The sequence below is a fragment of the Corvus moneduloides genome, chromosome 2, assembly GCF_009650955.1.
Source record: "Corvus moneduloides isolate bCorMon1 chromosome 2, bCorMon1.pri, whole genome shotgun sequence".
NCBI classification, from domain to species: Eukaryota; Metazoa; Chordata; class Aves; order Passeriformes; family Corvidae; genus Corvus; species Corvus moneduloides.
This window is the reverse complement of record NC_045477.1, coordinates 11,970,040-12,258,397: the sequence shown is the minus strand read 5'-3', so window position 1 is coordinate 12,258,397 and position 288,358 is coordinate 11,970,040. Positions and strand designations below refer to the sequence as shown.

The window sequence follows — 288,358 nt, the reverse complement described above, 5'->3', positions numbered from 1 at the left end:
AGAGATTTGGACCTATGGGTTTTTCTTAGAATATATTATTTTCCCCTTTTCTGTTAGATTCAGCATCCTCAGTGATGGGAAAGAAAGGATACAGGAAGTCACAGAATCATGGAATCAACTAAGTTGGAAAAGACCTTTGAGATCATGAAGTCCAATCTATGACCTAACACCACCTTGTCAACTAAACCATGGCACTGATTGCCACATCCAATCTTCTCTTAAACACCTTCAGGGACAGTGACTCCACCACCTCCCTGGGCAGCCATTCCAATGCCAAATCACCCTTTCTGTGAAGAACTTCTTCCTAATGTCCAACCTGAACCTCCCCTGGCACAGCTTAAGACTGTGTCCTCTTGTTCTGTCAGTGGTTGTCTGGGAGAAGAGACTGACCCCCACCTGGCTACAAACACCTTTCATGTTGTAGAGAGTGATAAGGTCTCCCCTGAGCCTCCCCCTCCCCAGGCTAAACATCCCCAGCTCCCTCAGCTACTTCACATAGGGCTTATGTTCCAGACCTTTCACCATCCTTGGTGCCCTTCTCTGGACAGGCTCCAGCATCTCAACGTCCTTCCTAAACTGAGGGGCCCAGGACTGGACACAGCGCTTGTGGAAATACTCACAGCTTTTTACCGACTAGGCCCGTAGTTCAATGCCTTAGAAAGCCTCGGGCAGCCTAGAGAGGTAGCATGGGCAATCCAGCATTTCAGTAGCTCTAAAAGCAGCAATAGTAGCTGCAAAGCTGATACCACCAGCAGAAGCAAAGAGGGAAAAATACAGTCTTCAGCTTGCCTAATTCCTGCACTTAGACCTCTCAAACAGAGACAGAAGCACACAGATGTTTGCAGAAGGATTGCAAACCAAAGAGGGCGGGCCCCCTCGTGGGCCCTTCTTTTATTCGGAGAAGGGGAAAGGGGCGGACTGGGGGCGGACCCGGGGTGACCGGCCAATCAGACACTGCTAAAGAGTTTGAGTTACATTCGGTTTTGCCCGCGCTTGGAACAAAGGGGTTCAGAACACATGGCAGAGGCAAGGCCTGTCTTGTCTTGGGGAGGGGGAAGGGAAGCTTGGAACAGGCAGCAACAGGCGCTCAAGGTGTGGCCTAACCAGTGCTGCGTGCAGGGGAAGAATTCCCCTGGTCCTGCTGGCCACACTATTCCTGATACAGGCCAGGTGCCTTTGGCCTTCTTGGCCACCAGGGCACACTGCTGGCTCATGGTGGCTGTCAACCAGTTCCCCCAGGTCCCTTTCTGCCTGGACACTGCCAGCCACACTGTCCCCAGCTTGTAGCACTGCAGGGGGTTGTTGTGACCAAAGTGCAGGACCCAGCACTTGGACTTGTTAAACCTTATATTTTTGGACTTCGCCCATGTATCCATATCCCTCTGCAGAGCCTTCCTACCCTCCATCAGATCCACACTGACTCCCAGCTTGGTGTCGTCTGCAAATTTACTGATGGTGGACTCAATCCCCTCACCCAGATCATCAATGAAGATATTAAACAGGACTGACCTGGGGGACACCACTGGTGACTGGCCACCAACTGGATATGGCACCACTCACCACCACTCTCTGGGCCCGGCCATCTAGCCAGTTCTCAACCCAGTGAAGAGTGCACCTGTCCAAGCCATGGGCTGATGGCTTTTCCAGGAGCATGCTGTTGAAGGCTTTGCTGAAGTCCAGGTAGACACATCCACAGCCTTCCCCCCATCCACCAGGTGGGTCACCTGGTCATAAAAGGAGATCAGGTTGATCAGGCAGGACCTGCCCCTCCTAAACCCATACTGGATAGGTCCGATCCCCTGGCCATCCTGTAGCTGCTGTGTGATTGCACTCAAGATGATATCTATTCAATAAGCTTGCCAGGCATCCAGGTCAGGCTGATAGGCCTGGAGTTACACAGATCCTCTTTCTTGTGGATGGACATCACATTGGCCAGCTTCCAGTAATCTGGAGCCTCCCTGGTTCACCAGGAGTGATGATAAATGATGGAGAGCAATTTGGTGAGCTTTGAAAAAAACCCTTGTGGTTTCTGTTTCCAGAACAGCTTTTGTTCCACAAATAAAGTAGACATACAAAGCTCAAACTCTGTAATTTTTGCTACTTACTCATTTGTGCTGAACTATTGGATAAAATTTCTTCATTATTTTCATAACCCATATATGTCTGGGCAGGTGAGGAGCTATCTAAATGTCATTGACTTTAATTTTCAAAAAGAAAACCCCCCTCACACAAACACAACCCTTTCAAGAAAAGGGGAAATGAGTGGTGTATTGCCTTAAGCTGGAGCCATGCTGCAAAACTGCCATGTTCAAGGTAGATGCAAGTTTTGGGATGGAACATAATTCCAGAAAAAATCAGCTGCTTAAATCCAAAAGAAATTTCAATTACACTGATAAAATTCTGCCTTTTAAATGCATCTCACCTTTCTTTTCACTCCAACTTCATGCCCTTCATCTGCTGTAGAAATCACAGTATATACAAGAATGAAGACGCTGGGAAAGATGTGCTCTTTAATACCTAATTGCAACAGATACTTAAAACTGAAGATACATATGTAACTTTTCCCAATGTGTTTATGCTGTATGACTTTGCAATGTATAAAAAAATTGGGGTTCTCTGAGAGCAATACTAAATAAAAGCCTGACTGTTTGCATTTGCTGTTTTGCCACAAGTTAAGTGTCAAATGTATTTTAAGTCATTTGAGTCACTTCACATAGAGTTTCTAAAACCTACAACCATAAAAAGTTATAGCAATTTGATTGGCAGCATGCTTTTGAATGTAATTAATACAATGAAAATAAAACATGAAGAACTGTGACTGATTCTGTGCGTGCATGTCTGCTTGATACAGGAATAGCACTAAACCCCCAAAGTAAAAAAGCTACTATTCACAACATTGGTTATCCAACTTCACCAGAATATAATTGGTCCTCAGGGAGTACAACACAGAGGAATGAGTAAAATACCTAGAAGAAAGGAAAGTGAGAGTAGGAATTTTAAAAATGCAATTATTTTATGGTATCTAAAATAATGATTGTTGAAGACAGCTCTTCTTAATTTGTTTTGATGAAAGTAGAAAATGGTGTTTCAAATCTATTTATTGTAAATGTGGTTATTAGTGGAAAAAACCCACTAATTTAAAAGAGGCTGAAACTTATCTATAGGTACTCCAACTACTTCTGAGAAGACAGTTTTCATCAATTACTTTTTGCAATTGCAAAGAAAACAAAACCATCTGAGCAGTCCAGCTTTTTATACTCAATGTTTCTATGGATGTTTAAGGACTGCATGGACAACAACAGGGAGTAGCTTCATTTTTACATACTTGCAGAACTGTGGGAGTGCTTTAGGATGACTTCCAGCCCTCAGTACTCTTGAAGATATTGAAGGACCAGACTGAAAGATGATTTGGGTGAATACCTTGGGAAAGGCGGGTTTCAGAGATTGATGAGGTGCCATATGACATGTAACAACCTGCTCCAAAGCTCCATTACTGAGTTTCTTATCCCTGGGATTTTAAGATTACATGTTTGTGCTGATGGCATGCATTTTAAAAGACTATCATCATCCCGGTTGTTGCTGTGCTACTTCTGCCAGGCCCTACAAAACAGACTTTTTGTGCCCAAGAGAGTTCATAAATAACTTAGTGACGAGAGACAGTAAGCAGATATGATGAAGAGAAGGAGCAGCAGGGAACACTGACATGTTTCTGCACAGGGGACAAGTGGCACTCACTGCAGGCAGAGCACCTAACTGCTGTCCAGTGTTTCGTGGGCATGTCCAAGCAGACAGGTCTGAATGAGAGGTCTAAGCGAGGATAAAGCACCACCTCTGGTACTTTTTGCAGCTTCTACAAAGATTCCACCTCCCTTAGGCCAGCTTCAGTCTCCCTAGGTATTGAGGACAGCCCTTGGGCACCTGATGGGGAACAAATCCAAACGTGAGAGAAGAGGCAGGACAGGAAGAAGAGCAAAGGTCATTTGCATAAAAAGACAAGGGAAAGAGGGACAGGATAGAAACAAGGGTTGCAACAGAGGGAAAATTTCTGCAAAAGGGAAGATAAAGCAGAGCAGGAAGGATCTGCAGTTCTGGAACTGAATTACTAAGTTGAAAAACACATTCTGTGTAAAATATATTTTGATGGCTCCATAAGTAGTAGCACCATGAACAATGAGTCTAAAAGCCTCTGTCTGGTTGAAGACATGGAGATCACTAAAGTTCAAAAATCAAACATTTTGTTTACTTTTTGTCAGGTCTGAAAAGTACAAGGAATTACATTTAGAAGTACATAGAGAGGTTACTATGCCACAGACTTAAAAGTTAGGAGAAAATAGGAGCCCCAAGGTGATCTGTGCAACATCATTCCAACCCCTGGAAGCAAATGTGATATTTCCTTCTATGTTCCCAGAGAATTTTTGTCTTTTCATGACTTCTACTGAATCCCATGTGTCACCCATCTGTGTGGCCTCACAAGTGCTCAGATTGAGAGAAAAACAAAGATACTTAAGAAATTTTCACTATGAAATGAGTTAAGGGGGCTGCTGTAAAATATTCCTTTAAGGTAAATGTTATCACTTTTAACAACAGTAACAAATTATCTGCAGGTATCTCATGTTCTGCTATTTAAAGTAAGATAAGTACAAACACTCATCCTCATACCTTAATTAAAAAACTCTAAGTGTTATGCTTTTCCTCAAAACGGATGACACTCACTTGATTGCTGTAAGCATAACCACACTCAGCTTTAACCACAACAAATTATCCATCACTCCACATCTTATGCTGTTAATGGCAATGTAAGTACAATCTTCAAAAGCATCCAGTAATGGCAGACTAAAGGCTGTTTCATTGCCTGTCCAAAAATAGCAGAAAACTACCTTTTATATCATTCCAAGGACTCTGCACTTTCTAGAAAATGTATATCTTAGTCTTATCTGCAGCTTGTCAGACAAAAGCTGTATGTCTTAGAAGTTCTAATATGCCCTGTGCTTCAGGCAGGCTTGGTTTTCCAAACATGTAGTGGGAGCTTATTATCTTGAATTAAATTTGTTAGCTCTGCAATGTAAAACTGCCTACAATATACTTCGGTATTACTGTGTTGCATTGACAGAAAATACTAAAACGGGAAATGTAACTGACGGATGCAGTGTGGAGTTGCCACTGGAAGGACTAAGAAGCGAAGGATGTCCTAATGGAGCAAGAACAATGGACATTAAATAAAAAACTGGGATTTTGTCCAAGACAGGACAAAATAGAGACTGTTTCTAGTATTAGCTGTTCAAATATTGTGGCACTAATGGAGCACAGGGACTACCATGCTGAGAAAGACCAAGGAATAGTACCAAAATTTGCTCTTCTACCAATCATATACATGAGATATTTAGGATGAATGATCAAGCCTCAAATGACACACACTCTAATTGTGGATTATACAGGGTCAGAAGGCGAGTTTCTTCTGACCTCGGCTACCCTGCTTGTGCTGTGAAATATGGAGAAATTCCTTAATTTTCATTGATGGCTATAACAGTAGTTTGCACCCTCATTTATATTTACCTTTCCCTATTAGCTGATACGATCTCCTGTTAACAGGATTAAAAGGCTCTGAAATACACAAATAGATCATTAGGGACAAATTACATTTGTAACTAATGCGATTCTTAAGGCTCGGAAGTGATAATCATCAGATGGTGGCAGACAAAGAAACCCCAAGAAAATCCTTTAAAAACCATGGCTGAACTTGCAATTAAGATGAAACTAAATTTATTCCATGTCAGCAGCGTGTTCATTGCCTTGGCTTCCACTGCAAGGGGCATGCCCAGTCCCTCTAGGATCGGAAGGTAATGCTATATTCCCCTTGAAGCCAAAGGGAAATTCCCTCCTGAGAGTCTGTGCCACAGGCCCAGGTGATGAGGCAGCAGCAGCTCCATTCCTCCCCTGTTGATCTGGCCCTAAGGCTCTTTCCTTGGCTTTACTGCTTCAGTCAGCCAGCCCTTTGCAGCTTGGCTCCCGCTCCAAACCCCCAGCTAGAGGTGCTTTCACAAATTCTCCCATAACCTCTCATGTTCAACATGCTACTGCTGTCCCATGGGAGGTTTTTGCTAATATCTTTGTGTTCTGAACCTGTGTTTCCTCTCCCCACACTTCTTTTCCTTTTTCTTTTGGGCTCCCCCTCATGAGGAGCTTTTTCAAAAGCTTTTCCCAAATAATTTTGTTGATAAAGCTGTCCTTCCTAATTCTTCTTCCAGTTGAGAGAATATTCACTGCTTTCTGTGAATTCCATTAGGTACACTCAGGTTGTTCTTTCCATGAACATTTGTCAGCCTTAGATTTCTCTGCAATCTGTTTTTATTGCTACTTTAGATTCCACCTCCTGATTGGATGCTTTGGGCTAGTGGGCATCTTTTTTTCATATTCATTCACCTTTTTTTCAGCTTTCATTCTAAAAATAAACAACTCAGGTATCTGTGGGCTGGGTAATGAAACCACCAAAACAGTCATTTGGGAAAGGAAAACAGAGCAAGGCAATTTTGGAGCAAGACTTACCAAGCACAGTCACACAACACAGATGGAATAATCTGAAAAGTTTAGTGGCCATATTCCCATTTCTAATTGACTATGTTTTTTACAAACTTGCAGCTGTTTTAATATATAAAAATAAATATCATCAGTCGGAAGTTGAACAAGAATCATGAACTTCCCAATCTATTGTATACTAGCCTCTTGAAGAAAATGTACAGAGAAAAACCCCATGCTTATTTAGTAATATTTTACTGGTTACTGGGTATATTTAGATTTTTATATGTTTGTTTTTACTAGATCCAGACACCCAATCATGAAGAAAGGAAACATTCTTTCCTGACAAAGCACTTTAGACAGATTAGGGGTGACAGTTTGTGCAAACTGCAAACTTTATTATACCTTGGGCATTTCACATCAAACTTATGACATATATCATGTATAATAAGTGGGAAAATACACTTATAGATAATAAATTAGAAAAGTAACATAGGTTAATAGAAATCTGCATGCCCCAAAAGACAAAGAAGTGGAACTCACCTGACACGTTGACATTACATGTAAGCCTTAAGTGTATTCATGTCCTCTAGGCATTCCAAAGCCATATCAGCTGTAGATGGAACATACTTGTGCCTCAAATAAACCCCTGAATGTCCAGGAACTCTGCAGTTTTCTGATCTCTAACTTCTTATAAATTAGCCTGTCTGAAAGTGGGATATAGTAATAAAACTGACCAAGAAAACAAATTTCTAAACAACAGAAAAATGAGTGCACGTTGCACAGTGTCAAGGCTTGGCTGATGACATGACACTTCCCAGATGGCCCTCAGCTCACTTGGATTGCTAAATCACTCTAGAGTACCTGGTAAAGGACCAGAGTCTTTAGAGAGTGAAAACTCTTCTGGGCCTGAGCAGGAACCTGCAGGGTCATGTTTTGATAATCCAGAGGAACAAGTTGCTCAGAACTGACTGCTCCTCTATTCTGGACAATGACCAGGTCTGTAGTAGGAAGCCTAGATCACAGTCAAAAGCTCTTCAGCACAGTAAGAGGATGGCTGCACTGAGTTACATTTCAAATATCCCACCATGAGAATTCCACCATATTTTTCCCCAGCAGCCAGAGAAAGCAGGTCAAGGATGTCATTTCGTACACATTCACACACGCACGCACACATTGCTGACTCAGGAGCAGCTTTAACTGAAGTAATAACCGGGGGGAAGTTGCAGTTGCTTTAAACCAGGGGGAAAGGAACTAAACATAAAAAAGTTAGTAGTCCATGCAGCTTCAAGCCATTGTTTCACACACTCACAAAAGGTGGTTAGATGAAGACACAGCAGGTGTAAAAACAAAATCTGCCCCTAATGGCTGTGCTGGAAACCAGCTTTTGTTTGAGGTAGGTTAAGTATAGCTCTTGAGCTGTTTCATGGTGAGGATATTTCCCCCTAAGGTAATGTGTCAGGTATTGATAAGTTTGTTTTAAATTCTATATAATTAAAGCAGTAAATAGAATACTGACATGTCTGTGACCCGAAACACCATTTAACAGATAAGTACGTGTGGGACTGTGTTACAAAAAACATGCAAAGGATAAGCCAGAGGTCAGCCAAGGTCCTCTGCTCTCAGTGACATTACCTATTTACTCTAAATCAAGCATCAGCATTAAAATTGCAGGAAGAAAGCACCCCTCCTCCCGCAGTACTGGGACAGATGGAATAGACCTCCAGCTGGAGCCTTTTCAATGTTTTTCTGGATGGAACTGATATCTCCAGAAATTAAAAGCTGTATCTACTCTTTTTTTTTTTTGCTCTTGTGGTAAGTATGCTAATTGGATAAAACAAGCACAGACAGTTGCAAACCCATTAGTACAAGATATACTGTTTAATATCCACTCTAGCCATGAAAATTATTCTGTTTGTGTTAGAAAAGAGAAGCCAAGGAGAAAGGTCATTACATTGTGTCTGCAGCTTTCGCTCCTAATATGTGATTCTCATTTCTCAGTAAAGGGAAAATCAATACTCCTCTAAGTTGCCTTGGATTCAAAAAATGTAGAGCTTTTACCCACGGTGTGGTAGCAATTTAGAATGATCATGACATATATTATGCAATGCTGGTTCTTACAAAGCTCTGAACTTCATGTTGACATTTTTAATTGTGCCATTGAGTCTTGTCCAAAATTGCAAAATAGAAACACTTTAAGTGCGATGATATTTTAGTAGAAATTTAGCTCTCTCCATTATGAGCTGCCTCTTAACACCAGGCTGTTCTCAGCTTTGATTTAGGTGCGAGGTTTTACTCTCAAAGCTGGAAGATTAAAGGCAGCCATGGCATCCAGGATTTGTGACAATAACAGACGAGGTACTGATCAGATTCATACATTTATTAGGGTTTACAAACCAAGAGGCTATGTCTGTAGCAGAGACACACAGGTAACTTGTTTCCTTTTTTTCTCTTTTGGTTATCATATTCTCAACCATTTAGGCTGGAAAGACTGAGAAAAACAGCAAGGCATTACTGAAAATGATAAGGAAATATAACCATAATTTAGGTTCATTATAGCATATTAAGAAATGCTACATACATTCTAGAAAAACCCAGCAAACTAGTGACACAGCTGGGCACAAAGGAACAATGAGAAGAAACAATGGAGACATGTACTGTGGAGTAGGAGCTCTTACTGCCAGATGTGAAGGAGCAACTATGCTCACTGTAAGGAAAAGCCTGGAGTCAGCACCTGGAGGTACAATCACTCTCTAAATCAGGACATGGCACACTTCAGCAGTAGTCGCCAACAAAGAGGTAACAAAGAGAAGTTAAGGATGTTTCTCATAAGAAGAAACCTCTTGCAAAAAAATTCCTCAGGCTTAAAGAGATCCGTATCATCCCTGACATCACAAACTCAGTGTTCAGCACTAAACCCACAAGCCCCATGTCTTTGGCACACAGTTTCCGTCTAGACAAACACATTTAAACATGTATGCAAACCTCTCTTTGAGCATGTGTTGGAGAGATTTGATGCTGTGCACCCAAGGAGAAGCTAACCCCATTCTGGAGGGCAATTTCTTCCTGCCATTGCTGGGCCAAGCCATGTTAGGGGCTGAACAAGGCCCTGCATGAAAGCTATTATTCACCACTTAGGGGGGAGCTCAGATCTGGATCCAAATCCCGATCCTGACTCATCAGCCCACAGCAATAGGACTTCCTTAATTTCAGCCTCAGATGCCAAGTTATGTATTACCTTTAACCACACTTACTGGTTTGTTTTTTTTTTTTTTTTTTTTTAATATAGAACACAGAATTTTAAGTAGATGTATGTAAAAAAAAAACCAACCCAACAAACCCTCCCAAAAAATTGCCATTGCCACCTGCTCCTTTCCCCTCACCATCACTCACTAAAGACACCATCTGGGAATGACTAGCAACCAGAGCAGGGAGTGAGCAGTCCATATGTTAAAATTTAAAATTTGACAGCCCTATTCTGGCCTTTCCATCACCCACTATTTTTCTGTTTTACAGTTTCGGTACTATAACTAGTCTCTCCAATGTTTGCAAGGACTAAAACATTTTTTTTTCATTGTGGATAGATCTTTATTTTACATTAAATTTTTAATTTAAGTTAAAATTCATCAATTTTTCTCCACTCTCAGACTTCTTCCAAAAATTTAATGTGAAACAGGATGAGATATTTAATTATCAAAACCTGTGGCAATTACTGTACAGCTCATGTATTAAATTATTAGACTAGAGAGATGAGAAAAAAGCACAGTTCTCTCTTCTTTTGCATTAGTTTGTGAGTGTGACAGACCTCTGGGTACTGTTAATAGTTTTTCTCAAATTTTTCTTGCTCAAAGCCAGAAAGAAATCTACATAACTTTTTTTCCTCTTCTCATTTCAATCCCCAAATCCCATCTTGTGGATTTGCCTTATCATTCACATACATCCAAAGTGTGGTGAGACTCTTAAGCAAAAGCAAGGTAAAATTTTTAAAAAAGTAAAATGTATTCATATCGCATAAAAATAAGCAGGAGTAATCCGAAGGAAGAAGCTGAAATGATACTTGTTTCTTACTTACTATCCCTGGTCCAAACTTTTACAGACTAATTCCTCTTATAATAATGAAACTTATAGATTGTACCTCTTTAAAGTTTTTTGTTGTACACTCATGTGGGGGAGATTATAATCTAGGCTCAAGCAGATGGACAAAAAATTACTGGTGAAAAAGGCCAGATACAAACTTTTATATGTACAAAACAAAGCCAGACTGAAGCATTCCACTGAATATCAGCAGATCTAGTACATTTATCTTTTGAACGGGTACATTTGTTTAAAAAGCACCAAAAGATTTTGTAAGACCATTTATGAACATCTGAAAGAAGTTGAGACGTTGCAAGACTTGACTATTACATACTGAATAAAACCAGCACCCAATAAGACTCTTTGAAACTGAAACTATATTAAGCATTTACTTTAAAATAAACCCTGCAACTACACCTGATAAAAGCTTCTGAACGCTTTTGTACTCCACTCATAACCCTTTCAAGGTTATTTGGTGCCAAGCCAAATATTATTAATGCAACTCAGGAAGTGTTCTGACTAGGCAGACAGCACAGTGGGGGATCTCAAAGATTTGCATGAATTCAAGGAAATGTGAGGAGAGAAAGATGAAGCTCATCAGAATACCTGTTGGAGAAACACAATTCACACTCTTTAAGGGTCTTGTGTGCTTCCTGGCCATTGTCATTTTAACATTCAGTTTGTCAGTAAATTTCTAAATTTTAAACTTCCACGCGGACTCAAGAGTTTATTGATAAAGTATTTGGTCATAATATACATTACTGGGAGTAAAAATCTAAGAGGGTAAGGATCAGATTCTGCCATCTGGCTAAAGGTAAAAAGCAGCAACCTCTGCCACAGAGTTTTTACCTTGAGATGTCCCTACTGAAAGGGCAGCATTAGGCAGGAATTAGCACTATACAGAGAGTTATTTCTTTTAGCCACAGACTTCTGAGATTTACAGCTGAAGAACTAGGATGTTGTTTTAGTGAGACCCTATCCTGTAAAAGGCACATATTTTATACCTGTTCTCCCTCCTCCCCTTGTATTTTGGAACCCTACTGGTGTGGCTGCCAGCTGTGACCAGACTGTCAATTATTTGACTCCCTCACTGAATGGTTGGATCACATCCAAGGCTTCTTATTTACAAGGCTAAAACAAAATCCAGGTCCCTTTTGTTTGTATACAGGTGCTCAATTAGGAGAGATCCTATAGGGAAACAATTTTTTATTTGAACCATAAAAGACATTGATTCTCTTTAATCTGAAACGTCAGCAAAAAATGAGGGGCTGCTTCATGTCAGGAGGAAAAGGAGTAGTGGAGTCACGATTTCACCGATTCAGTTCAGTTTCCTCAAAAATTACTTATTAAGCCCAGAAAAACACAAGAGAAGGCAATGTTTAATCTCACTTTCAAGTCTTTTTCAGTCAGAACTGAGTTCCAGAAGCTTTGTTCCTGTTGCAGTTTTGCTTTCTGATAGCTTTGCTTTCTGACACCTCCGAACCCTTGCGAAAGAAACCTCTCCAAGGCCCTTCTGACTCTGCTCCGAGCAGGAACTTGCCCCTGCTTGGGAGTGAGAGCCCAGGACTTACTGTTACGTCCCCCTCAGGTAAAAGAGGGGAGTTGTGCTGCCTCCCCCAGCCATGGGAACCAATGAAACAGTGACTTTGAATCCGTAAGCTCCTCTACGAGGTGTTTTAAGGAGCTTTACTGAGGAAGCAAATGGGCCTAAAGAAGAAATTCAGAGCCCTTCTTTGGGCATGGTCATTACAATCACAAACTACTGGTCCAAGAACTGGTAATGGAAGAGTTTTCCACAGTTTTGTCAAAGCCAAAGCATTCAGTAAAATTTTCCTTTAAGAAATGCTAAAATTTTGTTTAGGATGCAATTTTCATTGAGATGTATTTTTTATCTTTCCTTTTTTATTCTTTTTTTCAGTGTGACATGAGATCAGGGAGAAAAAGCCTAAAATAATGTTATTTTTTGAAATTCTGTTTTTTCTTGTATCATGTCATTGCAATATAACATGTATTTTGACTTTGTGTCATACTTTAATGTACAGTGGGGCAGCAGAAGTTTGAAAGTTGTTCTGTTGTCTCACTGGTGTGCTGTGGTATTAGAACTGTTACTGCTACTAGCAAGAACTAGTTAAGCATTTGATATATGTTTATGTTTGAAGTTCCTCTTGTCACATTAAAACTTTGACAGCCATACTTTGAAATAAGCATTGCCTACCAGAAAAAAAATTCTTAGATATTTCTCTGAATATTTTTTCATAGAAAGATAACTCAAAGTCAACAAGAAGATATCAACAACAGAGGAAAACATAGTTTGCCATAGAATAAAAGCTGAAGAACAACCAGTACAATCGTATGGGTGCTATCATATGTTATCATAGAGGTGTATAGCAATTTAAAAACATAAACAATAAAGAAATTATCATTAGAATTCAGAAATGTAAAAAATGGCAAATGACTGTGAGTATTTTCAGTCTTTACCAGCTTATCCTCGAGCAGCCTGGCATGGTTCTCATGTGATGGGCAACCACCTCACCAATCCCAATTGCTATTTGGGACTACTAAGTGTTAAAGAGACCACCAGCAGCAGCTTTCAGGGCTCTACAGAAGGTACACAAATTTTTAAATCCCTGATTAGGCTGTTGATATCAACAGGAATATTTTCTCGTACATTTTCCTTTCTTGGAGCTGAAGATATGAAAACTCAATGGGTAGGACAGATCCATTGCTGGGAGGTGTGGTGCCCTTCCAGGCTTGATGGACTTTGCCAAAGTCTCCAAGTAAAATAATTTGTCAACCAGTTTCTGAATGTGAGGAGAACTTTCTACTGCCTTCCACTATCTGTGTAGTATTTATCAGTGCTCAACTACATCAGATTCTCAGCTTAAGGGTCTTGGCAACAGGCTCCCACCTCATAAAAATCTCCCCTGAATTCTCACAGATGTTTTAATGGTACTTACACTTTTTCTCCAGAAACACAGCCTCTGAAGCAAAATTTTACAGAAAAGATTTATGATATCTCCAAGACCACAGATAAAGGTGCTAAAGGTGTTACATTGGTACCATAAGGAATGATTAAATCAAAGGAGATACCTCCGGTACAAAAAGGGTTTCTCAGGCATTTGCAATGCAGCTATTTCAAGCAGCTTTGGTCTGAAACTGAGCATAAAAATTAATGGCTCAGCCAAGCATTGTAAATTCAATTGTACAGCAGTGGTACTTAAGCTGGCACAAGTGCTAGTTCTTTGCACATAGATGAATTAGCTTCTCTTTTTCAGTGAAAATCAACACAAATGGGCCTTTGTCTATGGAATAGGTGACCTCTTTGTTGTAGAGCTTGGAAAGTGTTTGCTAAGAATATTGGGAAAAGGGGAAGCAAGTATTGGTGTCTATCTGAGACACCTTGGTATGACCTCAGAAGTGGTGGTCACAGTTTTGGCTTCATCACTAGGGGTATAGTCAATGCAGAGGGATAATGGGAATGACATTGCAACTCCGGTGCCCAGGGGATGATCCTCTTGATGCCACACCTTTGTGCTTCCCTTACAGGCCTGAGGTGAGGGAGTAGTAAGATCAAAGCTTGAGTTTGACCCTTGGATACATATAAATATCCAGACATATGCATCTTCATCCTTCCTAGGGGAACATTCCTGCTGGCTTAGCACAGCAGGGGACAGCAGAGTAAGGTTTAGGATGAGTCCTCCTGATAACCTTGCATACACACATTGATGACCAGTAACAGCCATTGAAGAGACACACTTGGTTTATTTTTACGGATGAATACGTAATTGATATTCCAGTACCTGGTATCTCCCTCCTGGAACATGCAGGGCCAGGTTTGATGCACTCAGCAAAGGCAGAGCACAGCAGATCTGAAACACCTGGGGCAGATAACCAGAACTCCTTGGGGGTGCAGCTCACCACCTCTTACCTTTCCAAGCTCCCTGAAGTTCTTCCAGCACTGTGTTTGTTGGAGGATGGACATGGCATCTATGCGTAGCTGTCACAACTCCTGGAAAGAAGATTTTCTTGCACATGCTCTTTGCAAGGCTACCTCTGATGGCTCTGAAATTTTCAGGAACCTTTCCACTGCCTTCAGAGGCCAGAACTTTGCTCTCTGTAAAGTCACTGCATGAAATTCAGTTAGGTGTAAGGCTCATACAAGATAGAATAAAAAATGCTGCGCAGGGGAGGCTTTTATTCACAGAGTAAGGGCTGGCATCTGCTGAATATAGATTTGGAGTTTTTAATATTCCAGAAAACTTTCCAGCAATTTAACATCCTTGTTGTTCCAAAGCTATGGTTGCAAACCATATAGAAACACATCAATGTTGTTCTTTTTTTTTTTTCCAGATAGTTAAACTCACAAATTTTTCTTGCTTGATGTTAAGAGTTCTTTGGGTTCTTTTGCATGTTCATTAACATATGTCCACAGAATCAGTGTGACTGATTGGTCTAGAATATAACATTAATCCTTTATTGTGATTCAGGAAATAAATGTGATTACAGCCTTTTTTTTTTTTTTGTATTCACCTATTTCCTCATCAACCAAAACCCATTCTGCCAGACAGCTTGTTTATCTCATTACTGAATGAGCTAATGTAAGATATAATTGAAAAGTCATTTTGGTTATATCCTACTAACCAAATCTTAACACAAGGCAATACACTCTACAAACAAAGAGGTTTTTTTTGTTGTTGTTGAATATGATCCTATACTCTACAGATCATAATGTTTCTGAAATTCAATGTAGTTAAGATGATGAAAAAGCTGGAGTTTATGAAACATTAACAATAGTTACTACTTTCTTTCTTTGTAGGTGCAGCAATAAAATTCAGCCAAAATTACTTTTATTTTAGTGTTCCAAGTAATCTATTCAGAAGCAAAGCTCAGTCTGTACCAATGTAAAGTCTCCATTGCTTGTGAGGGTAATTAGATTCATGCATAAGGACTACCCATAGAGGACAGTTCTCCAGATACTCCATGGTAACAAGGAAGTGCACAGGCTGATCCTGCTCATGCTGAAGATTTCAGGAGTCATGCTGCCTCACCAAAGGCAGTGTTGTTTGCATAAGCCAAATTAAACAGAAAGCAATTTACTGCAAAGCATCACTTAAAAAAGGATATGGGCAGGTGATATTTTTTTCTGCTCCATGCTGGGCTTCCACTTGATTCCAAGTGTTGCAAGTCAAATACAATGGCTGTATAGAGGGGATGGAGGCTCCTGCTTGTTTTCTTTCTGTCCAGTATGTGTTATGAATTATCAGAGAACTCCACATGGAAGCTTATTGTTCACTCTAGAAATAGTTGACCTCTCCTCCATAGCCGAGTTTTAGAGATCTTGTAAGGCAGTATGTATGGGTTTTCTTCATTTTCTCACTCCATGTCATCAAAGGGACTAGCAAATGATCCATTTTTCTTTCTTGGCACTGGCAACAAGAAAAAATCTGGCAAATATTGGACATCTGGAAGTGGCAGGTGCTTAAACACAATTGATTTCAACAGTACAATGATAATTTCGAGCAGCTGAAAAGCAAGGAGAAAATAAAAAGTCTGGAGCTATAATGCACTCACACGGGCAAAACTATTCAAATATTTCTGTTGATTCCCTACTGGACTGCCTGACTAAATAAGGATTTATTAGTCACTAAAGCCCTGAAAAAATTATCAGAGAAAAAAACCCTGATACTTTCAGGCAGTTGCCAACAGTAAACACCAGAATAATCCATTCCTAGCTCAATCCCTAAGCCATTTGTTGTACCAGACAGGGATAAAGAAGGACTAAGCAACATGAGGATCTCCAGGCTGAGTCAGGGATTACTGGATGTTGGATGCTGCTGTGGGATTCTCTGCTACCCTTAGAGGGGGTGTCACAGGTGTTACCTTTGTGCAGGTCAAGTCAGCTGTCATGCATAAAATAACCTCTTCCACCCAGCAAACTGCTTCATTTCACAACCTTCTTTCAGACACTGTCTTACATTTTCCCTTCTCTCAATTTCATATCATATGTCTGATGGATTTTTTGTTGTTCCTTCATCAAAAACTTGTGGATAGGTATGGATACAGCTCTATTACTATAGGTACTATTGCTATAGATATTCTCTCCTTTATCTACCATGCTAAACCTGACACATTTCTCCCTGGATTTGATTGCTTTATCCTTTTCCCTCTGATTTGATGCGCGTCTTCAAAGCTTTATACGCCTCTCCAAGTGAGAACTGGAGCTTTATGTTGTTAGATGGTCTATTAACCAGCCTGGTTTGTGACATGAAGAATTTTCATGTGTCTCTTGAGTACCTGAATCAGTATTTCCCCCGCATTTTCACCTTGTAAATGTAGGCCAACCATTTTGGTCCTTGAAAACTTAAATCCTATCCTCAGATCACTTCGCCACTTTACCTGGAAAGATCTTTTCAGGTTTCTCACTTTCACAGCATAATTGTCTCATCCCAATGCCTTACAACTTGTCTAAGAATTTCCAGGCACTTCCCTTAAGTAGTTTTCTATATTTTGCAGTCCTGACTGAGTACAGTCATTGTGTTGACATGGCATTCCAAGCTCCATGCAGGGAGCTGTACCTTGCAGTTGGCGAGTGCTTTTTTTTTGGTTGTGGTGCTTCACGCAGGACAGCAGTTCACATGACAGTACCATGTACAAACCAAACTGGAATTATCCAAATGACATCCCGGCTCCTACACCACAAAACTTCTTTGGAAATTTACCCTTGATCAATAAAATGTTATGGGGCACAGAATCAAACTGCTGCTCTCCCTTCATCTGCTAAATATAGATCAGCATTTAGGACTGTTATTGACATAGGTAATTTCTACCAGGAAGAGACTTTGAGGGTTTCTTTAGCAAGTCAGCCCTCACAAACATAGCAGAATTTGATCCTTTGTAATTGTATTAGCAAAAAGCAATCTGGTTTGTCAGGCAAGATCTGTTCTTTATAAACTCATGTCGTTTATCGCTCTTGGCATTACTGCCCTGGATTCAGTTATTTTTCTCTCAATATTTGTTCCATTATTTTAACGAGCAACACAATTATAGTTCTAGGCTTTGATCCTGAAATGAGCTCTGCAGGAGCTTTACAAGTGTTAAAATTCAGTTAATTTCATGCCCTTTTTCATTTAGGGCCCTGTCCAACTAACACAAAAGTCACTGAATATTTTACTCCTTGACTTAAATTAAGTGTAGGTGAGACATAAAGGAACCTCTTTCATTGATACCTAAGCCAGCTGCACTCTTTCCTTTGACTTTAAAGTGTTTTACCCTGAGACCTCTTAGGGGCTCAGCCTTCATATATTTCCGTCAGTCTTCTTCCCCCTGAACTCTTTCAGCCAGTATTTCCTTTCCTAGTCTCCCTGGTTTTGTCTCTCTGGATCTTCCTGAAAGGCCACCTCTCGTTTCCCCCTTACAATGTAGCTTTTCTTCTGTGTCATCCCTGGCTGTGTGATCCCTCATTTGTAGAGCTGCTTTCTCCATGCACTCCTCTTCCCAGGAGTCCTGAGCAGCAGGAGCAATGGTTTGATGAAGGACCAAAGTTTAGGTGGGTTGCTGTTATTGAGATCTCTTTGCCTTAGGAAATTGGGTTGAAATTCCCTGCCGAACACTTCAAACAGCCTCCCACACACTTTTCTACTCTTTTCAACCCAGCAGAAACCAGCAAGTGAGAGACACGTGAAATGGGGGAAAGAAAACAGGGGGAAAAGTTTTTAGGCATTATAAAGGTCCACATTTGACTTAAGGAAGGAGTAAAGGGTCAGCTTGGTTCTTGTTTTGTCTCATATGATTTATATATCACTGTTGACAACAACAGAGGCCAACTCCACATTATGGATTAGCAGCTTGGCAGTGAAGGACAGAGTCATTTATTTACTTTTCATTACAGAGTTCATGGGGTTTGGACTCTCATATAGGACATGCTGGGAGATTTCTCTGTATTTTCCTAACATTTGCTCCTAAGCAGACCTTGGAAGAGAGGGCAGGCTTTGATTTGTGGACATTTGATATTCCATTGTGTATTAGGTATTGTATTACTTGGAACTTGGACCATCTGACTTAAAGAAGAGAGACAAAATAATAAAAAAAGGTAGAAACTATTTTATGATATGAAAATTGGAATTAAACAATAAAAGCACAGGTTTGTTTGTTTTCTTTTCTGGATGTAAGGACTTTTTGAAAAAAAAACAGCCAGCCCAAACCAACCAGCCCAAACCACTCAACTATAACCTTGCACATCAAGTCTTTAACTCAGGCAATTGCTTATGTCTGAATCACACGAAACTATAAAACAGTTCATAAAGGTGGATCCTCACCAAGAGCTGCTTTAGCTAGGTTCACAAGAAAGTAGAGTTTTAAAAATTGAGACTTGCTTTTTCATGTGATATTTTGACCTTTCAGTTTCTCGGAACTGCTTGATCATAATTTTCCTCTTTTACCCAGCAAATGCCACAGGAATTTAACAGTTTGCTGGCTAATCTGAGAGCAGTTGCATGCTCCATATTCACTTAGACAATGTCAGAGGTGGCAGCAGCATTCCAGACTGATGTCAAGACAACAAATTCATAATCGAAGTGCTCTGTCTTATACATTTACACCAAGAGAAAGAACCTCTCTAGTTTTTACTTTCATATTCCCAAGATTGATTTTATACATTTCCTTCCACTTCAGCAGGGATTTGAGTTTGTGTTTGGGGAAAGCTGGATTTTTTTTTTTTTTTTTTTAATTTTAGAAAATATGTTTGTTTATGAACATTTGAAAATGACATCTTTGGATTTCTAGGAGATATCTTAGCAGGGGAAAGGACTATAAATCTTCACACACACATTTCTACAATCCAAGAGGAAACTGTAAGACCACCAAAGCCTGGCAAAAGAAAGTGAAATAAAAATCACTGTTCTCTTTTCCCTGCAATTTCCATTATTCAGAATATTAAATAAAAAATCTAACAGATGGAAATATTTAGATTGGAGCTCAGAGAGAAGATACAGTATTATCAAAATGGATTCTACTCTACTTTGTAGTCTCCAATGCCTCCATTAAAAAAGCACGAGGCACAGTTATTCTAATGGAAAACATTTTATTTGCATTTATATGGGAGAGTGGAAACCGAAGTTTAAAACCACAAATTACTTTATATGCAACATTCTAGCATTGGGGTTTAAAGTGTTCAGATGTGAAGAAATAGCAGATATTTTGAACTGAACTTATTTTCCAGAGGAAAGGAGAGGCTGAAATACAAACAGATTTGCTCTACTCTCTAAAATACCTCAAAATCAAAAATCAATATCGAGAAGTGTATGGTTGGGTGATCTGGGACAAATAACCAAATAGATAAAAAAAAATAGCAAGTACTTTTTTGCTTAAATTAGAGGTTCCTAGATTTCTCATCCAGACTCACTTCAAAATATAATTTAATTACTGATGATTTATGTGAAGTTAGGAAAAAAAAGGTCATTCATTTTGGAAATTAATCTTATTAAATCTGAATCATAGCCTTACCTTTAGTCAACATCTTAATAGGAGATTAACTGACATAATTAGTACCTACAGTAAGCTGATTTTATTCTAGAGAAGAATCTTGCTTAAAGGTCATGTTTAAGTAAACACAAGAGATGGAGAGGATCTCTCCACACAAGGCGCCACATGGAGAATACAAGGAGCAAAAGGTAAAAGTTATGCTGGAGAGGTTTCATCTTGAAATAGGAAAGAAATTTTTTTACAGTAAGTACCATCACTCAGTGGAACAACCTCCCCAGGGATGTGTCAGAGTCCCTATCCCTGGTGGTGTTCAAGATGTGACTGGACAGGGTGCTAGACATTCTCCTGCAGGCTCCCTTTCCCATGAGAGGTTGTATCAGAGGAACTTTCAAGGTGCCTTCTACCCTGGGCAGCTCTATGATTGTATGGAATCAGAGAAGTTGTGGATGCCCCATCCCTGGAAGTGTTTGAGGGCAGGTTGGGTAGGCCTCTGAGCAACCTGATCTAGTGAAAAGTGTCCTTGCCCATGGCAGGGGGTTGGAACAAGATGATCTTTAATGTCCTTTACAACCCAAACCACTCAATGATTCCATGATATTATGATTCTGTGACTCGATGATCTGTGCTGCTGCAGTGTGGATATTTGAGTGAGGCAAACACTGTTATTTCTTTTCAAGGTGATGAATGAAAAGGTACACAGCATTTTGAAATGAAAAACATTGAGGGGCATTAGAGAGAGGACTGAGTTCTATTTTTTTCAGTTCTTTACCATTTAAAAAACGTACCACTGCTTTTCAAGTAGCCTCATTTGAAAACATTTGAAAGGAGAAATTCTAGTAGGCTATGTTTCCCAAGGTCCTGCCCTCAGTCATGTGTAGCATTAGAAAACATCAGTCATGCTGAAGGCTTCATCTCCCAGAAAAGTACTTCTGGTACTTGCCATTCCTAGGCTGTCACAGACATTTCCTCTCTAGCAGAATTCATCTGCAGCAGGCCCAGTTTCTTAGAGCTTTATTAGTAAAAGATTATACCTCCACTGTATCCTATTTGGTTTCATATAAATAATTTAGGCACAAAGGAGTTCCCTGGTCCTTTTTACAGACTTGAAAAAACTAATACAGTGCAATGCCAAAGAGGATTGTGGCAAATCAATCTGTTCTTACATTCTCTTACTAAAAACACATGAGGAGTTATAGAAAAAGAGTGAAAAACATTGCCAGGACAATCAAATATGAGGTACTAAGAGAAAAGAAACATAGAAGATGACAAAGATACATCAGAGAGTAAGAAAACAAGAGGAAGCAGTTGTATTGATACTAATGCTGGTCTGAAGATTTCTGTGTTTTATGAAACATTTCAAAATATTATCTTTTTCATACTACACTTTGAAATAAAATTAGATCCATTTCATGGAAAGAATGCCCCAAAACACAGAAATAATTCAGCTGCATGGCTGACCAGGCCTCTCACCTGAGGCTGGAAAGCTTCTTCATATGGATAACACAGAGCAGGGCTTTGAGTGGATCTGTGACCTCTTCCAGGGGTGGTTTGATCAGTCAGACTTTCTACTGCAGATGCCACTTCTTGGCTATGAACTTGAAAAGTTTCCTGATGAATGAAACCCATCAAACACTTTTTGAAAAAAGGTCCAGAACCAAATCCCATTGCTGTAATTTTAACAGCTGTAAATGAGCTACTCTGATTTGTACCAGCCAAGGAATAGAGTCAGAGAAGAAACCTCATAGATTACAGGTGACAGCTGGCTATTTCCTCTCTTTGTTTATCTTCTTTCAATCACTTTAGAGATCATCTAAATTAAACCTTCAAGCAAGTCAATTTTCCATTTCTTAACTCCTCTCTCTCATTGCTCCTCAGACTGAAGAAGCATTCTGCAAAACTGCTGGGTTGGTCTACACCCAATGCTTTTAAAACAGGTTTCTGAAGGTCTGTCTCCAACATATTCCATCCCATCCCCATAAACAAATACTACACGTACCACTGGTCTCAGCTCACACTCCTCTAAAGTAAGTGCAATACTCACCCTGGCACAATCACATCTGATGAGGTTACAAATTCAATACACCATGAAGGACATGGCTGACGATTTTAATTAGGTGGGAATTTGCAAAGGCAGGCAGTAGAAGTTAGTATATCCTACAGCAGGAATAAAACTAGAGCTAGTTCCAATCATTCATATGGTGAATCATGCTGTCACACTTGTGATTAACTCCTTTTCACTGCTGAGGATTAAAAACTTAACGGGAACGAAAGTGAGCCTTCGTGTCACTCAAAACAAGTGTTTCACAATCTTTTTTGACTCAAGTAGTTGTAATTTTCATTTATTCTCTGGTTATAATTAGAGAGGAAGAGCAACAAAAAATCCAAATTAAATATAGTTTTTTTAACTTGGTATGCTCTTTAAAATTTTCACATGAACCCTGCTTACTTTGTTATGGGAAATATTGCCTGATTGTGTGAAAAAAGCAAGAAAATATAAGGTCAATCCTCTATTGCTAACACAAGCATTCTAACAAGAAGTCTAGTAATTTGCTGCATTTTGAAAAAATGTGGTTTGAAAAAAAAGAATATACCTGTGTCAGAAAACAACTCCTCTTAATGAACTTTTAATCCTGCCTTTTTGTTGCTGAGCTGTTGCTGAACCTTCACATAAACACTTACCAACCAGTTTCACTGTGTTTCATGTCATACTTTGTGCACCTCACTCTACAAATCAACATTACATTTATATCACTTTTATTTTATGGTGTAACAAAGCATGACTCTACTAATGTGATGGAAATATCTTAAAGAAACGTAGCCTGTCTTCATTAATTTTGTGTAAGACTAATGCTAGAATACTGCTAATCTGTAATTAAAAATATTAAAAACCAGTACACAAATACAAGTCAACTGCTTTTATAAATTCATTAGAAAGTGCCGACCGTCCTACAAAGCAAAACCTTTTGAACACTTACTTTGTTCCAACATCCACAGTTTAAGTGACCTTTTTCCTTTTATAAAAACAAATACAACTTTCAATTTGGCTTTTCAAAAGCATAATTGATTCCTGTCCATAGGTTTCCAGGGCTGTAAGTGCCAAAAGACTTAGTAAAACATATGAATTCATCAAGAGACTAAAAATTCAATATTATTTTTTCATTTTTTAATATAAAATATTGAGTGTATAGAATTATTTTTTAATAAGAACACAAAGGATCAAGATATTGAACATGTGTAAGGCAGCTTAAAAAGAGGGGTTTGCTCACTGATCCACTACAAAGTAGATCAGTCAGCATTTGCCTGCCAAGTAATGCCACTATAATAATGGATTGCTTGAGAAGCTGGTGTACAACATTAATGGCATTTCTGATAGTGTCACTGTTCTGTAGGGTTACAAATGTTCAAAAACACATTTAAAAGTTTCTAAAGGGCAATATTTTTATTCATAGGAAATGTAATGTGCCAAGAGCACCTTGTCTGTCACTTCTTCATCCAGCTGTATGACAACCCCTTTTCTCTCTTCTCCTCTTACCTGTAGATTTTTTCCGCTGTCTCTCCTAGCTGTCTGCCTCTGGGTTCATTTCTCCATTAGGGAATTATAATTCAAATAAAATATATATGAATTCTCTTCTGGAAAAAAAAAAAAATTAGTTATCAAGATCTTTATAAAGCCTCATAAAGCCTCAGGCGCTATAGAAACGCCAGAATGCAAGGCCAGTCAATGCCTCAGGCTTATGGCAAAGGTCAGCGTAATTCATAGTCTGGGGGAGCATATGAAAATATAGATGTGTGTTATTGAAGCTGAAGAGCAGAGGAATTCCTAGGATGCTGAGGACTGCAGTTCCCCCATGCTGAAGGAAGACTTAGAAGTTACTTTTGTGGCCTGAGACCTTGGATGACCCTCTCACAGTGAGACATGCCATTTTTAACAAATACAGCAGGTCAGAGGCTTGTACCAGGATGAGTTTATGGTGCAACAAGAAATTGCAGTGACCTTTGTAGTTGAAGAGCATCTTCATCTTTTTAGGAAAAAGTGGCGACAAAATGTCTGGCCAGCCCATTCTTACAGTTCCCAGGAAAAGAAGTGGCTCAATGATTTAGCTCTGGACATTTAACCCTCTCTTTTACCAGCACATTTGAAATAAGGTTCAAGGCTATACTTCCTTGTGAGCCAGATAAAAAGGCTGCAACATTTTTATTTGTGTTGCTATAGCCCCAGGTAGTGGTTAAATTGAGAACTTAATAATTTTTTCATATAAAAACCATAGCTATAAAAGAAAAATCAGTGGAATCATAGAATTGTTAGGGTTGGCAAAGACCTCTAAGATCACCAAGTCCAACCATCAGCCCACCACCACCACTGTGCTCACCACCAAACCGTGTCCCTCAGTGCCTCATCTACACATCTTTTAAATCCCTCTTGGGATGGTGACTCAACCACTTCCCTGGGCAGCCTGTTCCAGTGCTTGACACATCTTTCTGGGAAGAAATTTTTACTATACAATCTAAACCTCCCTTGCTGCAATTTGATGACTTTTCCTCTTGTCCTGTCACTTGTTACCTGGGAGAAGGGACCAACTCCCACCTGGCTCCACCTTCCTTTCAGGGAATTGTAGAGAGTGAGAAGGTCCCCCATGAGCCTCCCTTTCTCCTGACTGAGCTTCCTCAGCTGCCTCTGCTCCTCCTCATCAGAGCTGTTCTCCAGACCCTTCCCCAATTCCTTTGTCCTTCTCTGGTAAAAAGTCTGGAAAATATCTTCAAATAAAATTTAAAAGAAATATATATTCAAATCCATCCAGATTTTCAACGACACTGGGTACCTGCTACAATTGAGGGAATTTGATTATGATAATAGTCAAAGCACACCTTTTTAGAAACATCGTCCTTTGATAGGCCTGCTCTCAAGAATATTGATCTTTACCTTGCTAATTTAGAGAAAACCTCTCTTTTTAAATTTGGATAATACTCGTCATGATTAAATTGTCTTCAGCTATTTTTTAGGTTCAAACACTAACCTGAAATATAATTTGCAATAATATTTGGTGGAACAGGAAAAAACCCAACCCTTCCTGATGCCAGCAATTATGCTTCAGTTGAGAAATGAAGGAAGAAAAATCCCCCAAGACTAGTTAAATAAAACACTTAACACTGGAAAATTATCTCTTTTTTAACCTGTTTTTCAGACCCTTTGAAGTCCTTGTCTCCATGTATGCCAAAATGGGAATCATAAAGGCTTGGGAGGTGCTAGTGTGCCAAGCTTCCTCCTGTAGTCTCTACAGACACGAGTGTCCTCCAAGGGCTAAGTGAGAATACCAGTTTTAGGATCTCTGCATCATCCCTGGAGGAGACTCTTGGTCACTCCATTGGCAGTAGAGGGTAAGGGAGATGACTGGCCTTTCTAGGCAGAAGCTGGGCTTTGAGAATACCCCTCCTGAGCAACTCCAGCACTTCTCTGTTCCCAGAAGCACTCTCAAGTGTCAAGAAAGTTTGACATTTCTAGAATGAAACAAATTTCAAAAAGAACTTCCATAGGGTTAGGAAATCAAGGTTTCTAAAGGTGCTGTTTTTGTAACTCCTGGGAAACTATAAAACGTATCTTTCTGAAGTACTGAAATCAAAAGTAAGGCCTTTCCTTTCCCTTTCCTTATTAATTTAAAGTATCCCAAATAGTGGGTTCATATGCTAATAGCAGATTATTATGCAAAGGCCAACCCCTAAATTCCTTGTGAGTTTCTTTCCTGTTAACACTTCTTTCAAGTTGCTCTTTCTGGACTTGAAAAGGATGAAAGGGTGCCATAGTTTGAAAGTGGAAATATGAGAGATAGAAAGAGAAAAAAAAGAGGTGGCTGGACAGAAAAAATGAGAAAAAAGGAGAAGAAGAAAGTAGATCTAAATGTAATTCTTTCATTTCTTAGTGTATTTTAGTCTTTTAAATGTCCTAGTCTAAGGGACTCTAATGGAAAGGCATGAATACATCGTGCAAATGAGTATCAATTGAGATGTCTTCCTCAGGCTCTGGAAAGTTGCCACTGCAATTTTCTATTCATCCTAGAACAGTGTCTCTTATAGAAACAAACCAAAGCAATTCTCGAGCTTAACAGAAGGAAACCACATGTAAGTTTAACATATAATTTCATAAAGCAGTGCAAAGCAAAATAGCAGCATAGAAAAGGTTTCTAGAAATGTAAGGAAGCAAAACAAGTCCTAATCTACTGCCATCAGTACACTCTTTGAATGGGAGACGTGTCAAAAAGTCATCATCAGAAGAGGTCTCTGCCCTTAGTACCACAGATGAAATTTGGCATTGATCTGTCAACAGAGAAGGTCTACTTTTGAGGTACTTGTAAAAATGAAAGAGAAATTTTAAGTAACGGTTTTGAAGAGACACCAACTTTTATTTTGGTGTGTCCTTGTTTAGTAGGAAGGAATTTCTCTCTTCAGCAAATTTTCTCCAAGACTCTTACAAAGCCAAAAAAGGATAGATATAATTTGTGAAAATACTGCTTACAACTATGGCCTGTATAGAGGAATGTAAGTATATGCATAAACCTGTAAAGATTCCGTGGGCATATTAAAGCACTATTTACTCTGTGAGTGTTGTCCTGAGCACAAGATAGACTAGTAAAAATCTGTATAAATGTGTCCTTTTCTCTCCAAATATATGTACTGCATATTTCACAGATATTTATAAATTGGGAGAAATACAGTTCTGTGTTTCATGAAGATCAAGTGAATTTCAATACTGTGCATAGGCAGCACAAAATAAGTTTAATATTTATGAAATATGGTTCCAATATATTCTAAAGTAAATGAACATAAATTAACCATATTAAGAATAATTTTTTAAAAGTTACATATTGCTTTCTTTATGTACCATAACACCTTTGGATATTTTCCAAACATTTATCAGAAAAATTGCTTCAACACTCTATAAAAGGCCTCTATACATTTTCATAAGTATTCCCATGCCTTCCAATATTCCTCTCTCAAATAAAGTAGAACATATGCTTATGAAAATATCTTCCACATTTCCTCTTGATGTATCCAATATGCATATCAATATTATTTTTTGCCACACATTACTTTACCATATATCACATTTTCATACATATACTTTAAACACAATCAAAATATTTCAGAACATATTGCTTCTACCATAGGAAACACAGGAAAATCTGCCATCAGTGGTCACCCAAGAGACTGACAGAAAAAATAAATCACTGCTTAACAGAGGTGGTCTTTTACTGCAGTCAAAGCAGCAGCACATTCAATACTTGTGGGAATATACTGGCTTGGTTTCCTTAAGACAAGAAATGGCTTAAACAGGGTGGTCCCATGAATAACTCCCTGTCTCACTTACTTGATGATAAACTCAAATAATAACATAATAAGTCTTACCCATATGAAGCACGAGTCCATGTGAGCTGGACTGATCAAAAAGGTGCATAGACCAAGTCTGAAATGCAGAATGCTTACCCTTCATGAATGTATTTTCACTTTCTCTTTTTTTGAAGTGTCAAACAGAACATAATTTTGAACAAAATTTCAATGGTGGTACAAAAAGGGTTTTTTGTTAACAATTGCTTTATAGTTGCTTTTTTTCAAGATAAAGCAAATCTTATTTAGCTGTCCTATGTTTCCTTATCCAGCTTTTATCAATAACTGATAAGAAAAAAAAGAAGAGTAAGAAAAAACCAACCCTCAAATCTTTTAAATGTCTCAGATTTATTTAACATAACCTTTACTTCTCCACTGTCACCACACTCACATATTCAAGGCCCTGCAACCTTTATATCACTCATTTCTGAATTAAACACATCACCTTTTCTTTTCCCCCTTCTCAGCATTCAGGAAGGAGTCTGCAGTTTCCACTGAAGAAGTCCTGGTAAAGTTGGAAACCAGATAAAAGAGTTAGGAGAACCCAACAGTAGAGGCGCATGGACCCAGGGAGTGAGTGGGGAAGAGACATAGGAGCAAGAACACACACAGCTTTCAGGGAGAAAAAGAAGTATTGGAATATCAAGAAGAAGCTGAAGAGAAAAATGTATTACAATTAAGAGGGTGTAAGGGCTAATGCCAGTCAGAAAGAGTTTCCCTCTAATATCAGTGCTGCCTTCACTCTCCTGGATGTGAGAAGTGGGCTGGCAGAACTGAGGCACGGTCAGACCTTGAGGTGATGCCAAGGCCCAGTGAGACCACCTCGGCAGGCACAGGTGAAAGCAAGGCCTCAGAAATTTCACAGCTAATTGTGAGAGGGCACAGGGGCTTTTCTGGTATTGTTTTGCTTTTCAATTAATAAACCCTGGGGCTTTCAGAATAAAGCTTTGAGCATAATAAAATATTTCCTGCTAAAGCAGGTTGCTTTTAGCAACCACAGATATCCCACACATGCTCTTTTCTGATGCTACCAACTACTTGCGCAAACTGTTTGCCACTGCTGGGCCCAGCAAATTGTCATTAAAAAGCAAAAAAGCCTATGAGCCCATCCACTTGTGACTTGGTTTGCAGTCTGAAGGGTTTGTCTTCTCTAGGTCTCCTCTCAGCTCGTGCATTTCCAGGCTATGAGTGATCAGGAATACCTGCTCATTCCCTCTCCTCCAGATCCTCTTGCACAGGCTTTCGTCTGACCAAGGCTGTCTGCAGTGCTGTCAAACACAGGCAGGCTATTACTATCAAGCCTTTGTTGCTCCTAGACTAAATATTTGCAATTTGCTCAATGTCGTCCTGGTGATGGGGCTTTTTTTTCCTACAGGCACCTGGACCTCAAGGCATTTTATTCCTGTGGACATTCCAAGGAAACAAAAACTTCAGAAAATCCTTTTAAGCATTCCTTCCTACTGCAAGGAATCGCTCTCTGGAAGATTTTCAATGAGTTATTTAAGCATCATCTGCTGCAGTTTCACTGTTTCATGTGAAACAAAGCAGGACAGGTGAGAGGGGGACAGTCTGATTTCCCAGTGCCCTGCTGAGCATGAGCATCGTCCCTGTGGGTCACCTGATGTGGTGGACAGGGAGTTTGTCTGTCCCAAATCCATCTAACACCCATGTTTTTTTCTGGGTCTGCTTGACTGACCATGCAAACAGAGGAACTGCAGAAGCTCCCAGGACAGGAAGGACAAGTGCCACAACTAACTGCTTTCAGCAAGAGCTGCTACCCAGGGCAGTCTAAAATGATCATGAAACACAACAACAACCTGAAATATGTCAAATATGTCTGAAACCACTTTTTTGTTGTTGTTTTTTCAGTAATAGTGAGAACTGTACTAATGTTCAGAAAGATGTTAAATTTCAGCACTGGGTATAGCCAAAGGACTTGGCGAGCTTGGGCAGTTTTACTCGTCTGATGTGAAGATAAGCCCATCTCAAACTTTACCTCACACACACTAGGTCCTCACATACACTTGGTTCCAGAGTTCAGATCTTTGAGGAGCTCATGGGAGCAGAAGTAACATAAAAACATTTGCTTTTCATATGAAAAATTTGACAGGGTGTCAGAAGTAATTTTTCAAGTAAGACATTAATGTGCCTTGGGAAGACTATAGCAGAAATGCAGTAGTTGAAAAGGCTCCCATACCCCCAAAAAACCAAAGATGAAATGCCCCTTGAATTCAGCCTGGCCTGGGCAGAACCAGACAGTGAAGGGAAGTGACTTGGCACCAGCAGGAAACACTACCCAGCCCTCCTTCCCCAGCACCTTCCTCCCTTCCCAGCTTCTCATACTCTAGAAATATATCAGAGGAAAAAAAAAGAGCAACAAAACCCCCTCTTGCAACTATTTCTACTTTGTCTGCTTTAAGATGTATTCAAATGGCTAAAGTAATTTAATAATAACTAGCTTTGTTGTTCCTACAGGCACCTAGCTTTACATGCCAAATGTTATCCTGGAATGAGTATTTATAGCAGAGCTTAAAGTCCCTGAAAATAGAGATTTATATTTATAACGGAAAGGGTGGTGATTTTTTGCTGTAGCTATATTAGCAGACCATTCTATAATAAAAAGGTGTATTTTAACAGGAGCACTTCTAATAACACTCTAAGGTAGTTAGGAAAGAATGAACCTAACAAGGTGAATGTACAATTTGAGAGAAATATTCATGCCAAAAGATCAAACAGTAGATCATAAGAGCAGTCTATTTAGCATACAATTTCTCATAGACCATCTGATTTTAGATTTTCACCAAAGAGAAATACAACACCTTCTTCCATAAATCAGACTTGTTTAAGTCTTCATTAATTTTAATAGCTGATGTTTTGCATAGAGTCATTTTAACTCCAAAGAAGTTTAGGAACAGAATTCAATGGATTAATAAATTCCATCAATGGTAGTGAGTGGACTAAGGGCATAATATTAGTAAGAGGAAGTGCACATGCAAATTCTATAAACTACAGGATCTTTTAATGCATGTCACTCAGAGCACAGTATGAAGATGGCCTTCTAGGAGCTATTAAAAAGAGCACAAATTCTGATTTCACAAAAGAGAGGGAAAATCCCCTCAAAAGATAAAGGTAATCCTAAGAAATCTGGGATTTTTCTACAGATCACACAAGCAAAGCCTGTGTAAAAACCAGGATGTGTTTCCCCCCTCACATGTATCAGCCTAAAGCCAGAAAATGTAGTTCTGTAGAAGGGGTTGCAGCGTTGAAGGTCCCCCTGGACCCAAAATGCAGGTCAGCTTTTCTCCAAAGCAAAATCTGGGGCACCTCTTGCAGCCCTAAAGTTCTCTGCCCAAAGAACTATAAACAATGCCATTATCAGCATCCTCTGCCCTAACCCATTCTCAGACTTCTCTTTTATCTGGTGTCTTCAAAGCTGTCCCAGAAGCTCCTCTCCTAACACAGACAGGAGCGTATTTCTCAGGGTGGGCTGCGGATGCCATGAAATACCTGCAACACACATTTTGACAGCACAAGGAATCCCTCCCTGCAGCCCTCAATGAGGCCACAGCTGATCCAACAGCCTTGTGCAAAGCCTACCTTTGGTGGTACTGCTCCAGGTCTTCCCACAGCATAAATCTGTGGAGCTGTAACTAGGGCGAGACCAAAAGTGTGCTTTCCAAAAGAAAAAAAGTCACTGCAAGTACTCTGGTGAAGTACTCCCTGTAGGGCAATGAACCTGTCAGTCAATAAATATAAAAAAGCCCTAGTTCCACAAGCACTTACATACCTGCTTAAGTTTAAGCCTCTGAGTAGTCCCTCTGCGTGTCAGTGGGCCTTTGCACTTGAAAGCAAGCAAAATCCTTAAGTGTTTATAGGGTCAGGAAATGAAGCACTAAAGTTGCTGCTCTTCTCCCACACCATCTAGAAGAATTAAAAGCAAATCCTCTCAATTTGTAAGATTCATTGTAAAAGAAGGCTACCTTACAGGACTTTTTAAATGCTGTAAGAGAGAAAGAATACGAGAGAAAAGAATGTTTATGATTTTTTCTTCACTCTATTTCAAATTCAGTGTTGCCTTTTGCTTTCTCTTGTTTTTTCTTGCTTGTTCCACTTGTACTCTAGTCCTTGATTTTAACTTACTCATTTTGCTTTGTAATAATATTAAATAGCCTGAAATAGCAGCTGATTATTAGTTACACTGTTCATTTAAAAATAATTTTACATTAAGAGAAAATATGTTGTACCCCTTGGCTGCTTAGGTCTCTGCAAAACTTACCGGAGTTTGTTTCTTTCTTCCCCTGAGGTGATAGTGTTAAAACTGTGTGTCACAACCCAAAGTCAGCTTGTCGTGCTGATGATGTGAGAAGACATCTATATCAGAGATCCTTGAGGGCTGTACTGTGGCCAGGTGTCATGGTTTGAGGTTGAGTTGAAGGGAGTTTAGAAGGTAAAGCAGAAGCCACATGTATAAGCAGAGCAAAACAAGGAAGTAAGTCCCCACTTCCCATGGGCAGGTGTTCAGCCATTTCCAGGAAAGCAGGGCTTCTTAACATATAATTATGACTTGGAAAGACAAATCCCAACATCCAAAAAGATAAATCCCAATCTCCAAACATCCCCCATTCCTTTCTTCCAACTTTTATTGCTGAGCACTACAACAAAGGGGTATGACATATCCCTTTGCCCCGTGTCCCCATCCAGCTCCTTGCACACCCCCAGCCTCCTCAGTGAGAAGCAGAAAAGGCTTTGTCTCTGTCCAAACACTGCTCAGAAACAGCTTGAACATCCCTGTGTTATCAACACTGCTTTCAGCAGAAACACCAAACGTAGCTACTATGAAGAAAATTAACTCTAGGCCAGCCAAAATCAGTACTCCAGTCGAAGTGACTCCAAAACCTGTTAACATAATTGCAAAGACACTACAAATGGGAGAATCCAGTGTGGACATCAAAGACTCATGTAAAAAACCCCAACATGTGTGGACACTAATTGTATGAACAGAGATGTCTCTGTTTTGAATAACATTTTTCACTAGCTAGAAATATATACAAGCTTATTATTAACACAGATATATTTATATTTAGCAGTTGTGGTTCTAGATATACATTAAAAAAAACCCTTTGGACAGCTGCAATCTGTGCAAGAGGACAATTGCAACAGCAGTTTTTCAATAATTCATTAAAGAGAGCTGGAGGGTTAGCTAGTTGTTAAAGATGCTCCCTTTGTGTATAACACACTATGGTAAGGCATGGGCTCTGTCCATCATAAAGAAAATGCTTAAAACAATCATTATGCCTAAGGAGTGAATATTAAATATTGAAATTCTTTCTTTATATCGAATGACAGTTATTTATCTTACTGCAATTGATCTCCATGACGGGATTTATAGTCTGGAGGAATAAACAGTTCCTCAGGACACAAAAATTAGTGAATTTTAATATTTTATTGTATACAATCATCAGTTTGCTAGAGATCTTTCTCATTGCTTAAGCCTTATGCAGGTTGCAACCATATTTTAATTTTTTTTCTCCTACATCAGCAGCTGAAGGAGTATACACTCACTATACAGAAAAGCTTTTCACTGTCCCATTTCCCAATTTAGAAAAATAAGACATAAATTCAATGCTTGATTCTTAGACAGTCTAACTCCCCCAGCCCCTAGTTTTTAAAGTCAGAAAACCAATGAAAGCTCATATCTCACAGCACCTTTTTGGCATGTTCAACCGAATTGAAACACTGTTGATCAGCTCCTGTTATTGGATATTGATTCCCCTGCAAAAGAGACTAATTCCCTACAAAAAGCTGGGTAATTCAATGTGCTCACCTCACACTGCACACGTGTTTCCCATTAAAAACCATCAGGAAGCAAGCACATGTATTTAGGGAACGAGTTCTTTTTCTTTGTGCATGTGTGTTCCATAAAATAAATTTTTTCCGTCCCATGAAATTGAACAACCTTATGTCCACTGCAGACAATGGAAAATAGTCGTCGACTTCAACATGCTTTATATCAGGCCCTCTGTACTTCTAGCTGTTCCAAGCACACATTTCCCAGAGCCTAATGTGGGGTTAGTCACTTGAAATCATTCAGGACTTTTATAACACTTCATTATGGATGATAAAACTTCTTTCACAATAAATTCTTTTAAATACTGCTTTTGTTCAGAGAAACAAGCTCATGATTAATTCACTATGTGCATTTAAGTACTGCACCCTTCTCTAGAGAAGGTTAATGGTGAATTTGCTGCAACTAATACCTTCAATTTAATCACCAAGTAAATTCTATGTAAGACCATTAATGTTTTTTTTTAGCAAAAATACTTGTATGAAACATTATAAAAAAGGTTCAAGAGTGTAAATCCATATAATGCCCTTTAAAGTTACTATTACCACACATTTATGAGAGTATAACAAAAAGGAATTAGATTTCTTAAAACCAGAGGAGAAATGCTGTTACCTCAAGAAAAGCAGTAGAGTTCCCCAAGTTGATCATTCTCTTCTTGCTTGCTTATATGTCTGGATCTACAATAAGCCTTTCTTCAGCCCACTTTTGATGTGTTTCCTTGTAAAATTGTAAGGAAAGTTCACACGCGGGGACAAATCAAGTAACATTTGACCTATACCTTTTTAAGTTAAAGTACTTTAATGCTTTACTACTATCCAGATATCAAGAAGGAAAGTGGCTTTTATCTTATCTCTCATTTTCTGAACATAAAAGTCATCCAAACTTCATTGCTGTTGCTGTTGTTTTTCATACTGATTTCATCAGACTGAAATCCAAGGTTTCTTTCCCTTATCAGTCTCTCGTAATTTTTATTTAAATTTCTCAAACTTTTGGCTTGAGAGATTGAAGATGTTTTTCACCCACATCCCCTAGCTTTGCATCCACATTTTTGCTACTTGTTACCTACCAGCACTGCAGTCATTTAATTATCTGGTTTCAAAACTCTCATGGACTGTCTGTGGCTCGTTCAGATACATACAGATCTCAACGGCAGAAAGGATCACAGTGAACATCCATCACAGTCTAGCACAGTCCATGGGACTGCTCTTCATCAGACTCTGCCTAAATTGAATGGTTATTCTTGAACTAGCCTGGGGCTTTTAGGAAAAGCAAACAAACAGCTATATCAGTTTAAAGGTTACCCACACTAGGGAAGCCAAACCAACATTCATTATACAGTTTCTGGCCTGTGGTTTTTAAAAACATTTTACTTTCAGAATTTTTTTTTCACTTCATCTATCATATTTCAATTCTCCAAAAGCTCATTATAAATAATATTATTAAAACAACTGTAAAGGAGTTTAAAAAGGGACTCCATTTTCTGTTAAACAAGACAGCCTGTCAGAGAAGGAGATAACTACTTAAATGCCACTGATGAAAGATTTCATTTGTGATAAGTACAATTCCCTGTCATACACCTGGGGGAATTCCAAAGTGATTAACTCTTTTTCATGATTGCAAGGCAATGTGCTGCCCCCCCAGGCTATCCCCACTGTTTTCCCATGTGCAGCACATTGACTCAAGTTCCACTCACTTCTGGCACTGAGGCAACAGTCATTATTATTGAGAAAGTATCACTCTTCTGAAAGCAATTCCTTCAGCAATTAGTCCTGTAGAAAGCAGACTTGTGGCCGTGTTTACACAGGGATCAAGACAAGCTGTGGCAGATTTCTAGAGAATGTCCCGATACTCATGTCCCTCCCTCATGTCCCTCACATCGTGTCCTGTCCGGCTGATCCTTGGCTCATGAGAGACCTTCTGATTTCTGGAGAAGGCCTTCTTCTCTCTTGCCAATACTTCCTACAGCATATCCAGAATAAGAAATCTGAAACTTCAGTAGCTTCACATACTATATCAAACTGGAATCCAACTTTTTTATCTATAGATTTTTATAACTTTATTTTGGGCAATTGGCAAGCGTCTATTTTAGTATAGCAAAAAGGGAGGAAATTACATTTTCTTATTTTGTGGGACATTGCAATCCTTTAGTCAAAACAATTCAGACTACCACAGAAACTAGATAACATGAATACATAGGCTCAAAATAAGGGTGAACCAATCACATTTCAAAAAAAAACTATGTAGAATTTACTCAGAGATAATTAAAAGAAAAATGAAAAATCATTTTAGGATTATTAGAATGAGTCACAAGTAAATAAACTGGGATTTTTATTCTTTAATTATTTGGGTAAAGATTTCAAAGAGTTAAGGCTCATTTTCTTCCTGTCAGACTGAAGGCAGGTGAGGTTCAACAGTTATTTTAAGTGGAATGCAGTTTACAAAAGACAAGTGAAAAGCAATGTTCTCCAACATCTGTTCATGCATATGGAATAAAAAGACTTATTCTTTTAAAAATACCAAGGATTCCTTCATCCTTTTCCCACACCTCCATCTCCCCCAGCTCTCAACTTCTGATGTTTTACTCTCTGTTCAGGGAGAGCTGATGGAATCAGAACAATCAATAGCTTTGTTACTCTCTGTGGCTTGTTTAAATCCTTTTCTCAAGCTATAGTAATAGTTTATGATGTGTCTGACATGTCATTAGAACTGTAATGTTTAATCACCAGACACTGCAGAGACACTGAACCTGGAGACAGCCTCTTTGCAACAGAGGAGTGGAGGCTCATCTGTAGATGAATGGGGGTGAGGATGATAAATGGCATAAAATTACTACTGTACTCCGAGTAAAACAAGGCTGAATGCTCCATATCTGGCATGTAGCAAAATTTTTTAAAATGCTGTGCAGCATTTATTTTGCTTGGCTGGGGTGTTCCTACATTATAAGTTCCCTTTATGTATTAACCACTGCCTTCCTGGCAGGGACTTGAACCAGCTGTTAATGGTTTTGTTGCTGGGGAAAAAAATAAATTCATAAAATGGTGTGTCCTTGACATGTCACTGGTATAAATAAATATTTTCAGAGAAGGATGGGAGCCTACATGCTATAATTTTTACTTGACAGATTAGGACAACCGGGTTGAGAGTATCTGACAGCTAGATACAGTCTGATTTATAAGACTGAGTAGGGAAGCATGACAGACATATGTATTTATTAAAGATACACTTACAAAATGTTCCAGTTTAATTTGACAACTCTGCCAGCTAAGGCCTCAGGAAGTGCAAGGATATTACTCTGTATATACCATCATTACACTATGGTTTCAGCAGAAGTTAAAAATCAGAAATAAATTATTTTAGAGTTTTAAATTTATAAATTGTATGTACATCCATTAATAGTTATAAAACAAGTTTATTTTTTAGCAAAATAAATTACAAAAGCTGAATTATTCCACATAGTCAATGTAAAAATAATGAATATGTATAATAAATACATAAATATACAGCACTGAACAGTATTATGATGATAATATTCAAGTATATATCAGGAGCAATACTGTCATGGCAACATCCTAGCATAGAAATACTCTTTTAAAATTTATTTAATTTTACAAATTTAGTTATATAATTTCAAACTGAGGACAGCATGCACAAGATGCTTTTTTACCCCCTAGAAATTTATGAGAAAAATGTACACATTCCTCTAGCACTGAAACAATAGTCTAGTGTGTTTTACTTCCGAAACTCAGCTGTCTCACCACAGTCACAGCAGCTCACCTCATATTTATCTCTCAGTCTAGATTTCAGAGAACCAGACAATCTGTACTTTACATTTGTCTGGCTCCATAAATATTGCTCCTTTTAAAGACAGGTTTTCAGCATTTCTTGTTGATATAACCAATCTTCTAGGGGAGAAATTAAACATAATTAATCAGCCTATCTATTTGGCATTGACCTCTTCTTCCAGCATTTTGGTAACTCCAAATAAGAGAAATCATACGCTTGATATTCCTACCTGCAGTGCTGGAGCTACAAGGAATCCACATGCCTTCCCTTCAGGACAGCAGTATAACCACACTGGCATCAAGGAACCAACTGACAGGCATAGCATTGTAGTTTAGATGAATGTAAAATCAATGCACGTGTAAATCACAGACCTAGAGAGACAAACTTCCTCCTCATTTTAAAGAACAAGGCAGAACTTTATGAGATAGACCTTCATCAAGAAAGATGGTGACCTTCCTGCATTCTTACTAAACTCCCACTAAGCCTTCAGGCCCTTTCTGAAGTATAAAATTTTCTTGGGGGAGTGGAAAGGAGCATCAATAGTCAAGTTTTAATTTTTTAAGTTACAACACTGAAGAAAAGAAGTTATTCCACAAAGTTTTAATGTTCTCCCTCCCTTGTCTTTCACATAGAAATTCAAATTATTAACCAACTCTTTTTAGAACCTGAGCATACTGGTACTTACAGTCAACATATTTCTAGTGAAATCAGTACTGTGGCAAGGCCAGTTTAATCTTCATGCAGATAAGAAGGGTACATACACACAAATAATATTAGATTGTGCCCAGAAATCTTGGTAAACTTAGGTTAGACCAGACATTAGCACCATTGCACAAATCTTATGCTCTCTTTCAAGAAAAAAAAAAGCAATTCAACCATTACTGAGCAAATAATTCAAGGTTAAAAGACAAAGAACTAGCATTTAGAGAAAACGCTTCTAATCAGGATAAGTGCAAAACGTTCACTCCCATATCTAGCATAACACTGCAAAAGAGGCAAGAGGAGAAAGAGGGAAGGGAAGGAGGCAGGCCAGTTGGCAAGACAAAACCCAAATAAATCGCAGAGTCTCACTATTATATGTAGTGAAAGTGTTGGAAAATTCAAAGCAGTTGAATATAAACTAGTCTTAATAACTATTTTAAACACATAAATCTAACTACACTATCTCCCAAGAAAAAATGACAGCCTTGTCCTACTTTTCTGCAATCCAACTTTTTACACCTGCCTAAGTTTTCCACTTAGAGACATGGCTGTAACTCTTACTCTACCCTGGGAAAATCCTTCACACTTTTGCTTCTCATCTTTCTTACTGACAGCCAAGTACTAAGTCTCAGCTTAAACGACTGTTCTGCATCAATAGACCATAAATTAATAACTTTGATAAACAAGGAGAGAAAGCATTGTACAAGAAACTGATATATGAAACAAAGAAAATATGACAAGAAATAAAAGAATGAAAAGACATTTTTTCTAAAATCAATTTCTTTGTTTTCCCCAAATGACAGTAGAAATTTGTGGACTGAAGTTGTTAAAAGTCATCCCTAATAAGTAGGGTCACTCACCTACAGCATGTTCTTGCTGAATTTTAAGTCCTTTAAATAAAATAATAAATCTTTATATGTTGCTATATACCTCAGTTCCAGCGTGTTTATAATGTACCAGGATCACTCAGATGCATGCTAATATGCTAATAAAGATGTTAATGTAGTTAAAGGCACGTATATGTCATGGGTAAAATTTGCCACTCCATTTGTGTAGTGTGAGAGCAAAGAACAAAAAAGCCTCTGTCCAGTTTGCAGCCATATACAACAAAAAAGGTGCAGATTTTCAGGGAAGTGATTACCACTCAAAAGTATTTCAGAAACAGAAAAGAAAATGTTTAATCCACTAAAAAGTCTTCCTAGTCCATGTTTTATTATTGAGAAGCTTATTTGTTCATTGTAAGTAGCAATGATAATTTTAGATGCATTAAGAACTTTTATCTCAGCTGATGACAGTAAAGTCCATAGTTAAAAATTTAAAAGAAAGAAAAAGAATTACAAATCTTAAAAAGAAAATTAAATTAATCGTTAGTCTGGAGTGCTAATCCAGGTCCAGACAGTATTTCAATAGGTTTCCTCAGGTTCAAATCCTCAAAATATTTAATAGGAACTTTTGGGATTTGTTAAAAAGATACAGGATACAACATGTAGTTAAATTTTCTGTTGAGCAACCATCTTCCTAACTGAGATCTCCCACTTTTCTTTTTATTTCTTTTTGTGTGTTTGAACCTCAATAAAATACTGGTTTGTTTTTAGATAGAGGGAGAAAAGTCCCCATGTCTATCCCAGGTAAAAACTGATAGAAGACTCTGACCCCAGATCCAACCCATATATAGCGTTCTTAGACCTCACATTATCTTTTTAAATTTGGATGAAAACCACACAAATTAAGCTTTTAATGGAGATACATTTGCAAACTCAAGTAGAAAGCGGCTTGTGCCATTCTTTAATCACTTCGTAGTCTGTAGGTTATTACTGCTATTGAAACGGATGGCAAGAATACAACACCAAGGCTCTGCACATGATTAACTTTTTATTCTTCCTGTAACTTGCTATAAACCTCAAATGAACTCACAGGTTGGCAAGAGCATGTTAACAGCTAGATGCCAAACTGTAAGAGACATTTTTTCCAAACAGCATCACCTTCTCTGGAAGTGTTTCCCTTTCCCTCTTCTCTGCTTTTTGTTCCTCCATCTCCCAATAGCTATAATAGCTGGTTGGATATTTCATTTCTATTTGGGGCTTAAATCCTTCAAAAAGTCTTGATTCTAGACATAAAACACTCAATGAAGAGATTTTTCCTCCTTTCAGCCCCAGCCTTGCTTTTTTTTTTGCTGAGAAATGCTGCAAAAAAAGACACCAATTATTCCAATTGGCCTGTCAGGAAAGAGCTAGACTGGGCTCACTCATCCATTTTCCATAGATCCTAGAAGAAGAATTGATGTTGCAGAGTAACTACACAGCTTCAACTGTTGCTTTCTGTAGCATATTTAGCAAGTGATGCCAGAGATTCAGTGCCCAAGGAATCATCTTGGTTGGCTGCATGGCCCTGCAGGAACCACTTCAGCTCTCAGGCTCGTGAGTCACATGTGTCAGCCAAAACAGGATTCCTCTTCAGAATTTGTGAACATACTCAATGGAAGGTCCAAAGGTCATTGTTAAAGGCCATATTTTGCAGAAACATCAGAAGACTTAAAACACCTGCAAAGGGTTGGCTTAGTACAGGACTCAGAGATGAAAGCCTAAGAAGATTTTCCACAAAATTTCTTTGAAAAAAAGAACAAGGTTTGGCCAAATCATCTCCTTTTTAACATGTCTTCACTTGTTGAAAATCATAGAATCACAGAATGATTTGGGTTGGAAGGGACTCAAAGATCATCTAGTTCCAAACCCCCAGCTGGGGACAGGGCCATCTTCCACTAGACCAGGTTGCTCACAGCCGCATCCAACCTGGCCTTGAACACTTCCAGGGATGGGGCATCCACAGCTTCTCTGGGAAACCTGTGCTGGGGCCTCCTAATATCTGATCTAAACCTACTCTCTGTCAATGTGAAGCCATTCCCCCTTGTCCTGTCACTTCAGGCCCTTTTAAATTGTCTCTTCCTGTCTTTCTTGTGGGCCCTTTCAGGTACGGGAAGGCTGCAATTAGGTCACCCCAAAGACTTCTCTTTTCCAAGCTGAAGAATCTGAAATCTCTCAGCTGTTCCTCATAGGAGAGCTGCTCCATCCCCCTGATCATCTTAGTGGCCTTGGTCCAACAGGTCCATGTCCTTCCTCTGCTGGGCCCTCCAGGGCTGGATGCAGCAATCTGGTTGGGGGTCCATTCCCCTTAAATCCAGTAGGTGAAAAATGAATGCCCTTGCACATCAGTGATGTGGAATCTCAATAGCATACGGAAGCAGCTAGACATTTCAATTCTACGCTGATAAATTTGTTCCTTTGAAAATGTGGAACATACTTCAAAAATATCAACGTGATGCCTCAGTGAACATCCCTTTATTGAAAACCACAGTAATGACACAACTCTGGTCACAAACAAATGGCCTGACAAAGTCCAGATACAGACAGTCAAGGTCCTCTTCTGCCTTCACATTCACAAGACTGATTATAGTGGAAGTGGCCCCCCTCATGGACCTTAGGGAATAATTGGCCTTTAGTTTACAACACCTTTAGGTCCATGTCGTTCTGATGATGAAAGCTTTCCTCTTTTGCTGCTACCAGCACCATTTTCTATCTATATAGCTCTTGTGAACATCATGGTATTTTGCTCTGAAGGGGGATCACTCTCTCTGCATTATTAGAAATGAGGAGAGCAAAAATAAAAATATTAAATGACAAACTGACATGCTCAAAACTATTGGCAGTTACAAAGAATATTAACTCTCAGACATCCAGTCCACCACACTCTCTCTATTCAATCTATCCCAAGAGTTGCTAGATACCTTGGAGATTGTACACTAACAAAACAAAAAGAAAGAAAAGAAAGAAAAGAAAGCACTGTGAAAGAAATAATAAATTAGACAGTGTTAAAACAAGGATTGAAATGATTGGTTACATGAGAGAAGGGGAGTCTGGGCAGCAACACAAATATGAACAGGTATCAGAAAGTAAGAGAAGAAACACCAACAGATTGCACCATCAAGCAGCAATCAGGAATTAAATTTGTTTTGCAAAACCTAGCACATGTAAATCAAGAGGAGACATGTATCAGAATTTAGGTGAGGTGTGACTGTCAGCTTGAATTTACAGGAACTAAAGATAGAAAAATTATTCACGTTGTGTAATTGTTGTTGCTATACCTTCGTTTGGCATTCTGGAGGAATAATTTGAATGGAAAGGTCTTGCCTTTACAACTCTCTGTTTTCATTTTGCTCGTGGTTTTTTCTCTGGAGTTTTGCATGTGCAAATAGCATAACCAACTACTAAATTTGAGCCACAGCTTCATGTTTTACTTTCCCTGGAGTCCAAAAACCAGGACCGAAATATTTTCTTCTGAGATGCTTTTCCACAACCCTAGGCCAGAAGGCTGGCCAATACTTTTAACACTTCCTAAGACCCCCTGTTGTTTGACCAAAGGGTTTGGAAGGCATTCCTGACAGCTGGGGCTGAGCTTAGCACCCTGCTAAGGCATCTACTGGCATCTCACTTGTGCCATCCCAGCAGTGCCGGGGGCTGTGGCAAACCCTTCACTCTCACAGAGTGGTGGCTGTGCCCTCTCTCTGCTGACCTTCAGGAGCAGCTGCAGGGCACAACCTGCCTTGGACTGAAGTCCTGTTGCTGTGACCAAGGGCAGAGTGGGATGATTTTTCAGCTCCTGTTCAAATCAGGGAGTAGTGCACAAGTTGGGCTCCTTTGCCTGAGCCGAAGAGCTCTGAGAAACAGAAAACAGATGACCGGGTAAAACATTGCATGGCATAATAATAATGTCACTTCCAGGCTTCTAAGGTTATGCAGACTTCAGCCCTACAGAGTGTTTATTATGTAACTGCTCCCCATTAGTTTATGTATATATATACACAAACTGGTAGAGAAAAACATTTACATAGGAATGAATAATTATAGTTACAATGTAATATGTTGTATCTCAAGAAAAATAATATTGGCATTCCTGTTTGAAAGATCACTTCTAAGTTTCAGAATATAAAATAATTACCAATTTCATATATGTGATGTATAAAATAACATTTGTTGGATAAAAGACAGAAACTCTATAGTTACAGTTTAATTCAATTTTATGCTATAAGGAAGGAGTCTGTCTGCAGAGGACACTGTGGAAGGCATAACTTCAAATGGCAGCAAATTGGACACAACATTTAAAAATTTATCCATGATACTTATGAAAATATTACTGTTCATAGAATAAGAGGAGAACAGGCTCAGAAATGTGTAGGAAGTAAGTAGTGATTTAAAAAGCGTGATGAAAAAATCTATATGTATTTCACACTTCTTCCTAACTTTCAGTACTATTCCACATCACAAAAATCTTTTAGGCTGTTTTGAATACCATCTATGTAAAAATTTATCTTCAAATGATGCCTGAATTTTAGACATACATAATGAGGGGAAAAGATTAGGACACAGAAATATTCATCAATATCCTAATTTATTTTGAACTGGTTCTGACACCTGCAATGATGAAAGCAAGCTTATTTCACATTTGCAAACTTGAACCAAATTGTTTGACTTGAGGAATTAGATTACAGTTGCCCTTGATTTATAATTCTGAAAAAAGCCCCATGACAACAAGTTCTCACAGAAGATATAGACTTTGATTTTGAGGAGCTCAGGAAAAAAAAAAGCCAGTTGCACTTGTGCTTCCAGGTGTCAGTGGTAGCTGGATTCTTTCTGTACACTTTCTGTTATTTCGCTGCTATCTGTTAAAAAGTAACACAGGTTTGTCTTTTAGCATGAAAACATTCCAGATGTATCTTTAATGAAGTTAGATGTTAATGAATAAATAAATTAGAAAAAAACATAAATTGAAGAAAAATTAATACCTGCTAAGGCTGGGCTGCTTGGGACTTTCATGGAAGAGTTCTCTAGCTATTAGCTGTTCTATCACAAAATATGATCTTGCTACAACCACAAAATTTAACACATTAATAAAACCAACTGATCAATACAGCAGTACCAGCAGTTGGCCATCCGTAAAGTTCAACACTTAATCATAATTAAGTCAGGAAAAGCTGACAAATACAAGTGTAAGAAATCACACAAAAACAATGCAATAGAAGCAACCAAGCACCCTAAAATCATCAATTTGGTCAATTCTGACACTGCTTTCAGTTACTTCTAAATTAATCTGGAATAAAAATTAATCCCTAATGCATATCTTTTCCAGTTATCAAATTAAGATTTGTGTTAAACCAATAAATGCAGCAGTGTTTTAATTATATTAAACCACATGAAACACCCAGTAAGGGTGTGTGCACAGATAACTACTTGTGTGCTACACATTATATAAATTAATGTAATAAAAATAATGGTGTGTTCTCTTTCCCATGCAATATTGTGCTGCTATCACAGCAACCCCTGTTGGTCGGTAGATGGGTATAAGGAAAACAGAGAATTTACAGCTTTGGATATGATTTCTTTTCCTAGGGCACCAGGTGCTTTAAATGCCACCAGAAGGATGCTCTAGGCAGTGCCATACTGTCCAACATGGCTTGGCATAGATTAGCTCAAAGCTTTTGTGTCTTTGCAGACTTTGATTAAGGGCCAGTGCTAGAACTCCTATGGGCTTTTACTTGATCCAGTGTAGCATAGGGATTTTTTTTCTTTTTTTTTTCTTCTCATTACAACTGCCAAAAATATGCCAGTTAAGATAATTACATGTCAATTTAAATTGGTAATTTAATGGAAAATTTTAAACTAGGATGTAGGGCAGGAGTTTACTTCCAACCCTATCCCACAACACCTTTTGTCTGTTGCAGATGATTTAGGAGGCCAGTTTCTTATTTTTGGCTCTCAGCAAGACCAGAGAGTTTAGAAATCTCCACAGTTTTGCAGGATTGTTTCTTCAATCTATTTTAAGTCTTCAAACCTCACCTCAATTTAGTTTCATCTGTCTACTGTTCACTGTTCCATTGACTACCTGCCTTTATGAGTCACAATACATGCAAAACCCAAATTATTCATCAAGATATTTGCTCCCTTTTGAGAGGAGAAGTAGAAGAACCCAAGATATTCTGCCTGCCATGGCTCTGCTGCTTTCATTATTTGTTTCGGGGTGACACAGAAGCCTGGCAGTCGCAACATACTGTAAGGAGAATCATCTTCCTTTGTTTAGAGCGCAGTGTGTACCGTCATTTACATAATAAAATCCTCACACAAATAACAGATGGTGAAGAGGCACTCATGTTGCCACATGTTGGAAGCATGATATAGTTCCTTGATGAACTCATTTCTTTTACTTTTGCCTACAGATTCCTACCAGCTATTAAACCTTGGGGGTTAGTCATCTGGTCAGGGGTTTAAAGGCAGGCAAAAATCTGTCTGCAGAATTTTCCTGCTTTTAGGAGGAGCAAATGTTATGCCCTGATGGAAATGTGCAATCCATTGAAAATGGTTTGCACTACTATGAAAAGTAAATAATAGTCTCTATTTTCAACACTCATTGGGCTGAAATGCTTCACTATAGAAGACAGAAAATATCATTATTCCAGTGGGTCTGAGCTCTTTTTCTGTCTTTTTGGAATCCTTTTCTCAGCAGAAGCTTGGGACAGAGCAAGCTATGCTAATGCTGCATATTAGTAATACCAGTTCTTGGATGCATTACCATTAATTCTATGTGCAAATTAAGTGCTGGAAAACAAATGTCTGTCACTTGAAATAACAGCCACAGAGGCTGTATATAGTGCACTGAAATAAGATCACACCATATTCCCTAATTAGAGTTAATGGATCTGCTTCTGATCCCATTTGCACCGATTTTACAATCATGTAGTCCATGCTATTGTCTTGAGTGGAGCTGGTCTGTAAAAAGAATCAGTCCCCAGGATGACAGAGGGTATTTAAATGAGCAGTCATTTAGTTGTCTGAATGCTGCTGTTTAGATGCAGTTTTCTACATTGCTTTCAGAGCTGGACTGCTGCAGTTTCACTGCAGGAGTTGGGATGGTGAGACAGGGTGTGGGAGCTCCTGAAGGCACCTGGTGAAGGCCAGATCTATACAGGAAAAGTGGCCCAGGACATGGCATTAGCCATGGGTGGCAGGTACAGTCCCCATTAGGAAACTCACATGCCCTATAGCCCTAAATCAGCAACTCTGAAGCTGCTGTGCAAAGCAGAGGTGACTCATGCAAAACCTTTAGAGTCAAGAAACTGCTGCAGCAACCACCTGCTTTCATCCCACCCTCTCTATTTGTTACCACTGCTCCAAAATGACTAGACTGTGCATTTCTGTCTGTCTCATGTCTGCTGCATTAAAATCTACAGACACAGAAATTCTATATAATAGAGCTGTTGATCAGGTGGTACTTATTTCAGGGAGATACACAACTAAAAAGATCCACTCTCTAAAAAAATCTAAAAAATCCCAGTCCAAAGCAAGCCCAAAAATTTAAGGTTTGCATGAAAGACTACACTATGATGGCTTTGAGCTCTTATTCAGACTGTAAACCTGATGTGAATACTTTTTTAATGTTTGATTAGCTCTGATTATCTTGTTTGGGTATTGTGGGGTTTTTTGGTTGCTGGGATTTGGGGATTTTATTTTGCTTTTGCCACAGGAGCCTGTCCCTAAGGCAAGAATATTTTGAATTGGCAGGTTTTTAGCTAGTGCAGCTTAAAGAGGAGTTGCAGGTCTGATTATCCCTTAGCATGGAGCCTTGCTCTGCAGTCTTTAGAATCCAGGAAGTGTGTAGTTATTTTTCATGCATTAATGCACTAGTATTGACCAGTTAATTTGAAATCACTTTGCATCTCATGTCATGACAAAAAAGCAAATGCAGCACATTTGGAGCCACAGATTTACAAGGTTACATGAAAATATAAGCACAAAAAGGCACATAAAATCCCTTCATATATTTTTGCATCAAGGTCGAACACCAAAGGCTTTCTAGAAATGCTTTACCTGACACTGATGATGTCACCAAGAACTTACTACTCCTTAAGCAGTTTTCATATCTGCAGGTTATATTCACAGAATATTACATTCCACTCAGGTAATCCCACTGAACTGTCTTCAGACAAGAAGACAGTGTCCCTTCTTACCTTTCTCTGACTTCTCTCCTTTACCACTCCCCAGAGCAAACAAAGACAGAAACCTGAGGATTGAGAAGGACTGAAAAATGTCTTCTGGGCAATTAGGGAATTTGAAATAGGATTTTGATTAATTTCCTCAGGAGAATCTACATCTGACTGACAATAAAAATACATTATTTTCATTTCTCCTTGTTCTGTAATTAGAGCTCCATAGATACAGTTATACATCATATATTTCAATTATCACAAATACAGCTCTTAAGCATAATATGCTTGTAATATTACTGATGTTGGTCAAACAAACAATAGTGGGACTAGAGTGTAGATGTAAGACTGTCATACGGATGTGCTTCTCAAGCTATAGCTAACATGCCTGTTATAATTAAACCTCTACCAAATAAAAATATTATGATTGAATAATTGAAGCCAAAACTGACCAACATTCCTGACTGACTAATTTACATTTCTCTAGTTACAGATTATATAAACATCAATAATTTTTTCATAAATAAATGTCAAGAAAATTAATATTATGCACAGAACTTAAAACCAGGGCATTAGAATTACAATCTGAATAGCTGAGAACTGAATTTAAGTGTCTTGCCTTCATATTGACATACAACATTGGCTGTGAAATCAAATGTCTGTGTACTTTCTGTAAATAAGATCTCTCGTGCACTGGAGCTAAGATACACAAAAGAATGATGAGTACAAGCAGAGAACAAGCATATCATGTTATCTTGCTTTGCACTCAGGATTGAAACAGAACTCAGGATTTAAAGAAAATCATTGCAGAAAGAAAGATATTTAAAGCAATGGTAACGAGTCAATTCTAGACAAAAAGGGTCAATTGTTTTGATAAACATTCTTACTCGAAAAGGAACTGGTTCAAACAGTTCAAACAGTTGAAAAATTTACCCCCACTCTCACTTTTATTATCCAGAAGCATTGTTAATGATACCTTTTTTGATAATATTTTGTATTTCCAGTTCTAGACACATAGAAGGAATCAAAATTAAAAAAACAAAACCAACAACAACAAAAACCCTCAACCAAACAAAAGAAAAACAAACAAGAAAGCCATCTTTCTCTTAAAAGAGTATTTGCTTTTATAGAAATTTCCATACTTGCCAGGCCAGTTTACTGTTGGCATTAAAGGCCTCCTCCTCTAGAAGAAGGCACCGTCCTGCATGGCATGACCATGGCTGTATCTGTCATGTCAACTCTGTTGCTGACAAGCCCATAACACTGTATAACATGCTTCTATTTACCCTTTATTTCCATTTTTATTCTCCTTTAGAGCTATTTCTCTTAATGCTTTTCCCCTTTTTTCTTATTTTTTTTCAGCTCCACAAATTTGCTTTTCTACAAAGAGATTAATTTGTTTTGTACTTTTAAAAGATGCCTTAAATTATTATTACCTCCTTTTAAAATTCCTAACTGATGCTGTCTCAGACAAATAAAAGCTTCTCATTTGTCTCAATTTTACCGGTTTTTCTAATGTTTTGAATTCAAATTCAGATTCTTTTTTTTTTGAGGGGTAGATACTCTGTCAAGGACCCCTCAACTTCAGCAGGTCTGTGACATCACAGACAAACCAAACTCCAATATTTTGTTATAATCTATTTCTGCTTTTTCTTAAGTATTTATTGCAAATCCCAACCTCATGGATCTCTCCTTACAAGCAATTATTTCTCCAAAACCTGTTTCTTAATAGCTCTAGTTCTAGGTAAGGATTTTCCTTGTCCAAAAGCCTATTTCCTATGCAATGCAAATAGAATACAACAATTTTACCTGTTTGTAATTTTTTTGAAAACACAGCTGCACCGATGTGTCTACTGGAATTTCCTTCCTTTTGACACTGACACATCTTTTGTAGTTGTACGTAGAGTGAAAAGTCTACACTGGCAGTAAAGCATAAATCCAAGAATTCCATCCTGGTTGCCTTTTTATTTTCCTTTTTATTCTCCTGCTTTTGTCGTCCAGAGAGGTCAGAAATAGCTGCAAACGGTCCTTTGTCATCCTTCCCAAAATTCTTATTCTGGACTAGCTGCAGAAACTCTGTAAGAGCAGGGAGCATTGTCAGTTCAGAAAAAATCATGGCAATTCCCATGTTTATGTATAAAACTCCTTGTAAGCTAATTACAGAACACATGAATGAAAGTGATGTCAGAGTACAATAACCTAATGCTGGTTTTTGGGGCTTTTTTTGGAAGGGGCAGGGTGTCTAATGGTATTTGGAAATATCAAAGGAAAAAAAATCTCATTATTATTTAACCTATCAGCAGTTCCTTTATCTGGTGGAAGTTTCAGCTTGTTGATTTCTACTACTGCTCTTTTTGAAGTAGCTCATAAGCAGCTCTTCAGCTTTTCCCTTCAGTTATTGACAGCTCCAGAGAGACACGGGATGCTAGGGGGGAAGTGCAAGAGCTCTAGAAACCATGAATAGTTCCTTTTTTGGTTTGCTATTATCCATCAGCACTTAATGTCTCAGTAACAGCAATATCCTAACAAAATTAAGTGGTCTTCATGCTAACAGAACAGAGAACCTATCATGGTTCCTAAAGACCACAATAAAATTAGAGGACACACCAACTTTTCTCTTTTTCAGTTTTAAATGTATTTGATAGAGCACCCATTCAACTCAGACCTTCAGAAAACAGGGTCATAACCTCAAGACCATCACATCTACTTCATTGCCTGCTCTTTCTGCTAAATACTTTTTATATCTTTTATTTTTTGTCTCCAAGTGCTAAGCAATTATTTAAATAGCATCATCTCCTCTACCAAATAATTTACAAATCCCTTTTCATTTCACCACAAATTTACTATCTCTAAGTGAAGCTGTAAATCTACACATGCAGTTTTCTGGGTCATACCCTTGACTGTACACAAGATGACAGGGTCCTTGTTTTTCCCTCATCCCCTTGAAGAAGGGATTGGTCGTCTTTCATAAAACAAAAACCCAGCTGAATAACAGGAAATAAGGTATTCACAGACATCTTAAAAACAACAAAAAAACTAATTCCAAGATATGGATTTGCAATTCAGCATGGGATTTCTGCTTAATTTTCATTTACCTGTTATATTGATCTCAAGTCTCTAATGAAGCAGCAGAATTTGGCTATGACCATTTTCCTTCCTATCTCAGTTTACTCCATCCAGCATAATCCCCTGAACGAATAACTTCACTGAACATGGAGGTATTATTCTTCTCATTTTAAATACAGAGAAATACCCACTAATTCCTACCAACATGCTAAAAATTCCAGATGACCAAGTTGTCAGTGAACCAGTACACACAGCTTTCATTACTCATAGCAATACAACCTGATTATTGCCTGCCTCCAATCCTAACAAGCAGTTTCTTTATTTTTTCTTCTGTAGCACGTGTTTTGCAACATTGAATCAGTTAATATGTGAGGATATGTCACCACTGAATATTAGCACATCATTACTGGCAGAAGGTAAATACTTTCCAAGGAATTTTGGAAACATAGGTCTCTGCAGTCACAAGCTGCATAAATTCCCAGCTGCATAACTTCCCTCCTTTGAATCAGAAAGATGTGCTACCCAGTGTGCAAAATATTAAAAGTAGTACTAAAAGAACAGACAAGTAGGATCACAGGCAGAAGATAGTTACAATACATTTGTGACTTATTAAAGTAAAATAATCCAACTTTTGGAGATATATTTATCCAACAATTTCACCCGTGGAGGGGAAAAAACCAACAACTAAAGACTCTTGATTCGAGGTCTGAACCTTTATGTACTCAAAACTTTATATTCTGGTTCAGACATTTCCTTATCCATAGGCACATAAAGTCCCTGCAGAGCTAAGCCTCCATCAACAAGGCTGATGTGTTCAAATTTCCTTGGTAATGTGCACAGAGGTACCTTGCTCCTGATGCTCAGTGCACATACTTCAACAACTTTCACATTTACTCCTAATCTTTTGTGTTCAGCTCTGTCTAAAGCACAGAAATATCTGAAGCAAAAGTAAAAAGGAGTCTCTGCCTGACCACTGCTGAAGGCATTCACCCAGGAGACCAGCATCTAGTCCTGTTTTAGTGAGTGCATGCAAAGGAACAACTTCAAAGTGGGAGATCAAATAGTTACTGCTGGCAGACACCATCACCCTCTCACAGGGGATAAAAATGGATCCAGGAAAGAATGGGCTTAAATCTGGATCCTTCCTTCTCTACCTGTTGGGTAGGCTATAAGTTGAATCCAAACTATGAGTCAGGAGTAGACTTCTTGTATCTTCTCTCCACAGACAACTACAAAAGCCTGGCTGAAGTAGAGAACTGAAGACAATGGTTGCTGAATCCATGCATCTCACAGGAAACCTTAACACTTAGCAGACTCCTGGCATTGTCACTCCAGATCTAAACTGTTGACTAGAGAAGCTTTATGGCTCTATTCCTCTGTGATTTTTGGCAAGCTGTCTAGAAATTTTATTGTACAGCAGAGGATTAAACCTTGACATGCAACATTCTGGCCTTGCCAGTTAACTATGTCTGTCTGAATATTAAACAGTTACATGCTACTGAAATGCAGCTTGCTCCTACCCCCTGTTCAAAAGCAAACACCAACTTAGCATGGTGAAAATAAGGCTGGTGTCTAAGCTTGGCTTATAGTGCACATGCAGGTCTATGACAGTACTAAATCAGAGCAAACCTGTTTCAAATGTATTTGCTTCAGTAGTAGTAACTCCAGCACATCCTGATCATGAACATACTTGGGCTGATCGAGGTACTGGGATGCTCACAGTGCAGGTTCCCTGGACTGCAGGTCATTCTGCAGCAATTTGTCCACATGGAGAGCCCATATTTCCAGCTAAAAAATATCTCCCCCTTGTTCTTTGAAAGAAACTAAATACATAAGCATTACTAAAACATACAAAAGTTTAAATTAGATGTTTGTACACTCTTTATTTGGGTGCCTGCTTTTCGGATATTTACACTAACACATCACGTGACCTGTATAAATAATCTTAAATTTGATGAGGATGATTCATCCTTTACCCTTGTCCTATGCCCCTAGTCCCGACTGAAGAGTCAAAAGACTCAAGAGTTTGCATGAGTGGTTTAAAAAGGAGGAATACAAGGGCTGATGTGGACTTATTTTATCTGAGTTTCTGTAGGGGTTTGGCCCCTTGGGCAGATTGGAATCACCCTGAGGGATGTAGCACATTCCAATGCAGTAACACCATCTCCATGTGTCCATCCACCTCCTCACCATCCTCTGAGACTATGGGCTGGGACAGGGACACACACTCGTTAGCCATTCTAGTTCTTTGCTTGCCATGATCCCCTTCCACCAGCTGAATTCCCAGGTTTAAACATCCTACATGCACACACTGGGCTAATCTTGCTGCCACTATGAAAAAATAACTGAAACAGGTATTGGACTCTTTGTAAATACCTAGGAAATATTAAACTGATAATACCAGCTGAGTACAACTATAACCCTAATAATTTTGCACATGATGGCAGAAAGAAAAACACTTCTGCATTCTCTCTCCAGGAGCTCTAATCTTCAAGAAAAGGCAGATAAGTAAATGCACTTACAAAAACTTGACAGAGCTTTGCCCCGATATGCTGTGGAGAGATATGACCTATCAGATGAGGCACCAGTCTGGGCATAGGGGACTTTGGTTCAATTTCCAGCGGTGTTAGGGCTCTCATACACATCTTATGTAGATTGTGCCTGTGTGTTGGTTTTCTCCACCTTGAAATGGATTTTATTTTTTCGTGGTTTTATCCTTTAAAGCACTGAATTCTACAAACACGAGAAGAAGGTATTACTGTTTCACAACTTTATCTTTACTATCTGAAAATGTATCCTTCCATGCCAGTGGCACTGCTCTTTTGTTGTTTATCATGTACTTTTCCATCATCCAGCAACAGATGTACTTTCTGGATAGTCTTCAAGATTGTTTTACAGAGCACTTGAGAGTATTTTGTTTTAATTTTATTTCTTTTGTTGCTTATTTTCTTTAAACACTGTAACCTTAGGGATTTGGCTAAGCTACAGCTATTAAAAAATTATACAGCAATATGTAGTTTCTGTTTTCCATTTCAGCTAACTTTTGCAAACATAAATCTCAAAGGATTGAATATACCTTCTCCACTTTTCTGATTCTCTCCCCATGAATGCTTCTTTCTGTCTGGGCAACGTCTCTTCCCTTTGTAGAATGATTATTAAAGCCAAATGTTTCTTGAAATATGGAATATATTTGCCTTTCTCCTAGACTGAGAACATAGCGATTTCCTTACTTTCCTGTTTGTCCAAATTCTGTCATCATGTTTACATAAACAAGTCAGGTAGTCTTTCTTGAGACCAAGGAGACAATGACAGGAAGAAAGCAGACCAGAATGAAGTTGCAGAAAATGGGACCTTTTGAAAAAAAACCCAGTGAATTTCTCTAGTCTCCATTCCAAAGAGGCCCAAACTACTGAAATAAACTTCATATATCAAAAGCATGGCTAATCCAGATCATGACCTTGTTTTCATTCCTACCCTCTGTCTTTTACTGTTCTTAAAGCCATGGCATTTCAAAAGTTACGTATTTTTACATCTTAAATTTGATCCAGAACGTAGAAGGCTCTGGAAGGTTTGAAGCCAATCACAACTTGCAAAGGAAAATAAGCCTGTGATCAGCTGTAGCAAAAAGAAACAGAAGAATTGCAAGATTGATTTAAAATAGTGCCATAAACCTTCAAAACTGTGCTGGAGTTGCAACTACACAGCTCCCATTCCATTTTATAGAGGCTGTGTGTTTGTGTTGCATATGTTGCTCTGAAGAAACTCAGTCTGCATGCCTAATCATAACTTCAGATTTATTGCTCCATTTAACCTCACTCTGGCCACTAACTGATTCCCCAATTCTACAAATCCAGAGCAGCTTCAAATACCAATCTTTACAAAGAAATAAAATCCTGTTTCAGAAACAATACCATTCTTTTCCTTGAGTATTAAGCATAGACACAGAAAGAGAGTGAAAATCTGATGTACTTGACATGTTTGGTTTACAAACAGTTTTTGTTCAGTTGAGAACAGGATAAGAGTCAGCCTAGGAATATTTGGTAAGCTCAAGAAGCAACACTGGCAAGGCAAAAAAAGAAATCTAACCTGTTCCTAGTCATCACAATTAGTTTTGACCCACAGACTCAACCTAAAAAAATCTTTGAGAAGCTCTAAACATATAATTGTTTACAATTCTCCCTTCATTAAACTGGCATTTTACTGAATGTGTATCCATTAAGAAAGAAAATTACATCCCCAAAACCCCAAATTTTACACATACACATGGAGGCCAATTGCTTCCCTCTCTGAACCTTAGTTCTGGCACTGAACTAACAATTATTCCAACTAAATTGCTTTTTGAAGGGTAAATTTCAGATACTCTCTCCTTTTCTTTCATTATTTTGCCTGAGGGTTTACATGGCCACAAAAACTAACTAAAATAAAAATAAGTCAAGCTTTCCAGGAGGACCAAACCAGGTTTTTTTCCTCTCTGCAGTCTTAGCAACTGATCAACTGAACTTCTGTGGGTGTTTTACAAATCAACAAGTGGTTTCTCCCAGCCCTGCACAAACAAGATTCCCATGACCAATCACCATGTGATCATCACTTTGCAGGACAGTTAAAAACTACCCACAACCCCCAATACAAATAGCAAGACACCACCTAACAAAAAATCACCTTGTTAGACTTTGGCTGAATGTTGCTTATGGAGGTGAGGATAAAAATAGGTGGCACAACATGTTATGAGACAATTCTGCACAAAGCCCCAATTCACACAGACAGGTTTGTATTTTCAAAGGCTTCAGCCATTATTTATTAGCATGTATACCTTGTACAATTATAAGTGGAAGCTTTATCAATGACCAGAATGCTATTTAACGCCTAGAATGCTGGCAGTTTCTAAACATGCTGTTCAAAAAATTCAATGCATCTATGGGAGATCTTTCAGGAAATTAATTTCCAGGATTTGTGGGCTGGTATAAGCCCTACTTATTATCTTCAAAAAGGACATAACTAGGAGAGACCTTAAAAAAGTCACAAAAGTTGTTAGCTGTTATGATTAAAGTACCTAGTTCCTTAAATAATTGGTAACTGGTACTACCAGTTATGCAGGAGAGAGGATTTTCACTGGAATTTCAAAGATACAAATAGATTTTACCAGCATATTCCAGATTAAAATCCCCACAGAATGTAATAGGATAGAGTTCACATGCATGTTTATTTTCTGATGGATTGAATTAATGACTAGCATGTACAAAGGGCTCTTGAAATCTTCACATAACGTGCAAGCTCGCATTACTATGAAAGCAGAGAACGTGGATTCTCCCATTCCAGCATTTTAAGGGAGTTCATGGGATCCCACCACGGGGTCTAGCTGTCAGAAGCAAAGAGGAAACAGCAGCCTGTGAAAAGGCAGTGAAACAGTAGTAAAATACTAGGACTGGGTGAGTGAAGTGGTGGAGGAAAACTGTACATTACGAGAATGATTTCGCATCTTGAAATAAAAGTCTCTCAGAAAATACAGACTCCACATTAATTCCTTCCACTTAATTTTCACAGGTCTGTGTCACCTCATTTTCTCTATGTAAGAATTTAGGATTCTGTAAATTTATAGCAAAAGTTATATTAACTGATGTTTTTAGGCATTCACTGCACCACTTCAATTCTGTGTAATATAAGCCTGTCTATGTGTATTTAAAGGGAGTAGTATCAGAAATAAACATGGCATCAAACATTATTTCAAACATACACATAAAAACTATTTTTTCTTCCCATTCACCTTCGTTTTCCTTGCCAGCCATCTTCTTTAGTCTGCCTCCCCTTTTCACAAGTCTATCCATTTCACTTCCCTAGTTTTGTCAGCCTTTCCTCTTCCCTCCCTCTCTCATGTCTTTTATATTCGCTCTTACTCTCCTGTTTGGCCTTTCAAATTTGGTTTTGGCTAAAGTGTTCTTAACACTATTTGAGTAAATACCAGCTGAATGGATACCATAGGCACTAATCACTTCCATTGTGCTGCAGTAAACAATACTTTGCAGTTGCTGCTGCTTAGAACAATGTATTGTGCTCAGATTATACTCACTTCATATATATATTGTTTCAGTTAGTAGAAAGTAATTTCATATTGATTGCAGAAGCTTCAAAGGAATGTTTGAGAAGAGAAGATATAAACCCAATCTAACAGGGTGAAAAATAAAAAAGAAAGAAAGGGTTTATCCTCATAAGAGTACACACTGCATGTATACATGAAGTAGAAGATTATAATTTTAAGACATAAAAAGAGTGGGGAAAAGAATTTTTATTCCACATATGGTAGAGGCTAAATGTCCTAATGAATTCAGCTCCCGCTTCATCAATTAAATTAAAGAACAGTCCTAGTATATTCTGATACAAGCCAACTTTTCCTCAAAGCCTCTCTTCTCTTGGTCTTCCCCTTCCTCCTTGAACGGCCTCTGGATCCCAGAACAAGTAGAAGGAGGAGGAGAAAGCAAAGGAGAGGGACAAGCATGAAAGTGTCACTGTTGGTTTATCCAGAGGTTCACAGAAGTAGCTTTTTCTGAGCACAGATAAAGTTAGGATAATTAAGACCTAAAATTATGAAAGCAATATTTAAAATACTTTAAAGAAATATCCTGTCACATGTGTGTTTGAGAGAACGGGGAAGAAAGCACTTTAGCTCCAATTAATCTGTTATCAGTTATGGGAATATTAAGTCTATGAATGCTGAATGCATTCAGGGATAACTTCTCCACTGAAAACAAGCCTTATTGGGGGAAAAAAAACCCCAGATATGCATGTCTCTGCTAATATACATATGGAAGACAGTTGGTGAATAAAAAGAGGTGAGAACAAAAGTGAAGAGATACAAAGGAATTTAATTTAAGTAATTGATTTGTAAACATAGGGTATGTTTATCATTCCTGACTTTCTTTGTACTGTACAACAACAGCAGGATGAGCTCTTCTTGATGATGGCGACAATGTCAATTTGCTGTTAGCCCAGGTCCTTCACTATCAAAGTATTTTATCTGTATATTTTCTTTTTCCATCATTGCAGGGGTTGCTGCAAGGAATGTTATTTTTATGTTAATGTTCTTACCCATTCCTTCTCCATCAAAATTCCTTTCCTTTAAGCTACACTTAGGAGAATTTGGCAGATTTTCCTCTCCATATAGATAGGGAAAAGGCCCCTTTCCCTCTTAAACTATACTTAGGAATTGTTAGTCACGGAGGAGGAAGTGCAGAATGATGAAAAAGGATAATAATTATGATGATAAAGATAGAGTCTTTGCTCATTTAAAGCTAATCCAAAAAGCATAAACCATAAGCAGATTCAAACCTGCATTGAAAACAATTGTTACTTTGCCCATCTGCTTGTGTCTTCCAAACACATGCTTATTCAAGTCATGAAGACTTCAACAAAATAGCTTTATTTACTTCACTTCATCCAGTGTGGTCTTTCCCACACCCATGGAGTATTTCCTGATAGTTTCATTTGGAGGAACATCCCATAAAAGCCAGCTTGACATGTTGTCTCTTGGTGGTGATGCAAACCCGAATGCTGTTGCTCTTTGGAATGCATGCTTTAATATTAATATTAATCTTATTATCACCATCTATGATTTATTCTTGGCAGAACCAGATGGCCTCCCTGCCCACTCCAGGGTAAACAGCCAAAATTTCTGTCTGATTTAATACTGAAGTAAGGCTAGTTCCAGAGAAACTGATGATTCCTCTCTTATCATTTGAAAGAGAGCTGGGGCAGGGGGAAGACAATACACCATTTTTCTTCAACTTTTCCTCTTTCAAGTTTACATCACCCTTGTACATTCAAAAGAGCAGAACAGCCAGTGACCCCCTTGTGAACTGACTCTGAAATTGTTTCACAAAGATGCCTGCAAGAGGTGCTCAAACACCAGCTCCTCACTTTCCCCTCATGGTTTGCATTTTGCTCAACTTCATCAGTGAGGGGTAAGACACCTAAGGCTGCTTCTGATGCAACATCTCCCAAAATGTAAAGTGTCTCATTTAAGAAAGTACAAACTACAATGGGTTTAAGTACATAATCTAACTTATGTTAACTTCATTTGAACTGGGAAAACACCTGTATTCATTCTCTCTATATGCACATTTTTTTTTTTCCCTCAAAACACACTAGATGGCACGGAGCTGTTTATGAGAGATTTGTGGCTGCGGAGAGAAATATTTTTGTTCAAACCACATGAAAGTTGTAAGATCATAGTGATTGGCAGCCTAAAAATAAATGAATTTGTAGTGTTGAATCAGGGTCTAGTAAAATATTATCTCCTGGGTGACCTGTTTGTTTCTCCCAGTAGAAAATTACTACAAAAAGCAGCACTGATCACAATATTTGCAGTAGAGATCAGAAGGAGAAGAATGGCCTTGAAAATTAAATTATTTTCACATTCCTACAGTCTGTGTAGTCACCTGTATAAAGGCAGAAACAAAGAACACATTTGTAGGAGCACCAAAATATAAGTCTGTATTTACTTGTTTTACATGGAAAAATAATATTATCACATCTCTGTAATTAAACCCTTTATTAAAAATAGTCTAGTTCTGCAGGCATGAGGTAACACTTTAGAAAGAGGTTCATAAAGCCCTGTGGCAAGACCTGGGTTCAGCAGACTGAAGCAGAACATTCCTGTTCTCTGAGAGCAGGAATGGTCGGGGCATGGTAACAGAGGTGAGTGAAGACTGTGCAAAGACTCACACCAAACCAGTGTGTGCCACTTCATGTCTGTCCTGAGAGTGTAATTCCATAGGAACCTGCTCAGCTCATCTGGTGCCTTTCACAAGCATCACAAAAAACTGCCAATTTTGCTTCTTGTAAATCACTTTTTTTTTCACTGTTTTCCAAAAATAAAAAGACTGCTGGTGATTGTGTCCTCTCTGTCAATTACACAGCTGAAATTCTAACTATTTTAGATGATTCAATGCTACTTCAAGTTAAATCTCACAGGTCTTTGAACAACAGAGTTAAATTTTTCCAGGCACAACAGCAAGCCCTTCGCTTTGTAACCCTTGGAGTCCCATTTCCCTATTTTGTAGTTGTACTACAAGGCCAGCACATAATTGTCCCCAAAACTATATGCACACATACTTTTCATCACTTCCAAATGGTTCACTCCTACCTGAAAATGGGAATTCTTTTTATATTGGCCCCAAAAAGACAACCTTCTTGCAATGAAAAAGTCTATTCTTCCCATGTATTGCCATTCCTTGGGATTATCCAGTTCATGCAGTATGAAATTTCTTCCAGTATGAAATCTTTGCTCTCCTGTATACCGTCAACACCACTTAACATCATGAACAGTTGTCACTAGCATGCTCCCTATGTGAAAAATATTAATGAAATGGTGAGTAAGAAAAACCTCAGGAGTGATCCTAAGGGAACTTCATTGGTAAACTTCTTCAGATCTAAGACCAAAACTTTTGACAATTTGTTATTGATCTCAAATTTCTGCTTATTATCTCCATCTTCTTAAACAAAGCTAATTTTCTGCATAGTACCATTTCAAATTCCTTACAAAAGTCCCCACAGACTAAAATCTAACATTTTCCTTGCCTATGAAATCAGTTACTTAAAGTCCTAATTTAATGAAAATATCAGGTTATCTGATGTGATCATACTTTAATAAACACATGCAGTGCTACATTCCCCTTTTTTTTATTTGCTATCGTATTTCAGTTACTGTTTCAGGAAATAATCATATTGAGGGAAATTACTGAGGCAGATTAAGAATTTGATGGTGAAGTTGAACAAAGTAACTTCAAAACTTTTGGCTTCCCATCCTAAACTAGGGACAATGTATGAGAAGAGTTTTCTGAAGAGGAATGGTAGAAACGCCACACCTATAAAAGCTAGGTCACGGCAAGTCTGTTGTTGGTTCTTCTACATATTGCATATTTTTCTAGCCCCAGTATTATTGCTCGGTAGCACAGTCAAATTACAAATGCAGTAGTGACACTTAGGAAAAGAGAAATACATTTTTAAAATACTAAACTTTCAGCCTTAAAATTAGTGTTGTTATTATTGATATTGTCACCTGGGAAGCACTTCTGCAAAGTATCTTAATGACTAAACAGTACTCCATAGCCACTGCTTATGTGTGAGGAAAGGTAACATGTGGCAAAGGAGTAAAGAAGGAGGAAAGCAAGAAAACAGCACACTGGGCATGGTATGGAAGAGCAAGATATGACAATAAGGTGCTTGCTTGTTCTGGGAACAAGGAGAAGCAAGACTTACAGCAGAGTAAAGGGGAAAAGAAGGAAAGCAAAATTTTTTAGTGGCAAAATTCCTCCTGCACTAAAGGAGTTGTATGGTCAGTTTGGGAGCTGTAGCAGCAGCCCGGCTTTCCCCCCGCTTAGAGAGCTACATTCCAGCAATGGGGCTGTTCTGTGCCCACTTGTGCGTGCTGAGAGCAAGTGCCTAAAGGGGGATGAAATAACTGCATCAAAAGTTTTTCAGGTAAGACGCTTCTGAAGCACCCAAAAGTTTGCCTGTTTTCACTTAAGATCATTAACTTCTAGCACCCATGAACTATAAAAGCAAACTTCCAGACAATTCCCATTACTGAGGCAAAGTGGAAAGAAAAGTCCATCATGTATTACAAGAAAACAATTACTGTTGCTACTTTTCTTCATTATTAAAGGACAGCAAACGTAACTCTAGCTAAAACTTCAAAGAAAACAAATCTCAGAGAGAATTCTGCCGAAACACTGCTCAATATCATATTAGGAAATGCTTGCAGATCTTCAAAAGTGTAATTAAAGACATGGCTTTTAAACAATTAAGGTCATTTATGAACTTAGACAGTGGCAAATCTTTATATTTTGCTAGAGAGAGGTCTTCAGGAGCAAACTTCAAATTCATTTGAACCAGACTCTACATGTCAATTTTTACTTTCTATTTCTATTGATAAAAGTGTAATATTGAGATCAAGGCTAAGGTTTTAAAAATATTATAATCCTACCAAATAACATTGTCATACTTCTCAGAATTTATTAAAAGATGTTTGAGAAGAGATGATAGCAACAAAGTTGGGCTTATGCAGTAGGAAAAGAAATGCAAATTTTAGGTGTTTTTTAGACCTTAATCAGAAGGAAGAAAAAAATAGCAAAATATATCCAGAATATTCTTTTAAAATATATATTTCTAATGGTAATGGTTTCTAGGATTCCTGCAATTTGGCTATACCCACGAGATGATTTAAGTTAAAATGTAGTTATTTTTCTTTTTATCCACTAAGAAATTCCATTAACCTTGAGCTTGCAATGTCAAAACAATGATGGTGAAATCTGCAGTTTGCACTTCCAAAAACAGTTAGTAAAAATATGGCTGAAAGCAATCTGCAGAAAGCATAGGGGGAGCTAATGGAAAATAATATGACAGATCAACACAAGGACTTTAGAAAGAGACCACTTGTCTGCCAACATCATTGTCACAGTTACCTCTTTCTCAAATAAATTCTAAAAAATAAAAAGTAAGAAGTGCTAAACTTCAGTCAGAAGGATTCCATACTTTAAAATTAGGCCATAAATATGATTTAATATAGGATCACCTTACCTTTTTAATACAAATGTTTTAAGCCTTATGTTCCACATGAATTATACATCTGCAGTTCATATCATTTATAAATGATGTGGCCTTTAAGGAATCTGACAATGGACTGATCTAAGATCAAGGGAAATTCTCCAGAATGCTGTTAGGAATAAACATCAATCTGACAGTATAATTTTTTAGGCATTTTGAAGTGAAGTATCAATTTTATCAGATAATTACCTGCTGGAGGTCAGTGTATGTCAGTTCCCAATCATTTTCTATTAGAGATATAATGCAGAGAAGGTATATATGTACTGGAACAGATTTTCCCTGCATATTTATAACTAGGTAGTCCTTCAGGCTTCAGGAAAATAACACACGTAAAACAAAGATGTTTAATCTGCTCTCCTGAGCCAGACAAGATCCATAGCATGCACAAAAGCTGAGGTCTCCTGTTATGGTACTGTCCTAGCAGGGATAGATTATTGAAAAGAGATTAATTTATTCATGGACAAAATTCAATGACATTCAATTCTTCAGAAAGAAACATCGTATTTTTCAGCACAAATATATAAAAAGCTAAATACACCAGTAATCACAGAAAAACATCGGTAAAGCTTGTTTGAACTAGCTTTAACTATGATTTTAATTTTTCTAGGGTACTACTTCTTTCCTTTAAATGAATTTTAGTCCAGATCTTTATGTCATTCCTTATTTTAGAATCAAATTTGATCTGTTTCACTATAAAGACCTGGAGCTGCAGTCTCACCATAATTCATGAATGTAAACAAAAGCTGGAAATTGTAAAGTGGAATATTATGTCTTGCAATTATTTCAGAGGGAAGTCTCTGTGGTGTTGTATTTCCCACTGATTCACTTATTAAATGCCTTTCACATTGTTCCCCCCCCACTTTCCCCTGCCCCTAGTCCTGGCCACTCCCTCAGGCTCTCCCTATTGGTTCCTGTACCCCAACTCTGCCCATGGACTGCCCCTGAGCCCCTGAGAAAACCCCCCTGTGCTGGGATCACGAGGTCTCTCTGCCTCTGGGAACCGCCTGAACAACATGATGTAACATTGAAGGTCCTCGGAAGCCCTCATGGAGAGACCCTTCTCGCCTCCTTTGCTATCACTGTGCTGCTGAGCTGACAGCTGGCCGGAGCAAGAGTGCGGAGCCATCCAAAAAGGACTACGGGAGGGCAGAAATGACTGCTCTGCCCTAAGCAACCCCGCTGAGCTCTCTGGGAAAGCTGCAGCTTGCTAAACCAAACCTAGCACTGCAACAGGTCTCCAGGAACAAATTTCTAATTTATTTGAACCAGACTCCATATGTCAGTTTTTACTTTCTATTCCTAAATTATCATAACAATACTAAAATCCTCACAATTACTGAAAATTAGTGTGACCTGCAAGGGTATGAAAATTCAGACTTTCCAGGATCTGGCAATGAAGTCCTGGGATATGGTCTATTAACCTCTTTCCAAGACCGCCTGACGCTGAGTGTTATTGGCTCTACAACTAACAGAAAGTACTAGGCAAAATTTTAAATACAGGTTTTTAAATCTGCAAACTTGCAAAGCAGAACAGAAGGATGGATTCTGCACCTGTTGCAATCCTGTGAGTGACCATGGGGCTTTGGACATTCCCACTGCTCTTGGAGGGTGCATCCCTTCTGTTTGGCTTGGAAGCCTTTGTGGAATCTCTGGTCCTTTTAGACTCTAAGAACTGACGGAGTGTGAGAGCACAGCTATAACTGAGGTAATAAATGCACTCACTCTCTCATCATACTGCTCTACAAGAGCAAGGATCTAGGGGATTCAGTTGGGAACCTGGCAAGCTCCAGGAAGGTCTTCCACCTGTGAATGTGCCCAAATGGAAATACCGACCAACTGCAGACCCACAGGGCTCATTATAAGATAAAAAGCTACTAATTAGCTTGCAGAACAAAAACCCCATTGGTTTAGAGGCTTCTCTCTATGTGATTCTTAGGGGATTTATGTTTTTCTGAGAAAGAAATGTTCTCACTGCGTAACTTCCGTATTTAACATTGCAAGGGAAGTATAGAGAAAAGGGAAAACACTGTCTTTAAAAAAAAGCAGGACATCAAACCTCATGTAAAATTTTACTTGTTGGGCTCTTTTTTTGTCTTTTATATTTGACTCGTTGCCTAAAATTGTCAAATAGTGGCATTACAGTCTGCCATTTCAAACTGCAATACTGATTGTGTTTCATAGATGAAGACAAAGGCTTCCCTGCCCTACATGCCAGCCAGGCTGCCACTGCCTCCCTCCACACCAGGGAAGTAAATGTACATCTAAGACAGGCTTTTGGGGCTTTGCACAACACCACTGGGAGAGATTCTGTAGCCCTAGGTGCAGACAACAGCAGATTAGGTCCTTTCTGGCTATGACATGTTTTAATTTCAGTATGGCCCATTATGAAAGTCATTTTAGACCCACAGAAAGCAGGTGTAATGCGCATGACACGGCCCTTCCACTGCAGACTGGTTTCACCATACCACAACGGTGGCAGAGCTGCCAATGCATGGAGAATCCTGCTTTAGCCTTCCCCAAACCCTTAATCCTCAAAGACAGGAGAGACTACAGCAGAAAAAAGCAAATTGCTTTGCCTCAAAACCACAGTATCCAGAGAGATAGCCCAGCACATAACAAACTATATTTTATCCTTCTGGCTGTTTTTTTTCCTGCAGGGTGCTCGCTATTCATCCCAGAGAGCTTAAAATGCACTGGGAGCACATTAATGAATAAGGCCTTGTGGTGCAGTTATAGATGAGGTATTGCCCCCATTTCACAGCTGGAAAAATAAGTGCACGAAGAGAGCAAATGACTTTCCCAGTTGCAGAGCATGCACATTTGTGGCAGAGCTGGGAGGGACTATCCCGCTGCTTGAACCACTGTCCTACGCCCTATCCCTCCCCAGGACTCATTCTGTTCTCATGAATGGTAAAAACCAGACAGAAGTTCCTGAGAACAGACATGTCTAAAAAAAGTCTTTGGCACTGATTAAAAATGGCCTTGAAGCTTTAAAAAGACAGTCTATGGCTCTGGAGCTGTGTAATGGGTTTTTAAGCTCCATTTTTAGTTTCTGTGGTTATGCAGCAAGATTTTAAGTAGTCGACCATCCCAGTGCATCTGGCTGTTCCTGCCAGCGATGATAGCAGTGGCCTCTGTTTATACATGCTGTGCTCATCAACAGAGCTCTGCAGCTGACATGCAGCAAACTCGGGGCTTGTTCCACTTGGGCTTTGAGCTACAGCATTTGAAGATGAGCAGTTCCTTTCAAGATATTTGCAAACCTTGTCAGAGTCTGATTGCAGCATGACACTGACACTAGGCTGATTATCTCTTGTCTGAGAAAGCACCGTTTCCATGAATACACTGGCTTTTCTTCTGCTATCTACTGAGCTAGATATCAGCACGTAGTACTGTGGCAGCAGAACTACAGCAAAGCCCTGCAACACTGCTGAAACAGAAAAGGATCCATTTTTTCTGTAAATGCTAAAAATTTGCCAACAAGATTCCTAGGACAGTGTTGCTGTCTATCTCAGATTAAAAAAACAAACAAACAAACAAAAAACCCCAGGCTGGCTGTATCAACTTCAACTCTGACTTATTCGGTATATTTGAGTAGGTAAAGAAAATCTATTTCACCGAAATAGTATATTCATTACACATTAGTGTTGCAGGTAGAAAGGAAATAAAGAAGGAGAATAATATCTTTGAAAATGACACAACAATATTTTTCTTCATTATTTCTTTTTTTCTTTCTTCACTTTTCATTGTTTCAGCCTCCAACACCAGCCTTTTTTACACAACATAAAAATATAAAATAAAACAATCCCGGTCTTTGAGTCTGGAATGACTGGATTAGGATACAGAGGTAACCTCTGTGAGGCGGCACATACATGCCATCTGTACAGAGAGTCACAGCACGCCCAGAGCAAATGCCCAGTTCCACTACATCGTTCAGCTACTCCTTGGGAACACTGAGCAGCCCAAGTGCATCTGAATGGAAACCAGGAAGGTTCAATCTCTGCTCCCCTCCCCAAGATCTTATAGGTTACAGTTTACAATTGCTGGTCTCCGGAGGAAAACAAAGTCACTATAAATGATCAGAAAAAATAAGACAAATGTGTGTTCTATACATAGCCACAGTCCCTACTTAAATTTGTGTTCTCTGCACATGCCTTAAATCCACGTTGGATTGCCCTGATTCAGATTCCTCAAGCAAAGGCAAGAGACTGGAAGGGACCTGGACTTCCTCAATATCTGATCACATTTTGGCAGTGGTGTGGATTTTCTGCCAAGCACAGTGGAAAGGTTAAATGGTAAATGAGCCAAAGTCCTACAGGCATCTGACAAGAGCCTCTGGAAGAGAACTGCTTTCCTGCACCCAAGCAGCTGAGCTAACAGAGACAGCATTTATTTTCACCAGAGCATGTTGCCACAACCCTCTGTTTATTTTAGCATTGTCAAATTTTCCAGTAAATCCTTTGGGAATATATTCTGCATGTAACTTTCATTAACTGTAGGGAAAGTATGAATTGGGACAGGGGAAAAAAAATTCTTACGGAAAAAAATTGGGATCTTCCTGCATAATTACAGGAATTTATCCATGTTTTTAGTCCTAAAAACTGAAAAGTAATTCAGAAATAAAACAAATAGCCAACAGAATGAGTAGAAACTATATAAGCTGGTGATGAATTTCTCAATTCATGATGTTAAGAGACATTTTGGCCTATTAGGCTGCCTGCTTGCTAATTATATAAATAATAAAGGAAGAAAAGAATCACTGATGAGAAGAAAAAAAAAAACCCTAGAAACAAAAGAAAAAAGGAAAAGTGATTACTTCTATCCTTATTCAAACATTATTCTGAAAGGAACATTCATTAGAGGAAAAGAAAATAAATGTCTGAGATCATGTGCCATTACACACAGGAAAAAGCAGAAAAATACTTTCAGAGTCGTGACAGACCCCGGGGCATGTGTCCTCTGCTTAAGTGTCCTGAAACCCACAAGTATCAGAAGGGAATTTGCAAGATGGTTTGTATTCTCTTAAGACTATTTGGGAACTAGATCTAGATGGTGCACAAAGGATTAGATAAAAGAACCCCAGTGCTTTTTACTAAACCTTTTAATTGATCCATAAAATGTGTGTTTATTTCTGCTCCTGGATATAACTAACAGCTGGCATGTCCCTAGCACAGTCTCTACCTGCTATGGATATATTTATTCTCTAAGCAGTTTCAGTTTCTCTCCCTCTTCAAATGGCTTTCCCAATTGCTACTTTTATAGCTGTACACTTCCACAAAGTAAGCTTATGCCACTAAACTGCAGTGCCTTTGTTCCTGATTGCCTTCTTTCCCTCAGCAAAACAAACTAAATGCCTAAAAAAAGCTGAACTTTCTTTTTTTAAAAAAATTATATATTTATTTTTATTTATAAGTTCTTGCTGATGGAGCTTGGGGTAAATTGTAACTCATCATTGACTTGTTTCTGTGACCTGATGGTTTTCCAAGACGATCCAGCAATAACTAGGACATGGAATGAAATGTAGTCAAGCCACATGCTTACTTTTGCAGGTAGCCTTTTCACATGACTGTGCCCCCAACTTTTCTACATTTTCTGCAGAGTCAGTCTCTACCTAATTTTCAGCATCTTCTGCAGACAGCCCTGAACAGTCTCTCATGCTCCTGCTTCTAACAAACAACCTTGAATGAAGAGGAACCAGAAAAGATTTATTAATTTATCATGCTCACCCCCATGGTGCCTCTTCAATCTTTCCAAGGTGTCTCTGTCCCACAGAACAGAAGGAACCTGCCAAAGGTCTGCTAAATTTGGAGGTAAAGAGCAGTATTTGCCTTTACCTGTTCTTCAGTAGAAACAGTGCATCACCTCTGAGGAACTTGTGCTGCATCATGATGCACAAAGAAATATTATTTTCTCAAATAAAGTTAGTCATAGAAACAAAGACAACATGATTTTTTAAAATTAATACTTATTTTAATTGGGAAAATAGCAGGAATATATATGACATGTTAGCATCTAGCACATTTTAGGAATAAGGCACCAAAATATACATAGAAATACCTTTCAAAATTACTTTCAATATAAATTTTAACCTGTATGCAAATCCATTTTGCCCCACAGATACCCTCCTAACAAGAGACCACCATCAGAACAGTCTCTACAAATGATTATCTGTCTTTGAAAATAGAAATTTAGAAAAAAAATCAGTGCTAAAATATTTTTATATTTTTCTTAAATTGTTTCAATTTCTCAGTTCTCTTAGCAGATTATTATAAAAAAAATTTCAAGAAAAGCACTCAAAATAACAGTGTTCATAGTTTTTTTCAGGTAACACCAGATTTCTATTAGGGATAATTTGAAATAATTGTGAACATTTTATACATGCATTTATACATATATTTGTCAGATAAGTATAACTATATTTAAAACAAATTGCTTCATGTAAAGTGTGAGTACAAAAATGGCAATTTTCACATTAGGAGAGGGAGTAGAAAGAGGTGAGAATATGCCCTAACAATTTTTTGCAACTTTAAGACTGCTTCTATCTGCAACAGCCATTTGCAATAGCAACTACGAAAATATTCACTATTCTTTCTTTGGCCTAATTAGTTGTATTTCAGTATTCTCCAGCTTTCATGTCACAGTGCACAGTGAATTAGTACAAGGTTGACAGCAACAGGAAAGATTTTAATGGCTACTGCTGAGCATAAAACATAAAACAAGGGGAATAGAGAGCAAGAACAAGAAGCAGCTACAGACCTGGTGCTGGTGTCTCAGCTATACAAACCTCTCCTTAAAGTCCACACCATTCTAGAGACATATATTTGAAATCAAAACCTTTTGGCAAGCTGATCACCTTTGGCATTCTCTCATTTGGACACTTTTGGTTTGGTATTCAGTGAATTAACAAACCCTTCCTAAGCAGCCAAGTGTGCCAGCCCAACAAAAGGATGCCCATCTTTGGGACCCGGCTGGGGAGATTCTAAGGACCTGCAGCTTCTGTATAACTCCTCAGACCTGTTCTGCAGCTTGTCATCAGATTTTGCTTGCATATTTCTGCTTATGGCTCAATTCTTGTGTGCTTTTACAGCCTCAAATATCAGGTACAAAGTACAAGGGCCAGTCTCTCTTATTTCTGTCAATTTTTCATGAATCATCCTGTTACTTGTCAACAAAACCTTGCTGCCTTCACAATCCACTCAGTGGAGAGAGAAAAAAAAATCAAACACCAAAACAATGAAGGAAAGAAAGATCTGTGAAGTCTTTCCTCTGACTTCAGTGAGCTTTGGGGGTCAGCCTCTTCTCCAAGGCAACCAGCGACAGGGCAAGATGAAATGGCCTCATGTCGCACCAGGAGAGGGTCAGGTTGGACAACAGGAAGGATTTCTTAATGAAAAGGGCTGTTAACTTTGGAACAGACCACCCAGGGAGGTGGTAAACATCTCAAGGGATGGCTCCAAGAAACACCTGGATGTGGCAGTTGGTGCCGTGGTCCTGTTGACCAGGTGGTGTTTGGTCAAAGGTTGGACTCAATTATCTCAGAGATATTTTCCAGCCTAAATGATTCTGTGATTCTATGAATCAGGACCACAAATACATGAAAGAAATAGACCCAACACTTAAATTTTTAAAACTACTAAATAATTAATTAAAAGAACCTAATGTTACTGTGCAAAATAGAATATAATTGCTCTGATACACGCAATGAAGAGCCACAAATAGAAATAGTAGAGATGCAAATATAAAGACAGTTAATCTCTCTGCACTACCATTCTGTGAGCTACCATTGGCTCTTAGCATTAACTGGAAGGATCAATGAAGATATTTCAAATTTGAGAGGTAGAGCATGTTTCAAGGTAGTTTTCAGTAGTAAATAGTATACTTTTTATGTTGTTGTTTCCTTAGGCACCCATACACGTTTATCCTCAGCTGGCTTAAAAAAACACACAAAACAAACAAACAAAAAAAATAGAACATCTAAACCAAAAAAAATGCAGCCCAAAACCAAACCAAACAAAAAAAACTCCACTAAATTCAACAACTAAAACCCTTCAGACCTCTTAAAACAACGACAACATCCATTAATATAAGTAACACTTCCCTTAACATCTCTCTCGTAAATTGCTGTGCCAAATGCCTATATCCTAAGTCCTCTGCAAGAGAATTTAAATCTAAGATATCAATTCAAACTTAAATTTTGTTTAAACTGGGACTATGAAATAAATAAATCTTTGTGTTGAGATATACTTCAAGAAAAAAAAACAACCCTTTTTCACATCCACAAAATGCAGATCTGAAATCAAAATAAGCTGCCAGAAGTGATGGAAAAGAGAAATAAGACATAAAGATGTTTGACTACAAGATGGTTAGCATCTTCTTTAAAAATTAATATAATAGTGATGTTTCAGCATAAAACACCCCACAGTTTTATATCATGTTCCAAAACCAGCATTAGGGTCTACCTACAGTTGCTTTGATCAGCTGAAATCCTCAAAAATAGTGTACTTTAGGCAACTGCATATGGAAACCATGTGCAACAGTCAATGCACAGACAAACCAGAGAGAGGAAGGAATCAACATGCCACACTGCTGATAGTCTTTCTAAAGCCTTGGTGAGGAGCCCATGTAAATCCTCAGAGCATAGCAAATAGCTAAATTGGCAAAGCTTTACAATAACCAGCAAATCATTATTGCTTTACTCACCATTTGTTTTTAAAACAACGTGCTGTATTCTGTTGATGTTCATGTGATGGTTACGCTTACTTGTGGCAAGAACTTTGTTGCCCTTTAGTGTAAGAAAAGAGAAAAAAGTGTAGAAAAGGAGGAAAAAACTCAGATGTCCCCAAATTAATCCCTGCTGTGCTTACACACTCAGGACATCTCAATGGAAATGTTATGTAGGTTATATTGGTGAATTAAAGCCAGGTGAAGTTTGTAATGAGTCAGGATAATTATGGCAGAATTCCTCCAAGTCGAAGGCCTTGGCGGCTGCTGGCTCATGTGACACAGCAGCTGCTTCAGAACAAGTAGACTGATGCTTTGTCTTTGACTCTCCACTGTTTTCCAAACTTTATTTCTATTAAGGACTCTCTCCAGGTAGTTTTCCTTGTTTCATTATTAGTTTTAAATATACTGTCCAGTGTAGTTTTGTGGAGCAATTAATGTCAAGAGGAAATCAGAAGAAAAACAATTAGCAGGAAAAGGTCAAGCCTGTGAGTATTTTAATTTACATACAAGTACTTGCCTGCGTGAAAACCCCAACAATGTGGGGTCACCCCAAAAGACAGGTACATATTCATGCTACCTGCGAGGCAGCAACACAGCAGCTGACAAAACCTAGACAACGCCCTACCATTAAAGCATGTCAATATTCATACCAAAAATAAGAGCATCAACTGCCAGTCAAGACAAATACAAATGCGTTTCTAGTGTGCCTTCCCAATTCTCTCTGTCAGGTATAACTTACAGACAAGACTATTTTAAAGAGCATTTTTAGAGCACTATTAATTGTTTTACTGGTGCTATTTTCAGTCTCTCTTTATGTAAAAGCTCCTTCAACAAACAACCTGCACATGACAGACAAAAATGCACAGATTAAAATATCTGTAAAGATCTGTTAGAAACAGCCAACATTTCATGAACTGTGATAATTAGAGTGAAACATACTCCATGACAGTTTCAATTTCTTGGCTTTTCCACAGCTTTTTGGCAACTATACAGGAGCCTTAAGCAAGCAGGAAGATGGTGCTTCAAATGTGTTTTTTTCAGAAGGCTGACACACCTGACACACCACATTTAGGACCCAACTTTCCAAACCAAAGAATGACCCACCATCACACTCTCTTTTTGATGAATTAGTTTTTCTTGATACATATTCTCATCAGAGAACTTAATAAAAAAAAGGAGCCTTTTGATTTTTTTTTTTATGTCCACTTGGGTTTAACAGCAATACTGTGAGTCAAAAACAACCAAGGTGAAGTATAACGACACAAGTACATTTAGCTCCCTCAGGTTCAAAGCCACTTGAAATCCCTGTACTTCCTAAAGGCCATTTCTAGGAGATGTGGATCATAAAGCAGAAACAAAAAAGTTTTGACAATTAAACTTTCAAAACACTTTAGACAGTGAGAACCAAGAATTAGTGTAAATGTTTGACAGAGTGGTTGCATAAATTATTGAATGTACACTGGATCTGCTGGTTCCACCCTGGTGTAAGATATCACTTGGGCAATATCTTTACTGCCTGATTTTTCCTTAAGAATTTCTAATCTCTGTGGGTTTCTAGAATGCATGTTCAAATATATGAAGAAGTCACACTGAAACCTATGTTAACTGGACTTCATTACGGGTTCATATGTATGATTTTATGTGCATAAATATGTAGGCAATGCTGGTTCCCTTCTACCAGACGATCAAGCAACATGGGAAAAGGCATTGCTAGTAGAGAAAGGTTATTCTTTAAAGATGTTGAAGCAAAACAAGGCATTAAGTACTTACTTTCTGTCAAAAGTGTTACAGGTAGACAGGATGGTTAAAGAATTAAAGCTCAAAATATCCTGTGCATCGTACCCTGTATTAATGAAGCAGCTGAAGTATAAAAATTTAAATCCCTAGAGGGCAACTTTAATATCAATTTAATTTTTATTTATAAATACAAAACTCCTTTTTGTATTGTAAAACTAGGCTTTTAGTCTAGTTTTAGAATAGAATGAAAAAAAGTTGAATTTGAGGTTAAGTTTAAAAAACTGCAGTGAGATCTTGAGTTTTAGTGGTTAAAAACCAATTGCTTAACAGAACTGGTAGAACAGGAACTCTTACCCATTTATTTGTGAAAAAAATGTATGCCATTTTTTACTGGAAGTTTTCAAAATGGAGAATTCTTTTTTCCTATGTAATATGTAAAAAATACATATTATATTTGCCACATGTTCACTCTCTTCCAAGAGGCAAAACTACAAAAAGAACCTTTCATAGATCACAAAAGTAAAAACTGATGATAAAGCTAAAGATGATAAACTGATAAAAAGATTTGTATCTATAGAATTTGGATTAAAACATTTTTCTCTGATTCCCTGAAATTAATTAAAAAAAGAAAAACGGCAAAACTCTTATGATACCTGTATTTCTCACTGTCAGCTGCTCAGAAATATCATGCAGACTTTTTCTGCACTTTTTACTAGATATGGAAATACAAAACCAAGATATGCAGAAATATATTATTTCTTCCACACCGAACAAAATTCAGATTTACCCAAAATGTACAGATGTGAGATGAAGACCAAATGAAATATTCAGCTTTGTTTCGTAGTGCCATAGATAGGTCTAATTCATTTCTAAGTGACAGTAGCAGGTTAGCCTTTGATTTTTTGCCCAGTAATTCAATGTGCCAGTAGGTTTTGGGGAAAATGTGCATCTGTAGGAAATTGAAGATATATGAAATGAGGCTCCTGGGAATTTGTTATCACTGGAGATCCCAGGCCCGTGTGAGATAAGTGCAGGTGGAAGAATCAAGACAAAGAACAGCACAGCTTTACACTGTTGGTGTGATTGTCACTATTCTCCTCAGAAGTGAAAAAGGAAACTGAAGTGGGGTGATGGTGTTTCCCTCCAGCCCTGAAACTTGCAGTTATAATAGGTAAGCAAGGGGTCCAGAGCAAGACAGTGTAAAGAGAAATCATACCCAAGTAATAGTAGAAATGACAAAAAAAAAATTGAAATAGCAAGTTTTCCTGCCCTGGGTATGCTCCATAGTGGTGTAGAGCACTTTGCAAAGGGGATATATGTGTGTCACTAAACAAATGCCAAAATTTCTAACCTAACTTTTAGCTCCCTCTTCCCTCACAGACAGCCCACCTGCTGCAACTGCTCCAAAACCTTTAATTGCTTGCAGGTTCCTCATGACACTTCTGCCACAAACCTGGGAAATATTAGCATCCCTAAAATAGTTATATTCTAACTTTGAAACATGCCCTTTACTTCCATCCATCCCACTGCTCCAAGCTCCTCAGCTGCGTCATTGAACTGCTGATTCATGTCACAGATGGTGCTTTTAGCTAAAGGCTGCCTTTTACAACTGGGCAGAAAAATGCCTATACAGAGACGTTGCTCAGTACACCTAGAACAGGATGCACTATTTCAAATAAAAACACACTTTTAAAGCTAGAGTCAACAATATTTAATCACTATGCAAATCTTGCCATATGTCCAGACATAAACCCAGACAGTCATGTCCCTCCAGCCCTGTTGGTCATATGGTCAACCTGGTTTCTGCCAAGTCTGTGGCAAGGGTGTATTTTTTCAGGGCCCTGGAAGCTTTCCTCCTTTTCGGATTAGAGCCATAATTATTCAGGGATCCCAACAGTTTACAGAAGAACTGCCTGTGCTCATGCCAGGTAGAAACCACTACAGGCCAGGCACTCAAGCCCTTAGTATTATGCTGCCTGACATGTGCATTTGAAAATGCACTGAAATCTGTATGACTGAAAAATACAACCACTTTTATCTCTCATTTTGGAACCTTAATTCCTATATACTGGTTCAGAGGTTTCCCTCCTTTGTCCCCAGAATGGAAATTTCAAGTGTATAATGGAGTGGGAATAACAGAGAAGTAATTGTAAAACCAGCAGTGCTTGATATTTTTGAAAAAGCTTTTTTTTCCTTTCCGCCACTGCAGCTCTTTCTGCCTGCCTGCCTGCATCCCCAGTGATGACAGTGCAGTTTCTTTGCCTTCAGGGTCCCTTTTGTCATTTAGGCTCAGAATTCACTAGAAGATGTAGACAACCAGGCCTTTCATTGATCTCTGCTAGACAACTGAGGTGGTGACTCAGCGTCTGTACCGAAATATTGCCTTAGCGATAAGCAATTAACCTGATTAACTGCCCAGATTATCTTCAGGTAATTCTGAGCTCCTAGCATATGCTCCATATACTTTTCTGAGTCTTAGCTGCTGCATCTCCATGCTGCATTCATATTTCTCTGTCTGGCAATAGCTATGCACGTAGACTGCTAGATGGATATTCGCAGATAAAAGCAATGATGAACAAAACTGCATCTCCCCCTGTTTTGGTATTCTGTGACATTCCCATCTCAGCAGACTGTGTCTGGCAGTCTCACAATGAGGCACTGCATGTGTCAGGGAGATGGATTATATCTGCAGTGTCTGAATTTCAACCCTGACTACATTGGCTCCTGCTTAACCTCACCTCAGAGATCTTGAATTTTGTGTCATTGAATTAGAACAGCAAATACATATATTTTTGTGCGCCCTTATGATGGCACATTGCAAACATTTAGTAGTGTGAGATAACAAAATTAAAGAAAACCATATCCTTTTTACACATTTGGCAAATAGCATGTTTACTCTTTATTTTGAACTATAAAGATCAAAATACTGCAAGAACAGTGCAATAGTAATTTTTGGGGTGATTTGCTTTAGGTACTGGGAATTTTAAAAAAATGAAAATATTATGAATTCCTTTTCAGGGTCTTTAGGCAGATCACATAGAAACTAGAAATAAATGGATTAGTGTACTTGTTTCCACTAACTGAGGTGTGAGCACCAATGCCAAAAAAGCCCATAATGAAATAAATTGATTCATCTCATCTCCTTCTGACTCATTAAAAAACATTGGTGCTGCAGCTCACAGCTTAGCTGAAGTTTATATATGGTATGTATTAAAAGAAACAATGAAATACTTGGAACATTTCAGAGTAACCAATACCAGGATGAAGCAGAAAAAAAACCCCAAAAACATCACAGCAACGGGAGCTGCACACTATTTTTTCCATGAAAAATTTTTCATGAAAAATTGCTAAACTTGGACCTTCCCTGCTATAAATTGAGATCTGGGCAAAACCAGGAAGATACTAAACATGTAGGGTTCATACTTTGTAATTCTTGAAGGCAGTTGTATGGGAAATAACTTTGGCCATTTGAGGTTAATTTTGTCCTTTTAAGTTATGACCTAAAATTTATCTTTTGTAAATTTAAACACTGTAATATGTGTGTTACCTTGAGTAGAGCAGTGAATGCAGATGAAAGGAAAAACGTAATTAAACTGATAGCACACACCTGCAGTTGGATATCTCCTACTGCTCACAATATTGGGCATTGGACTGATTTCAGAATGGAAACATCAAGCTAAAATCCTGACAGGTAAGTTTGTTTTACCACTATTTTCTCCTTTGTAAAATCACAATTAGCAGGACTTATTGCACCAGCAATTTATAAAAGCTGCAATGTGACTTTTTCTGAGAGATGGCTACAGTGCTGCATTGGGAGCACTTTTCACCCATCCTTATCCCAGATGGGGTTTGGGGTTTAAAGTACCATCTGGAAGAGTACAGGGCTCTGGTGACTACCATGCAACTGAAAAGGTTGGAGTAACACAAGGGATTTTAGGACTGTTTGATTAATCTCAATACCTGCACTTGAAAGGCTAACTTCTTAAAATAAGAACAAAATAACTCCCTGGTTCTACACCAGTTCTTCCCTTTCATAGTCCTGAGTCAGAGAAAATAATATTAAAGAAAATCTTAATAATACAATAGACTGGGACCACAGTGCTATACATATATCTCTCTGCATGTTCATTTCATGCTAACCCTATATAATTCCCTATATCAGAACAAGTTGTTAGGAAGAGAAACACTTATACATGGTTTATTGTCAGAGATATAGCTCATAAAATATTTCAGGTTTTACCCTTAAGCTTGGTTCGCAAATAATATTTATCCATCCTGAATCAACACATTTGAAAATTTAGAATCAAGGCAGTGCAATAAAGAAGCCCTCCAAAAGATTTGCAGAAATAGCCTCATACTCTAAATTGTAATTCCTGGCTCATCCCAGCTGAGGCAGAGCCCAGGAGGTTTCTCATGCGCAGACAACACAATGGTTTAATTGATCACCTTATTTTGCATTTCAACACCACTATAGTGATTTAGTTTTCAAATTGTCCTTGTTTCTATAGCTGTTTCATGCTCCCTTTCCTTCTTCCTGCTGGAGACCAAGCTCTAACTCCATACGGACATATTGCACAACCCACAGTATTTCTCATGACTGCAGATTCTGCATATCTTGGAAAGCAATAACCAGAACGACACATTCAAAAGTCTTCAGTGACCTTATTTTAGAGACAAGCTTGAACAGCAGAGACAACTTGATACATTTGAAGATCAGTGACAGACACACACTGTCACTGAGATTATTTTTGGCTGCCCCCGTCCTCTGAATGGTATGAAAAGCTGCTTCTACAAGTCATTCCAAGTCTGAATATATTGCCTCAGGGTATACATTGCATTAGTAGTTAATACAGTTACTTCTGTTATGTAAACACTGTTGATGTTCTGTAATTTCACCATGGATCCCAAAGGCATTTAATGCTGTCTGGTGCTTCTGGACCTAACAATATTGATAATGCCTTTGGAGTGATGTCTTTGGAAACCAGCAGCAATGTCTTTCTAGAAGACTGTACTGGGATTCACGCTCACCTTGGGAAGTTCTGCAGAAGCAATTTCTTATGAGTTTTTGTTTCGCTAGAAGGAAAAATTAGATTATGAACAACTGAGCACCAGTAGATCATATCCATTGTGTCAGGTGCAATGCAGAAGACTTCTGTATGCATAAATACATGCCATTCTCTCCTCCTTCAATCAATCAACATACATTTGCTCACAAACATAGACCTACCCCACATTAACAATACCTGTAGAAGGTTGAAACTAGCCAAGCCAGTCTAAAATAAGTAACATAATTCAGTGTAATTCTTCATTATTTGAGGGCAAAGAGTAAGAAAACAGTTGCACTAAAATTGCTAAAACTTAAGTCTTGACAATGGAATGTTACCTCTATTATTTTATTATAGGACCTGATTTTATTCTTTTCCTCCAAACTGATGCCAGGGATAGCACCTCAAGGTCTTCAATAAAAGCTTTTGGGTTTTTCATCTAGAATTTCTTCCTGAACTTTGTCACTTACAGTAAGAAAACTGCATTATAAACAATGTCTGACAGATGGTCTTGTTGTTTCTCTGCAGCTTCAATTTTTCACAAAATCATTGTTTAGATTTAAAACAGAGGACCAACTGAAAGCAGAAAATAATCAGTGAAATTCACCTGTAGAAAATGCTATCTGTACTACATTGGTAAGCCTTTAGAAGACTTTTAATCATCATAAGGATGTCTTAGTATTCCCCCCTTCCCCCCGATTTCTCCCTTGGAAAAGTCAGTCAGTTAGGGTAATTGTCCCATGGATCGAGCAGCATGGCTGGAAAAGTTAGCTGCTGGACAAGTTATATCAACAGATTCACCCCCTAGAAATTAGGAAGAAAATTGTTTTCAAGAGTCAAACTTTTCATCTTCCCTTTATAACTGAATTGAAAACATACTACCATAATCGCTGGGAATTGTCAATCTGGCTACTTAAGAAATAGAATGAAACAAAAATCAGGTTTTGATCTAAGATGCATTTGTTGAAATCAAATTTGCATTAACAATATTACTCTTCAAAGTCATCTTAACCTCACAGGTTGGCAACACATTCCAGAGGCCGCTGACTGAGTTATGTTGCCATCAGTCAAACAACAGGCAAATAGCAAGAATTTAAAAGGCAGAAATACTTAAAAACTGCATGAAAGGAAAGGGGTTGTTGGTGTCATAGGGGGCTCATACTGAACAGACTGTATATGAACAGAGCAGGTCCACTTCCCCCCTTCGAAAAATGAACTATGAAAGGAAAGCTTGCAGGACTTTATCCAACAAGAACAAGGGAAAAACACTGCTCTTTCTGTTCATAGATTGCTTTATCTTACTGGTCATTCCTATGAGCTCTGACTCCAAGTAAACCATGACAACCTGACAGTGTGATCTACGTCTAACAACTCAACCAGAAAAAACAAACAGATTGCTCGTCAACGCAGAACTAGAGTTCAAACAACTGAATGCTCTCTGCATAACAGGTGAAATTCAGTCTCTCTAGTTACCAGTTATTTTTGACCATAACCAAAAATATTTCTGACTTAGAGCAGTGGTATCTTAACAAGCTTCCTTTAAAAAAGATGTACAAAATGACAAATTCCTGCTGAAGTACAATACTCCCATTGTCTTAAAAACAAACAACCAAAAATTAAGGAGGGAGAACAGAAAAAAAAGGACTTTCTAGATGTAATAAGTAACCACAATATCATCTCTCCCATAAAACAAAGGAATGCTTTGGAGAAGGAAAATGAAGCAGCAAGATGACAAAGTAGAAAGAACACCCAAATGTCCTGAAAATGTGCTGACAAGTTCACTTATTCACCTTTGTGCCACGAAGTTCTTAGGTTACTAAACTTACTATCTTAGGAATGGTAACTTAATCAAAAAACTTCACCACGGGAGGAAAAGATTAACATATATAACTCAAATGGGTTTCACTTTGTTTCTACTGGTCAAACTCTTTGGACAAATTCTCATTGGTCCTACACTTGAACCTCTGTCCGTTTCCTGCGCTTCACGTGTTGGAGGAAAATAACTTTAAGGGATGGGACTATGCAATTACACGAATTTATTGTTTAAAATAACAAACGCATCAGTCGAGGTGTGAGATTTTACACCACCTCCGAGTAATGGCGACTAGTCACAAGATTTAGGGTTACATCGTAATTTATAACTTTCTAATCCAATAGATACTTAAAATGACACTTTGTTTTAGATTAATGACCTATCACCTGTGGCACTTCTCACTGCAGTGCAGCTATGTCTTGACCAATAACTTCTCACGTCACGTACACACAGTTGTCTCTCTTATACCATCTACATTCTTAACTCAAACTATATAAAACCACACTATTCTATTTTAAAACCCTTCACCAAAACACCCAGTGTACAATTTTACTTATAATGATAGAAACACAAGTTTGTAATCCTTTTGCTTAAAGTCCACAAATCTCTGTCAATTAAGCCAGACCTAGTCTCTTCCAGGGTTGTAAATCAAAGCCTCCTTTAATTGCAGGAGTTTCTACTCCTCTGTCTCCCACATCTCCCCCTCCTTTCTGCACCAAAAAAACTCCTTTGATGGATTTATCAATCATTCGCTGTACACATTGAAACAGACAAGGCACCATTATGAGAACTATTACCATGACTGCCAAAGTGTATAGGCCTGTTGTAAGACATTTCTTTACCCACGATGCTAAACCCCATCCACTAAACAAATTATCCAGCCAAGTTCCATCATCGATTCTTATTTTTCAACACACCCTCTTTAAGTTGTTGTATGCTCTTATAAATAGACTCTGAGTGGTCAGAGAGATTCATACAGCACATCCCCTCAAAGTCTTTGCATCCATGTCCATGGGCTAGTAAAAGAAAATCAATGGCTGCTCTATTTTGCAAAGTTGCATGCCTTACATTTTTGACATCTGCTAAGAGGCCACTTAGTGCAAGGGATGTGGCATTAGATTGTTTACTCAGCCAACATCCCAACTGATCCAACTGCTTTAACGCAACTACTGAGGCAACTGGTGGCATAAGAAGAGATGTTACAAGCCTTTTTCCATAGCCCCATGGGGTAAAATCATCTTTGCAATCTGGTCCATATTGATGTGGAGCACATCTTTTTTGTCTGTGTCTCATGTTGGCAATTGTCTTCATATTAGGAGTAAATAATGTAAGCTCTCCCAAAGTACAAGGACCACCCTTAATGTTTGAAGGGATAACTGGCCATGCTCTGTCTCCACATACAAAAAACATTCCTCTTGGTAATTGCAGAGCAATAGAGCTAGGTGCAGATGAAACTCCAAAAGTACTATTACACCAAAAGGAGTGGTTCTTATAGACAGGGTGATACGGAGGAACATCTCTCATCAGTGATTGATTAATGTTTGTAGAATGGAACTCAACACAGAATTTCACTTTTACAGAACCAAGGATTTCCAATTCTTCAGGTTCATCAGAGGTTTTAGGAAGATAGGGAGTCCACCATTCCCATATATTTACTGGAGTATAGTGTTCCCAAACTTTTGATCCTGCAAAGGTACCTCGTAAGGCCCTGTCAATTTTCTCTGGGATTGGCCAATTCTCTATTGGAACATTGACTAGACAAGTTGAAAATGGATTTTCTGGAGTTGTGGCAGACAGACATAGAGTATCCAACTGTGAAGCATTAGCTAAAGTCACCCAAACATTGGTCTTAGGTTGATCGACCAGCAAAGCTATCCCACCGAAAACAAACAAGACAAACAAAGCAAAAAACAAACTTAACATTTGATTAAATTTCATGTTTCTTGAAAGTTCTCTTGGCAAAAGACTCCTTCTCAGATCTCAATCTCTAAATGAATTTATAAGAATATTTTGTATTTCCCAATTTTTCTTTCACTTCATCTAATGATGAAGCACAAAAATATTTTATACCTTCTTTAAATAAAAAAATGAGGATTATTTGCCAAAAGATCTTTACAACACATTTGCTTATGCACTCTTACATCAATCTAAAACCTAAAATTTACAGCTTTAACAATAAAACAAAAGATTGCTGTATGGGCTGCGAAGTTCACATCTGCGTACTCTCTTCTCTACTCGTAGAGTTGTCAGCTTCTTTCTGTGCGTGATGTGGTTTCACATTCTTCGCAGGAAGCCACCTAGGTCCCATACCTGTAGAAACACAAGCAAACCCTTTGCCCCAGGTTATTAATGGGAATGGACCTTCTATTTGTCCTGTTTCTGGATTTCTAATCAGAACCAAAGGATTTTCTTTCAATCTTGCGTGTGTGCTATTAGAGAAATGCCTAAATATTGGAGGATCAGGCTCTGTAGAAGAACTATTCAAAAAGTTATAAACATACAAAGCCTTACTTAATCGCATCTGTGGTGTTGCTTGTGCTAGATCTCCCTTTTGCTGATCTAAAATACGCTTCAAGGAATGATGTGTCCTTTCTACAATTGCCTGACTCATGGGTGAATAAGGAATGCCAAAAGTATGGCGAACACCCCAATTCATCAAAAATGTGGCTACTTTCTGGGCTGTATGAGCAGGACCATTATCTGTTTTTATTTCTTGAGGCACCCCCAAGGAAGCGAAAGCTTGCAAAAAATGCTGACACACATGATTTGCTGTCTCTCCTGTGTGTACAGAAGCAAAAACTGCATTGGAAAATATATCCACTGACAGATGGATATTTTTATATTTTCCAAAAGACGGATACTTAGTAATATCCGTTTGCCACAATTGCAAACTCTGTAGCCCTCGAGGGTTTACTGCTCCCATGGAAACAGGAGGCTGCACCAGTTGGCAATCTGGGCAGGTATTTACAATTGCTCTAGCCTGATCTCTGGGAAGACGAAACATTCTCATAAGAGCTTGTGCATTCTGATGAAAAAAGGCATGACTCAGCTTTGCTTGTTCAAAAATATTTGGCAAGGTGTTCACTATGGCAACTGTTAACTTATCAGCCCTGGAGTTGCCCTCTGCCAGGAATCCTGGGAGTGAAGAATGAGCTCTAATATGGGAGACAAAATATTGATTAGTTCTATCTTGCACAAGTGTATAAAGACATTTAAGATAACGATACAGAGCATTATTGCTAACATCCTTCAAAACTGATCCTTCTATTCTCTTAACTATATTAGCAACATAAGCAGAATCTGTAATCAAGTTAAAAGGCTCCGGGAAAAGCTGAAATGCCCTAACTACTGCTGCAAGATCTACTACCTGGGTCGAACCCTCTACTATTTGAATATTCTGTTTCCATGTTTTAGTTTCTGAGTCTTGCCACGTTACCACCGATCGATATGTCTTTCCTGATCCATCACTAAAAATTGTCACAGCATCCAAAGGCACTTCACTTAACAGTGGTCTTTCTCTAAAGCTTAATTTTGCCTGAAATAATTTGTGACTAGGGAAATGAATAGAACAAGTACCTGGATAATTCAATAATGCTATCTGAAGTTCTTCTGAGTTTAGTAATGCCCAATCAAAATATTGCTTCTTCAGAGGCAAATAAATTATAGCAAACTCTTTCCCTGCCATAGTTAACAACCTTGACCTGCCTCTGATTATAATCTGAGCTAACATTTCCATCGTTGTGAAGATTGTTTTTGGAGATCTGTAAGGCAAAAAGACCCATTCTATTATCAATAAGGGATCTTTGGCAGAAGCATCCCATTGAAATATAAGACCATACAATTGCATTTTTTCCCCCAGTACTGCAAGGAAGAATGGTTGTGAATCTACACAATGATGTGCTTGTCTTTTCTGTAAAGCCTCGGTTACTCTGTCAAGTGCCTTTAGAGCTTCAGGTGTGAGGGTTCTTGGGGATGTAATGTCACAATCTCTCTTTAACAAATCAAAAACTGGAGCAAGTTCATCATTAGTAATCCCTAAAATAACTCTAATCCAATTTATCTCTCCCAAAAGCTGCTGCAAATCTTGTAAAGTATGAACTTTAATTCGAAGCTATATTTCCTGTGGCCTTATTGACTGTTCTGTCATTTTCCTTCTCAAATATTTCCACGGTGGAGTTTCCTGTATTTTTGACGTAGAAATCTCAAGTCCAGCCCTTTTAATCTCTGTTACAACACTGTCACGAGCTTCCTCCATCTCGGGTTTGCTCCTCTTCTCTCATATCTCACCGGCAAGCTAACAATGATTTACGAGCTGGGACAAGATCATCCTCTTTAGATACCTCCCGATGTATAACATTCCAATTTGTTAAAACAGGCTTTTCTCTTAGATTTATTTCTCTCTGCTTATCGGCAGAGGAAAGCCTATTCATACCTTGAAGGCTTAAATTAGATTCATCCACTGATGGTAAACACTCATCCTGAGTTTGCACATCTGCTGTGCTACCGGCAACCCTCCGAGGTGTCATGGGGCCATCCATCTTTGCTTTCATCACTTCCGAAGATGTCATTTCCTGAGATGTAATTTCCGGGGCCTCCCGCCCTCCGGCACCATACGTCACTTCCAAGGGCTCCCCCTTCTTTTCTTCACCACCCCCCCTTTCGGGTGCAATATCACAAGCGGCCGGAGGGGGCGACTGCGAGGGAGCCCGTGGCGCAGTTAAAATTTGAGAGCCGCCATTAATCACCGAGCTGTTCAACAATTCTATCACCACTCGGCAAGCAGGGATTAACATAGCCGCCGCCTTATCGCGTTTTGAAGCAAGATCATAAAGTCTAGTTGTAATATCGTCCCAAACTGATTTAGTAAGAAGAAGGTCAAAATCAACATCAGGGCAATTACGGAAAACCCAAAGCAATAAATCTTTCACTTCTTTGCTGGGAAGAGGCTCAGAATGTAACTTCAGCAAGGCATCTAACTTATTATAAACATCCCTTCGTTCTTTTGAAATATTCTCACCCATCTCTTAACCTCCCCGGCCCCTGCCTTCACTCAACGTTGAAGACAGCTCTCCTACCGGCATGCTTTGGAGAAATTGGCCCTCGACCCTTTGTTTAAGCTTCCTTTCAGCTTTAGCTCCCGCCGGATCACCCTTCGTTTCAGGGTTTGGCTAACTCATGTTGACCGGGGGAATCCTCTTCATCCTACTCCGACCTCTGCGCTGTAAATCCGCCGCACACCGGGCACCACTTGTCCGTTTTCTGCGCTTCACGTGTCGGAGGAAAATAACTTTAAGGGATGGGACTATGCAATTACACGAATTTATTGTTTAAAATAACAAACGCATCAGTCGAGGCGTGAGATTTTACAACACCTCTGAGTAATGGCGACTAGTCACAAGATTTAGGGTTACATCGTAATTTATAACTTTCTAATCCAATAGATACTTAAAACGACACTTTGTTTTAGATTAATGACCTATCACCTGTGGCACTTCTCACTGCAGTGCAGCTATGTCTTGACCAATAACTTCTCATGTCACGTACACACAGTTGTCTCTCTTATACCATCTACATTCTTAACTTCAACTATATAAAACCACACTATTCTATTTTAAAACCCTTCACCAAAACACCCAGTGTACAATTTTACTTATAATGATAGAAACACAAGTTTGTAATCCTTTTGCTTAAAGTCCACAAATCTCTGTCAATTAAGCCAGACCTAGTCTCTTCCAGGGTTGTAAATCAAAGCCTCCTTTAATTGCAGGAGTTTCTACTCCTCTGTCTCCCACAAACCTCCAGTAAAGTACCTGAATAAGCATGAAACAGTAAGTGGAAGTGTTGGGGTTTTAGTTTAGTTTTAGTTTTTTTTCCTGTTAAAGGAATTTTCTCCCATATGCATGTTGCTAGGGGACAAATAGCTGTACTTAAGAAAGACAAAAGGGGGGTGGGATGGGCCTGGCTACTCCTTTGTTTACACCTGGGTGTGGGGTCAGTTCGCTCTCAGCGTTGTGAGAGAGAAGCTGCAGAGAAAGGAGCTGCTGGTTCTTTTTTTCATCCGTTTTTCTTTCTGCTGGAAACAACGCCGGGATCCCAAAAACCGCTTTCCTGCCCTGCTGGAGGCCAGGCTGTGGCCGCCCTGCCCCGCTGCTGCTTCGAGCTTTCGCTGCGTTGTAGCCGTGCTCACCCTGCCTGCCTGGACCTCCGGGGGGTTCCCCCTTTTGGATACATCTCATCTGCCACCCAGGATTTGTGTTTGTGCCTGCCGCTCCAGCCTGCTGTTCTAGCCTGCTGTTCTAGCCTGCCGCTCCAGCCTGCTACTCCAGCCTGCCGTTCCAGCCTGCTGTTCCAGCCTGCCGTTCCAGCCTGCTGTTCCTGAGAGCCCGGGATCGGCTGCCCAGGGGTTTGTGAAGCCTTTGTTCCATCCCTTCCCGGGATCCCAGGGCACCAGTGCCGCGTGCTTCCCGAGCTCGCTCTGTAGCACCCCCTGCAGCCGCGGGGGAACCATCGCACCTGCCCTGCTCACCGGGAGCCGCCAGCGATCCCTGCTGGCTGCGAGGGGAACTGCACCCGAGGGGAAAGGGCCTGACAGCCCTTTGTTGTTGTTTTGTTTGACTAGTTATATATATATATATATATAGTAAAGAACTGTTATTTCTATTTCCCACATCTTTGCCTAAAGGCCCTTGATTTCAAAATATAATAACTCAGAGGGAAAGGGGTTATATCTGCCACTTCAAGGGAGGCTTCTGCCTTTCTTAGCAGACACCTGTCTTTCAAAACCAAGACAGGAAGAAATAACTTTTGTGATTCTGATATCTTCAGCTAAGTCTGTAAAGAAAACCTTGGCTGTTTTAATAGAAGAAGGTCTGGCTGCATAGCTCAGGACATAGTCTTCAAAAAGCATGAAGTATCTTTTAGGAGTTAATGTGAGTGCATACATTAAGAGGACAACAAACAAGAGCAAATGAAAAGTAAGCAAACAGGCCTTAAAAAAGACCAAAATAAAAATTGGGAGCTCCAGCTCCTTTAAATCTGTTTCAAGAAGGCTTACAGACACAAAGTGAAAAATTAACTAGACTGTAGTCATTGAAATATTTTCTAGCTCTTCACTGTGCTAAAGCAGGCTGGACTTTGCTCCCACTGGATCTTTGAACTGCACTTATTTCTCCTTCCACACAACACAAGCAAGATTCAAAGGTTTCCTTTGCCTATTCTTCTGGTTTTTGCAAGGAATGTGATGCCATTCTGGTGCAGCATAACTCATGAGATGCTGAATGAGTATCTCATTCTGAGCAAAGTTCTATCCTTAGCAACAGTTCATGACTTTATTTTATTATTTTAATGAGAGATGGAAATAGCAGGAATGTTCAGCAATGCTGCAATTACATCACTACATTGCTTATTCAAATGAAACTGTATTAGATACAAACTGTTCATTAAAATACCATTATGTGAGACTTAACCTTAGAAAGAGGGCAATTCAAAGCCAAAGCTGAGTTTTTTCTTTCGTTTGTGCCTGCACACTGCAACTGTCACACCCCATTGGTAAACAGACAGAGCAAATGATTTGCAAGAACTAGACTAGCAAAGACTTAACCTGAAATTCTTTCTATCACTATCTTAAACATCAATAAGAAATGTTATTCTATAAATTTTTAAAAATTTTCTTAGTACCACAACTTGATAAAAACTATGAGTCCAGGAAAAAAAACCAGCCACTCTGTGTAACAGATTGGGAGTTTTCCAAAGCTATGCATAAGACAGATGCCCATTTCCAACAGAAGACTGAACAAGTTTTATAAAATGTGTTTTTTTTCTAGATTAGTAACAAATAAACAGATGTATGGAGAAAAAAAATGGTACACAGGTTTCTCACACACAAATAGACTCAGAAAAATCCAGACTTGACAACTCATTTTACACATGGGGAGGGAAGGTATAGCTCTTCTGTTCTCTTTCCACATGAATATGTCTCAGTGTCATTCAAATCAGGCGCATGAAGGCCTTCCCCTAGTTATTTATATGAAACAAAGGGATAAAACTATCTTGATTGGCTGAATCAGTTTGGCAAGAATAACATCCATAGTAGTTTTGCTTGTTCAACTGCTAATAATACACTGAGTATCACAAAAATCATAGAACGGCTTGAGTGGGAAGGGATCTCAAAGCTCATTGAGTTCCAACACACATCTTCTACTAAACCAGATTGCTCAAGGTCCCACCCAATCCAGCCTTGAACATTTCCAAGGATGAGGCATCCAGAACTTCTCTGGGCAACCTGTTCCAGTGCCTCACTACCTTCTGAGCAAAGAATGCCTTCCTAACCTCTAATCTAAATCTCTCCTCTTTTAGTTTAATACCATTTTGCCTCTTATCCATTATCTGCTTGTGTAAAAAGTCACTCTCCCTATTTTTCAGAAGTCCCCTCTAGGTTCTGGAAGGCCACAATGAGGTGTCCCCAGAGCTTTGCCTCTCTTCTCTTCCTCTGAACAACCCCTGTTCTCTCAACCTGTCTGCAGAAAAGGATCTCCAGCACTAAGAGAATCTTTGTGGCCCTCTTCTGGCCCTGCTCAAAAGCAGCTCTTCCTGATATAAACCTGTCCCATTCTTCTCTCTCCAGAGATACCAATATATGCCATAGTATTCAGGAGGAATGATAGGAGATAGCTGGATTTTTTTAGCATTTATTAATTTATGTTTATGATACATAAAGCACAGCCAAATAAGCATACTTTATCCATGAAACCAAAGCAGAGTAGGGGTTGGTGATTCCCTAGGGGTTTGCAGAGATGTTGAATTTGTTTGTACCTATTGTCTAGAAAGTTCTTGCTCCACCTGTCTGACCACTAGATATGGAGTGTGTGTGTGCGCATATATATTTGACTTACTAATTAAAACTGGGTCATTTTCTTCCATGTTTTGTTTTTCCTTTGCAGTACTAGCTGGAAGGAAGGTGTCCCTGGGGATCTCCAGGGTTATAGAACAGATTTTGAGATATTTCTTCTGAATGCATTCAGAATGTATTAACAATATATATGTATTGACTTCACATTTCAGTCAACATCAAAATTTATCGACCCTTGAGGTAAATATTAATCTCAGCCTTGAGTCAATCAATATTTACCACTTGGTTCAATGCATCTTGATGATCATCTCAAGTTAATTCAATATATACTTGATATGCAAGAAAGTTTATTACACTGTTACATGGGGTTTATGTACCTTGTATGTTCTTTCTATTTTAGTTTAGGATGAAGTTTCTAAATAATATTTTGATAAATAATATTATCTACCTTGGAATTATATTCTTGATCATAAATAAAATTAAAGGTTCATAGACCTGATTCTCAAGCTTAGGGAATGAACTGTTTTGCTTAGTAACAAATTCAAGAAAATGTCAAGGACAAAGTACACAAGTGCCATCTTTAAAAAAAATTTTTGAAGTCAGTATTTTTCAATCCTTCATGCACTGTACAGAGCAATAGAAAGGCTTCCAAGAAACAAGAGAAATTATCTATCTTCAAACAGGCCTGCTTTCACAGGACAGAGATAAAATTCAATGATTTCAGACTGCAGTACTTGAAGATTTTGTATCTCTGACCACACAGCTAATGAGTACTTTAGATATACATTTCCCAGGTATACTGATGTCGAAAATGGCAGACCTGATGCTGTTTACTGCCTCTGTATTGATTTCCACAGGAGCAGCTGAACCTCTCAAGGAGAAAATGAGCACATAGAGCACTCCAAATGCTGCATGTATGAAAATATGGGCAAAATATGCCTAGATTACCTATAAATATAGGCACCTGAATTTGAAGATGTGCACAAATTTACTGTTTACTACTCCACAACATTAGATGGTGAATGACAAGTAGTTCTTAGGTCCCAACTATGAGCTCCCAGAAGCCAGCAGATTACACCTGCCTGCAAGAACTAAGAGAGCAAGCCTATATTCAGCAAACTAAAATTGCTGAAGGAAATCTCTTTCTCCACTGGAAAGTTTTTGATTTATGCATTCTTCATAAGATTAGGTACTACTGATGAAAGTCCCATCTATTTGTTATACGAGACTGAAAATGGGATCAAAGCTGTAAACTAACATACAAGATGAAAATTAAGCTAAAAGTAGATAAAGCTCCTCTTAGTGCAAGGAAAATACTCTGAAGAGAAATTGGGATTCTGGAGAAACATATGGATCACAATTTTTTGGTCTGTTTCCTTTCTCTCCCATCTTTAACTCAACTTTACCACCTCACTTCTGTGGCTGTAGAAAACAGCAGTAGAAAAAACATTGCATAATTACAGCACTGAAATGGCTACAGTTCCCAATGAAGCAGCAGAAAAAATGTAGGCTGGAACAAAGGAAATACAGACATAAACAAGGTCAATATAAGAGAAATCTTTGTTGCATAGGAAACCAGTAAAATATACATTAGGATAGAGAAAAAAATCAGAAAACAAGAAAACCACTGATAATATAAAGTGTGAGAAATTGTCCTTTTTAATGAAGTGGATCTCTCAAGTCCTTCTGTAAGCAGCGAATGCCCCAGACTTGCATTTCTTTACAAGACGCTGATAAGTCATGAACCTGATCAGCCAAACCCAAGGAGGAACTCTCAAAGCTGAACTGAAGATTCTTCCAGACAGAAGAGTTTTGTCCTTTGAGTAAACATTCAAGTCAAGGGCAAAGACTGGATACTTAAAAAAAGAAAAAAAAAGCACGTAACAAAAAATATGTAGGAATTTGGTGATTGGAATAATAATTCTAATCCGCCCCAAAATTAAGAACAAATTATTAGGTAAAAAAGAGTTTTGCCATTTACCAGTACCATCAGGATTAGGGGGAGAGCAAGGGTGGCCCTAAATAATTAATAAGTCTTTTTTGGCCCTATTCTCCATTTTCTTCCTCTACATTCAAAATCAATATGTCAGCAAAGAAAAGAAAAACTGAAAGGTGGACAAGATTTGCCAGGGGACTTAGAAACGCCCCAGGTACATCTCATTTCTTCCTATTCCCAACTCACTTTTCTACTATTGTCTTAAATCTTGGATTATGTACTTCTGACAGGACAACATCAAACCACTGCAGGAGACCCCAAGGAGGCTGTGTATTTTCAAAAATACACCGAAAGTCTCTGTGCTCTACCAGAGGTCAGAGATGCTGCCAGTGAAACCTCATCAATAATTGCTACCAGCGAAGTCAGACAGCCCAACCTCATGCTTCCAACATGTAGTGCAAACTGTCTTACAAAAAGATAATAAGCTTTCTTAACAAAAAAACCAAACAAAAAAAATGCACAAAACTCAAACAAACAGAAAAACCCACATAAAAAACCAGTAAACCCCAAAATTAAAAATATCAGGATAAAGACCCATTTTTTCAGCCAAAAGTTAGAAAGCTATTCTTCTGCTTAAATCCCTTGTTCACAAATCAATAGGGTCCCTTTATGTAACTGCCAATGATGGTATGTCAGCCTGCACAACATATAGTACAAAAATAGTTAAATCACTGAAAGCTGCATCATTTTACCTTTACGCTTTAAGATGATTTTGCCACACATTTTAGACACTGGGTGATCTCTGCAGAGACAATACAGTAAAGAATAAGATAAGCAACAATTACAATTAGTGAAATGATCTATCTAGAATATTAGTACAGATTTATGAAGTCCAAATAAGTCAAGATTTGGACCTGTAAGAGCATGTCCTGGCAAAGGGTGATACTGTCAACAATATTTGATGTTACACCTCTGTGCTGGTTTGGGCAAAATTGGAAATATATCCTCTGAGAGAAGGCAGGTAACAACCATCCCTCCCCTACCAGGTTCGGGAAAAAAGAAATTTTCCTCAAAGTAAAGTGAAAGAGATAAAAACTATTTATTTAACAAACACACGGGAAAAGGATAATAATACTAAATAATAATAAAACTTCTCTCTCTGGAGAGAAAAACCTGGGAAAATTTCAGAGTCCTTCCGTAGATCTCTCTCTCCCCCTCCTTGGAGCTGGGTCGTGGTGGGCCCACCTCCAGGGCCAAAGCCTCAGTGGAAATTCCTCCCGATGTATTCTAATGCTGAAACAGTCCAGCAGAGAGAAAGGGAAAAAAACAAAGTTCCAGGAAAACAAAAGTTCAACTCTCCGTCTCTCTCCGGAGAAAAAAAAGCCGAAAGCTGGCTGGAAAGCAAGCAGCGTGCTTCCTCCGCTCTCTACCGCAGAAAAGAAGAGGAGTCTGTGTGTCCTTGAAACAAAACTGCTTTGAAAGTTTTGCTGGTTTTTTTCTCTCTCTCCCCTCTCAGGCTCAGTTTAAAGGAACAGAAAAGGCAAAAAATTAATTTCTGGGCATAGGGCAGTGATATGGCATACACATCATAAAGTCACCCCAAGAAAGCCTAGAAGATGTGAAAAGGCTACTGGAAACTACTCTAAGAGCCATATTTAACCATTCCTCAAAGTAACCCATGCATTCAGAGCAGCATTCATGGAAAATAAACAATGTGTTTTAGAAATACTGCTTTCTGAATTTTGCCTCCCCCACAGTTTCAGTGAAATAAATCAAAAGCAAAAAGCACACAAGGTTCTATATTTCAAACCCCAAGCAACACCACGTGGAGCAGCACATGCCAAGGCAATACCACAAGCCAAGATGCAGTGGATGAGAGCTGAAAGGGTCATCGTAAGGTGGACCCTTAGGTAAGGTCACCCAGGTAAGGTGGACTGATCATTAGCCAAAAAAAGGCAGAGATTATTTATGGATTTTAGGCTGAGCACAAGTTCCCAAATAAATCTGCTGTTAATATTATCTTGTGGTCCAGTCAAATAAATAGATAAAATGCAGGACTTACAATGTGTAGCCATTTTTCTCCTCTGAATTTAAGTCTGAAATTCAGTGCACAGATAACCAGACAGAAAGATAATTTTATCAGAAGAGAACAATTCATCAATTATACTGATAAACCATTTAGTTAACAATTATGAATCAATAACAATATTCTCAACTGCAACAAGATTGCATTCAAAAAGAGGTAGCAGACTAGAACTAAGGAGTTTACAGAAGCCATCCTTGAAAAACAGAAACTCACAAGACAGAGTAGAAGGGCTGTAGAAACCCAACCATCTTGTGATTCATATGATGCTGACATACTCTTGATGCAAATTTACACATTACAAAAATCTAACACATAGGAAATATTATATACTTAAGCAAAATAATGTGCATATTTGTAAATAGTAAAGGAATATGTAACAAAGATGGTGTTTTGCTATCGATAAGTTCAAAAAGAGTTTGGAATGGCTGGCTGCACTAAAAGCCCAGAAGGCCTTCAACACTCAGGGAGGTTTGCTATAATCTTAGCAGACCCCTGAACTGGGATATCCCATTTCCTCCAAATAACACTTGCTCTGTATTACACAGGATGCACATGCAGCTACAGCTTCTGATGGTACAGATGAAAAAAGGGTGAAACAAAATATGTGAGAGGCAGAGGAAGGGCATGCCCAGTCAAAGATAGATTATCAAAACTTCCACCAAATCACTTCCAGGAAGTGAACATGGTTATTCAAATAAGGTGGTTGGATCAGCATATTTCTTCCTTTTGTTAGGAACTTAAAGAGAAGCTTTCATTGTTAAAGGCATTTTTTGTAACCACATGAAGACTGGGTAATTCTGCTCCTTTATGTAAAAGAAGAGCAGAAGCCACAGAGGAATCGAAAGAAAATCAAAGAGAAGAGGTGAGAAAAAGGAACAGTGCTACTGTGAAATTGGGGTATTTGTTAAAGTATGAACCAAATGGAGAAAGAACTTCATGTGAAAATAGTGAAGGAAAGGCTGCCCTGACACAAAGTATGCTAACAGTTGGATAACAATAGCTGGAAAAAATATAGCTATGACTATCCTAGATTAGTGTTCTCACTTTTCCGAGGTAGCCTTAATGGGAGTTACTGCAGTTAGACAGAGCCTTCTTTCACCGAATGCATCTCGTTAAAATGCATTTCACAGTGACTCTCACTTGATGAGCATTTTATTGGGCACTTAGCAGTAAAAGACAGATCATGCATGCCACAGCTAGACGTCATCATCTTTAACCCATAAGGCAAACAGCAAATGTTTTTAAAATATTAAAACATATAGATTTAAAAGAGCTACAGGTTTTGCTATACTCTCTTGAATTTCAGAATGACACTATTGAAAGTTTTGCTGACTTTTCCTTTTTGCAGAAAACAAGAAGATATTGAATGATCCAATGTCTTAGGATTTACTTTATTGTTCCTAAATTAAGCTTACATCTGCAACAAGAAACAAAAAAATACCAAGATACCACAAAAGAAACCATGCTGTCACAATGAGAAGCTTTCCTTGGGCAACCAGAAGTTCTCTGTGAATAAATGGATGATACCTTTACAGAAAGAAGGGAGGCAGTGACAAGTTGTGTGTTTCTCAAAGATCCGTGTGTCAATGAAACAGGTGAATCCCAGAACTGAGGATACTCAGACTGAAGCTACCAAAGGCTCAAAACTCTGGTGCAGTTTACACAAACCATATCTACTGAGCAACAACTGGACTCCAGTGTGACCTCTGAAGACAAGACTTACAATTCATATTCCCCAGTATAATAGAAAGTAGTGGGAGGAAATTGAAAATTTCATGATGGGATCATGGGACAACCAGAAGTGGATGCTTCCATTTTCTATTCTAAAATAGACTCAAAACTCAAGCTAAAATGTTTATATTTTATAGTCTATGGGGTAAGAAATTGAAATAAAATAATTTTAAGAGATCTGTGTTATCATCATGACTCTGCAGGGCTCACTCCTTATCTCAGGCTTGCTTTCATTAAGCAGCCCCCACTGCCAAAGTAATTTACCCTTACAGTCTAAATAATTTCGACCAGTCTTTACACAAATGTTACCAAAAGTTTAGCAGCAAAGAAATTCTCATTGCATTCCAAATACTACTGCAGATCATCAGAAGTTCAAATTGTTTTCTGAGGTAGTTAGCCGCACCTGAAGAAAATGGAAAAATAGATGGTACATATACATTGATTTTTAACTATTTTTGTCGCATTTTTACCTACTGTTTTGAGAAGTACAGGTAGAGTCCTCTGTGTTTCTCTAGATGAGAAAAAATAGTTGAGTAACTATTTGACCATCAAGGCAGACTTAAGTAGAAATAAACCTACACACTTAAATGTAGTCATCTGGCTGGCATGTTCACAATTCCACTTGTACTGATTTTTGGGCTGAAAAATAATCAATTTCCCTTCAAGCCAGAGCACAAGTGTTTTTTTACATAATTTCACCGCTGTTCCTAGCCTTCACAGGGTAAAGAGGCTTCTGTCTTTGAATTTTAAATAGTTACTGGGTTTAGTTTTCAGTACCTCAAAAATACTCTGTTTGAAACAGGAAGGTAGAAATATAAGATATTATCAATTCTCTCCTAAGCTGAATCCATGGGTCCTTTTGTACTTTAGATGTCCCTCTTTGGAGTAATGTCAACAAAGCTGCCGAGTTTGAAACCTTGGCAAAGGGGTCCCTCTGGGCTCGCTGAGAAAAGCTCACATATTTAGTGCCGCTCACTTGCTTGGCCCAGGTTAAAAAAAAATCATACCAGAACCCTGCCAATAGTTACCTATTTATATTTGGAAATGCATAGTTTTATATGAACACAAATCTATTCAGCGGGAAAGCTTGCAAACCAGAAATGAAGACTCTTGTTCTCTTAGGAGTAGAGAAATATTTAATTTCTCTTACGATTTTTTTCATATTTCTCCTTTTGATTTATTTTAAATAAACTCCCTTTAGGCTCGTAAGGCTGAAAGGAAGGGGGGTTCTCCCTCCCCTTCTTTGTAGTACAAACAGAAATTGCTCTCCATGCAGGTTTTTCCAAATGCCCACAACTTTGCTCTTATATAAAAGGTCTTCGAGAGACAACCGTGTAGGATGGTTCGTCATCGATTTGAGATTTTTCTAACATTCCTACACTGCTCCAGTTTGGAGGGGTTTTTGGTCAAAACCTCAGCTGCTATTTTCATCCAGCCATAGATATCAAGATAAGCAGAGCACACTCTGGTACTTGATACTGGAGTCACGCACATCATCAAGGATGTAACTTTGTTGTTAACAGAGACTGTCACAGCACCCACTGAATTTTTCTTTGTGCATATTTTTAAATTCCAGGCCACGATCTTGTTTCACTCTTTAACTTAATGTCACACCCTCTGCTTCTAAATTTATTCTTAAGCTGAAGTTGTTCAAAAGGCACTTTCAATGATATGGAAGGGAAGCTAAATAGGTGTTGCTCTGTAAAATGATATATTCCCTAAAACTGTTTCCATTGGGTATTATAAAGGCTCAGCAAGCAAACTCTCAGGAGGCATAACTAGGTAATGCATCAACAAAGACACAGAAAAACAAGAGGCAGCTGGGCTATTATTAAGAAATGAAGCAGAAGTAGTTGAAAATATAGGGTGCAAGCTAGAGGAAAAAAGCAGTTTGGTTAAATAAAAAGAGCACCAGCATCTGCATCTACACTGGAAATCAAGAACAGCCATCAACAAAAAATAAACAACAAAAAAACCAAAACAAAACCAAGAAATACAGCAACCCCCTATTTCTCATCGTATAAGTCTTCTGTCTTTTAGCTGCAACCAGAGCGCACAGCAAAATCCATGTCTGAAGGGCTCTTCAAAGCAAAAATTGCCAGACATATTTCCACCTTCACTGAAACCAGCAGGACTTTTGGGGTGTGGGCAACTCTGGGAGGAGCGGTGTGAGCCCTGAGCTCTTTTATCTCCACGTGGGGGCACAGTTGTACTTGCATGTAGTCCCACTGAGCTGTATGGGTCAATCACCCTCCCTCAAACCCTCTAAACAACATAAGGGCATCTACTTAATCACCTCAGTACAGACTTTGGCACTCTTCTTTGTCTTTTTTTCTTTTTTTTTTTAATAATTTATAACCAGATTTTTATCCCTACCATCAACAATCTTCACTTTTCCTCCAAGCTGGTCCTTTATCCACGGCACTATGGAATACAATGGGAAACCATGAACTGAGATATGAGCTGCTCCAATTTTTATTTTCAATGTATTAAAACAAAGTTAGAAGTGATGCTTACTAAACTCAAATAGAGATTTCCTGTGGAGGCATACAATAAAGACTTCAACATCAGCTGATCTTTAACCACTAAATATCACACTAAAAATTTGTTTTCGTAGTGGTGCAGACATAACATTCAACTTGAACTGTGGAAATATGTTTGAAGTTCATCACTTCATGTGCAGAACAAAGTCTGGACACTTCAGTACTGAAAAACCAACCAAACAAATTAGAAATTACAACCATGCAGATCCAATATCTAATTCTATAAATAATTTCCCTGTCCTAGTGTATTACACATCCCAGTGAAGCAAAGACAATAAAAATTCAGCCAGAAAACAACAAAAGAAGGAGATAAGGACCTAAACAATTTACAGGAAGTATCAGAGAGCAAGAATACAATTAGTGTTTACATTGCAGTGGTTTTGGACTGAATTTGTTTTATTGTAATAAAAACCAGGGCTTGACCCTCAGCCACCTAGTTATGGAACATCAAGCTGGGCTAGAGTCCTTCAAACCTCTTTGATAGAACCAGTCCCCAGAATTCAACATTCCAACACTCTACATGTGACTTTGCCCACAGCACAGGCGCCATCAGAAGAAGCACTTGCTGCCTTGAACGTAGTAAAGGCTCCCCTGGTCAGACACAATCGGCACAAGACACTCACCTGGCAAGTGACCCAGGGTTGCATCAGAGCAAATGCCCTCTTATGACTCATTTTAACATACAGAAAATTATCAATTCATCCATATGCAGCATCCATTTTAATGCCTTAGACATAGTACCAGGTAGATGTGTTTCAAAGAGCATCAAACTATCTTTTAGTCCAACCTATAAGTCAGTTTTTTTGCATTTCATCTTTCACTGTCTATGATTTTCTCCTTTCTGTGTAGTTAGTGGGTTTACCTGTCTCAGGTTAACAAAACCCCTTTATACTCATACTCAAAGCCCTGGGGGGAAAAAAAAATATATATATATATATATATATATATATATATGGCTTTGTAAACCCCAGGCTGGAAGAAATGACATTGTCAGCTCTTACTGTAACTACTCCATACAAGTAAGACCACAAGGCCCATTTTTTTCAGCAGACCACAAGACCCATGTTAAACTGCCTAGAATTAGCCTCTTCTTCTTACTTACCTACATTGTTTTTTATTTCCAGACTTTCCTTTCTTACAGTCATAGTTGTAGTCTTTTAAAATTGCTGCCTTTAGTGTGCAGCAAGAGATGGGAGAGTAATTAGGGGCTCCATTAAGCCTTTACATGCTTCAGGTACATGGAATATACAGCCATGCCTTGCAATATCCCAGCCCACAGCCAGCTTCTGACCAAATTATTGCCTCAATGTTAAACTGCAGAATGGAGGTGCAGTTCCAGCCTTCAGATTATACATCTCTGTCTATTGACCCGACACTAAAGTCACAGATTCAGTTGTTTTTCTTACTTGCAGTTTTGCAAAGTGGTGAATTTTCATAGGGCACATGCATTAAAAAATTGTGAGCCAGTAAGTGCTCAATGCAACAGAAGAAAAAAAAAGGTGTGAGCTAGGAGGGACAGAGGGGTAGATTTTGTTAAAAAAATTGTGCAGCTATGAAAAGGACATACCAACTGTCAAAAGAAAGATGATCCCATTTCTATTTGTCAAACCTTACATTCATGCAGAGCAATTTAAAATATTTATTTCCAGTCAAGACAAAAGCTAACAGAGGAGGCATTACTGAAACAGAATCACATTAAAAATATTTTAAAGAAATTTTTCAAGAGGCTCATAAGGACTCCATCTAGTTTCCTCTGAAATCACTAAAATACTTGCCATAGATTTTTTATAAGGGACATTGGGAAAGAACCTCCCTTGAGAGAAAAAAAAAGGTCTTTCCACCAATTTATGACTCTTAGAATTGTGCAAGTGGAAACAAAATTTTGTTGCCAGCACATGCCCTGCCATAACTCAGATATTACATAGCAATAATAGCAAGAAACTACCAAATATTGAGTAAACGCATTGCCACATTAAGAGCAGCATATACTGTATGAGCACATATTACATTTTAGAAAAACTACTTTTTAATTAAAGAGTGTTTAATTTCTGACTGGAAACTTGACTCATCCCATGTCCCAAAAGAAGTCACTCAGTCTGGCCATAGGAAAGGCGCTTTCCTGGGTCTGCATGGAGCAGCATGGGTTAAACAGGTTATTACTATCCCTGCCCTTATGAAATTTAAATATATTTAAATACATTTTTAAAATTTCAGTGTAAGAGGAAGATAACTATCAGCTGATATGGAAGTCTCTCCACAAACATTTCAATGTTTCAATCATTTCATACTTATTTCAAACTGAAACATTCTTTGTAGTTTCAATGATGACATATGCTTTTGAGTTCTGTAAATTTTTTTGTGTTAATAAAGACACTGGTATAGGTATATATATTCCCTATCAGAACCAAAAAAGTAATAGTAGTAGTAATTTAAAATAAAAAAAGAAACAAAAAACAACAGACACTAAAAAAGCCTCAGAGCAAAACAAGATAGGAAGCCATTGAAATTGGTTATATAGAAAATATTAGAAAAATATGAAAAATAGAATTCCTCCCCTTCCTAAATTTAACCATTACCTTTATCAGCAGAGAAATAGTATTTCAGATGTGTGACATGAAGTCTGTTGTGATCTTAAAATTTACTAAAATTTTAGAAATTTCATTAAATACCTTCACCATGATGCATCGTAACAGTTAAACTTATTACCAAGAGTGAAAAAACCCCATGAAATACACAGAATTTCCCAGCAAACTCATATAATTTTCTCCTCCCTTTGTCTTACTTTCTTCTCCCATGACTACAACTCTATATTCAGAGTGAGTATAACTATAATACCACTATATAAAACCATGCCATTGCACCATAAAATCTTTTTTAAAATTATTTTTCCCACAAACAGATTGTAAGATAAATTTTTGTACATAATTTTCTTAATCTAAGTGATGTCTTGGTCTGCAAAGAAAGCAATTAAGTAGAATGAGAGGCATATTCAGTACTCAATTTTCTTTATCATAAGGAAAATACTTTTATTATGTACAAAGGACTGTAACTTATGCCTAAACATGGTAAACTTTTGTATTCTGTGGTATGTATGTATGCATCTCAAGACATCTAGAAGAGAGCCTGTAATTGTCTGCATGTGAATCACCCTAATATAATTTTTCTTTATTGAAATGTAAGAGGGAAAAAAAATCTAACCTTTAAATTGAAAATTTTTGAAGCCCAAAACAGACTGGCATGCACTCTTTTGAAAGCATTTAAGTAGACTGAACACTCAGCTCAGCTTTTTTTATCTTTCTTTTTTGGTTTTTTTTCCTCTTTCTGGGCTTGTCGACACAAGAAGGGATAATGGGGAGGTGTATCATTCCCAGCGAGCTGCAGTTCAGTAGCTGCTGCATATTTAATGTTACACTGCAGCCATGGCCACGCAGCCAGCTGGCTCACATCTACAGTGCAAATAACTGCTTTCAGAGTTGGGGGGATTTTCTTGACATTAGGCATTACATGACCATACTCCACGTTCCTTTCCCCCCTACCAGCCCATCAGCATTGCAGAATTTCACCTGCTGTCCACCTCAAACCACAGCAACAAACAAACAAAGCACATTTACCAGTCCCCTGATCCCTCTCCTGCCATGCAATAATCCATCTCCTCCTCCCATTCTGGCAGTACCCCCACCCAGACCAGCCACCCAAGTGGAACTGGTGCAGCTTTTGTGGTTACCAGAAAAAGGGCATCTGGAGGTATATTTGGGGCTTTGCCAGGGCCCAGGGCAGCTGCAGAATGCCAGCCTGCCAAAGCCAAGCTAGAGCCTGGTTACAGAGCAGAGATTGGCCCATCTGCAGCCACAACAAGGGGACAAGGCACAAACATAGCTGGAAGGAAGTTCCTTGGGATAATATCTCCCCAAGCCACTGCCCAAAATTCAGGGCCAGATGCAGATGGTCAGCTAAGCTGCTCTGCTTGGCAACATTTAACAAAACACAGAGACTCATCTATCAGCCAGAGTAGTAGAAGTGAGGAAAGATCAGGACATGTCAGCTTGGGACATCTGTAATGAGATCATCACTATTGTCGATGGTAGTACACAGGTGAGAAAATTTGGGCTTTCTTAATGAAACAAAAGGGTTTTGAAGATGCCCTGTCAATGTAGGCCTTTCCAGATCAACCAGTATATTAGAAAATGTGTGAGCTCAAAGGACAGAGGACAACAATACAAAGAATATGATCATAGACACCATTTGTTGCCTCAGTGCAATTTGGGAGCCACTTTCGTGCAGACACCCCAATAGTGTCCTACAGGCTGGCAGGTTTTATCATCTGGCTGATAAGACTTTCTTAATGAAAACACGTCTCTCTTATCAATGGATCTGCCCCCATCATATTTGTAGGCTAATGACTAATAGCTAGGTTGGAATTTTGGGGTAAAAGCAGCTACATGATTTCCAATGAGCAAGGGATCCCTTGTGCTCTTAATCTGCTGCTGTTCCTGCGGCTCTGGGAGGAACCTGTCCTAAATGTGCAGGGTAATTTTTTTTCTATGAGGTTTGTTTTGAGAGCATGGCAAAGGCATGGATACTATACTCATTATTCTGGGGGAAGTCACCTGCCAGATGCTATCCTGACTGATAATGACTTTTATTGGACAACTGGATATTCAACAAAATGGTTTAACCACCATCAGAGCAATTACATTTGGCTGAAGGAAGTGAAGCTGGTCCTCTTTCACAAGTTGGTTAGTGCCTGCTAAACAGTGTCTCCACCTGGTATTTTCAGAGCACGTTAGGTGTTACATAACACCTGTGTAAGCATGAGACAGCAGCTCTCTGGTGGCTGGAAGGCACAGGTTCAGTCAGCCTTGCAGAGCCAGCAGTCAGCCTTCTCCAAGATGACACTTACAAGGGACATGTCCAGCTCTTACTATATTCTTTCTAGCTTTTCTTGCTAGATAAAGACTTGTCTTTTAAAATAAAGATTCAATTTCCAGTGGTACATTATTTTTCCAGTACTTGTATAGTTTTCATGCATATTTCATGGGCAGTCGACGCAACACAACATGAATATTTCAAGGCTTTTTATCCCCAGAATGCTAGGGAAAGTTGTCTTTTATTTGAGTATGAAAATTTTCTTATTACTCCTTTTTAAAAGCTTTTTTTACTGAAAAAGGAGGAAAATGAAGTATGAGTTAAATACAGGTTTAGCAACCACTGCACAGAAATCCTGCTATGAAAATACTATGATCTAAACTAAACTAGATGAGATGGATCCCAACCTGTGCTGTCTCATTCCAGCATTCCTGAGGATCCACTGACCCTGACTGTCTATAGGCACCTTGCAGGTCTGAGAAAACAGCAAATTACTCTTACAAGTAATGGGGTGTGTTCACTTTGGGCTGTGGGAGAAGCAGGACCGATTACCAGGCCACTTGGCACTGGTGCAAGTGTCTCTTCTAGCAGAAGAAATGGGAACAGGGAGCAGAGAAAGTTTCTTTAGGCAGACTAAAGTGAGCTCAGCACTGTATATAATATGTCATTCACCAGGACAGTGACATTTGGTGTTAGTGGAAGGGCAAAGCTCCCCACTGAGGGATGGGTGACAAGGCCTCTATGCTTGGCACAGTTTGGATTTAGTAAATTGCTTTCCCTATCTTTCCATTTCATACCCCCTGAAGTCATGCACAAAGTTCACTGTGAAATAAATGGAGTTTTGAAATGATTGCTGACAATGTCTTCATACTGATATGTATTTTCATGGAATTATCCCACAAAATATTTTTTTTCTTCCTTAGAGTTCATTGCCTAAGAGCAATACTAGGTTTTGTTTAAGGGCAAGAACTGAAATGCCTTTGTACAGCTGTAATGATCTAATCTACATGTGAGTAAGTGCTCCAGGGAATACCTTGCATGTTGCCTTGCTGGTACTCTGAAATGCACTTCATAACATGCTATGATATTTGTAGAACCAAAAAAGGGCTTTTAGAAACCTGTTTCTTTTCAGCCCTCTCAGACTCCTATTGCCTCAGCTTGGGCTTTTGTTGCAAGAATTGCTTCTCCTGCTCTGAGAGATAACCCAGGCCATCTGCAGCCAACTTCCTGCCTTTGCATGCACCGTAGTCCAGGATTGGTGTCACAGGACCAAATACCCCTCGAGGGAAGCTGTTCTTACTGCTGGAAACTAACACAAACCATGCTGTTTTCCTGAAATGGGTTCTCTGTAAATATACAGGAGAGGGCTGCTTCTTGACAATCCTTGCTAGCTGAATTCTCAGATTCTTGCTGTTCTTCTGAAGCCAGTGGTCAATCTGAGTGCAATGGCCAGTGGGGAGGCCACAAACACATATAGTCACCTGCCCACGGTCATGTAACAAATGTTTCTGCTGTAAGAGGTTCCTGAGCTCCTATCTCACTGGAAATAGGCTAGCCTAAGGACATTCAAGGCTTCCAGCAATTTGATTTTACTGTCCTTGCATACAAGCCTAACTGAAACTAGACTGGTCCTGGCTGAACTCAAACAGCAAGAAGATAGCTAAGTAATAAAAAAGACTCTAGCTGTCCTAGTGGGGACATAAACCAGAGTGAAGGAAGAGCATAGGGATGCCAAAATGTAGAATAGGCCAATTTTGTTCATTATTAGCTCCATGCTGTCTAATTTATTACACTTTGAAACAGAAGTATGGAGCAAACAATATTCTGTCAGGTGTATGTACTATAAATTGTATTTTGGCAATGAAGTTTAGCTCACTAAGCTCATTTGAGAAACTTTACTCAGAACCAGCTTCCTTTCCATCCTCCCTTAGATAATTCCCCTATCTCACTGAAGAAATGAAAGCATACTAACAAACCATGCAAAAAAGTCCTGACAGCACCCTATTAATTTTACAGAAACAGACTGATTATTTGTGAAAATGAAAAAAAATCTTCCCTTTTGAACAGAATTTCCTCGTTTATTTGTTCAATAATAAATGCATGTTAAAAGTCCAAAGTTAATCTACTTCTCAAAATCATTCTTTGCACGTTCCTCCCCCTCACCTTCCACTGCTTATGTAGCCAGTAGTCCTGTCATCTCTACACAAGCTTTTCACTAAATCCCAGTGTTCCTGTGGATTAAACCAAGAACATGAATTCTTTCTGTGTTTAAATGCTAAAAATAAAGCATCAGATTTTCAGCTGACATAAATCAGCCTGATTACACTGAAGACCCATGAAAGCAGGGAATAACCCAGCATACCAAATCCAGCTCAGAAATTTCTGAAAGCTGCCCACGTACCTGCTTCAGTGTGTACCCATACATACAAACGGCAACACAGAGAGAATAGGAAATGTATACTTGCTTCAGTAGGCTTTCCACCAGAAATGCTTTAATTTACCTGCTCTTGATTCTAACATACATTTGCTAAATTTTAACTAAGCTAAAGGTGTACAAAATAAACACTGTAGCAAAGCTAACCATAAACAGGCGCAGAAAGAACCTGTTCACCCGCTTATGTTATTTGCACAGGTAAGACCTAAGCATGCCTCAGATGATACTCCCATGATTTTTACCCCGTGTTACCACAGATTTCCATCCTCAGGATGAAATTTGCTGGTCATGCCTCTGCAATGCTGTTTCATGATGCCTGCAGAAGTACTAATAAAAGCAGCTGGAAGGTTTATGCTTTTTGTTAAGTTTGTGACAGTTGTAAATATTTTGTACTTTAATGAGATGATAGAAATCTTGAAACTCCAGATCTTATGCTCTGTTGCGGATTGCACTATTTGGGCCTTAAGGCTTTTGTTTGGAATGTCTCATGCCAAAACCACTGGCTAGGGACAGAGCAGAATCCTAGGATTTACCCAGGCCCCCCTCAGCTTCAGAAAGGGTCACAGCACTTGTCTAACATTTCCCAAGACATATTCAGCAATGGAGCATCCTTAAACTTGCTGCTGCAGTGTTTTACTTTCCTTCCTGATAAAAAGATTATCTAATTTTAGGTTTCTTACTGAAAATGAAGTCCATTACTTCCTTCTTGGCATATTTGTCATGAAGATAGGGAACAGATCATTCCTTTCTTCTGTGCATTCTTAAAGATTAATGTCATGTTTCTCATCAGACTTCTCATATTTAAAATATATAATTTTACCCTGCAAATGAAATTATATGGACTTCCCAATTTCCTTACTTCACTCCAGATTCTCTTCAATGAATCTGGAAGAGCAGTGGCCGAGACTGAGCACAATGATTCAGTTGTGCTTCTTCCTGTTCTGTAAGATGAGTATATCTTATAAACCAAACCTGTTGGTACACCCTGGTATATATTTTCCTGGTTTTCAGCAGTATAATTATCTTTACTTCTGGTTTTAGTCTCAACAATTTGCAGGTCCCTTTCCATAAACAATTTTCCTGGCTGTTCTCCACCTGCCTTAGTATGGTAGATTATTCCTACCTAAACTTTGCATTCTGCAGTTGTCCCTACTGACATTCATCCTATCCCCACTAAGCTCCAAGAAAATTTCTCCCGTCTTTGAAATAATTTTAAGCTCCAAAACTGTCTTTCACCACTCTGGCAATCCCTTCCTACCTGGAGCTGAACAGGCAACTGCAGAAACTTTGAAAGATCTTTCCATCTTGATAGTGTTATGAACTGTGGCTTCCCAAGTAGTTTCTTTGCCTTTTAATTTTTTCATGTAGGTCCCTCTTCTTTAATTTGTTATGTGCTACAGTTTAGTAGCACAAAAAATGCTACTAAAACCTTCTTGAAAGTCAATATGTAACATCTGCTGTTACTCTGTTACAGATATTCGTTAAATTTCTTTAGAATGAAAAACTCTGTTTACTGTTTTGTTTTGCTGCTGTCTTCTAGCTGCCTGCAAAAATTCATTTAAATCGTTAAGTGTGAGGTAAAATAGGGGGTTTTTCCAGTCTTTTTATTCACTTCCATGGTAGTTAAGTTCAGGAAGAAACTTTTTCTAGCAAAGATGACACTCAACAGTGGGATCTTCCAAATTCTTCTTCTATTAATAACATCAGTACAAAGTCCTTTAAGTACCAATTTCTATAGATGTTAAGGTTAGCTCTTACCACATATGGCTGTAAAAGCTGAAACAGTATCAGCTAAGCAGGAAAGAGCAGTGAGAGCCAAACTTAGCCATGTTGTGAAAAGACATCTTGCAGAGGAGGCTGTGTAGTACTTCTACCTTCCAGAACTATAGTACTAAGCAACAGAATTATCCTTGGACTTGTGGGTGGTTGTCTGCTACTTCTGCTTTTCTGTGTGCCTTCTGGCAAGTAATTTAACCTTTTCCTGCTACAGATTTTCTGCCTATATGATGGACATAATGATGCTCACCATCCTTTTTAAAATGTGCTTTAACAGCATGAAAGACAAAAAAATTTCTATAGAGTGCTAAGGGGTTATTTATGAACCACTGTCCCTGAGCAGAGGAAAGTGAAATTTAGAAAATGGTGAGGTTAAAAAACCACAAACAGGTAGCATCCAGGGTAATAAAGGTAATATGTATGAAAAAACCTAAGAAGTTTCAGAGTTCATTGTTCTGCTCTTAAAAGTAAATGAAGATGTAACATATGCTTTTAACTCCTCTTTCATTTCACCAGCTGTCTCATGCAACCTTTAACTCCTCAGAAGAAATAAGCACATAAGAAGTGCATTATTGGTTGGAAAAAAAAAATCTTGTCAAATTTTGCTGTACCATACTCACTCCACAAACATTAATAAGAAATGAGGATTTATGGAGTTCAGTGCCACTTTTTTGTAAGATTATTTTTTTCCCATAAACTTAAGTACCACTCTTGTCTAGACCTTGATGACACAAGGTAAGCTGTCATCTCAAAAACCAGCTATCAATGCAAGCAGCTATAGAGATTCTATGGAAGAGAGCAGAACAGGTCAAGCAATTTAAGCCCCAACAATTAAACTTTTCTCAAGAAATCACAAGATTAAATAAATAAATATTAGTATCTATAATACTAAGTCAGTTATATATATTTTACGACTCCTTGTGAAAGAATGTGCAAAAAAAAAAAAAAAAGAGAAAAAGAGAAGAAACAAGAGAATGGTTACTGGGGAGCCTTTTTAAGATCTTTGTAAGACCAGTCTGGCCTTGACTAGACCTTTCTTTCAATTTAACTTACTTGAAATATTTGATTAAATTTTGTTTACACCTGTATCATGCCCCTGACTTAAATATCGTTGAACATTTTGTCCTACCACGTTCTGTCATATTCCTTGAAAATTTGAAGTAGTTGCTGAAACAGGAAAGTAAAGCTTGAAATCTGATGTGGGGGTTTTCCCTAGTGAACTTTAAAGGTACCCAACACATGCTGGGGGGTGGTATTCCTCCAAAGAACTTGTCGAAGCTATAAAATTATGTGGTAACATTTGTAAATCCCATTTGCTAGAGTGTCGCCAAGTTCAAACCAGCAATGGAAGTGGTCCTCACACACATTTCCATATGCTTGCATTTCTGAAGTACTTCAAAAGGAGTGTCTCCCGCTTGCATATGGCCTGTGGAAGGCATTTACAATTCTGGAGTGCTAACTGTGGGATGGGAAGCAGCTCTGTACAGGAAAGGTGGTTTCCATGTGCAAATGCAAAAAACTAGAATTGTATCCTCATCAGAGACTTAGCATTTACTTTTTCTTTCTTAATTCCCTTTATTGGCGTATACTGGGGTTACACATTTCAGATCTGCTTTTAGCTTTGCTGTGATAGTCAGCAAATGGAAGTCCATTCCTAATGTTTTGTTCTTTTATTCTTTCCTCTTCTTTTATTTTCTTAAACTCTCCGTTACTCCCCTTCAATATCAACCTGATTACATCTTCTTTAAAACATGCTCACTTTTGCTCTCCCTTCTACTCACCACACCCACATGTTCATGATAAACTGTTTTCATCAACTCATCCACCAATTTTGAAAATACAACACTGTGATCGTTAGTTACACCCTTCTACATTTCTTATTTAAATCAAATTGTCTCAAGTTTTGTCTTGCAACTCTGCTTTTGCTGACAATGCAATATATTGACAGTAAACTTTTGTTTCAGGACCATTCTCTTTATATTTCTCACAATTCTATTGTATAGTCTGGACTATATCAGCCAAACTACCTTATAAATTCATTGCCAGCTGAATAGATCCCAGCTGAAATGTTGTTTCTCACTTCAGTGTGGATTCTAAGAGTTTTAACATGCCCTTCCTGACTTTCATCAAGTCACAAATGTTACTTGAAGAAGAATCTTTTATGTCTATATGGATAGTCTTCATGATTGTCCACCACTTCTAATGGGGAAGGAAACACTGGCAGTAGGCAGCACAGCTTCGGAATATTCTCGTGACCGGGATACTTTCCCAAATGAGACCACATACCTCAACAAGGACTTGAGCCACACATTCTGTATGGTTTTAGCTGTGCTTTAATTCTCCCCAGGATCTGGAAAATGGGAGTAAACTTTCACTGCATGATCACATAGCTCTATCTGTATCTACAAAAATTGCACAGAAGACATTTGTGTCTAGATTTCAGCATAACCCTGGGAGCAAGATCCATCCCCTCCTCCATGCCACATCGGAGCAAAGCTTTCAGTTACATTTGCAATGCCACACTGATGGTTTTGGCAGTGAACAGCCACTACTACACAAGTCTGAGATGTCATCCAGGTTTCACAAGTACCCTCACCCATAGATTTAGATATTTTCATCACGAAAAAATATTGGAAGACATTTGAACTTTCCATTTGATGCATACAGATCTGCAGCTGAGCACATTTTGTGATTGTTTCCCTGTACTTGGCACAGAAGTTGGTGTACCTCAAATTCTGTGTTTAGTTTTGGGCCTCTCCCTAAAAGGAGGACATTGAGGTGCTGGAGTGAGTCCAGAGGAGGGCAACAGAGCTGGGGAAGGGTCTGGAGCACAAGTCTGATGAGGAGCAGCTGAGGAGCTGGGAGTGTTTAGCCTGGAGAAAAGGAGGCTTGGGGGAACTTTATATCACTCTGGACAATTGCCTGAAAGGAGGTTGTAGCCAGGTGGGGGTCAGTTTCTTTTCCTAGGTAGTAATCGATAGGATAATAAAACAGCCTCAGTTTGCACCAGGAGAGATGTAGAAATTGAAAGAAATTCTTAGTGGCAATGGTTGTCAAGCTTTGGAACAGGCTGCCCAGGGAAGTGGAGTCACCATGCCTGCAGGGATTTAAAAGCCGCGTAGATGTAGCACTTGGGGACATGGTTTAGTGGTGGGCTTGGCAGTGCTGGGTTAATGGTTGGACTCGATGACTTTAAAGAACTGTTCCAAACGAAACAATTCTGTGATAACTTAAAGTGTCAGGATAATAAAATCATTTTTGGCAGATTATTTCTGCCAGGTGTTTTTGATATAAGTGTTTGATAATTCTGAAGGCATAATCTCCACATTTCAAGTTGGTAGGTAGCCTCACTCAAGGATTTCCATAACAAGGCCAATCATAGCTTAAGAAGCAAATGTAAATCAATCACACTAACAACCAAGTAATCAAACAACTCAGCTCCTCATCTGTTGTGAAGAAAGTTTGTAGATCTCTTGCAAAAACTCTAAGCTTACTGTTCCAAGACTGTTTTTCAGTTCAGTACTGTTTCTTTCTTTGAGCAAGCTCTACAGCCAAAAGTATAAAAAAAAAAAGAAGCCAAAAATCTGTCCCAGGTCGAGCCAACTCTATCATGGTATTTCCTATTATAAACAAACCTTTGGAATCACAAATCAAAACTTAGTATCTATATTGTTCTTTTTCTCCCCAAGTTAACTTTGTTCTCATCCTCCAAACTCACTTTATCCAATTATCTTTGAGGGATAGTTTCCTTTATATATACACAAACCATCATTGCAGTGATTGATAATATAAATAAGCTGTAAGCACACATTCCAGCTAGGCTTGTACTGATGTCCATTTGCTTGTAGCATTGTGTCAGGGACATTTCTGACCAAACCTAACAATTAATTAAAATACCACTCAACTACACAGAGGGAGGATGCCTCACACACCCAAGGGAAATGAAGAGTCTCTGTCACGCTCCTCCTTTTGGACTGGCATAGTTTTTGAAAGTAAGCCTAGTATGAGACCTGAGCTTAGATTAATACATCTTTTAACAGGACTCTGTCACACAAAGTATTTCCATAGTCATTCTTTTTTATTATTCTATACTTATATTTTTTTCAGAAAAGATGATTCAGTTCTTTTCCTTGTCTTGCTAAAGCATCCTGCTTCCTTTTGGGGTAGGCATAAAAAACAACAATCTCTTACTGTGTGGTATTCTTGCTCTTCCTTACAAGCTTGAAGAGGAATCATTAGATAATAATTTTACAGGTAACCAATGACCATATTTGTGCTTTCTCAGCTAGGCCAGAAATCATTTAGCACCTCAAGTTTTCCAGTCCAGCAAAATCTGTATCAGAACTGTCCAGCTCAGCCTCTACATCTATAGACTGAATTAATGTGCAGAGGTATATTTCAGTGCTCTTCCAAGTACAAGTTTTCACAAGACTCTCATGTGCCATTTTTCTTCCCCTGTGTACTCATGCAGGATTCTTTGGTTCTTCCAATTACTACTTCTTTAGGAGGAAACTTTCTGTGTCATCTGACATCACAGACTATGACCACCAGAAGGTCTGTTATTGAGAGACATTTCCTAACCCTTTCCTATATTATTTTCATCTGCAAAACTCAGACTTCTTAGTAAGGGCCAAAAAGCCCATAACAACACCAGGGTTTATCTAAACTTATAAAGAGAGGATTCAACTTATCCCAAGATAAAAGCAGTTCACCCAGTTATTAAGATGTCTCTCTTCATTTGTTCCCTTTTTGATTCCTTCTGTTGTACTTCCATCAGATAGTCCCATAAACAAAGTTCATTATTATTTTATTATTAGTTTTCTAAGATACTTCGAAGTCTTTATTTAATGGAAAAAATAAATCTTGAACAGAGAAGCAAGCTATTTAAAACAGGCTGTGCCACTATCAGTTTCCTATGCTCTCCTGAATTTTCACTTAAAGGAAGAATAAGGAAAAAAATCTAAATAAAATAGGAAAATATTTTCCTTCTGCTTTTTCCCCCAATAGAAGGCTCAAAGACTTCATACCATGCAACAGAACACATGGCACTTCTACAGATCTTAACTAAAGCACCTACAGTGAAAACAACTACTTTCTGCAGAGGATCTTTTAGAGGTAAAAGGGCTCTTCAGACAGGGCCTCTGAACAGGCTGTTGGCAGGTTCCTCTTCATGAAGAACTCCAACATGCAGTTTTACCCACCATTCTCTAAGGAAGATAATGCTTCCCTTAACTTCCATTTGATGGGCCAAAGCTCAGCACCAAAATTAAGCTTTCCAGACTGCAAAAGTCCCCCATAGTAGGAGCATGAGTTCATATAGAGCTGGTAGGTCCACAGTTGGGAACGTGGGTGAGGGCCCCAAGCAGGGCTGGTTAGAGCCATTAGGGCCTACTCAAGACCCTATTATAGAGTAAATAGTAAGAAAAGTGAGAATATGGCCAGATTCAGAAATAATAGCAATAAAAAAAAACAAAAACCCCGATATTTTTCACTTTGCATGAATTTTAAGAGAACTGCTTGAAGAAGATTCCTTGGTAAGGTACCATGCTTTGGGAACTATTAAGTGAAGTTCTGAAGGCTGTCCTTTAATGATACGAGTTATTTGAATAATGAAAGCTTGTAGAAAAAGAAAAGCACCCAGAAAAAAGCAGTCATTATAAAATAAACTACTAACAACACAGAGTGTATATCTCCACCTGTTTTGGTATGCTGTTCTTTAAATTATTCAGCCAGTAGCCACAGACACATCTTCATGTGGGCTAGGAAATATGCTTCACAAAGATTTCCAGAAGACCAAAGTCTTTTTCCACCACATCAAAAAGCCATGCAAAAAAGTATGCTGAAATAGAAAAGAAACTCCAAGTACTTGCACAGACTTCTTTACTTGTTCAGTTCATATTTGTTCATGGTAGCTTTTGACAAAAAACAGGACACAGTTCACTGGATATTTTTTTCAACTATGATCCAAATAATATGATTTTATTTAATTCTTTCCCCACATGATGAACTTATCACACAAAAGTTTTCAGAAGAGAAAACACTCCAGCCTTTTGAAAATAGAAAGGGGAACCAACCGCCAAACTAAGAAGCAAAGATGATGATAAGTGCAATCTGACCTCATCCTGGCAGCAATGTTGGTTGATCAAAGCAAGTTAGACATGAAAATCTAACACATGAGATTTGCCAGTAACTTCAACTCCACCTTTGTCAGTGGTGAGTGAGTCAATGTCCAGCAAATCCATTTCCATACCAGCAGGACTGGAATAACCTTTACATGACTGATAGACTGCTTCTGAAAGGACCACTGATTTTGATCCCTCGAGCACTTCAGAGGGCAGTGTTAGTCCAGTACCTTGAAGAACATAAATTTATAAACAAATACAAGATCAGATCACAACATGCCGTATACTAGACTGTTTGGGGTTTTTTTACAGCACATTCATGTTATCCAGTAAATAAGCATTTGGAATGTAATAATTTAAGTGTAGGAAGGGGAAAAAAGGCACAAATAGTAACAATCACCAGGGCCATTAATCTCCTCAAAGCTACCTGCCAGATCTTGGCAGTAGAGGCAATAGACTAGTTTTTTTGGAAACGACACAAATACAGTACTGTGGTTGATTACTTGTCCAGATATATTGGTTTGGCTCTACTTATATGACGTAAGTGGCACACATTGTACAGAAAGTAAGAAAATACTTGAAAAACATGAAGTCTTCATGTCAGACAACGGACCTTTAAAACAATCAAAGTTTTCATAGAGCTGTTACTTTCAACATCGTTGGCATAGTTTATTTTGCCCCCAGAGCAATGGGACTAAAAAGGTAGAGATGAGAAGAGCCCAAACTAGTACATATTAAAAGAAAAACAAAACCCACAAACCATCTGCAAAAATTAATGGGATGATATAAAAAAGTCTAGCCAGTCAACAGCCGTTGCACCTGGATCTGCTCCTGCACAATTTCTGATGGTAAGAAGATTAAAGATGATTCTATCCATGGCACCCAGATAGCCTTAAACTAAATGTTCCAGCTGAAAGGAATGCTGAACATGAGAAGATGAAATAAAAATCCATCAACAACAAATGTCAGTGGTTGGCACACAGCAAAACCACTGCCTGACCTGCGATCGGGGACTGGAGCTCTCAGACATGTGGAGCTTTTCAGAATGTAGCAAATATTCCCAGCCTCCCTTTAGTGATGATTCAGAAGGATTTCTTTGGAGGATCTGGGCTCATCTGCAGAATTTTCCAGTTCAACAATGAGAGAATCAAGGACCTGTTTGCATTCTCTAATGAAATGTAAACTACTTAGGAGGCTTCCCACAAGACCCCATCAGAAGCCAGAACTGTCTTCCCCATGAAGTGATCTTAAAACCTCTCTCTATGGATATGGTCCATAGGCATGTGTGTTTGTGCTTTAGAAATGTTGATTTATCATTTTAAGTTTTAATACAGTTGCCAGACAGAACCATGATATAGCATAAGGTTAAGATAATGAACAGGGCAATTTCAAGAAAGAGCTTTTCCTAGCAGCGGCATAAGCCATGTTCTTCTTTAAAACAGGGCAACACCAAATATTTCATTTTGTACGAGATCACCCATATCAAAAGATCACCCTTTTCTAAAACACAATACTACTTTTCATGTTGGGAAAGGTTTATGTTAAACTCTAACTACTTGGAGCAGTTATTTGATGCAGTTGATGCAGTACCTTGTACTGCAAGGATCTTATTTTTCCCTCTGGTGACAGAGGCTTTCCTTAGTTTGGAACTGCCAGACACAGTTACTTCTGGAATTGAATATACAGTCCAATCCCAGAGTACAGATATCCCATATCTGTAATTTTATACAACAAAGTAATCTTACTTTAAATCTAGACTCTTCAAAGCCCTAAAAGAAAGGAACACCCTAGCACATCTTATATGCAGATATGGAGGCTGTATGGTTTATTCTCTTCCTTCCAGTCTTCTTCTTGCAAGATGTTTTTCTCACCATCAAGCAAATTATTTCAGCCAATATCAAACTACACTAATACCAAAACCACAAAAAGGAAAAAAAAAAAATACTGTCCCCACCAGGGACAGTTAGAAGAAGAGCTGGCTATCCTGAATCCTATGGTGGGTTTACCCCAAAGAACCTATGCTTCCTCAGTAATTTTGAAAATCTGCTCTTGAAGGATAAGAGGAAGAATTTGCTGGAGTGACAAAATGCAGAAAAAAAAGTACTACTTCAGATGGACTCGATAAAGCAGCTCCAAACTGATAATATCCTGAAGTAAAACCTTTGCCGCTGACTCCAGCAGAGATCAGATCTCCTCTGTAACTTTGTTCTGTTTGGTGGATTTGGATTCACTTGAAAATATAACATATGGTTGGGATCTACATGATGCACATTGACATAGTACCAGTATTTCCAGTTCAGGAGATTTTTGGCCATGACAGCTGCCCCTGAAAGGAGTGCAACTACTGTAAACATCCAAATCTTGACAAAATTCATCGTTTCATAGCTGCAGAAAAAACTGGGTCTGAGTGTGATCATCCTAGTCTCCCTTTCATGGTCTCCCAAAGGAATAGGGAACTGGCACGAGAATGAGAGGGAAAGGCTCCAGGGCGTCTTTCCAGCTGTAGCTGGACATGCCACTTTTCTCCTGCAGAGCCATGTGTGGGCATACGAATCTCCACACTCCTAACTTTGGAGTCTGCAGAGGCACCAGAGGAGCCCGAGTCACACTTTCAAGACAAGGAGTTCACTCAAAGGCACTGAAAAACCAAAAAGGACGTTGCAGACAAAGTGCGAAACTCCTTCCCAGCCTCCTCAAAATAGATTTGTGTATCCTTTCACTGAGATTCTGTCTTGTTACTTCAGTTCTTCCATAACATTATTTATCAGAGTCTCATCATTTTAACACGGTAAATTTGCCTGCCAACCAGGAGGAACTGAAATTCATGAACTTCCCAGGCCCAGGTTCAGAACTGAAGTACATATTGTTTCTTCCTGCAGTTAGACACACACAGCTGCTCCTGTGTCAGCCAAAGCAGTGCTCAGACATCCAAAAGTCTGAGAGTTTATTTTTATCAGTCAGCAGTCCAACAGAGGGTTTACACAGATTGGTTAGAATCCTACTTTTATGTGTATATTTGATTTATCTATCTGTCTATAAAAGAATATTTATATACATATATATTTATGATACATGCATCTCTTAAAGCAAAGTCAAACCTATCATCAGCTGAATATTTAATGCAGATGCATTACTTGCATAGAAGAGAATCTGCACGAGGGAGTCCTGGTATACCAGCAAAGTGCATTTTGTACTTCGGTGCAAGATTATCTCACCTCCATTTCCCCTAAAAATCTTGGTAGAAGAGGAAATTAAGGGAGACAAACTGAACTGTGATGCTTAGGGAGTCCCTTGATTCTGCCTGTCACAGTTTTAAGCCTGCTCGGGGCCTCAGGGGAGTCTGGCTGTTCTTACTCCTCCTCTGCCAACCAGACAGTAACGGCCCAGTGCTTTTATTCATTACCCTGAATGTAATGCACTAAATTTAACAAGTAACACACTCAGCGGGAATTTATTGGCCTTTTGCAGCATGATTGCAAGGTAGGATATGGATATGGGTTCCAATTACTGCTGACATCCAGATAAGAGGAACAAAGCCTATATATGATTGTTATTAATCAAAGGTGATATCTGGTATTACAAAGAAAAGGAAAACAAACGAAGAATAATTTAAAAATACTTAACTAAGTACTTTTTTCCTATCAAAATGTCAGTTGTTGAAAATAAAATTATGCTGGCACTTTCTAGCTAGGAATAATAAGCATAATATACAAAAATGGTCAGAAAGAAAATGTAAATAACAACTGCTATTGATTATAAAATGACATGCAGAAAATTCACATCCCATGAGATGTAATATGCTGTGTGAAGCCTAAAAAAGAAATATGCCTAGGTTCACAGCTATAGAAGTATTAATAATCACTAAACAAAATGAAAACTCTGTGTAATATATTCCAGGGAGCTGAGATTCATATTCATCTGACAGTATTAAAAGATGGGATAGGAAGAAATTAATTTTTCTTGTTCACATCTGGAGTTTAAATAGGTACAATATGAATGGGCAAAGAACAAGTCAAAGACCACTGCATCAAAATTACAGAAACCAACAGATGTAAAACACATGTGTATCTCTCCCAAACCTCTCCCAGGTGTGCACAGAATCAAACCACTGAGTCATATGGGATTGCTTTCATTTCATAACACTGCAACCCACAGCATGTTAAATACTACGGTCATTCAGAGCAGCGAGAGGCAAAGGATTTGGATTCATAGTGTTTAGAATTGCCACTCAGCTTGGACCTAGAAGATGAAAGTCCTTTCCGAGTTGGCTAAACTGTTAAGGTCAGTAGAGTGGGACAAGAGAGCTTATGAAGTTTTTTACTACTATTTCCAGTATTCAGGCTGAGCACATCTGAACCATAAGCAGGATGAATTACTTTTCAAAACCAGAGGGTTAAAAAGAATTAAAATTTCTGAAAGACACAACAGTAAAATTTGCTTGAAATCCAGTGAGTCTGCTATTCACTGATAGGCTGCCTTATATGCCTATAACTTATGTATTACTTAAAAAATGAATCAGAACATGGGAAAATTATGTTACAAATACCACAGTGGTCCTTCCTGGATCTATCCTAGACTCTTTCCTGCTTCTTGAGAACATTTTTATTTCCCAGTTCCTTCAGTGTTTGTAAAAGGCAATGTATGTGCCCACTGGGACCAGAACTGACACAGTAGCTGTCTCAAACAAACCATCACAAACTTCTCAGTGAGGCTTCCAGAAAGGAATGTAATGCAATGACCTGCAGAACAAGCTTGAAAGAACTTTGACAATTCTCCAGTCTTTAACTAAAGATTTTTTTCTGCAAGACATCACTGTCACACCCTCTACATAAGGCATGGCATATGCATGAGACTTACAGCACATATAACTGGGGTTAGCCTGCCTTTCATGGATGCTGCCTCTCACCTGTGAGAAGAAAGAGACCAGTTTTTGCTGATATTGAGGATTACATTTTCATCTCGCTTGTGCGGAAAAGTGCCATAAGCAGTGATCATGCCCTACACACACAAGATATATAAAATACAAGCTATAAAGATTTACACATTTCATCATATAAAGAGGGGAGACAATTTTAACAAAGGCCCTTAGTGAAATAGAAAAGCAATCATGTTTTCTCACTGCTTTTTGCTACTTTACCGGTATATGAAAGTGTTTTCAGTGTGGGTACAGCAGGAAGGAGAAGAGAATAAATAGGAATAATATATTTTTGGAAAAAAAAGTATTTTAAACATATCTTATATACATTATATACTGTATATTATCTATCACATGGCATTTGCTATGTATATATGAATGACGGATTGTATGAGAGTATAAAATCATTTTAGCTGAATTTGATGCTGCAAGGTTTTACTGATAAATATTTGATTACAAATATACATGATTTCAAACTGGGGGACAGTCAGCTCGGTGATGCAGCCTCGGATGTCGAACAGATCTTTTATTTTTATTAATAGCTCTAGCATTTTCTTGCAATAAATGAAGTTTGTCACTGAGGCTGAAACGGAAACAGCTAAAATTTTGATTCATCAGAGCATGCAGCTATGTTTATAAATTTCAGCTTGAGATTAGTGCTCACCAGGGCTTTGTAAATAAGGACTTTACTAAGCAATGACTTAGTAAATACACCATTTCCCCAACATTGACTGCAGATTACTGCAGTAACTACATATTACTTCTGTAGTCCTCTAGCTAAAATGCATGCTAGTGTTTTACAGTCCTTGCTCACAGTAAAATAAATGCACAGAAGGCAAGTTTCTGTGATTGTCTACACACTGTTTTGCAAAGGACATGAAACTAATGTTGTTTCCTCATATTGCAGCTAGAACCTTATATGAGTAAAAGCCTCATGGGTGGCAACAAATGTTGAAACTTCAGTCTTTTGTTCTCAAATGTTAATGACAAAAATCCAACAACATTTTCTGAAAAAGATTACAATTTAAAATTGTAATGGTGCATTTGTCTCAAGAGAATTTGTATTCTGCCTGCAAACCAATCAAGATATGGTAAAAGGATTTAGAGAGAAATCACAGCTGAATGCGTAAAATCCTGGGAACAAAGAATGGTACCTGCATGCAGGAGACAGCTGGCAATACCCATCCGTGGACAGAGAATGCAATTCTCTTTATTCTTCCAAATAAAAAAACCTTCTAAATTCTGGTAGTTTCTGCTATATGTGACAGTTTTTTTCACAGCGCACTGTCAAGGAAGTTACTATGTCCTCCATATTTTTGTTAGCCCATAACATGGATGTGTATTAGATCCAGACTCTTCTGATTGGAATAAAAATCACCGAAATGTGGATCAGGTTGATAACTCTAATGTAAAATATTATCTTCTCCTTCCCCCCCCATGCCTCCCCCCCCCGAATTTCTCACAATGCATTTAACACACTAATCCTTAAGAATCATTTAAGCAATAAGAGTAGGAGAAGGCATCACATTGGAAGGGAATAATTTCATGCCTCAGATGTGTTGTGAAGCATGAGGATGAAGAATAAGTGACTTCAGTCACCTGAGAAGTGCAGTGATTCCCAGAAATGCACTGCCTAAAGTATCTTATTCCTATTATTGCATGGAAATTATTTTAGAAAAGGTCACACCCATGGAGCTAGTAAGAATGATTAGATTTGAGTGATCAAGGTGGCAACCATACAGCTTGTAATTCACTTTTTAATAAATAAGTAAGTTCTCCCATCATGCCTTTAAATATAAAGTGTACATTTTAAAAATTGAAAAGGACCTCCTTGCTCAGGTGAAGTTCCACCCTGGCCAAGGTCTGCCACAGCAGCTGGGAGAACTCAGTGTTTGAGCCACTGTACCCACATCAGGAGACTTTCATGGTGATGTTTGTCCAAACCCAAAACAAGCATCAGCATTGGGAAGCCCCCGTTTTCCCTTCCTCTGAGTGATTCCTCTGCCACAGTCTTCCAGGATTTAGGAAGGCCAAAGAAGTAAACATATGTTCTGCACCACTGTACAGGCAAGAGACACCAGTGCTCTCTGGGTCAAACATCTGTTTGGGTTAGGAATGGGTACTTCAAATTTTATTATTAGTTTTGTTAGTTATCACCATTTTGCTTCTTTTACAGTGAAAAATTACTTCTATTCTTCAGAGTTGAAAAAAATGGTGTCTTCTTTGTGCCGATTCCATTTTTAATAAAAAAGAGGTTTCAGAAAACCTGTAAAAATGAAAAATTAAAAAAAATCATTTTTCATTACACAGATAACAAGCTACAGTTCTGCTTGCTGAGGCATCATCTCATGGGTCCTACTAGGCAAATTATCAAATATTGAATGGAAACAACACTTTGGTTTTGGAAAAAAACATCTTTCTTTTGAAATGAATTGAGCTGTAGCCAATTTTTAAAGTTATATCATTAATCTAAAGTTTCATCTTTAAAGATCACACTCCTCTCATTCTTGGTATATGTTGTAATTTGACAATACTGTAAGATATACTCTTCCTTATTTATGTCATTTTATGTTTCTTTAAGTCCGTGATACTATTTTTTATGACACAATTTTTTTTAATTTGCCTGATAACCTCAGTAAAAAAAAAAAAGAAAAAAAAAAGTTAAAAATTTAAAGAGCCAGAGGAAAAGAAAAGGCATTTCAGATTTTAAACCAGAATATTTTTTATTCCTGTTAGTCTGTTATGGCTCTGAGGAACTGATCAGAGTATCCGAAGCACTTTTGACTTTGCTGCCACAATGAAATATTTAAATTAAGGGACTTATTTTTGCTCCCCTGTTCAAGTACCTCATAAGGGTCAAATGTGATGAGAAATCAAAAGGCACACTTGAGGAGGTATTCTCACAGCTTACTCAAGGTACATAACTCAGACATGATTCCACATAATGAAGTTTAGCAGCCAACATACAACACAGAGGCAATAATGTGTCAGAGGATAGTAAAGAACATTATTTAGTTCTAAACAGCAAAGAAAGTCTTATATTCAAGATAAATTTACAGGACATTTACTGATTGCTAGAATGCAAGAAATGCTGTAATTTCCTCTTTCTAGCCTGAACTTCTACTGTTCCATTTTTAGCAATTGTTCTGGCAATAAAGGGAAGTGAGTGTATTGGTCTCAGCACCTGAGAGCAGGAGAGATCCTGCAAGCGTTTGTCTTTCACATTAGAGAGGATCAGCTGTGGAAGGACTTTGGGGACTCAGAAGGACTTGACAGCTTTGCATCCTTGGGAAGAGACTAATTTGCTGCCAGTTGTGGTAAACAGTATATACTGGGCTGGGTAGTGGGTTTAATTACCTACAATAATGGTTCCCAGTATAAGCACTCAAACTGCTAATCATGAAATAATTTTCTCTTAGTCATCATCTTCCCCCTGCCCCTCCCTGCTTTCCTTGTGATCTGGTTTACATGCCCTCATTTGCAAATATTGTTGGGACGATGTCAGGTTGCTTCAGGCCAAACAATGAGATTTCTCATCTATTTTTATAAAACTTAATCCCACTGGCAATATTGGCTTGATTTCTCTAGTGGTTCCAATGAAAACAGTGTTTCATTTGGCTTTAAAACTTTGATCACAGATGAAACATTACAGGACTATGCCAGGCTATGAGGGCCAGGCATCAAAACCAGCTCTAAACAAAAACTGAAACTATGTAGTCTGTATTTTCATTATAAAATCTGGAAAAAAAAAAAAAAAATGGTAGGGGGATGGGAATAACCCTAAAAACCCCATAAAAGTTTTTTATATAAAGAAATAAATCTATTAAATAGCAATATACCACTGCTATATTGTAACATGCTGCTGATGTGGTATCAACCAGAGCTGTGGGGTCTCAGATGGGGCAATGTTTATTAACACCCAGCAGCCGGATAGTTTATCAGCCACCCAGCACGCAGAGTTTCACACCGCTCGTCTGTAATTCAAGGGGGACCTTCCCCTCCAGCTCACTCCCACTCTGAGTTTAACTCCACAGCAAAACTTTTATGCTATCATTGCAAGGATGTCTAATCCACACTAAATACGCTAACCAAGGAATACCTCCAGGGCCTTTTTGGATGGTTTTGGTTATACATATATGCTAAATCTGCAGCTTTCTGCATTATCCTCAGTAGGAAGTCACCATCTCTGGTTCATGAAATGCCATTTTCTTTGTCTGGTATAATAGGCAGGTTTCAAACATTATCAACAAACGCAGGCTGGCAGATTAGCTCAGAAGGACACGTTCCATAGCGGCAAGACGGATGCGCCTTCTACACTTTGACCTTCTAATCAAGAGACCTTGGCACAAATAATTTGGTGGGGAAAGGGGAGGGAAGCTGAGAAGAAGTGTCCACCCTGCCATAGAATGCACAGAGCTGTATGCAAGAGCCCTGTGATGGATAGTGGTGCAAGTCCATCAATTTTTACAGCCAGCCTCTTTTTTTTTTAATGGCGAGATTCCGCAGAAAGAATAGTGCCAATAGGAACCACAGGTGGGATGAGTCCCAGCAGCACTATGGTGTGCACTGCCAGATGCCAAGAATCTGCAGCCTCTGAAAAATAGAAACACAAATCCTGCATCAATAGTCCTGTGCTTCTCTGGAACACCCTCTGGGATCTGCCAGCTTTGGGAGAGAAACCTCCCTTGCTCTTTTAAAGGTATGAAAAACCCATAGACAAATTAAGTAAATAACTGTTATTGAAATTTCATTGATTATCCCTTCCATCAGTAACATTAATTGTGAGTTTTTCATAGAAAGAAGAGGGGTTTATGTCCTGGCTTGAAATCACTAAAATTGCATGACCATGTTACACTGCATATAAATCTTGGGAAAAAGCACATTTGAAAACTGGACTGAAGAAAATGGTGGATCTTCCTCCTTCTCCAGCCTGATTTTGTTCACTCAAAGGTCCATATGGTGAGGTGCTGCTCTGCCTGCGCCTACCCCAGGGCCAGGGTGCTGGGCCCTGATATGTTTTGGTGGCAGATGCCCAGTGCCTCCAGGTTGGACCCCCCTTCCTCCTGAGGAGAAAAGGAAAATCAGGGAGGCATCTACAGAAACAATATGTCAGTTCCTCGTAGCTTTGCTCCCTTGCTGCAGGTACCTAAGATGGGGCACTGTGTGCTAAAACCAGACCTCTTGTAAATATTTCATATTCCTGAGACAAGCAAAGAAGGCCTGTCACCACCCTGTGCGTTTCTATTATTTAAAGGGTCACTAATCAAGCAGTGAACTTACCTTTCCGACAAATCTCCATACCAGACAATCAATATTCATCTGGTGCTAGCGGTACCCTTTCCCCGCCCGCCCAGCACAGGGGTGCAAGCCGGACTGTCCTCCTCCTCCCTGGGGATTAACACAGCCTGGGCAACGAGCCCTGAGGACTCAGGAGGGTGTGCTGTGTCCAGCACCCCCAGGAAAAGGTTTGGAATTGTCACCAACTGCCGCAGCGGGTACAGTAGTGGCGGGACTAGGAAGGGTTAAAGTTTTGTCTGTGACACTGAAATTGAGGCCAGCTGTAGGTCATATTCATGTCCCAGTCACAGGAAAATGAACCTGTGAGACAGAACCTAATTATCTGCTAAACCAAAAGCCAGTCTCAGTTCAATAACTTACGACAGAGCTGGCAGCCAGATATAGTGTTGTCATGGTAACGCCGAAAAAAAATGCACTGCAGTAGAGAACAAGAAGGAAAAGAAGGAGACTGTAACCCTAAATATGCTGTAGCCGTTTGATCTTGGACAAGTGGATATGTCTAAAGAGCCAGATTGCTACAACTGTCAATCCACTTTAATATCCTCTATAATTACTGAAATGAAAAATGCAATTACAGTGTGCTCTGAGCTAAAAACCAGGAGTAACTGGCTAACTGGGAATTAATTTTAGAGGGAACAATATCGGTTTCTTTCCCCTCTCAACACTCATGGACTGAGAAGTATGTGGGGGCTGGAGAGCATAGACGCCTGCTTTCTGCTAGTCCAAAATCACTGCATGCCAATCAAACCCTTGCTTTTCCCTATCACCTTCCCCTCCTCCCTCTTCCATCCACAATCCAATACAGACAAGGGAAAAGTTCAGTAGAGCAAAGCATAGAGATCTCGCTTTGTGGACTGCAATGTCTGAACTACGTGAAGTTACAGGCAGCTTGAGTTTAGAGCTCACAGAAAAACGTCCTGAGCGTGGCCCCTTATATGAGACACACAATAAGTAAGAGCACACCACAATGGACCCATGCTCCTGGAAGCCAGGGGTCAAGGGATCCCATCCTCCCAGCATGCTCCTATTGGGAGCTGAGCATAGCATCCTCAAGCAGAGCTGGTGCTGGATGTGGGGCTTTTTCCAGCTGAAGCCCTCCAGGCAGCAAAACAAAGGACATCATCCTTGGATTGCTCGCTGAGGTGGTCGGGCACATGGGCACAGACCAGCAGCTCAGCTGTGGACCACCAGCACCCTGCTCTGCCAGGCCCCTCGTCACAGCTGAAAAAAAGTTTATGGCAAATCAGACACAAGTGCATACCAAACACAAAATCAAATTGTGCTTTGAAATATATATTCAAAAAGTCATATATCTATACATATATATATGTGCACATATTGCTTACTGCTGTGAGGACCACAAAACCAATCTCTGTTCGTTTTGGTCAGAGATGCAGATTTGATGTCGGAAAGATCAGCAGTGATTCTGTGAAAGAACATATATCCGTTTATGTGTATTAAAGACAGAGATTGGAAGTGAAACATCATGGTTAGAACAGTATAATTAAAGCAAATAAGCCACTTATTTGGCACTTCTGTATCGGTGTTTCCAGCTGGCTGCCAGAGCTATCTGTGCTTTTCAGAGCAGCTTGATGAACAGTGAGACTTCACTCCCAGATGCTGGAAAGTACATGGTTTCAGACTCTCACATAGACATGCTATTCAGACTCAAAATGTTCTTGCCATTATTAATTGCTAGAGACTTCTGAAAAAATTACAGTATTTCAGATGGTCAAGATAGAAAAATCGTTTCCAACCTGAGAATGTGACCAGGAAATGTTATTGTCCTCATATTTTTACTCTGCACAGGCTTGCTTTCTTCTGACTGGGCAACTAAAGACCAGATTTGACATTTCTTTTCCAGAAAAAAAGCTTTTATTCTAGTAATAATGCTGTCTGAATAAAAAATACTCATTTAAGTATAGTGCCTTCTGAAGAAGGTTATGTATCAATCATTACTGAACAGTGCTGTGTATGTGTAATGAAAAAAAAGGAATATTCATTCAGCAGCATGTTATTGGCATTCTAGTTTTTTGAATAAAAAATGCAAAAAAAAACCCCACCAAAAAAACAACCAAAACTCCACAAAACTCCACAGTCAACATATCATGTAGATCTTCATATCTCCATATAGTTTGACACCAGCATCCTGATCTTGTAAATATTTACCCTTAGTACCCACTCCATGAGTAGTTCAGTTGAGGTAGTAGATGTGTCTGGTATCGACAGAGAAGTGCAGCACGACCTTTCTACACCTGCACAGATTTTGTCAGCAATAATGCAGATCAAAGGATGTCCATAGCAATATTTTCAATGAGCCAGCCTGACACTTGGCATACATAAGGTCTCCTAAGGTCTGCAGGTCCAAACCTGATTAGGGTGGTCATTAATTCGGTCTGATTTTCATCATGGAAAATATGAATGACCTCGTGCTTTTCTTTCATTGATATCTGTGTTTCTGAAATTTTAGCAACTTGTTTTTGTACCAGTCTGAGAATTGTGCTTAGTATTTTTAAATTGTTTAAAGGATTTTTTAGGAAAATGTCTTCTGTAACTGCTGGAAATTGGCTTTAATACACCAGTTTTCAGCCTTCAAGGAATCGATGTAAAAAGGTAACTCATTTTTGAGAGAAATTTCCCAACAAGGCCTCTGATTCTTTTCTACAAGGATCACTCTCACAGCAAATTCAGAGGCATGCAAATAATGCAAAAGAAGAGAAAAATTATTGGGAAAAGGTATTAACTTCAGCACAGGGAACAGAAATTCTGCTTCCATTTAAAAAACTAAACTGAAAAAGACCCTGGTCTTCACACATGGTAAAAGGAAAAAAGTCTTGATTTTGCTACTCAAATGTGCTTTGTTTCCCACCTGAGCCTGCAGACATCCTGAGACAGCACTTCCAAAACCAGTGGACGTCCCTTTCCCTCTCACTTACAAGGATCTGCTGAGGAGAGACAGGCTCATCCTGGGGATGAAGCAAAGGAGAGTCGCAGTGTGGGTCTGCAGAACCTCTGTGCTCGCTGTGAGTCTGACAGGGCCACTCTTACAGCTGCAGCTTTTTCGGGAAAGAATCACCCACCCTCACCTGTGATGCTGGCAGCACACTTACCACTAACAAATCCCTGGATTGTACACTTTAAGCTGCTCATTGCAGCTATGAAAGGGGTAAGCTAGAGTACTGATATGTTTACACAGCTGAAATCCAAACGTGTGCCTCAGTTGGTGTTCTGACATTCGTTGAAAACAGACAAAAAAAAGACCAATTAATGAAAAATGAGAGCACCATTTTGTAGTGGCAGAAGCATTACAGACAGCTATTGGTTAAAAAGTCTACCTTTTAACATCAACATTAAAAAAAACATAAAGAAGAAATTAAAGAAAGAGAAGCCATGACCTGACCATTATAGCAGTAACTGTGGTCAAATGCTGTCTTGTGTCCCTGTATGAAACTCCAGCTTTCATAAACCTGAGCTACACCAATTTTATTAATCTGTGTTTTTATCCAACGTCCTGAAAACACAAACTCAAAAAAATGAAGCTGGTTGTAATAATCACAACGGAGTATTTTAAGGCAGTATTTTAATTTTCTGAACAAAATAGTTTGAAGTTCTCCAGATTACAATGGAATGGGACAGGTAACACAGGATTTGGTTTCCTATGTATTAAGTGTCTGTTGCTTTTTGTAATGATTTGAAGCATCTGAGACACCAGTATGAGGCTGGCAGATATGTCACACAGTCCCAATGGACTTGCCATCTTTGGGAGTACCACCAGTAGGATGCCCTGAAGCAAATGGCAACTGTAACTTTACATTTTCTAAACATTTCTAATGACTTACAGCTCCTCCAAAGTCCCAAGCACTAAATTTGATCCAGGTCTGAAAGAAATACCAAGTAACCACATGAATCCATTTTGATTTGTCTCATCAGCTGCACTGTAATTTCTCCTAACAAACTGGCATTATACTGCAGAGTGGCTTTATTTGGTCTAACCCTCCTAAAATCAGCACTTACTATTAGATGTTAAATTTTGTTCTAAAAATGAGAATTCAATCACTATATTAAAAAATGAGAATTGTGAATTACTTCAGGTAGAGTTTTTGGTAATATCATACAATTTACAAATTTTGATGCTATAGTTCCTTTAAAAAAGTCACAAACAGCTGACATGAATTATCCAATAAAGCTGCTATATTAAAAGCTAAAATCTCTGTTTAAACTAAGCAGTTAATATTTAAACTCATGTTCCATTAAAAATATGCCAGGATAGTTTTGCATCAAGTTAAATGATAAACAGTGAGGCCACTTGATTTGTTTCCATTTTTGTTGCAGTTTTTAGATCCTGAGCAAACCAGCTGAACATTACATTTCTTTGCTTGAATCTAAACAGAACCTTTCAGTCTTGGAATATAGACAATTTAGACTCTTTTTTCCAGAGCTAGCATTCTGCTTTTGTACAGTCTTCAATGTAAACTTCTCATCTTGTTCTTGAAACCTGTAACTAGGTAGGAATGATGTTCTGACAAGGGAAATGCTTTCCAGGGTTCACTACATAGTTCCCCATGTAATTTGGGAATATGTTAAGTGCAAAAGGATCCACCTCACAGTATGGAGCCTTTTGAAAGTGGAAATAGTTTAAGAAAGTGTTTTGTAAGGATGGTGGCCACTCTTCAAAATGTTTAAATTTGATGATGACATTTTAGTGCCTGAAGCCAAAGGCTCGCCTTGACTTTAACAAGGTCAAAGAATTCCTTTACAGAAACTACAAGGCTGCAAGGTACCTCTGTCTTCCAGAACATGCTTTGTACTGATAAAAACATCACAGTGCCAAATGTCACAGTTCTGATCTAATCCACCTTTAAGTCCCTCCATTGCACAGAACAGTGTGTGTCTGGAAAAGTTTGCCAGTAAGCTACATGCATCAGAAAAAAACATTGGCCCCAGGTAAAATCTGTCATATAACTGAACATTAAAATTCTCTCTGCCAAGAAAACACTTAGAGAAAACATATTAGGTGAGCATAATGTTGCAGGTTACACAGAGGCATTGCACCTTGGAAATCCATGAAAACCACTTACTCATAGCTCCAACATTTTCTCAGTCTTCCTTGGATGCAAATGAATCTGCAGAACATGGAGGTATTTGTAATCAAGAAAAGATACCATTGTTATCACACCAAAAGTTCAGAAAATTAAAGCACAAGTAATTAAACACATGCACAAAAGAAAGGAAAAATTCTGCCAAGGGTGCTTAAATATGTAGGTACCAGCTATTAGTCACTGCATTGAATTCCTCAGGAGACAGAAAAAAAACCCCACAACAGAGAAGTATCACTTTACTTGTCTTGATCTTATCCCTTTCCCTGGGCATGTCCTAGTGGCTATTGTCAGAGGGAAAGGATTCTGGGCTAGATGCTAGCAGTCTGCTAGATTGTTAGCATTTCTTTCCACGCCAGAAATGTTTTACTGCTCCTTAAGATGTGCTGCAATAAAGCCCATGGACGGTGTCTAGACACAGCACAGAGCTATGGCCTTTCAAAGTCATTTGATGCACTTGGGGCTGTGTTACACATGCATGGTTTTAATGAGTTTCTTACAGGTTTTCCAGGAGTACTGTGCAGCAGGCAAGAGACACACAAAGAGAGAGAAATCCTTACCTTTGATTTCACACCTGTTGCTACAGACACTGCAACGTGTTTCACACTATCCTGTTTAAGGGGCTTAAACATGGAATGGCCATCAGATATTTTTAATCCTCTGTATGCTAAGGATGCTTTTCCTTTCTTAGTTTCACATAGGAATGCATCTGTTGGCAAATTTAGGCACAGCTTACTCATTGGCATAGATTCTCATACATGCATTACCTTACGCCACCTTCCTTTTTTTAACCAGTGTCCTCTAGATGATTTTGTTTTGCCAAGTAAGAAAACTGAAATTTTGCACAACGTGGTAGCTCCTCATAAAACTACTGGAAAGAACATTTCCAGGTTGGTTTTGGACCTTCAGTCACTGGAGGTCTGATGCCATTTCAAAGCCTTCACCTTGGGCAGTGGCCTTGCTCCAAAAGGGGTGTTGTGCTACATATCAGAGCAGTTGAAGTGAAGGAAGCTTGGGATAGTATTTACTTACACTGGTTAGTGCAACAGTTTCATGGGTACTACAATCACTAAGCTCATTCCCCTCCCTCCTTGAATGGGGAATATCTCGTCTTTACAGTACATTCTTATAGATCAGGCAAAAGAAAAACAAAATAAAAAGTACAGCTGAAATCTTTAGAACTTCTGGGCCATTTTTGTTACAGAAAGGCTGTTACAATCATGAAAATTTATTGCACAATGGGAACTCCTGGTGTGCCAATACTGCCACCCCTTTGGAGTACCCCACAGGAATTCACATGCAGGACAGCAGGGCTGTGGCATCACATGCTTTGAGCCTGCCTTTTCATCCTTCCAGTGCAGGACAGCTACTGCCTTTGGAGGTGGGAAAAAGGTAAGGTAGGTCCAGGAGCTGTGCCCATCACCTTCAGCAGGCTGTCAGAAAAGGGAGTTTCTTTCTCCATGATACCAGGTCCTGTGATGCACTGCACACATGTGTATTTCTGTAATCTTGCACTGTACGTAGGAAAACAGAGTTGTTGTCCAGCCAACTAATCCTTCAACAAAATCGTGGAAATTCTGAATAAGGCACAAAAAAAGGACCATGTTTGGAGTATCCCAAGATTTGTGAAATGAAATTGATTTCCATTCAAATCAGGTCTTTTACTCTTCTTGAAAATGTCAGGGTGTCAGCCTTGGCCATTACCGGACTGTGATTTATAGTTGAGGCAGAGTGATAATACTCAGGTGACTGTCTGGAACTGTACTGCCATGTCTGGAAAGGCTACAGATGACAGCTTCCTCCTTTCTTAACCAACTTGCATTGCTTATCTAAGGTCAGTCTTTCCCCCCCGTCCCTGCTCCCCAAACACATGATAGGAAAATGATAAAACATATAGGGTTGCAGATATACTGAGATCAGACAAATAAGCCTTGTGAAGGGACTGGGTTACAGAACTCTGGAGAAACACATTAAAAATAATCCTTTAGCTAGCTACATCCTAGTTGTTTGGATGGATACCTGTAAAATGTGAGACTGATTGCCTGGCTTCAACACATGGGTATGTTTTAATCCATCTGTAGGATCTATTTCTGTAACTCAAGCATACAAGAACACAGAAAATGCTGAAACCAACTAAGCTTTCAATAGTAAGAATAATAGAGCTGCTGTCACTTCCTTCTGAAATTAAACACAATTTGTTCAATAAATAGATTAATGGAGGTCAAAACCTACCTGGTTACTAATTACTCAAAGAATGATAAGCTAATTCTGTTATTTCTCCCATTGACATAAGGTTTTGCTTAAATAAAGGCAACAGAAGTACTTAACAGTTTAGGTGATAAACACCTACTAATTTTTGCTGGAATTGGGCACCTTCAAATACCTCAAACAAGACTTTTACAAATCTTTTTCTCTCTTTATTCCTTTAGCTATACTTGTGCTCTGAGTATAGTGAAGCAAAGAAGAGAAACAATAAGATAAATGAGCAAGTAAGTCAAACAAAAGAGGAATTACTAGCTAGCTAGTCATACCATTCCTGGCATCAGCTCACTCATTCTACTATGCATATTTGCAGAGGATATTGACAAAAAGGGAAAGACTCAAACAAGAACAAGCAACATGGTCTGATCTTCCCAAAAAACTTAGAGTAAGACAATGAAGACAATCTCATTCGCTTTTCAGTGAAAATCCTAAGAGGAGGAAGGAAGCAAATGACCATTTAAATTGTCAGGAAAATTTTTTGTAGCTGGAAACTGATGCTAAACATATTCTAATTAGAAATAATGCCTATGTTTTTAATATTGATGTAGTAGACTACTGGGACACTGTTCCAGGGGGTTATTCTCTGCCATCCCAAATTAAAAATATACATGCTAACCAAACAGAAATTGTTGGTGTTGACGTGGGAGTTGCTTGGTGAATGCTTTGGCATGTTTTATGGAGGAAGTCAGACTGGATGATTGAGTTTGCCTTGGCAGCGGACAGGATATTTCTGCTGTGTGTGGGAGACACAAGGGAGGAGAGCAAGGGGGAGGGAAAAGGAGGGAAAGAAAGAAAAGAAAGGAAGAAAGGGAAGAAAGGAAGGAAAGAAAGAAAGGGAAGAAAGGAAGAAAGGAGGAAAGGAAGAAAGAAAAGAAGAAAAGAAAGAAAAGAAAGAAAAGAAAGGAAGAAAGAAAAGAAAGAAAAGAAAGGAAGAAAGGGAAGAAAGGAAGGAAAGAAAGAAAGGGAAGAAAGGAAGAAAGAAAGAAAGAAGAAAGAAAGAAAGAGAAAAGAAAGAAAGAAAGAAAGAAAAAGAAAAAGAAAGAAAGAGAAAGAAAGAAAGAAAGCAAGAAAGAAAGCAAGCAAGCAAGCTAGTTTCTTGCCTAGTCCATGTAAGGTGCAAGTCCTGTGTGGTGCCAAGTTTCCTGGTTTATTGAATGGCACATGGTAGCTGGAAGCAGAGAGGATATAGGATGGCATCCATGGCACTCATGGATGGCATTCAGCCATAGGTTTTACCACAGGCAGAAGAGTCTGCAAGTCCTCTCAGAAGACTACCGCAGGTATTAAATTCTGCTGTCATTTCATAATCCAAGCTGAAGGATTTTTTCACCATGGTAAAACCACCCAGGATTGAGACACACACATTAGACTGCTTCATACAAAAATGATGAGCCAGAGACTTTCTGCGGAGCTACTTCTTTGCAATTTCTTTCTTACTGGCTACTACAGAAGATCATTGGGACCATTAAAAATATTAATCTAAAAAATGTAAATGTGCATGTCAAAACAAATCTGTAGAATTTAAATGGATCCCATAGCTTGTCCAGATGCAACTCTCTCTCTTTCCAACCACTACAGTAAGTTACTGTGAACAAATGAAGGACAAACAGCAGAAAGAAGATGGTAAAAGAAATGTATAAAATGTTCCCTCACACTGCCACACTAAATCATGACCTTCTGCTTTGCTAATATTTGCTTTATACAGAGGTCTCAGAGCTCCAATAAAAGGTCCCCCTGTGACAGTCACTGCACTCCCATTAGTGAGTGGTGTCCCTCACATGAAAGAGTCCATGGTCTGCCTGGACAGCACTGGGAAAATGGCAGGGAAGGAAAGTAAAGGCTCGAGGGAACTTGTCAGCATTCATGCTGGGTGCCAGGAAGCGACCCTGAATCTTTAGCCATCGATGCAGCAAAGACGAGCACATAGGCAGCAGTTTGGAAACATTTCAAACGGTTTTAAAAGTGTTAGTTATTGCATGTAGTAATTTTGATTTCCCACTAGCATTTAGGGAATGATTACCAAATTTCAGAAAGCCAAGCTGCAGCCTTTGGAATTTATTAACTCATAAAAGACTACCAAACCTCAACACTCAGATACTGGCAACACCCACAAGAAATCTAACCCTCTGAGTCAGCCAGGAGAGGTTTCCAATGCTGCACTGGTAACCTGCTTCACTTCTAAACATCCAGCCATTGTTTAAAAAGCGGGTGCCTCGATGGCTCCTAAAACATCAATATTTTGACCATACTCCTCTATTTCAGAAGGATACATAAGTTTGAGAATTAAGATCCAAAATAATATGCCAACATAATAAACAACAGAAAAGCACAGTCTCCTATGTTTATTTAAAATCTAACAGTAAATCTAACTCCCTGAATACCCCAGTGTGTGTATATAAATATACCAGCAAGAGCTATAAGCACTGTGTACCCTCAGACTTGTGACAAATCTTCCCAACAGAGGGATGAACCCTGTGTTTGCAGTGGAAAGCTATAAATCCCACCACAAAATGGCTGTGCCAGCCATTTCACGTGCTGGGCTTGCTGAGTGCTGATTCCTGTGCTGTTGGGACACCATGCCATAGGGATGGAGAGGTGCCGTGTCTGGATTAGGCTCATGCCAGCTGCTGCAGGATGGCTGCACTGTGTGAGTTTATGGACCTGCCTCCTGTATGCCCAAAGCAGAACTAGGCTCCCTGAGAGCAAGGGCCCACTGTCAAAACTTCTGGAAATATGAATCTGGCTGAATGCTGGTAGCACAAGTTTCATGCACATCGCCAGCAGAAACTACCCCTGCTGAAGAGAACAGCAGAAAATTGTCCCATAGCCTGCTTCCCCAATCACAGCTATTAAATCTGATGTTCCACAAATGAACCTCCATTCTGATTGTGCAGAGATCAGGAGTATCATGCCATTCTTCAAAAGAAAAGGAGAAAGAAGAGCTTTATCTGGAAAACTGCAACCAGCAACCTAATACATAACCTCTGACTGCTGGTTGTTTCTGAATGGGGCCAAGGCAGGAGATGCAGATTCTGCAAATATTTACAGGTAGGGGCAATTTATACATCCTTCAAGATGAACCACTGTGGAGAGAAATGCAAACAATGGGAGAAAGGCTAATTTAAACTCTTAGGAGAACAAAGCCAGCATCTTGTAGGGCCTTACCGTGGGGCTGTGGAAGGGGCTGAAACAAAGAGATGAAGAGAAGAGGAGGAGAGGTGATTGTTACTCACTAGTAATATTGTGATTCTATTTCACAGAATAACTTTAGCAGAAGAAAAGCAACCACCTTGTCCAATTCTCTGCTGTACCTACACCCACATGGACAGAAGCATTTTAGAAGTAGAGAGTAAGTGAGGATCCCACAATCAAACTTTTTCTAGACACAAAGTTTTCCCTTGCACTTCAAAGGCAGTTTGCAGAGGAGAGAGAGTATAGAGGAACAGACAGTGAACCATGAAGACTTTTCATCTGCTAACTGTCTCACTTGTATGAAAATCAGTATATAAATCGGATAAACAGAATCTATTTTTTTATGCATTGAAGGCACTCACTTCATCTGATTTATTGTCATCTGATGGAAATGCTTTGAATAAAGTGATACACTATGAAGAAATGCATTCTACTAGGAAATGCTTGAGTTTGAAATTAAATCCTGTGCTAAACTTTTCAAGAAGTATCTACCTTCACTGAAGTCTTTTCATGTCCCTGGTTATTTCTACTTTAAACTTCTCGTTTATTGTACTTTAAGCCCCATCAGTGAATGTAAATGGGGTTTCACTATACGTTTAGTGCATTCAAGCATTCTTTGTTACAGTTCCCACCCTGCTGCATTATGTGAGCTCTGCCACGGAAGTCCAGCAGTCGGTTTGTTTTCTGCTATTAATAAAAGAACCTACTTTTCCCCACTTCTTTGAAGAAGTTGAAAGGGCTACATGTTAGAGGGGGAGGTGGTGGGGAACAGACTGTGGTGTAATCCCCAAACGCAAATGCTGTCTAGATTAGAAACCTCCCTGAAGAAAATTTACAAATGCTAAGACTGTGCTTTTTGTGTGATGAACACTAGAGCAATAACTTAGCCACATACTGAGTTCTGCTTAATGCTTAGGGAGCCTACTAGGTGAAAGGAATTAAATGAGAAAAAAAAAAAATCTTCCAGTTGGCTCTGTGCCAATACCATCCAGCCCTTTCAGTATCCGGTGACTTACTAATGCAACTATTTTCATATGTATTTCATCACTGAGGTATCTTAATATAATACTTAGGAATCTGTTAAAATAATAATAACAAACACACAAATGGGATTTACACTTTGCCAGTGTTTTTACATAGTCCAGGAAAAGCTTAATTAAAGGGGTGGGATGTGTCTCTGCTGAATAGCTGTTTTTCCTTCATACCTTCCCATGCATGACACGCACACATCCAAGAAAAGAAGTTGGGGGTGGTGGTGGTGGAAGAAAACCACCCAAAACTAAAACCAAAATTACCAGCCCTAAACTACTCAGCACAACCCTGTTGATTTGCTTGGCCATTTAAATAAATGAACATGCTCTTTGTAGAGAATCACAGCCCCAGTGCAACAGCTAATGAGTAAAAGTACAGAATATTACTTGCCTTGTGCCCTATAGGATGCTCATATTGCTCAAACTATCATTGCCATATCTAGTTTATCCCACAATTACAACTAATCCTTAACTCCTAAATAAGTAGGAACAGGCACTTCTGAAAGCCTACCAGATAAACTTTAGTCTATAATCAACTGTAAGAATCTGCAATTAGTTTTAAATCCTGCTTAATAGGTTAAAAATGTTTTTAAAGATGAAATAATTTTATTAGTGTTGATTTTATTAATCTGACGTTCACTTACTCTCTAAGGCTTCCATACTCCATCCACTTGTTGCTGCTCAGGCACTGCAAGTGAAGCTCATCAACCAATTGAGCTGGATTCTGGTCAGAATATAACTCACCAAAAGAATCACTCTAGTGTTGCCAAGGAGTGCAACAACACAGCATCCAACCAACTCTGAAGATGCCTATTATAATCATCAAACAATGAAAAAACTTAACAAGGTGATGAATGCCTCAGATACATTGTTTGGATAAAACCACTTTAAATGAACATAATAAAATAAATCTGCTTTTAACTGAGTGATACAGTTTCAGCTGGCATTTTTATAGTATTCCAGATATGTTTTTTCTATTGTGTGACTACGTAGCTAGTCATAGACCTCAGACAGCAGTCATTCTTTCTTTCTTATTTTTCTTTTTTGTAGGCTACATTTGGTCCCTAAGAGGAGATGACTGCTTTTCAGTGTGAAATTATGTACCTAGTCAGGAATTGAGCATAATCATCACATGGGCGAATCGAAATGATGGCTACATTTACTGCCTACAGAAATTTCTGCTGCACTGCATATTAACACACTGAAAATGTTGTGTTAGCTTATCGTGGATGTGCTGATTTTCATTACCCACGGAAATGCAGAACATCTTCTGTTAAACCTCACTGACATTTTTCATCAAGTGAATAGAGCAATGCCCTGAAATGTGATAATTGTAGATTCTTGTTATACAACTTCGAGTAAAATATTCTTCCCTCTAATTCCAACAGTAATTAACTTGGATTGGAATTCCCTTGACTCATGTAGCAGTCTTCAGCACTGTATTAATGGATCCTAGAGTTTATATGGTTTGAAAAGGAATCCTGTCCCATATATGTAATACTATATGAAGGTGCTAAGGACTTTCAGGCTAATGAAAAGAATTGATCAAATCACCCCAACTTGAGCTATGAGCTTTTTTTTTTTTTTTTTTTTATTGTTTGGGTGAAATATGAAATGCTATATTGCTGAAACTTAAAATGCCTCAAAAATGAAGCTCCAGAAAACTGTTGCATCTCCCATGAAGACTAAAAATTAAAGTAGACAATTAGCATAATAATAACTCAATTGTACATGGCAGACAAAAGAGAAGCTAATACTTCCCTCTGCTTTTTGACTGATGTTTTGTTGGGCTGTAGCTAAACAGCACTTTAAGTTGACAGTAAATTAGCAAACAATATGAGGGAGGAAAAAAGAAAAAAAAATCATGTAGGGGTTAAGATGTTTATGTAAAACAGTGATTTTCCTTTTTAAAATTAAAACGTACAAATAAGCTGGTGTCAGAGCCTAGGTGATCCTTCATTTCCACCGCATTGAGCAGGCTCCCATCAGCAGCAGACAGCCGCTAATATATGCGTCTGGCTCAGTCTGCTCTACCAACTAGGAACCCATCGAATTGTTAATATCAGTCCTTTTTTGTATGCACCACGCATCTTTTTCACTCTCTCTCTCTCTTCCTCCCCCTTTGCAAGAGCTTGTGTTTTTGTTTTTTGTTTTTGTTGTAGCACAAGCTGATTACTCCAAAATCACATATTAAAGGACATTTAAATGCATTTTGCACTGAAACAACATCAAGTCATATAGAAATATATGATTCCTATACATGGAAATAGATACAGATTCTGTACATATATCTAAGCATAACATACTGAAGATGATGCTTTCTATTTATTTGTGCTAATAGAGACAGCTTTCATGTACTGTCACTGGGTAAATGGGACTGCTTGCTGCATGGTCTCTGTAGGCGTTGTCACGTAGTCCCAGGACATGGAAACACCTTGTTGATCTTGGTGGAAATCCTGCCTGAGTGAAGACCCTGCTTCTCCTTCCCCTTCATCTACCCCTGCCCTACCTGTGTACCTGAGGTTGGGCTGGCTGTGGGGAGACTGGGGAAGAAGGGGGAGCAGGAAAAGAGGAAGGCAGTGCGCCAACTTTCCCATCACTGTGGCAAGGGGCAGCAATGAGTATGATGGGCAGAGCGGAGCCACTGGAGTCATCCCAGTTCAAGCAGTAATGCAGAGGCAGGGCTGCATATTTATGACTTTTGCTGGAGCACCAAATAAGCCAGGCAGGGGTTTCTAATGACTCGTTTTCTTCTCACTCTCAATGCAGGGCAGAGTGTAGTTGAAATCTTCAGACTGACAGAGACAAAACGTTTCACACCACAGTTTCACCTTCATTGTACATACAGTGCTAAATGCAAAATTATGTCAGAGTGCTGAATGTGAACTATCCTCATTCAAGTAAATTTTGCTGATTGAGAAATAAATGCAATGACAATCTTTAATATGCATAGATGGGTGCATCGTACAGCTGATTAAATCTATAAGGATCTTTATTTTGATAAATACTATGGGAAATTTAAATTGTATATAGATGTATATACCAACACACTATATAGTTTTATCTCATTATATAGCTTGAATGAACAGAATATGTGTTCACCTGCCCAGTATCTTAAATAACCTGTTTTCAGTATTGAAAACTGCTACAGAATATGTGTAAATTTCTAACAAAGTGCTTCACGAGTGTAGCACCTATCTGAGTGCATTTGTCTTTCCTATACACACTCAGATCTACTTTTCCAATATTGCCTAAACAGAAGCCAACGTTGAATATCACGTCTGTGTTAAAAAGTTACCTCAAAATCTAAATTTTTACACGTAGCTCTTTTGGGTGTTCTTAGCATGTGGGATTGACAGTTTACGAAGAAAAGAATTACATATTTACAGGAACTGTATCATCACTGAAATTGCTAAGGCAATCTTTTTTATGACTATTTAAAGACTAATTATATCTTGAGCAACTTGAAAACTATGTACTGTGCATAGTTTCTGTCTCTTAAGAAAACAAGACAAGAAGAAAAAAGTATTATACTAACAGATAAGAGCAATTTATTTTAACAATAGTGTTGATGCTTACAATAAAACACAATTCCTCCCACACAAGTGGAAAAAATATACTGCAGCCAAAATACGACTTTTGAAATGAACAAATAGTTTAGATGCCTGATCTGTGTGAAGCCTTTGTTTCAGTGAAGTCTGATGTATCAACAAGGTCCTGCAGCATCTTGGTTAGACACAGGAAACAGAGAAAAATGATTCAGAACTAACTCACTTAAAAAATATTAAGAAATACATATCAAATGATGTGTTTTAGATCAGAAGTTTGAGAAAAATAAGCAGTGCAGAATAACTCGTGCTTGTGAATCTTCTTACACAAAGTCAGTGAGGTACTTAACACATGAGGGACAAGCTAAAGCTCACACTGGCTTTTTTCAGAGAGGTAAAAAATACAAGAAGTGATGGAGAAGTTAGAAGATGAGACTGGTGCTTAGAGCATTGTGGGTTCACTTTAAATTGAACAGGTACAAGAAATATGGTTCTGAGTGCAAAGGGATTTTAATGTTGCAGTATGATTTTTAAACCAATATTCTCTTTCAGTTTAAAATGTAAATTAAATGAGAGAATATACTAAATGCCATATTGTGTTCCCACTAGAACAAAGAAAAGGGATGGCAACTAACTACAAAATCCTCTTTGTCCCATGTTACAGGAAAAGCTAAGCAACAGTTTTCCTGTAGACTGAAATCATTATTCAAACAATAGAATGAATGTTTTCTAGGCCTTAAACATCAGTGTCTATGTTTTATGTTTTAAAAATCACTTGATGCTGTAACAGTAAGGATGAATATATACTTTGCGGTAGTTATATATCAGAATTGTCTACAATAATAATAATAATAGTAATATTATGGCTGGAAGTCTTCTGTATATTTTAGTATATCTTTTGAGTGGGGGTTTTGTTGTTTTTGTTGTTTGGGGGGGGTTTAGGTGCAAACTAACATTCAGGTTAAATTTTAATTCTAAATATTACTGGACATCTAGTCCAGTTTTCTAAACATATAAATATGTAACATCCTAGTGTTGCACAATGGGTAACAGTTGTTCAGATTTTTTTTTCTTTTTTTTTCTTTTAGGAACAGTTCTGATGCTTAACATTTGAAATAGGTATATTTTCCTTTTTACCCTTCCAGGCAAGGAAAGCTCCTTTGGTTCTCTAAATTCTGCAGAGAAACAATCACAGTCCAAAGCTGCTGGTTCCCCTCCGCCTAGGTCCCAAGAGCCTGACTTGTGATTGTTGCTAAAAACCTCACAAGTTAGGGTCTCAGGGACTAGGAAAAGTCCAATATGATCCAGTAGAATTCGTCTTCCAATAAACTGAATTGTTTAGTAGTCATAATCGCTGTCAGCAAAACTTTCACTGCTATTGTTAAATAGAAAAAAAGCCAAACCCGAAAGAAACCCTAAAAACAATGTCCCCCCCCACCCCAAATCACCACCACCTCCTTCCCCGCAAATAAACAAACCACAGTTTCAAGTAGGGGGCAGAAAAGATCAAATAAGCAGGCAAGACGCATACATACATTCAAACAATGTATCAGCTGACCGAACAGACTTTTCTGAGAGTATAGTCCTTAACTTTTGAAAAGAAAAACCAAAGAACACAGGAAAAAAATCTTCACTGCCTTGTCTCGCAAGTAGCTGTGTTACTATAATGCATCAGAGGGAAGCGTCTACAAATGGGTTAAAATCTGCTTCCAGGAGATTTGTACAGTAACAATTTTATTCTATTTCCTTAATGCCTGAAAGAAGGATTAAATGCTTGTTAAGGGGGTTCTAATTGAAATATTTCCCCATTATACTTTTAGTCCTACTGTTCAGGTGGGCCCTGGGTTGCAGAGTACTTTAAACCCATTCACGATGCAAGGATAACCTTTGGGCGTGTATTCACTTTTTGCCTCTTCCCCACGTTCAACATTTAATCCTTCTACAGACTGCTAGAAAAAGCTTCTTCCTTTCCAATGGCAAAACTAGCCTTCACTCCATAAGCTGCAGAAAACATTGACATGCAGAGATTGTTGTCACTTGAACCAGATTACTTAAAGCACACATAACTTTCAAATACTGTCGATACAGTAAGAAGAAATGCTCGGATTTCCCAAATAATTTTGTTCTGAAGCCGAACACTTTTAATGGCACAACCACAATCCTGAACTACTTTTGCATTCATTCTCCTCCGATCTTTAGCCTTGTTTGCAGAATGAAAAAGAAAATTTCTACTTTAGGGACAGGATCCATCGTGGCTTTTTTTTTTTCCTCCATCAGATCCCAGAGCAAAAGAAACTGCAGCCATAAAGGTCCTAGCCACTGGAGCAGAATCTGGCATAGAAAACTCAGTGCTCTTCGGGAAGCCGTTCAGCTTTAAAAAGGAAGAAAAAAAGAGAAGGGGGGAAGAATTAGAATCTCTGCTGGTCGAACAGGTGAACCATCCATTTACAAGAAAGCTGTACAGAGTGCTCTGCTGAAGAAAAGATTTGCCAGTGCCCCCCACCCCCACCCCTGCCCTTCACCCTCCCCTCCAGACTGATACTTCAGATTTCAGAACATTTTGGATTATTTACAATATTATTTCAGCTGATGATATAATGCAACATTATATAAGAGCCGTTTCTTTGTCACTGTGCACCATTCAATCAGTTATGCCTCAGACACAAAATAGTTAAATGAAACAAAATATATATATAAGAGAGAGATATATATGTATAGCAGTCCCTAGATTTCATTCAATTTCTTTTTTTAAAGCTGATCATGATTTAACAAACAATTTTGACCACAGCTTTCAAATCAATAATTAGAATGAAAAATCTCTCCCCTCTATAAATATGACATTAACATAATTATACCACCCCCATCGCATAGACCCATCCTCTTTAGGGAATACATCTGATGCTCTGAAGATGGAAATCAGTCAGATTTTAGTTGCTCTCAAACGTACCTTTGCTTCTCACTGACTGACTGGCTTTACCTTCCATGCACACACACGGTCACAGCACACACACGCACACACACACACATGCGCACACACACACACACACACACGCACAGAAAGGCACGGCAAAGCAGCGGATGCTGACTCAGAGCAGTTGTGTGTGGAGGGGGTGGTATCGGCTGGTATTTTCACTGCACTCATCATTAACATTAACTCACTCTCTAGCATCCACCCTCTCTCAGACCTGCTGGACTGCAGCATTTGCATGACGCTGTCACTCTAGCCCTTGTGGGTCAGATGTTAGAAGAAAAAAAAAACCTCAAGGCTCTCATAAGGAATGCCTTCATTTCTTCCAAAGGGTCCCTCTTCTTATTTTTCCACCTTTCTACTTCCTCTGTTGCTGTGTCTCAGTTGTTTGACATCTTTCCGGAAGAAAATGTCTTGAGCTGCAATAAGCCAGTAGTCAGTCGGTCCTCCCCTCACCTCACACTCCTATTCCCACCCCCTTTTTTTCCTAATCAATAAGACAGATCTCCAAATGCAGTTGTGAAAACAGGCTCTGACACACAGACTTTCATCCTCGATCCTCTGCCTCAGGAATAGCAGGCAAGCCAGGCTCACACGTGATGTAGAGAGAAATAATGCCAGTAATTCTTGAACAGTCTTAGGAGTTTATTCTACGCCTTCTTCATTTTTTCCTTTGCTCGAATAAATACCAGTGGGAAGGACAAACTAGCTTTCAAAAGCTACAAGGATTCATTTCTTCAGAAAATAATGAACATTAAAAGACTAATATTAATCTTCCCCAAAATTAATGCTATCTTCCCCCCCCCCTTTATTGTACTCTTTATAAGTAGGAATTGTCTCATAGCCAAAACCCTGCCAGGGTCTGAATCACCATTCACTGTGCTGAAATCGTGAGTTTCTGGGCTTCAATTGGCATTTAACTGGACTAAGCAAATTTTTTCCTCTTTTTTTTTTCTCTTTTATTTTAGACTTCTTAGTTAAAATAAAATAAAAAATAGAAGCTGCTTGCGTCAGAGGGAGCACTGCAAGAGAACAATGGCAATACACCCGCACCACCACACTGAGTACTGAAAATGCATGTTCGAGCCCTACTTGTGTATTTTTCTGTATGGTATTTGCTCCGTTTTGGTAGAGAAGTCTGAAAGCATACACGTACACCGAATACACACACAGAGAAACTCAAGACGCATATAGAACATACACAACACAAAACAAAGCACAAAGGCTGATAACTGAAACACAGGCACGAGTTGTCTGACAGGCTATGAAAATCCACAGAGCGTAATTATTGTGTGCATTTTTACCTTGTTCCTTTGTTCTTAAGGCAAGGGACTTTAATGGCTTACGGTGTTGACAGTCTTTCGGCTTTTCCCTTTTTTACGCCAACAGTATTTGGGAATTACTTTTCCAGACAATACCACACCACTGTGATTCGCGGTATAGAAATTATTTACCAGAGGGGGGGGACAGGTGATACGCAATTCACCAGCCAATTCTCAGAGCTGCCTGGTGCTGTGGAAGCCCTCGGCATAGCCGGGCGGGCAGGTCCCAGGATGCAGCGCTGCAGTCCCGGCTCAGGTAGCCTTTTGGCAACCTTATGGCAGCAGCAGCAAATGGGAAGGGCATCCACTTGCAGGAAAGGTCCAAAAGAAAATACCACACAGCCCCAAAGTAAAGGAAGGAAGCCAAAATGCCAGGTACACGCCCTATAGCCCGGTTAGTGCGTACTTGGGATCAGCCCTGGTGATGGTGATTAATTTCTTGGGAGAAGGATGGAGGAAAGTAGACAATTAGGAAACAGTTAAGTTTGTAATCTCAGAGAAAGGGAGAGACGGAGACAGACACACACCCACAGACAGAGAGCGAGCGAAGAACGCCAAGCATGAGACAACAAAAACAAGACCAAAATCAGATTTGGGAAACTGAAAAAATACAGGATTACAGCATTCAGCTTAGCATTTACTGAGGTATAAAAAAAAAAGAAAAAAATTACCACATGCACAGCATGGCTTAAAATACTTATTGCCATCAACAGCCTGTGACGGATGCCGGCTTCTTACTGCTATACGTACATTAGATTGGTCATCGCCTCTTAATCTCCTTTTGCTCAGACCCATCCATTTTTTGCTGCTCCAGCATCTGTGCCCTTTATGCTTTTTTTCTGTATAGTTACCCACAATACCCTGGATAAATTAATGTCATGACCTCGCTACGGCTATCAGACAGAAAAAAAAGTCTACTATTTTAATAATTGAACGTGCGCGTACAGCAAACTGCCTACTGATAGCCCAGCTTTGTGGACTGCCTCCAAAAGCAGCCTTTGCTAGCTCTGCGAATCAGAGACAACAGATGCAAATACTGGCCACAGAGCCCCAGCTCTCTTCCTTGCCTTTTTTTTCAAAAAACCCACCCTTTGCAGTCTGTGCCACTTCATTTTCCCTGTGCCTGTCCCCTCAGTGGTTAAAAACATTAGCCTGATGAAATTAGAAGCTTCTGAATAAAAGGATGAAGATGAGTGAAAATTATAAACGGCTGCAGATTCTGGAAATTTATAACCAAACAGTGAGTAGGGAAGAGTACCCAGGTTCAAGTGCTGAGCCTCACTTGGGAGTACCTCTGGGGCCAATGGGACTGCAGACTAGATTAAATCAATAGTCGTCTGAAACGAGATGTCGTAATCAATCAGCTCAATTACCACTGTCATAGATCCGGGCTTAAGGTCTTTCCTGATTCCACTCTTCTAATCATTAACCCTTATACATCCTCATAATAGGAACCCACACTTGCTCTGCTGCCCTACCTTCAGACCATCAAAGTTTAGCTTAGCATTTTCCCCTTTTTTTCCTTTCACTATTTAAAAAATATAAGAGTGGGTCAGCAAGAAATATTTTAAATGTGAATATGGTGAGATTGGATGCACTCCTTTAAGTGTACCTATTATATATGTGCTGCTGTGCACTTATATATTATTATTATGCCTCCGGGAGTGGCTGGGTGGATCAAAGACTGCTGTTTAATTAACATTCAACTCAGCTGTTTCCTTGGAGATTAAAAATAGAAGACTAGTTGAATTAAACTGAAGCTGTTCACTCCTTTCACTAATCCAATATTACAGAACCCTCCTCCCTTCAACCTAGTTAGAAACAACTCATTTCTGGTTAATCAGCCACCAGGAAAATCCATTTTCAGTTTGAAGGTAAGTGTGAAAAAGTTGGAAAGACAGTTTTGTGTGCATGTCTGAATTTCACGGAATTGCCCATCATTTACATTTTGCATTCACAGTACAGTAAATCCTCATGCAATGCAAGGAGAAAAGAACCATCAGGCTTGACTATGAGCGGAACCACTTTAAATTCTTGCCTGCAATTATTATTTGCTGTATGAAGATTAAATGTCAACCATTAAACTTTTTTTTTTAGTTCCTGTGCAGGAAAAGATCTAAGAGCTTTTCATAAAAATGCTCCAGCAATTCTCACATATCCGTCTCTTATTTTCTCAGGAGGAAAGAAAGAATCCAGGTAGCAGGTATCCAGAATTTAAGACTCTTAAACCTGATTTATTCTGTCAGACTTAAATAATAATAGTGAAAGAAAACGCTGGTACATTTACACTTACATCACTGGCTGTACACATTGCCTCTGTTTCCAAGCAGAACCACACCTTTTTTAACCATAGATCTGCTTCTCATCTGGAAAGACTGAACGCAGAGCCCCAGCCCAGGCAGCACTGAGAATACCAAATAGCAGAATTAGCTGTGGCAATGGTATTTTGGGAAGGAACTTGTGCTCCTAGAGATGCTAGCAGTGGGTATGGGACAGGGGCAGCAAATAGGGGTCTCACAGCTGAGGCAGAGGCCAAGGTTGGGGATCTGTCTGGGCAGAGCTCCATGCTGTCCAAGACAGGTTTTAATTGGAGATCGACTGCTGGATTTAATGACCCAGCTGTTTTCATTAGTAGAAATATAAAAAATTGGTCTCGAAAATGATTCAGCTGCTAGCATAGGTGCTTTTTAACAGGCTCATACCTCAGCCAGGAACAGCTTGGTTGCAGTCACTGACCCCTCACAGATGGAAAAAAAAAATGACCTCAGCTTTGCCCCTTTTCTGGGAAAGCTTTAGCTGGCAGGGGGATGAGAAACAAAAAGAACCTTAATTTTGTCCTTCAGTAATGCTAAATGAATTCACTGCACCAGACACCACCTTAAACTGTCTGAAGGGCACTGCTCAGTTTTGCAGGCATCAGCTCAGACTGTGAGCATCATCCACAAGGGGACAGCATCCACATCCACACTGGAAAGATGCAGTTTGTGTCTGTGAGGAACAGACAGGGGAGCAGCCATTGCTGAAAGCACCCAAAAATTAAAAAAATAAAAAAAAAAGAGAGAGAAGAAAAAAGAAGGCGTTTCCTGGATTATTACTTCTGGATGGAGAGGGAGGAGAGGTGAGGCTGGATATGCATGTCAGATACCAGAACCTGCTCAAATACGGGATGAGCCTTTTGTTTCTTAAACAGCAAGAGTGAGGTGATCTGCAATGCTAAGGCAAAATTTGTGTGACAGATAAGGACTCTCTGGAATGACAGATAGTAATGTTAATAGAATGTGATGACAAGAATTAGATACCATTGGAGCAAACTCAGAAGGTATCTAACAGGAAGAGATGTATGCACTAATAACAAATGTTAGTCTGATTTTACCGTTCTCATCTTCATATCCTCAGTGTGCACCAACTGGGACATAAAGTGCTCATCCCTTTCGTTTTTCTAGAAGCAAAAGTTTCTTCATCACAGTGCACATGGAAAGGATATTCATAAAATAAATATTCTCTTAATGTAGCATTTAAATGACTTAGAAGAGTGACACTGTCAGAATGACCCATGCCTAGAATGACCTACATCATAGTTCTGTATGATTATCCATAACACCTTCTCACCTCACTGATGAACAGCAAGGAGATAAAGACTTCAGAAAATTCCCACAGCTCTCTAGTCCCAGATCTACCTTAAAAAAATCTACCCTTCTATTTTGTTGTTTAGAAATGCTACATCCAGAATTCATCTTGCAATTTAGTACGAGTGCCTTTTTTAACTTAGCTGAAATTCCCACCTGATCATGAAGTATTAAAAATATATATAGCCTACACAATCTATTACAGAAAGGAAATCACAGAAATAAAATTACAGAGAAACAGCAATATCCTTCTCTTCCTACGCAAGCTCCATCTTACTCGAGAAATGCTATTATACCATCTCCTTGCTGACTTGTCAATTTACCTGCCCTTTATTAAAACACAGACATATGACAGCAGAAATTATTGCAGTTTGAATTACTTTGTGTGTGAATACTGTTCAATAGACCTTGATTTTACCAACACTTTCAGTTAAAAAAGTAATTGTTTGTGAAAACAAACCACTATGATATTATACTTTTTTTGACCTGTTTCCTTGAGCTGTGAAAGCATGAAATAATGAATGAGTTAACTTTTCTATTTATGTGCACTTTTTATACTTAGTTCACTAATTGCTTTGTGTTACTACTTAATACAGCATCAGCACAATGTGAAGAAAGGAAGGGCCCAGTACTAAAATGAAATTCCAACTGTTCAAAAACCTGGTTTTGCCTAAACAGTCAGGTCTGCATTCGCAGTCTGTTCAATAAGAAAGATGCAAAGTGCCAAGCACTATTTTAAAAATCCCGCTTCATAAATTTTCCAGTCTGACATTTTTACTGTGTCCTTACATGCAGGTATACCTACTTACACACACACACACACACACACACACACACACACACACACACACATATATACAATTGATAAAAACACAAGATTACATAGAACTAGATCACCAAAATATGCTGTTTATCCCCAGAAGTCACCCCTCCATGCTGGTTACACACTATTGTTGCAACCACCAGTGGGCCTGATTCTGAAATAGGGCAATACTAGTCCCTTTATTTGGATGGATAATGTCTCTGAAAAGACCTGAGCCATTTCTCCGAGCACTGGTTCCTGGATGTGTATTTGCCACATAAAAATCCAAGTTTGTAAAAGGAAATTAAGGGCATTTGGTAACATGCTGCAAACACTACGAGAATGTACAGACTTCTGATGTAGGAAAAAACACTTATTTTCTTAACAATGTAATCTGAAGATAAAAATTTGTGAGAAACATCCAGACACACCATTTCTACAATCTTGTTTTTAGAGGTTTAAGAGGTCTGGGGAAAAGCAAAGCATTTTAAGAAGAAAATACAAAATAAGTTCAGTGCCTGCAAAACCGGAATATTTTAAATTTTCTAGACAGTGAAGGTTAAAGCTATCCTGCATTCTCATAGTTCTCTCTCTCCTTTCAATCAATCTCATTGATTTTTTTTAAAGGTCAGAGGCTATACCTTCATTGATCAAAGAAACAGCCTGACACAGCGAAAGAGTCTGCCAATTCCAGACAGATCAATCACACCTTTGTCTGCTTTTGATACATTATGGTTATTTATTCTGCATCACCACGACTTTCTGTCGCATGGCTCTTAATGCAATAATGCTGCTCGGGGACAACAATAAAAGAAAAGGGGGGAGGGGAAATGTTCTACTTAAAATATTTTAAGGCTCTCTCTGGTATTTCTGAGGGTGGCTTATGATGGAACTTGGCCAACTTGTCTGATTTCATTTTTGCCTTGGAACTCCTTTTCTGGTATTTAGCTCTCCTTGGTCAGCGTTTTGTACGATTTTAAAAAGGCGATCCTTTGAAAACAATTTGTGCAAACTGTTTTTAAAAAAGTAATTAGATCTTGATAGGACAACAGTTATGATCTAATCACAACCATAATTTTCCACTTTTATGCACTGTTTTAGAAATGTTTTAATAAATAGGATGTAACTGATACTCAGCTACAGCTACCGACTGCTTTATGACTGTAAAAGGAAACTAATGGTCAGCCTAAAATAATTACTAGGAAATATTGCTGAATAAACAGATATAAGTGCTGAAAAGCTCCTGGCTTTGCAAACTATTATGCTGAAAGCCAGCTAAAGCTTTAAAAAATGCACTATATGCTCACTGCCTGCCATGACTGAAAGTTCTGTGCCATTATTTTGCTCTCCACAGTTCCTGAAGGAAGCCTTCAAAACTCCTGTTGGTCTAATATCAAATCTTTTGTTCACATTTTGTAGCCTATCACTTCACTAGCAGTTTCACTACTTAAGAAAAATCACTTGTGGGTCTTGGGATATTGGTTATAAGTAAAAGCATTAAAATCCAGTCTTAAAAGTGAAATTGTAGCCTAAGAGAAGCCAGTGGAAAAATGCCCAGTGACTTCAGTGGAGTTGGGACTTCACTGGAAGATGTCAATCTCAACTCCTTCAACCCAAGATACCTGCAGTAGAAAAAGCAGCTTGTGAGATTTCAAAGGACCCTAATTGTATAAAGCTTTTAAAAACCCAACACATTTCTTATCAAAATAGCTAACAAAGCTGTGATGAACTCTATGCACCACTCAGTCCTATCAAGCAGAGTGGAACTGTTCAGTAAAATTAAGCATGTAAATCTTTGCAGAATCAGGATATCAGGTAATAAGACATAATCACCATCGTTACACATTAAAATAAGATATGTGATAATCCAAACACCTGGCATTAGTTTCTGATTTCATTGTCCCTGCTCTGTAAATTATTGTGCACCCAATTTACAATTACATCAGCACTATTATGTAGAGCAAAAGGTAAGTGGTATACAAAGCTGAAATATTAAACCCATTAAAAAGTTATGAGTTTGACAGAGTCCCCACATGTATTTGTGTTCATGCCAAGAAATGCATTTGAAAACCTTTAACAAAAGGAAACTGCCTTCCAGTGATAAACTGCAGTGCCTACAAGACATTGCTAAAATGCTACTGCCACTCTCAAAGGCCAAGAGACCTTAAAAATGGTTGCTGGCTGACAGCATTATACAAAAACATACAGTTTCTTCTGTAAAGAAATAAAGCTGAATGCACAACATTTCAGACAAGTTTTGAATAAGTCTATTTGTCCAGCTTACTTTGCAAAGGCTCCGAAGAAAACAGCACCATAAACACTTTCAGTCCCCACACAAGGGCTAAACAAAGAGTCCTCTTTCTAGCCATTTAATCCAGTAATTTATTTTTTCAACCATCACATAAATCGAAACACAGCTGTAACCAATGACTTGCAGATCCAGTTCCCTGCCAGCTGGATCCTGTTCTGCTGAAGCAGCAAGATTTTTACATTGTTCACTTCTGTACATCTGGAGAAATCATTTAGGTTCAAAGGTGACTAGAAAAGCTCTTTAAATAAACTCAACCAACAGTGAAGAGAGGCCTACATATCTACAAAAGCTCCACAGAGTTCCATTTTATAAGTTTTTTTTTCATATTAGTACATAGAGCAGTTTGCTTCCTTAACTATTTTTGATTATGACTTTTTAATTGAATTCTACATTCAAATATGTATTTTGATAACAAAGAGGTATTTAGTATTTCCCAAGAACTTTCAAACAATGTCAATACTCAAAAGTGATCACAGTCAATGCCATGTGTATTTATCACATTTAAAAGAAAGACCAGACAAATATCAGTGGAATGAAAAAAAATATACCTCAATTAATGCATCTTAGCTGCTGCCTGAAATGCATCTCGACTTTAAATTAAAAAGAAAGCAAAGGATAAGAAAGCATATACTATGCTTGTATATGCTGAACCTGAAATCTCTTAGAAGTTAGTCCTTAAAATAGCCTTACTTCAAAAAGTCTGCCTCATCCCATACTGCATGAGTCTGCAGGTTAAAGAACAAAAATGTCCCTGACATTTTAAACTGCACACAGAAAATTGATTACAATGCAGCATTTCTTTTAGAAAAGCAATCACAAAGAAAACCAACGGAATCTTTCAGAGGTAAATAACAATGAATATTAAAGGCTTGTATAATCTGTACCTTTGATTACTTTTCCGACAAAACAAGCACCTAAGCACATTTACAAGGAAGGGGTTTGTGCCTAGCCCAGGCCACACTATCAAAAATATTTGCAAAGTTGAAAGTTTTGATGGTAGGTCTTATTTAAAAATTCATAACCATGTGCTCTCAATTACAAATTCAGCTAGAATTTGTCTCTGTATTTGTGTTTCTCTTGAAAGCAGGTAAGCAAGACACATCCAGAACATGCCCCAGTTGCTCAGGTAAAGACGTAGTCCCTGTCCTGCACATTATTAAAAGGCATTTCAAAATTCAGTTAGGCTTCACTACTGTAATTGCTTCTTTTCCTCTTTTAGTACTTACTGTAATAGCTGCTTTGAAACAATGCTGATAAAAGTATCCATTCTGCTTGCCTCTCTGGCCACATCTCTTCACTGCTTCATGTTATTGCCAGTTATCTCTCCTCACAGATTAACTGAGTAGCTACCTCACCTTCAGCTCTTGCTTCTCCTTGTCAACTCTTGCCTGCACTTTCCCCCTTCACTCATAATTATAGGAATGCTATCTGTGCTCTGTTGTGGAAATAGGTGCATTAAAAAAAAAATAAAGAAGGAAGATATAACGTCTTTAAAAGCCAGATAAACCAGATAAATCACCTGCAGAAATCAACATGCACAACTCATAACCACATAATTACCACATCACTCCAGGGCAAACTTCAGAGTATTTAGACATGCATTTCTGTCCATTAACATGTATAGATTCACATAAATATTCTAAAAGTAAAAGTATCTAGTTTTCAGTTAATTACAATGTTTTTGGAAAGCTTTCTCCCTTCAGTTCCTAATGTATATTTACCTGTAACTGTGGTTGAGTTTTTGCTTGTTAACCAGTGTAAATATCACAAAAGGAAGTGAATTTTGTCAGAACAGAAGCCATCAGTGCCCAGTGAGTGAGGCTTTGCAGGGCTTGCCATGATCAAGTTTGTCAAAATCATCAGCACGATTCAACAGCATAAACTTCATTTACCACCCATTCACCCAGTTCTTTTGTTTCACCAGCAGCACCCTTCTGTAGTTCAGATTCTGTCTTGTCAGAACTATTTGACTCAATAGGCAAATGGATAATAAATTTCTATCAGGAGTTATTATCTAGTTCAAACATCATCTATGGTCCATGATGTGACGTTGCATGTTTCCCGCCTGGCTGCCTAGGGTTTCAGGTAAGTTAGATTTGGGTAGCTTTAAGTCATGGTCTGAAATACACCCTTTGGAGGCCTGTCACAGTCTAGGAAAAGTAAAGTAGCCTATTTCTGTCAGCTGCCTTTGGTTACTTAAAAGACCTCGCTTAGCTCTCTCACACTGCAGTTGGCAGTACAGATAGTACTCTGATTTATCTAGGAATATAACTCCCATGGCAGATCCTGAGGCCATGGCTTTGGAAGTTTTAATATATATCTGGTTTAAACCTAAGCTCTGCCGAAAGAATCGCCCACCTGGAAATCCAACTCACCAAACTAGGAAGACCAAATCAGGGATTTTGGGATCCCGAAGGCCAATTTCAGAATGTGCTAAGCCAGATATTCCAATTATCTGAATTTTCGTTTGGCAAACATTATGGGTGCTTCTACCTAAGGGTTTGGATAATTATGCTTATCTTCTATAAGGCATTTACTTGTGCCAGATTACATTGTAGAGAGTAGTTTATGTAACCTGTACCACTGAGTGCTTGTAGCAGGGATGAACAGCTTACAAAGCCTGGAGTGCCAGACTTCACATACATCTCCTGCATTAAAGACAGAGCTTGTTAATGGGAACCAAACAGGGGGACAGAAGCTGCTGCCATTTAAAGATGAGTGATGTTCACAATCACTTTTTTGGCAGACTCCTGCTCCCACACAAGGTAGCAATTCCCATTTGCCAGTTCCCAGTGAGTGCGCGGGCCAAGACCTGTAGCATAAATCAGGACATCTGCCAGAAGTGGTGGTCCTTTCTGCTCTCCCACTTGAGCTCACTCATTTGTTCCTCCACCTTGTTTGTGCTGGCACTCTCACAGCTGCATCCTAAAGCAGGTTAAGGAACTGTCCCAAAAAGCCAGCCAGAAGAAATAAAAGATTAGTTTGCAGCAGATCAATCCTTCATCTGGCTCGTTTAGCAGTCACATAAACTAAGTGCCAGCACAAAAAGCCAGGTGGAAATGAATGCCACCAGCAAGAGGATGGAGTTCTTCTTTCAGTGGCAACCTTAACTTATGCAGAATGTATGTGGCCCCTTACACCTAGTTGGAACCAGGAGCTGTATGAACCAGGGCCTCTCCAAGGAGGCCTTTTGGCCTTTAGGATACTAAAATTCCCCATCTTCTGACCATGAATTAGTGTTGCTATGCTCCCAGGCATCCGTGTTGAGCCCTGCAACACAAAACTAAAAATACTTTCTGATGCAAAGGTATGAGACTGATGTACAGCCAGAGAGAAATTAGAAGCCAGGGGATAAAAGATGAGACACTCCAAGAAGTATCATGTAGAAGGGCTGCTCAGGGTGGTCAGAATAGTAAATGAGATATTAGCAACAGTCAAGCAATACATCAAGGCTGTAAATAACTGTGAAATCAGGTATTAACAGTAATCATACAACACACAGAACCGGTGCTCAGAGATTCCAGTACACTCGAAATGCAGATTACAGTAGAGCTAAGAGTAGTTGTGACAACAGACTTGAGCCAAAAATTAGATCTCCAATTTTCAGACACTATGAAGAAATTTCTTTGAACTTTGCCAAAACAGGCTGAAATGTACCATATATATGTAATTACTTGTACAGTCTTCTCCTTGCATGTATCTCATTCCACTTATCCAATTTAGAACAGTGTTCTCAGTCAATTATTTACAAAGATAAAATGGACAGGCTTAGGGTTTTCATAAAGCCCATTATATCCATAAAGCATACAGAGAAAATCAATAAATTGTATGTTATCTCCACATAGCATTCAGCATTTTCCTGCCTTTTTTTTTGTGGGTAAGTAACATGCCTATTACTGATGTAGTCAGTTCACTTTTCATTGGATTTTGAACCACAGGCACACACCACACAGCAAACATATGCCTTTTTTTTCACAAATAAAGTGCCATCAGCCACCGCACCCATGTTTGTAAATCATTTCCGAGATGCTGTGTTCTCACACATGCAATCTGAGAGCAACAACATAAGACGAAACATATCATTGTGAAACACATCACATACAGGACTTATGAAAAAAAAAAAAAAAAAAAAGAGGTGGAATGGCACAATCCACAGCTAGGTTTACGTTGTGCCCTGAATTCCTAAGCAGAACATCTCAGTGCAACGACTGAGCATTTCAGCCCCCAAAGGACCATGCCTCTCCAGGGATCACAGCATTTGCAAGTGCATGGGGATTCCATGTGACAGGAGCATGTGACAGACTCTGCCTGGGAACCCACCAGCTGGCTGGAAGAGACCAGCAACTTTTGCTACCAGGCAGCTTTAAGAATTATTGCACAGACAGAAAATAAACTTCCCATGTCCATGCCCAGTTACCTTTAAGATAGCCCCCAAAACATAACTCATTTTGATAAAGTAAATTTGACCTCTAATGTTGGCTCAAAGCACTTCATTTGCATATCCTCAAGAGAATATGTCCTTGAGCATAATCCTAGGGAGATGTAGGCATCAGAGAATACAGGTATCTTTCCTATCTCTTCTTCTTTTTTGACTATTAGGTTGCAATGGCACCTGTGTGAAATCCATCTGTACGAAGCCTTGCCTTCCCAGAGCCCAAAACTTCAGTTTAGGACAGCAACACAAGGATATTGAGCAAATCCTTCTTAATATACCAGTTTTCTCCATGAAGAGCAGAAAGCTGTGCTGCACTTTGAAAACACATGCTCCCATGCTAGCAGGAGAGATGCCTGTAGGATAACCAGCAATAGGAGGAATGTAACTCTCAATCCCTTATGTAGCATAAAAATGGCCATAATGGGTTAAATCCAAGAGCCTTCTTGCTCAGTATCCTGTCTTCAACACTGCATATAAATAGATGCCAAAGGTCTTCCTTTGAATGAGACAAGCACAGATGATCCTTCTAACAAAAGACTGTGAGGTGACTATAAGGAAAAGGAACAGGTTTGTATATTATTAAGAGAGACTCCAAGTGGGAAAAATGAAATATCACAGAATTTTTTAGTAACATTTTTTCAGGAACTGAAGAGTGGCAGAGGGTGCATAGGACAGGGAAGGGGATAACATGCTGTTCTCCGAAACTTACTAAAACTTCCCTGTTCCCAGGTCCTCTCTGTTTTCCATGGATATCATTACAGTGATTTCAAAGCCTCTTTGCAATTCTTTCAGAAAGGTCAAATTCCACACTCTGTTCAACATGAGCAGTGGTAACTGCACTGCCTTTGAACATCAGCTCTCTGGTGCAAGGACTATGTTGTTACCAAAATGTGAACTGCTTCATCAGTCAGACCCTGGAGTCTGCTGAGTGTAGGTGCCCAGATGACAAATAAGCAAAGCCAACAAAACCCAACAACGACAGCTAACAGAGAAAAATTATGTTTAATAATTACTTTTGGGCTTTTTTCTCTCTATCCAGGGATCCTTTGGAATCCATCTTGGGAGTTTTGAAAAGAAAGAAAAGCTACAAATAAAAACTCCTAATGACAAGATCACATATTTCAACTGCATCTAGAAAGTTCAGAAAGCCACTTTGAAGATACAGTCTCTAGGTGAGTCTGATAAGCATAGTTAAAAGCTATTTTCCCCTACATGTCAACAAGTGCACAACTGACAAATTCAAAGAGAGATACTCCGCTAATAAAATGTACAGGATACTCAGTAAATATACTACTATGTTACATTTCTGAGGCATAAAAGTTCTTCATAAAGCCTTGAGCCAACAACTGAGAGTCTTATAGTCTGAGTTCTTATACTGTTTCCTTTATTAGACACAAACATTATACCTCTGGACAGGGTACAGACACCATAAGCATAGTTGTTTGAAAAATTAATTACCAAAATTTTCTGTGGATTTAATTAGGTAACTGCAGTCTTCCTCGGCTGAAAACAAAAACCTGTGATCTAGCCAAATGTCTAAGTTCCCAGATTTATGAAGTGGTTCAATGCAATGCAGAAGGCTGCTTTCCTAAATCTACCTGCAAGAGAAGTGTCACGTGATCTTTTTCCATAGAAAAGTGGCCCTCTGAATCCTTGATTATATCAGAGTTCTTTAAAAGCAAGTTGAAGCACAGTATTTTTTCAGCCTGCCAAACAGTGTCTTTGCAGCTGCTTCACTCTCAAAATTCAGCAAGTAAGTCAACAGGCATTTTCATTACTCAGTGAGAAGCATCAGAACGCATGAGGGAAATACATGAGGACAGGCTTATAACTTCTACCTCTCCATCAATTCTTACAGATTTCAGTTTTTTAAAATTGTCTTCTGCACTCCTGTTGCTACTTTAGCTAGTGAACTCATAGCAGCAGCTGTTAATTTGAAATACCAGGCATTCACACCTCAATAAATGTGCAGCAAGTTACACTACATCAGCACAGCTTCTCCTTGTTCACAAGGAAAACTGCTTCTCAAACTTAGGACTCATACTCTTGTATTCCCAGATTTTTTGGCTGAAGAAACACTGAAAAATTCAGTTCATTATTAATCTATTAATACTTTTCTATCATTTTTGAAAAAAGAAAAATACAGTGTCTTGCATTCCTTTAAAACCAACATTCATTTGAAGGAAAAAAACCCAACCCAAACAAAACAGTATCAGATGACACTCCACATTCATTCATTTGGACTCTTGGTATCATTATTAGTACTCATGATTGTGAACCCTGGAATCCTCTCACTCTATGTTACTCCAGGTTGTATTCTGCTCTTAACAGGCAAAATTTATTCGACTCTTTGTTTAATCTGAATACAGGAGTTTTCTTTTGAATTGTAAGAGTTTCAAATATGATGTTGTTAGTTGTGGGAGTGAAATCCACAGAATCTATGCAACATTTCAGTTTATTACCCAAAGGGTTAAAATAGATTTGATGGAACAATAACATTTCTTTCACAGACCACCCTTTCACTTCAAAATAAATCAAGGAAACGGATCTCAAGCAAAGGGTTTTTCCATATAAACCCAGGCATGTAATTCATTAAGGTCTACTGGCTCCTCTGCTTCAGGACTACAGTCAGAATTTACCCAAATTGGCTTTGAACAGAAAGTTTGCACTACACATTTTTCCTATATGAATTTTCTCCACTGGTGTAACCTATATGCAAACAAAGTGTAGGAAAATATTTTCTCATTTACCATTGCTACCAGCGTACAGCCAAAATTAGCCTAAAATGAGATGTACCAGTCAAATGAATTTTCATTAGCTCATCCCATTCTGGCCATCCTGTTATCAGAAACACTTTGAATATGAGGAAGGATTTCAGAAAAAAAAAAAAAAGGAGTTGTGATTAGGCCAACATAGCCTGAAGAACTGTCAAGAGAGGTGAATGTTTTAAGCATTTGCACAACAGCCTACAAGTATTTTTGGGCAATACCTCCACAGAAAAAGTGCAGAGTTTTTCCATAAAGAGTTCTACGTAGAAGTGAGATAGAAATAAGAATTTCTATTTGTGTAAGAAGGAATTCTTTTTCACAATGAAACTCTATTTCAAGATAATGGCTAATGTGTGAAAAACTAGCTTACACCAAACACAAGTAGGGACTAATCCTTCACTGGCTCAGAAAGCATAATGGATCATTTTTAGCTCTAGCTCTTACGGGCTTCCACACAAAAATAAAGAAGTCAAAGAGTGACATCACTGGTGAGAATCAACAGAAAGGAGGTACCTGAGAGCATGGCAGCAGTTCAAGGTTTCATCTGCCTTGATAGGGACTGAAAGAAAACCACAACAGCAACATCACAGTGAGAATTCTGCAACCTGCCCTTCCAGGAAATTGAGGTTTTTATAAGGATATGAAAATATTGTAAACTGTGGAAGAGAACAGGAAGTAATTACAGAGTAAGAGGACTATTCAATGACAAAAGAATGATGAAAGCCTTTTGATCTCGAAAAAAATTCAGGAATTTAGAGGAATTTTCAAGTATATAAAAGAACATAGGACAAGATAAAACTACCAGAAAGAAGAAAAGAAGACAAAGAATAGATTAGTACGTGGATTTACCTTGGAGTTAAGAGTAACTATCAAAAGACTTAAATTAATTTCTTTGGTTTGGGGTTTTTCTGAGATTCTTTGCTGCAATTGTGATGTGGAACAACCTGGCAAAAGTTGAGATAGCAATTTAACTGTAGGTGAAATCTGTACCTTTTCTTTATGTTGAACAATAGATATATGTCAGCATCTTCAACTCATACGAAGTTCAAACAAATTTAGTAAAAGAGTATAGAATCAGAGCATCAGAGAATCATCTAGGTTGGAAAAGTCCTTTAAGATCACCAGGTCCAACTGTTAACCCAGCCCTGCCAAGTCCACCACTAAACCATGTCCCTCAGTGCCATATCTGCAGGAATAGTGACTCAACCACCTCCCTGGGCAGCATCCGACCTCCTACCTCTGCCCCTGTGAAATCCTTGGCACCAGAAGTTCCATCAGCAGAATGAATCACAGCCACCTTAATGAACACCTTTTAATAGATTTCTACAAATCCACTATTTTCCAAATACTTTTAAAAGCACAGTTGTTTGAGTAACTGCACAACTATCTTTTCTCCTTGAAATCTATTTTAATCAGTTCTGTACATAATACTAAAAAAAAAGGATGCTTATTTTACTTTTTCCTTCCTCTCCTCCCACGTGTTCTACTTGGAGGTACACTGTGTAAAGATCCCTGTTGTGCCTGTGTGACTGTCCATGGTAACACTGGCATAGTTCTTGTACAACCATATAGTTAATTTTTTTATAGCATGAGATTTCCTATTAACCTTACCTTTGGACTGGAGAGAGATACCTGTAGCCCAGCAGTTGCCGAGGATGCAGTCTGGCTAATTACAGGGGTAACTCTGTAAACCTTAGCTGTGCTAAGTAATAACTGAAATATAAGCAAGGAAAAAGGAATCCCTCAGCTCTTTCAACTGTGGCAAAGACAGGGTAAATCTTGCCCCACAGAGGGAACAGCAGGACAGAAGGGCTCAATTAAGACCTTCACTGACACCTCCCCTCTCTGAATTTCTGAGAAAGAAGAAAAGTCTCTATGGGATACTCAGCACCCTGAAAGGGTTGATATTAAAAGCACTTTTATCTGAGTTTGGCTTTACACATCTCAATTGCCTTCCCAAATCTAAGCACCTACAAGTTTGGAACCTTCTTGCATTGACTAGCATTTAGTTACTTACTTAATGAACAAAACAATGTTGTTTCTGCATACATAAAACTTGTGTCTCCTCACTTTTGCCAAACCTTTACTCATTCTACTTTAGAAACAGGCACAACGTATTTGTTAAGACATAGGCTGTTTTATTCTTCTTATTGCATATTTCTTCTCTATCACAGCAGTCAGAATATGAGATAATGCTGCATTATACACTATCAGCTGTACTGCATGTAGTTTATTGCACAGACAAGGTCTTCTTGTCATTGATTCTTGTTTTGTGATGAGGGGATTCTTTTATTTGGAGAATTTATAAGGGGAGGAGAAAGGTTGCTGAAACCTTAACAGAGATCACAGGTTTTATTGAGTTGTCCACAATGACTTGATCTCTTTTTCTGGTATTTCTAAATTAATTTAGAACCCAAGAGAGGTCATAAATAGTTCAAATTACTTCTTTCAATGCCTGCTAGCTTTCATACCGTTGAATTTTGTTTGACATTGTGTCATCCACTGCTGTAGATCTCAGGGCTCCCTTTTGAAGTTCCCCACATAGTGTGTTTTGGATTTGAGTAACCCAGCTAATTGTGACATTTGCAGATGCTGCCATCTCACTGCCTAACTTTATTTCCATTATTTCCATGTATTAAATAACAAACATCATATCATGAAGCAGTGGAGCAGCCCACTCTAATCTTTCAGCCACAGAGGAGGATGGCTATATATTTTTACTCTAGACTTTGTCATCTAGGCATTTTCACCCCATGGTGAGGATTTTCCTCTCCCCCAGTGACTACTTAGCTTCCTTAACAGCTGCTCCTGTGGAGAAAATTTTTGCAGTCCAAATATTATGTTGACTGATTCATTTTTCCCTTCTTTTCAAATAGTTGGTTAAAAAAAGAAAAGGCACAAATAAAAGAGCTAATAGAATAGTGAGGAATTAATTTCTTTTCCAAAAAAAGAGCTGGTAACTATGATATTAGCATTTCAGCATCTTACTCTAAATAGAGCCTCCTCTAATTCCCAGTCTCTATTTCTTCCTATTGTGCAGAATATACTTCACTAGATTAACAGTTTTCTGAAAACTTGTCACAGTACTATTAAATTCTTCAGTACTGAAGAACCTTCACTCTTGGATTTGTCAACAGAGAAACTAAAACATGGCCACAAATAAATAGGAAATGTTTGTATACTTTATCACATGATTCCAAAAAGTAAATCTCTTTAAAGCAAGAAGTGAGAGGTATTGTCACTTTCACAGACCAGAGAAATTGAGACCTTTTAATTTAATTTACATCCAAATACAGCAAGCAAAGCCATTCAAATCAGAATAAAAATCCACACGCCTAGATATTTTTTGATCTCAACCTTTCTGAACTTCTACTTTAATAATATTGAACTGAGAATTTTACAGCTAAACCCTTTCCCACACAAGTGTCAAACATTACCCCCACAGCTGCGGGATTCTTGAAATTCGTATCTGAATACTGCAATTTGAGGTTATGTAGGGGTTTTTTGCCACATACTTTAAAGAGTGAAGAGAATAATGCTCACATAAATACTTTAAACTTGTCATTCCTAAGGTGCAGAGCATACAGTTCACACCTTGTGGCAAGTGGAAGTAAAATGGATTTAATCCAATTTTGAGCCTTCTCTATCCTGGGCTGCTCTGCATCTCCTCACATAATTCAGTTGTCTCTTTGAGTCTGCCTAGGTCTGAGCAGGGAATGCTCAGCTGCCCATGAGCTCCAGTAGTGATGGCTGGGGTTTTTCCAGCAGTGCCTGGCACACTCCAAGTTCTGCAGCCTCAGGGTTTGCCTGGAAAACAGCCTAATGGCTATTTCTTTGCTTCCCTCCACAGCAGAGTTCTTCCCTAGATGGACCTGGAGCTCTTAGGGCTATGTCTGGCAGGTCTAGTGGTCCTTTCCACAGGAAAAGGGCCAGGACACAGAGGGTAGAGAACAGGTGAAGTCAGATGCTGTTGGCAAGGGCATTTCTTCAGCTTCCTTAATGAAAAGTCAATGCTGCAGATTATTTAAAGAAAAAAGTTTGAACTTCCCATCACTCTTCACCCTCCTTGTCCATATGCCATATTCCTCTCCTCTTAGACAATGAAGATCAACAAGGGAAATTTTAGTTTTATTTGTACAGCTACTTTTACTTTCAGGATCCTCTGAGCTTCAGCACTTGAATTTTAATCAGTGTTGTTTATTTTAAACACCTTCATTATTGCAGTCTTTATATGTGCATATATTATGTAGCTTTTAATATTTATGACAATAAAATAGTCTTATTAAATGTGTGTTATTATTAAATACAAGAGATACATTAATTTCAAGAAGAACTGTGGGGCAAGCTGTGTAATTACTACATTATAAAACACAATGTGAAAACATCACACTGATAGAGAAAACACATTCCAATGTGATACACAGCTTTCAAACTGTGAGATGGTGCTTTTTAACTCAGATCACAGGGGCTAGGCCTTTAATGTACTGCCTGGAAAGAACTTTCATAAATATGTATTTTGGACTAGTCATCATTTTGGCAAACTCGAAGGCTCATCCCTTGATCCCAATGCTGACCATGACATCTAGCATGAACTTGAACAAACTATTAAATTGTCCAGAGCTCCTGCTTTTCACCGTGGGTATCATGTCACAAAAGGATGTCACACTCCTAGGTACATCCTGTTTGTTAGAAGTTGTCTGTGGAAAATTATTAAATAGAGGTAAGGAGCAAGGACCTTTCCTTTCAAAGCAAATCTGAATGCTTTCCTGAGTACAAATGCCCTTAAGGACTTCAGTGAGGTTATCATGGAAGAGGAGAGACTTTTGAAAGATTGTGTATTTCCCTGTTTTTCTAACTATTCCCTAGCACTTGATGAATGTAATTGTAATGTCATATTCATAGATGTGTATCACTTAAAGATGCATCATACTTATTCTAATGAAATTTGTGAATCCATTGAATTTCTCGAAGTGCTGTGGCTTGTAGTCCTTGCAGTAAATAGATTTAGTTTTTTCCCATATACTGGTGATAGCAATATTTTTAAGAGGATGCCATTGAACTGCTATATATAAAGCTGGCTTACTTTTAGATAATAGATTTTGTCCCACAAAATATGTAGATTAGCGAAAAGGCAACAGTTCAGACAACTAGTTGGCAAACATTACCTGCTGAATAATTATAAAGACGATTTACATTATGCTTTCTATTTTATATTTATTCCCTTTTCCTTCACGTTCTTCTGTTCAATTAATTTGAACTGGTTGTGTGCACTTTCAAATGAACACTAATATTTACACTCCCTGGACAATGTTATTCCAAAGATGCTAAGACACATAAGTACAGGGACTTTTAGGATTACTGAGTCAAGTATTGTGGGATAATTTTCTTTGTCTAATAGATGGTCATTAATGATTTAGTTCTCTTTTCTCCTTGGCTACTCCTATGGCTATCAACAAGGCCCATTTCTCTTGGCGGTCTGTTGGGGTTTTTTGTAAATACTTTTTTTCCATTTACTTTTTTTTTTAAAGTTAAATTGAACAATTATTTTGTCCCCAGAAGGACTTGACATTGTTAAGACTTCATTTGTACACTTTCTATACTTTTATTTTTTCCTCAATAATGTTCTTTATTTAGTCTTCACTTAACTATTTCCATAAAACACAAAACTATTGTCTGTCTGCATGCAACTGATTCACAATATCTGGGGGAACTCTTACCCCCAGTTTCATAGAGAAGCACTTAGAAAGGGACAAGAATCCACCATATTCCCTCAATCATTTATCATTTGCCTTGTTTTTATCTAAGAATAAATGAAGAAACTTTTATACTAACAAAGTAATGAATTGGTGAAACTATATTCATGAAAATTTCACCCTGGAACAAACACTGTTTTTTATTAAATAGCTTTAAACTCATAAGAAACACGGAGATTCTAAAATTTAAAATAAATTACATGAATTTGCATCCTTGTAGCCTTTTGGTTACATCATTTACCACCATTTTTTAAGAACTTTTTTAGATTCTTTAACAAATCCTCAAGCTCAAGGTTGGGGAAAATAAAAAAAAAAACCAAACCAAACAAAAAAACAAACCAAACCAAGTAATAACAACTAAAAAACCCAACCAATCAACCAAAAAACAAACAACCCCCCCCCACACCTATATACATTAGGAAATGCTCTCGCTCCCTTATACACCAGAGAGTTACAATGTGCATGCTCTCATTAATGAACACTCTTAACTCTTTGTCAAATACATTTCTACACATTTGCTTCAATCCACAGATTTAAAGCTTAAAGCAGCTTTAAAGCTTCTGAAGTCCCCTGCAGTTCTGAAGCCATACAGCAATTTTTAGGACAAGTATTTTCAAATGCAATTGCACTTAAGAAAGATAGTTACATTTCCCGTATTTCCAATACCATGGTATGGACACTACTGATAAAAGTGACTGGGACTGAATTTATTTGAATATTTTAACATCAGCAAGGATTTTATTTATTTCTTCTTATAGTGAGGTTTTCTGGTTTTTAAGGTATTTTAGGGTATTGTTGTGGATCTACTCCCATTTTAAAAGAAAAGCTGTGAGAGAAAAATTACATAAATGAAAGCAATGTACTTAATACATTTTAGAGAATTTGACTTTCTCAGTATTTCCTAATTTCATACATGTTAATTGCACTATAGAATCACATTAGCTAACACTCCTCTTTATGCAGGGATCCTGTTTTCATGATCACTAGTTCTGAAATAAATGTTCACTCAAGACTTCACTCAGGGAGAAATTTACTATCAGGTCTTAAAAATGTAGCATCACATTTGGGAAGCTGTGTTGGAGATGCAGTATATAAAATGCACTGACAGAAAGCAACACTAAATGGAGGTTTGACTGGTATATTGTAGTTCTATCAAACGGAAAGAAGAGAAACAACTGATGATCAGACAAGCCAGTACAATCCTCTAATGCCACGTTAAAAACATTGTAAAATTACTGTAATTCTCTCTAATGAGAAATTACTGTCTGGTAAATTAGGATTGTCTTTTAGAAGACAATACTGTTTAAATATTTTTTTATTTTCGTCCTCAAAACTGCCTATGAATATGATTCACTTCACTTTTTGTTATACTACTTTTTGTTTAAAACAAAGCCTTTGAGGATACTTTATGTGAAGATTAAGGCAAAGAACAAATCACCATTTCGTAACCATAGCAAAAGCCTGTTTTACTGATTAGTCATTTTACTTAACAAGTAAATAACCTTGTAATGCAAAACTCAAATTTGAAAATACATAATAATATTTTTGCATATCTCATGCCATAAATATTCATATTTCCTCCTTTTACTGGATAGAGAAATTAAGTGTTCATGTATAGAACAGAGAGGCACAAATTCTCCTCAAAACAAGCTTGAATGTAAATCTTCAAGGTCCTTTTGGGTGCTAAATGATCTGATCTCCATCATAGAAAAAGCTGAGGTTAAGATCTTGGTATCTCCCAATGTAGACCCTGCTCTTTTAACAGATTCCATATTCTGCAGATGTTTTCACAGAACTGAAAAATTGGAAGCAGCTAAATTTACTTCAAGGAGATGGAAACTTATAATGATGGCCAGTTTAGTGACATTTAGGGAATTAATGAGATATTCCATTAATTTGTGTCATGTGGAACTGCTATTACACTCTGAAAGGGACTAAGAGACCACTGTTCGGTGTCTGGAAGAGATCAGCAGTCAATAAACTTCATTCTCTCATAATTTTAAAAGGAAAGAAGTTCTGTAACCTCAACAACTCTTCAGTGCATGGTTTGAATCAGAAATATTGCTACTTCTAGCGCCACTGCACATACTGTTCTTATTCACACAAATGTTTAGCGTACTTGGTTCTAACTAGGAATTTCCCTAAATTAAGTTTTGTGGTAACAGGCTGCAAATTAATTACAGTTGACATAAAATCTGGGGTTATCTTATTCTTTTTGATTCAGGCTTTTGAGAGTTTTATATTTCTCATTTACAAAAATAAACTGAGCAGACACCAAGGGAAGAGCACACAAATGAGTTAGTTCTCCCTTATGAGGATATTGTGCAGTTATAGTATGGCCCTAATATAATCACATTTTAGTGTTTGTTGTCTTAGACCAAACTGAACTAACCAGCATCATTAGATACATTGCCTATGTCAGTATTAGTCAGAGTTATGGCTATCGGTGTGCCCTAGTGCTGGATTTTCAGTTTATCCTTAGATTTAAATTTTTGGGTTCCTAATTCTCAGTAGTGGGGGATAATTTTGAGATGGTTTCAATACATCTGAAATGCGTACTACCCTCAGATAATACTTCTCAGAGTTACTACCCTCCAAATTTCTATATTATAATGGGGTTTCTGCTTAAAAAAGAAATAGGAATTGACCGGGAAATACAAAAACTTAGTCCCAGGACGGAATATTCTGTTTATTTACAAATATAAAGCTTTGCCTGTAAATCCTTCTTTCTTTTAATATTTCACAGTTACCAAGATGAACCAAAGTGGATGAAGCACAGCAATGTGAAGCTACAACACTCTCATGTCATTTCCCCATTCTTTCAAGTTCCTTTGTTTCTTCCACCTTCCTGAACTCCTGTGCCTACATGCCCAAAGCATATGCACAGTGACTGCAGTCCCATTCCTTGTAGCCTCTCTCTTATTCCACGTGCAGCTTCAATTTCCTTCCTTCTCTTACATCCTTTTACACTTCTTATCACATAATAATTCATCCTCATTATTCCTTCCTTCTTCCCATACAGATACACTCTGTGTCTCTTGCTGCTTTTTTCATTCATTAGTTAAAGTGCAAAGGTTTGGTTTTGGAAAAGGTAACAAAAATTATCATTAATTAACCTCTTCCTAGCTCCTCTGTGTTTGGAGAATTCATTTCTAAAATTTATGAATATTAATTTGTAAATATTGAAAAGAAAGAAAGCTTGTATTTATAAAATTACTGATAGATTTCAAAATCATATAATCTATTTTTTATGCTTTGCAATCTTTACTTTGAAAAACACCCACAGCTTGAAAATAACTAGGAGACTGCTGCAGCTACTTTTACAGAATTTGTTCTGCATTTGGTAAACTTGTTACTAATGAATGAAATGATAGAATTCCAGAAGTTATAACTTATTTTCAGTGAAAGTTTTGCAATTATAATCGCCAAGATGTCCCCTTTAAAAGCCCATTATGCAAAACTCTAAAAATGAAATCTTTAATTTACCTTTGAATAGATATTGAGTTCGGAGGAAAAAATCCACAAGAAAGGTGGCGTTTAAATAATGGATTTGCCAATCCACGATTTAAAAAGTGAAGTTTAACTAAGAAATTTCTTTCTTAAAATATTTTCACACTGCACCTCACTGACTTGTTATTGAAGCATTTGAGTTCAAGTTCCATCAAAAAATTCCTTACCAAGCTGGTTTTGCAGACTTTCATTAAATCTCTGATGAAGCTTCTGAGTGCAAGTCCAAGTAAATTAAAGGCCCAATCAATAAAAATGGAAATCAGCCTTGCAAATCATGTTGCCTACTAAGAACTGTCATTAAATTAGAGTCAAATCAAATTACATAATAACAAACAACAGCCGCTCCTCACGGATGAGAAGGATCCTTAACACAAACCTCCTCTTGCCTGGAGATGAGCACACAGCCTGCCACTCGCTCTGGGCTTCCAGGGTCGCCCCTTGGTGAGGATTCCCACGTCCTTGGCTCCTGGCTTAGGGAGCTGTGTGGGCCCAGCCCCGTGGCCTTGAATCACAGCCGTTATCCGCTTTGGCATTTCCAGCAGCTCACCCAGCTAATAAATAGTACATTCATCAGGCAGACTGCGTGTTTACTTCCACAGACCAACACTTGGATTTTTTAGCCAAAAAACCCAAACTGACTCAATGCTACACTTAATTTTTTCCTTTTGGGCATGACACTGCATGTCCCTGTCCTTGGTGGGGTGGTGGTTGCAGCCTCTTACAGTGAGAGCCACCCCTGCCCCAAAAGTGCATGAAGGCTCCCGGGTGCCCCTGGTAGGACAGTGCCTGCTGGTGCTGAGAATGGAGGCAGGAATGCCTGGCAGCATTCCCTGACAGCATTCCCTGACAGCACTGCCCTAAAAACAGGAGGCTGGGGACAGCTCTGTCTCCCATGGCAGACAACTCCTCCCGCAGTGCAGGGCAAAGGGAGGAAAGGAGTCCTATGTCCTCTTGGAGCACCTGCACGGCTGGCAGCAGCATCAATAGGAGTATCAGGTGTGCAAGCTGTGTCTGTTTTCTCTGACTGCATTGTTTATATTGCCTTTCTTTACAACGGCCAGAGGAGAGAAATTAAGGCACTATTATCTCATTAAAATGGCTAAGAATGTATTGGCACTCCATGTTTAAGTGTCTCACATACTGAAGCACAACCTAGAGGCAGCTCCAACCCCTTTATATATTCAACATCCTGTCATTGGGTCAAAAAGCTGTAAAAATGCCTTTTCACCTGAGGTTTCTCTTTTAAAACTTGCCCAGATGTTGTAAATCAACAGGATTCTGGCTCTTAAATGCCCAAGATATTTTGGGAAAAAAAGCAGGATTGCTTCAAAATGTTATACTAAGTAAAAGTTAGGTTCTTAAACTCATCACTAAAATTTACATTTTGGCCATTCTGTTACAGCTACAATTCAAAACTGAAATAATGATAAAAATACCTCTAAATTCTTCCTGTATAGAAGATAAACATTCCAGAAGAGCAACAGACTTTATAGTATTTAATAATAATGGCTCTCAAAAATGCCTTTATCACCACAGGAATCATGTACTTCACCAGTCACATCCTGAGTAAATGTCATCTAAATACAAAAATACTTTCTCAGACAAAAACCTCCCTAGGGCTGTGGCCAAACTGCCAGCTGTGGTACCTCAGATGGACTCAAGCTTGCAGTCTCGTCTCCAAGTGTTGGTGGGCCATAAACAGCAGAGAATTTTCAGACACTGCCTTCCTATCCAGGCAGTGATGAGACACAATTGCAATGCATCATTTAGGTGGTCTGCACTTAGTTCTTTACAATACACAACCTGGAAATAGATATTTGGGCAGTAGAGCTGAGGATATTAGAAGTGAATATGGTAAAATACCTCGTGTTGGAAAAATCTAGCCTAAGGATCAAAAGTTAACGTTTGGACAAAGGAGCAAAGAACATTACTTAGCATAGAGCTGAACTGCTTCCTGTTCCTCAGCTCACAGAGATGTACTCTTACAGCGACATCAGCCTCAGCAGCAACCCTCAAACAACTGAGCTCAACATAGTATGGATCATATTTTATTAAAAATTCTACACCCAAAAAAATCTTCCCAATAAAAGTCTCAACACAGGCAAATCAGCAGGTTCAAGGAACTTATGGAATAAATCCCCTTCAGTTGTGCAAACTAAATGCACTTAGGCTTTTTGAAGAGGTGGAGATGGAAATACTCTCTAAAAGTGCAAGATTTGTAGGACAAGCTGTGATATAGAATAGCAGCCAATGATCCTCAGCCCAGGACACCTGAATACCAGAGGCACTTCCAAGCCATGCCTCTATCTCTGCTGATCACAGGCTACCATGGAATCTACTTCCTGGTCCGGACAGAATATCTTTCTTGGGTAACTTCCCAGGAAAACAGCCATTTACATGGATTTAGCATGCTCCAAATGCTATCCATAGTCTAAAGTGGAAGTTCTTTCAAGCAGCAGTGAAGTTATCATAGTCTAGTTCCCATCTAATGGTTTCTTCCTAACATGGGAAATGAACAAATTTGTCTCAGCAAACTAATTGCAGTGGATGAGACAGAGAATTTTGGGATTTTGTTCTTTTGTTCATTTCAGTGTAGTGCCAAGCAAAAATCCCTGACTGCAAATATACATAAAGATACATGTGACTGACAGTCATCTTTTCTCAGACATGCAAATCTGCTTTGATATTGCTGTAGCCACATGCCTGGGTGTTCGTCAGGGAAAAGTGAGCCTTAGACTGCTTTTATTGTTGAGAGACTTTGACAAATGAGAATCACACAGAGTTTGAGCAAATTCAACCCCATGGTCTCAAGGCAGACCTACAAAGGTGATAGTAACAGCTTTATTCTCCTTCCCAAGCTGAAGGGTCATGACAGAAAGGACTCATGGAGAATATGTTTTGAGTAAATTTTGGTTTCTGCTAACGTTAGAAACATGACAGCAATTCCATTCTTCCCTCCAGCCATCAGGGCATTCCCAATTCATCCCTGTTGCTAGTATATCTGCAACATTCTACATTCATTGCCAGGATTATCATGATGTCAGGAAATGAAGAATCAAAAAAGGACCAGTGGAAAAATGTGTGGAGACCGAAAGTAAAAGGAAGGAAGCTGCATTTCCCAGATAAACTGCAGATTAACCCTGATAAATCACTCTCAACCATGGACATAAAGTTTAGTTGAGGTGACTCATAACATTCAGATAAAGACAATAAAACCATAATATATATATGTTAACTACATGCAAGAAAATAAAAGTGTTCACCACCCCCTTTTCCCCCAACTATGAAAGCAAAGCAGTACACCAGGCTGTTGTGACTCTCAGAAAAATGGTTAGTCTGCTGCTCTGTATTTGTGTCCTTTTGCTGAGGCTCCTGGTGCAAGGGTTGGTGTATGTCCCAGCCAGTCTTACTCAAGCCAGACAACTGCCTTATCCAGAAAACCTCCAAGTACAGGTGTTTATGGGGAGGATCTTTCCATTCAAAAGGAGGTGCAACAAAGCCCATATAGAGAAAAGGGATCCATGCCTATTTTGCTGTAAGATCAAATACCATGCCAATCATATTTGTAAAAGAAGAGATAAGGAGACAGGAATTCCTGAACATGAGGATGTCATCCTAGGAAAAAAAAAAAAAAAGAGGCCTGATCTTTGACTTTTTACTCAGATTTTGCAAGTATTCTTGAAAAGACTTCATCAGCATGAGGCTTGCTCTTACTGTTTCTAGAAGTGGCGTGAAAGAAGAGGTGGAGGAAAAAAAAACCAACAAAGATTGCCTGAAATTTTCATATAAATTATATATTTTACAATGAAATAAAACTGAAATATCCAGAAGCCTTATGCAAAATTAAATTCTACCAAAAAGATCACTCTGACGTAAATATCTTTACTTTGTGATGGACAAAGCTGGAACAATTTCATTCTTCTGTACTGTGTAATACAAAAGTACTAGCTTTTCAAACTTCTATTTAACTGTGCTATAAAAGCAATACCCACATTTAAGCAGGGACTGCCAGATGTATTTAATGTTAGTTTTATTAAAAATACCAGAAGCTGCTCTTAATATATAAATGAATGTCACATGAAACCACATCCAAAAAATTTGAAAAATTTCAAGTGCACTTCTACTCCAACTTTATCAGTTAGGCAACCTATCCCAGGTCTTGCTGAAGAGTTTCAATAAACAAGTTTTGGAGATTACTAAAGGCTTTTTGTCATGTTTTAGGGACAGATTTGCAAGCAAAACCTTTTCTGGAATTGCTTTTAAGTATTTTAACACATTCTTTACCTAAAAATCTCTGAAGAACTTCAACTGTTTTGAAGACAAGGAAGTTAAACAGATGAGATCAAGTGAAACTCAGCATTTTCTTTTGCTGAGTAGAATAACAAAACCAGAAATTTGCTCATATGTTTTTGACTACTCTGTGCTATTTCAACAGCACAAAACTACTAATAACTTACTTTACCTCCTCAGGTAAACTGGATTAGTGGCAGCTTTGGAACAGGGAAAGGTCCCAAAATGGCTGCACTCAAAATACCCAAGTTCTGTTAGTGCTTCCAAATCATGGCTGTTAACTCATAAATCTCCTTTTAACTCTGTTTTCTTTGGATGTGCCTCTGGACAAAGACACTGTGGGCTGCAGAAGGAAATACAAATTCTCCCCAGCTCTCTGAAGTGACTTAGCTCTTAAGACAGGCAGAACGTGGTACTGCAGTGGGTTTTTTCCTTGCTGTAATTCCTTTGTTGGGAACCAGGGCTAATCTTGGATCAGACTTAATCTTTACCAAGGAAATTGTGGCAAGCTAAAGGGTGTTGGGTGGGTCAGAGCCTCTGCAGTTTTTCTTTAGGACCAAAGTTTTGAAACACTGAGGACCTGTCTCCCAAAAGAACCACTGGGAGTTGCATATCCATAGAACCTCAAGATTTTCCCTGAATATCTTAATGGAGATTTCCTCCAAGTGCAAGAAGCAAAGTAAAGGCACAAGAATGATGATGCTCTGCCTTACTTACAGGAATAAGCACTCTCAGACGGGCCCTAGGTTGGAACACATCCACATTTAGCCATGTCACATAGTGCATTTATTTCTTACAGAAGCATCGCATCAGTGTAATGCTGAGTCTAGGAGACATACTTGTATTCCAACCACACTGCAAAGATAAAAACTATCAGACTTCACCTAAAACAGACAATATGTTCTATGACTTTAAAATGAAATCACAGAAGACCTAACTCCATCCAGCTGTTCTTAATAGAGCTTTTTTTCCCCCTTTGTTTTTCATTCTCTACCTTAATCCGCTTCAAAATTACCTCACAGTCTCATTCATTTTTGCTTGTAACTTGATAACTCTTACCAAAACAATGTATTGCACATTACAGGGCAGAAACCTAAAGTAAAGAACAGAGAAAGAAATAGAGAAAATGTATATTCATTAAAGCTGGTGATGCTGCAATGAAAATTTGCACAGCAACCTGCAACTAGGCGTGATAGAATTAAAAATTTATCGTGCCTTTGAAGGACAGATGAAACATTCCCACATTTTCTGCATCAGTCATTTCTATTCAGTTCAGCTTTGTATAAACAATTCCCCTTATTTTGCAACTAATTGAAGAATTAATATAAAAGGATTGAACACCTGTTGCTCTGCTGGCAGAAACCAGCAATTACAATGTTTCTTTCCAGTGAACGTAAACTACAAAAGAAAAAAATTAAAATAGCAAAAGAAAATGTACTGGTGACCAGACCCTTTTTGAATCCACAGAGGACACTGCAGTTTCTACTCAGATTGTGAGTAGTCCCTGTTAGGCTTCACTGGTTGATGGAGGTCTCCCCTCTATCCTCCCATTTAGCCACTGCTCCCTTAAGTGTTTTCCGTCAGCTTGGAGCAATTCTGATTCACTCAACCTCATCTCCCCTCTGTCCCATATACTGTAAGACAGGCTGAAAATTCAGTCTGGATCCACCCCTCAGGCAGATCCTCTTTATCAATTTCCTATCACAATCCTTAATCACTGAAAATAAGTGCTGTTATAAAGGCAAACTAAATCAATTTTCATCTCCTTCTGTGATTCCTTGTCTAGGAAAGGGTTCAGGTAAACCTTAAACTGATAGGAAACAAACATAGGGACCTGTGAGCAAGTGGTTTTTTGAATAGACAGACATGGAAAGAAAACAACAACCAAAACACCTTCAACTTTCAAATCCACTTAAAATAAACATTCTTAACTGTCCTTGCTGATGCAAAACATAAAACAACTAAACATTGGAAATATCAGACATCTTGTTATGTTCACCTCCAATAAAAGTAAAGTCAGAAATTCATGGCTTCAAAATACCCAGAAGAAAGAACTCTTTGCTGGTAACTTGGGAGCTCCAGGAGCAGAGCCCTCATCCCTATGTGCAACAGCCACATTTCGGCCTCTCCTCATCCTGTAGGAGTCAGATCTGCCCCTGACCACAGCACCACAGGGGCATTGCTCCTCTCTTTTGCTTTAGCAACAAACTGAAATCGCTTTCCAGCAAAATTATCCCTATTGCTGTCTTTAATGATAAACTATTATTCTTGAAATTAATACTCCTTTTCACTTTTTATGGAAAAGCATGTGGAAAAAGTATCAGTTTTTCCCAACTATTTTGGAATGAGCATCACTGTCTGGTCCAGATGCTCTGACTTTGGCAGTAATGTGTGTTCCATCTCACTGGGGAGGCCTCATCTTTGAGGTCAGTTCCAGAAGTAGCCCTCTCTTAAAAAATCATGGTGAATATACGGGCACAGTTCTTTTCTCTCTTGCTTCATAGCTCACTCTATTTTTCTTTTTTTGTTAGGATACTTGATCATGGGATGTACATATTAAGGGATTTCTTTGTTTTTCCAGACTGGATGAGGAAGACTGCAAGCCAGATTGAAATGGGGTCACACAAATTAGGGCATAAAACTCCACAAGCCCAACTTGGTCTCCATAGTCAGATGGGGATCAAATACACTTTTTTCTTTTTTTTTTTTTGCCTTGGTGCATTCTGGTATTGCCTTTAAAAAAAAAAAAGGGCAAGAAAAAAAAAAACAACCACGCAGACATACAGAGAACACCAGGGTTGAGGAGGGATAATCTTGTCTATGGCACCCATCCTACATGGGTGGAGGCACCCAGCGCTGGGACCTGACACTGGAGGCAGTTTCCAGTGCTTTGGAAACTATTCGCACAGGGAATGTGACCTCTCCAGGTCTTGCTGCGTTAGAAAGATGAATCAAGGATCAAAAAAGACAAGGGCATCGTGGGTCAGGTTCAGCCTGACATGCTGTGTAAGGACACAGGTGCTGAGACCCCAGAGTGGTGCTGGGCTAAGTGAGTGAATCATAGGAAGGTGGGAACAGAGGTGGGCCTGCAGGTCATTTGGATCTGTGCTTATAACACTGAGTTGTTCAGGCACAAAGAAATAATATCATAAATCCAGGGAAGACCAGGATCAACTTGTGACATTGCCACTGCTACCCAAACAGCAGCATGAAATATTTTCTGGAAAGTATTTTAAGGACAAATGAAATTGTTCTTTTCCTTTTCAAAAAATATAGACCTATATAATGCCAGCAACAAAAATCAACTGCATAGGATAAGCTATTCCCTGAAGAAAGAAAAAAGCATTAAATACTTGGTATTTTCCTGAGTTTATAAACCAAAGTAACTTTTAAAGCTTTCCTGTTAATGGAATTAAAATAATCATAATTCTTTCCCTAAGTGTCTGCAGTACATAGTCACAGTCCATTAAGGCAACGTGTCAGCATTGTTCATACAGGATTTAAATGAAATAATCAAGTCATCAGGACTATTTCAACATCAATAAAGCCTCAGAGTGATCATTATGTACAGCCATGAAACAATACCTTTTTGCATATTTCCCTGATCAGATTAAAGTGGTGATGAATTCCTCGATGGCTCAAGTGTGCTCCAAGGAAAGCTAGAAGGTTGTACAGTTAACTCCCAGGGTGTAACTCTAAACCATACAACCTACTACCTCAACCCGGATACACACAGCTTCCAACGGTGACCATAAAGTCTTCTTCATTTCTTCAGCCTTTCTTTGAAATGTGACAGCAGCCACTGGCCTACATATTTCCCATGGGGGTAGGCTTTCAACTGCAGTTATTCCCCTCTTTTCAGACAATAAGGCATATTCTTAGATATATTTTTCTACTGCAGAGGTAGAACTTCTGTTCTATCCTGTTGACATACGTATAAAGATATATATGTGTGTTGTGTGCATATATATATACATACATATTTGATAGGGATGATGCCAGCCCAGAACATTTCTGGAAAGAAATGAGTACTTGGCCTTATTTTACCATAAGAATAAAATATAAATACCTTATTTCTTTTTGAGTGTAATACCAGGGAATGGCATATTTAATAAGGCCAGGAAATTCTATACCCTACACTCCCTCATTGGAAATGCCTACAATTCCCTCACACCTCTTGCTGAATTTTAAGAAGATATTAAGACAAAGATGTTTAAAGCAACCTATAGAAAACAAATCCCTTAATCAAGTCTGAAGGCAATGGACAAGAGAAGCATTCCAAAATCCGTACATTGTTTTGTACAGTCATTTGGGCTTGTTGTCAAACACCACTGCAGTGGGTGCTGCATGAAGTTTTGCCAGATCACCACACTGACACAGACCCATAGAAGCGAGCTTGTGCAGTGCGTTTCAACACAAGATCGGATCTACGGGTTTATGCCAATTGGCATCGCTGGTTAGGATTTTCCTTTTACAGGGAGTGCAGAAGACTTTAAACAAACAAACATACAATGTGATGTGAGAACGAGTATTCCAGAGCGAAAACATTACCATCTATTGCAAAGAAGGTTGCTTAACTCCTCCAAGCTTAACTGCATAAATGGTGGGGGCAACAAACAAGCCAAAGATTTGTGACTAGTTTCTTTTTGAAAATGGAAGAATTTTTTTTTTTTAACAGATTAATGGCAAAAGATTTTTTTGTCTTCAGCAGGAACTAATGTCCTTTTGTGTGCTCTTTGCCTTACTTATGAATTCTCAACTCCCAGCTTGCATCTGACTATGGTGTGCTCGACTAGAATCAATAACTGGACATCACACAGAAGTGAACAATACAGGTTTTCCTTTGTGTCTGAGCTCATATCATGTACTACAACTCAAAATAAAATCCACCCCACCAAACCCAAGAGGCAATGAGGCAGAGTCGAGTGCCGCTCCCATACAGCACTGTGAAAACTGCGTAGCTATTTCCTCATGTTACACCACAGCTAAAGTACTGCTTGACAATAACTTGTTGATTAAACAACAGTGACTAATAAAAGCAAAGAAGTTAATTTGTCTATTTTATTCACTAGCCCTCCCATCAATGCAATTCCCTAGAAATAAGAATGCAAGTGGAAATGCAATCTTGCAAAACTTCAGGGTTAACACCTACAACAAACTCATCCTTCTTGTGACTGGCAAGCAATCCAATAAAAATTATCCCACACTAAGAATAGGGTATCCTACACAACAGACAGAAAACAACTCCTCTGGGGCATAACCCAGTAATTCAGAAAGGTGACACACAGACACAGTTTTATAACTTTCATACTCTAACCAAGAGCACTGATAAACACTGCACCTTTAAGCACAACACCTGACACATCAGAATAACTTGCAACACTATAACTGCAAAGGCATTTGTAAAATACAGCCAGGAGATGCAGGTATCATTTTAAAACCAGGCAGTATAGAAAGGGGTATTTTGATTTGAGCAGGTTACTGAAATCTGTGTCTGAACAAAATTTTAATGCCTTTCTTCCACTAGCTCCCACCATAGTCCTAATTCTGCCATTGTTAGTTGGGCAAAACACCTTTCAAAAGCATAAATGTTTGTCAATAGCAAAGTTTTTTCATCAGGGCAAGGCTTCATTTTCTTTCAGACTTGAACATGTATTTCTGGTTCAGTAATGACAACTGAGTATTAGTGAATTACCTTTTCCTTCCCTTTTCTTTTTTAATTTAGTGGATTAAATCTTGCATGTTCACACCCTCTTGCATTTTAAAATAACTTTAATTTATTTTCTAGAAAAGTCTCTTTTAAACCTGCTTTTACATTATATGCAACACTTCAGCATTCAGAAGGAATGATATTTTTATGACTACTTTCTGCTGACACTGAAGAGAATATGTAGAGACAAGCCCTCAAACTACAATAGCTATCCTAGTATCAGAAATAAATATGCAGACTGCATATACAACTTATTAAATGATTGTAAAAAGTGCTATAAAATTCCATTACCAATTTTCTTTCTTTTTTCTTTTTGTGAATGGAAGATATATTCCACATTTGAAAAATAATTGGTCACTGCCTTATAGTTACGTAGTAACAAGTAGATATATGTACTACAAATGTACTAGTAATATGAGTATACTAGTAAATATATGCCTTACATATATGATATATCTTATATATTTGCTAGGCATAACCAAAGAACAAATTATGTTTTGATTTTTCAGTTAATTCTTAAGCTTCATGTAAACATACAGTATAAAGCTTCAGCTTTATGTGTCTACAGGTACACAAACTGCAACATTCCCAGCACCAAGTAATGATTTTAAAAGTTTAATACATATCTCTGAAATTATACTTGTAGTCTGTCTTAAGGAAATTTTTTTTTTGTTTGAAGTTAAACTGTTTCATCTTCTTGGCAATAGCTTTATTGTATAACAAAAAAAAAAAGTATTTAAGATCACTGTATTACCTTCGCTGAATTCTGGTATAATTAACTTCTTCATTTTCCTTTTTCATTTTAATTTTTCTTTCACTAAAATAAAAGAAACAAAACCAAAAAACAGTGAGAAAGATTTTGAAATATCTGTTTTATGTGAGTGTTTTCTGAACATGAAACATACACAAAATTAGTAATTATGCTTTTAATATATAAACCCGACACTGCTGACGCCCCTCCTCAGGGCCATGGGAAGACATGCTGTGAACAAGCATGCTTTGGCAAAGGGACTCTTTCTTTTACTATTTTCTAGCCTTTTTTTCAACCTACAAATACTTAATTTCTATTAGGAATTTCAGGAGAGAGGGGGCAAACTTAACAAAAGGGAGTATTTTTTATCAAGCAGTGAACACAATGAGGTAATTTGGTACGGAACTTCAGAAAAACACGGGGATAAACGAAGTGACTTAAATCAAGAAACATTTGCAAAAAATTTATGGGCAAAAAAAAAAGTGATTAGTCTGACCAGATAGAGAAATTTTAAAAGTTATTTTAAGCTAATGCAAGCCTTGGTTTCTCAACAGGCTTAGGTATGAATGACAAACAAAACTATTCAAACAAACTATTGGGGAGGGCAGTATCGTCATAAATATAAGAAACACTTTCTGGCACAAAATGGGTATATGGAGGTGTATGTGTCATATATATAAGGTCTTCATTCAGCAATTTCCCAGAATTCATTGCAGAACAACAAAAATATAAAGTAGCAAAATTTGTATAGACTCTTAGAAACTACTCTCTTATCAGTAATGTATAAAAAGTAGAGAACATCTTAAAACAATTCTAGTTCGTAAAGTCATATTTATAAATCCTTTTGTTAGACATACACATATAATGAACATTTTGGAAAAATCCAAACAAATGTAAGAGTTTCTGATGACAGAGACACTGGACTTTCAAAGTAATTTCTAGACGAGGACATCTGTATTTTTAACATAAATTAAAAAGACTAGGAAAATATTAAAAAAAAAAAAAAAAAAAACTACATAAAACACCGATTTGGCCAAGCTTTTCAAAATCTGTCAGTCAGAATGAATTTTGTTACACACTCTTCTAATTGCCTAGGAATATGTTACAACAGACAGAGAAGTGCCTTAAGAAAAAGTCACTACTAAAGCGTCATATGCTCAAAACTTACTTTAACTGTACATGCACTTATCACAAACATCCTGAATGGGTATCTTAAATACTGTTTTCAGCTATTCCTGGACAAGTGCTGCTTTTCCAAATATCTTAAAATAGTTACTGTTACTGGCTGCAAACCAGGCGTGCTTCATGAATGTCCCAATAATGTGCCTTTTATTCCAGTGTTTATCACACTGATTTCTTTGTAATGGATTTAGATACAAACTGTAAGGAACTCATATATGAATTAACTCAGTAACAACTCTAATATACAGGCTACAAGAGCGATCCTTTTCTGCAGCTTAACACGTTTTTTTTTTCACTTCTCCTCTTTAAAAACTGAAAGCATGAGTCACACTGTAAAAAAAGAATTTAATTTCCTTAGCAACCAGATCTAAATACCCACAACTTTCTTAGAGATAACCAAAGCTTAGACTGAGTAAATGTAACATTAAGGTCTTTGCATAACTCCAGTGCTTAGCTAAGACAAAATGTGCCTAACCACTTATTTCTATAGACCCTCGATTTTTTGTTTACTTTCTATTTTTAGCAGCATTAGATCAAACACACCCCCAAAAAGTTAGTTTTAAAAAGTGTGAAGAGATGACTACGTTAAAATTAATACACAAGAACTCAGTTGCAAAACAACGTTTAAAACGTCTTAAAAAAAAGAAAAAGAAGAAAAAAAGAAACAGAAGCTATACCTGATATGAAAGGTACGTGTTCACCCAGTGCCAAATACTGCTATGTGAGCAATAGTGAAAAAAACAAGCAAACAAACAAAAAAATTAATTCCATCTTTCTGTTTTCTTTTTTTTTTTACTTAAAGAAACAATCTCCCATGCTCATTTTGTTACACAGTTTTAAGAAGCTCTAACACGTCCTGATGCCTCTGTAGTGAAACATGCCAGATTTTTTTTTTTGGAAGCAGGAGAGTCACTTTTTTTTTCTGTACTCTTGTATGTAGGACAAACTCAGATTTGCTTCTTCTTCTTAGGGCTCCTGTTATTTCTCGGAAGAAGACCAGGATGCCTGTCTTCTCTCTCTCTCGCTCTTCTCGGAATTCCAGGCACAAAGCACTGCGCAAAAGCTGCACCAATCCTTGCCGCAACTGCCTGCCCAGGACAAGAGGTGGGGAGAGACCAGAAAATTCACCTCGCCCCTGTGCCGGTTTTATAAATGGGGATTGCACAAATGTGCCGGAGCAAAGGGGTGAAAAGGCAGGGTGCCAGTTTGCTACACTAGGCTGCAATGATCTCATGTTCAATGCTGTCACCCCGCTTGCCCAGTTCAAACGCCCGTTCATTAAACAGGAGGAAGGAAAAAAAAAAACACAACGAAAAAAATGCCCAGAAAATTAAAAAAAATAAAACTTTTATCCTTCAGACACTCAGGAGGGCTGTTCTAAACTACACATTACCAATAAAAAAATAAAACGTGTAGTTCTAAAATGCAGTTATGAAGTATAATTATTCTGCTTATATTTTCTTTCTTTCTTTTTTCTATCTGGAGATAAGAAGCAGAATTTATCAGGCGTGAAAGGGACAGCCTCCTGGTGGTGTGCCAAAAAAGCCAGAATAAAGGCAAAGTTGTGCTTCAAAGCTCAATCGCTTGCTGAGTCTGGCTAAAGTCAAGTATTAAGATCCACCATTTTCTGAGCCATGTAAGAAAAGAGGAAAAAAGTCAGAACGGGCACCGCTTTCCAAGTCTCCGTTGGCACCATCACAAAATCTCAGCCGTAAGGTCACATGACGCTCTGCCAAATGTGGAGCGCATTCCCATAAACCATTCTGCTGATACTGCGAAGGCAGCTATTGTCTAGTTTATACCCAAAGTTCAGCCCACTCTTCATTGAATTAGCTGAAAAACGCATCACCTTTGGGGGTTGGGAGCCATGGAAACGTCTACCTGGCAGGCTGCCCACTTTTTCTGCCCATCAACCAGAGATGGAATTGTGCTGCCTAATGTAATGATGACGAGGAATGTGAAGAATCGTCCAAAGTGAATCTGATTCTTGCAAAGCCTGCTTCATTTGCACAGCAAACTCTGGCTTCTTGTCGTTAAAAAGGGGAGGGGGGAGGGTAGAAGAAAAAAAAAGCTCCTTTCTCCTAAATGTAGCAATTAAAGGTCTAGTAAACATGCCTAGTCTGCAACTTTCCTTCATAACACACTGAAATTGTTCCCAAAATAAAGCACTTGGTATAACACAAGTTTTCTGATTTAAAGCAGCACTTGCTTCTCCCCAAATTAATGTGGCATCCCCTGGACATTTTTTTCTCCCTAAGAAAAAAAAGAAAAATAAAGGAAAAACCCTACATAGCAGATCTCTCAACCCTTCTTTTTACCTGTTTTTATTACCTTCTGATTTTATCTAACACAAATTATACATGCGTGCGGCAATACCCACCAGTAACAGTGGGGCTGCAATATTGCTGCAATCTCCCTCAAAGCAGTCTCCTGAGAAAACTGCTTGGGTTTCCAGCAGTACAAACCCCTTCATCTGAGCCCTCTTATCTTCACCAGTGAGTAGGACAGCTGGTCTGCAAGTTTGCAAACCAGCACATTTGAAACCAGTCAGCACCCTCCCTTCTTCAAAACGCATTTAAACTGGATCTTGTGAAAAGAGATGCAGTCGGGCAGAATTTATAAATGATACAAGTTACTATATAGACTAAGTAATAGACATTACTCTTCTGCTACAGACCTGAAATTTCAATTTTGCCCAGCTATTGTTCTAAAGTAAAATGTCACGTAAAATGTCATTTCCAAATGAAAATACCACATAACCTACTGAGCAACAAACACATGCTCTCCCAGCACCTGAAAACCTCATACAGAAGAACTGACCTCAGAGCTCTGTGTTGTGAACAAATGAGCTCACTGTTTCTACACCATGAACTTTAACAGCTATTGCAAAAAGCAACGTTAAAAACGTGGCAATTTCTCTGATCCTCCCATTAATAAAAACAGAGCTTTGGGAGGAGTCTCTCTACCTATTAGCACGTTTCCAAATGCTCCTGTGAAGAGGAGGTTGCACGCTAGAGAGCTTATAGCTAAAATCTGGGAAGAAAAGGCAAGCAAAGTAGGAGACAACAAATTAGAAACTGCAGTGGGAGGACAGGAAAACCCATTCCCAGGGACACTGCAGGCCATAACTCTCCAGCTCAGCTACTTTCATGTTTTGTTTTACAGTTCTTTCCAGTTTCACTTTATTTACCTGGAGGAAATTGAAGGTTCATTACCGAAGGAAGGAAGTGTGAGAAAGGGGGCTTTGAAGTAGAGGAAAATGGTTACGATGGTGGCACAGCCCTCAGAGGGAGGTCCTGGGGCTGTCCTCCAGCTGGGACTGGGACAGTGCAAATGGCAGCCTGGCAGCCCAGGTCGCACCCTGCCTTGCTCCTGGCACATCCTGGCGGCTGGCACCCGGGTTTCTGGGAGGGCAGGTGTGACTGGGAGGAGGAGAATGCTCGGGGCGGCCTCTACAGATGGCGGCGGCGATACTGGTGGGACCCAGAGGATGGGGAGAAGGTACAACAGTGGCAAGGGGTCAGCAGGAGGTGCTGGGTACAACATCAGGGGAAGGAAGTGGCCCTGCTACGTCTGCTGAGCCAGTGTGCATGGGGTCAGCCCCACTCTGGTCAACTGGTGGGAGCTGTCTGTCAGAAGAGAAACTTGCTATGGCCCCAGAAAATCAGTTCATGGCTTAGTTTGCCTCTTTTCCATCTTTGGAGGTTTTCAAGAGCCATCAGCTGGAGGAAAGCCCTCTGATGCAGTGACATGGTGTAAACTCTCTCAAATGGTCTTCCAGAGTGTGATGCCATGTGCATGGTTTTGAATCCAGACATCCTTTTCTTTTCCCTGTGAGCTAAAGATTGCTGAGTAGGTGCTGCCAGTGAGTGGAATTGCTGTTTATCACTCCAGCTACTTTTCACAAGACCCATGACTTGGACCATAGGGAGCACACTGACCTCCAAGGACCACAAACAAATTCTGCATGTTATTACCCCTCAGCCATAAGAATGATGAATGAGGGGATTCTTCCATAAAGGTCTTTGAGATTTAGTAATATATCTTTGAGATTATTTAGAACTTAATTAATTTCTCCAGACTCAGAAAACTCAGAAAGCCAAATATCTTTAATTAACAATTATTGTAGAAACTGAAACTTGATATTCCATTTATATCACTTCAGTAGTTTTCTTATTGATTTGAGCAAAAATCAAACCAGAGTTTTACATTTTTTTTTCTAATAGAGAACCTGGGACTCAAGTTCAGTTCGTCCCACCTTACATTTTACCATTAACCATAAAAATGTTCAGGCCATAATACATCTCCAGCGGAACCACCCACATACCCAGGTGCATTTTGCACCACAGTGAAAAATAAGGATTTCATTAGAATTGAGTAGAAACCTTCAACTAAACAACAATGAATTAATATCCTGTTCAAATTTACTACTATTATTTAGTGGTGATATGTGAAAAGGACAAGAGAATGGTCTGACTTTCAGATCTCAGAAGAAAATTTGCAAATAATTACACATAATAGATAGTCTGAGCTGGGCAAATCTGACCAGCAGCTTTTGAGGGGTGACAGGCACAGCATCCTACAGTCTTTTTCATTTTCCATGTGTGGAAAAACACTTCAACATGTGGCTAGCCCTCAGTAATGAGTACTGACTTCACCAATATTCAAGAAGGATGTTAAAAAGCTGTTAAAATACCACTTGCATAAGTGCCTGACAACAATTAGAGATGCAGATGAGCCTCAGAGTCCTTAGCCTATGAACTAATGCAAGAGCAACACAAAGGGAACCAAAAAGTTGTTTCTGTGGGAAAATCTGAGAGAGAATGGGAAAGAAACACAACAACTGTGCCGGTGTAAAGGGAGAGGGATGAAGGGAATCTCTGCTCTTTTACATGGCTATTCTTGAACATGAAACCAAACCTAGCAAGTTTAAAACTTTAAAACTACAACTTAAAAGTTGAAACACACACAAAATGAAGAGGATATGCAAGTGCTGGATATATTGCACATTTCTGGATAACTTTAACATACTATACTGCACGGCGTAACACTTTAGAACTAAATGGTCTTGCCCCACAGATCACATTCTCAAAGGCCCTAGTATATAGAGGTGACAAAGATTATTTGTAAAATGCATGCAAATTAAAAGTTATCATCTGCTTGCTACTTTAATTTTATCCCCAAATGGCACTATGCCTTCTGGTTTTTTCTGCCTTAAGGTTAACAGCACCAAATTAAGAGACTTAAGCAAGATGCTCTGTGGTAAGAGCCAAATATGTCATTCCTCTTAAATTTAAGTGTAATTTTCCCCTTTCTGAAATTTCCATGAACCATCTTGTTTTAAACTCCTTCTGTAAACTTTTCATTGTGTTATTTGAAACTTATTTAACTTTTGGCCTTTGGCTGCATGGCTGGGTGCCAGATCTTCACAACCTTCTTTCTGCTTTGCTATGGGATTAAGAAAGCCTTTAGTAATACATCGCAATAGAAAACTGAATAATGCTCACCCAATGCTCTTGTTCATGCAAGAAAAGCCTCGTTCATGGATTTTTTAAGACTAGCTCTTCCCTTAAGTGTGCAGATATTCATAAATAACAAAGGGTACAAATAAAATGAAACTAAACCGCTACTGAAATATGGAAGAGGGCTTCGGTGGATCGATGCCGCATTTGTCCCTACAGGGTCCCTCATGGACACGCTTGGGTGGCACTCTGCCAGCACCTACGCGCGCACAATCTCACCTTCGCAGGTGGTCGTGAACAGCCGCTCACACACACAGTCTGTGCACGAACTGGAGACAGAGAGGTGAGAGGGGTTGTCTGCGTGCAATTCTGAGGCGTTTAATGGCAACACCCCAAAGGGAACAGTGGCAAGAAAGAAAAACCAAACCGAAAGCCCACGCCCGTTTTATCCCCAAAACTCCCAAAGGTGGGCAGAGCATCCAAAACCAATAGTCTGAGGGCTAAGGTTGAATGACATAACAGGGGCCAATGGGAAAAGGGATGGGAGGGGGAGAGGGCCAGTGACCAGCAGAATCTAGACAAAGGGAGAACTTTCTAGCACCATGTTGTAAGGAGAGACCACTTTTAAGGCAACTTGGGGGGTGTAAAGTGGGCTTAGCCACTGAAACACTGAAAATTCAGGTGAGCCTTTTCCAGTAACCTTTGCATGGTATAAAGAAAGTACCAGGAGCAAACAGGAGACACCCTTCTCTTCTTCAGAGGGAAGCACAGTTATGGTAGAATAAACAGCATGGCTGCTGGAGAGATGGTTTGGAGATGAGTTCATAGCAAGGCCCGAGCAAAAGCCAGGCTCTATCGCTACTCACCATCTCTTAAAATAACTTAGCCTTTTACAGGTGATAATTCAGGCACAAAGAAATATGGCCCTTTCTCCACAAGCACCCACATAGTGACTCAGACAGATAAAAATGCCATGGTGTTCTATCAAACCAAACCTGATGCTAGGAAGATCTTTGCCACAGATAATTCCTTCAACATACTTGTTTCAGCTGCAGTTTATTTCACTACTGTCACTCCAGAAACATCATGTCAGTTCACAGCAAGAGGTAAAACATTCAATCCTCTCACATACACCCAATCTTAGATGTAGAAAAACACTTCTTATATTCTCTTTACCTTGTTTGTCTCTTCTGGGTCTAAGTGCAAATATGACTGAGCATTGTCATCACCATTCAGTGGGTGAAATAATCTGAAACATCTTTTTGTTCCCTAAATTTAAAAGCTTTTAGCACATCACTCCTCAAAATTCCTAGGTAGTGTGACAGTTAAATGTTTTTACCAGTTCTAGAGCCAAAGGAACCAAAAAGTAACTTGTTTTCCGAAGCAGCGTTGCTGTACTGATCACAGAATACCTGACATTGCTCAGTGTTAAGTACACCTCACTGAGTCATAAGTACTATCTTGAATTAGATAATTTCTAAATGCCACCCACAGGGTTTGCAGCAACTTGACCACTACCTTTGAAAATTGAAATCTGAAGATACCTTGGTATAGTTCCTGGTCATTAGAGTAGGAGGACAGTGCACATAGCAAATCAGCTAGCAAAGAAGGCAAACAAAAACTCCTGACAGCCTTCTACTTGTGATAAACAAAGCAATGTCTGCTTCTTTTCCTAATGTTCCTTCTTTTCCTTTCAAAACAAGGACACATATAGCCAGAATGGAAACCAGAAACTTTTGCTGATTCCTGATTTAGCAGCATGCCTAAACCTGTCCCAGTGTAAGTCCCATCCCAATGATACCCTTCAAAAACTGCAGCAATGCTTTGTTGAGTTCCCACCCATGTGCAGAGAATGCCATCACAACAACAATCCTCTCCCAAGCTTCAGAAGGAAAAATCGTCAGGGGCCTGGGGTTGCAGAGATGAAACTCAGCAGAAAGCCCAGATGATTTCTTGCTCCCTACTGCCTGGCAACTTAGGTAGCAAGTGTCCCCCAGGGCCACTTAGGACTAGGACTCATTCTTGACCTGAATACAGACCAGTAATAGAAAGGATGTCAGAGAGGCATTCTTTGTACCATTGATTTATCAGTGATAAAGAGTTGGGTTTCTTTTTACTTCATACTTTTCCTATATGAACATGTATGAATCCTGGCTGCTTACACCTAAAAATCTTATTGTTATTGTTATTTAAGAGGAGCATTTTGTTTCACTGCCTTGAACCAAAAGTGGAACACAAACTGTGTGTCACCTATCCCCTGACTGCTATAGATGACACAGTCTTACACCTCAATATGGCAGAGTACATTGGCAGAAAGAGAAAATACAAATTTTTGAAACATAACTAGTTCCGGACAGAAATTGCATGCGTCTTTATGTCCTTATATTCCTACAGTTCTGGACAGTACCTTCCAAAACATCAGAATGTTTTGCTGGTAGATATATACGTACATGTGTCCAGGAATATCCTACACATTTTCTTATTTTAATTACAAAATAATATGGGACCTGTGCATGCACTTTGCTGGGTTACATTCCCAGCAGGTTGAGTTCTATTAGCCTTAAAAACCCTGATCAGGTCATAAATCTTAGTTTAAAGAAAGAACTTGTGCATTATAGTTCTCTGCAAGGTGTGTTTTTGATTCAGCAGACCAAAGGATCAAGCAGTTTTGAAGTAAGAACGATTATAACAGTTTTCAATATAGCACTTTTCAATTTCCCTTCTGTGAATTCTTGATTCTGCAAAGTAATCTCGCCCCAAACAGCACAAACCCTCAAATCTAGATTTTAAAGCACAAATCTAGACTTTAAAGCACTGTTAATTTAAGAAATTAACACTTCATACATTGAAATATTTTAAATATTCATTCTAGATTTTGACTTCTTCAGTGTTTTTAGTACAAATGGCTACATTTTCAGGTTATTTTAGTTTGAATTTACTTAATTTTGTGAGGAAAACATACACTTCAAAATAATCAACATCCCCAGATAACCTGAAGAACACAGAGATAGAGGCAGAGGAGATCAAAGGCACAAAGCCTTCTTGTAAGATTGAGCAGGCTATGAGTGATCAAAGGCAGGGAAGAGAGGGCTCTGGATCTTAACTCCTACTTCCACTGTACATGTATAATTTACAGGTTATTGACTCGTAGAGAGGGGAACTATTTTTACACTAAATATAGTGTATTATTTGAAATACAAAAATTAACTTTGGTTGTTGAAAATATATAGGCAGTGTCTTTTAAAATCCCCTTTTCCAATAGGAAATGCTGTTAATACAAGCAGCTTTCTTTTCAATGTACTGTCACTTTTTGACAAAATCAAACAAATAAAAAGGCATGCTATGGCTGGTGCATGTCATCACAGAGAAGATATTGTGTTGTTTGGAAGTGATAATTCACAGGAATAATGGAAAAATCACTTTCTGAGTAACGATATACTAATTGTATTAATCTTGAAAAAATTTAGCACAACATAAAATCAAAGAATCACAGAATGGTTTGGGTCGGAAGGGACCTTAAAGCTCTTCTTGTTCCAAATCCCTGTTATGGGCACCTTCCACTAGATCAGGTTCCTCAGAGCTTCATCCAACCTCGCCTTGAACACTTTCAGGGATGGGGCACCCACAGCTTCTCTGGGCAACCTGTGCCAGGGCCTCATCACCCTCACTGTAAACAATTTCTTCCTAATCCCTAATCTAAACCTACTCTCTGTCAGTGTGAAGCCATTCCCCCTTGTCCTGTCTCTCCAGGCCCTTGTAAATTGTCTCTCTCCATCTTTCTTGAAGGTTCCCTTCAGGTGCTAGAAGGCCACAACGGGGTCACCCCGGAGCCTTCTTTTTTCCAGGCTGAACAATCCCAATTCTCTCAGCTTTTTCTCATACGAGAGTCCTTTATCTCGTTATCAAGTTACAGTTCCACAGTATCTATATGAAATTTACACTGTGCAGTCATATCAGGGCATTTCTTTAGCTTTTGTCTCACAAATTTTGGTAATATTCCTGTGTACAACCAGACTTCCTTCCACAAGAGTTTTCACATCTTCCCATACAGGATACTCAAATCAGCACTGAGATCAGCTTTCATGCAATCAGTTGAGTATCTTAGCTACCAGATCCTTGGTTACTTGATTATCCATCTCTATCAGAATTAAGTTCTGTACTGGACAAAACATTTCTAATTAAATTTTTCCTAAAAAAAAGGAAGTATTGCCCTCAGGTTTTGATTTGGTCAATCAGTTAAAAACATTTACTCAGAAAATCCTGAATAACTACATAAAAATAAATACCAAACATTACATGTACATTAATAAAGAATTCAGCAATGCACAGATTCAGTCGTGATATGTGAATTCACGTAACTTGTGACTCCACAGCTCATTGAATTTCATGATATTACATATTTCTGCTGCCCCAGACATATTCACACACTGTGAATTTCATGTTAATATCCAAATTTTCTTTTTGGTGGAGGAGCCTCATCACAGCCAACATTACCATAGTGTTGTTGAAAACAGATCTGACTTTGAGAGATGGTTCTAGTTCACACTTGACAGCAAGTTGCAGATTTGGACAAAGGGTGACATGTAAATAAGCACAGAATGATTATTGAAGAACCTGAAATATGCTGAACCATTAACCAAAACCAGACAGCAGAGTCATTGTTTTGAAATTTTCAGTACTGGATGAATGACCAGCATAAAGTAGATTTCAGAGGACCAACAAGGGTCATGCACCTAAATGATGTTTTTTTCTTTCCTAGCAATAAGTAGAAGACCTTTATTTCTTATTTCAAATTGTGACAAGAGTCCTCAGCTGTCTTTCAACTTCTGCCTGGAATTCTGAACTGCTGGTTTACACAGACTACATGAACTTAAGAACATTAAAGTGTTTTTACTTTAAACTTGCACATTACCTGGGTCTTTGGGATCAAAGTCAAGAATTTGCATTTTTTTATTACAATAAAGACATGTAAAGCAAAATTTGGACAAGAGGAATCCAGTATGAATATAACACTTTTTGATCAGTACCAGGCATATCCTGGCTTAAAAACTGGGAGGCAGGGCTCATTCCAGTGGCTCAGAGATAAGGATCTACAGAAATGTCTACAGTTTGGGTGGAGGGAACTGTCTGGTTTGCTTTTCAGAAAGACTTGGTTGCTTGAAGAGAGTCAGTTTATAGCAGTCACAGGACAATCATAAGATATACATTCAAAGGGTTGGCAGCTGCAGGGTACCTAGAGGGATACTTCTGGACTTACTGACATGCCATCTTTTTTATATTTTTCTGACTGTAGCAGGAAATTAAAGTTTAGTAATCATTAAATCTATAAATGCATTGCTTTCAATTTGTTAACAGATGGTTCATTCACCGCAACTGCAGTGGACTATATTTGATTACGCTTCTGCTTCGTGAAAAGGTATTTTTCTAAAACACTATGGTAACCAATGCTCACAGAGCATGAAACCAAGCAACAAGATTTCTGGAATGCATTTCTGGATAGCTTTTATCTAGTGGGAAAGAAGCAGAATGTAATATGTAGGCAAGAGTCCCCTCAAAAGCAACTTAGTCCCCTGGTTTAGTTCTGTAAGCAGAACCTAGTTCTGTCCTCAGAGATAAAACAGCCATGAGATTGTGAATTCACAGAATCACAGAATGATTTGGGTTGGAAGGGACCTTAAAGCTCATCTCATTCCAACCCCCTGCCATGGGCAGAGACACCTTCCACTTGACCAGGTTGCTCAGAATTCCATCCGACCTGGCCTTGAACACTTCCAGGGATGGGGCAGCCACAGCTTCTCTGGAAAACATGTTCCAGTGCCTCACCACCCTCACAGTAAAGAACTTTTTTCCTAATTCAAGAGAAATAAACTTTCACAAGGAACACAAACATCCTGTATCAATTTGAATGATAAACACCTGATTGAATGTAATGCTGTGCGCAGAGCATGCAGAAACCTTGTCTTCACCCAGTATTTCCCATGATAAACCTTTTATTTCCATGTTCTGGGAGAGGAGTGGGGCTGTATAATGTCTCTAGGCCTTAATCATGCAAACTCTTGCACTTTATTAATCTGTAGAATTAGCCCTCTCATTGAAATTAGAACCGTCCATATGAACGTGAGCGAGTCTGCAGAGCTTTATTGAGTACGGGAGCCTTGAAAACAAAGCCACCTACAACAGATATTAGGCTTAATTACGTGAACAAAGAATCAGTGTAGTGAATTCCCTTTAAAATACTTTATTGAGGTCTTTTGTGATGATCAAAACAGCAACATAGAACATTAAGATGAATCAAAATATCCATCAACATGTCATAGTCCACCTCAGATCATTATCTTATGCTGGTATCTACTGACAGCTTGTACAAGTTTCAAATAACTAGCCAAGTGGCTTTTCCTACATATATGGAGGATCTCCTAATAAATTGCCTCCTTATCCACATGCCAAAAATTTGTTTTTGACATGAGCAGTGTCTACTTGAATCTCCTCCTCCATTTCTGTCTTCAAAAGTATCAGCAATCTTTCTTGTTCGGGACATAACTGTATATCTGGATGCCTAATGAAGAGCCTGAGATACACCAACAATCTAAATAAATAAGGCTAGAGTACTGCTTTGCTCTCAAAGGATTTGGCAACATACTAGCTGTACCTAATAATGAGAAAGAAAACCAATATAGTATTTGCATGCATTTTTGGCCATAATGTAAATCCTAATCTCAACGTGTTTGTAAATCAAGCTTATCACAAGAAATAGCATTTCCTCCAAAAAAAAGACTTCCTACCACAGCATTATTTTGTTTTAACCTGTTTTTGTGATTTTCATTCTGCAAACCTCTTTTTTTTTTTCCTGTGGGAGACAAATTATGCATTGCAACCTTGTACATAACAAACTATTTCCCTTCTTTATTTTGGCAACTCCTCCCAAAAAGTCAGTACCTTTTGAGTGAATGTGATGTGACCAAGCCCCCATTTACTTTGAGTATTAGGGAGTTACTTGCCAAGAGTGACTTCTGTTCTGCAGTTGTCTGGCCCATCCTGAGTGACTCTGTAGATACTGCAGTGTGTGTGTACACTCAGACACGTGTGTAGTCAAAGAACCCTTGTGAAAATATTGCTTGGCAGTGAAATGCATGCATTACTGTCTTGAGTCCAGTGCATGACAGAATAAATACTTCACCTCTCTCACACCCCATCTTTCTCTCATGAGGCGCTCTTTGGAATGAGCTTCTGGAGCAAAGGACACAAGGGAGACTAGTACGGATTTGTGGGTGCTGTAAAAAATTAAAGCTCTTTACAGATAACTAATCAATTTTTGTCTGCTTTTGGCATTGTCCCCACAGTACTGTAAGAAACTGCAACTAAGAAAATTCACTTCTGGAGAGAGAGGGTAATTGGTAGGCTGCTGCAGTTGAGAAAACAGATTCTACAACTGACATCATGTTGTGCAATGTAAATCATAAAGTCTGCAAAAATATTTCTGCAGAAACAATTCCAGCTTCAGGTAAGGTCAAACTGCGAGTTCCTAGAGGTACTGTTCACATATGATGGTTAACAACTGATGCATCTGCCTGTTGATAACATGCCTTTTCCACCTATAGTCTGGGTTAAACTACTCTTATCTGACCCCTTAAATATCTCAAGTCACTCAAATCAGCAAATAATGCATATTACAACGAGGAAAATATGTAGCTTTGCCTTTTCAGGATTTGTGAAAACACGTTTGTTCATAAACTGCTTTAGGTAAAAATCCAGCACAATTTTAAATGATACCTGAGACTAAATCCAAGCCATGTATTATTTTCTGAATTTAACCTAGAGCAGGGTGAACACTGGTATTTCAGATGCTGTGCTCTTTCTAGTTAAAGAAAATTTGCAAAATGAAACATCCATTTGATATTTGACATAACTCTGAACTCTGTAATGGCCATGAGAAAGACAGTTGCAACATTTACAAAATAACCTGTGACACAAAATAAAAACAATGCAAGGACATCCTGTTCTCAACATGCTTCAGACTCCTTTTGCAAATAACAGGTTTGTAAGCAATTAGACATGGATTAAAATAAACTGATCAATTAATTTTGAAGTCTGATACAGATGAAGAATTATCCATTTAATTAGTTGGGAATTTCTTTAACACATACTGTACATGCGTATTTTAAATATATAAATTTAGAAATTCTTCAGAAATTTTCTTCATTGAAACAATTACTGTAAACCTAAAATTTTCTTGGACCTTCCTGCAGAAACTGACACAAAAATACATCAGGATTGCAGAGGTTTTTTTAAATATCATAAAATTCAGTTTATATTTGATAGAAAGAGTCCTTTCAATTGTTTAATATATTTCTAATCCATAGTTTTCTAGCTTGTATTTATTTACAGAAGCCTCTCAGCCTGACTGCTTATATATTTTCATCTTCTTTCTTTTTCTGGGCACAGAATACAGTCTTATTTTTGTTGGGTTTTTTGGGGGGGATTGGTTTTTATTGTTGGTTTGGTTTGGTTTTGGTTTTGGGGGGTTTTTGTTTGTTTTAGTTTTGTCCTTTTTTTATTTTTTTATTTTATTTTTTATTTTTATTTTTTTAGCTTAATTGCATTTGCTTAGTCTCCCTATAAATCTTTCTTTGAGTATATTCTGATTGCAGTTTGTCTGGGTACCTCTCCAGCATCACTCAGTGAGAGCACAAGGTCACAGGTTTCCCAGGTACAACAATCCTTGCTGGGCACAGGAGCATTCACCAAAGGTTAGGGTCTCCAAAACTCTGTCTGCCCTGGGAATAATCCCACAGAAGAGCTACAAGGATACTATATTCTGGAAACTTTTTTTCCTTTCCAATACTGAGTTGATTAAAATCCAAGAGTTGAAAATTCTGGCATTTTCTGTAGGTTGTAATACCTTTGAACAACCTATCAGACATTTCTGAACTACTCTTGAAACAGATACCAACCTTCATGGGCCAAACATCAACTTCTTGATAGCCTAAACTTCCAAAAGTCTTTGCTGTGTTAGCCAGCAAATGTCAATGTGTTTTCTTTCACCCAGTCAGGCATCATTTTCATTCCTGCTCTTTCCTTCTCTCATTTAGTATTTCCACATGTAGAATTTTTTCATATTTAAGCAAGTTTTCGCATCTTTCCTACTCCTCCTTCCCCCAAGTCTACAGGTCTCGTCCTGCAATGGCAGAGTGCTAAACAGTAAATGCTAATCCCATAGTGTAATGCACCACCAGAAAGTAATCAGATATTATGATGACAAGAACTGTATCATATCCTATGTGGAATAAACTAAATCATTGTTCCTTCTGATCTTCTCTCCCAGTGTGGATTTTTGTGCTTTGAGGGAACTTATTTCCTGGAAGTACACCTATGATGTACTATTTAAATAACAGCATCATTAACAGGAATTCTTTTCCTCTGTATAATCAAGTCTATTATATTGATAGCAGCTTCTAGGAATATTTAATTGCCATTCAAACACTTAACCACACAAATACCTACTCTTTATTCTAAAATGAGGTGTAATTTATCTGCTTGTTACTGCTAAAAAGTTGGGTGCAGGGAAAAAAAATACTGTTCCATAATCCATGTGACCTGTATTTCATAATTTCTCATTGGTAAAATGTTTTATTTGGATTAGACAGGTCCATTTGCTCTCCTTACTTCAGTTTGCCTTTTCTTGTTGGAATATAATCTAATCTAAATATTTTCTTCCTCCTTTTGCTCTTCTCACTTCAGAGTGTCAAATGTACTTAATGATCTAGATTTCTATCAGATTTTAACTTCTCCTGATATCAGTTCCTAAAGATTCCTACTTTCTAATTGGAATACAAAACAAGAAATCTCAGTATATGTAAAGTAAAAAACTGTTGCATTTTTTTGAATTAAGGGAATAGATTATAAAGTTTAAACATAAGTAATAATCTTATATCTATATCCTACATGTATATACCTATTACATTTTTACATATTTTCAATAACCTTAAATAAGTATTTCATAGATGTAATTTTATTTGGTTTTATTCAGAACTGTGCTTTTTCTAGAGTACCTATTTTTTTTTTCCTAGAGGAATGAGCAGGTCTGTGAGCAGTACATTTTTAACAAATTTGGATAGAGAAACATTAGAAAATGCAATGCTCCACATAAAATATTTTGCTCATTTCAGAATTAAATTCAATCACTTTAAGTGTGTAAGAGGATATTTTTCCTGCTTAAACTGAAGATACATAACCATGATGTTGCTGGTGATATTTTCATAGTATTGCCATTACAACTACATTCTTATAGCCAAGTGTGTTGATTAATTTATTAAGTCTCCAAGCAAGACTTCTTCACTGCCAGTAGATTTCCTAATTCGAATCAAAGTGGTGTTTTTAAACTACAATTGCTTTTATATAATTTGTCGAAAAGAACACACATGAATTGAAGCCTAGAATGTCCATGTAAACAGAACATGAGCAATATTCTGCAGTACTATAAAAATAGGTTCACAAATGGGGGGAAGAAATGCTAGCACTACAGGGCACAGGTACACTGCTATTAATGGGAAGCCTTGATCAGAAAAATGAAATACTGACTTTCAGATGCTACCAAGATTCTACAAAAGCTATGATTGTTTGCAGACTTTGGCAATTCATTTGCTTGCTTAGCTGTAGTGTGGAATTCTGGCATTTAAATCCATGTGTTAAGAACAGTTCAAAAACTATGATGTTTGTGAGAGACTGGCAGGAGAAGGGGGGGAGTAGGAAGGTATGGCCTAACCCTGAGCACCTAGAATTGCTGCTTCTTTTCCAAAGTGAGTGACAGTATCATATGCATAAAGGTAAGTCTGAAGTGGGAGTACAAGAAAGACTCAGAATTAAACCCTTTTTTCCTCCCATATGCTGCTCGGGGGCAAAACATAGTAGTGCTGTATGCAAGAAACAGCAAAAGCAGTTCAGAACCTGCCCCATAGGAAGAAATTGATATTAAAAATATGTCTTTTTGGTAATGCTTGAAATGTATAATCTATTTTTAAAGTGCTGAGCACAATATAAATGCAGACTGTGCTAGATTCTACTAACCAAAAAGCCTAGTCACAGCGTTATGACAGCTTTATGACATTTAACCATCATAGCATGTGAAAACATGGAAGAGATGGCAGGTGGGAGGAAGTACTTGATATTCAAGAGAAAATATTAATGGATGTGTCTAAAATGTAACTACTTTTTAACATGTCATGCTTAGGAATATTTGCATAATATTATCCTTTAAATTGCAGTGTGTACATATTAATTTCACAGTGTCACTCCCAATAAGTCTAGCATCTGTACATTCAATGGGCCCAGTCTAGCACACTTGCATCTCTTTATCTCAGACATTAGGAGTCTCAATTTAGCAAGTGGCTCAAAAGCAAGACAACCCAGACAGGGATGAAGTTTGTGGGGAAAAACTGAAAGCCCCCAAACACATCATGTTCTAGGAAACCTATGTGTTGCCATGTGAAGGGTTGTCCCAAGACACCTTCTGCCCCTTCCTCAAATATATTATTTCTTAAATTACTCTTCTTCCTCTGGATGATGCCTAAGTACTCAAAGTCCAAAGTCTGTTTCAACCTGCAGAAGAGGTGAGAAAGAAAGGAGTACAGAATAGTTTAGAAATAGGACGGGGAAGTTTAAAAAAAACCCAAACAAAAAACCTCAGTGATGAAGAACAATAAAGCAAAGCATAATGCTCCATATATGCCCTTAGTGCTTGGTGTTATATAGTTCCTAGCACATTTTTAACTCTTTCATTCTGCACTCTACACTTTTCCCTAGGAATTACATCATTAGATGCACGTGAAATGTGGCTGTAATTTTTTTTCTCCAGTTTTAAAAATATTATGCTTTTTATTCACAGAATAGGTCAGGTTGGAAGGGACCACAAAGGGTCATCTGGTCCAAGCTCCCTGCTCAAGCAGGGTTATCCCAGTGCACGTGGCACAGGATTGTGCCAAGGCAGTTCAATGCTCAACAGAAATAGACAAAAAAACCCCGGAGTTGTGTGTGTCTGATCTCATTATACATATGAACAAAGTCTTCTCTTCTAGATGATGGCATTTTGGACTTCAGTTTGATACCCATTTGCAGTGGGAAGCAGGAGTTGTACCACAGATCCTGTAAGCTCAGGCTGACAGATCCATGATGTTTTTCTTTTGCTATATGCCACACCATTAAAGGCACCCTGCACATAAAAACACCTGCAATATTTAAGGTTTCTACTCTGTTTACTCTTAAAAGCATGAAGGGAACATTACAGTCACTGAGACTCAAGGAGACTAAGATACACATACGAGTATGAATTTGAGCACCATAATTTTCTAGCAAGTCCCTTCCACCTTAGGTCTTCAGAGTGACACATGGAGAGCAGATTTAGACCTGTAAATCTGCCATTCACTTGCTTTCATATGTTTCCCCTTGTAACACAAGCAACTTCCTTAGAACAAAATTTCTTCACGGTGTAGTTTCTGTTTAAGAAGAATTAGATGCTCCTGCTAGAAAACATTTTCTTTTGTTTTAAAACTTTTGTAAGCTAATAGGATACAAAGTCTTTAGGACATATTAACATCTTAAAAGACAGTTGGCAGAAAAGCTCTATAATCTCCCTTCTTTAATTTATTATAGCTGTTGGTCTTTCCAACAGGGCAGCTGTAGAAAGGTTGGAAAATATTTTAACTCATTTTTATCAAGCCATCCCTCCCCATCCTTTCTAGAATTTTCTTCTTTACTGTTTGCTTAATTGTATTCAAGTAGATCAGGAAAAAAAGTTGTCAATACTGTGTAAAAACTATCCCCAGAGAGGGTATAAAAACTGAAACAGTTGAGAAATCATGAGAAAATTGTAGAACAGCTGTTCATTTTTGCTATATATTATGAAAAGTAATCAAAAAACTTCAGACATAAAAGATGCAATAACAAAAATAGCATCTTGAAAATACCAGTTCAAACTACAAAATAATACCGCAAGTATATTTAGATGAAATTTCCCTTAAATGTTCCAGGAAAAACTACTTAAAACTAAGCCTTTGGACATATGACAGTTTTTAAGATGCTGTAAAAATGAAGCAAGTTAGTATCTCATCCAGTTATTCATTTTGAGAAAATGCCAAAGCCACAATAGTTGTATCTCTACTGTTCCAAGATAAGGCTTGTAGCTCTCAGCTCCTGTAACTTCTGACATTCTACTGCCTGAAGATATTTGAGGAAAAAAAAAAAAAAATCACATAACACTATCCTATTTTTACATGTCTGACTAATTTATAAAAGTAAATTGGAAGCTCTACAGAACTAAATCAATGAGATATTTCCGCTGAAATCTTAACACTTCAAGTAACCAATAATTTATGTTTCGTTTGCCACTTCCTTATGAAAATAAGAAAATATAGAATGAAGAAAAAAGTCATAACAAGCAATTGCCTTAAATACTTGCTTTACAATTGTTTAAAAGGTATGAAATTATTTTTCAGACTTCTTTCTCCTTGGAGCCATGATTGCAAGAATACTGCATAGATGATGACATTTAAAAAAAACCAAAACAACTTGGTGCTTAATTTTGAGTCTTGGATATTCTTTCTTTTATAAACTCTGTTCGAAGTCTGAAGTTAGAATGAGTCTTGAAAATCATCCTCTCTAACTACTAAGGCAAAGTTAAACTACAAAGTTAAAGAGAGCATGAAAGGAGGAGTTCTTTCACACTCACACCCAACCTCTGAAGCATTAATGAAATTATCAAACTTTGCAAGATTGATGGCAGGACAAAAAGAGTTCCCAAGTTTGCTGAGAGCCTGACCCTGCAAGTGGCCTCCTGTACTCATACAAAGATCTGTCAAAATCTGCGTTTTCTGAAAACAAGGGCTTCTTCTGTCTGGATGTAACTCCAAGAGTAGAGCCCATATATGTGTACACTGACAACTTTGTATGAGAGCTTTGCATAAGCAATATAAAAAAATATTTTAATTGGTTAGTTAGCTTAAAGCCTTATGGTTAGGCTTTCCCAGGTCTACAGACCTAGCACAAAATGCTAGGACACCTTCTATTCCATACCCGTCAGAACCTATTGTTCCAAGGCTTGTATTTAATTTCAAATGATCTCAAAATAATCTCATTTTCCTTTAAAAAAGGAAAGTGGCAGAGCTACTTGAAGGGAGACAGAGGTTTGGATCCTGACTTCTCAAGTGTACACAGTGGGCCAGGACAGCAGCCCTGATCTGGGAATGAAGGCTTTCCCTTCCCTAAGCATCTCTCTCCCAAGGACGGAAGCACACACTACTTTTATTCTTCAGGGGTGGCTCCTCTTCCTGCCTAGGTGAGATCTGCACAGGACAGGTGGGGTCCACCTGAACTAAAGTTGTGTTTAACTGTGTGGGTGCAGGACCTGACATGTGAGCAAAGTGAGGGGGAATTTCTGGTGATAACCTCCTGCTGGGAAAAGGCAGATATATGTGTTAACACCCTGAAGAAAGTCACTCAGGAGCAGAAAAAATGTGGAGAGATTTGCCGTACAAGTCATCCTCAGGATTTAGCATAGCTGACCAGCAGATATTACATAAGAAGGGAAAATGCAAGTGAGTCTAGGACTAGTTAAATAAAAATACTGCAAACAAAAATATATGTGCAAACGTAATGTGAGTTCTGGGGTCTTCCATTACCGATATAAACTGAAGAGAAGTACCCTCTTAGCAAATCAAAATGCCACAACAGCAAAACCCACAGGAAACCTTTTTATAATCACTTGTACTAAAGTCCATATTCTTGCACACCCAAGCTGAAAAAGAAACAGCCCTTCTAACAAATTTAAGCCTCTCTCAAAAATGCACATATTCACATGTTCTTGTCACCAATTAAAACAAAGGGTCCAGAAGAGCAATTATTTACTGCTGGGAATTATTAAAAATTTCTCTGAATTAAGTTATTTTCAATAATTGAAATTCTTAGCACATGAATGAAATTGCATTTTTTTAATAAAAACACTGCCTTTTAAAGGACTTTTTTCACTCAGCCGGAGATTTGTGGAATTCTGAGTACAAATGCGTGCAAAGCCCTAGACTTAGTAAAGAAACTACTCCTGTTTGTCTTACTGTTGTTAATTTTTAGGGGCAAACTGAAATTATTTCTTCTGTACTGATCCTGTATGAAACTCATCCCTGTGCACAGAAACACACAGTTTTATGCCATACATGACTTCAAAACAACAACAATATAGAAACCACCACATGAGATGAAACCTGAGGCTTGTAAGTCCAGTACAGAGTTTCTGAGAGAGCCAGGACCAGGTATTTCCAAGAAGGTTTATGTGAAGCACAATTAATAGAGAACCACTGGTTTATTTAATTCCAGCTTGCATACCTTTTTGTTTATAGTTTGTGAATAGATCTCCTTACGTATTTGAGACCTGAGTGAAGAGAAATTTGGTGAATCCTGTGGTTTTGTTCAAGTGTAACACTGGCAACCAGATTCCGCTTGTGAAAACTCTGAATCCAATTTTCACCCCCGATGGCTGTTCCTTATAATTTTTTCTGTATCTGCCAGTAACTTGATGTGCTACAACAGTCCTAGCTTGCTAAAACTTCTGAACATTTCAAAGAGGCACTGTCAGAGTACAAATACCTTCTGAAAAAATTGCCATGACATTTACCAGAGCTCTCATGGAAGACACTTCTATGATACTTTTTTGCCTCAAAATAGCTATTTAGAGCTTTTATTCTTCCATACAGAACCCAAATTTACTCCTAGTAATGGAAATATAAGATGCCACTAGTTGCTCAAAAGATTTAAAATTAAAATATTAAAAATAAGCCTTTTCCTCGTTCATTTTCTATGTCCATATAGATAATTCCTGGTTCACAATTTGTGTACTGCACAGAAATTGTATAATAACAATGCAGCCATACTTTTAGCAGGCTTTCAAAGCCTCTGAGAATGCCAGTAGCCTGGTAAACTTTAAAATACAGCTTTTTGCCAGACAGTTAATTCTTGTAAGAATTGTTGCCTATCAAGTATCTATGGAAAATTCTGCTCTTGCACAGTATTGCAAGAGCAACCCAATATCTCAGTCACCAGGCAGTCGTGCAGGCTCACAGCATCCTACCCCACAAATATCAACAGAATAGGGGCCTCATCAAAAACATGAATAATCTTTAAAATACTTTGATTCCCATTTTAAGTTGGTAAAGAGATATGAAAGGTGCCAAATCAGCTTCCATTTCAATACTAGTATTAAAGACCAGCATTACCCTCCACGTTGAGCTGCTGATCATCACCTGTATTCAGCCAAGCCCGTTACTTCATCACAGACTTGTTCATTAGTTGGGATACAATTAATTCATGGAAATGTACGGAATACGTCCAAAGACATATTATGTCCATGGAGCAGAAGTATCTATTTTAGGTCATTTTTTCTACTTCATAAAACCTACAATCCCCACCATTAAGGTCAAAGATGGCCATAAATGAAGCCGGTAAAGAGAGAAAACAGTTCTTAGAATCATAGGATGGTTTGGGTTGGAAGGGATCTCAAAGTTCATCTTGTTCCAACACTCCTGCCATAGGCAGGGACATCTTCCACTAGACCAGGTGGCTCAAAGCCCCATTCAACCTGGCCTTGAACACTTCCAGGGACCCTCCACTGCTTCTCAGGGCAACCTGTGCTGGGGCCTCACCATCCTCACAGTAAAAATCTTCTTCCTAATATCTAATCCAAACCTACTCTCTGTCAGTTTGAAGCCATTCCCCCTTGTCCTGTCACTCCAGGCCCTTGTAAATAGTCTCTCTCCATCTTGCAGGCTTCCTTCAGGTACTGGAAGGCCCCAATTAGGTCACCCCAAAGCCTTCTCTTTCCCAGGCTGAACAATCCCAGTTCTCTCAGCCTTTCCTCATGGCAGAGCTGCTCCAGCCCTCTGATCATCCTGGTGCCTCCTCTGGGCTGGCTCCAGCAGGTCCCTGTCCTTCCTGTGCTGGGACCCCAGAGCTGGATGCAGCACTGCAGGTGGGGTCTCAGCAGAGCGGGGCAGAGGGGCAGAATCCCCTCCCTGCCCTGCTGCCCACGGGGCTTTGGATGCAGCCCAGCACACGGGGGTTTCTGGGCTCCCAGAGCACACGGCCGGGGCATGTCCAGCCTCTCACCCACCAGCACCCCCAAGTCCTTCTTCCAGGGCTGCTCTGGATCTGTTCATGCCCAGCCTGGATTGGTACCAGGGGTTGCCCTGACCCAGGTGCAGCACCTTGGACTTGGTCTGTTAAACCCCATGGAATTCTCATGGGCCACTGCTTGAGCTTGTCCAGTTTGTATGAAACTTTTTTTGAGGATCTAATCTCTGCCTTTGGACTTGTTTTCTTGAAAAAAATGTCACTGACTGCCAGACGTATTTTATCCAGAAACATAGACCAGGCAGTCTTTGAGAGTGGTGGACAGAGAAAAAAGAGTATGGAAGGTGCTGGCATGAGGTGGGAGAAAATAATTTATTCACAAAAAATAAAGTTCTCATGATGAATTTTATTTCAGTCTTTTAATTAAAATAATTTAAAAAAATTGTCCTGTCAAAGACATATTTGGTGAAATCTTACTAAATTACATTGATTCTTGTTTCAGAAAAATGATTAATGATATTTAAAGAAACAGAGACTTAAAAAAATTAAATTAGTTATTTGAACCATAATGATTTGTTTTCTTGGATATCTCATATTGATGAATAAACCAATTATTATTCCAAATAAATCCAAGCATTACAATTTCATTACAATTTATATCTGTAAGGCAAACACCATGACGAGTTCTGCAGGAGACACCTTGATATGAGAATAAAAAGATCAGACAATATCACCAGCCATCTTTTTGCTACAGCTATTAAAATTATATTATTAATAGATTCATTTACTGTTGATCATTTTATCTTTCAGTGTTTTGAACAAAATACCATAAAGAAAATTTGAAGTCTGCAGAATAATGGGTCTTGGAGAAATGACTGATTTGGATAAGCCAAAGATCCAGAAAAAGAGTGCACAGTTGTTGGGGAAAAAAAATTAAAATTGTTTTATTCTTTGATCACTTGTCCAAACTTTTAATATGAAGTGCTTTTGAGAAGTTCTCAAGACTAGCATTTGAAATCACTAGGTATTTTTAAACCAAGATTTTCTCCTTCATTGCAAGGGTGATTGCAGACTAATTTGCAAACAAAACCCAGGAATATCAGACTAGGCAAACCCAAAAGGCAGCACTAGCTGAAGCAGACATCCATTTTTCTAAAGGAAATAAAGGGTATTGGGACCAATGGGTCTGAAACAAATTTTCAGAAGATCCAAATGGAAGAAATTTCTCCTTGGTGAACTGAGACTGAGAAAGCTTTCTAAGTGTTGGCAGCACCACAGAAAAACCCAATGTCAAGAAGGTAGAATGATGAGAGGATGATCAAAGAACAGTTTATCTAAATTAAAGGTGAGATGAACAGTACTGATAAAAAGTTAGAGCTATGGAACACTTTAATGTAAAATAAGAGAAAGACTTGCAAAGGAACACCATGATCTTATTTACTATTTTGGCTGTATTTGGTTATTCTAGACAGGGCTAGGAGAAGCCTATAAAAAAGCACAAAAACTTTTCAGCTAAGGCAAACCACATCTATATACTGTGAACGTAATATTCCGTTCAAAATAGCAACTTTAATTCATTTTCTCCCCATCACTCTATTAAAAAATATCAAAAATTATCAAATTTGTGTAGGCAATATTAAAGCTGCACTGCATGTAAATTACATTGCCCAACTCCCTCATTAAAACCCATACTGGTAAAAGAGATGGACAAAAAGTGTTTTCTGCAAACTACCTACAACAACACATCCAAACTGAAATTCCATAGGTAAAACACAGAATCCTGCCTACAAACCTGGGCACAGTAGGAGTACAGTTTGGTGCTTTACCTTAATTGTTTTGGTGCCAATCAAACCATATCATTAGCTGCAATTTCATTAATTTCTGAATTGCATTTTGTTAATAAATTTCTAAAGCCATCTCTACTTCCCAACAGTCACTGAAGCATTGCTTTGCCATTCCCATGGCATTAAAATATCATCCTTTAAGTTCTCAGCAAACAGTTTTATTTGTTTTATTTGCAGTGCTGAAAGTGGTAGGTAGAGGGAAATTGATAGCAAAAAAAAAGTTCCACTTGTAAGACTTTAAAGAAAACAAAAAAAACCCACCAATGTAAAATGTGACAAAACAAGTACAAAAGAAAAGAATGGAGAGAAAGAATAAAAATACAAACATCTGGAAAATGTGGAAAATTGTCTAATTGAAAAGGGTAGAACTCTTCAAATTCCAACTTTTTTTTAAAATTACAAACTAACAAAGGCATTTTGAAAATATTTATAACAGATTTTGCAAATTTTCTCCAACAATTCAGAACACCAGCCTCTCAGTTGTCAAGTGTCTGGAAAACATTTCTGTGAAAAAAAACTATGCATATTTGCTTACCTGGTCAGTTAAACAAAATTCACTGGCCTGAGCTGAATTGTAAAAGAAACCTGCAAAGAGGAAAAACAAGTTTAATTATAATTTATTTATCTCTCTCATATTTTTGATGGAAAAAAATTAGTAATGAGTGGTTACTCTTATATAGAAATTGCAAGCAGCAAAATCATTCAAGTCATGCCATCCAAAAAAAGGTTTATGACTCTCTTGTTTTATAGGTGGTATCAACCTTTGTGTATTTTTATTCAAATCCGAATGTATAACTGTCATTATAAAGGATACTCAGATGTTCAACTGGTGAAATAAAAAAGCATCTATTTCTCATTAAATGTTCTTCAGGCACTGAAATATACAGAGTTAATTTACTTTCTATAGCATTTCAAACAAACACCATGCCAAAAGAACATTATTAAGACTGTAATGTGATGAATATTAATGTCAGAAAATGCCAAGAGTTAGCCTTCCTGAGCAACTTTTATTTCTTCAATGAGTACAGAATATGCTACAGCTGTTAATTAGTCACACAGTATTTCCATGGGAACTCCTCTTCAGCCCATGCACAAACAGACATTCAAGAAGTTCAAGTACTGATATTTTGTGTAAATTTCATTGATTAACGTGTGGTCTGAGGGACATTAAACAAGTAGTATTCAAATCTTCATAGAAAAAAAGGTGATAATTTTGCTATGGCCCATATAATCTAATCATGAATGCTTTGACTGTGTTGCAAACACTGCACAACTCAAGTTCAGCAAATTCCTTTGCAGGAATAACATTGTCCCAGATGAGTTCCTCAGTGCCAAGAGATCAAGCTGAAAAGTGAATACTTAATTTGAGTCACATGGACTCATTTTTTTCGGACAAGTCAGCATTACACCAGACTTTATATATTCAAGGCCCTGCTCAAAGGTTTCAGTTGCAAACAAACACCAGGCACGTTGCAAATAATTCTCTTGATAAGTAAATTTCTAATCAGTGTGCTTGGACTGGATAAAATCTTCAGAGATTCTGTTAGGAAGAATGGTATCCGCCAACCTCTATTACCAGCTCCAGTGCTGGAAGATGTAGATGATCCTCCTCAAGGTCAGGGAATAACTGACAGCACATTCCATCCTTTCTGCAAACTGGTATGGCAGAAGGGGTTTTTGGGAGCATTTCACTAGACGCTTATTGACCCCAAAGAAAGAAACACAGTTTTAATCCTGGACTCTGGAAACTGAGCTTATAACTACAAGTGTCAAAAACAATGCCAACAAGAGACTCTTGAAAAAAATATTATGATGACACAGAAAGAGAGTTCTATCACCTCTCTACCAGTCATCAGAGACAGCAGTTTCTGGCATATGGAACATCATTCCATGTACTTGTATTGGCCAACGCGCCTTATGTTTTTCACTAAAAGTGAAACCACCAACCATGATGCTGAGAATTTTGGGATGGACCAATGAACAGGAACAAGAAAAGGTACAGACAAAGTGCAAACCCTGTCAAATCAGATCAGTATGCAGCAAACCCCAGAGTGTGTCCTGCTTAAATAAAGGTATCTCTTGTTACATTAGCAGCCTTCTGATGTAGTCAGGCTAGTTTATCTTAGTTTAAAAACTGTGATTTGGGTCAAACAACTTTGAACTGAAAGAGTCATGTCCTCACTATTTCCTTAGCCACCTGTCTGTTTGTGACTTTTGGGAACATCTATCTCATTTCAGAAAGATTTATCACAAGTCCTAACCCCAGCCCTGTTACTGGGTTTGCACCACTGGACTGTGAATGTAACTGTAGATAAAACAGTTTCTCTGCTCAGATCCAATAGCAGGGAAGCATTTTAACATCAAGAGAGTTTGAGCAAATGCAAAAACAGTGAAAAGATGACTGATGACCGGATAAATGATAAATTAAACTGGAGACTGTGGTTTTGTAAGATTTGCTGTAATCCTTTACTCTGAGGTCCTACATGGGAGTGGAATGAGTTTTACTATGAAAAAGACAACCAAAAACCCCCTAATGTAAAACCAACAGAAAACATAACCAGAATCTGTATAGTTTGAGAAAGCCATTTTTGCCTGAGAAAGACTATCACTATGTGTACTAAAAGACAACGGCCTTTGCCGATAACTGTTCGTCTCCCTTTTTTCCTGACAGTGTTTTTATGTCACCAGTTATGTCTCACCAACCTCAATCACTCATGGTTAGACTCCAGAACCAAGCATGGATGCTCCTGATGATTACATTTGTTTGGCATTAGAGAGCAATCTTTCCCTGTTAGACTTCTGGGTACTTTTGCTGTTCCTTTCAGTAACAACAGGACGTACACGAAAACTCACAAGAGTTAATGCATTGATGAGATACAGGGTGCAATTTGCTGATTTGGCCAGGTCTCAGAATTGTGATGGCCGCCCATCCCTGCTGATGCTGGCATTGCTGCCAGCACTCCTGAACCAGCCAAAAGCTGGACTCTGCTCTGGGAAAAAAAAGCAGCAGCTCCACTTCCTTCATTATTTGTGTCAGAGCAAAAGATACTGCTCAGTCCTCCTCAGTCAGCTTATCTCTGCATTGCTTAGAGAAAATAATTTAGATTCTTTACCTTCTAGTGAATCACAAACTGTTATCCTCACTTTCTCTGGAGGAACAGGCATCATAAAGAGTCTGATGAAAGACTGGGTTTTTTATTTGTGATGAAATCCAAGGAAGAAATGAAGCAAGTTTCCCTTCTAGTTTGCAGACACAGTCACCAAATTCTTATTTTCAAACTGAGCACATATGATGTAAAAAGCATCAAGTTACTGGGACAATTATCATGCAATTCTAAAGATACAATTTTCACAACCCCTTTAGAGGAGAATAGTGTTTTTATTCTCTTTTTATCCCTCAAACATTTAATAATAATCCTATTTTATGCATATAAATCTTAAGTCATAATGAGATTTGGAAAGGTATTGATTTCAATGGGAGTTAAGGGCTAAATATTGTTAGATGGAGCCTTCATCCTATTAAATCTCTACATTTATTGTCTGCACACAAATCATTATAAAGCAGGCATTACTCAAGAAAGAGCTCAAAAGCAAGAGAAAAGCCCAATTAACAAGGAATTCAATGCAATTATGGAAGTTCGGAAGTTGCCTGGGGTGGTGTTTGCCTGCAAATCATTGGGGAAAGATGAAAAGGGAAGAGTTTGTTTCATCCCTGCTTCCAAAGTATTATTTTCACTTCAGGTCTCCATTGTTGATATTTAAACCCAAAGTATCAGGATTTCTACAAAGCCATGGGTTAGGAACAAAGATGCCATTAACTGGGTTTCTGGGGGATCTTTATTTTGCAACACTCATCAGTGCTGGGGTTACTCTTATCAGTAGCTGGAGTTCTTGTCTATAGCTCTTGGCTGTTTGTACATAATTAAACTGGCTTTTCTGACCCTAGTCCTGTAGACATTAAAGTCAGCTCAGCACAAACAATCCTGGAATGCACATTATAATGCCTGAAGTTCTTCCATCCCATTCCACACCAATTTATGTGAAGAAAGGAAAAGAAATAAGAACAGAGGGCCAACAGAAATGCACATTAGATAATTAAAGTAAGGAATTTTGAAGTATTAAAATCAACCTTATTTTATTATTATGGACTCAAGTCTTCCTATAAAAAATGGCTTTGCAAATCCTCCATCTAACCATGGATAAGAGAAACCTCTCAGTTTATATGCCTGCTTTAAACAGTTGTGGAAATGGGAAGCATCCCAGCTGAATACCTTTGTGGTAGCATCAAGGCATTTCAGGATGGCACAGATTTCATTGCAGTGTTTTTATGGCCTTTTTTTTTGTCTAATACTGCAGTGGGCTTCATGCATCTTATACCACCAACATACTTGGCTGGTTACAAACACAAGAACAAATATGTCCACTGAATTTTGAAAGCTGCAAATTCCTGCCTTTCAGCATGCAACTGTTTTAACCCGTGTCAGCTACCCACAGCTTTCCAGCTTGGAATCAGGTTCCTGTTCTCAAGGTGGATTCAGATACACCGTGGTGCATCACTCTTGGGGGCATGATGTTTATTTCCCCAGTTTTTATCTGTAGCACTACCCTAGAATACAACCAACTGAACCTAACAAGTGTTAACAGGGTGCCCCCAGTGCTCCTAGGACCCTGGCAGCTCTACTCAGCATGCAGTGACCCAAGGCAGAGATGCTGGTTTCTCTACCTCAGTTCTGCTGGGAGGGATAGCAGCCCTACACTGCCAAGAGTGAAGGGAAGAGACAGGTTGGAGATGGACCTCAGACTGGCTAAAGCTCCCATGAAATGGAAACGTAGCTCAATGGAGTGAGGGATGCTCAGGCTTTACAACTGAGGCAGGCTGGAGCTGAACGCTGCCAAGGGTGAGGGGTGACTCCAGCTGGTGCTGCAGACAGAGCCCTCACTGTGGCAGCTCTTGAGGGCCTGGGAGAGACCAGCAACACCTCAACACCAAAACCCCACCTAAATGGGTTCATCTTGCTCAGCAGGCAGAGCTCTGGTAAACATATTTTCGCTGTTTGCAATAGAGATAATGCAACCAACATGCAAGACAGCATCCAAGAAGGACACACACCCACTCTCCCAACTGAATGACAGCATGTTTGTCAAACAAGACTAGGTCTGACCCCACAGAGAAGCTACCAAAAATTAAAATTATAGTTCATGGTGCAGAACTCAACAGTATAAAACAGCCTAAAAAAGTGATATTTCAAATAAAACTATTTGATTAAAAAAACCCCCAAAACCAAAAAACTTACATTTTTCAGGAGGAAAAGATTAATAATACTAGAGATGGTAATAAGTGCATGCCCATACAGCAAACAAAATCCTCTAAATTTCATCAGAAATGCTGACAATTGTTGAATTGTCATGAATTGAAATGTTTAAAAAAATACCCCTTTTTGAAATGCATGTTTCTAGCTGAACATAGTCAATCTGAAAAGACTGAGAAGTCATATTTAATTCAAAAAAACCATTAAGAAGTCACCTACCAATACCTCAGATACCAGTAAACCTGGCCTGGATAATTTTGTAGGGAAAAAAAGTGTTCATGGTATTTTTTGTATTTCAGGTAAATACTGAGGTATGAGAAGAACCAAACTCTCTTTCTGCCTTTCTCATGCATTTGTGTGAAAAAAACCACAAACTTTTTAGAGGGATTTTAATTGTATGAATTTTCAAGTTTAAAAAAAATATTTTGTGAATGGTTATGTCTCAAAAGCATAATAAAGAAAAACGAACCAAACACTTCATTAAATGAATTTGAGTTCTTCAAGTTTTTGCAAATTATTACTGATTTGGGGGCAGAAACTTAACTCTTTTTTCCCCAGTGAGATCGATTCTACTTTCAAGATCAGTTCATAAATTAGGGGTAAAACTAGACTCAAGCATTGGCTCTGCTATTTGCAGTCAGATTCCACAATACCCAAACTATGATCAATTTATCAACACAAAGCTTATATAATTGTTTTCATTTTGTTAGTAGTAGTTTCACTCACTGCTAAAAAAAAAGAAAGGACAATGTCTTCTAAGTCTTTTTTACTCCTAAAATATTTAAACCAGCATTGATTGTAATATATTTGCTAGGGGTTGGATTGCGCTCTAAAGCCATTATAGCAGAAAAAGAGAGAAGTAAAACCTCTATCGTGTTTGGAGGAGGATTGGAAGACACATCCACACCTCCCACGGAGTCACCATCCCCTGCAGCTCACTTTCCATTGCAGCCACTTTGTGGGGCACTTGGAGCAGATCTACAGCCAGGCAACCACCCTGGAAATCACCCTCTTCATCTGCCTTCAGTAGGCAAACAGCAAATTTCTGCTTCCCTGTTGTTCCCTGCAGCTTCTCCAGAGTCCAAAGTGTCTCCCCATGGAGAAGAAACCCCTCATCCAAATGCCAGTAGGAGGCAAAAATGTCCTACATACCTGTTCCAGACTGGTGAATACAAAATACTACACAGGAATAGTAGCTCGCAAACTGATCTGAAATACCTCACTATAGGTGCAGAGCAACTCCATTAAACCATACACCAGAAAAAACAAAATACATCGCACTCAGCACTGGCTTATTACATTACCATTTCTTTTTGATTAAGAAAAAAAAAAAAGCAAACCATTAAGAACTATATTAGTTATTTATCTAGTAGAGTAACTTGGTTAAGATTCTTGGCATTATTTCAGTTGAGCTTTGTAATTTGTCTTGTAACATTTTTTAATATACCACATGAATGGAAAGCTGAATTTCAAAGAACAGAAAAGCCACAAGTTACATAACAAAGGCTGCAAAGTAGAATGTTTTTTAATTCATAATAGGTATAATTAACTCAATAGAAAATAATCATATTATGTTTCACTGCATCTTTAAAATGTTCCAGATGTTTTATGCTTTCAATACTTCATTTGTATTTACTTAAATCCTTCTTAAACAAGGTTTGTACAGGAACAGTACATAAACCTGACAGTTAAACGCCAAATTGCTCATTTTTTCACTAGTGTGACTAAACAGGAGAAATTTATATTCTGTTTGCTGCTCACCCCCTCAAACAAACCAAACAAAAACTTCAGATAGCAAATCTATCCAAATATAGTGTTATACAGGAGGTGAGATGGGATGACACGTCACTCTGTACTTTTGGCTTTTTCCTATGAATCTGAATGGTTTTAGCAAAGCAAAGAAAATAAAAGCACAAATCAAGGAAAAAACCTCTAATCCCTGAGAGTCTCCAAGATAGTACTTGAATATTACATCTTCCAAATCCAGTCAGAAACTCTCTATACTTACACTTTATCCTAAAGATTATTCTCTACCTTAAAATTTTGATATCTGTTCCTAGAAAAATTCCAGCTCATCTTTCCCGGTACAGATTCAGTATTCCTGCCGCTTTCCCTTTTGTTGACTGCCTCATCTCTCAGTATTTTTCCACACAAGTCACATCCCCCACCCATAACTATTTTTACATGAGGAACCTGTTGCTTCCATGGCCAAATACTTACTTATGATGCACTTTGCACTATCCTGACTAAGGAACAAGCCGTGATTCCGTCGCCCATGGACAGCCTGGCTCCCTCTCACAGCCAGCCTGAGGTCTCCTCCCAGGGCCTGGTGCAGACAACTGGAGCTGGTGGAATTTACAGCACCACCGTGACCTCTGCCTTTAACCTTGAGAAAGCTCTGTTATCTCTAAAGCACCCTTCTTCCCTCTGCTAAAACAGATTCCTTGCAGAGGTTTTTCAGCTGGAGAGAAGTACTTCAATAATTATTCTTCCTCTGACTATTCTAATACAGTAATCTTCTCACACAAAATGTTTTTCTTTGCTGCAAACTATAACTCTTCTGTTTTCTGATCCTTCTGTGATGTCCTCCTCTGCACAGCTTCATCCACAACACTAGTGTTTCACCAGTCAAATACAATAAATTGACATCAGCATTCCAGTAGCTGCTACTGTTACTCTCTCCCTCTTCTCCAACATATTCTTCCTCTCCTTTTCCAACTCCTCAGTTTTGTGTTGAGCTATATAATTTGCCAGAAGAAACATCCTTCTGTTCTTCTTATATCCTGTTTCCTGATTTTCTTCCATTTTTTGTTCCTGTATATCTGACTTCCGAAAAGAAGCATCAGTTCTAGAAATATTCCCTCTTATAAAGTACTTGCTTGTGTTGCTCCTCCACTTCCTCCTCTCTCAATGGAGAATTTCATAAGAGCTTTCTGTCATTCCCCAGCATCTCTTTGGACCAAGCAATTCAATCATTTTCTACTTAGATCATGTCCAGCCACATCTTGCAGAACTGCCTTCCACCAAGAAGTGTCCCTTGGTTCTTACACGAGAGCTGAGCAGTGCATCGCTGATCCTTCCATCCTCTAAGGTGCATTGGCCCTCTGTCCTCCAAGCTATTAAGGAAGTCCCTGGTGCATGGATATAGCGTATACACATTCCAGCCTAAACTGTGCTTTGAGGTACTTAGACAAGCTTCATTACTGAATAATCCAAGCACTTAACAAGCTTTAGGTATTTATCCCCACAACAGCCCTGTAAGAGATCCCTATTTTTACCTGATGGGGAACTGAGGCATAGGAAAACTACTTATGCTACTTAACATCGGGATATCGGCGATAACTCAGGAACCATGACTAAGTCTCTGATAACCCAGACTAGAATGCCAATCTAAAGACCATTCCTCCCACTTCCTGAGTGATAAGGGTTCAGCAAATCTTATGTATGTGGATTTTCCCCTGCTGCCCTTGGAATGTTCTGTGCATAGATGAGCTATCTTGGCTGGCTTGAACACAAAAAATGGTGTCTTTTCCTCCCCGTATACGCCTTCAGCCAGAAACTAGTTAGCCAGTAGTATTTTGCTGTGTGCAACATTTTTTAGTCTTTGATACAAAAATTGATGTTCCTATAGCTATTCACACATGCAGTTAAAGAAAAGCAAAAACAAAAAAAAAAAGAAGAAAGGAGAGAAGAAAGAAACATGTTATGTGTGGTTTCTGTACAGAATTCCAAAGCAACTGTGAAATCCGTGTTCTTCTTAATTCCTCGAAAAATTATGTCCCGTCACACCGTACTGCTCCACACCCTTTTTCAAAGCTTTCATCAAATATGGAGCAAAAAGTAAAAATTCTAAACATTGCTCTATTTGGGACAATGATAGCCACTTTCTTTACTGAAGACTGGGATTTTCTCCCTGCACCTGAGTCTGCTTAAATGAGATAGCTCCACAATATCATGAAGAAATACTGCTTACGCAGAGATAGCAGCCAGAGGTAGCCACTATGACTTTGCCAGTACAACTCCTCAGATACAGAGTTATTACAAATTATTATCTCTATCAGACAGGTAAGTCTGCTGAAGTGAGGGGAAGAGACAGGAGAATGAAGAGGAAAAGGTGATGAAGGCAAACACTGCTCATAAATCATGTGCCTAATGCAGACAAAATCATAAATAAAAATGATTTCCAGTGAACCAGTAAAACTTCAGGAGCTAAAATGTTTTTGTTCCTCATCAAACAAAATTTCTGTTTCCTAGGACTGAAACTGTAAAACCCCTATACCCAAGTTTATATGAATTTCAAAACAAACCAAATTTCTTTCTTTCTTTCTTTTAACTTTGTTAAACAGGATATCTGCTTTGCTGATACTAAATACTTACCACATCCCATGTATGAGCTAGTCAACCTTAGTCCATTGTTTATTCTCCAAGTTTCTCAAAGTAAGAAGAAGATAATACCTGATGATGGTGAGTCCGTTTAAACAACTTAGACTGCATCTATATTTGTTGTTTGGTCCTGTTACCATAACAAAGCACAGGTGAAACATCTCTTATCTAGCTCACTTTATCATTTAAAACCTACTGAGCAATATCAAGAATGTTTAAAATAGCAGCTTAAAATTTTATCACAGGAATAGGAAGAAATGGCCAGTTGTGCTCCAGGGAAGAAATAACTAAATGTGTTGCTAACTCATTTAATATGACCATGAAACTGTTTTTGTATAAAAGTATAAATATAGTAATATCTGGAGGATGATCTGGAGGAAATTTTGAGATCAATTAACTTCTAGAAATACTATAGCAGCAAATATTCTTTATGAGAATCTATAGGACCACCACTGCTGCACTGCTGGGGGCACATTATACTTTTACAATGTACAGACAAGTCAGTTCTACCAATATATGATATCCCTTGTTTCCATGTACACATTTAGAGCCACAATGTCCATTTATGTATAATAGATCCATCTGAAATTACCCTAACTGGTGGATGTGTCCCACGCTGCAACTTTTAAGCTGGGCCACACTGAATCAAAAGGGAAAAAACCACAACCAACGAACCAAACATATAAAACAAGGCTCTGCATGCCGTGAAGTCTGGCACAATCTTAAACCATGACAAAGCCATGGATGAGCGTATGGCATTCTCAAGTACCGACACACTAAAATATAACTAGCTTGGTATATCTTACAGATGGCAGTATTTTGCCACAACAAGGAGATCTTGGCAGGGAAGCACAGAAAACAATACAAGCTGAAGCTTTTAGAACTGGATATTCAAAAACTAGCCTCCATGTTTGAACATGGTCTGGAAATAAAGCTTTTAATTTCCTCTGTAGCTGTTGCCAAGAACACAAAAACCTTGAAAGGAGAGATGAGTGAAGTGGGTTGTGGAAGGTAAGGATTTGCAGCAGCAGGATGTTCTGGTGTGACCCCATGGCAGAGGAGAAGACACTGAAGTTGGGTCTCTATGCAAAAATCTCAGACTATTGAAAGAAAAGCTAACTACTAATTTCCCCTCAATATATATGTAGAGGCTAAATGCTCTAGAATACTCAGCCTTGCAGCACTCGCAAAGCCCTTGTAGAAGTACAGTTGCATCTTTGTGACTCACCATTAGCTTTCCATGATTCCTATTTATCTACAAAACCATCTTAACATAGCCAAGGAAAATAAAAGATGGCGTGACTCAAAACTAGCACCAAGAAAAAGCTGGACCTCAGTCAGCAGAAGACTCTCCTTGCTTCCAGTGTGACCCAAACATTGCTGCAACAAAGAACTGTCTTCTTCATCTTCATCCCTTTTTCACTGGGGTTGGAGGCTGCAGGGTCAAAGCCAGGGACAAGGGATTGCCAGGGTAGTGTGGTCCCAATCCCTCTCCAGCCCCTTCCTGCAGCTCCCAGTGAGGTCCATGCGGGATAGTGGTTGCTCACTCTCTCTTCCAGTAGGAGGATTTACTCCTAACACATTCCCTGTCCTCCTGGAAGAGAGGAGCCAGAAGGCATGGTGAATCACCACTGCCTACCTGCATGCCCTCTAGATGCACCACTTCGCCTCATCCTCCACACAGGAGAACTGGTAAAATCCCACATGATGCCTGAGAGATTTCCACTTTGCAGTCTCCTACTGAAAGCAGAATTTACCATCTAGAAGAAAGAGCAACTGTGCACAGAATGCTTTGTGGTTTGGTGGGCAAGGCTCCTGGCAAACATAGGAACCAGGCCTCCAGCCTTCTGTGGTCTTCCTTGCAGTGCTCCTCGACATACTGACTAAAAGCTGCTGGTAGCCTGTAAGATATCACAAGATAAACTCCAAAAATATAGTAGGATTTAAAAACAGAGAAGAAAACATATGCATATCTCTGCACATGCAAGCCAGTACACAAACAAGTGGGGAAAACAAACCTCATAAGAGCTTCCAAAGTTTTGCTTCATTTTTATCTATTGGTAAAAGAAAACCACTGCATTATCATTAAGAGGAAGGGCTTTGGTTTGTGTTCCCCAAAACGTTCAGTAGTCCTTTGATTAAATAGGATTGGGAATCACTACTATAAAGCAATCATCACTGTAGCAGCAGAGAACCTCCCGAGTAAATTAGATCTGCACAGTACAGCACCAACTCAATTGAAAGGAACTATTTGCTCTTCAACCCATTCTTTAATGTGGTTTTTTTTTTTCTTTTAAAAATGTTGAGAGACTGAAAGAAAGTTTTATAATCATCATTCTGCTGCTGGTAGTGGAAATACTTTGTCAAGAAAAGCTCTGGAAGGTGTGTTGGGAGCTAGTCTTTCTTATAAGATACTCATTTATGGAGGATAGTATTTTAGAAAGCCAGTTTGTCATATCACAGCAGTTTTCTTTTCATTTCCCTGACCATTTTATGTTCAAATAAAATTGTTCAAATGATCTCATCAGCTCCTGTTTGGGTTTGTTTTTTTTTTTAATATCTTTATTTTATATCTTTATCTTCTTATTCAGTTTCCCAGCTCCTGAAATAGTAACCATTACTGTTATGATAAGCAAGCTAACCACCCTGTTATCATGCATAAGCAATCTAGTCCCACTTTCCTTGTGACATGTTCCAGGTTAAGGAAGAAAGCTAAAGGTTATAATGAAGTCATGAAACAATGGATTTTGTGTCTTGGTTTTATCCTATTCAAGAGCTCTTCCCAACAGCCATTAGCCATACCTTCAGCTTCCAGCCTGCAAATCCTTCCAAGGAAACCCTGCCCACAAGGCAGATGAGCCAAGCCACAATGAGCAGGGTGGTGCACATCACATACTGAGATTTGCAGGTAACAAAGGGATTTGCAGGTAACAGCTGCTACATTTTTGCAACACTATGAAAGTCTACCTTCAAATCTGCCCTGAGCTCATCAGAGATGGCTGAAATTCCAATACTTTCTCCAGTGAATTGCTCAATACCTTTTTCCTCAATCTGCAGTAGATGAGAGCTTTTTAAAAAATGAGCAAGCATGACTCATTTTTATGACCAATGCGCTATTCGCAAAATGCTTTCCAACCAGATTGCAGTTCAAATAAGACATGTGTATTGTTGCAAAACAAAATATGCTGGCTGAACAGAATGTATTCATCTATATTAGTTTTTCTTTCTAAATCCAGCACACTGGGAGCTAAATTAATCTGCTGAGTGCTAAATTCATCTACTGAGAGCTACTGTAGATTCAGGGAAATGTTTTGAGTGCTGTAGCAAACAAGTCTCCCTCACTCAGGAACCCTCTGTGGGCTGTTGGTGTTTTAACCATTTTGTCTGCTTCCAAGCAAGGGAGCAGCTGATAGACGAGGGAAATGCTCACTGATTTGCAGTGGCAGCACCACAGCCAATCAGCCCTAGAACGAGGCACAAGCACGAATCTCTCCAACTATGCATATTTATATGCAGCTGTCGTACCTCCAAGTCTCCAGTGAATACCAAGTGCTTGTGTGGCCACCAAGACACACAATGCTATCCCTGCAGCCTGCTCTCGCTTCGCTGTGGTAGGGGAAGATGGAATATACAGGAACACATTTCATTATCCCTGGCTTGGCTACCCCAGCAAATTACATGCCTAATACAAGTACACTGTAGTTGCATAAATTCTTAATCCAGAGGCATTTTCAAAGGGCTAAAGGAAACAAACCTCTTGCAAGAATATGTTTTCAGTGGGGGAGGCTGAGCTACAAAAATGGAGTAACAGAGACAAGCGTCTTGTCAACAGTGTCAAAAAGCCCTGTGGTATTGAGGGGAGGGTAAGGGAAGGAGCCTTCCCTGGTGCTACAGTGGTGATGCATGGGCAGCACCCAGAGATGTGTCTGTGAATGGGACTCCTCAGCTCAGAGGTGGGGCTCAGGGATTAGGAGGAGTGACATGGGGTTCTCCTTTTGGTTTAGCAAACTCTAAGACTTGAGAACATACCCAAAAAGAGGGAGGTCTGTGGATCTGAAAGAGAGAAGTCCAAGTAGAAATGCAAGTAGAGAAACAGCTCTGTGAAAATGAGAACCCAGAAATCTGGCACTTAAAGGAAGGCTGGTGAAGTAAATGTACCAAGGATTCAGAGAGGACTAATTATTTAATGGTCAAGCCATTACTTGCCTACTGAAGTAGAATGGTATTTAAAGCTGTTTTTTACAGTCTATGGGCACACAAAGCTTCTGCAGACTTGTATCAAAATCAAGAGCTGGAACACAAACTATGCAACATCCAAAAGTAATTGAAACAAAATCCACAGCCTCCATGTTCAGGTGAGTAGGGCTGCCTGTGCTCAGGTTCCCCACAACAGGGCTCATTGGCAAATCCCTTGAGGAAAGTCTATCCTGGGATGAGTTCTCTTGTGTTCCTAAATTACACAGAAAACTCCCTTCCCCTCCCTTCTTGCTACTCAACAAAGTCACACTTGCAAACACTAAATGTTGAAATATAAAATCATTACAAACCAAAGCCATAAATAAAAATTATACATATAGAGAGAGACACATATATACACATACATATATACATATAAAACATCTCACTGTGTTGCTGGGAATACTTACATTTGCTACTCCCTTGCAAGCAAGCCATACTAAGACATAAAAGGGGAAAAAGAGAACAGGATAGAGTATTTTCACATCTGGTATTTACAATTGAAAAAGACTACAATCAGGGTTTATTTATGGTGGCAATCACATATAAACTTAACTCCTACTATGAAATTATTCTCATATTTTCAGTTCCAAAGAACAATAGAAAAAGGCTTCCACTAAATGTCAAAAGAGAAATCTTCTACATAGTGTATATAGGCTGAATAAAACTGCTAATCTGAGAAAAATTGTTACAGAAATCTACAACATTATAAGATCAAACTCCAAGTGGTATTGTATCAAAATGATGAAAATCTTGTACTGATCAGGAAATGAAGCAAATGGACCTATTTTATCTTCCAGTTTATTACTGAAAATGGGTTTTACAATTTGCTGTGCATAGTTAAAGTGCTACCCAGACAAATTACAGCTGCTCTTTTAACCTGAACATAAGATGGCACAGTTCCAGCCAATCTGAAGTATGGTTTCTAGGCAGGATGTCAAATCTCAGCCCCCTGGGTTCCAGAATGATGGATTGAACCTTGAAAGTTGCAATAGAGCAGCATATGTGATTTCTGTACTGTATTTTGATCACTCATGAATATATTAAAACATGTCCATGCATGTTATTCAAAGCTTCGGTTTATTGCTTTAAACTTAATTCCAAAAAATAAAAAAAATTAAAAAGAAAAAAAGAAAATAGGTAAACAAACACATACTAAATATGCAATGCTAATTTAAAGGCAAAAGAACCGTTTATAAATTTGGGATTTTTTCTTTTTTTACTGAAAAGGACATTAAGATAATGATGCAGTGAAGGGCACCATTTTAGAAGCCATGTCTCACACAGCTATTGGCATATAGTGCCAATGAATCAAAAAAGAAAAGAAAAGAAAAAGAAAGAAAGAAAAAAAAAAGAATCCATTTTTGCATTATCAATAACAATGAATCTTTTTAAAAACAGTTTTTGGCATGCAAATACACTATCCAAGTGTTAGATATCAGACACACTCCTCCACCTGCTCATTCTGATGCTCCAAATGTGTCATAACTCCATTTCTTAATTTATTTTCCTCTCTTCTGTGTCCCTTTTACCTTCATGAACAGTTTCCCTAAAAAATTATAATTAATCCAAGGGAAGATATACCCCAAAGTGCCCCTTAGAAAGCTGAGGGAATGTGTGACATACCAATGTCACACATGGAAGCTGTTGGGGAGTTCACCCTGACTGTGTGCTTGAGGAGAAGCTCCTTGGGCAGGAAAGTCTCCTGCTCTGTGCTGAGGGCACCTATCACAGTGAGGGGCTCTGAGCTCAGGCTCTGAATGCCATCCCAGTACAAGAAATAAACCTGTTAACAACATTGTCATATCACACTTGGACCCCACTGAAATCTTTAGCTCTCCACATAAACACACACCAAAGTTGTCTGAATCAGGGACAGAGCACATCTCCTAAAAGACGGGGGCAGCTTCAAGGTGAAAACAGGCTTTTAATAGAAGAAAGAAAAAAAGGTGGAAAGTCAGCCTACAACAATTTTATGAATGATCTGTGCAACTCAGCATTTTAAAAGACCCTAATTTACATGCTTTTCAGCAGGTTAATGTCTGCCTCCAGGACATGGTTTTAAACACGGTATTAATATTGTGACTTCTCTGGTTTTTCAACCTCTATGATTTTACTCTTCAGAATCCTCTTGTTTATGATGACAATTAAAAATACTTCAATTTTTAATTTAGTAACAGAGCTACCAAGTTCTGTTTTAAGGTTGGCTTTGAATACTACCCTTAATACATATTATCTATATATTTTATATAATGTAAGTGCAAATAATACAGTTTCAGATTCTGGTTGATTTGTGTTTCTGTAAAGATTATTAGCTTAACATATCCTACATTTTTAAAAGTTATTACATTAGCCAAGACTGTATTACAGATTCACACAGAAAACTGAAGCAGGAAGGCACCTCTGGAGATTGCCTGGGCCATCACAGCTCAGAGCAGTGTCAGCCAGAGCAGGTTGCTCAGGGCTATGCCCATTAGATTTAAAATACCTCCGATGATGGAGTCTCCACAGTGTCTCTGAGCATCCTGCTTTAGTGCTGACCACTCCCAGGTAAAAAGCTGTGATTTTTTCATATTACCTTTAAATAGAATTGCTTATCAACTTTTCACTGAATACCACTGAGAAGAGCCTGGCTCCATCTTCTGTACTGTATCACATTAGTTTTGTACACATATCATGCACATAATGTGCTGTATTTAAACATGAGAAACTAAAATGACTAAAGTTCATTAGCTTGCAAACATGCCTTCCCATCTTCCTAGTTAATTTTTAGCATGCAGTTGAGGGCATGACACCAAGAACAACAAAATAAGGAAACAAATCAAGATGTTCTAACTTAAAGATGGCAGAAATTCTTATTATCTTCATCTCCTGATCTTTGCTCGTAAGTATGCACAGAGAAACCAGAAATGACTGGGTGCGATTCAGTTTAGATCCTCGGGGTTTAAAAATACCAGATTTTTTTTATAAGTTTCAAAGGAGAGCACTGAGATCACTATAAAACCTAAGGCATTCCAGGTGTGAAAAGCAAGCCCTTTAGGTTTTCATTTGTTCTTTAAGCAACACTGTGGACTACAAAATAGGTTTCAAAATTTTACTGTATTTAAAGTTTCGAACATCTTTGTCGCAACTGAACATTCCATAAGAAGGGCTATGAAGAAACATCTCTTAAACTGGAAGTATAATTACACTGAAGTTAAAAGGAAGCTTCAGTCAATTTCAAAATTAATTCAATAGATGTTTTTAACAAAGGTGTGGAAAATTAGAAATGTGATTGTCAGACACCACTTGGAATTTGCAGTCTTTTGAAAGTTTGTACTTTTGAAACTTGATTGATTCTATTTGCAAAAAAGTGGCTACCAGACAAGTGGCTACACCACTGAGCAGTTCAGTTTTTTATTAATGTCCTAAATCTATGTATGTTGCCAGGATATGCAGCCCATAAATAAATCTACCAATGGAGTTAGGTAAAGCTAATTCATTAGCTATAACATCTGACATGAGGATCACCATGGTTAATTGATTATGCTCTATATCAAAGATAATTTTGAATTAAATCTGTCTAATGTACGCTGTTGCTGCTCTTGGCCAAATAAATCACCATGAAAGAATGACCTCTACAGTTCCCCAACAATAGTGTGAATTTGGTTTTTATTTTTAATTGAATCGTTTGGTATTTTAACTGGCCAGCTTTCCAGGCCTAGGATCCTACACATTATCATCCTTATGCTTAATTTGGTGCCAATTGCTGAGACTTTCTTAGTTATTTCATTCTTTGAAGTCCTACAAAACTGGTATAGTGAAGTCTTATTTACTAAAAGTTAAAGCAGAGAGGACATAGCATCAACAACTCCTTCAAACTGTTTTTCCACCGCTTCTGGAAAACAAAAGTAATCCAACCCAAGAGAAGACTACATACCTTTCTGCCTGTCCCATCATGTCAAACTGTGGCACATCATCAGATAGTCTGCTGGGAAAGGCACAAGTGGCAGGGGTTGGATCCTGCTATGATACAGACACAGGGACTACAAACATTTCAACCAAGGCAAGCCAAAGAGGCAGCTTTCCTCTGCTTGCCACAGACTCTGACTCAGGCTGTTACTTATCACACCCCAGCACTGAAATTTTGACTCTGCTGAAATCAATGGCAAAACCCTTGTTGAGCAAGGCCAAAAACTTGCCTAAGTTTATTACTGATTTTATGGCAGCGACAAAATCTGATATCCTATTACCAAACTCTTAAGGCACCAGCTGCCTTCCTGTTTAGGATCACGCCTTACCATCATGTTTTCCCAATTATTAAATAGATATTTATAGCCATAAAAAGGGAACCAAAGAAGAAATAAAAAGGAAAGCAAAAACAAAATAAAGGACTACTGCTAACAGTTAGCATATATTCTCTAAGTACAACAAATGAATTTTCCAGTGTAAAGGCACCAGCTTATTACCAAAAGACTTCTTTTCTTGGGATGGAAACTAAGTTCTCTTTTGTCTTTTTTCTTTTATATTTTATTTTTTGTTACTATTCATTATCGTTAAATTTCCTGCAATTAAAACTGCTGAATTAGAAACACATGACTGCTTATGAAGTCAATGCTTCACAACATACTTAAGTCCCAGAACCATGTTTGGCATGAAAAAACAGATCAGCTTTAATTATTGCTATAGGATTTATGAAAATTTAGTACAGCTACAAGCTCTATCTACTGCCCTACCTGTACCTGTAACAACTTGAAAGTCATCACACACATCATGACATTATAACATAAAAATTCAACTCCCAAAAATGTGTGCTGATTTGACTTCCAAGAATCCATATAATATGTTCTGCATATCCATTATTTTAAACTATCTCAAAAACACTGATTTTTATGGGAAAAAATCAAGCAAATACTGCCGAAGCAATATATATAAATATATATATACACACCTCAGCAGCTCAGTAACTTTCCCGCCACTCCCAAATTTTTATATCGTTTGCTTGATTATTTAGCAATTGCAAATTGCAGTTTGTAATGTGTTATTTACCCATACCTGCACCTCTTATGTTTTACATTCTACCTGTAGGCCTAAAGAAGAATTACTTATTTTTTTAGATCAGAGTAACAAAATAGTAGAAATTCTGTACAAACAATAGAGCAGCTTCTTTCAAAGAAACAGAGAATCACTGTTCCTAGAGAGAGATGCTGCCTAAAAATACTGTAAATGTGCTCCCAGGTTCTCATGAGGCCAACTTGCTCTGAAATGCCATTCTGGATCTACACAAGAGCAATTCCAACCATGTCTGGTTTTCACCTCCAGTCCCACCTCTGCTATGTAGCAGAGCTCTTAATGTATTATCTGACTGGCATTCAGAAAAAATGCATTACAGAAGGTTTTGCAGGATGCCATTTGTGTATTCCTAACAAGCAGAAAAAAAGTGGGAATGAAATTTAAGTGGGAAGAGCAAAGGACAATCCTTTGAGTACAAATATCCCATTCAACTCTTATTTTATATACTTGGGCTATTTTTTGAAACACACAAAAATGGCAGCTTTTGCATCCTTCATATGATGAGCATTGCATGTGTAAAGGCACAACCCAACTTCTGTATTTAGCTTCATCCTTCAGATGGAATATTGACATTTTCTTAGGTTTTCAATAGAAGTTATAATGATGTAGGAGTTGGTCACCAGGAACACAACTGACTAAAATTTATATCGAGATAGACAAATGAGAATCTTGCAAAGTACAAACTTTCAGCAAATATCATGGGGCAATATGTTCTCTGGGACACAGAACTTGTTCTTTCCGGATTAAAATACAGAAGGTCATTGTTTGGGGTCATGCAGGACTGTCCCTAAATAAAAAACAATGCAGATTTCAAAGCATAAGAAGACTATGCACTACTTCAACTCCTGGAGAAGAGAGTCAGGTGGGAATTTTGAAACTTACTTCAGGCCAGTTATGAGAATCCTCCTCTAATTTTCCTCAAGCTTAATGACACACGTTACAAGAGCTCAAAATGAAGGGCAGTGATTTTCCTATAGCTCGGCTTTTGGTACCTAATCTACTCATTTAAGAAGGCACATTTCCATGCCCATCAATGGACAGAGAGGGCTTTTCCAAAGGGAAACTCCAATTGTCTCATTTTCTGAAATGTCTTTTAACGTCAGATTACAGAATATGCCCTGAACTCCCCAAGAATGGGTGCCTGAGAATCATATCACAAGATAAAATATTTCAGTGAACGATTATTAATTTTTTCTTCTTTGTCTCCACTGAGGAGGCAGTAAGTAAACTGTTTATCCTAGAAACCATAGGAAATTTTTCAAATCTACAACTGAACTATAAGAGTAAGGAATTAATTCAAACTGTTAGAAAATACTGTGCTGCATGAGTAAAGACAGACCCAGATGAGATAAAGCACTGTAAGAAAAACACACAAGGATCTCATTTAATTACCTGCATCAACATAAACTTCAAATAACTTAATTGAACAGAAAAGCCTTATGACAGGATGCCACTTCTTTATTTAAAAGAAACCAAAACTATGCCTCATAACCACTATTAGCAAAAGCAATCATCAAAGGTCCGTAAAGAAAGAGAGAAGTGCCCAGTGTATGTGTGATACAAAGGTTAGCCCGTGTTTCCAACACAGAAAAAGAGTCAGGAACACCACTGGGAATGAGCAATAGGAGGGAATTGAGCAGAACAGACCAAGATGTAAGCAGGACAAAAATGAGATACCCCAAAAGTGGCATTACAGGGAGCATTGGACAATTTCAATATCCAGGAAAACAACTTCCCAACTGGATTTCAAAATGAAGATGTGGCAAACAGAAATAACCCAAGTTTGATGCGACTACAGATTTCTAGAGTGACAGGCTTTTATTTATATAATGCTGAATTTTAAATGCACTGTCCTTTTGGAGATAGAGCTCTAAAGAAAAACAAAAGAACAGTAACTAAACCAGTAAGTTACAGGGGAAAACAGAAAAAAGTTCTCATAAAAAACCCATAGGAATTATACATAGAAATCTTCTATTTCAAAACTGAATTCTTATTTTAAGACTGAGGTCTTTTGCTTGCCTGCTGCTAAGAAGGTGGTGAAAATCACTTTGATATCACTTTTGTGTTCTCAGAGGTAAAGCCTGAAGTGTTTGACCATCAGCAGACCCAAATAAATGAAAATCATCTGTATAACAAGACCGCTATTCCTTCCTAACCTCTTCTCAAGCAGCGCATTGGAAATAAATCCTTTCAATTTTATTCTGGTGTATTTTCCACCAGGTTATGGTGCACACAATCTTATCTGGGCCATTTTTCTAACTATTGTGACATCACATTAAACTGCTGAGAAGTGAACCGTTGTTACACAATCAACAGAACAAAAAAAACCAGAGTCTGTTTTCTTGTTTTAACTGAGACTTGGGGTATGTATAGCTAGCAAGAAGAAAAACAGAAATGAATGTTCATGACTAGAAAATAAACAGAAAACTGCTGAATGAGTACTGTAATTCTAGGATAATGGGCCTGATGCCTCCTCTTCTGTTTTGTAAATATTTTTTCAAGTATTTCCTTTATTTCCCATTGAAAGCTGTTTTCCTGTTCTCAGTTGTCTCATTAACCATATTGTGTATAAGGTGGAAAGTGACTTTGGTCTGGCTGGAAGATTATCTGTAAGATGACACATGATCCACTCCAGGACATTTAAAAATTTGTATCTCTGAAAGCAATATTGACATTTAACTTGAGATTTGGAGGGCAGGGGGAAGCATATTTCAGGTTCTTAGTACCAAAACACTTGGTTTATATTGTTTTGCAGAAATGCCACCTCAGAGATGAAGTAAAGCAGCAATTTCACTTCTAATTTCATCCACCAGTTATTCTGGTCTGAGAGCTGTACATCATCAGTCTCCCATGCCACCATAATCACTTCCTGGGCTGTGTCATAGATTCCTCACCCCTTACTGGCTCATTACTCGGGAACACGCTCTAACAAAGTATTCCAGTTTAAAACACATTTTTCAACCGACACTTCTCGGATGGAACGTTGCACTGGTTTGTAACAGGCAAAATGTCAGGGACCACAGAGATTTGATTTGGGAGTGCTCTGAAAACTTTGAAACCTTACCCAGGATTATCCACCTCCTTGTGGTGTCCCTTCCTGCTCTCTGTTTCATAACTTTGGTCACAACAGACCCCTATTTGTTTCCTTCTCTGCTCCTTGATTTCTACAATCTCATCACAAGCCTGACATCTATTGTAGATACTCTTGTGTCCTTCAATTCCCAGAGTAAGCTCAGATTTCTAAGTTCTGATTCCTTGGATATTGATCCACTGTGAGATTTTTTTTGGCAATAACAATTCTTCTCAGCATTTTCTTGATTTTTAAAACAATATAAAAGTAACAGTTTGCTACCAAAAAAAAAAAAAAAAAAAAAAAAATCAGTTGTTTTGTGCTCAGAAGACAAATTATGCTTTGAGTGAAATACAAGCCCAGCACAGAAGGGCAGCAGAAAGACCAGATACTGCCTCATTCCTACACTTGCTGTATCACAATTTTGACCTTGTTTGTCATCTTTAAGGTGTTCAAATAGAAGTTTTCAGCACCTTGGCAAATCAACCACACCAGAAAAAGTCAGGATGCAGGCAACATCAAATGTGTTGTCTAACACCTGAAAAAAAAGCATCTGTGCTTAATTCAACGGTGAAAAGCTGGAACAACTTGGGAGGACTATAGCTGATAAGCAATCAGTTTATGAAAGGAAATAGTTTCTTTTTTTTTCCTTTTTTTTTTAAATCCAAGGAAACTGAAAAATTTCTAGCTGAGAAGATAAAAAGAAAAATGAGGTTTCAAAGACCACATCACACCAGTGGATTACACTGCTTAAAAATAAGCAGATACTGACTAGAAAAGCTCTTTTCTAAGATTCCTCTTGACATTCTGTGATACTACTGCACAGTTTCAACAGGACGAATTTTAACAAATTTACCTCCAACTATGAACCAGGATCTGGTCATCGGCTGGTCATGTTTTAATGTAATCTAGATATGTCTTTAACTGCAAAGAGTTCAATTTGCCTTTGAAAACTCTAGTTTTCAGTGCACACAGAGATTTTAGTGCACACCTTCTACTCAGTAACCTCACAGTTCCTAGTGATCTGTAGGTAATATGAAACCTGCTTCTACCTAAACTTGCTTTCTAGAATCCTTATCTTGCCCAATTCTTGCTATATTTTAAGACCACATGGCCTTCACTCCATCATAAATTATATTGTTTTACTTTAGTACCTCCTTTCCTGTGTTTCACAGAGTTGGGTTTTCTTTTTCCTCCTTTTTTTTTTCTCACTTGTATTCAAAACACCGCAAATTGGAATTTTCTTCATTTTCTTCAAGAAAACAAACATCTCCAACACACCCTCTGCTCCCTCACTCCATCTATTTTTGTTGGTGTTTTCTATTTGCTCTACCAGACTTGGTTTGGATGCCCCGGTGTATTTTGTCTCCATCCTATGTTTGCTTTCCAGTTTGAGAACTTCCTGGCAGACAGGGTCTGTAAATTTGCTTTATAGAGCCCTGAGGCAAACAGTCAGCACTTAGTGAGGAAGACACCTGGTAGCTCAGGAGGAACAGGTGGTTTTTATCATATAATGGGACATATTCTGCCCTACAAACTCCCCAGTCCGCATCAAAAGAGAAAATCTGAACATTACTTTGAACAGTTTTGACAAGAAATTACCTATATAACTTTGATGACATTTGATTAATTTCTCAGTGTCCAATATCCGTCATATTTTAAAGGAAGATACAGTATCCTGGTGCAGCTCTAACTTACACAGTATGACTTTACAGCTCACCATTTTTGTCAAGGGTTTGTCATTTGTGTGTTCTCAAAGCTTAATTATAGTATGTTACCGAATGCATTGGAAAAATAGACTCCATGTACACATGGTTTATGTACAAAGGGATTTGTTTAGCATTAGACACGCATTCTTAGCATTGTACATGTCTGTTTCACTTAGTGGTAAGAAAAGTCTAAAGTAAAAGCCAAACAAAATTACCACAATGTTCAAATTCCAATTTATCTTCAACTATTCTGTAAGTACAGGATCTTCCCATGGGCACTTTCTTACCATTTAGGAAGCTGCCATGCTGAAGCCAAAATATTTATAATTGGTTAAGGATTTGGGGTTTGGGGTTGTTTGGGGTTTTTTTGTTTGTTTTGGGTTTTTTTTCCTCATCTATCCAGAATTTGCTAGATAAGAACTTCTCACTATTTACACTTTTCTGAAGCAAGACTTTCACACTGAATTTTCAGTGGCACATTGCAGATGCCCATGGGATGGAGATAAAAATAAGGCAGAGAGAATTTGCTCTCAGACTAAGAGCTCCAAGAAGGTTGTTCCTTGTTATTTCAGAAAGCAATGGAAGTATTCAGGCACTACACCAGGAAATACAGTTGGAAATAGGAGCAATGATAAAGGCTGAAAAGACTTCTTTTAGCAATGCTAAAGTAGTTCTTGCCATACAAATCAGTTTGCCTAACATGAGACGTTAATTGTAACGAAAGAAGTTAAATTTTCCCAATCAACTCTTTATAAACTTAACAACAAGAAGCACTGTGCATGAATTCCCCCTGACAAGTTAGAAAACTGTATGTGTTGGGGTGGGCAGTAATAGGAGCATGTGGAAAATGGTAGAGGGAATGGGAGGATAGGCTGAAGAGAACACATGGAATCACACTCTGTGTGTCCACAATGCACCACCAGTTATTCTCGTCCTTCCTAACACATTTTGCTAATGACTCCACTTGATTCAAACATTCCTTGTAAATCAGACCTCCTTGTAAATCAGGATCTCTGATTATTGTCACTGTACTCTGCCCCCTTCTTGCTGTTGAGTGCCCAAAATGGGATATAATGCTCCAGACTACCAACACAGTCCCAGCTAACAGGGAGTGTCTGTCAACAACAACTGCACACACTGCACAGACATGCATTTTAACTGAGCTACTGACAGAAACTCATGTTCTGACCCTGAACAGCTAAAGCTCTTTTCTCAGAGATGTACAATATCCCTTTAATCATCCAGACTTGGAAGGCAGGTCTAACAAGAGACTGGATAGCTCAAAATAAAAACCTCTCCTAGCTGCATCACAGAAAAGTGAAAATAATATTCAGAACATATTTACCCTTCTGTATGTCTAGTAATTGAGCCAGCACTGATCAGAAGCAACCTCAACTCTGAAGCACTCAATTAGCAAACAATAGAAAAGGTTATGCAAGACAGGAGAGGAGGGGATATATTTGTCTTCAGTGCTACTGCCACAGCTGATGACCCTGCACAAGAATAGAAGGCACAGTGCTCACATTTCTGGCTGAAAGCAGATATTCCTTCACAAGAACTGTAAAAAAGCAAGGTATAACCAGTTTGAATGACAATGCTATTAAGAGCTGTGCCTTTAAGCCTTCCTGAAACAACACTGAAACATTTCAACACGATGATATTAGGAAGTAGCAAAATACCAAGGGATTTCCCCCCAGTTAAATGGAGGGCTGATGCTGGGAGAAGGCAAGTGATCAGTCACCCAGCTGGCAGTAGAATATGAGGCCTCCTCGGAGAACACCCCTGGTATCCCAAGGACTCTGTCTTGCTGCTGTTCACACTGCTCTGGCTCCAGACATGCACTGCACAGGTTTCCCAGGCACCAGGGGAAAACCCAAAGGAGGTGAAAGCTCAGGGCAGCAATTACTGCATGGCTGTATTCAAAATTATTTGCAGTGTAACTATCTATGTGCAGGTCTTATGTAATGTATTCATAATGGCGTAACACATACTGACCTCAAGTAAATCACTAAGCACACAACTTCTGGTGCTTTCAGTGCTCTTATTTCCATGAGTGTATGAGACTTATCCACAGCCAAAGCCTTTGAAACTAGATTTGCCATATATCTCTGCTATCACGTACTTCTTTCTCTCTAAGAATGAACATGAAAACTCACAGCTTAAAATGATAATTTTTGTACAATGCTTCACATTGTACAAAATCACAAGCACAACAATTGAAGAAGTGCAAAATATATGTTTGTCACATGATAGAGTAAGCAGGAAATATTTTAGACAATTTTGCCTCAAAAAAGGCCCTTTCTTTAAAAATAAAGTTATTTGCAAGGAAATGTGTCAATTTGCTTTTCATTTAAAAAAGCAGAGAGCATTTTGAAATTGCTCAAATATTCTATTTAGATACTTTCAAGATTAAAAAGTTCTAGTTTTAAGTTCAAAATTATCTTTTTGGTTTTCTTCCTCCCAAAGACTAATATAGATGTAGAAAAACAAGTCAAAATGAAATATTTCAATATATGCTGATAGCAAGTATATAATTTCATCTGATTCACCTTTCCTTGACCTTTATTTATAAGCTAAATGATAGTTTATCTTTTTTCTATTTCAGAGAGCAGAAAGTTCTGAAGCTTCAAAAAAATCTTGACACACATGATAATTACTTTTGATCTATCTTCAATTCTGTAAAGTCATTTCATCAAAATATTTGATGAATACTTGTAGCAATATTTTGGATGTGTCTTTCTTTCTCCTCCCTGAATATTTTCATCTTAGGGACATACTTTTTAAAAATCAGTCTTAATATTAAAGAGTATTTTTTTTTTTTTTGCTGTGGCTTAGTCTTCCCAAGTCCTTAGCCAATGACTTCTAACAGTATAGACCATATTCTTATAGCAACTGATTGTGAAGTCACATCCAGAAGTCTTTAATTTAAGGTGAAGAATGGGCATCTGGGAAGCATAAAAAGTGCTGGTAGTGCTCCTGATTTACAAGAAAATATTAAAATCAACATTTCAAAGCCCAAGACAAAAAAAAATACATTCTAAATAGAGATAAAATGCAGCATGAAGCAGGGACTCTTGGTTCTTTTCTGGGTGAAATAAGGAGCACTGCACTTGTTGAATCTGGAATACTACCCAAAAAACAGGACATAGATTTTCAGAAGAGGAAATCCTTGCAAAATTGGAAATACATAGGAGCAATGGTAACAGATTCTCCACTCACAGTCATCAACTCCCTGGCCTCTTATAGAATTGTACTGTATGTCTGGCAGAGGTTTATACCCCAGAAGAGCAGTGTCTCATCTGTTTGAGCTACACCGGACAGATTTGCTGCCCTTGGGGGGTGATACACTTTGGGAGGCTGTCTCCTACATCTATCAGTCAGGGCAGGATCTTCACCCTCCAATAAAGCGCCTTTGTTGTGCCCCTTGATGCACAAAAACACCCCAAAACAATTTTCGTGCCCCAAAAGCCTTTTTGACATCTCCCCCATTCAGGGCAGCCTTTTGCTTTTGAAGTAATAGGTATGTGAATAATCAAAAAGCACTCAAAATTCTGCAGGTTGCCAAGGATGCAACCTCCCCAATATTTAAATAACCTATTTTTTCAGTAAACTATTTCTTTTTACTAACCCACCTGACCTTCTGTGGAAGCTGACCCTTTATACAAAATGGTCATGTACAAAACCGTGAGGGTCTGGCCAGGGCTGGTCTCTGATGTGAGCAGCCAGTTCAGAGGAGTGACTATTAACAAGTCTTAATTGCAGCAGAGTGTGATTTAAGTGCCAGGTAGAGTTCATTTTGCACATTTTCACATCTGAATGTCTGTATTCTTTTAGACCTTTCTAAGTTTGATATCAAATGGCATTTTTCCAGAGAAATACCCAAACTTATAACGGTTCAGTGCTAAAATCCTACCGCCTGGGCAAAGAGTGATTTAAATGGGGTTTCATATTAAATGTATGTGCATGTGTTAGTAAATACATCCTTGTAAAACTGTCACTGAAAGCACAAATATGAAGTCTTTATGCCACAATAGAGCATTTATAATATGCCATAGCCATCATAATGTATATATATTAAAAAAACCATCAGATGTGCTAGTAGCCAGTATTGACAAAATCAGCATTTTCACTATGACATTATTAATATTCTTCTTGTTGATTATCATCCATTTCATTGTATCCTCAGTGTATCCCCATTCACAGACAAGATGCAATGAGCTGATCTGGACCCTTTGTCTCAGAGGCATGAAATTATTAAAGTCAGAGCACTCTTGTTTAGCAGCACCAGGACCACAGCAAGTTATTATGTTATTCCATAGAAATCAAACACAAAGGGCAATTTGCTACCAAGGTTGCTTTTTGCATCCCTCACTGAATCCACCAATGCTTTTGTAAGAACTTACAAGGTGTCAGACAGAAAAGCTAATCCAAAAACTTAAGTACAGACTACATGTTAAGTTTTAAATTAGAAATTATTTGGTCTCAGAGGCCATTTTTCTGACTAAATCTTCTGCATATTATTCTGATATTCACATACTTCAAAAGAGAGTTTAGATTCTGCTTAGTCAAGAAAGAAAGATTTAAATGGAAAAAACAACTGCTTTATGAAAGAGTCCAACTAAGAGGAAATATCGAGAAATCCATTTGATTTACTCAGTGCCAATATTTCCCTAAGATAATTGCTAAGGATTAGACTCTCACTTGAAAAGGGAGGCTACAAGTCATGTCTGTGGAAGTGAAGAAAACCTGTGCAAACATCAAGCAATATTACACAGGACATCCTAGAAAATCTTCTCTTGTCATTTAGCAGCCTGGCCACCAGTCCAAGACCCCCAGAGCAGTACATCACATCCTTCATTTTTTTCAAAATCAACTCAAAATCATAGTTATGAGTAACTGCAGTGCTAGAAGAAGAGTCAGTAAGAAGGTGGCAGGCACAGCATTCTTCCCTTGTGCTTGTTCCAAGCAGCAGCAGTAATTAAAACTTCTAGAACTGCAAAAACTTACTTCTGAAACAGGGATTTTATTTTAATAGCAACATTTCCAGGGGAAATACTAGCTTTAACAAAATTAGTGGGATGTTAGGGCAAACATGTTGCTTATTTAGCTAAAACAAAAGGCCTGAAATTTTCTCTTAGCAATATTTTAAAGCCTAGCACATTTTCTAATTTTTTCCTGATTTATTTTCTTCCAGATAGCTCAATTAAGGATGCATCATGGAAGCCTATAAGTAGAGATTTTCTGCTTTCTGTGTGAAACAAAATTAAAGGTCTATTTTGAACATATCGTATTTTTCTTGTTTCCTGATTATTACCTCACATTGAAAATTTGTTTAAAGAAACGAAATCTTAATCTTTTACAATATCATTTATTAACTGCACTGAAAACAATCAAACAAACAAAACCATACAAATTTGCTAGATCTACCTGGTAAAAAATGAAATCATTAGCATGGAATGAACTCTCATGTTTTCATGAAATAAGTGTTAACTTTTGTCCAGAAAAATTTTGCATATTTGCTACAGCTCAACTATGAACTACACACAGAAAAAATCCTAAGAACACAATGTGAACACAAAATGCTGTTGTCTAAAGACACCTCAATTTTACAGTGGGGGTGTTGATGCCTCCAGCTTTTTTATTACCTGAAAAACCATCAACAACTTTATAACGATGAATGCAATACAATTCAACTTGTAATTGCAAAATTCCCTTTTAAAAGTGGCAGATGTGTGCCAGCACATCTGGAAACCACTTTTAATTATGCTTTCCTCACATGGGACAGCAGTAGCTTGTACCCATAGCAAAGGTTTTATATCTGACCACACAAATACTTGCAACCACCTGTGCTTTACACTGATTTTCATTATAGACTGTATCACATTACTGCCCTATTATTCCAGAATGCCATTTGAAGCTGTTGTGTGACTAAGCTGCATCAAGTGTGGTCTTGAAAAGACCTCTACTCTACAAAAATGTAATAAACTTGATTGCAGTTAGGGTACTTACCACTGCGGGTATCACAATATGCATGGTCCTCAAGTTGGCTTCTCTTGCTCTGAAAGTCATAAAGGGGATACAGTAACAATCATTATTACCAGTCTGGGAATTGACATTTACCAAACTAATGCATGTCCCTAAATGAGATACCTTGTAAGTATTTGGAATTCCTTTCCAGTGTTTGTTTCTTTCCTACTATTAATACAGTGGTATTTTAGTCAAAGACTCGGCTGCTTCAGCCGTGCTCTGAGACCACAGAAAAGAAATTTCAGCTGTGATCTGCCAGCATAACACAATTTCAATTCTGTCATCAGTATTTTCATAGGCTGCAAACACTGTGAGCTACACCACTAGGTTGGGTTTTCTAAACTCAAACCTTCCTCCCTTACTCCCCGTTGCCCCACTCAAGTATAACAGGTTTTTTTACATCACTGTTCCTCATTTCTCACAATTGAAAAAAAGTTTCAGATGTCTGCAAAACTCTTCTTCACAAGACTCTTTCTATATTTTGGAAGACTGCAATGTTGACATGCAAGATTTTGTGCGTCCCGGTGGAAGGGAAAGATCAAACATTTGTAACACTCAGCCCTTGGGAGATGTGGCATGCCCAGGGACAGACTGCTCAGAAATGGACACTGGGATGTGCAAATTTGTAAAACACAAAGTACACCATTTTACAGATTATGTTTTAGGATAATTTGCTCTGCTGACCTGCACAATGTGCAGGTAACTTAAAGAGCACCCAAATATCTCTTCAGTATAATTTATTCTGCTTAATAATCCATTACTATGCTTGAAAGGAAGGTTTCCACATAGTTATATATATATAAGAACCCACATTCACCTGTCTCATATTTTCAGCCTATAATTCAGGTCTTAAATTTTGCTGTAACTCATGAAGCCCCAGAGGCTCCCTCACAGGACTAAGCCTTCTCCCAGTGCTCTGCCCGCATAACTTCTCTGCACTCTGCCAAGGGCTCTGGGATCACAGCTGCAAGACACTGGCCCCACTTTGAGAAAGGCTCAGAGCAGAGCTCAGATCCTAAACCAGCCACTGTGCTCCCTCTCTACCAGGCAGAACAAATGCTCTGTACAGTCACAAGTGCCTTGGCTTCGCTCCTGCCCTCGCTCCGTTCTCTCTCCCGCCTTGCTCCGCGCAGCTGCTCCGGGGCAGCGGGGCCCAGAGCCCCTGGCTCAGCACCCTTGGGAGCTGCTTCTCCTGCGGCAGGCAGGACTCTCTGGGTCAGCAGAGGGGGAACAGCAGGCTCTGCTTTAATGCACCTTTTTATTTGGTCATCTCGGGGCCTCACACACGACACCTGGTAGGCGTTTCAACATTCAGCCAAAATTAAAAGGCATTAAAATTATATAGGGGGTGTTCACTGGGTCAGTGAAAAGTATAGATACTTTTGCAGAAGTATCTATAATATTCTAAGATTGAGTATTTCAACTGTCTGTAACCCCACTGCTGTAAAAGCACAACTTAATTTCACACTGCAAATACATTTATTACCCATGCAAAGAAGTCACAATATTCCTTCTACTATTCTTTAGTTTTCTGTGGTAGCATTTTAACATTGCTAAAAAAATGTTCATTTCTATGAATTAATTTAAAGAAAAAAGGATCATTGTCTACTTTAAAATAAGACACACTGAATATAACTTGTTAAAGATTTGCCAACTAAACACATTTATAGGGCAAACAAAGACTGAAGCACCCTACGGTACTCTAAAAAAGATAAAAATATCCTTTTTTTTGTTTGAAGATGAAGGTATTTTGGAACCAACCTTGCTGAAAGAAAATTATGCCTGACTATCCAAACAATAGGCCTAGAATGTAAATTCATTTCATCTTGGATATACACAAATGCAGCATTTTAATTGGAATGCACTAGAAGACAGGTAGCTGCACATACTGAACTCCACTTGAAATGGTGATATGAATCGATAAATCAAGGTCAGGAACAAGAGTCGTTTCTAGAAGGGGAGAAGGACAAGGGAAAGGACTGTAAATACTCAGACTGCTTCTTTACAACACAAGGACGGCACATTCAAGCCTTTTATTCAGTAAACCTCCCTCTTTGAGGAGTGCCAACGAAGACAAGGAAGCTGCTTGAGTTAGGATGGCAGTGATAGTCATGCTAGTGACATCAGGAACTAAGGGGAAAGAGCAGCCAGGTCACAGGGTGTGGGATCCAAAGCCACGTAGTCAGGGGGATTCTCTCTGCTGACTGCAATGGGCACTGGATCAGTCCCTTGCCCTTATTCCTCTTTAACTATCCCACTTGTAATGCTGTCATCATGAGCTTAAGGATGTGACTGAGAAGGAGAGAAGAAATGTCTTTGAAGTCACGAAATACATCCAAGATTCTGGACACCTGCCATTTTAAAACACTCAGCCGAGCACACTCGGCCTTAGCATCAGGTTAACAGTCGGGAAGCAAGGAGCAAACAGAGGAAAAATCCTAACATGGATGCATCCTCCCTGCCTCACTCCCTCTGATTCCAGTCATTTTGGGTGCACTGAGCCATCCTCCCATGCCCAGCCAGTCAGGCAGCCCCCACGTCTGCAACCATGCTGGAGCCTGCCCATCGTGCTGCCATCCCTGAGCCCTGCTGGAAACCAGCTCTGGGGCCAGGTGCAGGGGCTGGTGCTTGGGGCTGCACATATCTGAGGAAAGGAAAACATGTGGGCTCAGGTTCAGGGTGCTGGAGAGGCCAAGCAGGCAGAGGGATTGCTCCCAGGAGCAGGGAGCAGTCGGCAAAGAGGCAGCGCTTTCCCCAGAGCAGGGTGGATGTCGTGCCTGTTCTCCCCTATAGCGAACTGACTGAAAATACTAAAAAGTCTTTGCAATCCTATTGGTCCTGCCAGCGGAGCCTGACTGGCAGGACAATGCATCTTTGTTCTCAATTAAAAACATTATTTGGGGGCAGTAATTATTTAAAAGCCAACAGGAAAAAGATTTTGTGATTATAACCACAATTTCTCAATTGAAGCAAATGTTTTAACAATCAAGGTTTGATAGAGACAGACGAGAGAAGGAATAATAACAACCACTACTATGACTACATGTAGCCTTCATCCAGCCAGTACAATTTTACTTGTATTCTGAAATCAATGCACCATAATCACAAACCAAAAACATGCCTGTAGTGAAAACCCACATACAACACATGCAGATGTGGAGGGATTCCATAAGGACATTACATTACTGGATACCGTAAGCACCCTGCCTGCTCTGTTCTCCTTTTCCTAGGAACATAGAGCAACCGTGGCTATTCTAATATTGAAAAATGGGAAGCAGAGCAAGAAAGAAGTGGAGAGAATTTGTGTTAAATTGGATTTTCTTGTCTACTCCTGTAGTTTTTATCACCCAGATGACAAAACATTATCATTAGCAGCTTATACCAAAAGTTAACATTTGCCCATGGTTTTGTATTTTCTCTAAACCACAAAGGTTGGAGCCTGTTATGCACTCCCCTTATCTTACTCTGTTACTTTAGAATCTAAGAGAGCACTGTGCACATTAATCTTTCATGGCAGAGTTCACTGAAGTTCTGCCAAAATTCAATAATTATGTTCCATCCAATCCAGCAATTTATTTATCTCATTGCTGGAATTTAGAACATATAGAACAAAGTGCTTAGTTTATATGAATGAAATCCATGCTAAAAAAACAACAAACCCATAAGACAAAATAAAACAGCCCTGTTTCATTTCTAAAGTTTTAAAACATGCAGCAGAATCTACTGAGAAATAAAGCTATTTTTACAAGACCAATGTTTTGATAAACTGAAAGTATTCCACGATGTTTAGGGTTCTTTTTCTTTCATGTAAGTGAAAGTATTTTATAGATACATTTGTAACTTTTATTCAAAAGCATAACAATATGTACCACTTACACTGCACTACTAAAATATGAATGTCTAATGATCAATAAAAATACCAACTAAAAAGCAAGAATTTGTTTTCTGAATGGAAAATATGTTGATTTACTGCACTGAAATGGGTAACTGAGAGTTCAGCAGTTCTATGGAGCAAAATCTAAGATACAAAATTACAACGAAGTTAAGCTTTATAATTGCACTCTTTCTCAATATGTTTGCAAACAAATAGAAAACATAAAGCCCTCCAAGTAAGAAGATTAGAGACACATTATTCCTGAGGGCTGTTAAAAATGAAAATGGCACAATGGACAATACTTTATATTCTTCACTTTTTGTAATCTCAGGAAAAGTAACTAACCAGTTATTTATCAACCTATTTATAAAGAAACATTAATCTACTGGTTTTGGATTTTAAAATAGAATGCAGTGTCTATGCATTTTAAACTTCTGAATACAGAATGCTGATTTATCTGATGAAAACATGACTTTTTTATGTTCATACCGACAATAGAGTTCTTGATGAAGGAAAATGTTTATTTGGTGTCTGCAATCAAAAGCCAAATTTATAAAGTTTTAATTTTTTAATTTTTTAAGAAAAACCTTGTTACTTCATATATTAGGTTTTACATTTCAGTCATGCTACCAGAAAAAAAATATTCTGGATTTAAAAACTGTTCACAAAATTTTTGGAGAATAACTTGCTGTGATTTAAAATACAGCCCTTCACCAACCAAAATAGAAAAGAAAACCTCTAGAAGTAGTACACTAGGATGTGTTCATTATTTCACAGTAAAGCCTTCTAGGCAAAACTAGGAATATCATAGTAAAACGTTTTAAAGTTAGTTTTACAGTAACAAGGTGGGTTTGTGCATATTTTAAATTAATAGTACCTAATTCAGTAACTCAGGAGAAACTACTTCCACACACCAGCAAATAAATTCCATAATGATTTGCAAAAACTCTACTATCACATTTACATTTGCACCAAGTATGATCATTTTCTGGCAATGCTTTACATTAAAATAGGATTCAACAGTGACATATTTTTCCCCTGTTGTAAAACTTTATAAAAGCCCCAGAAAAATGCAATTAAGTTATATGAGTTTTATTTTACTAATGTTCTCCATCTATTCGTTTGCAACATGTTCATCTTGTCTGCTTATTTTCATCACAAATACAACTTGCTATAGTTAAACTTGTAGGAGACTTTTGAGTACTGTAACTCAGTCTGCTGCAATGTAACAATGAACAAACTCTCCCAGCCAAGTTACATGAAAGTACTGATTCAGGGAGTCTGTAAAGCTCGAGTTGTCTCCCAGTGTAGCTGTGTCTTGCATTATGTAATAAAGGAAAAACACACACACACACACACACACACACCCCCCCAACATCTTACAGAAAATACAGTTTAACAGAAGAAACACAATACCTGTAAAGCCCATTTTAACAGCAACAAAAGGGATCAAGGCTGGGGGCAGGGGGCAGGGGAAGGTGCGAAAAGGCTGTTCCGTATCGATATTGCTGCCGAAAGATGGTGTTGCTTATAAATGAACAACACACATAGGAAGGAACGAGCAACTCCTCGGCTACAGCCACAAGTGCAGAAATCTAAAATAAAAATACCTGCCAAAATTGCTGCCTAATGCATTTTGTCTTTACATTGAACACATGTCGAAACGACACTGGGGTAGGGCATACACAGCATGTAATAGGAGGTCCTTAATTTCCAATTCACAGATTAAATTCACAGAACGTTCAAGTTTACAATAATAATGTATTCACCTACAGTGCCAAACTTGTTTATATAATATCAGTGAGGAATAATCACCCATTTATTGCACTGATGATCTCCACAAATTTCAGAACTTTGAGCACACTTGAAACGTGAACTTTTGCAGCTCCTTATTAATGTTTAGACTAACTCCCTTTCCCCCTTTTGAACAACAAAGGACTACCCAGCTCCTGTTCCCCGTCTCACAGATCAGACCCATACCCAGATTTCAAGGAAATGGAATAAATCCAAAGGTACATCCAAGATTTTCCTTGCAAATTTCCCCCCAGTGGATCCAGGCATGTATTTTTTAAATAGATATATCAAAAAGCTCCACTCATACAATTCAAACAGAGAAACTTCTCGAAAATATCATTACTTACTGTTCAATGAGCATAATTTACTGAGATTAAAAGTTTAAAGATTCATCTGCTTTAAGTCTACAAGTGTTTTAAGCAACCCCTAATACTGTATCTTGCTTAAATGTGAAAATTAGTGCTGCTTTGGCATGTTGAAAAATACAAAGATACCAACGATCCTCATTATGCCTTAGCTCTCTGTAGCCTGGTTTTTGGAGGTGCGTAAGCTGCGGAAATTTAGAATGATAATAGCAACAATTTGGTACAAGAGGAAAAAACAGACCCTCCCCCCCAAATGCTTCAGATATACTGTATAAAGTCATTTTGACATGCCTACACAACTGGTTGTGGCAGCTTTCAGACATGATTCCTAATCACAAAAAAATGCTTCAGGTTCTTTTAGAGAAAGCTTGCCTTGGGAAGTTGATTTTGGCCAAGTGCCAAAATCATGTGCAAAAGGGGCCCTCATTACCAATTCATGGCAGCCTTCAGTGCTGACAAAAAATGTGACCCAACAGGCTAAAGCAACAACTAAAATTAAAAAGTATGAGACAAAGACAACTTACTTAATATTCCTTCCATCGCCACGTTAAACTTTTCCGTAATTAAACCCTTGTTAGTTCAAAGCAGTTTTCAACTACTTTTAAATGATTGCACAGGCAGTCTGTAACAGTGGAAAGCTTTCCCTGTAAATTCTCCCCAGCCACTCCACTTCTAACAGCATTTGGGTCCGACAGCAGAACTTTTTTGCCTCTGCAAGAAACCCCTCTCCAAAAAGAAGCGAAGCGTCCGCGTGTATTCCAGCCAAAACTAAGCAGATCATTACAAGCTTTTGCAAGCAGTAAAGGCATAGGAGGAGTGAGGAGGAGGGAGGAGAGAAAGGGCTCGAGACGCAGGAGCAGCTATTTCCTAAACTTTCTAAAAAGCTTATCAAAATGGGCATGCAAACTTGAAGCAATTGCAATTAACAGCGCTCGCTGCCCCACTCTCCCATAAAAGCAGATTTGATACACGGCCTTACCTAGATGTCGTCTGGCTTTTCTGTGGATCAAAAAGTTTCCTGCCTAAGCACAGAGATATTCTTTCACAAACCATAAAGGCCCCTTTTATTAATCCAGCACTGTAACAGCCCGCTTTCTACACCACGTTGAGAGCAGGATGCGTCAGCTTTCGAGAGAAAAACAGTCTTAACATACAATTAGTGGCAGATTGTATAATAGACGATTTATCTTAAAGAGTGAAAAGGCATTTTTTAAAAAGCAAAGAGGGTGCGGTCAGATGTTAGGCTATCCCTGAGAAAAGGGGCCTAGGCTGCACTAGTACCTAAATACTAGCAGAAGCTTACTGGGAAGGGAGCCAATGGAATGACTTTGTTTGACCCAGCTGCCAATCTCTCCTGAAGCACTGCGCCAGACTAAACACTGACACTATTTTAACTCAAATCAGGCTACAGCAGCTGTTTGCTTTCCGGCTCTCAGCTATGCACCATGGCCATGATGACTCTGCACAGCACATATGATAGAGCTGGGGCACTTCTGCTAAAATGTGTTCCATGTTTGTGCTGGTGGTATAGAAGTGGGGGCTGGCGTAGCTGTTTCGAGGGGGGTTTTCTTCCCTTTCTTCTTTTTTTTTTTTATAATATCTCTGCCACCATTTTCCCCAAAGTCAACTAAAAATGAGATTTGGGGCTTGCAAAAAATTCAGAATTGAAAGTCAGGGGAAGAAGAAAAAGTTCCTGCTTGTGACAGACAAGAATTGAAATACATTGTAAAGGTGTGTGTGTGTGTACATGATTCCAAAATCCACCTACTACTTAAAATGATTTATTTTCCTCCTGTTAGTTGCTCTAAAATTGATCAGTATATAATTAATCAACAGATTCTCCCTCTCATTTTCAACTGTAAAAAGAAAGCGCTTACATATATACGCAAAAAAGCAGGCATTACATGTGTGCATACGTGCACACATTTACCTATGCATCCAGATTCTGATCTAAATTACACCAGTGCAAATTGCACTGCAAGCAATGAAGTTATTACTGGTTAAAACTGAAGGTGGAACTCGATAGCCAATTTACATATGAAAGCATATGAGACTGAAAAAACCCCGTAGGCATTAGTAGTAACAGGCGCATGGCATGGAGGTTGGCACGTCTTTTCTAATTCAAAAAAAGTCAGGGTCGCAGCAACAGAAACAAAGCTCATACACACTTAAAATCAATGGAGGCTTCTGAAGCACTGGGCATGTTGCACAGTCTAACATGGCACCTACAGGTTTTTAGTATTTACACCTAAACTCATGCACAGTACTTAAGCCAAAACTTTGTTTCCTCTCACCTTGCCAGAGAAGGCTGCTGGCTAGTCTCAAAAACTGCATGTCATGATAACATCTGCAATCAGTAAAAAAAAAAATCAGAAGAATATACCCACCTAAAAGCAAAAGGCACAGAGAATGAACCCAACCCTTATAGTTAATATAAAAGTGTGTGGAAGGTCTGGCTCCTGACATGTGAATGCCTTCAGTAAGCACTGCGGGTATCTCCAATTCAATATGTATACTCAACAGAGATAATGGAGAAAAAAATTACTAAACAGAAATGGAAAAAAACTAAAATGAAAAAACCCACAAAAAAATCTATTCTGTAAAAGCTGAGCCTGTTGCTCTGTCACAGGCTGTTGGAACCAACAGATTTCCATGATCTGTGCAACAGCCTCCTACCAAAAACCGGTGGAAATCATCCATATCGCAAAAGCTTAAATCTCACTAACTACCCTCCCCTCTAACTTGTCCTCAAGTACATTAACAGTTTAAGAAAAAATCCTGGAAAGGTTCTTAAATAATCCACCATAAAATGAATATATGTTACAAATGGAATGACTAATGGCTAGCACAACAAATGTCAACGTTCCTATCTAACATGGGAATTTAAATGGAAGAGCAGACCTGTACTACGCCTGAAACACCATGAAAGAATGTGATTACTACAAGAAATGCAGTTACCTACACCTGAGAAGTCTGAAATCTTAACATAGCAGATAGGTGAGGCAAACACAACAGTTTTTGCAGTCCTTCTCCTCTCTCTCTCTCTCCAGACAAATGTTTATCACAAGATTATTTTGCAGGCCCCCTAAAGAAAATGTGACTCCTCAGGTGTTTGTTCTGGGAACTCACACCTCACGTTGCCCTGCACTAAAGACAAAACCACAGCAATAGCTCTAGAAAGACTTTAACAGCACTGAACTTATCATGGCTGGAAAAGAATAGAAGTACAGATAAAAAACAAAATACAGGCTGGAGTGAAGCTTTGCCAGTTCCTTGAGGCAGAAGAGAAGGCCAAATCAACAGACAAAATTTGAAAATGACAGGAAGGGAAGGATGTTCTCAGTGAAGCCAGCAAGGAATATATCCAAGACAGGACAAGATTAGGATGCAGATAAATTATGGTGGATAGACACTCTAAACCCAGTCATAAAAAAAGACAAGACTATACACTTAAGTGTGGAACACAAACACTTTTCATTCAAACACAGTATAACTAGCAGAAATCTTGCACAACCTTCTCCTTCTTGAAGATTCAATTGAAAATTTATTCCTGTCTCAGTTTGTAAAGATGGGTCATATTGTCAGAATTGCTCCAGGGTGGCTGCAGGAGAGGAGGGTGGTGTCTGGCATTTCTTTCATTTTTAAACAAACTTTTTTCTGCTTTGCATTAAGAAATGCATTAAGAAACATAGGGAAGCACTGGAACCAGTAACTAGTAGAGCTTTTCTGACAAATACAAATCTCTTTCCTTCTAGAAAACTGTTTTGAATTCTTATTATCTAATAAATGAAGCATTATTACAGCTAAGCATATTTGCAGTTCCTGTTGTATAAAATCTCTGTTTGTTCTTAAAAGGGTTTTCTGTTAGAAATAACACATTCATTTTTTTCCCTTGATTTTGAGGTTGGGAAGCTGAGTGTGTATGTGATTAAACCATGGGCATCTATGCCAACCTAACCTCTTCAAATTGTTGGCCAATATTGATCAAATTTATGATCAGAGGTTTCAGGTGTATTTTATAGAAACTCAGTAGTGTTGGGATCTACATTCCATAAAAAATATAGGTCAAATGAATAGAGGAGTAAAATTTTCTTGGCATTCCCATGAGTAAATATGGAAAATCTGTGGAAGAAAAAGACCTAATTGCTTCATTACGTGATGGAGAAAGCTTCCACCAGACTCACATACTATTTTAAATACCAAAGTTAACCTCAAAAAATGGTTTCACAGGAAAGCAGGCTTCACTGGTTGTGAACTACCTTTGTTTTACTGGGGAGCTGGTAGAAAGCATATTGAACGTATTGTCCAAAGGTTTCTTTTGTTTGTTTTGCATTTTGATTTCAACTACTCAATTAGAGTAACTTATTTTCAACCTTATTTTTTCTATGTTTAGAAGCACAGTTTTGGCCTGGTACTTTATGACCATATGATTCCCCACTTCATGTCAACGACAAAATTCTAATTGATTTAAAAGGGTTTTATCCTTTTCATCCCCAAGCCTTACGTATATTGCCAGGAGGTCCCAGAAAATGATGATCTAGAGCACTGTGCAGGTTGTGATCTATCTATTAATCGGTGTGAGGTGATCAGTAACTTCCAGCTTCCACTTGTGCATCAGTCACTTCTGGAAGAGATGATGGCCAAAACTATGACACAACACTCTAAGTCAATGGCACTGGAGGCTCTGAGCTCCTAAAAGGCTGTGCGTTTCTTCACATACTGAGCCTTCTATTATTTGAACTTTCAATAACCATCACTGCTAGGCTGGAAGCCTTTCACTAGTAAGAGTCACTGGGGAAAGAGGAAAAAGAAGAAATTAAACACAAAACAGAATGTACATTTCATTGTTTCAGATACTTCAGGGGAGTAAGTTAAATTTCCAAAACTGAAACTGACTTCAAACAAATTTATTTCCCTACCTGCTGCATTAGCACATCACACAGCACTAACTTTATTAGTATGTTTCATTTATAATATGTTTATTTGAAGCTGGAAGACAATGGTAAAATACAAGAGGAAAAAGAAAAAGAAAAAAAAGCAACAGCTGCCTCCTAGCAAACAGGAATACATGCTATACTCCCTATTAAAAAGTAAGAAACAAATAAATCCAAGAGGCAGTCACCTATTCATGGCAAAATGGAACCCAGATGCTAACAGCTGAGAAGAAACTTGCCTCAGAAATTTGATTGCATAACTATCTTTCATGAAGGATTTTTGTAATCCTCTCAATAAGCCAGTGCCCACCACACCACCACCAGCAGTAGTGCACTAGACTTTTCAGTTCCATTTTGTTAGGAAATATGGGCTTGCTGTTGTCCATAGACCTTTTAAACAAGAGCAGAAAACATGGCAGTGATTTTTCTAGCTATGGAGTTAGTTTAATTCAGACTCTAAAATTAGTCTTACACAATCTCATCATCTCCAGATGCTCCTTTATGCTCATAAATCCACTAAAATGTTTATATTGTCCCATGCAAAAGGGTGAATGCCTGCTGTGGATTGTTGCTCCAAGGCAGCAATAACTTACTATGTCTTTTCTGTAGCAAGTTGCAGTGGTTTTTTGAAGTACAATCTATAGACATTTGCTCTTTCCATCACACCTCCCACATTTCCACAAGCCACAACATATTTATGCTTCAAGACATCTTCTGGAACAAATCAGTTTTAGTTTTGAATTAGAATACTGCATGACATGAGACAGATATAGCTGGGGTTTCTCCCAAGAAAAAAAATTGTCTGCTTTTAGAGCAGAGAACAAGCAAATATCAAGCTTGCATATAAGCCTCAGTTCCAAGCCAAGGAAATAGCTACCATATGTATTAAAAGTCAGTATCAAACATAATTAAATTAGATATAACACAACTGGGCCCCCAAAGACCACCATCCAATCTTACTCATTCCTTCTTTAGGACCAATTATCATGTTATTATACTGAGGAGTGCTGAGAATCCATCAAGGAAGAAGATCCTATTGTGTTGCCAGACAAAAAGGCAGTTCTTGTCTCAAACATCATCCTACTATTTTGTCAGTCAAATTCAGCATTGGCACATAAGATCCCTGAGCTCATACACAAGCTTAGCTCTGTTCTCCCACCACCATAATTTCTTTTGCAGTTATGACTTCCGAAAAAGGGAGACATTTCCCAGTTTTTCCTCTGTGGGTAAATACCTTGCATGGACTTACTTTCTATTACTTTCTCTAATAAGAGATTAAACAGGATAAAGGCAAAAAAACCCCCAAAAATTAGCAGCAAGAAAAATAAAATAATGAAGTTTTTTTGGTAATGAACCCCTCCAAACACTACCATTTACAGCATTGCACAGTACTGAGATGCGAGCATTTCTAGGGGGAGTGTGCGACAGCAGCTCAAGGTGACTAGATATCTGGATTATTGGTGCTTATTTCTCCACTGATTTCAGCTGATGAAAAGGCACAAGGCTCAAAAGGCATGTGAAAGGACATGCAAAGTCAAGCCTTTGGTTGTCTACATCTTAATTTCTCTTAAATTGTGGCAGACAATATTCCTACTGATTTCTAAGCAAGTAATAATGTATTAATATGAAAAATATTAATTCTTTCTAAGTGATTTAAGATCCACCTTTGAAGCAATCAAAGAAACTATTTGATCATAAATTAATGTAAACTAAACTCAATTTCTGAGCCTGTAATTTTTCTCAGTTTTTCATTGCCTGTAATGTTCGTCTAGAGTAGAAATAAATATTAAACAAGGTTCAATTGAATATCCAGAATAAACTTGTGGTTGGTTGAAGTGCTGTTTTTGTGTAAATTGGAGAGACAGGGCATCAGATTTAGTTTTTCACTGCATACTTCTCAAAGATAGTCCTAAGCACTAATGTCTGGAGTTTTAAACTACCTGCTTCAGTGCAAAGCTTAAATAACCAACCACTCTGCCAATGCCTATGCCTTTAAGTCAATGCTGTGTTGACTCTTTAAATATTTTCACTCCTTAATATAAACTTTTCAGACAAAAATTTCTCTTAGAGAACAAGGATCCTACACAACCAAAATGGAGAGAAGTTACCAGGTCCTGGTTTTTTCAGTCTCACCTGTTTAAGTACAGCTGACACAGCACAGATGGATGTATAGCTCTTGTCTGGGGGAGGGCCTGTTTATCAGCCTTTTAATGATTTACAGAAGGAATCACCTCATTTAGGAGTCATGATGGTACTGACTATTAATATCAATCAGAAGAGCCTACCAGCTACACCAGGAGATTGAAAAAACCTGTGTGTTGTGTTCTATTCCAGCCTTTGGAGAGGAAAAAAGGCACTTGGGATTTGCATACACTGATGATTTCAAAATCCTGCTCAGCAGGAATTTCTGCTGCACACTTAGGCACAACCAAAATTAAACCTGGCAACAGGAGAGAAATTCTTCAGCTATCCCACATCAAAATAGCTGGTCTTCATGTGCATCCTACACCAAAATAGCTAGGTTTCCAAAATATTACATCAGAGGGTTTGGAAATTAAAGCCTTTATTTGCATAATATAAATCCACCTGTAAATTGCCTGTAGAAGAAACATAACATGCAACTGAAATAACATATATAATACTATTACTGTATTCTTCATGCAACACTGGCTGTCTAGAGCCTTGTCCTTCCAAATCCAACACTAGACAAATGGTACATCTCTAGAATGCTTTAGTCTTTGCCAACAATTACCTAAACAAATAAGCAGTGGATAATGAAGCTTAGCTATTACCTGCTATTATTGCACATCTATGAAGGCCCAAGAGAAAAGACCATCAGCTCCAGCCTCTTGACTAGGTAAAAAAAAATCATAACATTACATGATTTTTCTTAGGTCTGTGGTACAGCAGAATAGATTTTACAAAGACACAAAGTAGAGGAAAGCAATGTAATTGATCATTCATCAAAACAACAGCAATAAAATACTGTGCTGGAAAATGTACTTAATAAGTTTTGTCATAGTATTTTGATGTTCTGCATTTTCATGACTACCACTAACTGTCAAGTGAAAGTTCCATGAAATACAATGACTCTCATAGATTAAATTCATACATCATATTCAATAACAGTTGTTTATACAAACATTAACCTCTGCATAGAGACTACCTTTCTTGATACAATGCCTCCTTATGTATAAACCCTGCTTTTATTCCACGCCCATCTGCATTTTATTAGTTATTTTAGACAGCACTTTACTGTCACTGGAGAAGTTTCAAGTTTAATCTAAGTCAACTTCTGCATCCCAGCTGAAAAAGTAGCAGCTATGAAAAGTAATTTGCAGTTAGTCACATCATCACAAGTTGGTTTACATTTACTCTATATGAAGTTAAATTACCATTCCAATGTGAAACCCAGAAACTGGAATTCACTTATGACGAAGGCCTTGCAAAGCCTTTTCAAGTTGTGAGCATGGTCTGTCCCATCTGCTCAACACATATAGTTTCCATCAGCATTAGAAAGCTGATGCAAGTCCTGATGGGGGGCACATGCTTATTACTGGAGTCTCCTGAGTAATCACGTATCATGAACAATCAAATGTAGAGTTTTTTGTTTATTACTCTGGGTACATTCAAATGTAGAAAACTCAGTATGTTACAGTCCCTCTAACATCACAATATTTAAGGAGCCAATATTTGAGGAATGGGTTTCACAAACTTCTACACATGCCAAATCTTTCTCAAATATTGTATTCTCTACAAAATAAAAAAATTTCCCTACAGTAAGAAGAAAAGAAAGACAGCAGTCTGCTCAGTTTGAATTCACCTGCACTCAAACTGATGCTGGAAATGATGGTACCTCCAGGTGCATGTGGTTTCTACATATGCTCAGCATATTTAACAAAAACTACTTCAAAACAGTGACAAGTGCATTCGAAGATCTGGAAAGTAAGCTACTAATTTTCTTCAGTTAAATGGTGTTTCAAGAGCTTCAAGTATCCACTGCTCATCTGACTAAGCAATGGAGAGAACACAGAAGAGATGACATAGAAACAGAACAAAGGAAAACTTTTTTCTGGGCTTCAAACAAAAGAATTAATGTTTTCACAGCTTTTGGGGGGTAGTAATTGAGTCCCCAGACTGGAGGAGGAGTAATGGAGTAATAGTTCATCTTTCATCATTTGGTGCAAAAGTCTAGAAAGCTGCTTTCAAATGTAAGGATAATGCTCAAGGGCAATAGGACCAAAATTGGGGTGGTGGAGTAGAATGGAATGATGAGCAAGAATTGTGGATACATCACTAATAATACCAAGAAAGTACAAAAGGGAAAAAGACAGAAGGTGGTGGTTTAGATGGAATAGAAAGAAGAAGAGAAAATGAAAAGGACCTTTTTTTCCTTGCTCATCAAGCCTGCACAATGAGGCAGGAAAAACAGAAACTTCAATTCTTTGCTGCTTCAAGTTCTATTGTTGGACAGAGCTAATGATGGACGTCTCACAGGTCATTCAGTCCTAGGAATGAACCAATTTGGAAAGTCACAGAAAAGCTTTCCTAGTAAAAGGCACCTGCCAACTAATAGCAGTAGTTGTGTCCCTGGAGGTTCAAAGATTTTGTTAAATTTTGGAATTTCTCTTAGCAATAACTAGAGGGTACTTCAGCACACGACACTTTTGGTATTCCAGTAAACAAAGTGACTTCAGATATAGAAGAAAAAATGTCTTTAAGTGCCCATTCTGTGCCTCCATAGTTACACTACACTAGCACAAATGTTATATGAAGCTTTACATACAAAAAGATTGTCTGCTGTGCCTTATAAAATTTTTAAAAATCTCTATTGTTTGCAAAAAACTATGACAAATTACTCATCACAAGCTTAATGATGACTCATATATTGGCAAAAATGGACAAAATTACAAATTGCTGATTTTTTATTCTGAATCTGTGTTAAACTGAAATATGTTCCTTTAAACTAAATAGGTTTATTTCAGGGATGTGGGGGGGATATAAGAGAACCTAGGACTTTGCAGAAATCGTTCTATCTTTTAGAGAACTTCAACTGATAAGAGTATCAGTTGAAGTCCATTTCCATGACTATGAGGCTACAAAATTTTATACCAGCTGGAGATCACCTCCTATACATTATTTTCTCCTAACAAGGAACATGCACTAGTTTTAGATTCAGAGTTAGGCAGAAAAAATAAAAATGAAACAAAGAGAGAACAAAGAAATACACGGTGTGACTTTTTTTCCTTTTCATGAAATACTTTCTTCTAATTAAGCTTTAATTTTGTAGGAAAACATCATGGGTGTATATATTTAAAATTGCATAATGTACAAAAAAGAATTAGGACATGCAAAATCCTGTACTTTAATTTGGGGCATGAGAGAAAATCAGCCAAAATATTTGCTTAGCATCAGAGGCAGAGAATCCATGGTCCTAAATATTATATGGAAGAGATGGAACCAAACATAGTAATATTTAACAATAATATACTGTTAAATGTCCATGTACAGAAAACAAAACACAACAACAAAAAAAGATGTTGTTTAGCCATGCCTTAATTACTAAGCCATGTTTTTTAAAAAAATGTAATAAGAAAACTATTTTTCAAAAGAAAGAGTTAAGCAACAAAGCTATTTATGCAGTTTTCTCAGCACTCAATATAGAACTAAAGAGCCTGCAATTTTCAAGGTGATTTGCAATTTCCATTAATTTGTTGGAGGTTTTGTAGCTCAATAATGAGACACTTTCATCAGTTATTAGTGAATCAGAGCTGTTTGCAGCTTTAATTCAAACGCAGTAAATACAAATGCAAATGTGCGCATGATTTTCTATTATTATTTCTAGAGGGTGAAAGAAGGCAAATGATCTTCAGGAGAATGGGGATGTTTATCATTACTTGCCTAAAATTGGTTAACAGCCCCATACCACTGGAAGTGAACTGGGGCTAGCTGGTGAATGCCAATATTTGGGTTCCGATGAGCTGCAAATGGTCATTCAGGGATCGGTTGACGCCTTTACCTCCCCCCAAAACCTGAAAATCTAAAGATTTTGTCTACTTTAGGAAATGCTATTGCTGGACTGTCATAAAGATATGATTTTATTCACACATTAGCTTCTTGATTCAAGGGAAAATTTCTTGAAGTTTAGGATCTATGTTAATTCTAGTCTTTTAGATCCAGCACCTTAAAGTCCCTGCCCAAGTCTACAGAGTGCATCTACATTTTGGAGTTCAGATGGAATGGATTAAAATGAGACCTTAAAAGAGAAGATTTAACTGCATGTTAAGGTGCCTGAAAATGCAAATAGATATTCAGAATAGTTTACAAAGTGACCAGAGGGATTCCTAAAGTCTGTTGAAGCTGATATAAAAGTCAATGTCAACAAAATTTGATGTTACTGAAATCCCATTCTTTCAAAGTGTCTTTGAGCATCTACCTCTACAACTCTGGTCCAGAGCGCAGTAAACTTTTTTTTTTCCCCTTTCAATTAGCAAGTATAGAATATTTCCTTCTTTCAAACCATGCAGTTAATTAAAAAGAAGAAAAACATTTAAATTAGAGATGGGTAACACAGAGGTTCTACTCAATAGCCACTTGATGGCAGCGTCATGTGTAAAATCATTTGCCTGTGAAGTTAAAACTTTAAAGAAACTCCTTCAATAGCAGTAAGAAGCCAACCCAAATGATACTTCGTTTACTTCAGAGTATTACTCTCCCAATAGAAACTTTTTTAGTGATATTTTTAAGGTCAGCAACTAAATCAGTAAGTAAACCCATAACTATAATTAATTTTAAACTTCAGAAATGCTGCCATAAAAATTATTCTTTTTAATCTATATATGAAAATTTTAATACCTGTTATGAACTTGATATTCATTCTAGCATGGTATTCATTCTAGTATAACACAGGGTTAATTTCTTTGGGAAGAAACAAACTAAAAGAATTCCATGAGGATTTACTAAGAAAGAGTTCATGGGCACTTTTAAAATTTAAGAGAAAAAATTTAATAAAAATATATGTCATTAATGTTACCAGCACAGTATTAATTCTGCAGCATATACTTGTGAGAGTGCTTTACATTTCCTGCCATCAAGATAATCCACATTCTTTGATCAACAGACACAACCTAATAAGCTTGGTAGAAGAGGGAAGGCAGTTCATGGAAGGATATTGGTCAAGTTCAAAGGTTTCTCTTCCACCCCTGGCTTACTCATCTGTTTGCACTTCAGCCTGGAGAGCAGACCCAGACTGTTTCAGCTGGAAAATGGGAGGGACTAGATCCCTGTGCTGAAAGTGAACAACCAGTTAGGATCTGCCTTTGCCTCCCAGGATGTCCAAACGTGATCACAACCAATTTCAGGCATTTTTACACTGGTTTGAAAGACAGATCATCCCCAACAGGTAATGACAGCTCAGCATATTGAAAGCTTTCATCAATAACATTGCAATAATGCAGCAGCAAAGACAGCTCTGTGAGGAACATATTCTACCCCTGGTTTGCCAGAAAACATTTGTTTGCAGTACTAAACATGTATCTAGTGAAGAAAAGACAGCTGTCTTATTCCAGTCTTTAAAGAGTTAGGCAACTGCTTAAGTCTAAATACTGTCATTCTCTTGATTTATGACTGGAATTTCTATTGCCATTACTGATTATTCAATATACTGAGTGCAAGAAGAAGAAATCTTTCATGTGGTAAAACTAACAAAAAAAAATCAATGTTCATATATTTCTGAGTTATAGAAACACTAAATAGCATCCTGAGCTGCTACAGAATTCATACCCACAAATTTTTTCAAAATCTGGGTAACTTCATTCTAAATGCTAGAGCTTGGAATGCTAGTTTTTCACCCAAAGTAAATTTTTTTGGTCAAGTTCTTAAACCTCTGCAAATATGGTTTACAATAGAGGCTGAAAATCCATCAAGTGCAGAATGACAAACAGAAGCAATGTTTTAGATCTAAAACTAATGTTATATTTCTCACTACTTTTGTGAGTCACAGCATTCATATGGAATAGTCTCAATGGTTCAATTGTACTTGAGTTTTAAAATTAGATATATGTCCTAGGAATTTCTAGAAAATTTTGAAAAAGAAATTAAAAACTATTTCCTGCCATTCCTCCACCAAAACCATTCTGCATGAAATGAATTAACATAAAAAGAACCTAACAAAGTGGTTCTCTGATAGTTTTATCAAACAGGATTCAACATACAATGACAACAAGATAAAAACACCAAACAGTTCTGGGACCATTCTTCCATCAGTATCTTGAAAAGATATTTTTTAGGTTTTATGTGAACCCTAATGTATTTAAGTGTGACTTTCTAAACTTGATGTTTTATTTCACTTAAATTTATATTTAACTATAAACACTGTTTTATTTTATACCTAACAATAAACAGTTTGCTAAAACTGGGACTGGGAGGGTGAATAGAGAGGAAGGGAGGAAACAGGACAAAAAGTAGCAACTGTAAATTCAATTTCCAAACGTAGCATTACTGTGTTCCTTCCTGTACTGAGTACTGCATTGTATTAGTCTTAATTTTCATATTAAAAAAAAAAGGACAAAAGACTACTGTAGTCTGAAAAATGTTATTTCAGGTAAACTAAAAGACTGTGAATCATGTATGACTGAAATACGAATATAATAGCTGAAATTACTTCTCTTCATACATAAAAGAAAGTCCTGAGGCTGCAACTTCAGTGATTTAGTCAACTGCATATGATTTATGAACTACTTTTTTTAATGAAAGAGTCCACAAACCTGCTCCTTCTCAAACTAGAGGTGTAGGGGAGGGGTTTGCTCATTTATTAAGGGCCATCTACGTCAGTATGCAATTTTATAGAACTCCTTTTTTGTTGCTATAGGCCAAACTTAGTTATTTCACCATTTGGAAAATATATAAAAGGGGCATTGCCAGGATGGATGTATTCCTGACTAAATCTTATAAACATGGGGCGAGAGTCTATTACTCATCGGATTTACACTTTCAGCATGGTGGCAGACACAAAGGAATTGTCCTGGAAACTAAGAACCTGGAAGACCATTCTGCAGACCATAGTCAAGCAGCCTCCAGAGCTGACTGTGAATGCAGTACTGTGACAGAATACAATCAAGACCAATAAAACCAAGTAATTTCAAATTTTAGTGGTGAAAATGAGAAACAAAAGGGTTTAGTTTGTTTGCCTCTTCAGTTCACTCATGAAATTTAAGTTTATTCCTTGCGAATCACAAAGCTTTAAAATGGACCACTTTGGAATTAACAGCACAAATAATTGCCAAACATTGCAATAAATGGCAGTTCCATGTTTGCGATGACATTATGCATTTTGGTGGAGTCTGTACTGTAAGTGAGCTTAAAAGTATTTTAAAGAAGAGGTTTTAGGGATCTTGCTGCACAACAGTAACATTCTTGTTAATGGAAGGGAATCAAGCAGAGGGCAGAAGGCACTGGCAGAACAAGAGGTGCTGATTTTTGCAGCTACATGCAGAAAATGTAACCAAGGTACAATGACTCAAGGTGGAGAGAAGCTGGAATGGTGAAGAAGCCTGTGAAAGTGGAGCCTGAGTTAAGGTGTCAACTTCTAAAAAAAAATTATTTCCTAAAACATTATGAAATTTCATGTTCAAGTTCTGAGAAAATCTTGTTTTAACCAGTTACTATTATTCATCATTTTATGTGTTGGGAAATTTTGGAGATTTTGGGGTTTGTTGCTTTTTTTTAATTAAAATTGACATCTAGCTTTGAAGCTTTATAACGCCCTTCCGTTTACCTGCTAAGAAGTTAATATTTCATTTACAAAATTGTTTAGATTTCCACATGAAGTTTCTTTCTTTTCTAGACAGAATTGATGAGCAATAAATACAAATGTTAAAGGCCCTATAGATATTTCTTCTTAGCACTGTTCCTATTTACTTATTTCCTTTCTTTATCAATTCTTTAAAGAATCTTCTCCCTTCAAACAGTGTGAACTCCCTTAATAATTAGGTGGAAGTTGTTTTTATACAAAGGTATATAAAAGCAAACTGCACATGCAACTTCATGAGAATATATTTATATATAAAAATATATACAAGTATGTATATAAATATATATACATATAAATATATGTAAAAGCCTTCCTTATTTTGCTATCAATTGTTTACTTATCAACACACACACACAATACTGGGAAAATATTTCTATTTTTACTGGAACAGAATGGACAAAATGAGAAAATATGACAAAGCAAAATTAATGATTTTGTAAATTTCAAATCTACAATATCTTTAACAGATACATGGAATAGTATTTAAGATTAGCCAGGCTACTTGAGCCTACTTTTTTTAGAAATAGATGTAATTCCCAGATTTCCATTCTTTCTAACATGAGTCAAAGGAACACAAGTATCATATTGCACCAAATAAATCATAATAAATGCTTAATAGACAAATATGCTTGTTGTTTTTCCTCTATTTGTTAATGACCTCCACAGACTTCTCTTTCCACTCAAAAGCTGCTGCTCTTATTCCTGACTGTACTTTTGCATTGAATTGACCTTTTTTTATCTTCATAAGCACTGCAGAGAAAATCTTGCAGCATGGCTAATAATGTTTGGTTTCAACTTTGATAGCATTCTCATAGTTTCTTTGTGTCATCTGATAACATATACATGTAGAGTGATTTTGCTACTCATGAACAACAAAATATTTTACAGAATAATCTAATATAAATATGAAACTTGTCCCACGTGTCTGTTGCTCTATTTACAAACCTGCTTTTTGTATCAAAGATCACAAGACTCACAAGGATTTGTCAATTAACTGGTCATCTTTAAGGAGAGAAAAAAAAGTACTTCCCATGGAAGAAAAATTATACCAGAATAATTTTCCCCTCCCACCCCACTGCCAGCCTCTTATGAGCATACATGAACCTTTCCTTAAGAAATAGTGCTACACTGTGCTGATGGTTCTGCCTGATATTATTCCTCAGGTTATTTGGAAACTTAAAGTGGAGACACTGCTTCAATGGGAACAAGGCACAGAAGGATTGAACCCACCGTAACACAACATAAAGAAGTGTTTTATAGAATATAGGACTTGTTGTTTTGAAATACTTAGAGCTCAGGTACTACTAAGAGACTTCCCAGAACTTTCAATTTAAACTCTTATTTATCAAGATACTTTAGTGCATATTTTATAGTATGCAAGCAGTCCAACTAGGAAATGATTAAAAGCTGTCTGAAAAATATCTGAAAGAAATAACAATATTGTAGGACTCTGTCACTTTGAAGCTATTTTCCATTGGCCTGTCACTCCACATGCCTTTAAATAGTCTTTCTCCATCTTTCTTGTGGGCTCCCTTCAGGTAGTGGAAGTCCACAATTAGGTCACCCCAAAATCTTTTCTTTTCCAGGCTGTGTATCAAAACATCCTATTAAATCTGGAATTGATTTACTTCAGTCCATTTTTTTAGGTTGCTATGCTTGCTATTCTTTTACTGGTACAAGCAAACACTACAACAAGCTTTGACAAAATGCCAGCTATTTTTTACAAAATTTACAGAGAAGAAGAAAAATAGAGCTTTTGCTTTAATTTTAGGCATAAAAACACAAATGGAAATAAAAGAGCTAAATCTAAAACAGTCTACAATAAGCAGGAATGAAAATGTGCCTTTAGGAGCCTATTCCCTTTTTAGGGCTTACTTCTTTTATTTCTAAATTCTGCGTCAATGTTCTGTGATGCTTAAGCTAGTCTTTAAGTTAAAGAGAAATACACAACCAACTATTTTTCAACATATTAAATTATATTCTCTTGGAAAAAAATCCTGTCTATGACAGCACATAATTACTTAACCTCAGTTTCTTAAAGGGTAGAAGGAGTTTGGACTTTTTATTGGGTAACTGATGTTCTCTAGTATACCCGAGATCCCATGTACCACTATAATCTTGTGTGTCCTATTTCATAACGTTTCTGACATTATATGTTTTAAATCTGAATGCAATAGTAACCAAAGCAACTGTGTATGTTTTCACGTTATAAATAAGCAGACTGCTTAATTCAAGGTGTTATTAAAATAATTTTTAGCACAACTTTTTCATATCAATTTATTATGTTGACAATGTTCAGAGAAACATTGGATCAGTCAAATGTTGGCAATAGGCTAATGGTTATCACAGCTAAGTTAATGTCAGCTTAAGAATGACATCAACATTTCTGTTTCCAAAACTGATGATGCTAATCAAAATGTGGAAATTACACAGCCATTGGGATGGATGGGAAAGTTTAAGCATGACATCCACAAAGTATGTGTTTCATGAGTGAAAAATTAAGGTTTTCAAGCAGCAGCTTGAACGTTTGCAAGTGGGAAAAGTTGATAAAAATCACATGAGGTGAAGCAGAGATCTCTTTCAGAACATATAATTGGGCTAAGGATGAAGAGAGACAGAAACAGGATTTTGCTCTGAAAGGAAGGGGAACAAACTAGAGAAAAGCAAACGTAAAATTATGTCCAGCAGAAAAAAGTAAAACAAAAACCTACTTTGACATTAAAGAGAAGGATTGGGTGGCATAAAACATTGTTCTTTCTAGAACAGTACATGTAAGGTCTGAAAGGGTTTGATTAATTTTTCTTTTTTTTTTTTTTTCATAATATAGAAAAGAATCTTTGCAGGAATACTTGTTTTGGGAGAAAAATCAGCCAATGAGGTTGTGTAGTTCAGCAGTCATTTAAAGGCCAAGAGCATTTACTGTAGGTGCATCTCAGAAAATGGTTGAGATTTTCTTCTGGGACACCCAACTGTGGCCAGTGGATTCTGATGTGGAAGCTGAACTACACATTCAGTGACTTACAGGTAAACTATTGCAGATCATTTCAAATGTAGCACAGAAATAAGGTGAATACAGAGATAAGGGAATTTTGCTATAAAGAATTTGTACCTGTGGAGATCTCCAGGACCAGAATTGGAACACATCAACTGTATTTTGTCATATAATTTTCCATATTGGACAAAGCAAAGGGAAGGTGTGCTTGGCAGTAGAAAATACAGTCCATAAAAGGAAAGAATTTAGGACATGTAATTTTTCCAACAGTAGAGACAGACTACGCAGCTAAGGGCCCAATCCAAATATATGCACATGCAAAAAAATAATGTAACAAACTCTACTACATCATGGGCAGACATCTACACATAGTGAAAGACAATTCATGTCTGTGATGCAATCAGGAAGCATGCAAGGAGGGAATATTTCAGGAAGAAAAAGCTCTTCCTATTGAGATTGAAGGATGTTGGAAATTAAGGGAAAGCTTTGTTTTAAAGATGAAAAAATGTAACTACCCAAGATACACATAAGGTAGTAAATACAGGGAATGAACCTAAGCCAAATGACCCCCTCCAAGACTGCACCCAGCCATGACCTCCAGTCAGTGGGATCAGAACAGAGCCAGACTGAAGCAAACTCCCTTCTCCCACTGATCCCTACGGTGGGGGAAGCAGGATCCTCAGCACAAACTGTTTCACTCTGCAGATCAGGTCCTATTGCTCCTCACTACTTGCTAATGTAGACATAGCCAAATTATATTTATTTGGAGACTGAAGCAGGGCTACATATGGAGAATTTCACCTTTGACAAGTACTAACTTCATTTACATTAACACCTGTCTAGACTGTTTTCCTAAGTATAAACATAAAAATCTCCTTAGCGTATTTGGCCCCTTCTTACTTAATTAACCATATGTGACGTAAAGTGATACAACCCAGTTAAAGGTATGTCATTGTTGATAGGATCAATTACAGTCAGACATAAGTATTCATTGCTTATACCATCTGTGCTGTACTCCTAAGTGCAGAACCTTGTCAATGAAAGTATACACAGATTAACCGTATTCGCTTTCATTAAAAACCACCAATCTGGTTTGTCAGCTCCAGGCACTTTCTTTTAAAAAGTTGCAATATTATAATGCACAGTCACCTTCTCCTTCCAGCATACCATGGCTAGATAATTTGAAAGGTTTAGCATAATATTTGTGATTATTCCTCGTTTTGAATGATTTTATTCTTAACTAGTGGCAACTGTCCAAGAGTCTTCCAAAACTCCACTTATATACCAGCCTGGGAAATCATTGTGGTCATAGTAAGGAAGTAAATCTTGACTGTTCTGTTACTTGTTTATCAACATCTTCTAAGGCTTCTGGTTTTTGCTGCTTTTCTTCAATAGTACAGGATCTGATCATATCACATTTGAGGAGGAAAAAGCCCCTCAAACAGTAATTAAAGACTTGGAAACCTTCAGTTGCCATGTATTTATGCCTACAGACAAATACACGCATGTAGAAATACTACAACTAATTTCATGCCTTTGATGTTGGCTGCAATGAGAATTCACAGCTAGATTAAACTAATATTCCTGAAGTTAATTAACAATTTCATGGATTATACTTTTACACAAAAAGCTATATGATGTGTTCAGCTCTATAGGGTTTGGAATAGGTCTTATTTTCATTCCTATCATTACAATGAGAAAATTATTTGTATTAATAGTATAACGGTAAGACAGGTAACATAGTCTCTGGATGGGTGAGGAAGGGGTTTAAAGGACCAGTTTGGAGTATGGGAAAAAGGTACATAACCATGTATGTTTAGAGATCAAAAGTTCTAAAAGCAAGTTGAACCACTATTTACTTTCCCCCCAGAATTAAGGAAAGAAATTGATGGGTTAAAATATGTTTCTAATCAAGATCCCTCCAAAGATGACAACTTCAAGGAAGATTAGGAACCAGTGTTCTATTGTTAAATGGTTACAATTAAACTCTAATCAAACAGGTCACATGGAAAATAGGATGTGCATCTAAGTGCATTTCTCTCTTCTAGAATATTTGAAGGCCACACTTAAGGATCCTCATGGAGAAAAGCAAGAAGGGATACATAAGATGCACTTCTATTGCTATTGTTTGCATACTGGTTTTATATCTCTGTGTTTAATTTGGACAGGATTTAGAGGCACACCCATGTGGGAAGAGTTTAGTCAGTTTAAAACCGGAAAAAGGCAACAAACCAACCAAAACCCAACTTTTGGCTGATAAGGACCTTTCCCTGTGTTTATTTTAAAGTAGGTCTAAGGACTTGGTCTCCTGAGATATTAAACAGTGCTGATGAGGATACTGACCAAAAGTTAAATAAATTAATCTGGAATAAATAAAATTATGGAGAATAATATGGTAATTAGAAAATGAGAAAAGATAAAACAATACTAATTTAGAACTATCACACTTACTTCTTTTAAAAGAGCTAAAAGTAAATCACATTTTGGGATGCTGGGAAGGACATTTAACAAGGAGATATTTATTTGAAATCTATGGCGGGGTGCCTAGAATATTATTATAATTGTATATAACACAACTGCTGCTTACAGCACCTTTTAAAGACAAAAGTAGAAAAAGAAATTTTGTAAAAAATAAGTTCCTCCTTCACCCACCCAGCACCACATGTAAGTATTTTAATGAAGCCCTTTTTATGAAATGGTGGTATGTGCATGATTCAGAACAGAAAACATTTAGAGTAATTGTCATAAAAATTTCTGAATTAACTTACAAATAACTATAAATTTTTATATACTTTAGTAATATTTTTATATGCCATATTGACAAACCAAAACCTCACAAATCTCTACGCAAAAGGGCCTGAAATTCTCTTCTCCTTTTGTTCCTTTTATTCATAATCTCAAAATCTTGCCTACTTTTTACTTATAACAAAAACCATATGTAGCTTGTTCTATAGGAGCACAGATGATATGACTTTCACATTAATTGCTGACAGATACACCTTTGAAGAGGAAGAAATTTTTGAATCTCATCTGGAGGACAAGGTTGAAGCAAACTAAGCAGAGAGGTTTGCTGTGACACCACCAAACAACAGTTACATGATTATGTGGAGCTGTCAGAGTTGGCAGGTTCAAAATCCCAGTACAGACCCAAACAGCTTGCTTGATTTTTGAAGCCAAAGAAATTACATAACAAGAATTTTGTTTGTGCTGGGAAAATTTTCTCTGTACCCTTTCAGGCCTTCCATGAGTATTTTTCAAAAGGCAAGCAGTGGCATATTTGTCTTGAGAAGAAATTTTCTTACATTACACAAGCCAAATGCACACATCTGAAAGCAAAACTCATCTTCTGTGCAGTGTAGGCATACAGACATTATATAATGTGTTATTCTGTTAGAGATGCTCCATGGCAAAGGATGTAAACATACCACAGTCTGTGCTGGATGGATTCAGAAATGTACATTTGAATTAAAAGCATGCATTAATTAATTAATTTAATTTTTAATGCTTTTTAAGGTTTGGGATCTGCAAATTGGATGAAGGCTTGCAGTTCAGATGTCTGCTTGAAACACCACAGACCAGAGATGGCTATGAAGGTTTTAGGCTGGAGAACGAAGAAAAAAGTGTTAGATAAAGGTCTCAGAAGTTAATAGTGGCTGCTGCAACAGCAAGTCTCATCACACTGCCTTGCTCCTTCCTTTTCTCCTCATTAAAGACAGACTAATTGGAATGTAGTACAGCATTGGTACAACTGTAGTAATTCTGTTGTCTTGCTCTAGGAAACAAACTTTATCAACAAAGGAAACTAGAATTCTACCATTCCTTTTCAGGTTACATCTCCTCTTAGGAAATGCCACCAAATAGCTATTAGGTGTGTTATGCCACTCATCTTTACTTCACCTATACTACAGAACATATTTTAATAACCATTGCATACAGCAAGCAAGTTTTCCAAATATAAAAATTTTCATAATTATCCATAATGTTCACACCAGCAAAAATTGGTGTAGGAAACCTAAAATATTAAGGCATTATTATTGTAAAGGGGTCCGTCTGAATTGAAAGTGTTCAGTTATTCAGAGTTTAACAATGTGCTTTGTGCAGGAAATAAAGTTGTGACAAAGTTGGTCTTTATTCCCCCCAAACCATAAAACAGCTGCCTACTTTATACAATTTTTATTAACAGGTCAGGTAGTTCAACCTGCATCATGAATTGTCTTGTCTTACACTGTCTTGTAAGAAAATAATAATTAATTTGAGGTAGAAACTATAAAGAAGATGAATCTTCAGAATCTGTTTTGGAAAACTTATTCCAACAACAGTTTGAGAGAATGTAAACCGTTTCTACACCTGCAAGTTGTTGTCCATCCAGTTTGCATGAGAATGAAAGCTTTCACAAAGAGGCTGTGAGAAGCTGAATTTCTCTAACTGCTTTCTTATGAGAAAGGAAAGTTTCACAGGAGAATTCCTCTGCTAGCATCCACGCATTTGGAATTTTTTCTCTATTCATGTTTGGACATAATCTTGAATTAATTATTTTGGCAAAAATTTTTCATATATTCTAGAGAAATCCATCTGGAAAAAAAATACCAAGCCAAATGGCAACTATTATAGTACACCAGCAAACGCACTTTGAAACTAATTTTATAGGAAGAATATATGATCAACACAACAAAAACTCAAAAAGAAGACTTCCTGGTTATGGCACCAGCCTTAAGATGGCAGATGTAGATTGAACCCCTAATTCAAGTCCAGACCACTTTGTCAGCTGTCACCTGACCCTCAGACCACAGATACATAAACCAGCAAGGTACCAAAACCTTTCCTTATGGAGTGTGTGTACTTTGAAGATCTCAGCCTGCCTTCCTTCCTTCCTTCCTTCCTTCCTTCCTTCCCTCCTTCCTTCCTTCCTTCCCTCCTTTAACTTTTCTCTAAGTCAATAAAAAAGGTCTAGTAATCCTGTCGTATAAGTTTATATAAACAGAGGTGAAAAAAGCCATAAATAGCTTAATTAATGCAAAATAGGCAACCCCCAGCCTTCACTGAAAATCTGGAAGAGAAATCACACAGTAGCTCACCAGGGTGCTCTGAGAAGGCTTTAAAAATATTTGTATCAGTAGTCAATGATCTCTTTCACTTGTTTCCCTCAAATGATGAATTTCTGCCATTCTGCATTTTTCCCCCATAAAAGAAAAAAGACTCTTTGCTTCCAGTGTCATGCAGTTATCCAGGCTGATGTTGTTCATTTTAAACAGCAGCTTCCCCTATGATTGTCATTATTGCTGCTTCAAGTTTTCACTACTCTTGAGTGAAGTATCCTATTTTCTATCTTAGTTCTGCCTCTTCAGCACAGTTCCTACCTATGCTTTTTAAACACTGTATCTTCAAAGCGTTAACACACTCAGCTTCAGATGACCATCTTGTACTCAACACAAAGTTCAAAGATGAGATATGTTTCCAAAGTCCCTCTGGACAATGTTTGTTATCTATGAAAACACTGAGGAGATGAAGGATAGAGAACAGATGACAACTAAGACTGGAACAATACAATATTCATAAAATGCAGTGATCCAGAATACATCTGCCACTCCATCAGTCAGTCTCTGCATTTATGTCCTCAGTGCCCACAAGCAGAGCAACCAAGAGTCCTTTCCTCTTTCTTACTGGAGGTGAGTGCAGCTGGCTGAGTCCTACAGAAGCTCATGCCAAGACTGGTTTCTAGGATGAAAGCGACCCCACCCAAATGTATATCACAGCTCAGCACAGCAACGCAACAAACTAAAAAATGTTTTACATGCAACTGACATCCCTATACTGACTTTTCACATTTTGTATTGTCTCTTTAGCATGGTCTTTATACTACTTCCCTTAGAGAGCAAACCTCCTGAAAATTACTGAATAGTGGTACTGCTCACTGCTCCCAAAGAACCTCTGTAAACGAAATGGAGACTATAAAAGCTGTTCATAGCCTTAGCCACCTTCAGTTACCTTCTGACCACTCACACAAGGATACAGAAATTAAATCCCATTATTTCTGTGGAACTATGCTGAAAATCTGTTTAAATGTAAGGAACACAAAAACATCAATGAAGCAGCTGAGACTCTTTTTACTTTGCCACAGTGGAATAACTTGCTTGGATGCTGAGAGTGAATTTGGATAGCCAAGCAATAACAAGAAACGAAGTAACCGTCTCACTGTTGCCAGGACTGGATATTTTGCCGTATTGGGTGGAGGGAAGAGAGGGGCAGGGGAAAAGGAAAAAAAAAATTAACCCAATTGTTTATATATAGTTTATGTATGTTTAATATAAATCAGTAAGACTCAAAGTTTGGTACTGGTCTATTAGCCTCAGCTTTAGAGTTTTCAAATATAGTTAAATGAAACCAAATGCAGTTAAATGAATTCGAACTGATTTCTTATAAAACACTGAATTCTTGTGCTTTTTGTGGTTATCTGGTATTCACTTCCAATAACTGAAGCTAACAGAGCTCAGATCTGGAAAATTAGCTTTGCTGAAAACAGACAAGCAACTCTTCTCTAACATTTACACTAACATCTTCCTGAAAAATTAACCCAAACCCAGCAATCTTCTGTACCCCATTTGAAAGGATTAATATATGTCAGCACCAGGCATTTTCCCATTCTAAACAGCACTGGCTATCTACATGAAAACACAAAATTGCTGATAAATCAGATGGCTGATTACCTGCTCTGTTTTCCTTCAAATTGTCACCGGGTACTGCCCCACATCTCACTGTCTGTGCCATTTCCCAACAGCTCAGAATGAAGAGGATGCACAGTCAATGCCACAAGGTTTTAAAACCAAACTACCTCACATGTTTTCTCATTATCATTATTCAGAACTTATTTTTTACTCTTCAAGGAAACAGCTTTCCTCTAGAAAATTCTCATCTGGTCTTCCTAACATTAAGAAGGGGACTTTTTTTAGTCTGTGTAAATACTTCTTAGCTTATAAAGCAAGTATTGATTAATTCATTTTTATTAGATGTCTCTCAAACTCCACCTGGCTTCCAAGAAGATCAATCAAAAAATGAACTAGATGTCACTCACATCAGTGAAAAAGCAAACATATGCAACACTTCAAGTCTGTAAAGTATACATGGAGACAGCCAGCTTGCAACTCACACACTCATACCATCCCCCACTCTATTTAATCTTTTAGAAGGAGCATTCCTCTATCCAAATTAAAAACACTACTTTTCAGTTATCTCTCTATGAACATCTGGCCATCGACTCAAGCTGTGCATCACTAAAACAAAAATTTAAAACTTGGTCTCACAGAAGTCTCTTCCATAGAATCCTTTTCAATTTTTCTAAAACCTTTAACAGCTGGCCTTCACTGATAGGACTAATGAATTTCCTTCTATGCTTTTATAGGTAGGATACTTGTAGGTATGGCCTTTCCCATCTTTATCCTCAACCAAATGTTTCAAAATATTATGTGTCAGTTATGTCATGTCATCCTTTTCTGCCTTTGACAAACCTTTATGCTCAAACCCGAGTTTTTTCTCTATTACTTCACATGCTTCCCATCGTGCTAGAGAGTTACAGCTGTAAAAGCACCTTTACCTGTGTTTTGGCCTGCTATCGCTTTCTCCCACCAGAGATTCTCTCAGCATAATGTCATGATTTTTTAACATTTTTATTTACCATAACTGCAAAAATTGAGAGAACAGTTGTGCCAAATGGATGCTCAGACTGCTTATAACACTAGACCATGGCCAGCTGTGTGTCCTCTTCCACTGACATTTATTATCATTTAGATTACATTTAGGTCTGTTTTTTCAGAGCTCTAAATTCAGTAGTCTTCCATGAAAATAGCTCTTCAGCAAAATCAGACAAACGATCAAACTTTCCCATTCTTTCTGCACTGTGACCTTCTTGTGAATGAAATAAAGAAGGAAAAGCGCCTAACTTAGGTTATAAAATGTTTCCATTTTTCACCTAATGTCCTACTCTTTTAATGGTTCCTCATTTTTCCTCCATGACTTATTTCATGAGTGAGCCTTCATTTTGGTTTGCAAAGTTGGAATGCCATGTCAATAATAATTACAAAGATCACTCTGGAATAAGACAATGATATCTCTGTATATACCAGTGAATAAAGGAAAAAACAATAAAAAATGATAAGGCATTTATTTGTAGAGATTTTATAGCATGCTGATGTTAGAGCCTATATATGCATAAACATATTGACCTTGAAATAATCCCTTAAAAATCATTCTACTGACACCCATTACACTACAACTATGCTGAGCTGAATTAAATCACAAAATTTTGAAGACTATTCAGAAATCAAAATACTAAACTTTACAGTAAGGAACATAACCTTCCTGGAAGACTTGAAACCTCAAAACACCCCAACAAACAAACTTGTTTTCTTCCAAATTTTTATTTGATATCATATTCAACCATCATTTCTAAGAAGATTCTCAAAATTAAGCCTATAGTAAAGCTGATGAAAAACACAGATTCCAAAGGGTCTTGGAAAAGTAATCATGTGCAGACAAAATTTAGAATTTATGTCTGAGTGCCAATATAATATTCATGAGAAGAAAAATTATGCATCAAAGCATTCATTATATTAAAAATTTTAAAATATAATACATCTTAATTTTCAGATGTGCCTATTTATAGGCTATTTTCTGCTGCTCAACTTTGTAACCTCAAAGTAGCTTCAAAATACGAGGTTTTGCTGTTTGATATAAAGACACATTGATATACATTTCATATATAATACACACACATATTTTACTACGAAAACACATTTAAAAAAAAAAAAACACAACAAAAAAAAGAAATCCTGTATGGTAACTCTTGGTTTATATTCTTATTGCAAAACAGTCTTTCCAGGACAATACATAATTTATAATCTAAATAGAGACATTGCTCAGTGCCCAGGAACAACAGTTGTCATTGTCTAAATACCTTTTCAGCACATCTTTTTGGTCTTATCACATGCAATTATTAATTTATGAAAGTTGTTTTTTTGGCAAATACTGTCCTACCTTCTTCACTTTAGATAGAAGAACACAGCACATCCATATGTGTGATCATTGTGTGGGAAGGCACCATCGCACTTCCATTTAACCAGCAGAAAATTATCAAGGTTACTTCATTTTGGGCACCTGAAACAAACCTCTAATGAAACTGATGTTTTTCAGAGTACCTATTTCTGTACTTTCAAAAACACATCCCCCCTATTTTTCTTCTGCTTCAGTTGTGAGAGTTCTCAGGTGTTGCACTGGATACTACAAGTACTTCCCTTAAGTATTCTGGAAATAAGGAATGGAGTGGGCTACTCACTAAAGAGTCAGACTTGATGATCCTTGTGGATCCCTTCCAACTCAGAATGGTCTCTGATTCTGAGGGCAGGGAAAGATATGCAAAATAAAAACATAAACTGCATAAAAGATCTCAATCCTGCATCTTCTGTTCAGCAGTTTTAAAGCAGTACATAAATAAAATACTAATTTGAAGCATAAAGACCATTCTAGATTAAGATGCAAGACTAAAAATCAGGTGAAATAAAAGTTAGAGGTCTTGTGCATCCCTCTCTAAATGGAAGGGCAACACTCTAGGGAAAGGAATATCATCATGGTGACACATTTTTGAAACTTAACCTAATCCCATCTGTAGAAAACAAGATGTCAATTTAAAGTGCTTCTCAAATTAAACTAACCTGAACAACTTAAGATTTGAAGTTCCCTGAATATTACAGGAATAAGAAGAGCATGAAATACAGAAGAGTTTTTTTTACTTGAGATATTTGTTCAAGAGCAGCCAAAATTGCTTAGTGTCCTACACTAAATTACTTTTCTACCCCAGAGAGAGGGTGTTCCCTCTAAACCAGAGATGATTTCAGAAACTATTGTTTGCATTTTACTGATCTTCAGATTGCTATCACACAGAATTTTCAAATAAAGCACTGGTAGTCTGAAAGCTCTAAGGTATTTAAATTAATTTGCTTAAAAAAAAAAAAAAGACATCCATTAAAAATATTGAGTGTTCTATTAGAAGTATAGTCTTTTTACTACCTTTAGCACCAGGTTATCAAGGTACCCTCAGCAGTCTATTAAGAACTAGAAGTAGTGTCTGTCACACTTGGTTCATTTCCTCTTTCTCTAAGGGGAAAACAAAGTATAAAATAACATGTTTTGATAAGATTTCTTCTCTTTTATTATTTTAGTAAATGCATATACATATTTCTGTGTTTGTGTCAGAGACAAAGCTATGTAAAAGAATTGTGCCTTCCACTTGAATTTCTATAGGAAGTGGCTCCCAACCACCCCAAACAGTTCTTAGAAAGGCTGAGGAGACAAGCTTTATAAAGGGTCTAAAAAGTTTCAGTGTGCATAAACTGTGTTCATTGCAGTGATTTTCTACCTCAAAATTAAGGTAATTTTTTAAAAGTAGCTTCAGCCAGTCATCGCCTTCAATAAGTATGATCTCATACTGGAGTCTTTATTCTTTGGGAAAATCTTGTCTTTAGAAGGCTAAGTTTTCATATAATGGAATCACAGAATAAATGAGTTTGGAAGGGATATTGAAGTCACATCATAAAATGGCCTGGGTTGGAAAGGAATATAAAGATCATTTAGTTCCAACACCCCTGTCAGGGGCAGGGACACCTTCCACCAGACCAGGTTACACAAAGGTCCGTCCAACCTGGCCTTGAACATTTGCCAAGGATGGGGTAGCCACAGCTTCTCAGGGCAACCTGTGCCAGGGCCTCATCAACCTCACAGGAGAATTTTTTCCCAATCTCTAATCTAAACCTACTCTCTGTCAGTTTGAAGCCATTCACCCTTATCCTGTCACTCCAAGCCCTTCGTAAATAGTCCTCTCTCCATCTTTCCTGTAGGATTCCTTCAGGTACTTGAAAACTGCAATTAGATCACCCCAGAGCCTTCTCTTTTCGAGGCTGAACAATCCCAATTCTCACAGCCTTTCCTCATGGCAGAGCTGCTCCAGCCCTCTGATCACCTTGGTGCCTCCTCTGGGCTGGCTCCAACAGGTCCCTGTCCTTCCTGTGCTGGGACCCCAGAGCTGGATGCAGCACTGCAGGTGGGGTCTCAGCAGAGCGGGGCAGAGGGGCAGAATCCCCTCCCTGCCCTGCTGCCCACGGGGCTTTGGATGCAGCCCAGCACACGGGGGTTTCTGGGCTCCCAGAGCACACGGCCGGGGCATGTCCAGCCTCTCACCCACCAGCACCCCCAAATCCTTCTCCCAGGGCTGCTCTGGATCTGTTCATGCCCAGCCTGGATTGGTACTGGGGGTTGCCCCAGCCCAGGTGCAGCACCCTGGACTTGGTCTGTTAAATCTCATGAGATTCCTATGGCCTCAGATTTCAAGCCTGTCCAGATCCCTCTGGACAGCATCCCATCATTCAGGTGTGTCACCCACACCCCTCAGCTTGTTGTCATCTTCAGACTTGCTGAGGGTGCACTCAATCCCTTTGTGCACGTCATTAATGAAGATCAAAGAGTCATCTGAAGCAGGTCTGAGAGCAGGTTTTTCAGCAGCTTATCTAGGCATGTCCTGAACCAAGAATGGAGATGCAATTATCAAATACAAATATCACATCTATCAATCAGTGTTCCTGGAAAAGTGCATCCACTTCCTCATAGATTTGTAAAGGTAGCTGTGATCATTGTGGTGCTCTGTTCTGGTTTCCTCCATAATGAACTCAAAGAGCTGGACTCACTCATTTCTGTATCAACTTCTCATTGAGTAAGGACATGTCTATAAACAGTTTTGATTTAAAGAAGTGAAATTTGAGATACTTCAATTCATTCCACATTCTGACTTTATAACTCATATTATATAGCCTTAAACTCTATCCCACACTAACAGACACTCTAGAATATGGTCATTTTTGGTTCAGAAGATATATCCTCCTAACTTTGTCACTCATTATTTCATCTTTTCCTGCAAGACCTTCTCTTACAGTTTAGCTATCCTAAGCATAGAGAGCAATTACCATCTAGCGCTCAAATTGCTTATAAATGGTGATTATAAATAAACATGTGAAGTTATCCAGGGGCAGGGGGTAAAAGGGGAAAGAGAGAGGAAAATGAAAAAAAAAAAGACATCAGTATACAAAAAAAACCAAGATACTCCAGAAGGCTTGCACATCAGTGTCACTGAGATTTCAAACACTTCACTGCTGGTCATTTTACCAGAAGCAGAAAATAAAAAGCAGCCAGTTTTGTAATCAAGAGATAATCAACTTAGGTGCTCCTTTCATACAGCTCAAAGTAAACTTTATGTTGAGCTGAAGGCTGGAAGAGACAACCAGGGATCATTTTTCCCCTGAAAGCTGTTCACTTTTCTGTTTTGCACAAACTAGACTGAGTCAGAGAGAGTTCTTTGCACTGGATGGTTCAAGCTGTGGGCTTGAGTTCGAAGCACTTAATATGTGTTCATGTAACCACCCAGCACTCTTGCTGTGAAACCTTCCCAGTAAGAGCCTTGCTATGTGCAAAGTGTTTGTCTCCTTGAAAAACCATTAGGCAATGACATTGCAAAGTCATGAAAAAGTACTTCCTCTAAAGCCTATGAAGAAATCAGACACCTGCATGTGCAATGTACTCTTAAAAGCAGAATGACAGGATTACAAGGTCAATGGTTTTCCTTTTGACAGATTTTATCTGGGCAGGATTCTGGCTCCTAGAGTGTGCAGAAAAAGGAAAAAGACGAAAAGAAACAAAGAATGACAACAGGCAGCAAAGACCAACCAAGTGAAAAATAATTTTAAACAAAATATACAAGAATCACTTTTCATTCACTTTACTAACTGTTACATCCTATGTAAGAGTTTTAGCTCGAGAAAACCTAAATAATTTAATATGCATAAAATGCTCCACTGACTCCCCTGATGTTCTACTCATATGATTCCATTCCTGTTGGGCTGATCCTTCAAGAAACAGGCAATAGTTTACATAGGTATATGTCAAGGAGGACCAAATCTGCAGCACCAAAGAGGAAGTCTAAGCAAAGAATGGAGGCAGAATTAGCACAGATATTTTTGCAGCTGTTTAGTGGTCATCTCTAATGCAGAGTCCAAATTTATTGGCAGGATGGAGCACGTCTCCTGTGAGGAAAGGCCGAGAGAACTGGAGTTGTTCAGTCTGGAAAAGAGAAGGCTTTGGGGTGATCTAGTTGTAGCTTTCCAGTACCTGAAGGGAGTCTACAGGAAAAATGGAGAGAACGACCATGTAGTGACAGGACAAGGGGGAATGGCTTCAAATTGACAGGTGTAGATCAGAGATTAGGAAGAAATTCTTTACTGTGAGGGTGGAGAGGCACTGGCACAGGTTGCCCAGAGAAGCTGTGGATGTGGATGCCCCATCCCTGGAAGCGTTCAAGGCCAGGTTGGATGGGGCTCTGAGCAACCTGGGATAGTGGGAGGTGTCCCTGCCCATGGCAGGGGTCAGAACTAAATGATCTTTAAGGTCCCTTCCAACCCAGGCCATTCTATGATTCTATGAAATGATGATAGGAAGTGCCACATGAAACAGTGCGCAAAGTGTAAAATCTCCAGCTGTGAAGAAATATTCTGGGAACAAGGCTTTTGTGTGATTATTGGTATTAATCTAGTCCAGGAGTTTGGGCACACTGGCAGGACCACAGCCCACATATTGCATATCTATTTTCTTTCCCACATTTCTCTACACTTGACTAATTTCCAATTCAGCAGGTCATTCTGTATCACTGAATATTTGAAATTTCTTTCAAAATCAGCAACAAAATGCTAATATTATATATAGATATATCTATCTCTGTTTATAGACACACGAACACATCATTCACACAGGTGCAGAGGATGTAATCCTGACAGAAATGCTGCCAAGGGTTGGGCTATAACACTCTTTTCCCCACCAGATGGCAGTAACTTCAACTTAATATAACCTGAACTGGTCACCACAGGCGCAGCAAACAATGGCATACTATATATTTGGGGTTTTCCTTAAGAAGGAAAGCTGGCTTTTTGAACATGTACAGTAGAGTTATTTCAGTTTCCTTCTATTTAATGGAAAAGTGTTCTATTAATAGCTAAGCTCAACTTTGATCAGTATATCCTACAACGTTTTTTAAACACATATCATTCCGTATTATTCTTTTTCAGTGTGCTGTAATTTTGTCAAATTGGAGAAGTACAGGTATTATTTCCAATCATTGTCTTTTTCCAAGAATAATTCCCAAACAGAAATAACTGGGTAACTTTCAACTGCATAATAAACAAACTTTTACAATATATGTTAATGATTAAAGAGACTAAAGGACTCCAAAGAAGGAGGGGAAATTATAAACACCTTTTGCATAATTGTTTGACAAAAGTTTTCAGTGTGCATATTTCTTGACTTATAAAAGCCCAGGGTAACATCTGCAGCAAAAATATTGCAGCCAGTACGTATTACATACACAGGCTAAATTGCCTTTAATATGGGAGCTGACAATTTCTTCTACTGGCAAAAGCAGGAAAGTTTTTGTCAACATAGTCCAGACACCATAAAAAACAATGTAATCTGGTGGATGGGGACTGCTCTGTAGGATATCCAGCTCTAGGAGCAACTGATCCGTTGATTCTAACCAAAAGATCATTGTTCCCTTTTCATTTCTTTAACTTATAATTTTTTGAAAGAAATTTTCCAGAAGAAAATGTTCCATATTATAAAAAGAGAACTTCCCTCCCATTCTACTAATATTAGTATTCAGAGTGATTAACTGGGTTTATATTCAGCTTTATTCTGACTGCAAAGATAATATCAAAAGCGCACATTCTTATTAGTAAAACACACTCTTCCAATAAATTTATGACCAAATATGCAGTCTGTTTGGACAGCTGGCTTCCACCATCCTACAAGCAGGGATTTAGATCCCTTTTTTTTTTCTTCCCATGTTGTTTTTCAGCAGAAAGTAGAGTAAAATTTTCTCTAGCTATACAATACAAGTAAGTACAGTAATGGAAAGAAAAGACCATAAAAATAAAGCAAAAAGTGATATAACTACATTCTACTAATTAAACATTAAGCAGCCATTTATACTTGTCTTTCACACTCATGGGTAATATTTCTGAATATTTCACTTTTAATACCAAAATGCAAATCCCATTTACATGGATGTATCCTGGATGAGCAGTATCCCAAACCAGTGACATTTGAACTGAAGATGTTCTCAAGATATTTTTTAGTTCAAGAGACCTGTCCATAAACTTTTCACTATGGCTTCTGAGATTATATATTCACATCAGCTGAAAGGATGAGCAGAATCCACCATAAAAATAAGTCATTCTTATGACATGTCCTCTTCCTGAAGGAAGAGGAAAAATAAAGGTATCAAGTAATCTTTAGTATGAACCTAACCAAAATTATTTGAAGTGGAGAATGCAAAACTTTGTGAATAACCATGAACTCAAAATCCATCCTTGGCTTGGAAGGAGAAACTGAATGAGTCATTGTTGAAGAGGACAAAGTAAACACAGAGTAAACACAGGCATTCACCATTCAACATAAAGTCCCAGCATAGAAAGTTTAGCACAACCGTGTGATGTTCCGAGGGATGGTGAAGTAGCAGTGACAGACAACTGCTTTTCCCTCCAACTGAAGCATCAGTAATAATCCTACAGTTACGTTTAGAGAATTCTGCATATTTTGAAAACGATATGGGAAAAATAGAGGTGAAGGAAGAGGCACAAGTACTGAATACTGGAGAACACGTTACAGTGAAAGTCTTGGGAGATGTCAGATATATTTCAGCTGACTTGAACAAACATGTAGCAGTAATCATAGGAAAACAAATACCACCTATAACTGCCAGCAGAAAACAATGGAACAATGGCTCAAAGCTGAAGCTGGTCAAATTTAAATCTGGTAAAAGGCACAAATTTTGATACTTCATTTCATGAAATGAGCACTCTTTCTATGAAGATAAATAGTGGATTAAATAAAAACAATTTCTTGCTGCAAAGACAAAATGCAAGGGAGTATAACAGCACAAAATGTAAAACCTTGAGAGTTTAAACTACATGGTCCAATGCCCCATTTTGATTCGAAACCCAGCCCTGCTTTGTGAGGAGAGGCACCATGACTGAGCTCCTCGGGAGCCATTTGAAACGCAGAGGGAGCGTCCCCTCGCTGTCCTGGGAAAGCCGCTGTGGGATGGAGAGCAGCTGCACTGCCCTCAGCTTCACGTGCCAGGGGCTGGTCATGGTGACTGGGACACAAACTTTGGGCAGTGGGCTCAGGGCTTACCTGCAGTTTGTGGAGCAGCAAACACAGTCCTGCTGTGAGATGGAACGGCAGCTGTACACCTGGAAGAGACACAGCACATCAGAACAGGGATACAGGACTCGTACAATAAACTATCTGAGTTTCACCTGGTATTTCAAAAGGAAACCTGTTTCAAAGAAAGACATAGTGTTATATCCCACACATACACAATATAAAGACAAAAAAGAGGTAGATTTTTTTTTTTTTTACAAGACTTGATGAACTTTAACAGGTTTACAAATTTAAGGGAATTGTCATATACCTGTAGCTGAAACAACAAAGTAAGGTGGTACAACATCTTCTGTCTTGCAGGCCCTACAACCTTTCAGCACATCTCAAACTGGGGGGACTCTCTTGCTGGATGCACATTTAGTTGTGTGCTGAGCTTTGCATGCAAATAAATTCACAATTTCATTACTTTTATAAAGTAACCAACTCTTCCTAGACTGAATTTTAGCACCCAAAAATTCTGTTTTCTCTTTGTGGATTGTTAGAAAACATATAGAATGAATTCATGTATAAAACCTATATTTTTTCTCATTCATACTAACATCTTCACAGCAAACACAAAGTTGCATTTAACAGAATGTATAGGGAAAGTATTAATCTACAATCACATGTCCAGTACAATAAATACAATACTAAGAGAAAGCACATGCAGCAGAACCACTATTCTGGCAAAAGATATTTATCTTACCCAGTAAGAAATCCTCTGAGCTGTTTGTAATCAACAGATCATATTTAGTGCCTTTCTTTCATTAGCATGGAGTTTTTCAAGAAGTGGGATAAGTTAGCAAACTGTTGTTACACTCAGAGAAAGCACAGGATTTTTAAATGAGGAACCCTTCAGTTTCTGAGAGCTCAATTAGTATTAATTACAAGTTTAAAGAAGCACCACAACATATTCACATTGATAGTATAGGCATATCTACAGCATAATTACTGTCACTTCAATAAGTGCAGTCATGCATACACATCCCCTTCTAGGATCAGAGTGGTGGCATACTCAGTCCAAGCTCCTGTATGAGAGGCAACCGTGTTTCACATTCCCTTTCATAAATGTATCATTTTCCACCTTGCAACAGTTAGACATGTATGGAAAAACAAAACCTGACCACTTGATTAGGAGTCTCCTCCAGAATACTACTGCTTTGATGGCTAGAAATCTTCTAACTTCCAGTCTGATTTTCTACCAATTATTTCTGTCCCAGCATTGTTCTCCAGATTAGATTGCTCTCCTTCACTCACAATGGTCCTGCTCCAACTGTGTACCTTTTCTCTTGACCTTTATTTTATTGAAGAGAAATAAAAACTTTTAGTACCCTCACAATAACCTTTCCCTTCCCACTGTTTGTTTTAGTCCCATTGCTTCTCTGTTTGCTACACCTAAGTTCATGCTTCCTACACCTGGGCACTCCGAATACTTGGCGGAATTCCTGGGGAGGTTGCTGCGGTGCCTCACATGGAAACATTAATAATTTTATTTCATTACCTGAAAGGTCTAACTTGATACTACATTAAATGGCATAAACTTGCTCATGGACATATCAGATCACTGGTGTTGCAGTTATTTTGGATTAAATTCCTCTTACCTAGTTTTAAGCAGCATCTCTGAGCTAGTCACTGCAGGTCCTTTAGAATCAGAGAGACACTTCACAGCATGACTCATCTGATTTGTTTTTAGAGATTCTGACTGGATGAAATCTGTTGTGCCCTAGAAGTACTCTTCACTGACCATGCCTAAACAAATGCCTCAGTTGGAGAGAGCTAGACGGAATCAGCTGAAGAGCTTGTTTTGTTGTTTATTAATACAGTCAGCTCCATTTCCTTTAAAAAATCTTGTGATAGCAGATAATAGCAGAAGTGATCATCACCATGTACATAATTAAGTTTTCAGACTTCATCCTGTTTCTATTCCCCATCGTCTCTTGGTTATGAAGTTTGCTCTGGATTATTCATTGATGGTACATTCGAATCACATATTGAAAATGGCTCTTCTAGTACACTTTTAAAACCCACAGTAACTAGAGGTACCAAGGTTTCCCCTCAGAAACCAAGTGCTTATGTAATGATTTGACAGAATTACAGTTTGACAATTGATATTCTAGACTAGCACATGAGAAAGAGGAACAGGTATTTCAAAATATGTTGAATTTTAATCAATCATAAATAAAAGGATGTAGACTTGGGGAAGTAGGCAGGATGCTTTTTTGTCATCTCTATTGAACCTCATTAGCTGCATCCTCTAAGCAAAAAGCTTGAAATGTTTGAATAGTAAAAGATAAACATTAAAATTTAAAAAAAAACAAGCATAAATATATATTTCTATCATCATCTTCTCCAGCTGAATGATTACAGAATTTTTCTGCACAAAGAACAGATTAAAATCAGAAGGAATCTGATACTTTCCCTCACCTCCAGAGACAAATAAAATTAGTTACTGTACTATATGATCTCACAGTGGATTAATATTTAAAAATTGACTACCGTTGAATCTCAAGAATTTACCAGAAATCCTCCTAACATAAGCTATAAAAGAGAAAAAAGTGTAACCACTATACCACTTTTTCTTTCCTTCGTGAAGGAAGTGCTAGTACAGATAAAGAGGTTTTACAGATAAACAGGTTTTGCAGAGTAACATGTTGGGCTGAGTATCTCAGGAGTTTGATTTGGCCAATACAAAGTCATGAAGGTTTTCTTCACATTTCACCAATTGCACAAACAATTCAAAGTAGAGTTACTCACCAAAGCAGAAGTTATCATGAACACTTGTTATCCTACTTGGTGCTCAGAAACCAAAAATCAGAATAACCCTCAGAAGAGCAAACACCGAACAACTTCACTTTTTGAACCACAATGCCAAAAGGATTCAATTCCAGATAGTTCAGGCTCATGGACAAATTCATGGACAGGATGTCCATAAACAGATACTGAAGAGTACAAGTAGGATGTTCCCTCTAGCCTCACACATCCAAAAATGATGCATGCCAAGGGACTACAAGGGAAATGGATTACCATTCAGACCCAAAACCCCAGTCACAGCAGGTTCAAAGGGATCTTGTTTCACAGAAATATGAAAGATTTTTTCAGAATGAAATTTCTGAAACTTTTTTAATGTCAGACCATCAACCATCATGCCCTTCATAAACCAAAAACCATCAGATTTTTCATGCTTGATGAAAATTCTATTTTCTTGGGTCAGAACTCTCACGAACATGTCCTTGACAGTGGCATTATTAATCATATACACTGATCTTTTCAAAGTATCTCTTTTCTGAAATGACTGGTCTCATTTTGCAGTCTACTGTGTATTCTTTCACATATTGTTAATCAAAAAACTTTGGATGCTTGTTCTAGTTTGCAAAGTACCTTACTCACAAGCGTACATGCATTACAAGATTTCTTCACAAATAATTCTTATCAGTAATGTATAACTTCCAGAGCTCTTCAATAGATACAAATACAAGGCAAATTTCCACTCCTGATTCTGAAACAGGATGTAATAATTTTACCATAGGCATATCTATATATAAAATAGACAATTTTTATTCCTGAAAACTCCCTCTTTCACAACTAACTCTTTAGTTAAGGAACGGAAAAATCAAATATGAAAAAGAAATTAAAAAAGGAAGAAGCAAATGCTGAGAAAAAGGCATGTTTTAAGTAAGAAGAATCATTGTAATGGTCTTCTGAAAATGTTAGAAAGGCAAAAGCAACCATGTTTCCTACTTGTTTTCCATTATTTACTACTTGTTTTCTACTTTAAGACAATGAATCTTCTTGAAGACCGGAAAGCAAATGATATTTTGGGCTGCATCAAAGCAGTGCGGCCGGCAGGTGACTCTTGCCCGGCACTCCACTCTCATGAGACTCCACCTGGCATATTGTGTCCAGCTCTAGGGCTCTCAGAACAATACAGAGGTGGACTTATTGGAGAGAGCCCAGAGGAGGCCACAAAGATGACCAGAGGGCTGGAGCAACTCTCTTATGAAGACAAGATGATAGAATAGCAATTGGCAGGCCTGGAGGAGAGAAGGCTTGGGGGAAACCTTACTATGGCCTTTCAATACTTGAAGAGGTTTAGAAAGCTGGAAGTGACTTTTTACAAAGGCTTGTAAGGACAGGAAGAAATTCTTCATTATGAGGGTGGTGAGACACTGGCACAGGTTGCCCAGAGAAGCTGTGGATGCTCCATCCCTGACAACGTCCAAGGCCAGGTCGGATGGGACACTGAGCAACCTGGTCTAGTGGAAGGTGTCCCTGCTCATGGCAGGGAGGTTGGAACAACATCGTCTTGACCCTGAGAGGAGCTCAGTTTGTCAGAGCATGGTGTTAATATTGCCAAGGCCATGAGTTTGATCCCTGTATAGACCACTCACTTTAGGGGTGGACTTTGGTGATCCTTGTGGGTCCCTTCCAACTCAGAATATTCTGTAATTCTGTGATGTTTCATGTCTCCTCCTGCCAAAACTATTTTATGAACCTTGGCATGACCAGCTCTTTGCAATAAATATTTTTTACCTGAAGATCATATGACTTGTGATTGTGTTTTAACTTAGACAGGGTCTACACAAGAACAAAGCTGTTATTGCCATTGTTCTACATGTCTCTGTTAAAAAGCTACCAGAAATATCAGGTTATTTTGGACTAACATTATTTCAGTAATGCTAAAGCTTCCTTTTCTTTGAACAGGATATAAGCATTAAAGGGACTTCTACTTATCAACAACAGAGGCTCAGAAAACGACAGGCCTGAAAAGAACCTCATACACTTGAGATGCTCCTGGAATCAGACTAACTTCCATTTCAAAACATCACGGAACTACGACACTGAGTGAGAAAATGTGACTTTCTGATCATTTCAGAGCTCATCTTGCATCTGTTATTTATATTCAATGCATTTGGAAGGAGCCTTGAATAAGGGGCAACAACTTAATCAGACTTTCTAATGCTTTTTGTGGTGCGGATTATAGACCAAGAAGAATACTCAAGAGCCAGAGAGACTTAATTTTTTTTGTACCTTAAATCAAAGCTGATGCAGTTAGTCATTCCCAAGTTCATAACAGAGCAAATCCATGTACAGTACCAAAACCAAATAACTTTTGCTGACTTAACTGATCTATCAATGCTCTTGGTTTTGAGGGGGAAAGTCTAGAGGCTTTCAAATGCTACCAAAATTCAAATCACATGTGTTGGGGTCCCTCCCCCTGCCATGGAGCCCTGGGAGATGGGCCCTGGGGGGGAGACACGGGGTTTCCCTGCCCCTGGTCAGCCTCATTCCCCATTGGTTGGTTTGTGTTCCCTGGTGTGGCCAAGGACCCTCGGGTCCCGTGACGGCGGAGTTCCTGAGCTGAGCCCCGGCCATGCGGCTGGAGAAATAAACATCTCTGAAACATCTACCATGAATCTGTCCATATATACTTCACTTTCCATGAGACTCCTGGTTTGATATATGCGTGTTGCAGTAATCCCCGCTGCAACACACATGGTTTAAGCTTTGATGATTCTTTGCTCCATGGGTTTGTCCAAGTTCTTGCTCTTAGCAAGTCACAGTCAGGTTTGAATATTCTGGTTCATTAAGATAATGTAGAAAAGGATTATCTGGAGAAGAAAATCAAAGGAGTTTTAGCGGGAATTAACCTGGAAGCACTTTTAGAAACCTTGGGTTTAAAAGGTGCCTTTTCATTAAATTTCAGTCAACTGTAATTCATCTTGTATCACCAGATTAAAACCTGGGGTTTCATCTGGTTTTTGCTGCCTTTACTTTATCTAGTAGATTATTAGGATGTGCAACACAATAAACTACTGTCCTTGAAATGGTGATTTACAGCATTATTGCATATCATAAAAAAGTACAGCATCAAAATTGCTTAAAGCCAGAGTGCAAATTACTTAAAGGTGGTCCCAAACTGCAGAACTCTCATCTCCACTGAGCAAGAGTATCATGGTCTCTTTGTCCTAGTTTGGCATACTATGACAGAGATGACACTTTTTTTTTCATTCAAGTGAGCAATTCAATCTAAAACTACCCTAAAATAAGCTGGTGACACAGCAAACCTTGCCTAGAGCAAACCATGCAAAATCTTTGTCTACTTCTCTAGTGAAAAAAAAAAAAAAAAAAAAAGAAATTAATTATGAAGATAACAAAGGCATGAATTGCATTGATTATGAAAGAAATTGTGTCTGACAACCCTTTCTATGCAAACCACAGAACTTCCCAACATCCAGGAATCTTCAGTATTAAAAAACAAGCAACAAACCCCTCCTTCTCCCTGGTTTCTACCTTCATTCAGAGAAGCTGAATTGGCTTCTATATCACAGTGGAGGTTAGAAAACAGTGGTGATTCTTGAGGATCGTTAAAGTATTTAAGAAGGGGAATACGATGTTTAGATTATTTACTCCTTCATTTAAACGAATGGCCCAAAAGGGAAAAATAAAGAGGAATCTCTGGCTCTTAGTCACCACTGGCTGAAATGAAGTAAAAGGCCTCAAACTGGCAGCCTGAACTTTAGCTTGAATGAACCAGGTGCGAAGTTGGCACATGGCTCAAGCAACAGCCCAATTTTTTTTCAGAATCTCAGTATCAACAACACAAGAGGGAGAGGACCATGTGTACTTTGGGGCAAGACATCAACACATGGTAAAAATCCACCCTACAACAACACCAATAGGAATAAAAATTAATGGTTTCACAATCATGTTTTCATTGTTCATGGAGATGCAACTTTTCCCTTCAACACCAAGTTTTACACATCTTTCATTCCTCAGCTCCTTACAGGAGGAGAGTAATTATTTCAAGAAATGATCACAAATATAATTAAGATCAGATCCTCCCCTTGGTAAACTGTGCAGACTTCTGTGAATCTAGAAATTATTTTATCAATTACATTAAAATGGACAAGAGGAAAGCCTTCCACTTAAAAAAAAAAATCTTCCTTCCAATAGAAAATCTCCTTCTTTAAAAAAAAAAAATTAAACTGAATGTTTTATTAGCACGAGAATAATTTCAAGCAGTGTTTGAATACCAAATACAACAGCACTGTCTTTTGCACTGTTTATGCCATACATATGACAGATTATTTAATCTTTTAATTTATCATTGCATTGTCATAAAAATGAAGAGGATTTCACATAGCCTCAATAAGGCTGAACACAAAACATTTCCACACAGTGTATGATTTTGTAAACTGCAGTGAGTATATGAAAATGGCTGCCATCATTAACATGCATCTATAGTTCAGCAGGAATATCAAAATGTCTTATTATATCCAACAGCTTACACAAAAGATCAGCAAACAGATTCTTCTCTTAAGGTAATGGGACTAGTTAATGGACATTCTGGAGAAAAGGTACAGCTTGCAATCATGTCAAAGTCCAGCTGAAAACTGAATTAGTATGCAGGGCATAAATTATCCAGAATGAATCCAATTAGTCCAGATTGTGACCATTTTAAGATAATGGGATTCCTACTTTTTACTGTTAACATTTAATTGCTTATGCTGCATATTTATATTTTCCTGTGCATGTTTATATTTTCCTATGCAAATCTGGGGGTTTTTTCTTGGATAATTTTGTCCCATAAATGTGCAGGGTAGGCCAAAAACTTTTTTTCAAAAAAGCCTGTTGTTATTTGAGGGCAACTTACATTTAGTTCACACACATGCTTTCATTTCAAATACACAGTCCTCAGTCTGGAGTTAAACCGTCCTAAAGATCAACAAAAGTTCAGAATACACCCTGAGAAAATACTGCCCTCGATACACTCATAAATATTAATTACATTTATAGGCTAGCAATACAAATTCTACCAAGTACCACAGGTCACTGCAGGAAAAAATACTGATGGAAATGATGTGAGTAATTATTAGTGTTTCTGGAACTTTTAACTCTGTTCCACAGTTTGTCAGATATTTCCCTCCCACTGCCCCCCCGTCACCTTCCCCCCCCCCAGTTTTAACAAGAATAGTTGGAATAAAATTAATCTCATATTGATAATAAGAAGACAAATGCTGTGGCTTGTAATAATACAGACCATCACATAGTAAGTATGTAACAGAAGCTACTAAAGCAAACTCTTTTAACAGTAAAATTCTAATAAAATAGTAAGCCATCAAAATTTACAAACAACCACAAACAGTTAAAATATCACAGAACAGATGTAATAAACACAATTAAAAAATCAGGCACACCTATGCCAAGGCAAATACACTGCACGTTTTAATTTTTCAGGAGAAAATGTAACACGTCGCAGCTAAAGGAATAACAAAGCATAAAGAAACAAGTGCAAACATAACGATTCTCAAAGGTTAATGGTTACACCACAGGCTTATAGTCACTGATCACATTTTTACTACCTGTGCCTGCAGATAATTCTCTTTTTTTTCCCCCCCTGAATATGGCAGGACTATTATGTGTTGATTTTGTGTGCATTTTCAGTTGTCTTGTCTAGAAGTGCAAATCTTAAAAACTGGAATTATAGAGCCAAAAAATGAAGAAAAAAACCTGGCAAAATGTTGGAACAAAAAAGTTATTGCAGAGAGACAGAAATTCATTTCTTTAATACTCTGTCAAACTTATAATAATGTGCACTTGGAAAGAAAAGCAAAATCTTATTTTAAATAGCATTTGCTAAAGCTACGCTAACAAAAGGATTTGTGGCCCTGTCACGAAAAAACATTGACCCTTGACCTTTTTTCACTTTAGAGAAGGAGAATAGCCAGAATCTTGTGTATCAAACAAATGTTTGTTTTGTATAAATCTTCTCCAAATTTTCTTAGTTTGCTGCAAAAGCGGAGGAAAAAAAACTAAAAGACAACAAAAAAAGAAAAGAAGAAGAAACTGCCCCAAACGAAAGGCTCGATTCAGAAACACTGCAAGGCTGCTTCTAAACAGTCATGTGACTTTTTTTTGCTAACAGCCATGTGCTCGCGTATCATTTTACTCTGAAATAACTCTGCGGATTTCAGCTCAACCTGCCTTTGCTTAGAATGCATGACATAGCCTGTGAGGGAGCCTGAGAACCGTCCCTCTTCAAAAGCAAGGTTCCCATGCTTGGCCTGTAACCATGGAAGCAGATGCCTTTTTTGCTTACCCCTGCTTACCTCTTTGCAGCCACGAGCTGCTCCCTATTGTTAAAAGGGGTACGCCTTGATTTTTCTTCGTCGTGACTGAACTTGCCTCTTCTTCAAAGGGCACGATGCTGCAGGTCATTGGTCTAGACCGTTTGCACGGTCCAGAGAACAGCCTTGATGTAACCCTTGCTCCGTCTGTGCCACACCACCAGCCGTGCGACTGCAGACTGTAGGGGGACATCGGAGATCTGTATTTGAAAAGAAGTCCGTCCGATTTTGCCATTGTGCCTTTTCAGTCATCGATCGAATGAATATCGAACCTTCTGTCGTTGCATGTGTGAAATAGATAGCTTAGCAAGCACTTTTGTGCCCAAACCTGTGCAGTGGGCCAAACTCTCCTCCTTTATTCACAAGTATTGCTGGTTTTTGTAGTATAGTAATTTCTCAGGAACTTTAAAAACGGTGTCTTAATGTTAGACCAGCCTCATAGCAGAATCTATTTGTTTTAACTTGCTTGATTTAGCACTTAATTTTTAATTTTTTTTTTAAAGGTGCTTTCTCTTTTAGTCATTCCCAGTTGAATATCAGCCCCCTTAAAGTGCAAGGGAGGCTGATTTGGAATCAGTATGAACAGCCCAGAATCGTGAGGGGTTTCAAAACAAGATACTGACTGGAGGTTTTCTGCCATAAGGCTTTAAAAATAACACAGAAGAAAAACAAACATAAACTTAGAAAGCTTCCAAGATAAATTCAGACAGTAAAAAATAAAAAAAAAATTGCATTTTGTTTGTTTGTTAAATACAATAAATTAGATAGTCTTAGAGAAAAGACAGATATTCTAATAGACAAAATAACCTGGCAGTGGTGACTAGAACCCTAAAAGAGTTTATATTATTTTTTTCTCTTGATACAGAAAGACAAAAAATTTGGAAAATTAGTTTCTGATAACATGGATTTTTGCTCTTCTGTACTAGTGCAAAAACATTTTTGATATTCACAGGTCAACCTTTTTTTTTAATATGTATTTTATTTTCAAGATGAAACAGTTAAATGTCTGCACCACTGCAAGAAATTATGAAAATCAGGCTAAACCACTGAGAAACTGTAGCTGAAATGTTCAGTCAAAGAGTTCAACAGAACTCCAGGAATTTCAGGGAAGAGTGAAGAAAAAGATTTTCTAACACCTTCGAATTAAAAAAATACCCAAACAGAATTGTAGCTAACATGGAAAATTATATCAGTCGGTAAGCAAGTTTTTACTCTTCTTTTGATGGAACGGTAAAATCTCTGATCACTGCTTGTCAAAAAAACAATAATCTAGTGAAAGCCATCAGCACCTACTCGTTGTACAATATGTGAGCCTCTACTCTGTTCTAACAAAATTTGGACTGCATCAAAAAGGGCTTATATATTCTTCAGGGTGCTGCTAACCCAGGGTTTTCTATATATGACATCAGTATATATATTTTTGAGATACCACTATCTCATACTTCAAGGCATACCTATTTTCTCTAATTGCCGCAGGCAAAGGGGAGGTGCACTAAAGAATAAAGAAGGTTATTGTGACAGATGAAACATAATTCACAATGAGTACTCTTTTCATCGAGCCTTAAGTAGCAGAGGATTACTCCAAGCTGAATTTTAAGGGAGTATGTATGATCTGATTTAATAATACAAGGACAGGCCACAAGCTGAAAGGCAATATAAACCAATTATGCTTTTGCTGATTGTTTGTGGGGTTTTGTTGTTGGGGTTCCCCCCACCCCCCCGACCCCCCACTTTCTCTTTTCTGGAAATAGAAGAAATAATATGAAGAGGGTCTGAAGAAACATGGGGAAAAGTAAGAAATGCGGAGAAATAAAAGTTGGGATTTTCTGGAATGGATATTAACAAATGCTTATTCTATATTTCTGCTTCATGAAACTAAAATGAAATAAGATCATGCCTTTTCTTCAGTAATTATGCGCTGTGAAAGTAGGTAAACTAATTTTGATACACTTACTGAACTTGTCTTGCTTCCGAGAAATTCATACTTGAGTGTCTTCTAAAAATGCTGTGTGATGTCAAGTTTAGATGTAGATAACTGTGATAGTAAAACAAGTTTCTGCTTAGTGTGTGTACATTGCTTTTCTGAGTCACTGTTTTAATATTTAAACAGTAAATGGGTAAACTTGCATGAGTATTTTATGTTTGTTTCCTTTTAATATGCTTTGTAAAAAAAGTGCTTAGCACAAATTACTGTATTGCATTCTGAAAGGTTTAATCTTTTTATAGTTTCAGTTTTCATAAAACAACTCTTTTTTTATGATCTAAAATTGTATTCAGAATGCCTGGACTTTTTAGCTAGTTAAACTGCAGAAAATGCTAAGATGCTTGGCAAAAAAGAAATAAACAATGTCCCATTTTGTCTACAGAATTTTTAATTTAGATTAATTACTTTTTAAAGTAATAGGTAACTTTTAAAATTCCATTTTAATGTAATTTTATTAAAGTATTTATTGATCTCAGAGAACATTTCTATAAATTTTTTATAATTCAGTTTGCAAAATAAAACTATTTTTAGACATGGATTCTAAATGTGTTCTTTGAGTGTTCATCTTTTTTGAAAAATCACAGACAAAAAAACCTCAAACAACCATGAGTTAAATGTTTATTTTCATATATTTAGGATTTTTAAAATTACACAATAACTGCTTAGGAGCAGAGCTAATAAAACTGTGTTTCTAAAAGGATATTTATTACTAGGGGTTAGTCTATATATTTGAGATTTTGGACTGAAATAAAAAATAAAGATTAATTGGAACAGTCTTTCTCTTATTCAGTGCTGCTACATGTCAGAGCAGTTAAGACGATTTAACAACTTAACATCTAATGTTCCATAAACAAACAGCAAGGAAATGGCATAAAAACAAGCACATGGAATTATTATTAATTATATTTTCTAAACCAGAAAAGAACACTGTCGTTTTGTGTTTCTAGAGGTAGTTACTGAACTATTCTCTTACATAATACAATTTCATGCCACTCTTAAAAGCAAACATAAAACCAATGTAAGTATTTATTAAACACCATAAGCAATTAGGTGGATTTTGGCGAATAAGCAGCATGCATTAAGCACACAGCAGTACTATATTTTAAAGAAAGAATAAGCAGTCAGAAAAATGTATAAGATGCAGTAAGAAAGCTGCTGGATTGAAAGCATAGATTTTAATATTTTAGTTCGCGAGAGGAGCGGCAGCCAAAAGACCATTCTAACCACCTGACAAACAGCAACAAACAACAGCTCTGGAGTCAAAATATTTATTAGGGTGTCATGTCAATGTACAGGCTAGCATATGTGCCAAGGAGAAATTATTCTATTATCTTCAGCTGAGTGAACCAGCAACAATGAATGTACAGATTTGTAAATATACATGGAACTGAGAATGTTCTTTCAAATTGTACAACCATTTAATTTTCATTGATCATTTGAAAAATATATCAAAAAGTGTGAAGTACAAGTTACATTAATTCCTGTGACAATTTTTATCCAAATGTTATTGTTGCCCTGTCACTTTGCACTTGCAATCCATCGTAAAGTTTCTTAGTAAGAAATATATACTTTAGTATTTGTTTCAGAAGTCAAGTGGCATTTTAGCTATACTGAATGACATCAATTTAAGCAATATATCTTCTATTAATAAGCTTTCAAAAATGTTTATTTTAGGGGCAGTCATATCAGTAGACTTGTTTTGTTTTCTTCAAAATTAGTTTGAAGTAGAATTTATTATTGACATGGCACATAAAACTTCCAGCAAAATTGTAGATGAAGGTTGTCTTTGGAAAAGTAGGGAAAAGAGAGCACAATGATGCCTGTGTGCAACAAAAGAATCTCTTAAGATGAATAATGTTTTAATACTGAAACAAAGTACAAGCACTCATATGACTTACAAATCCAAAGATATATAGTATTACACATTATTTTAATTCTTTTCTGCAAAACATACATCAGGCAGAATTAATATATATCAAATTCACCACATAGTTTTTAGTTGCCAGTGTTGAGGTTTTTTTAAAAGAAGAGGGAGGGGAAAAAGAGCTCTTCCCCTCCCCAAACAGCTTTGATTTTAACCAAATCTAAGTGTGCAGGTACAGTTGTCTCATCCCATAGCCTATAAAGCTTTGAAAACCTATGACTGAAATTAAGATTTGTAATATTTTGGGAGCTACAAAGAATATAGCAACTCAGAAGACAACACTGGGAATGTAAGAAATCACAGACTTTGATTCTATACGACAAGCTGGATAGGAGTCAAAGCTGCCACATGTGGTGTGAAAAAATGCCACCCCGGTGTGAACAAAGGGTTTAAAATGGAGTCAAAAAGCGTGCAAGCTCAATGTCTAAGCTTTTCCTCTGAATTGTACTGCCACAACCTGCAGGATATCAAGTGGGCTGGGAAGAATAGAGTGCCTTTGGAAGCTACAATGGAGTAGCGGTGGCCGTCGGTGCATTGGGGTTTCTATTGTTTTGCTCTTCTTGTTTGTGTGGCGCCACAATGTGCTGCTCTACTTCAGCGAGAAATTAAACTCTAAGCACCAAAAATAAAGTCACAAAATTCACCGAGAAACTGATGAATGCAGTAACTCGGATCTTGCTTGTTGCAGTCCTGGTTTACAGCTCAATGAGAGAATTTACCAGCCGGATTGTGCATTTTACTGGGGCCCGAACCGCAATCTCATACATGCAAAAAGAAAAGAAAAGAGTAATAGATGTTGCTCATAAATATCTCTGTGGCCTTTTACTGAGATAATCATTGCAATAATATAAACATTTGTTAGGCTTATTCAAATAGAAAGAATGTTGCACCTTATTTCAATCAACAGCTTTCCTCCCTTTATTACAACATAAAGATGTTAATCTGCATATTTAGTTCAGAAACCACTATCTTTTAGAAATAATCTGTGATAGTGCATGTAGTAGCAACCCAAAAATATATGGGTCACACGCTCACAAAAATGCTATGCTAACACTGTTCAACAGAGAAGGTACTAAAAGTCATAAATATCCTACCTAGATAAAGGAAAATGCTGTGTAGTTAAGGCAAAAGGAATAATAAGAAAGGAAAGAGTCAAATATATTTTCCAAAATTATGTGAACAGCAAAAAGTACAAGTTCCTTGCAGAGAAAATAGATTACATTTACTAGAATTCCTAAACAAAATTAATTAAAATCCAAGAAAGCACACAAGAAAAACCTGATAAACACTAGATTTTCTAAGAATTAAAGAAACCTTCCAATTTCCTATATTTCATTTGCATTTTTTATTAAGGATTAGGTCAAAAGCCACTGATTTTTAGTTTATGAATGCAGGTCAAGACAAGAACATTTTTCTATTTACTCTGTGTAACTCTGTATAGAAATCAATCCGTTACTTTCATTACAACCACACAATCAATTCCATTTAAAGTACAATGCAACAGCCAAGTCCAAGGACAATATGGATCGCTGAAAATCCTTCATACTATCCACAGAATTTATTCAGTTTGACTGGGAGGATTTTTCTTCTCATTAGTATTCACCAAGCTTTCACAAACAAACTTATCCTGGCTTCACCTGTTTTTAGCCCAAAGCATAAACCAAAACAAAGCAAAAACTAATTTACTGATACTACGCCGTTGTGTAAGTATTGCTCTTTGGTAAATAAGACAAATTATCTATTAAAGAACAGTTTTATGTGCCTAAGTCACACTGAGCCACGAATATTTCTACAACTGCAATAAGACAGGACTACATGGTACATAAACTCTACAACATCTGCACACGCAGACACATGTGATGAATGTAGACGATGTATTTAAGCACTCTGTCTTAAACAACTATTTTTTATCACCTTACAAATACTTGTAAACATGATCCTCTCATTTTTCTCTCCCTCATAACACTTTTTTGAAGTTCCTAGGGGACACAAAGGCAAGGTATTTTAAAACTCTAAAATATTATAAATGTCTTTCCCTACATTCTCAAAGAATTTGCTATGATCATTTGGACAGATGCAATTTAGCCATTTTTATAAAGGGTTTAAATGTTCATAATTTTTTTAACACTTCTAGTTCAACATATTAAAATTTAGACATACTACCAGATTTTATAATTGCAAAACTCCAAACAGTACGTTTATATATGGTAATTTTAATTTATTTATTCAGGTTTATTTTGCTGGCTTTCTTTTATTCCCAGCCTACTTTCTCAACTTATTTTCTCCTGCATCTTAGTATTTTTTGGGGTTTTAAAACATTACTTTATCTTTCTGGCTGCCTGAAACCTAAGCCTGTCAAAAAAATATGGAAAAGATAACAGAACAGATTGAAAAATGTCCTGTTCAGAGATTTCTGCACAATAAAACCCTGTCTTGAATATTCTTAGCATTTGTTCCTTATTTGTTCTTTTATTGATCACTTTTTTCAACTAGATGTCTCCCTCCCCAGCAAGATATCAGAAAATGAAAAATGAGTCTTGGAATATTGCTCCAGGATGTGCAGCCCGATGTTGACTAACAACACAGAGGCTGTGTTTCTGTGTCCAACATTTCCTCAGCTTTGATAATTTGAGATATGTAATCTCTGGGTGTTTCTTAGGGTGCCATCTCCTTTTTTAATCCAATATATGTTTTTAAGTTGCTCTTAAATTGCTGTCCCTGCCAAGTGGTGATACAATTAGCAGCCTCCTCTCTTGGGCAGAAGCCAGCACTGCACGCACATACGTACATACGTGTGCATGTACAGGTGGGAATGTGCCTGTTCTGCCTTGTTATTTCAGCTGAGCCTCCAACTGGGGCTCTTTTGAACCATTTACATATACCTCTGCCAAACCTCACTGGATTCATTTCAGTCATAAAGAAAATTGCATAATGCCAAATTTCTTACTCACACATAACAGCATGTAAATAGGTGAAGGGTTCACAGCACTGTGAGGGGAGAAACTGTCCTGGCAGACTTGCAGTTACCCCCACTGCAAACCTTAACCAAGCATACATAAACATCTTTTTCCTCTTGTTCAGCTGTGTTTACTTGCCACTGCTTCCCTCCCCTGGCTTCCACCAGCTCATTTTTCTCCAACTCCTGAACCTGTTTATTTTCTTTCTCCTGCCTGCCAGCAGCAGTGCTGAAGGATCCCCCAAAATCTGCAGCCCCACACATCCCTGTGCTAGGGGCGCCCTGAGCGTGTGAGTGGGATGCAGGACTGAACAGGTTAATTCTGTACAGGTAGGAAGAGGAACGACTCAGGCTTTGAGAACACGAAGCTGGACAGTTTGGAAGGATTGCATTAAATGTAGGATGTAATATCTGCAAGTGAGAGAGCAGGGATACTGTTGGGAGAGAAAAATTCACTTTCCCAGAATGCTCTCCATCTATTCAGACATTAAACAGCTAAAACGTGTGTGCCGCAGAGGTTAAGCTTGTCAGCTGAGAGCAGGACACCGAGCTGCTCAGCAGCCCTCACCTCTCCCTCTGACTACTGCGCCAGCCTGGGGAGCCGTGACACCAATTTCACCAGCAATCTGCCCCCAGGGGCTATTTGAAGACGGTCCCAGACCCATCTGCAAAGCTGGCCCCAGAGAGCCTGCTCAGGTCTGTTTGAAATGCTACGGAACGGCTGCGTAATCCAGTTCAGAGCCTGCAAATAAGCGATATAAGGGATATTTATTTATTAATAGCAGAAAACAATTCAAAGCTTTCCTGACTCAGCTGTGTAAATTGACAAACAAGGCTTTCCCCTGGCTAAAATGCACACTGGACCAGTGCAGTAACTACCTCCAAAATCAGCTTGTCCCTCTCACAAAAGGTTATTTGTTAGGGCAGCTCCTCCTGCCATCTCCCAAAGCCTGCTGGATCTACATGAGCCTCACAGGCCAGTCCAGGTGACAAGACCAAATGGACAACAGGCAGAGTTACACGTGGGGAAAACACAGTCTGACAGACCTTCTCCAGGATGGAAGTGCACCCCCAAGCAGCTGCTTCAGAGCCATTGCCCCTGGATGAAGCTGTCAGAGTGGTAACAACAAACATCAGGGCCCCTGTTACCCTCAAGAGCTTGGGGGTTATGTCCTTAACCTTTTTCCATCCCCGGAAGAAGATGCCTGGAAAAATCAGTCAGGAAAAGTATGAGGTTAGGAAAATATCACCACCCTCTTCTGCTACAGCCATTGACAAGCATTTACTACCACATGGGGTTGCAAAGTCAATTCAGTTTTCCCCGTGCACAAGTGCTGGAGGCCATCACTTGGTATAAGTGCCAAAATTAGTCTGATTTCTTGTGACAATATGTTTAATTTACACTTCTTGCCAGTTCAACAGGAACATCTTTGGTGCAAGAACACACTCTATGCATCAGCCATCCTGTGGTGCTTAAAAATGAGAGACCAAGTGTAACATGAGAGTATTCTCTGCTTGGAAAGAACTTTTTACTGCCTTCCTTAATTTATAAATCACCTTCTGTGGGTTTATTTTAGTACCTTGATTCTATTTGAGCATAGCTTATTATGATTTAATTTCCTCCTTTCTTTTTTTTTAAACAGAGGATGGAAAAGAAAAATAAATCTCTCATGCTCTCAGCATATAACAATTGATATAATAGACTGAAATGGCTCCTTCTAATCACTTGGGGATTTTTAAGTGCATTTTATTGACATGATAAGCCATTATGAGTCCTTCAGACTTGTTATGGTTTATCATATCAAGGCTTATGGTTTTAAGTAATATTCCTAATATGCATTCACAGCATCCATTCCAACAGCTTTTTTAATCTCAATTAAATACCATTAAAGAAATGTATGGTACCTATGTATAAGTGGCACTAGAAGAGTATTTTTATGCACTAGTGACCAAATAATGTCAGACTGGCTCAATTGCCTTCCACCTCATCCCATACACCCAGAAGTCTTATGGCTCAGTATAAGTTCATATGAAGAGGTAACATTATTCAGCAGAATTAGGGGAGACAAAAGTTTCTCATGGTGTGTTTTTTGATAGGGTTTCTTTCTTTTTTTTCTTCATGTTAGTCAACAAAATGAGATCCCTTTTGCCAATCTCCAGCAGCTGCCTGAGCAGAACTTGAAACCTCTTGATATGTCCCAGCAAAATGGACTTTAT

General features: G+C 38.2%; 1 protein-coding gene and 2 long non-coding RNA genes across 5 annotated transcripts; all 3 read right to left on the bottom strand.

Annotated features, from left to right (window-relative positions):
• Positions 1 to 14,329: 14,329 nt before the first annotated feature.
• On the bottom strand, positions 14,330 to 48,878 carry LOC116438408. The gene is made up of 4 exons (XR_004237723.1): positions 31,232 to 48,878; positions 23,600 to 23,697; positions 21,538 to 21,675; positions 14,330 to 16,110 (listed from the first exon to the last, which is right to left on the bottom strand). It is a non-coding gene; the product is annotated as an uncharacterized LOC116438408 (long non-coding RNA).
• Positions 48,879 to 117,781: 68,903 nt separating this feature from the next.
• On the bottom strand, positions 117,782 to 122,109 carry LOC116438416. The gene is made up of 2 exons (XR_004237728.1): positions 121,323 to 122,109; positions 117,782 to 118,308 (listed from the first exon to the last, which is right to left on the bottom strand). It is a non-coding gene; the product is annotated as an uncharacterized LOC116438416 (long non-coding RNA).
• Positions 122,110 to 136,449: 14,340 nt separating this feature from the next.
• Positions 136,450 to 279,508, bottom strand: LOC116438395. Of its 3 annotated transcripts, XM_032097281.1 has the most exons (7): positions 279,260 to 279,508; positions 270,141 to 270,199; positions 230,078 to 230,126; positions 200,845 to 200,894; positions 176,575 to 176,614; positions 174,719 to 174,781; positions 136,450 to 138,840 (listed from the first exon to the last, which is right to left on the bottom strand). In XM_032097281.1, exons 1-6 carry the CDS (start codon positions 279,468 to 279,470, stop codon positions 174,762 to 174,764), a joined length of 429 nt encoding a protein of 142 aa, XP_031953172.1. In that variant the 5' UTR covers positions 279,471 to 279,508; the 3' UTR covers positions 136,450 to 138,840; positions 174,719 to 174,761. The 3 variants fall into 3 exon arrangements, 2 of the variants coding, with proteins under 2 accessions (XP_031953172.1, XP_031953179.1); XR_004237720.1 differs by lacking the exon at positions 176,575 to 176,614; XM_032097288.1 differs by lacking the exons at positions 136,450 to 138,840; positions 174,719 to 174,781; positions 176,575 to 176,614 and adding an exon at positions 190,008 to 192,954.
• Between the last annotated feature and the right edge of the window lie 8,850 nt (positions 279,509 to 288,358).

Coding starts and splice junctions, on each gene's coding strand:
- LOC116438395 (XM_032097281.1), bottom strand. CDS start 279,470: ATGTCCCCCTACAGTCTGCAGTCGCACGGCTGGTGGTGTGGCACAGAC. Junction 270,200..279,259: donor CAGCTCGTGGCTGCAAAGAG/GTAAGCAGGGGT, acceptor TGTCTCTTCCAG/GTGTACAGCTGCCGTTCCAT. Junction 230,127..270,140: donor TGCTGCTCCACAAACTGCAG/GTAAGCCCTGAG, acceptor TATGACTTTCAG/AGCAAGAGAAGCCAACTTGA.